Here is a 288,358-nt window from a genome sequence, read left to right as displayed (position 1 = left end):
AAATGTGCCTATTGAAATATCATGAACGACGCAACAATGTCTTATTCTGACCTAAACTGTATACATTCACTTTCCAAAACACTGCACTGGTCACCTCCACTCGAATGATTATTTTTCTAACAGCATATGCATCACACCTTATCTTGTCACTGCAGCCTTGAAAAAGACCCATGTTGGGTCAAAACACGTGTTGGTTGAGTGTGTTAATAAATCACCAACAAATATAAAGGGACAAGACTGCTCCAATTCTTTGTAAAATCTGTATACAATCATACAAAGGGCCTCATTACGAGTCCGGCGGTAACCGAGGCGGTAAAACCGCCTGGTCACCGCCGGACTCGTATTACCATTCCGCCTCTGTGATTCCCGGGGCATTACAACCCGGGAATCACAGAGGCGGAATGGTGTTAATCCCCATTCCCATTGAGTCCTATGGGACTCAATAGGAATGGGGATCATGGAAACACCAGCAGCATCTCGTAATGCTGCCGGTGTTTCCTCGTCCACCTGCAGGCGGGTGGTGTTAAACCCGCCAGGTCAAACCTGGCGGGAACATCACCTCCCGCCTGCAGGAGTCGGGATCAGGCGGTCCGGAAACAACGGTGGCGGCGGGTTTACCGCCACCGTTATTTCCGGACCGCCTGATTTGTAATGAGGCCCAAAGAGTCATTACTTCAATGAACCAGCGACCGGGTGATACCGGTCCTTCAACCCAAATTCACTATGTGCCTGAAATGGTCTGGTATTTAATGGAAAGCATCCTGGAACACACGTTGGGGCCTTTTTCCCACTCTTACAGAGGTAATTTGAAAGAGTACGATCGGAGTGTACCAGACTGTCCTTCTTGAAATAATAGCCTTTCAGAAATAATTCATATTAGTCTAATATTGCCCCTTGCGAAATACAAGTGAGGTGGTACGAACAAAACGCCTGCAACACAGGGCCAGTGGACAGTGGGCCCTCAGACCCCGGCTGGCTGTTCACAGCGCAGTGTGCCAATACAGACAGTTTGAAACTGCATTCGGGCAATGCCTTCCCTAATAGCAGGTGACAGATTAACCATTTACTTGGGCAGAAACAGCTGTGTTTTCACATTAGAATTCTTCTGTAAAGTACTTGAATTGCAATGTAATGAAACCAGCTCGATTTGTATAGCAATGATTTATTCATATCGAGGGTGGGGGGTTGTCACAAGAAACAGAGGTGTAGTTTGAGAGTGACATGTGTCTGTCAGGGGATGGAGGGGTGCATATTAGTGTTTCGCCCTGGACACCAAGTTGGCTAGAAACTACCCTGTTGGGGAATACTAACTGCTTGTGGAGGAGAACCGCCATTTGGGATGGTCCCTCTTGAGGAGGTGGAAACTTGGGCAGCCCTGAAAAGTCATTATTAGATAGCTGCGGCCTTCGGCCTGCTTCAGATGCCCTTCCCAAGATGGCTAAAGAACCTGCCGTACAACGGCATGGCATCACATTCAAGATGGTGCAGCCGCTGCGCTTGTGTTGTGGTATGCACTGAAAAATGAAGCACACACTTTAAAAGGACAGAACTGAATCCAAAGTGCATGACAACTCACAGGTTAGTCTCAGCTTTTGTGGATGATTCCTTCGCTGTTCCTCTTGTTTACTGGCTTCTTGTTACTTTGTTTCCTCTCGTCTTGTTTTCCTCTTCCTTCCCCTGCTTTTCAAGTTCCTGAAATCCATCCCCTGCTACTTACCTCGCCTGCTGCTATCAATCCAGGGCGTGCCCAGCCCTTCTATTGTCTTTGCTGACTGAAGTTGTCATCGCCTGCTACTGTCTGACAACCTGAGGGTAGTTTTAAAAACCCTTTTGGGATGGTTCCCTTGGCAGCCGCGGCTCGGGCTCACCGCCATTTCCGCGAATCATCAGTGGACACCACACCACACCACACTGCACTGCATAGCATTCCATTACCTGGAGCCCCAAGTCACAGGTATGTGACGGGAACATATTGTGTTGCCTCGATAGCTAGCCCTGCTATAATTACACAATTTATAAAGGTGAGGAATCTGGCATTGCGCAACACGTAAAAACCTGATCATGTGAGGTCTGGTTTTATCTCAACACAAAATTGAATACAACTCCCCTCTTTGTTTGATCCTAAGCCCAATTGCGTTCCAAGGAATCTAGGTGGCTTGCTTGTTAGGAGTGTCAGCTAGTGGTGACAGCATTCCATGATGTTCGGCTAGGTTCTGTCCTCCTGTCCCTCTGCGGAGTGATGCCTTGACTTACCACCCCGTTTGGCAGGGAAGCATTGCTTCTCTAAATCTGGCCCGATCACACTTTAATTCCAAACAACCTAAACCAACCCTCCTTGGAAGAAAAAAAAAAAGCCCCCTCACCAAAAAATATCTGCTGGAACTCACACTCTGAAGTATCTATCACACTGTGACTAATACATTTTAACTTAATTCACTAAATTAATCTGGACACTGCGCTTAAAAAGGCTCTGCACACCATTGTTCCCTTCACCCCGACAACTCATCTCCTTTTCAAACTCTGATGCCCCTATTCCCAACCAGATTTGTGTTTCCTTAGTTTGTTTTACTGGCTCTTGCCTCTGATCATTTTGTATCCTAAACCTCCATATGATCTCCTTTGCCCTCACTGTGCCTCCCACAACTAGTTGACACGGCATGGCCTTTTGCTTGCAATGCCAGAGCCCTATTGCTCTCGTAACTAATGCACCTATGGTGCATGCTGAAGAGACGGCAGGCCTTGGTGGGGGCCTTTACCTGGTGTCGGTTGCCTCCAGTCTCTCCAGCCAGACATGGTCTTCCTGAGGTAAGTGATAAAACAAGGCCTGGTCTTTTCTCGAAATGTTATGTTTTATCAGAAAGGTAAGCATGTGTTTAAGGTGGAGTTAATGGAACCTGCCAATAACTTCCTCAAAGAACATGTTCTTTTTTTTTGTCATCTACTGATATATGTAAATTGTAATTTTCATTGCAAGTGACCCAGGTAAGTATTTGCTACACGTTCTTTAATGCAAACTCTAGCATGAATAAACAAAAGAACACATTGTCATAGTTGATGTGGAATATTGGCTCATGCATAAAAGATCAGCTCCTGGCAATTGCCTCTTGTTTTCCATTCAAAAGGACAAACAGGAAAGCAGCAAACTGTTACATGGACTGCCTGTCACGTTGATGTCTCCTAGGGAACGGGGGCGGGAGGAGGGAAGTGATGTAAGCATGGGAAGTGACGTGGGGGAGAGCCGGGAGTTGGAGCAGTTCCAGTTTGTAAATGAATAAAGGAAGACATGTTCTTGCAGCTCCCCGTGTCAGTGTCTTTTAGTGTGGGCGAGTGAAGCAAACCCATCACAATGGCGACGAGGAGGTGAAACAGTGAGCGAGGCTGCCCACAGGAGAGAGCCACCCTCCCCCTCGCTCACAGGACACGACACGCGCAGAGAGGAGCGGAGAGCCCGAGGCGCGGGCCCGCTCCATCGGCGGCACACACCACACGGCTCAAGCTGCCTGGAGCTGCGGCAGTGACTGGGCGAGTCACGTGGGGCCATGGCGTATCTGGCGGAGGAAAGGATACTCTGCAGCGGCGCTCAACCGCGACACGCTTACAGAAGCTTTACGCACGTGACACACGCGGGGGAGGGCGAGGCCCCCTGGGCCCCGAAGCCAAGTGGATTGAGCGCCACATGCGCCGCACATAGAAGGGTGAAGACCCACTGGGAAAACACGTGTGAGGTTTATGAGCCCCACCACAGCTGGTGCGGTGGACCAGCTCTGAGGGATTTTGAACACTCTGATGGTGCTCGTGCCACTTGGCGGCCATCAAGGAGAGGAAGAATGCGGTGAACTACCAGACAGCCCAAGACAGTAAGTGAAACCCCCACTGTGCAGAAATGTCGGGCCAGGGTGATGGGCAAGGAGCACAAGCTCATGGTAACCCAGCCCCGGTGGCACCTACACCAGATCACGTGCCCTACCACTTACCAGACACCCTGGAAGCCCAGATGCCAGGTGCATTCGATGTAACAGACACCAAGAATATGGGTCCCAGATGAACCAAGTGGATTCGAGATTTTGACCTGTATATGGGAGCCACGGGACCGATCGCAGACGCCAGGAAAATATGCCTACTAAAATTGGCGGTTGGGTCCGCCATGCAAGACATTATCGATGAAATGCCCCCAGACTCCATAGACTCAATTCAAGACCTCAGAGATGCGTTAGCAGCATACTTCGCTCCACACACCAACGTGGACTACGAAAGACACTTGTTTCACAGCACCAAACAAGCAAAAGGTGAAACGATGGACGCCTATGTCATGCGCCTACGCACCAAGCTAAAACACTGCGACTTCGCAAACTACTCTAACACTCAGGCATTGAGATCACAGATCATCTCGGGATGCTAGTCTCAAATGTTCCGCAGAAAATTGCTTCAAAAATCCCGCACCCTGGAGGAAATACTGCCACTAACAAGAGTCGAAAGAGCCATTGACTCCCAAGTAGAGAGCTTCGGCAACACCAACCCAGGGGAAAGTGTAAACAGACTGCAATTGTAAAGGACAAATTAAGAACTTTTCTGCTACAAATGCGGGTTCGAATACCCACACGAAGGGACATGCCCCGCGATTGGACAACGCTGCACCTCCTGTGGCGAAGAAGGGCCCTTCAAGGCCGTATGTAGACTGTTTCGAGACAGAGGAAGAGACCGTCCCAGAGACAATCCATCCAGGTCAAAAGGCCGAAACATGGGGCCGTCAAGTGCTTTCCCAACCTCTAGAACCCAAAGCACCCCGAGTCAACCCACCCCAGACCAAAGGGACAGACTCAGGAGAGGACCGGCAGAAGAGAGAGAGGAAAGGAAGTAGGAGATTTGGGATGCACGCAAGGCCCGAACGCAGATTGAGACGCCACGTACGATATCTGGAGGAACAAACCCCACAGACTCTGACCCCAGCTCGTCAGGGAGCGACCAGAAAAAAAAGGCCTACGTCTACGCCCTAGGTAACCCCATGGCAACGGCTCACAGCCCAACACTTATCATAAAGCTCAATGAGACGCCAACTGAGTTTCTTATAGACACCGGGGCCACGGTAAACGTAGTAAGTGAGAACGTCTACGCCGACCTACCTCAAAAACCCAAGCTACATCCAGCGACCGTCGACATATACGCCTACGGAGCCAAGACACCCCTAAAATGTCTGGGACAATTCAGTGGGCTATGTCGTTACAAAGGACACCAAATAACCATACCAATACATGTCTTGCCAAATGAGACGGACAGTGGCTGCGTCGTAAGCTTCAAGGTGGCCGCCGACATTGGTCTGATCCACATTATATACAATATAATGGTCCATAAATATATAGTATTTTTTTTTTTTAATGTTGCTTTGGTCGAGAAATTAATCTGACCTTTCAACATGTATATACAGTATATACAAAAGATAAATAATCACATGCTAAAAATAGTGTTACAACATATGCAATGATTACAAGATATTACATTTTAGTTACATTCAATACATTTGAACCAATGATACGAAATATATCAACTCATGCTTAACCAAGATTAACAGCCTTGTTATCCAGCACAAGACCCTCAGGGTTGACAATAAGTTTGATCTTCAGTTGATTTAAATATTTCACAACTGCATATCTTAAACATTTAGAGTTTCCAGTATACATTCTTGACCATAATTCATCAACATACAACGCATGGCTAGTGTCAAACAAATGCTTGAAATAGAAAATCTGTGATGATAACAAGGCTTTACACTCAACCAATAGATGTTTCAAGGTTTCACCCCTTTGTTTACAGAATTGGCATTCAAGGTTATCCTCCGAGATTTTTCCCCATTTGACCATGATTTCTTTCGTAGGCCAAATGTTCAGTCTGAATCTCAAGAAGTCGGAACGATGGGTCGGGTTAGGAGATTGGGTTAGATATTTTTCAACCTGACCATAGACTTTGAGAGCAAATGGATTCCGATAGAATTTTTGTATTGTCAGACATTCGGTTCTTGTCTTAATCCAGTCAGCTCTCCAAAGCTTAATTTTAGCTTTATCTGCGTTAACTATTAGTAGTTCTTGTGTTATGTTTGGACTTGTCAAGATTTTACAAGCAAAAGTGTGCCAACTCTTGGCAAATGAATCATCAAATGTTAAAAGGTAATTGGACAACATCAAAAACAAGCCATTGTTATTTTCCTTCATTATACATTTCCTATACAATTGACAGATTTTCCACTTGTAGATTGCATATACTGAAATAAGTCCCAATTTGTGTCTGATAACACATATAGATTCCGACATTGGGTAACAACAGTGATTTCTTCCAGTATAGGCTCTCGAATTTCAACCAGTATGAATAAGTTTAACACTTTTTTGTTTCAGATCCATAAAGTATGATAGGTATATATTTTTGCTTGAAATATACAATCAAGGGGCTGATTGAACATTTACAGTATTTCCTAGGAATAAGACTCATTTGAGACAGAGCCGTTTTCTGTTTTAACTGTAAGTAATCATCATATGGCCTGTCAGAGATGTGATCATTCACACAGATACCCAGATAGATATATGTGTGCACTACCTGTAAAGCGATGTTCTGTAAGCTCCATTGATAGCTTTTTTGTCTTTTTTTTGTCCCGAATTGCATAACGTGTGTCTTTCTCAGATTAATACTGATGCAATTTTTGCTGGTATATACATCCAGAACATTCAACATATTACGCAGACCAACAGGTGTTTGAGATATGAGGACCATATTGTCAGCTTAAAGAAGCCAATTAATAATTGAGCCATTTAGCTTCACAGGATCTGTAATCACACTGCGGAAGTCAAACCCAATATCCCAGATGAAAAAATTGAAGAGGGCAGATGCGAAAAGGCAACCCTGTTTCAAGCCTCGAGTAGTTCTAATGGGTTCCAACAATAGTCCTACATTATTCAGCCTGATTCGAATGGATGTATTTGAGTGGAATTCTACAGTCCATTTAAGAATGAACCATGGACACTCCAGGTCCAATAGCTTTTTAAACAGTAATTCTCTTGGGACTAGGTCAAAAGCTGACCTGAAATCAACAAAAGCAGCCTATATTGGTTGTTTATTTCATTTCCCTTGTATAATAATGGCATTCAGGATCGTTAAGTTAATTGCCGTACCTAGCCCCGGAATAAAACCCGTTTGAAAGGGGTCCCTATGATTCAATTTATCTAGCCATTTGTTGAATTCTCTCAGGATCATTCGGGCGAAAAGTTTGCCCGGGCAATCTAAGAGAGCAATCGATCTGTAAAATGTTGTTTTTGAGCGATCACCTTTTTTAAATATGGGGAGAATCACAGATGTTTGCCACGATGGGGGTATATTCCCAGTTCTCGTGATCTCCTTGAAAATAAGGTATAGAATATCAGCCCATATTATCTTATTCTGTTTGATTAGTAAGTTATCAAGGCCATCCGACCCTGATGCTCGAGAGGTACTCAACTTAGATATATAATGTAAGATATCCTCTCGGTCAAATTGTACTGTATGATCAAAATCGATTTTATCCCATTCTAGGCAGATGTCTGGCAAGGGAGTACGATAGATGTTACTAAAGTGGGATTCCCACTCGTTTGCCAGAATGGAATTGATTTGAACTGTTGTCTGATGTCGGTGACATGCAGTATTCAAGAGTGCCCAAATGCCCCCCGATGATTTCATGATGATCTGTTTTAGCATAGCTTTGCCATCAAGCTGATATTGAAGAGCACAGCGACCCAGAAGCCATCTTTTAGACTGGCTATCACCCCAAATTCATCTAATACCTTAATAACCTCCGGGAGAGTGCGGGCTGGGTCCCCCATAGTCAGTACGAGATCGTCAGCATAAGCGGCCACTTTGTGCTGCCTCCCAGCCACCTCTACCCCTTTTATTGCACTCTATTCCCGTATCTTTATTAATAGAGGCTCTAGGGAGATAGCAAACAACAGCGGCGACAGGGGGCATCCCTGTTTCGTGCCCCGGGAAAGTTCTATCTTGTCCGTGAGTTCCCCATTGACCGTTATTCTAACCAAGGGGGTATTGTAGCACACTCTAATCCGCTTGAGGAAGTTAACTCTAAACCCCATACGATCCATAATTTTGAATAGCATTGACCATTCTACTCAGTCAAATGCCTTTTCGGCATCGACCGCCAGAAGAGTCATTGGAATGTCATGTATACCCACCTTCTCCACCAGGTGGGCCATGCGTCTCAAGTTATCATGAGTCTGCCTACCTGGTATGAACCCCGACTGATCTTCATGGATCAATTCAGGAAGCAGTGGAGCCAGCCTCAGGGCGAGGATTTTAGTGTAAATCTTAGCATCCTGGTTAATCAGGGCTATTGGATGATACGAACCCGCCGAGGTCGGGTCTTTCCCTGCTTTATGAAAGACCACAACCTTCGCCTCATTCATGGTCAGGGAGAGATTACCCTCCTCTCTAAAGGAATTGTACAGTTTGGTAAGAAAGGGAATCAGATCCACCACAAATTTCTTATAGAAAGACGCAGTGAAACCATCTGGTCCCGGAGCCTTGCCAGTCCGGAGGCTCTTGATTGCTCGGCTCACCTCCTCCTCCTTTATGTCCCCCTCTAACAGGACCCTATTGCTTTCAGACAGTCGGGGAAGCGGGAGGGAATCCAGATATCCATCTTGAGCCTCCCCATTCGGTCTGTCCGAGGAGTAAAGATCTTCGTAGAAGGACCTGAACTCCTCCCCCATTTCAGAAGTAGAAGAGAGCCGCTCCCCTCGTTTGTTAGTTAATGTCTTAATCAGCCCCTTCCTTTGCTGTATCCGTATTTGTCTCGCGAGCAGTTTATCCGCCTTATTAGCTTTAGTATAATACCAGTGTCTGAGGCGTAGAAGACTCATTTCTGCCTTTTTTGTGCGGCGAACGTCTATCTGGCCCTGCACATGTCTCATAGCCCCCCTTAGCGAGAGTGTCGGTGCTTTCACACATTCCTTCTGAATATCCACCAATTTCACCTCCAGCTCCCTTCCCCAGGCCTGCCTCTGCTTGTTTCTCGCTGCCTTCTTTGCAATAAATTGCCCCCTTAAGACAGCCTTCAGGGAATCCCATACAACTCCCAATTTTACCTCACCTGTATCGTTAATGGCTAGAAATTCCTTTATTTCCCCCCTGATTTGATCTCCCAGAACCAGGTCCTGCATAACCTCATGGGGAAGCCTCCATCTCCAAAGACCCGATCTCCTAAACGACCAGTTCACCTCCAGCATCAAGGGGGCATGGTCCGAGATCGATATCAGCCCTATTTCTATATTTGAGATCCTCCCCAGAAGGCCTGCTGTTACCCAAAAATAATCTATCCGTGCTATCGAGTTGTAGACGTGTGAATAGTGGGTGAAGCCACTCTGTTCAGGCATGCGCTCCCTCCACACGTCTAGCAGCGACAGGTAACTCATCAGCTGTCGGAGATGTTTCAAGGGTGCCCTCTGTCCCCGGCCAGCCCCCGAACTCCTATCTATAGACGGGTGCCACGCCAGGTTTAGATCGCCCCCCAGGATGATTTCTCCCTCTGCGAACCATTCCAGTCTCCCAATCGCCTCCCTCAGAAATCCGTCTTGCCCCGTATTTGGGACATATATATTTGCCAGCGTGCAGAGTGTCCCGTCTATCTCGACCTTCACAAACAAATACCTCCCCTCCTTATCCATTAGCAACCCATGAAGAGGGATGTTCCGGCCTTTATGTACCGCTATTAGGACTCCTGCCCTTTTGTCCAATGCATTGGACTGCCCCAACAGGTCATATTCTTTTAAGCTCAGTTTGCTCTTGTCCCGCTGTTTAATATGGGTCTCTTGCAGCATGATAATGTCTCCCCCTCTCTTTTCAGAAGGCCCTCTACCTTTTTCCGCTTAACCGGGTGGTTGAGCCCTCTCACATTAAATGTAATTACTCGCAGAGAACCCATGGGTCTGAAATCATGGGAAGGGTCAGGCTCTTATACCTGACCAGCTCCGAGAATCCCTCCAGCCATCCCCTCTCCCTTCCCTTTCCCTCCCCGCCCACAAACCTCACCCAACAAGAAGAAACATTGACCCCCCTCCTTTGTTCCCCCCTCCCAACTTCCCCCCAACAATCATAACTTTCCCAAGGAGAGACCAGGTGTCTAATTTAACTGGGGCGTGTCGCCCCTCGCCCCCGTCCCTCTGCATACTTGGGTATAACCTAGCAGGGGCTCCTAAACCCCGCATGAACCACTCTTTCCGTATACCAGCTCGACTGCCCTCCTCCGCCGAGCCTCTTTCTCATGTTCTGCAGCAGCCATCACCTACTCTGGTGTTCCAACGGGCCTCTACCCCCAACGGCCGAGGCCGTCCAACTCCTCACGAAGTGATTTCCGGCCCTGTCTTCCATCCTCCCCTTCTGCGTGACGCGTTCCTGCTTTGAACTGATCGCCATCCTGGTCTGTTCCTCCGCTCGGTCTCTCTCCCCCATCGAGGTTCCTCCACATTGCATGTCTCCTGCAGTCCCATGAGCTGCAGACCTTCCTCGCATGTTTGCACTGTCCTTTGCTTGCCGTTCCACGTGAAGAGGAGGCCGAACGGGAATGTCCACCTGTATCTGATATCTCGGGCAATCAGCTCCTTAATCACCAGAGCCATCCTTCTTCTTTTCTGTAGCGTGACTAAAGCCAGGTCCTGGAACAATTGAATGTCCACTCCATTCATCCGGATATGTTCAATATCCTGCGCCTTCCGCAGAATCTGTTCCTTTTGCTGGTAGGAGGTGAGGGCGACCAAGACATCACTGGGGCGCTCCCCGGGCTCACCTGTGCTTTTCGGGCCCACCTTGTGGACCCTATCAATTCCCACCTCGTCTTCTCTGTCCGCCCCCAGGATGTCCCGGAAGACCGACTGAACCGCAGATCTGAGGTCCTTATCCTGAACTGAGACCGCCACATTTTTAATTCTAATGTTTGATTCCCGGGACCTGTTCTCTAGGTCCTTGCATTGCAACTCCAGATTGTGTGTGAGGGTCGCAAGGTGGTCTAGCACATGCCCGCTCTGTAGAGAATCCTCCTCCATGCTTTGTACCGATCTCTCCAGTGCGTCTGTCCGCTCTTCCAGTTTGGAGACGTCCGCTCTAATCTCCTGTAGCGCCTGCTTCATGTCATCTCGTAGGGAGCTAAACTGCTCCTGCACAGTGGACATGAATGTCTCTTGTAGTTCCTTGAAGCAGGCGTGGAGTTCTTCTTTCGAGGTAGAGGCACGTGGAGGCTCCGATACCTCCGCCAGGAGGCCCTCCACTCCGGCCCTTTTCGGGTGCGTCGCTGTGTCTGAGGACCACAACTGGACCAGGATCATATCTTGTTTAGCAGCGGCGGAATGTCCCGCGGGCGCCCCGCTCTTCCCCTTTGATTTTGACATGCTGTACAGGGGGGGGGGCAGAGGGAACCCGGCCTCCAAGGTTCCTGGTGCAATGATCCTTCTTTCTCTTCTGCCACCACTGACCCCATTCCCCCCGTGGCCCCAATTTCATTCACCCGGGACCCAGCACAGAGCTCACCCCCCAAAGGACCGCCACCAAGTTCGGCTTTTGTTTGCTCCAGTCACAAGGAGGGAGTTCTCCAACCCCCTCCGCCGGCACTCAGGTCAGGGTCGCGGTCGGGAGAAAACTCATTCATATAGGGGGGGGGCAGGCTCCATCCACTCTGCAAAGGCCCCCTGTGTATATTCCAGGGAGCCGCTTCGGTCTCACACCATCGGCCCCCCAAACACTGACATGTGCGGGCGGGCGCTACCTCCCACGTCCAGTCCGGGCCTGGGAAAGCGTCTCGGGGCCCCACCTACGTGTCAGCGCTCACCTTCTTGATCCCGGCGAGCGTCGCGCTCTTCCTGGGGCACCCAGCGGGGAGCACGCTCCTGCCCACTCTGAGCGCTCCTCACGCCGGGTCCCCGCCGCCGCTCCACCGTCTGTCCATGAATGGGGGGAACTCTCCCAGCCTCCCCGCTGGTCGGGAGGCGGCCCCTGCTTCGCCTGCTGGGGAACGTTCCAGGCCGAACCGGCCCCGTCCACGGGCGATCCCGCTCCTGGTCTCTCCCCCTTCCACACCGGGATGGTTGCTTCCAGCCGGAGGGGTCCCTGTCAGTCCTCCGGGCCGCAGCGCTGAGTTTCCTCCACCGCGCTGAAGATTGGGGGGGATGGGAACCACGCGTCCTCGTTCCGCTCTCCCCGTGGGCTCCCACACTGGTCTCGAGGGCCCCACACCTCCACTCCCCCAGTCTACGAAGTAGGAGGAAAGCGATCGGCAGGTTGGGCTGGTCGCAGGCTGTATATTACACCTTCAATTAGGCAGCCCGGCGGGAGAGACAGCCACACACGTTTTTACGCTGCGGCCGCCATCTTGGAAACCCAGAAGCCATCTTTTATACATCTTTTTTTAGCAGTTTTATCTGCTCGAGATTTGTTGCTAAAAATTCTTTGGGAGCCCTTAGCAGCATTTTTACGTGTTTTCTTAAATCCCTCTTTTTATGTTTTACCTCGATGTCAAAGGTAGGAGTGTGATTGGGATGAATCCCTAGAGCATTTAAGCTTTTAGATGAAAATAGTTGCATGGCATGGATGTAACAAGGGCTGTCAGATACAGTGGAATCACCATAAGCATCACTCAAGTTTTGCTTATAACAAAGTAATTTGGCTTTTGACCATTTTATACGGTTCCCCGTATTATTAACTAGAAGATTCGTTAAATTTGGATTGTAGGTCCTGGATTGCATTGTAGGCCAATTACAAGTCAAAGTTAGTTGACTATGATTGCTCATTATTGTGGATTTTATGTTGAGAGAGATGATGTTAGAAAAGAACTGGTTATTAACATAAATGTAATCCAGTGTAGAATGACAGCCATCATTATGCCATGTAGCCCTATGGGGAACATCACCCGGCACTGAACCATTCAGCATCACAAAATTTCTATTATTCATTAACATTAGCCAGCGATGTTCATCAGTTGTTCGAGATGTTGTAGATGTAAATTCGGATAATAAATGCATATTCAAATCACCCATGACAAAGATTTCCAGAATGGAATTATCAAGTGAAAGTTGGTCTAGGATGTTGTTAAAATGATCAAAGAATTCATCCGAGGTCAGATGTTTCCTGCCCCAATAGATATTTACTATGGCACAGTGAGTTAAGCTTTCGTTGAATTTTCGTGATTTGCAAGCAAGGCGACGGAGATCTGTGCCAAATAACTGCAAAATTCTTATCCTTACGGAAAGCCGGCATGAGGCCTACCATCGGTCTACCCGTAAGGGTAGCAATGGCAGGGACCAGATAGATTTCGTATAGGTCCCAGATGGGAGACGTTCGCATCCAAGTCTCCTGGAGCACAATGGTGTCATTTTGTAAAAAATCTATACTGTTATTAATAAGATGTTTGAAACCCCTAGTGTTCCAGGAGACAAGGGTAACAGAGTCATTCATCTGGGATTGTTACGATGTTCCACCATGGCTTCGATTCACCCACGCCTCATAGGAATTTAGTTCAGAATTCATTTGAACAACGGTTTTATCCCCATAGATTCTAGATTGGGGCAAGATTGGTTTATCCGTCATCTGATGTTTCATATGCACACGCCTAGATTATAGAAAGCGGTCCGGGCTAACCATAGAGTGTTAAGTATCACACCCGACCGAATATATAGTCGGGCCTCAGAAAGGTCGGGGAAATTCGTAAATTCAACAAGATCAATGTCAGCTGAGGTCAGATCCTCGAGGGCCGTTATTTCTGCACAAATGTTTAGCACACTGGCTCGGTTCAGATCGTACTTGACGAAAGGATGTCCTCGACATTTAATCAGTAGGCGATGATGCTTTTTAAATTGCGCTTGGTTCTTACTGATGGGAGGAGAAGATCTGGGCTCATCATTAGGCACTATAGTTGGGCTACCATCAACCAATTTATGAGTACTCATATTCACCTGAGATTCATGGACTCGACTTAGCAACCCCGGTCCTTTCAAAAGAGGTTTGACATTTGGGTAAGAATTTTGCAGCATGTGACTAGCATCATTAGTCAAACCTTGCTGCGATTGCAACATGAGCTGTTTGATGTTTTCATTTTCCCGGTTGTAATTTGCAAAAGAAGCTCGTATTTCATTGCAAAGCTCTTGCAATGTACACTCTGAGTTTAAAACTATTGCTTCTTGAGGCTGATGACTATCAGAGGGCAAGTTAGCACCTTGCCTTGGAGTGAAATCTGTGGTAACTGATGACGGTTGACTATCTGTAAACACTTTCACTTGTGAGTTTTCCATCGTTTGTGTTGATAATGCAGAAGCTGTCGGAATTGGATTAGGGGTAAAGTTTGGAACTTTCAGGAAGGTGGTCGAGGCAGAAACCGCCAGTAGGTCATCCAGCGGTTTACACACCAGGGACTCCTTCGTTTGCAGCTGAATATCTTGTTTGAAGTGCATGCGTCTTTTTTTTTCGCTGCCGTAAGTATTCTTGAGGCTTTCTTTAGTTTAATACTAGCAGGCAACTCGCTGATAATTTGCACTAATTTAGATGTTTGATTACAATTTGTAATATTAGAGGACACACTTTTGGAACTGAGAAACATCGGGGCCAAAGTGGTTACCAATTTTTGCTCGGGAAGCATAGTTGTTGTTGATGGACCGTCTTCCAGAATTAACTGTGGAGCTTTTTGGGGACCATCAATGACAACAATATCAGGGAAAGAGACAGATGGTGCGGGCTCATTTGGAACAGGATGAATTGAAATGGCTTTATCCACTAAATTTGTTTGAGTGCTCTGACTAATGTAGTTAGAAGAGCAGTTAGCAGATTGCACCTTCATACCTATCTCACGAATAATATGTTCATAGGATTGCTGAATGCGATCAGCTTGGTTTTTTATTTTCTCATCTAACGTTTCATACAGTTTTGCCAGCGAGAGTAGAGCCGTATTCATGGCAGTTAGGGTGTTATTGAGGGCTGGTGCTTCAGGAAAAGAAAATCTAGTATCACTGTACGTGGTCTGTGGATCTCGAATGAAATATGGTTACCAATGGGTTCATGAAATTGAGAACCTTTGGGTGTGGGTGCTACGAAAGAAAGAGACCGGTTTGATGCACTAGAGGGTGATTTATCAAACATAACTGGTGATTTATACAATTCTTGCTTGTCCTTATCCTCCTGTTTGTCCTGTAGGACTGAGTTAGATGCATCAATAGGTAGACTCGATCTATGAGATCTATCATTAAGTTGTATCAAGTCACCAGTATTAGAGCAAATTTATTGCACATCAGGAGTGGGAGGTTCATGAGGACTTGAGGAGTTCATGAATTTGATCGCTTCTGCGTCAAGCTCACCAACTAACGTAAGTTTCTCATATTCTTTTCTCAACAAATGCTGTGCCTGAACCGAGCATAAGGGTGGGTTTTGTGGTGTTAATCCAACTGAGAGCTGTGGTAGATCAGCACTCACTTCAGGAATTTGGGTAACACATATCTCGCCTGATTTACACGCTAGGGCGATAGAGGCATCAGCTATTTCCTTACTGGGCACATTCACAGAATTCTCAATCAGCTCATGGGCCTCACCCTGAACTGAGGTTTCATTAGGAGGTGCATCAACAGACAAAGAGCACAATGATTTTAACTTTGGAATAGTGGTTGGGTCAATGGAGGGCATTTTGACAGAAAGAGAGAATGTCAACATTCAAGGAAATTGATTGTTTTTTTTCCTTTTGATTCTCTTTAGGTCTCTTTGCAAAGAAGACCTTTTGAGATTCCAAGGGCGAGATGTCATATAGACCAGCACCAGATTTTAGCATTCCTGATTTTAGAGACATGATGAATTTAGACATGGTGCAAGGTGAAACCATAAAAAAATGGAGTATTCAACACGTACCTGTAAAACCAATGAGACAACACCAGCTATGTGTTAAAAGCTGAAATAATAAACTAAGCAGAAGAAAATAAAATAAAATAATGGAAAGTGTCATGGCCGCTACCCCGCTGCCAGGCGGCTAAGCGGCAAAGCGGGACTTGCACGGGGCTTCCACGGGTGCACGCGCACGGTGCGCGTGACCACAATTTTATACACACGCCCACTGAGAGGTAACTGCAAAGCCTAGTTACAAAAAGAAGAATATCGTATAAATCCGTGTATAGTTGTGTAGAAAATATAAATACTCTTCCTTGAAACAATGTTCACCTTCTGGGGCTTGCAGTTAGTTTTTCAATGTGTATGCCGTGCAACAAATCCAAAAGCAGGAGCAACAGCAAAAGTTCAGCGGCAAAGCAGGACCTGCACGGGGCTTCCACGGGTGCGCGCGCGCGAACCCCGCCTGCGTGACCACAATTTTATACACACGCCCACTGGAAGGTAACAGCAAAGCCTTCTGGGGCTTGCAGTTCATTTTCAATGTGTATGCCGTGCAAGAAATCCAAAAGCAGGAACAACAGCAAAAGTTCAGCAGCAAAGCGGGACTTGCACGGGGTTTCCACAGGGCTTCCACGGGTAAATATATAGACTCGGTCGAAATGATTAACAATCTATACCCCAAAATATTCAAGGGAATCAGTAAGCTTAAAAACAGGCCAATCAAACTCCACGTAGACAGCACCATACGCCCAGTGGCCCAACCGTACAGTGGAATTCCAGTCAACATCCAAAAGAAAGTCGAGGACGAACTCCACAAACTCTTAGAACAGGACATGATTGAGCATGTCACGGGCCCTACCACGTGGGTCTCCCCGATCGTCCCGGTTCCCAAAAAGGGATCGGAAGCCATACGACTGTGTGTGGACATGCGCCGCCCAAATGAAGCCATCCGACGGGAGAGACACACAGCGCCCCGCATCATGGACATGATTCACCTATTAAACGGGGCGAAGGTCTTTTCCAAACTCGACCTGCAAAAGGGCTACCACCAACTAGTACTATGCCCCGAGAGTAGGAACATAACAACATTTGTCACCCACGTTGGCCTGTTTAGGTGCAAAAGACTAAGCTTCGGGGTGTCTTGCGCGGCGGAAATTTTCCAGGCTGAGGTACATAACGTCATCAAACACCTCCCAAATTGTCTCAATTACAGCGAGGACATCTTGGTGTTCGGAACTGATGTGAACAAACATGACGAAACCCTGATGAAAGTATGCAAAGCCCTGCAGAACGCCAACCTCACCTTGAACAGGGACAAGTGTGAATTTCACAAGAGCACACTCAAGTTCTTCAGACATGTCTTCTCGGAATCAGGCATGACCCCAGACCCTGATAAGGTAGCGGCACTAAATGATACATACGCCCCGGCCAACGTGGCAGAACTGCAGTCTTTCTTGGGCCTGGCCAGTTATTGCAACCATTATATCCGAGACTTTGCGTCCGTCAGTGAGCCGCTGAGACATCTAACACATCAGGATGTAACGTTCAACTGGACCGATGACTGCCAAAAGGCGTTCGAAATTATAAGGGAAAGGGTTGCAAAAGCAGAGAACATTGCATACTAAGATCCCAACAGAACGACGGAGCTAACAGTTGATGCCAGCCCTGTGGGTCTGGGCGCCATCCAGGCACAAATTGACCCTAAGGTCGCCTCTCAGAAGCACATTGTGGCCTACGCAAGCAGGAGCCTGTCCGCACTGGACAGGCATACTCTCAAGCAGAGAAAGAAGGACTCGCCGTTGTATGGGCGTGTGAGCATTTTCACCTGTTCCTATATGGGAAGCCGTTCATGGTCGTCACCGACCATCAAGCCCTTCTATTCCTGTACGGGAATCCACATGCCAAGATGCCTCCCCGAATCGCCCGGTGGGGCCTGAGACTACAGGACTACGCATTTGAAATAATACACAGACCAGGGAAAGGGGAAAACCCTGCAGACTTCCTGTCTAGGAGACCACGGGAGGGGTGCGCACCCAACCCTCCGTAGCTGAAAGATACCTCAGGTATCTCGTCCACCAGACCACGCCAGTGGCAATCAACACGGAGACACTCGCCAGATAGACCAAAAACGACCTAGCCTGCCGCATCATCTGTGAAGGTCTAGAGTCTGGGCTGTGGCGAAGGGCCAAGGAAAGGGGGAGAGCCGCTGGGGACAAGGTGAGGGAGGACATAGAACGCCAGGTACAAGTAAAAGATGAGCTTGCACTGTCTGAAGACCACCTGCTGCTGAAAGACTGCAAATTGGTAATACCCGAGGCCATGAGAGCGAAAGTCATCGAGCTCGCTCACGAGAACCATCGGGGCATGGTATCAACCAAACGCATGCTCCGCCAAAAGGTATGGTTTCCCCACATGGACACCGTGGTAGAAGCAGCGCTGAAGGCGTGTCCCACATGCTGTCTCATCACACCAAACCGTCACCCTGAGCCACTGGACATGTCCGCACTCCCACAAGGAATATGGGAGGCAGTCGCAGCTGACTTCTTTGGACTTATTGAGGGAGGAAAATATGTCTTGGCCGTAATGGACGAGTACTCAAGGTACCCTGACGTCCAACTAATATCCTCAACGGCCGCTCATCATGTAATCCCCGCCTTGGACCACATCTTCTCAGCCTATGGAGTACCGAAGGTGCTCAAGACTGACAATGGACCTCCGTTCTGTGGCCATCAGTTTGCCTAATTCGCCTAATTCCTAGGATTCCACCACAGGAAGATCACCCCACTATGGCCTCAAGCCAATGGCATCATTGAACGTTTCATGGCGAACCTCAAGAGAGCCTTGCAGGTCGCCCGGCTAACAGGGCAGCCCTACGAACAGGTCCTAAACCAGCTTAAGAGAGACTACCGAGGGACACCCCATCGCACTACAGGGAAGACCCCGACCAAACTAATGTTTGGGCGGAATACACAAACGCGAATCCCTCAGGCCGATGCAATCAGCCCACCCCCTGCTCAAGACTAAGAGGTGTGAGAGCGAGATGAGGTGCCGAAAGCTCAAATGAAGGAACATGCAGGCGCTCGTCAGCGGGCCCAAGCAGCCCGCATAGAGGTGGGAGATGTGGTGGCAGTCAGGCAGCCCATGACACACAAACACACCTCTCCATTTCGCGAAGAACCCCTACTTGTCACACAGAAGAAGGGCTCCATGATCACCGCGCAGGGACCAGAAGGGTCCGTCACGAGGAACTCTTCCCACTTTAAGGAACTTCCGCAAATGGGAAACAGGCGCCTCAGTGGGAGGGTACAAGCTCACTTGGACTATGAATCTGATGATCCCTATCAGGGTGACCAATGGGACTCTGAAGAGTCGGAATCGGATGTGGCGACGGAGAATGCTGGGACTGGACAATCTCCGGCAAGGAACACCGTCCGCCCGCAGAGAGCCAGAAACAAACCTCGCCGGTGGATCGAGCAAATGGACTAGTGGTCCACCCGATCGTCGCCTGTTGCGAAGAGTCTGGTAACTGTTCAAAATGGGGGGAGATGTCACGTTGATGTCTCCTAGGGAACGGGGGCGGGAGGAGGGAACGAAGTTATGTAAGCATGGGAAGTGACGTGGTGGAGGGTGGGGAGTTGGGGCAGTTCCAGTTTGTAAATGAATAAAGGAAGACATGTTCTTGCAGCTCCCCGTGTCAGTGTCTTTTACTGCGCCACGGCGTGCGCGAGTGAAGCGAACCCATCACAAGCACCACATGATCAACTCCAAATGAGAAAGCCCAAAGCCCACCATCCTTCACTGAGCATAAAATAAAATGAAGTGTTACTAAAGCACAGCCAGAAAGGAGAGAGCACAAAATCTCAACTGCGAAAAACAGGATCTCATGACATCGCCAATACAGTCTACCAAAGTGAAGCCCACAGATAACACACAGAAGCAAGCTATTTTTTAAATTGTTTATTTTTTGTTCTTTGTAACATATTGGTGGCACTCCACACACAACAGCATTTTATACCTGAAAACTGGAGGAAGGGAATATTACTAGTTGCCATATCCCAACGATATCACAATTTTTAGGTCACAACGTGTTCTAGATCTGTTATTCTGCAAAAAAAGTAATTTACATTCACAACAGCACATACTAGAACAAGGATGTAAATCTCAGATAAATACACACACTTCATTAACCACACATTGATATATACAATCCTCCCTCAAAATTAATTTCCTAAATCACATTTCATAATGAAACATTCATCTTTACAAAATTCAGTCCATATACAATGATACACTCTTAAAGGGCAGAGAGTAGAAAATGTAAAAGCAAAATTCACATAAGTGGTTTAAAAGTCTTTTTCTAATCGACCAAGCAGTAACAAGAAATGTACCTATTTCTAGAGTGTTTTCTTTTTTTTGCTTTATCAATTCCCTTCAATTCCACTTGAGTTGGATGATTTTCCTCCTCCGTCCAACCTCCCGCCATCTGGAACTCATTGCCACTCAGCATCTGACACAGTGATGACTACCTTTCCTTCAAGAAGGCCCTCAAAACCTGGTTATTCCCTCCAGCAACCTGACGATCTTTCCCCATTTCACGCTTACCTTCATGACACTTAAGCCTCGAGACTGTGAGTGCTCCCCAATATAGTCTACAGAGCAAGGTAAAGTATAATTTGGGAGTAGGCTGGGCAATCTGAATACACAGCTACATCAAAAGCAAATCTCCAACGGAGGCTCAAGTCACGTATCTATGCACCGACTCGGTGGACACCAGCTGCAGGCACAGCCAGCCACCCGCACGCATCCGGCTGCATAGACCAAACTAAACCACAACATCTCTGCCATTAGAATGCAACTATGTCCTATGACAAATTTGGTCTAGCTGGAAACATAACAAGTCTCTCGTACTCGCACAAACTCCTGACCACCTCTCAGCACCTATCGACATGCCTGACCGTCATGGGTAGCTTACTGGGACTTGGTCATCCCACCCAAATCCCTAATTTGGCCAAATATAAACAGGCATTCTAATCCTTTCTGAAAAATGTTCCAATACCTTGGACTTCGGTTCCCTGATGGCGTGCCCCCTCCTCACCAGCGTGCTGGTGCCATATTAATGGGACAAAGACGCTATATAAATGACAAACTACTATGTTACATAATTTAAATATCTCATACCCTCGCATAGCTGTCATATCTCTTGTCTCTGCAAGTATGGTTTAAGCCATTTTTTCATAACGTAGAATATAAAGGTCAAAAGAATAATACATGCATGATTATTTCAGTGATGTAATAACATGTCAGTCTGTCAGGAGTCTGGTCGGAGAGAACAGGGCAAAAGCAATACGTCAGGGTATGCACTGTAGATTAGGGGAGATTCCAGGGGCAACGCTAGCATATAACAGAAACAGGGTAAATACTAAGCTGATCTGAGTTGAAACAGGTGTTCAAAGGAGCTGCAGGAGCTGGCAAAGAGATACAAAGAAAGCAAAGGCAAGAAAATATACTGGATAACGCGGATTGATCAGAATAAAGGGTGTACTCTGATATGATGGGGCTCTCCAGGGATTAGGGAAAGCCCTTGGGATCAGTACTAGCAGATTACTCTTAACAACTGTCATATAGCAGCATCATAAGTTAGGTGTGCTGAAAAGACTGTTGCACTCAGTGTAAGGGTAAAAGCAGAGACCATATAATAAGGCAGGTAAGACTTCAATGCACTACACAAAGGCAACAGAAGTCTTTCCCTTATCTGATCTCTGCAAATTCTTGCCATTGAATAACAGGACCAAATGACAGTAAAGCAAGAGATTGAGATTGCAGAGAAAAAACAGTTTAGACAGGAACAGGACGAGGCTGTGAAGTAGAAATGCTCACATAAAACAGAGTGTCTGCAGAAAGTCAAAAAGGCAGCAAAGGGGGCGCTGTTGAGTGCCGAACAAGATGGCCGCCTGAAGTTAACGCTCCGTGGCAGGCAGATCGTAAAAATCCTGTTTTCGGCACTTTCACGTCCAATGAATCGGCCCTGGTGGGCAAGACCTCATAGCTGCTGTCCCTGGGACCCTGTGCTCCAAATCCTGGCAATAAACGGTGCCGGGATCCCAAGATCTGGACTCCACTGTGACCCTCCCCCATCGGCGGCGCTTCTACACGCCAAGATCCAGCTCCGGCGACGGGATGAACTGTTCCGCCCAGCGTTCCCGCGACTTCTTCCTACTTCTGCGGGGACCCATCGAGCGCTGGCGCTCCTTATTGTGAACGACCTGTGCCTGCCCTGAGGCTACACACCGCTGGCTCGAGTGTGCATGGCCACGGGTGCTGTGCGGCCTGAGCGGGTTGATCTGGCGCCGTCTTGGGGAGGCGGTCACCATCTGCACCGGCGCCGCTGTGACCCTTCCCCCGTGACGGACACACTTCGCCGGAGGGGCTGCCCGGCGTGGGCCCCCCCGCCTTTGGTGACACTCCGGGACCCGGGTTGGAGCTGCGATGCACCATCGGACAGCGGGTGCTGCGCTCCCCCGACGGCGCTCACTTGCTGCAGGATCCTGGTGGCCATAAGGTACGTGGGAGGAGGGCCCCCCGCGGTGCCTTACGTGTTGCTCATCGGCGGTGCCTGTCTTCGTAGCACTATACTAATATCAGACTTCTCTCCACTGAACGGCACTACATAAATACTCTGGGGCTCCGTGCTTGCTCTTGGGGACGCACTGTGGCATGGTCCCTGCTCTGCTCCGCTTTATCCCTCCCAGTGGGTCTCCTGAGGCGCGGGCCCGCTTGTACCCTCTGGCTCTGCCTGGGAGTGCTCTGGGCCGCATTGGTTGCCTACAACTGAGCCCGAGGGGCCCTCTAACCCCTGGTCAACGCTACTGTGGATCCACAATTACATTGTTTGCACGTCCCGCTTATGAGCTGGAGCCCTCTGAGAATTGCATAGCTCACTTTGGAAACCACATCCTATCTGTCTCATAGGCAAATACTATTGGGCTGGGAGATATACACCCCTGCTCCTCCTGCAAGTATGTTGGGACAACTGAGCCTGAGCTCCTAACTTCTGTGGATGCTGCATGGTATCATCACGCCCAACCCCTCGGCAACCTATGACGAGTGCCCTTGGATTGTACGCGGGCGGGGGGGTCCTTGCCCTCAACTCACCCGGTATAGGCTGAACCCCTACAGCCTGTATTGGTAGTTGCAAACAACGCATGAACGAGACCACGGTAACTGGAACCCTTGAGTATCTACCTGATCCTCCTCATTGCATACCAACCTACTGAGTTGCATAGCCTGAAGGTCCCCACTTCCCCTACCTAGCTCGAGTACAGTGGTCTATTGCCATTCTGAGTGTCCACCTGGGGCGGGGGCGAGTGTCTTGGATCCCGTCTCGTGCTGCTTGGGGGCCGGGAAAAAGCAGAGCTCCTTCAATATGTTTGCGAAGACTCCAGTGTGATCACCGGTGGAGGTCCCGGAGCAGGCCCCTACTAACTCATCATCCCTTGTCGCCCCGGACTCCCAAAACATGATGGAATTCATTCACGAGGGCTTCACCACACTCCACTCAAAATTAGACGACATGAACGGCACTATATCCTCCATCAAGGTTCACATCGAGAGAACGGACGGTCGGGTGCTGGAGGTTGAGGCAAGAGTGAGCTCCGCCGAGGATGGCCTGGGTGCCCTACGCTCGGAGGTCACCGCTCTCTCCAACCGAGTTCTTGAGGTGGAAAAGAAGAATGAGGATTTGGAATCTCGATCGAGGCGCAACAACCTCCGCATTATCGGTGTTCCCGAGGATAATATCAATGAACCAATGGAGGACTTTGTTGAACATATACTGCTGTCACTTCTCGACTCACCGAAGCTCTCCTCGCAATTTGCTATAGAACGTGCGCATCGAGCCCTGACAGCCAAGCCTAAGCCCGGTGCTCCTCCCCGACCCATCATAGCCCGAGTGCTGAATTTTCGAGACCGTGATGCCCTCCTCAGGGCCGCGAGACTTATAGGAGAGCTCTCGCTGGGTGGCGCAAGGATACATCTCTACCCTGATTTCTCGGTGGCCGTCCAGCGAGAACGTAAGACTTTCCTAACGGTGAAGAGGAGGCTTCGGGACCATGCAATCAAATACTCTATGCTATATCCCGCCAAATTGCGCGTAGAACACGCCAACCAGGTCTTTTGTTTCACGATCCCGGAGGAGGCCTCCAGATTCATTGACGAACATTTTCCAGGCTGATCCTCCTCTCCAACCATGTTCTCGGCAACTATCCAACTGTCCCGATGAGGGGGGTCCCGGCTCTGGCCGCCCTCCTGCACCGGAGGTACATTGGTTTATTACTCCTTAATGAATCTAGCTTGTTTCATCTCTACAAATATGTGCCACATTACTATGTGCAAAGACTCTTTTCAAGTTACGTGTGAAACCTCATTGTTGGCACTATGCTTTATTCGGATCTGCCATTGGCCTGGAGCAGCGCCACTAGTTCGGCCTACAGGCCCCCAGGCGTTGATGCCACTAGATTGGTTTTGGTTGAAGGGTTTTGGGATCGTCATCCCTCTGGTTGGGGGAGGGATGCGGGTGGGGGTGGGACACGTTGGGTGTTATGTTACAAAAAGCTTGGCCTTGGCAGCGGAGGCGGATCACAGGGCGGGTGTAATGACTGGGGCTATAGTGCTGCTGAATCAGTCCATTGGCTGCTGACACTCTCTCAATACGAACACTACTGCATTGATGACTAAGAGTGACCTGACTCTCATGAGCTGGAATGTGCGGGGATTGGGCAATTTTAAAAAGATGAAGCAACTCCAACTGCAGGCCGAACGTCATGGGTCCAAGATCCTTTTCTTGCAAGAGACACATGCCTGCACTGAACAATGTATGAGATTTGCTAAAACGTGGGGTCCCCAAAGATTCTTCACCAATTTCTCTACCCAAAGTCGTGGGGTCATGACGCTTATTCACAAGAGTCTCAAATTCACTGTTATCTCTTCACAAATAGACCCTCAGGGTAGATATGTACTATTTCATGCCATGCTTCAATACAGGGAGGTTGTCTTGTTGAACATCAATGGCCCTAACATGGATGACCCGGATTTTTTGTGCACCTCACGTCCCTTCTCGATGGCTTCCCTCTAGTTCCCATTCTTTGGGGGGGTGACTTCAATACAATCTTTTTTTTTTTCAAATTGAATTTTATTGGGTTTTTACATCAAAAGTGAACAGTCAGGTGAATGCATAACTGTGCAAACTTGGTTACATCACAAGATCATCGCGATCTACTTCAATAGCAAACCGATAATAACATACATGTCCACTCTCAATGGATGTATAGTGCGAACCTCCGCCCTCCCCTCCCCCCATGTCCAATCTCTGACGACTTCCGGATATCGGCGTTAACTGTAATTGTCTTAAGTGGCAGTGTGACGTTGATCTCTGTCGGTGTCATAGGTTCCATGCAAAGGTTGTGACAGGGATGGCTATTAAGCAGTTCCAATACAATCTTTGACGTGGACCTTGATAGATCTGGGTCCAGACCTCGTCAACTAACCATGGCGGCCTACACTGCGCTGTCATCCCTCCCTCGCCTCGCCATGGTTGATGCATGGAGACTCCTCCACCCTGATTCTCGTGCTTTCTCCTTCTACTCCTCGGTGCACGATTGCTATTCCCGAATTGATAGATGGGTGATCTCTAACGTATTGATAAAAAATGTTCTACAACTGACGATCCTCTCCAGTACCCTATCGGACCACTGTCCTGTAACCATCACCATGGGCTGGGGTCCAGATTGCGACCGTGCTCGACACTGGAAGATGAAACCCCACTCTCTCCTCAACCCCTCTGAGTTCGAAGTGGCTATTGAGGAGTTCTTCGAGATAAACACGGGCCCAGTATCATCGCAGGCCACGTTATGGGAGTCCTTCAAAGTTTACATTAGGGTTATAGCGTTGTCCAAAGAAAATGGCATTCTCAGAACAATCCGGAGGGACATCGCGGAAAGCGAATCCAAACTATCGATCCTTGAGGCCCAATGCTCACTACTCTCTTCCCCAGAGACTCTAGCAGCTATAGGGGCGGAACTAGATACATTCCGGTCCCTCATGGATCGCGAACAAACATTTTTGGATAGCCCTGGCATGGCGAGGAGATACGGGGAGGGTGAGCGCCCAGGCCGCTTTCTGGCTAGACTCATCCGTCGTGAGCTAGGGTCTCCACATATCCCACGGATAGAAAGGCCCGACGACTCTATGGCTGTCACATCACAAGACATCAATTCGGAATTTTTCACATTTTACGAAGATCTGTATTCCAACTTGGATGAGGCCTCAATGGCTGAGGTCGAGTCCTACCTCGATACCCTCTCCCTATCGGCCCTTTCCCCGGAGACCACGGGATCCCTCGACTCCCCGCTTACCCCGGAGGAGTTATCCGACGCCATGGACTCCCTCTCCTCGGGGAAGGCCCCTGGATCTGATGGCATCCCAATTGAATTTTACAAACGCCATAAAACAGTACTGCTTCCTCACCTAATAGCTCTCTGGGAGGAATCTGTGGCGGCGGGCATATTCCCCCCATCACTCCGGGAGGCCACAATACCGGTACTACTTAAACCTGGTAAATCTCCCACACAGTGCGCTTCTTACCGCCCACTTTCACTCATAAATGATGATGTCAAAATATATGCCAAACTACTAGCGCTCCGGCTTGCCCCCTTCTTGCCATCTATCATCCACCCAAACCAGGCTGGCTTCATCCCGGGTCGTTCTACCTATCTGAACCCGAGGCGTCTCTTTAACATAATCCATAGAATAAATCCCAATGCGCACGCGGTGACCGCCACCCTCGACATGCAAAAAGCTTTTGATTCAGTCTCTTGGAGGTACCTCTGGCGTGTTCTGGAACAATGCAAATTTGGCCCTACCTTTCTCACCTGGGTCAGAGTGCTCTACTCAGATCCTGTGGCTAGGGTCCGCACTGAAGACCGTTGTTCCCCTCTCTTCAAGATCGCTAGGGAGACGAGACAGGGATGCCCCTTCTCTCCCCTGATCTTCGCTATAGCAATAGAACCCTTTGCTGACATGCTTCACCAATCCCACGCACATAGAGAGCTCCGCACTGCGGGTCAGGCTGGCATAGTGTCCTTATATGCTGATGATGCTCTTCTTTTCATACGTTCTCCGTCCATCAATTTACCCCTGATATTGGAGGACGTCATCCACTTTGGCCGTATATCGGGCCTCAAAGTGAACTGCTTGAAGTCCACACTCTTCCCACTTACGGATTGCATCCCTCCCACTCCTGACACCCTGGGGTTCACATGGGCTCAATCTTAAATCACCTATCTGGGAATAGAGGTAACGCGTCACTATGAGTCGACCTTCGAGGAGAACTTTCAAGGGTACCTTACGCACCTGTCGACGAAGGCACTAGCCTGAGATAAGCTTCCTATCTCTCTTGCAGGCAGAATAGGGTTACTGAAAATGGTAGGGCTACCCCAGTTACTCTACAGGTTCACCAACATCCCCTTATGGCCAGGCGAGAGCTTCTTCCGAGGGTTAACTCACACTATCAACTCCTTTCTATGGCACGCGGGTGCGTTTCGACTTAGACTTGGTACCTTGTCTACCCCTATGTTCCATGGTGGCTTTGGAGCCCCTGATTTTCTTAAATATTGGCTGGTATCCCAAATTCATTGGTTTTACACAACGGACCCCCCCCCACACGTCAGACTTGAAAAACTAGCGGTTAGTGACCAAGACATCCGCTCCCTGGTGATTCAACCCCTCCCACTGGCACTGGGCTCACTGAATCCGGTCGCCTGTACATCCTTGGCATTAACAAAAGTATGGAAGTTGATTGGGACCGCTCACCCATTCCATGGCAACCTCCCTCTTTGGAACTTTCTCCCGGGGGTCCCGCGAGTACCACCATCTATGGTGCGTCGCTGGGCCGAAGCTGGGTACGAGCTGCTTCAAGATGTCTTCGACCAGGGTACATTTGTTGAGTGGCCTGACCTCCCATTGCTCCTGAGGAGTGGCCCTTGTGCATGGCTTCAGTATTCATCCCTTCGTAAGACCCTTAAACGAAACTACCAGATGTTCCCAGCGCTACTGCCAGATGACCCAGCCGTTGAGGAACTAACCTCCCCCTCACCCACTAGAGGTAAAATATCTATGCTTTACACTATGGTTCAATCCACTCCGGAATTCACTGAGCTGAGGCGGGCCTGGGAGGATGACCTCGGGATGGAGGTCTCAGATGAACGCTGGGCCCATGTGTGTGCTCGTATACACCAGGTTTCCTTTTATTCCTGCTTCAAATTGATCCAGTTTAAGGTGTTGCATAGGTTCCACTACACCCCAAACAGATTACATCACATATTTAGCGACCACTCCCCAAGCTGTCCTAGATGTGGCCAGGATACTGCTGATAATATTCACATGGTCTGGTCCTCCCCCCGCCTCTCTCAGTTCTGGGATGCTGTGTGCTCAACCGTATCCGCTATGCTCGATCACCCTATTGACCCCTCCCCAATGGGGTGCCTCTTTCATGACTTCTCTGGACTCTCCCGGGACTCCAAAAAACTGGCTGGCCTTTGCATGCTCCTTGCAGTTCGTTCCATCCTACCCTGTTGGCTATGTCCCAAGCCTTCCAATCACGCCCAATGGCTGGGGGCAGTCACTTGGGCCTCGGACACTGAGGAAACCTGGTCTTATCTACAGCCCACTCACTCAAGACCCAGAAATATCAGGCTCAGATTCCGGTCCCATATGTCCGATTTGAGTGCGACACCGGATGTACCTTCTCCAGCTGCTGCCCATCCTAAATCATAGCCTGCATATGCCCTGCTTATATTACGTATGCGTTGTATGTTCATTCCCCTATGAGATGCAGTCACTGTATGCCTGTACTGTTTACAACTGTAATCATATTGTATCTGCCTTGTGATTTGTTTGCTTGTGTTATGCTGCCAAGCTGAATAAATAAAGGTTTTTTTTAAAAAAAAATACAAAAAGGCAGCAAAGATACCGATATAGAACTGGATGTTGTTAACAGCAAAACGGGACAAGAGTTGTAACGCAGCAACTACAGCAGGCAGGATTCAGAAGTCAAAAGCAGGATTTCAATTAAAGGTTCAAAAACAGGTAAGCTGTAAAAGCAGACTGGAAAAGGCACTGCAAAGTGACTACAACAAGCAGGATTCAGAAGCCAAAAGCAGGATATTCAGAAAAAGTTCAAAAACTGGTGACAGAAGCACAATTACAAGTTCCCAGTGGAAGCAGTTGAAAGAACTGCTGCTCTTCAAAGTGAGGTTAAGAAAGCCCTCCAAGCCTGAAGGCCAACAGGGAGGAGCTGATTGCAGTCTCAGGCAGCTGTGTTCAATCAAGCCCAGTCTCGGTTTCAGTAGCCTGCAGCAGTGGATTGTAATTAAGGTCTCTCTAGCTCTCTGCATCCTAGCATGCAGAAGCTTGCAACAGGTGAATGCAATCAGGGCCTCACCAGCTCTTAGTAGCTTGCAGTAAGCAAATGTATTTCGTATGCCTCCTCCAGCTAGCTGCCTTTTGGACAGCATACATATACCAGACTGCATCTGGTGGTTTAACCCAAAACGGACCATGAAATTAGATTGGTCCAGAACTGCAGCCATAAAACAAGTAAATTAATGCAGAGGCAGTTTGCAGGTTTTTATTACGCAATACCTAATCCCCCACACTAGCGTGAGATGGGGGTTTAGATTCTATTAAAGGCAAGGAGGCAAATATTATGCATCCACAATCTTTACTCTGACACACAGCAGCAAAGAAGTAAAACTTTTGTATAAAACTTTTCTGAAGAAATGTTTTAAACACAACTTCAGCAAACAATACATAAATGTCCCAATCTAAAATGGAGGACAGGTCATGCCCCCAGGGTAACCAATGGGCATAGAGCCAGTTCCATAAATGTCCCTTCCTCTAACACAAACTGCTCTTTCTGATGCTGTCCTTTCATGAATATTCACTGCCGCAATCCTCTGCGAAGCACCAGGAGCGAGAAATCCATGTAGACAGGTGAACTTGAACTCACACAACTGAAACTGAACCGATCTTCTTAAAGCAGGACCTCTCACCCGAAATCTGAAATAACCAGAACACAAGTAAGGGTGGGTGGGTGCAATAATATTCGTCTCCTTGTCTTTAATAGCATCTAAACCCCCATCTCACGCTAGTGTGGGGGATTAGGTATTCTATGACAAGACAGGAGGCCCTAACTATGCAAGTTCAAAGCCCTTGCAGAACATTAACAGCTACGTGATCAATGCGTTTATGATAAAACGTTTTGAAAGTTGACTCTCTTGACCAATCAGATGCTTTAAGGATCTGTTCTAGGCTGCCGCCCAAAAAGGCGGCTTTTGAGGCCATAGCACCCCTGACAGAATGGGGACCAAAAGAGGAAGTGTCAACTCCCGCCTCCCACATGACCCACTTAATCCATCTGGCCAAAGTGGAATGGGATACTGGTTTATGGGGTTTCCTATAGGAAATCAGCAGCTGAGAGGTATTAGGAGGCCTCAAACTTTCAGTTTTTAACTCAAAACATTTCAAACATGCTACCACACACAAATTGTTGTTTTCCGGGAAGGCTAGATAAGATATTGCGGAAGTCATACACTTTGTTCTTCGTGAAACAAAAAAGGTAACTCCTTGAGGAGTAAACATTTTATTATCTAATCCAAAGCTCTGATATCTGACACTCTTTTAATAGATACCAGGCACAGCAACATTGCTCATTTGGAAAAAAGCTGTTGTAAAGACAGATCCTCATTGGGGGGCCAGGCCCTAAAAGGATCTAACACCAGATTAACATCCCAAAGGACTGAATACTTAGGCTTTGGAGGGATTTTGATACAAATAGACTTGAGGGCTCTTCGCACTAAAAAATGTCTACCTATTGGTTCCCTTTTACCAAATGGTGACCTGCTGCGATAGCAGACCTGAAGCCATTAATGGTTCTATAAGTTTTGCCTTCTTTAAATAAATCCACAAAAAAATTAACCACCTCTACACGAGGGGCAGAAATGGGATTGAGGTGCCTAACCACACACCAGCTAACCCAGCGGTTCCACGCTGAAGAGTATCCCACCTTAGTAGAGGGGGCCCAAGAGTCTCTGATGACTGACAGAGTCCTGCGAAAGTCCTCGTCAGCACCAGGAAGTGCTGAAATCTTCCATGCCATAAGGGAGAGGTGCCCCTGAAGGACCAACTCGTGAGGGAAACCTCCCAGGTTCGTTAGTAACTGTGGATGAAAGGGAAGAAGACGAGGAATGTCTATTGAGAGCTCTAGGAGAGCCAGAAACCAAATTTGGGAAGGCCAAAAGGGGGTTAGTATCACTAGCATGATCTTTTGCCTGCGAACTTGACCCAACACTCTGGCTATCATTGCAAAGGGAGGGAAGGCGTACAGCCTCTGACCTGACCAATTCCTGTAGGAACGCATCGGTAGCTAGAGCGCCAGGATCTGGTCTCCAACTGAAGAACCTGGGCACCTGACAATTTAGCCTCGAGGCAAACAGATCCACTGTAAATGGACCCCAAAGGGATTCTATCCTGGCAAAAAGGTCCCTGTCTAACATCAGTCGCTTTTGTCCTGAAGGTGTCTGGAGTTCCAATCCGCTACCTCGTTGCTGATCCCCGGAAGGTATTCTGCCCTCAATACAATATTGCGGTCCAGACAAAAATGCCAAAATTCCTTCGCCAGATCCGCTAGGACCTTGGACCTGGTCCCTCCCAAATGATTGACATATCTCACTGCTGAGACATTGTCATGCGAAGGAGAACACAACAATTCCCCTGATCTTTGAGGAAACTTCGTACTGCAAAGGACCCCGCTAACAATTCCAGACAATTGATATGGAGCTCCATCTCCCCTTTGGACCACTTTCCACCTGTGGAGACCTGATGGCATTGGATTCCAGAACTACATCTGGGGAGGGACCAAAAATTGCTTTGCCATTCCAGGCCTCCATATGCTTGAGCCACCACAGGAGTTCCAACCTAGGCTCTGAAGAATAGTTACCGTAAACTCCAGATGAGAGAGCAGATTCCGATAGTTCTGGGCTAACAGGAGCATGTTGTCTACATATATAATTATTCGGATCCACTTGGACCTGAGAAGAGCCATCACAGGCCTCATCAACTTGGTGAAGCACCATGGGGCTGAAGACAGGTCGAACGGGAGGGAGGCAAACTGCCAAACCCAACCCCCCCACTGAAACTGGAGGAACTTGTGGTGCAGAGGGAACACAGGAACCACCAGGTAAGCATCCTTGAGGTCCAGCTTGACCATCCAGTCTGCTGGAAGGAGGGTGTCCCTTAGAAGGTGAATTCCTTCCATCTTGAAGTGGTGGTATACTACAAAGGAATTGAGGGCTAAAAACTTTAAGTTTATCACTGGGCGAAACCCCTGATCCGGTTTTGGAACTAGAAAAATGGTACTCAGAAACTGAGATGCCCTGTAAGAGGCCGGAACTACCGCTCCCTTGGAGATGAGATCTTTGACCTCTACATCTATGAGAGACTGTTTTACCTTGTCCAGAACCAATGGATGGGGAACTGACAACTGGCACGGAGGGGAATAAAATTCTATACAATAACCTTGGACTGTCTGTAACACCCAGAGGTCCGATGTGAGGGATTTCCACTGTGGGAGAAACCTGGCCAGTCTGCCCCCTAGACCTTTGTGGGAAAAAACTTTTAACACTCGAGAAAGTACCTGATGCTCCTCTGGACCTCCTGGAACCTCTTCCACCACGTCCTCTCCAACCCGCATTCTGTTGAGGGTAGAATTGGGTGTGCGCTCCTCGAGCAGAGGAGGAATTCTGTGCGCCTCGTGAGGCAAACTGACGGGGGCGGGAATGGCAAACTGATGGGGGTGGGAATGGCCCTGGGAGAACCGGCCGGAAGAGCGGGCTCTACCTCCTCCGGCCCTGGGGAAAACCTTTTGCGTAAAAACCTTTTTATATTGGTGTGAGCCTTATCCAAGGCCATAAACGTATGTACATACGCTGAAAGATCTTTGAGAAAACTATCTCCAAACAGGTTTCCCTGAGCGGAAGGCCCCGCTTCCCTTTCAGACATATCAGCCAGCTTAGAGTCTAGTCTCATCAGCAGAGACTTGCGCCTCTCCTTGGATGTAGCAGCATTAGCATTGCCGAGCAGGCATACAGTTCTCTGTATCCAACCCCTTAAAATATTCACATCCACAGGGGAATTGGAGGCCGCAGCCTCCTCCGCCATCTCAAATATCTGCGTCACAGGACTCAAAACATCTAGCAGTTTGTCCTGACAGCTGCGCAAGGCCTTGTCCACACCCTTTCTAGGATCTTTACCCTTCTGTGTCAGAAAAACCACCATAGGTTGATCTATTTCTGGGGTAAACGCCACCTTGTCTTGCAGGACTGGCCTAGGGAATTTGGATCTTAACTTGCTCCTTTCCCCGTTAGGCAGTGGACGCCTGATTCAACATTCAAGGAAAGAGGCAATCTCTAGCGAGGGCTGCCACTCCGCCAATCTGGGGTGCAAAATGAGGGCTGGATCAAAAAAGGGGACCCCATTAATATCTAACACAGGACCTTTCTGTGCGGGAACAGGAGCCACCTTCTTCTTACGCCTATTAGGGGGGGAATCTGAATCCTCAGAAGAATCTGATGTAGAAATAGGTATAGGGGATATTGTTGCAGGGAGCTGCGCATATGAGGGCCAAGGGGTTGAGGAAAGGGGTTGAGACTCCTCTCGCCTGCGCTTTTGGGCTCTGCTAGGGGAAGAATCAGGGGACGTGACAGGGCAAGGACTGAGTTGTCCTCAAATGTGTTTTGTTTTCATTGTACATTTCTTTGGGGCCTGGGGCTCGACAGAGGGTCCAGCACCTTGAGGGGAATGAAAATCAGCTATACGGTTAAAGGGATGGTCTAGTAAAAAATTTTATTTAAAAAATAGATAGGCCACATAAAAAAAAAATACTAGCATCCTCCGTTTTAAAACTTCCTATGTAAAATTTTGAGCTATTCAAGCTCAAAATTCGAAAAAGCAAGCACAGGGGCGCAGCCATTTTATGAAATGGAGGCCCTCCTGTGCTGGCTTTTGCTTTTGCGGCACTAATGAAGGAAAAGCCAGCCAGCTGTAGTAAACAAAGTCTACCGCTGGGTGGCTTTCCCTTCATTAGTGCCGGGACTCGGAGGACGCGGACCGGATACCAGAGCAGGAAAGCTGCAGCTGAATCTCGGTAAGTGCTATTTATTTTTTTTACAAAAAATAAGCACTAGCTGCGTTTTTTTTTCTAAGTTTTCCGGGCTGAAGGAGCCCGGAAAACTTAGAAATAAAACCGCAGCTTTAAAAACGTTGTATTTATGTTTGCGGTCGCTTCAAAAGCGACCGCAAACATAAATACAACGTTATTGTGTTGGAAAACGCTGCGGTTTTTCTTTCCAAGTTTCTCAGGCTCCTCCTTGGAAAGAAAAACCGCAGCGTTTTCCAACACAACCGCGTTGTGTCTGCCTGAATCTGCTTTACCATTTGGGGCTCTCTGGCTCCCCAGGGGGAGCCAGAGAGCCCCAAATGGTAAAGCAGATTCAGGCAGACACAACGCGGCATTGCGGAAAACAACCGCGTTGTTTCTGCCTGAATCTGCTTTTCCATTTGGGGCTCTCGGGCTCCCCACGGGGAGCCCGAGAGCCCCAAATGGGAAAGCAGATTTAGGCAGACAACGCAGCATTTAGCATTTCCCATTTGGGGCTCTCGGGCTCCCCACGGGGAGCCCGAGAGCCCCAAATGGGAAATCAGCTGCAGGTAGAAACACTACGCAGCATGTAAACATAACCGCGTGTGTTTCTGCCGTGGCTTTCACTTTGGGTTTCCGGTGCTCCCCTGGGAGCACCGGAGACCCAAAGTGATAGCCACAGCAGGCAGAAACACATGCGGTTGTGTTGGAAAACGCTGCGGTTTTCTTTCCAAGTTTCTCAGGCTCCTCCGAGCCGGAGGAGCCTGAGAAACTTGGAAAGAAAAACTGCAGCGTTTTCCAACACAATAACGTTGTATTTATGTTTGCGGTCGCTTCAAAAGCGACCGCAAACATAAATACATTTTTAAAGCTGTGGTTTTATTTCTAAGTTTTCCGGGCTCCTCCAGTCTGGAAAACTTAGAAAAAAAACCGCAGCTAGTGCTTATTTTTTGTAAAAAAAATAAATAGCACTTACCGAGATTCAGCTGCAGCTTTCCTGCTCTGGTCTCCGGTCCGCGTCCTCCGAGTCCCGGCACTAATGAAGGGAAAGCCACCCAGCGGTAGACTTTGTTTACTACAGCTGGCTGACTTTTCCTTCATTAGTGCCGCAAAAGCAAAAGCCAGCACAGGAGGGCCTCCATTTCACAAAATGGCTGCGCCCCTGTGCTTGCTTTTTCGAATTTTGAGCTTGAATAGCTCAAAATTTTACATAGGAAGTTTTAAAACGGAGGATGCTAGTATTTTTTTTTTATGTGGCCTATCTATTTTGTAAATAAAAATGTTTACTAGACCATCCCTTTAATCAGTTTGTCAAATGCTGAAGCCAGCGTATCATTAAGGCCAGACAAGGCTGTATCCAGGGAGGACTGGATACCCTGAGCCATAGATGGCTGTTGACCTGACTGGCCTACCCCATTATCTAATTTCTTTGAAGTCCGGACTTGCGTACTGGCGTCTGCTGAAGCTGGGACCATGTTTTGACCCGTGCCAGTCTTTTCCATAATTTTTTGTCACCACAGAAGTGTAAACACTTCCAATCACAAAGCCGAGCAGACTGTGTGCACTTGCACCAAATTAGCCGAGCAGGCTAAATAATAACTATCAACACCCTATCTGGGTGTAAAACACAGGTGACAGCCGAGCAGGCTATTAAACAAATACACCCGAGCAGGGTGACAGGAGTGGAGACAGCCGAGCAGGCTGACAAAAGAGAACCCTAAAATAAATGAAATAAACCACTCCGTTATGTGATATATAAGTGAGAGATGCTCCGTTCCCAACCAAGGGAAGGCCAAGCACAGACAGGCCAAGCTTGCGTGCCCTTTTAACAATACGCGAGCAGCGTATATAAATAAACACACGCAACGCGTGTGAACAATCAAGACAGTAAATCCTAAATGCTGTGACGCGTGTCGGCAAGAAGCTAAGCTTCTTTAAACAAACCGCACGCGTCATGGGCCCGGCTATAAAGACGAGCGCGAACACTCTAGAAGGCCCGGCAAATGAAAACAAAACCCTCTCATGAGGGAGAAAACCCTTCACGCGTCGCTGCCAGGGTTCTGAAAGGCAGGCGACGAACAAATTAATTCACACTGACACGGCGCGAACGCCTTTGAAATGAAGAGAAAGACACCATTAACGAGCGCATGCTCCACACAGAGCGGCGTTACAATGTAACACTGTTGACTTGAGGTCAGCGTTCGAGCGCGAACTCAGTTTTCAGTACACTAATAAAACCAAATGAAATGACAATTTCTACTGGTGCAATGATATAAAACACCTAAATTGTAACAACACGAAATAAAGTAACACTAAATTAACACTCCATACTCCATACAATGCACAGTAAGGCAATAACTAGGAGGAGTGAACTTAGCTGTGTTAGTCAGCAGCAAAGAAAGAGGAGTTCGTGTTAGAGGAAGGGACATTTATGGAACTGACTCTATGCCCATTGGTTACCCTGGGGGCATGACCTGTCCTCCATTTTAGATTGGGACATGTATATATTGTTTGCTGAAGTTGTGTTAAAAAATTTCTTCAGAAAAGTTTTATTCCAAAGTTTTACTTCTTTGCTGCTGTGTGTCAGAGTAAAGATTGTTGATGCACAATAGGAGCCTCCTGTCTTGCCACAGAATTGTGCCATAAACAGATTCTCTGAATGTGTACATGTAGCAGTGCTAGGTGGCAGATGGGTAGGTTCCTGACATCATCCCCAGCCCCCAAAAAGGCACCTCCGGGTGTCCCAAAAGAAAGCAGTCCATTATATTTTTCAAGCTGCATTAGCCAGTTTAAGGGTTGAAGAACTAAAGTCAAAAGCAATGTCCAGGGACAGGTTTCTCTGCCTCTCCATATAGTACTTTGATTAGAAAAAATGCAAAGAGATGATTGTTCTTTAAAGCCCACTGAACCGACAACTCAACAACTGTACACTGGGCTTCTTAGTGGATATTGCAATGCAGGCTGGCACAGACAAAGATTCTGGTTTCAGGTTATTCCTGGGATGTGATGTGACGGTTGTGAATGTGACAAATCTGAGCTATACTGATGGTTTCAGGAAGGGCACGTATTATCTTTGTCACTGAAAGCTGGTTTTTTGATGGCATTACTTCAGTTGGTATGGGGATTCCTATAGGCAGAATGTGACATTGCATTGTGGATACCACGCTCATGCTGTTGGCGGCCGGCTCAGAGTCTTCATGTACTGGGGCAGGAGATACTGCCGAGTGCAAGGCTAGTAGAGACTCCACCAAAGTTCTTTCACAGACAGGAAGTGCAGGTACTCGTTCCACTGGTTGAAATGTTGAAGCAGCATAACAAGCATAATGATACTGATCATAAGAAAGGCTTCCAGTTTTCTGTTTTACAGATTTTTACTCATAAATAAAGATAGGAATCAATCTGTTTTCTGTCTGTATTTATTTATAAAAATTGAAAAAAAAACAGAAAAACAAGGCTTTCGGTATGTTTCTCTATGATGCCACTCATACACAGCAGACCAATTGCATTTCAGATTGGCAGCATGGAGAGTGTAAAAGTTGTATTAAAATAGCATTAAAGTACTTTAAATTGCTGACAGCATATATCTTAAGGTCACAGGAGCAATCGATCTATTGTTATGGAAAAAATTGAGCTAGCATGTCTTTCCTATATGGTTACATGTGTGCTTTAATGAATGTATTTTTTTATTTAAATAAATGAAGAAAAATACTGGTTGCAAATTATCTTTTTATATGACCAAATGTAAATATGGATAAATACAGAAAAAAAGCCAAAAAATAAATATGGATAAAAACAGACGGAAATGGCAGAAAAATAAATACCATAACAATAGAAGGTCTCTACACACTGAATCCACTTATGGGTCTTTCTTTACACTGAAGGGCATGATTTTGCTTTCAATGTGATCCTCATTAATTTCTTGTGGTTTCATTTCAGGCATGTGTATCTGGATTACTTTGGGTGTTGAAGTGGACCCTGAGGTAAGCATGGATGCATAGTCCAGATTCAGGTCACAGGTCGGAGCAAGCATTGAAACAGTCTCTGGCCAGGAGGGTTGTTGGACTGGCTATTGATTCGGATAATGTGGCAACGGTGGTGTTGTAATCACTAGAAAGTCAATTGCATTGCTGACTGTGTGCAAAGCAAGGCTGGATACTGGCGTTGGAACCAAGAAGGATTTAGGGCAGAGAGCAGGAATGGAGCTAGAGTATGGTTGGGCTCCTGGAAATGATCTAGTACAGAGTCTGTAGAAGTGTCAGAACGAAAACCAAAGGTAGACTCAGCAGGATACAGAAGAGGCCTTTAAATGAGCTACCAGGTGAGATACAGGAAAGGTCTTCACCAAATAGATCAGATCTAGAGGAAGCCTTGCTGACATTGTGAGCAGAAAGAAAAGTATTCCAAGTTAACCTGCAACTGCCAAGCATATTCTTGCTTCAATGCGTCCATTTGCTCCAACGTCACCCAGGATCTGTGAGAAAAAGGGGAAAGTGCGGAAGCAGGCAGGTAACATCTACCACCAGCTCTAACAGATCCAGGAACCACACCTGGGCTGGCAAGAATGGAGTGAGCAGTACCAGAGACACCTTCTTGGATGTAGCAGCATTAGCATTGCCGAGCAGGCATACAGTTCTCTGTATCCAATCCCTTAAAATATTCACATCCACAGGGGAATTGGAGGCCGCAGCCTCCTCCGCCATCTCAAATATCTGCGTCACAGGACTCAAAACATCTAGCAGTTTGGCCTGACAGCTGCGCCAGGCCTTGTCCACACCCTTTCTAGGATCTTTACCCTTCTGTGTCAGAAAAACCACCATAGGTTGATCTATTTCTGGGGTAAATGCCACCTTGTCTTGCAGGACTGGCCTAGGGAATTTGGATCTTAACTTGCTCCTTTCCCCGTTAGGCAGTGGACGCCTGAGTCAACATTCAAGGAAAGAGGCAATCTCTAGCGAGGGCTGCCACTCCGCCAATCTGGGGTGCAAAATGAGGGCTGGATCAAAAAAGGGGACCCCATTAATATCTAACACAGGACCTTTCTGTGCGGGAACAGGAGCCACCTTCTTCTTACGCCTATTAGGGGGGGAATCTGAATCCTCAGAAGAATCTGATGTAGAAATAGGTATAGGGGATATTGTTGCAGGGAGCTGCGCATATGAGGGCCAAGGAGTTGAGGAAAGGGGTTGAGACTCCTCTCGCCCCACGGGGAGCCCGAGAGCCCCAAATGGGAAATCAGCTGCAGGTAGAAACACTACGCAGCATGTAAACATAACCGCGTGTGTTTCTGCCTGCTGTGGCTTTCACTTTGGGTCTCCGGTGCTCCCCTTGGAGCACCGGAGACCCAAAGTGATAGCCACAGCAGGCAGAAACACATGCGGTTGTGTTGGAAAACGCTGCGGTTTTCTTTCCAAGTTTCCCAGGCTCCTCCGAGCCGGAGGAGCCTGAGAAACTTGGAAAGAAAAACCGCAGCGTTTTCCAACACAATAACGTTGTATTTATGTTTGCGGTTGCTTCAGAAGCGACCGCAAACATAAATACGTTTTTAAAGCTGCGGTTTTATTTCTAAGTTTTCCGGGCTCCTCCAGTCCGGAAAACTTAGAAAAAAAAACGCAGCTAGTGCTTATTTTTTCTAAAAAAAATAAATAGCACTTACCGAGATTCAGCTGCAGCTTTCCTGCTCTGGTCTCCGGTCCGCGTCCTCCGAGTCCCGGCACTAATGAAGGGAAAGCCACCCAGCGGTAGACTTTGTTTACTACAGCTGGCTGGCTTTTCCTTCATTAGTGCCGCAAAAGCAAAAGCCAGCACAGGAGGGCCTCCATTTCACAAAATGGCTGCGCCCCTGTGCTTGCTTTTTCGAATTTTGAGCTTGAATAGCTCAAAATTTTACATAGGAAGTTTTAAAACGGAGGATGCTAGTATTTTTTTTTTATGTGGCCTATCTATTTTTTAAATAAAAATTTTTACTAGACCATCCCTTTAATCAGTTTGTCAAATGCTGAAGCCAGCGTATCATTAAGGCCAGACAAGGCTGTATCCAGGGAGGACTGGATACCCTGAGCCACAGATGGCTGTTGACCTGACTGACCTACCCCATTATCTGTTTTCTTTGAAGTCCGGACTTGCGTACTGGCATCTGCTGAAGCTGGGACCATGTTTTGACCCATGCCAGTCTTATCCATAATTTTTTGTCACCACAGAAGTGTAAACACTTCCAATCACAAAGCCGAGCAGACTGTGTGCACTTGCAGCAAATTAGCCGAGCAGGCTAAATAAAAACTATCAACACCCTATCTGGGTGTAAAACACAGGTGACAGCCGAGCAGGCTATTAAACAAATACGCCCGAGCAGGGTGACAGGAGTGGAGACAGCCGAGCAGGCTGACAAAAGAGAACCCTAAAATAAATGAAATAAACCACTCCGTTATGTGATATATAAGTGAGAGATCCTCCGTTCCCAACCAAGGGAAGGCCAAGCACAGACAGGCCAAGCTTGCGTGCCCTTTTAACAATACGCGAGCAGCGTATATAAATAAACACACGCAACGCGTGTGAACAATCAAGACAGTAAATCTTAAATGCTGTGACGTGTGTCGGCAAGAAGCTAAGCTTCTTTAAACAAACCGCACGCGTCATGGGCCCGGCTATAAAGACGAGCGCGAACACTCTAGAAGGCCCGGCAAATGAAAACAAAACCCTCTCATGAGGGAGAAAACCCTTCACGCGTCGCTGCCAGGGTTCTGAAAGGCAGGCGACGAACAAATTAATTCACACTGACACGGCGCGAACGCCTTTGAAATGAAGAGAAAGACACCATTAACGAGCGCATGCTCCACACAGAGCGGCGTTACAATGTAACACTGTTGACCTGAGGTCAGCGTTCGAGCGCAAACGCAGTTTTCAGTACACTAATAAAACCAAATGAAATGACAATTTCTACTGGTGCAATGATATAAAACACCTAAATTGTAACAACACGAAATAAAGTAACACTAAATTAACACTCTATACTCCACACAATGCACAGTAAGGCAAGAACTAGGAGGAGTGAACTTAGCTGTGTTAGTCAGCAGCAAAGAAAGAGGAGTTCGTGTTAGAGGAAGGGACATTTATGGAACTGACTCTATGCCCATTGGTTACCCTGGGGGCATGACCTGTCCTCCATTTTAGATTGGGACATGTATATATTGTTTGCTGAAGTTGTGTTAAAAAATTTCTTCAGAAAAGTTTTATTCAAAAGTTTTACTTCTTTGCTGCTGTGTGTCAGAGTAAAGATTGTTGATGCATAATAGGAGCCTCCTGTCTTGCCACAGAATTGTGCCATAAACAGATTCTCTGAATGTGTACATGTAGCAGTGCTAGGTGGCAGATGGGTAGGTTCCTGACATCATCCCCAGCCCCCAAAAAGGCACCTCCGGGTGTCCCAAAAGAAAGCAGTCCATTATATTTTTCAAGCTGCATTAGCCAGTTTAAGGGTTGAAGAACTAAAGTCAAAAGCAATGTCCAGGGACAGGTTTCTCTGCCTCTCCATATAGTACTTTGATTAGAAAAAATGCAAAGAGATGATTGTTCTTTAAAGCCCACTGAACCGACAACTCAACAACTGTACACTGGGCTTCTTAGTGTATATTGCAATGCAGGCTGGCACAGACAAAGATGCTGGTTTCAGGTTATTCCTGGGATGTGATGTGACGGTTGTGAATGTGACAAATCTGAGCTATCCTGATGGTTTCAGGAAGGGCACGTATTCTCTTTGTCACTGAAAGCTGGTTTTTTGATGGCATTACTTCAGTTGGTATGGGGATTCCTATAGGCAGAATGTGACATTGCATTGTTGATACCACGCTCATGCTGTTGGCGACCGGCTCAGAGTCTTCATGTACTGGGGCAGGAGATACTGCCGAGTGCAAGGCTAGTAAAGACTCCACCAAAGTTCTTTCACAGACAGGAAGTGCAGGTACTCGTTCCACTGGTTGAAATGTTGAAGCAGCATAACAAGCATAATGATACTGATCATAAGAAAGGCTTCCAGTTTTCTGTTTTACAGATTTTTACTCATAAATAAAGATAGGAATCAATCTGTTTTCTGTCTGTATTTATTTATAAAAATTGAAAAAAAAACAGAAAAACAAGGCTTTCGGTATGTTTCTCTATGATGCCACTCATACACAGCAGACCAATTGCATTTCAGATTGGCAGCATGGAGAGTGTAAAAGTTGTATTAAAATAGCATTAAAGTACTTTAAATTGCTGACAGCATATATCTTAAGGTCACAGGAGCAATCGATCTATTGTTATGGAAAAAATTGAGCTAGCATGTCTTTCCTATATGGTTACATGTGTGCTTTAATGAATGTATTTTTTTATTTAAATACATGAAGAAAAATACTGGTTGCAAATTATCTTTTTATATGACCAAATGTAAATATGGATAAATACAGAAAAAAAGCCAAAAAATAAATATGGATAAAAACAGACGGAAATGGCAGAAAAATAAATACCATAACAATAGAAGGTCTCTACACACTGAATCCACTTATGGGTCTTTCTTTACACTGAAGGGCATGATTTTGCTTTCAATGTGATCCTCATTAATTTCTTGTGGTTTCATTTCAGGCATGTGTATCTGGATTACTTTGGGTGTTGAAGTGGACCCTGAGGTAAGCATGGATGCATAGTCCAGATTCAGGTCACAGGTCGGAGCAAGCATTGAAACAGTCTCTGGCCAGGAGGGTTGTTGGACTGGCTATTGATTCGGATAATGTGGCAACGGTGGTGTTGTAATCACTAGAAAGTCAATTGCATTGCTGACTGTGTGCAAAGCAAGGCTGGATACTGGCGTTGGAACCAAGAGAGGATTTAGGGCAGAGAGCAGGAATGGAGCTAGAGTATGGTTGGGCTCCTGGAAATGATCTAGTACAGAGTCTGTAGAAGTGTCAGAACGAATAACAGAGATAGACTCAGCAGGATACAGAAGAGGCCTTTAAATGAGCTACCAGGTGAGATACAGGAAAGGTCTTCACCAAATAGATCAGATCTAGAGGAAGCCTTGCTGACATTGTGAGCAGAAAGAAAAGTATTCCAAGTTAACCTGCAACTGCCAAGCATATTCTTGCTTCAATGCGTCCATTTGCTCCAACGTCACCCAGGATCTGTGAGAAAAAGGGGAAAGTGCGGAAGCAGGCAGGTAACATCTACCACCAGCTCTAACAGATCCAGGAACCACACCTGGGCTGGCAAGAATGGAGTGAGCAGTACCAGAGACACCTTCTGTCTGCGAACCTGCAGGAGAACCCAAGGAATGAGCGAGAACGGGAGGAATGAATAACCCCTGCAGCTCCTCCAATCCTGTAGAAACTGATCTATGGTATTCCCCTCTGGATCCGACAACAACTGAAAAACTGTGACATCAGACAAATGAGTCAAGAGGTCAAAAAGATTGGTGCAAAATGGACATCAGACCTCTACCAGAAACTGAAAAAAGTCCACGTCCAGTTTCCAGACGCTTCAACATGGAGAACCTGGAATTCCAATACACTGTTGTGTTCACTAGACCCGGGAGACACTCTATCTGCAGAGTTATTCCACTGTTGAAACAGAAGTGCCAAAAATCCCAAGCCAGATCCGCTAGCCCCTTGGATAGCGTCCCTCCCAGATTGTTGATGTAACGTACGGCTGGGATATTGTCCATTCTCAGAAGAATGCAACAGTTCACCATGTCCCGGGCTAGACTCTTCACTGCAAAGGACTCAGCCAGAAGCTTGAGACAATTGATATGAAGAGAGCTCTCTTGAATATACCACTTTTCGCCCGTGTAGACTTCCTGACACCTTGCCCCCCAGCCTGACAGACTGGTGCCTGACGAGAAATCTTCAATCTCTGAAGAGCGTGATAATGCAATGGACTCAGAAAAATGGCCTGAATAGAGCCCGACAACCTACCTGTTACCCTCGCTAGGACCTGGAGGGAAAGAAATACCTTCTTCAGCACAGACTTGATCTGACTGCGAATAACTTGAACACTTTTTTGAAGGGAAGAAGCAGTTGGCACAGCTGAGAATTGATAACGAAGCCCAGAAACTGGATGCATGGTGAAGGCATGTGGACTGACTTGTGTAGGATGATGACAAACCCCAGGTCCTGCAGAAGACAGGTTCTTAGCCGGAGATTAACCTGAAGGAGCTCTTGCTGCTGGGCCAGCAGAAGCATGTCGTCCTGATAAATTATAATCCTGACTCCCTTGCCCGCAAGAACGTCATCACTGGGCGCAAAAGCTTTGTGAAGTACCAAAGGGCCGAGGCCACCCCGAATGAGAGGGAGGCAAGCAGCGACCCTGCCAATGAAACAGCAGGTTCTCTTGATAGGGAGGATAAATTGGGACGACCAGATAAGCATCCTTGAAATCTATCTTGCACATCCAAGTGCCAGTAAACCACAAACGCATGGAGGGCTTTGAGGTTTATCACTGGTCGGAAAACCCCATCTGGCTTTGGAACGAGAAAAATGTAACTGAGGAAGGGGAAACGATCAAATAAGGCTGGCATTACAGCTCCCTTGAAAATGAGATCCCCAACCTCTTTGTCCACTAGGTTCTGTTTGTCCTGACTGAAAACTAGTGGACAAAGAAGAACTTCCAGGCTGGGAGGGGAGTAAAATGCTATCCTAAACCCAGACACTGTCTGCAGAACCCATGCATCTGAAGGTAGAGAAGCCCTGTTGGGGAGAAAATGAGCTAACCATCCCCCCAGCTCTCCCTGGGAAGAAAGACTTAAACACAAACTGCTCACCTGCGGCAGATGTGCCACCACCTGCCCTTCTGACTACACAACCCCTCCACGGGTTTCCTCTCTGGGGAAAGAAGACTTCCGCACTGCCCCTAGCAGCAAACGATCCTGCCTGCATCCCTCTGGCTGCAAACTGCACTGGACGCGCAGAGCCCTGAAAGGGACGGCCAGATGAGCAGGCTCTAGATCTTCCATCCTTGGGAAAAACACCAGTGGACAAGGCTTTCTTGATGCTGTCTACGCCTTGTCCAAGTGCGTGCATGTGTGTACAAACAAGGACAACTCTAACAAATTTGTTCAAAAACAACAGTCCTTGTGCTCTGGGACCTGTTTCAGATGGAGCCATTTCCGCCAACTTGGGATACAAACGCCTAAGCAAACCCTTACTGCACTCCATAGAGAGGGGAATGTTCGCATTACCCAGGAGGCACACGCATCTTTGTACCCAGCCCCTGAGAACTGGCACCTCTACAGGGGTCTCCAATGTTACACTTTCTTCCAACATGTGGAAAATCTGTGGGCACGGCCCTAGGACATCTAGCAGCTTATCTTGACACCCCTGAAGAGCCTTATCTACACCCTTCCTAGGGTCCTTCCCCTTTGTTTAAATAAAAACCACCATGGACTGGTCCATCTCTGGGGTAGTAGCCACCTTATCAGGCAGGCAGGGCCTCGGACACTCTGCTCTCAACTGGTTACCGGCCTCCTTCTCTAAAGGTTTCCCGACCCAGTGTCTCATGAATGATTCTACTGACTCGGATGGCCTCCATTCTGCAGAGCACGGATGCTGAATATTTCCTCTGTCAAAAAAGGGCTCCCCATAATGTCCTTGAGTATCCCTTGCTCCTTCTTAACCTCTGTTTTCTTAGCTGTTTCTCTTAGGGCTATACTCTTCCAAGGATGTGGAGGAAGAGGTGGACGAAGGGGAATCTCTGTGCCTATCTCTGCGCCTCTTCCGGAACCGGAAATCCCAAGTATCCTTGGGCCCATCTGTTATGGCCCCTTTATCTAGGTTTTTGGTTTTGGCCACACTTCCCCTTAGGAGGAACTCTAGCCCCCAAACGATCCTCTGGAGCAGGAGGATTCCCAGCACGGTAATCCGTAATGCTCGCAGTAAGGCAGTCAAAGGTAGAAGCTAATATGGAGTTTCGGTCCCATAAGGCCCCATCTATGGACTCCTGGACCACCCTGCACACATCTGCTTACTTCCTGTGGTCTTGGATCCACCTGAATCTGTCTTCTGGGGACCTCCTCAGAGGAGCTACCATCCTCAAACACTACATTATTCACTGCCCTCAACCCCCCAGAACTCCCACTGCCCAGGGAAACACCCAAAATAATAACAAAACACTACCCTGGTTCCTAAAGAACCCCTCGAGCTTCCCCTGCCTCGGCAAGTGAAAGACCCAGCTTCAGAGGTACAGGGGGAAAAGGCTGAGCAGGCTTGAGGCAAAGGGTCAGGGGTGGGCTTACAACCCCAGAGAACACAGCAGCACCTTTGCAGCCTTGCCTCTAGCCTGTGCCAAGCAGGCACTTCCTTGCACAACTGTGACAAGCGTTGCCTCCAAAGTAATAAACATGGGCCGTGCCCGGAGTACACAAACGCACGCTGAACACATGACTTGCTTAATTATTCCCCCATAAGACTGAGCTTAAAACACACACACACATGCCCGTAGCCGTGAAATGTCTTGAATTATCATCTCTGGGCCGTGCCAGTGATATACATGCTGCAAGCGTGTGAAAGAAACACCTCAGCATGGACTGGGCTGGTCAGGTGTGAGAGACCCTGCTATACTATGCAGCAGGTGCCCGTTTTCGGGTGAGCAAGAGAAAGAGGCAGTGCAAGCTCCCACCACACGGGCTCTCACACTGCCTAAATATAAACAAAGGCTCCAGAAGGAGTGCTTGGAGCACAATGCAAGCAAACAGTCTCATTATGGACAAATGAAATGTAATTACACAAACACCACTTAATTACATTATAGCAAAAATGGAAATACTTGAAACACAATATCCATAGTTCTTAGGTCGGAACAGAGAAAAGGTACTTATCTGCTGTGACGAGCAGCAAAGAAGAGGACAAGGGACTTAATTCACAAGACTTTATGGGGCAGCTAGGTCCCCCATTGGTGGAGAGCAGCATGGCTGCCATTTTGGGATGGGGTCCTTACTCTCAAGATGTTAAAATTGGCTGTACATGTATTTAAAAAAGCTTGAATGTTTAAAAGCATGTTTCATTTTCTTTGCTGCTGTTTTTGAGAGTAAAGAAGTTAATACATAATATGAAGCCTCCAGTCTCGACATATAATTGGATGTCCTTAAAGGCATGGTCTAGTAAAAAATTTTATTGTCCCTACGGGTCGGCCATGTTTTTTTAAGCCTAAGTGGCTCGATTTTAGAAAACTTTGCTATGGACCTTACCCGAGTTTTCGTCCATTAAACGCACGTGAAAACAAGCACCAGGGAGCCACCATTTTCTGATAATCCTATCTTTTCCCCCATCGCCCTGGCTGATCTGCTTTTGCGGCACTAAATCAATTCCCCCGCCCCTGAGCCTGTCATCAGCAGACTTGTACGGCCCATTTCCCAACGCCAAAGCACGTCTCGTGTCAACATTCGCTGCGCTTCAGCTAATGATGTGTCGTCATGGAAATGGCAGGACGCCTCTTTCCTCAATAAGTATAAACAGACCGTTTCACAACACACAGCAGCAGATTTTCGATTCCATTCCTCTCTCTGTGTTACTTTGAATATTCTGTGACTCGTTTCAGTGCTCTGGTCAGCTACCTTTGCCGCTTGTAGCCCGTGTGCATCACCGAGCTGCCAGACTTCAGGGCAGCCTGCCTCACACGGGCCGTGTTGAGAATAATGATGGTGCTTATGCATGAACTTCGCGCAACTGTTCGTCCTCGTAATCCGAGTAACGAGTAAGTATACTCTGCTTGTCACGCCACTCCTATTTCATGTTCTTCTACTATATCCAAAATTACATCTACATATCATTGTAACGCATGTAAGTCGTTCAATAGTGTTCATTGTCTAGGTAGCATTTGTCTGTGCAGAATGCCATTAGTTACAAGAATTGTCATTGACAACAAACGTTTATTAAACCTATCTTGGTCATTTAAAAACAGTTTGTTTCATTCCTTTTCACAGGTGGTACAGGCTGGTGGCCTATCGTTCCTTTACATGGTGGCTCCACGGGAGGCTTGGACACCGCGTTCGAAGAGTGATACCCGCCTTTGCCGTTCGTGCCATTAGAGAAACGTTCCCGAGTGACAGCGGTCAGTACAGGGGATTTTCTCTCGCTGTGCTGCAACCAGACCTGTATAATCTTCAAAGTCTTGTATTTTTGTGTCATGAAAATAAGATACAAAATAAAACACCACATATATTTTAACAACATTTGTTTCGATTTTTTAAATGAATCAAGTGTGTCTCCATTCAAGGATGGACGTCAGACATTTGTGCTCCGAATGGGTGAAGGTCTGGTCGCTGTGAAGCAGGGTGGTCACTATCTATCTAAGCTAACATAACATATTCTCGATAATGCATGCACTAAATAACACTTGTTCAAAGTCTTTCAGTAGGTTATGTCTCTATAAAAGTCACACATATATCTATACTAACAATTATCATTGGATTATACAGGCCTTAGGGTCTTGACCACTATAATACACCGGTTGAAGTGTGGGTCTGTGCTCACAAGAATCTCCGGTATGTGGCCTTTGTTATTGATAAGCAACGATATACTATCATTGATAGAAAGGCGATATACTATATATTGATATAAAGGCGGTTTGCGCCAGTGGATGAGCGCTGGCATGGGGGGCTGTCAGGGGCGCGAAAGGCCAAGGTGCCAAACTACATGTACACTTCAAAAGGTGTCCCACGACAAGGGGCCATCGGTCACATGGCCTCCTCAGACCCCGTGTCTCCAGCCAGGCCTCCCCTTGAAGCAGGCCGCCCCCCTGCAATCCACCTAAGTGTGTCTCCATTCAGCAGTCTTCCTGTGCCTTATCTGCACGCCCCAGGGCCATCCATCCCACCCCCCTGTATCAAAGGCGGTTCGCGCCGGTGGATGCGGGCTGGCATGGGGGGCTGTGACGGGCGCAAACGGCCAAGGTGCCAAACTACATGTACACTTCAAAAGGTGTCCCACGCCAAGGGGCCATTGTTCACATGGTCTCCTCAGACCCCGTGTCTCCAGGCAGGCCTCCCCTGAGGCAGGCCGCCCCCCTGCAATCCACATAAGTGTGTCTCCATTCAGCAGTCTTCCTGTGCCTTATCTGCACGCCGCAGGCCCATCCATCCCACCCCCCTGTATCAAAGCTGGTTCGCACCGGTGGATGCGCGCTGGCATGGGGGGCTGTGACGGGCGCAAACGGCTAAGGTGCCAAACTACATGTACACTTCAAAAGGTGTCCCACGCCAAGGGGCCATTGTTCACATGGTCTCCTCAGACCCTGTGTCTCCAGGCAGGCCTCCCCTGAGGCAGGCCGCCCCCCTGCAATCCAGATAAGTGTGTCTCCATTCAGCAGTCTTCCTTTGCCTTATCTGCACGCCCCAGGCCCATCCATCCCACCCCCTGTATCAAAGGCGGTTCGTGCTGGTGGATGCGCGCTGGCATGGTGGGCTGTCAGGGGCGCGAAAGGCCAAGGTGCCAAACTACATGTACACTTCAAAAGGTGTCCCACGCCAAGGGGCCATCGGTCACATGGCCTCCTCAGACCCGTGTCTCCAGCCAGGCCTCCCCTTGAAGCAGGCCGCCCCCCTGCAATCCACATAAGTGTGTCTCCATTCAGCAGACTTCCTGTGCCTTATCTGCATGCCCCAGGGCCATCCATCCCACCCCCCTGTATCAAAGGCAGTTCGCGCCGGTGGAAGCGCGCTGGCATGGGAGGCTGTCAGGGGCGCGAAAGGCCAAGGTGCCAAACTACATGTACACTTCAAAAGGTGTCCCACGCCAAGGGGCCATCGGTCACTTGGCCTCCTCAGACCCCGTGTCTCCATGCAGGCCTCCCCTTCAAGCAGGCCGCCCCCCTAATACCACGACATACATACGTCATTCATTCACAAACACACCCCAGTTTCTAATACTTTAAAAACCACTCGATATGTCTCATGAGAACATCTTTGTGCTTTGCAAGTCAACTCCTGAACGTGCTACCTGGGAACCACTGAGATCTATGCTAATCTGCTCGTCGTCGTGCTATCCGTGAACTTCTGTGACCGCTTCAAGCATACCCATCAGTGCGCTACCTGTGGCCATCCACCTATTCTCCCGCAACATACTGCTCTGCTTGCTGAATCCAACTGTTTGTTGGTCAAGGTAAGGCCCTGTATCCTGGTCATATTTCGCAGATTTTTAAATGTCTATCTATTTGCGAGTAGAGTACCCAATAGTGCTATGTTCATTGGTCTCATTGCTATCGACTTGAATTTCCATTGCTATGCTATCAATAGATCTATTTATTTTCATCTATGTCAATTGTCATCGAATTGCATCCTTCGGGGGTCCAGTCTATGATGTAAGCATGTTTCCTTCTCGTGCAATACAGAAATCCAAGGGATGAGTCACATGTTCAGTTTTTAGTCACATCATTTATACATTTCTGCAACTTATGCAAATACTAAGCCGCACATAATGAACTGGTATAGTTCCTGCGACCAAAACAAACCTTGCATTGATCATTGTATGATTCATTTACTTTTGTATCAAATCTTTATTCTTGAAGATTGTATAATAATGTCGATATTTACTTTTCAGATTTATCAACAATGCCTGCCTGTTCGATTAGCGGTTGCCCTTCGAAGACCCATGCGAAATCTGAAGGCACTACAATGCATGTATTCCCGAAAACTGTTGATCGAATAAGAGAATGGGTCAGACATTGCGGATATCCACTGGATGAGCTGGAAAGTAGAGTCCAACAAGTCTGACAGGACAAGAGGGGTGATCGATACCGCATCTGCAGCAGGCACTTTTCCTTGGACATGTACACAACATCTTGGGTAACAAAGAAGAATAAACGGCGAACGACACGGAAATTGCTCGAAAACGCTATTCCCACTCTATTCGTCCACATTCCGCCACCGGTGAGTCAAGTGTCCGGATTTAGCTTTAGGCCTTGCGGTAGTGTGTAGGTATCCAAACGGATGAATTGATATTGTAGGTGTTCTATCCCTTGTAATAATTTCGATATTGATGTGATTGTATAGTTTTTTGAATAATGACATTTACCAATATATTCTTTTTCGATTTCATAACCCACAAACGCAATGTATATATATGGGAACAGGGAACTGTGCTGTATTGAGCATTTTACAAGTATTCTGTCACCTTACTTGGCTATTTTTAATATTGGCATTTCATTATCAATCATTAATTTACCTTTACAACTTCTTGACTATCCCTTGAATCTGAAGCAAGAACATTCTACATCCTTGACGTGGTCGCAGTTATCAACCACTTCTAGCGCGTATCAGGTAATCTTACTAGGCTAATCCGCTACAGACCTGTTTTATGCATGTCAAGTAATATTTTTATTTTATTGTGTAATCATTTTACCGAATGTTTGGTTAGTGCTTTCCAATTGATATACACCTTAGTTATCGTCCACTGGTGTTTGTTTTCGGTTATAATTAGTGTTATCCATACTAATGCAAGTACTGTCTTTCAGGGAGATGCTGAAGAGCCCGCCACATCTACAACATTTCTAGATGTTCTTCAACAGCAGGAGGTATGGATACTGACAGCTCCATCGAGTGTCATCATCAGAGCTGGAATTCTTGTCGTTTGATTGTTCTACACAATGTTTCATTCGTGGTTAGCCGTTGATATGTACCCGTGCTGTCGACCCCAGGTGTGTGTTATGTTTTCACTATTGTAATCCTCACTAATGCAAGTACTATGTTTCAGGCAGTTGATGGAGCGTCAACCCCTGCACATGATGCAGAGCCTGACATTCAAGTAATTCCAGGGGAAGTGGAAGCGGGACCATGCGTATACGAATCGGCGCAACAGCTTTCGGAAGTGCGCACTACATTTGCAACATCCATAGATATTCTTCAGCAGCACGAGGTATGGATAATGACAGCTCCATCATGCGTGATCATATAACGTGATTCCATTTGCTATACTTTCTTCCCTATTAACGCAAGTGCTGTGTTTCAGGGAGACGACAAAGCTTCCACTACAATCACAACATCCAATTTAGATGATGCAGATGTAAATAAATCAGAGAAATAAGTCGATGAAATGTGATCATATTTAGATTTTCCTTGATTCTTTTGGACAATGCATCATTTGCGGTTATCTCTTTATATGTACCTGTGCGTTCGACCCCAAGTGTGTGTTATGTTCCCAATATTGAAAACCATACTAATCCAAGTACTGTGTTTCAGGGAGACGACGGAGCTTCCACCACAATCACAACATCTCATTTAGATGATGCAGATGTAAAGGTATCGTTGAAATAAGTCGATGAAATGCGATCATATTTGGATTTTCCTTGATTCTTTTGGACAATGCATCATTTGTGGTTATCTCTTTATATGTACCTGTGCCCTCGACCCCAAGTGTGTGTTGTGTTTCCAATATTGAAAAGCATACTAATGCAAGTACTGTGTTTCAGGGAGATGCGGATGCCTCCTCTCCAATACAACCATTAATGGCAGACCATGCAGAGCCAGAGGTATGGATACTGACAGTTCCATCGAAATAGATCATCACTGGTCGAATACTTGTCCTTTGATTGTTGCACACAATGTTTAAATCGTGTTTGGCTATTGAGATGTACCCGTGTGTTCGTCCTCACGTGTGGTTTATGCTAACAATATTTTGATACATAGTAATGAAAGTACTATGTTTCAGGGAGACGATGGAGCCTCATTCCGTGCTGTCTATGCGGATACAGAAAATATAGTCGTTGCAGCGCAAGAGGAAGGGAGGACATGCGGAAACGAATCGGAGCTACAGAGTGCAGATGTTGAAGGTCGAGTCAAAAAAGTTGCAAAGAAAAAAAAACAAAAAAAGGTTAGTTACAAACAGTTCATAACTTTAAAAAAATGTTTGTGCTGGGGACTATTTTATGTTTTTTTCCAGTCAATTCTACTACACTCCATCTTGTGTTTAAACTGAACATCCCTTTTCCAATCTCTCCTCCAGTTACCCGTGGGTGTCAGAACTATACACACACAGACAGTGAAGCGAATGAGAGAAGTGGCTTGCCAGACCGTGTACACTATGGAGGAACTATTAATTGAGGCGAGGCGTGTTCAGGCTCGAGATGCTCATGTCCAATGGCCAGAACATGAATTAACTGTGTTTGGAGACTACAGCAAAGTTGCATTGGACCATAGCTACAGTGCGACCGCACCACCACAAGAAGATGTTATTGAATGTGTTGAAGATAGCTCTGAAGTAGTTGCAGATCAATTTACACAATCTACACCCACCAAAAATTTGCCACCAAAAAACCTGTCGACATTGTTGTGTTCTCCCATCAATGTTGAAGTAATAGATGTCGAAATGACAGAGAATGAACCAGCCTTTCCATCCATAGACGCATCAGAACTTGATATCAGCGATATTACTTTCCAATGTGTTGAAATCTCCACAACGTCACAGGCCGAAACAATGTTGACGCAGGATGACAGTCTAATGAAAGAGAGCAAATACATTGTATTCGACAGTTGTTTGATGGAAATTATAAGTATGCTGAAATGTGTGCATTCCATTAGAGGGAAAGTATGTGGGAAGCCATTGATTAATGTGACTCGTCAAATAAAAGACAGTAACGTCAAAATTAATGCCGCCTGTAGATTAAATCATAGGTTCTCATGGTCTGCACAACCGATGCTGGGGAAACTGCCAGCAGGCAATCTACTGTGTGCAGCTGCATCACTTTTTAGTGGCTCCAGTTTTAGAAAGTTAGAGGCTTTCTTTCAGTTTGTGGGACTCCATTTCATTTCTAAAGCGCAGTACTACATATACCAACGTGATTATCTGTTTCCGGCCATTAGTGATGCTTGGAAAATTGAACAATTGTCTCTAGCAAGTACATTCGAAGGCAAACGATTCAGGCTAGCCGGCGATGGACAGTGCGACAGCCCTGGATTTTCTGCCAAGTACTGCACCTACCACTTTCAGGACATGGATAGTAAGAAAATTGTGAGTTCGGTGGTCGTGCAGGTAACACAATGTACATCGTCAGTGGCCATGGAGAAACTAGGATTTATAAAATCAGTGGAATATCTACAATCAAGGGGAATGCACATCGACCTCATAGCCACAGATAGACACGTTTCAATTGCCAAGACAATGAGAGAGCAGTTCCCACATATTAAACATCAATTTGACGTATGGCATCTTGCTAAATCAATCAATAAGAAAATCTCGGCTGCAGGGAAAAAAAAAGGTTTTGAAAGTATTTGGCAGTGGTCACATTCTATCACCAACCATCTTTGGTGGAGCTCAAAAACTTGTGAGGGGTCAGTGGAAACACTACTTGAAAAATGGCGGTCACTGATGCACCACTGTACCAACGTTCACCGCTGGACAGCAAATTAACATTTCCACCAATGTGAACATGGCCCTTTGTCCCCAGAGGAGGCACGGAAGAAGAAGTGGTTGATTCCATCCTCACCGACACACAAAGCCATTGAGAAGATTGTTTTCGACAAAACTCTATCAAGAGATTTGAGAGGACTGACAGAATTCTGTCACACAGGAGATTTGGAGGTGTTCCACAATATGTGCCTAAAGTACAGGCCAAAGCGCTTGCATTTTAGCTTTCGGGGCATGAAACATCGCACTCTACTAGCGGTCTTGGCCCATAACAGCAATGTCGGACGTGAACAATCTAGGACTAGGGGTAAAGTAAGGATGCCTCGCTACACTAAGGTGTTTTCAAAACGAAGTAAGCAATGGGCGATCAAACCAGTTTATGATGAAAGGCAGTTTGACTTTGTGAAAGGCCTTATTGTTGCTGTGTTAGAGAAGCACAGATATGGAATTTTGGACGTTTCTGTGCAGAGCAGTGATCCATTGCCACCGAACATTGCGACTGTGCCATGCCCACCCGAAGCACAGCTGATTGTGAAGTACAAATCCCGGTTTAAATAATTGCAATACGATTGTCTTTTTGTAAATAAATGTTATTGTACAGTGTACCTGTAAACCTAACCCCTACCTTCACCATCATGGGTGGCGAACAAGCTGGGTGACATCTTTGAATTCTCTCTATTCACCTCACATATGTGTATGTATATATTTTTCTCATGTCTCATCTCATGTTAACGGAGGGGAGGCTTGCGTATTGCAAATAATAAAACAAACAAACAATCAATAAATCTCACTTTTAACTCAACTCCTGTGGTACTTTATACTTTCCCTGACCTTCCACAAAAAATTAAATCTCTCAATTTGGGCTGCAAAACTCGCAGACAACAGGGACAAAATTGGGGCACTTAGAACGCGCCAGCCAAGCGGGCCGTGGCATTTGGGAGAGAAGTCAGTTCGCATTTGCACATTGAGGCGCACTACATAGACGGATTCTAAGTTCTCACAGATGCCTGTACTACGTGATGTTGCAAATAAAGAATGCGAAGGACAGCGCCCAGATGAGGCCCACAAGTCGCACTGGAAGTATAAGGGTCTATTGTTTTTTGACCTTGAGACAGGGACCATGCCGAAAGAACTACATTTGAAGGGAGTGCACAATAATGTAAGAGACGATAAGGCAGAAAATTCAGAAACTAGACCGAGTTTCATTTTAGTTCAGTATATGAAAAATCGTTGTCAAGAGCACGGTCCGTTTTACAGACTGCATTATGAAGAGACACAATGGAAATTTCAAATATAATGTAAGTAAATCTTTACACGCTTTTATACCGGAATGAAGATTTAATGAATGGATGCATGAACAAATGAATGAATGAAGAGCTAGGAAAAGCAAGTAAAACGTGTTCGTACTGGGCACATGGGCATGCAGGTCCACTGGTCTCACCGATCTCGGTCCTTGGCCCAGCCACTTTTCCCTGCACTGCCTACCTGCACTACGGGACTGTCTCTGTATCCTTCAGCCCCTTCTCCCGGCATTTACCTTGCACTTGCCACCAGCTGGCCCTATTATTTAATTTGTATTCAACTAACCATGTACAGCCTTTCCCCATGCGCGATCAGAAAGACACCTGGCCTAGTAGGATCGTTGTCTGTCTGCCCTTGTTCCCCACCTGCCTCGTCGCGCCTAGAAACACTTGAGTATAGGCGCGTTACAAATTCCATATCATATATCATATCATTCCTCAGGCATGTAGACTAACTGCCGTTTATCATTGTGTGTTTGCCTCGATTTATCTCGTTACTTTTCGCATTGATTTTAGAGACGAACATACTCCATTGAACTATCCTTGCAAGCAAATAGTTTCTGATCGGCCATAATAAATAAAATGAGTAATATTAATGAAGTTCGGCTAGCGAGACTAATTATAATTTTTTTGTTTTCATAACAGGTATTTGATCCCATTATGCCACTGCCATCTGTTTGAGACACCGGCAGATGGATTCTTCAGCAGACACCTGCAGCATTGTGTCAACAATTGGAGCACGATCACCATATTATGGGACGATCGCCAAGGGCCCACATGCCCTTACGCTGTACTAGTGGCTAGAAGCAACATATCAACCTTTAGGCTGGACTAGTGCCTAGTTGATGGAACAGCCTTGCGGTTCACCGTGCTTCCAAAGTGATTCTTTTTACGAAAATGAACACCCTGTGTACCATAAAGGAACAGCGCGTGACTCAAGATGAAACGGAACAGTTATTGCGGATACAGATAAAAGAAAATAAATGGCTTTCGGAGTTCATATGGCAATTGCTGAATATTCTCTAAACATTGAATGTCAAATAAATGTACTTTACCAAATGTACCGTGTTGCTGTTTCATTTTAAAGTACAGTTTCATATTCCGAATTGTGGCGCGCTGTGTTGTGAGTTGATCTGTGTTGGTTTCCGGGTTCTGTGTGGAGTCACGCAGAAGACGACTGGGCGCGTTTGCCTACGCAGCACAGTAACGTCACGGAGAGAGGCGGGGAATATGAATGTTTTGATAATGTCAGGCTCAGGGGCGGGGGAATTGATTTAGTGCAGCAAAAGTAGGTCAGCCAGGGCGATGGGGGAAAAGATAGGATTATCAGAAAATGGCAGCTCCCTGGTGCTTGTTTTCGCGTGCGTTTAATGGACGAAAACTCGGGTAAGGTCCATAGGAAAGTTTTCTAAAATCGAGCCACTTAGGCTTAAAAAAACATGGCCGACCCGTAGGGACAATAAACATTTTTACTAGACCATGCCTTTAACAGTAAAATAACACACGAGTGGTAACACAGCAGCTATGGCAGAAGGGTATTCAGAAGTCAAACACTGGATTTCAAGCAAAGGTTAAACAGGGAGGCTGTAAAAAAAGACTGGAAAAGGTGCTGCAAAGCGGCTACAACAAACAGGAGTCAGAAGCCAAAATCAGGATATTCAGAAAAGGTTCAACAACTGGTCACAGAAGCACAAGTTCGAACTCCCAGGGTGTTGGGGGTAAAGGGGAAGCAGACAGGCAGGAATTGTAATGTAATGCACTGTATGTATTAATGCAAGTCTGTAAATTACTAGGGTTATAAAAAATAAAAATTGTTTAAAAAAAAAAGTTAGAACTCCCAGTGGAAGCAGTTGAAAGAACTGCTGCTGTTCAAAGTGAGCTTAAGAAAGCCCTGCAAGCCCAAAGCCCAACAGGGTGGAGCTGATTGCAGTCTCAGGCAGCTATGTTCAATCAAGCCAAGTCTCTGCTTCAGTAGCCTGCAGCCGTGGATTGTAATTAAGGTCTCTCCTGGCTAGCCTTCAGTAGCTTGGAACAGGCGAATGCAATCAGGGCCTCTCCAGCTCTTAGACGCCTGCTGCACACAAATGTACGTACTATGCCTCCTCCAAACTTTTGCCTTCTGCACAACATACATATACCAGAATGTATCTGCTGGTTTAATCCAAAACCCGGAATGAACCATAACATTAGATTGGTCCAGAATTGCAGTGGTAAAACAGGTATTTAATGCAGAGGCAGTGTTGTAGGTTTTAACTTTGTAATTATGCCATGAACATGGTTCCAAACACAGACTCAACATCAATCATGATCTTCATTCCTGCTGCTTTCTTTGCTGTCTTCTTGCACTGTGTGATTATTATTCTGATCACACAGAATCCAAACATGATCATCACCAATAGTGCTCCGAGGAACTTGAAAATATTTGCCATCCATTGTGGAACCCATGGGAAGATCGATGCAAACCAGCTGTCATATGCAATATCTTCTGTTTCATCTTCCATCTTGATGTGCAGATTCTTCAGCATCATTATGGCCTCTGTCAAGGTACCATTCTCGTCATCATGAGAAGGTGTGAATGTGTCACATGATTCTCCGATTTTGGCACAAACGCCTCCATCTATATCCGTAATCATATCCAGGACATATCTATTCTGAAGAGTCATCACTCTTATGGCTCTCAGTTCTTCCTTGATTGCGTTGAATCCCTTTATGGTAGTGTTGATAGTCAGCAGAAATTCCTATCTGGTAATCTGTAACCATTTGGCATTTGTCATCTTTTGTATCCCTGGCATGAAGATTGTCGCGAATACTGCAGAAGACTGACTGAACAACCCGTGTTCACACGAAATAGCATCAAAAGCTTCTATGGATTTAGTTGAAAAGTAGTTCTTCCTCTTTGTTCGATTGAGAAACTCAACTGATCTCCTCTTTCTCAGGTGAGCATCTGCTTTTGGGAACTCCCCAAATCCCCAGTTCAGGTCACTCTTTGGAATCACCAATTCTGGAACATGGACAATCACTATAGAACACATCCTTCCCCAGTCCTTGGGCAAATTCATATAAGCTCTGGATCCGCTGGCCCAATAGTGGTCCATTATTACTACTGTTCCATCTTTCATTCCTGGTAGATCAAAAATTCGGTTGCACTGCTGATTCACTCCAACTTTTTTTGTGCCATTGTTTCTGAAGCTTAGCTCTGCACTAGCCAGGGGCACTATTTGCAACAGGACTCCTTTGTCAGCAACCCATGTCAGCAACTTTGCAATCTTTCTCCACAGTATCTATAACTGGTTCATAACATCCTGTTATTGCTACTGCTCTGCACCCATCAGGCCTTCCTCCCAACCGTCCAGAGAAAGTACTGTTTCCTTGATTTGCAGCTGGCCTTCACCTTGCATCTTTGTATTTCTTCATAATTCTTTCCTTGACAATCAAGCTTTTTGTTTACTTCCCATCAGATTCCTGCTCCATTCATTCCAGGCTGTTCATATCTTATCAGTGATCGCTGGTGTGTGAGCTCTCTTTTGTCTTAAAATCTTGCACATAATCATCTTCTTTTGGAGCGGTCTTCTTGTTCACCCATGCCAAGGATGCTGTTTGACCCTGGTACTGACCTCTCGTATGGCAGAGTCCAAGGTGTGTCAGGCATTGAGCTTTCTGGACTGCTCCTTCTATAGCTATGAATATCTTAGCATGCCCCATGGCATAAGGTATGGGGGAACAGACATAGCAACTCTCCTTAGAGGTTCCATCTCCTATCTTTTTCATGTGCTGATACCATATGTTATTCCCCAGGTGTGCTGTACTATCTAGATAGTTATTTAATGTGTAATCATCTTCCCTTCTGCTTCTCCTGTGCCTCCCTCTTGCAAAGTGAGTTTGTGCATAAGGCTCATGAAGTATATATAAAATGGAGCTTCCTACAGGGGGAATCATCGGTACACTTGTCATAGACATGGGTGGCCTCACACGAGCCACTGGCGTGGGAATAATCACAAACGGTCTTGGCCTTTCAGTAAAAAATAAATCTGTGAGGGTCACTCGAGTTGGAAGAATCACAGGGACTTCTATTTTGCTGGAACCAGTTAAATAAACAGTATGGATTAGCTGAATCGGGAAAACACTAATAAATGCTGAGCACATGGAGAGGAGTTCCCAAGTACGATCCACATTTCAACCGTCCATTTTGAAGTACCAGGAGCATTCACGCCAAAGTATGTGAGGTATGATAAGCAAATAAACCAGCAGGGAGCCACAGTGGGGCTTTGTCCAGTACATATCAGAAGAACAGCACCTCTTGAAGTACCGACACCAAAGAAAACATGGACAGTAAGGTACCCATTGAGAAAACCATATCAACAAATGAAACAAAATGAAGATCATCTAAGTACAGTCCCTGAAGAAGCCAAAAAGGTCTTAATGGAAGAGGAATGGTGATGTCACAAGAACCCAGACTGACTCACATATAGAAGATATGACGACCTGAGAATTACGTAAAGAGACGAAACACCATGGACAAGGGACATTGTGAACCTAAAGTGAAAGGATGATGTCAAATGTAAGAAGCTTATACCATAAACATGACAAAGATATTCAACAAGTTTACGCATGTAAATATGCTTGGAACTGCAAGAAAGCTAAGAAAATTGCATGGCTTGCTATGCTTATTAGTAAGATAGATTGCGGCAAGTGCCACCTAAACATTTCTACCTCAAAAGAAGCACGTTATATAAGTATACTTCCACTATGCACAAGAAACAGAATCAACCAAAGGTTACTAGAGGCCACACGAGGAGAGCTCATATTTAACAAATGAAGAATAAAAGGCAGAAACGAAACTCAGCAGACACAAATCGTGCCAAAAAAGCCAAGGTCGTATCAGCCAAAATAGTAAAATAGACGAACAGTAGCTACAATTAATGAAGCAAGGAAGAGAATATCCTGCTCAGAAAGGTCAAGATAAGAAACCGAAGGCAGGTGATGGGCAAAACGTAAATGAAATACACAAATTACATGGAGAAGAAGGACATTTTACGGTGTCTGAATCACGTGACCAGCCGAGCAAGAAGAAGTAAGATGATCACACCTACGCCTGGCGGAGTGCCATGCAAAGATATCAGAACTTTTCCAGACAGAGATGCAGTCTCGAAGCCAACCACAGTGAAATAATTGACACATGGCCACTAAAGTGATGATTGATTGTAACAATAATTGGAGGAAGGCTGGGGGAGTTGGGGGACACCCTGCACCTGGTCGACAATTCTGCATGCTGCTAGGCAAAGTGGAAAAGTATGAATGAGGTTGGTGCCAACCCAATCATAGTGGACCAAATAATCTAGGGTCCTATAGTTAGTAGAACCAATGGGACGTTGTACTTTTAGTGATGTCTACAGTAGCCATTTTTGAAGGAAGGGCTTAGATGCCCCACCTGACGGTGTTTACCCAATCCTCTTACTCTGTTACCATATACAGATATAGTGCCTATATTCAAGTTACCTTCCTAGAACCAATAGAATTGCATGCCAACTTTTAAGCGTTAAACGTCAGTGATGAGTTTTTAGTATAAATGATGTGTTTCTTATGAAGTTCGTTGGAGTTGTGAAGCGAGAAGGAAAATCACGCATCCGCTGATAGTCATGAAACTCCCCTTTTTTTGTACTTGTCATTAAACGGACTCCCTTTGCCAAACCGTTTAGTTGTCATCATTGATTTGATGCTCGAGTATTAATCTGCATCCCCATCCATCTCATGGGTGCTGCTATTCCATCTCAAAGTGCTATTGGGCAAACCCCAGCTCTATGGGCCTGTTGGGGGTCCTGGTGCACACACACATAAATGATGCACCAGTACATTAATCCCCATCATTTACGATTCTCTACATGCCATCGAGTTTGCTCACTTTCCAAAACTGTACCATTCTCGACAGTCCTCATTGTGCCTGCATACTGCTTTAAGGAATTAAAAAACTTTTAAAATCAGGACCCCTGTTAAATGATCACGTAACTGTAGGATCTGTTCCACTATCGCCACAAGCAGCCTCCTGATTGCAGGGCCAATTTTAGGATCCTGTAGAAAAATGTGTATATTAGTACTATGCTCAACAAAAGCAGGATAAGCTCGAAGAATGAAAACAAAAACAGCAAGAAGGTGCCTATGGGCATCGGCATTTGACAGGAACATCGGATTAACCAGAAAGAAACTCAGAGAGCAATGAATCTTGAAACCGCTCACGTTTCCAGTCATCAAATTCAAACTCCAGATTCAGCATATTTAGAACGTCAACACTTTCTGAAGTTAAATTCAAAGATTCCTGTGACTCAAGAACTTGGTTGGCACCCTTGATATAATATCTATAAAGAGTGTCCGTGGTGAGCCACTGTCCAAATGCACGCTTGCATTTTTTTAATCAGCAACCTTGGCGTCCTTCTTCCTCATCATCGATCGAGTCTGCACATGCTGAACAACTTCTTCTTGTCTTACTTCTGAATCAACAGTTGGGGATGCATCAGTCTCACCAGTGTAAGGCTTTACGTCACTTAAGTGGATCCAAGTGTGTCTTTCGTGGACCTTTACTGCTGAGGGAGTAACGTTCTCAACAATGTAGGGACCACTAAAGCGTGGCTCGTGCCACTTCCGGGTGAAGTTATGCACTAGAACTGGGTCTCCAACAAATAGTCTAGGTACAGGTAAAAGTTACTGAGCTCTGGTTGCTGAATGGTCTTCATCTGTATCCTGAGACCGACCCCCCCTTATGCTTGAGTTGATCTGAAATGACAGAGATACTAGCGGTCATACATGTCAAATAAGCACTTAACTCGTTTCCTAACATTTCTGCAGTCTTCTGGGTATCACTTCTGCTTCTCAATGGAGGAGACAAAGGCATTCTCATGCTCCTCCCTGTCACTAGTTAGTGGGGTGTGAGGTGGTGGTCTGACCCAGGCTGGTTCCTAATGCATATAATGCAAGAGGCAGGCAATACAGCCATCCCTTCTTCAGTGTTAATTTTAATTTTGTTATTCTCTCTTTGAGACAGTTGAGTCACTCACATATTCCGTACGCTTACAGGTGATAAGCAGAAGAAAACTTGTGTTTTATACTAAGCAATAGACTAATCTGTTCAAATACTTAATTAACTAAATGGGGCCCCTTTGTCGGATCTCAGCACCTTACAAATTCCCCATCTGGGAAAGACTTCTCAAACTAAAAACTTCACTGCGCAAGTGGCATCAGGGTGTGTACAAGAACTTGCTTCAACCCACCTGAAAAAGGGACATACCGCCACTATCATATACCTATATCCACTACATACTTGTAGCATATCAACATTATTGATATCTAAATGCTGAAAAGGACCATTTCGTCGAGGAATCACACCTCTGATCGTTCACAGTGTATGCCCAGTGGTAACGTTTTGACATACAATGCAATTTACTACATAAAATGCAACATGTTCTAACAGGTTCGGTACAAGCCAGTCCTCCGCGATAGCTGCTGCAAGGCTTTCCCTAGTTACATGGGCAGGGTAGTGCAGCTGTTCAAGCGCTATCCTTAACAAGGCAACAGGCATCATCAGCTTTCGAGTGCTGTCCTGTCACCATAATGCTTCGGGGGGACAAAGAACACCCCGTTCGTTTCCACAATTCCTGCTCTTCCTGTGGTGCACTGCCTTGACCTTCCATCAACTGTATTCTTCACAAATGATTAAACCCTTCATTTATTGTCATGATCGTAACTACTTTTTCTTTTGCATCTGGAGTATCAAAACTTGAAATATCTGCTGAATAGGCAACCCTTTTGGCCTCTTCATCTGCGGCTTATTTCCTGCGAGAGATAAAGTCAGTTTGCTTAATATGTGCTGCATATTTAAGTATTGCAATGGCTACTGGGAGTTGTAATGCCTTAATAAGCCTGTCCAATAATGCTGCATGTGGCACTGGAGTGCCATCGCACGGAGGCAGCCCCTCCATTTCCACCGTCCTATCCTTACCTGCATGGTTGATGTCACATAGGTGGAGTCAGTCACTCTACACCATTACTTCCTGGCCTGCATGTTTTTTGAGCGCGACAATAAGCGCCACCAATTCTGCTGCTTGCGCTAAAAAGTGAGATGGTAGTCTTGCACTTGCTATCACTTCAAATTCACCATTGGCTCTGTGTTTTACCACAGCTGAACCGGAATGCTTTCCCCACTAGTTTCATCAATTTTCAAAGACCCATCAATGAAGAGAATCTCCCCCCTGCTAACACATTTTCCTTTACATGCAGGATGTCGTCATAGAACTCCTTATAGTTAGCGCAATCATGCACATGCTCACCCTCTGCCACAGGCTCAACTACAAATGTGGCACGGTTCACTATTTTGCACCTAACTATTTTGATTGCTGGATTCGATATAACTACCTCATATGCAGAAGCTCTCTGAGATGTCAATGTACCCTTAGGTTTTCCAAAATGGCAATCAAAGCATGCTCAACAAACAATGTCATCGAACACCCCATCACAATGCTAGTGGACTTCTCTATTGCAAACGCGGCTGCTGCCAGCGACTGTTTGCAAGGAAATTGCCCTTTCATAACTCGATCCAGAATCCCACTATAATATGCCAAAGGTTTATACCCTAATGTAGTTCTCTGTGTAAGTACTGCTGTCATGACTGTCCCATTTGTGTGCGAAAATAAGAAGAACTCTTCATAGTTGGGAATTTCTAAAACTGGAGCTGTATGAATTGCTTTCTTTAATTCTTCAAACCCTTCCTCCATTTCCTCAGTCCATTCTATTTTTTCCTTATTCACTTGTGCTTTCTTCAGAGCCTGCAAAAGGGGTTGTGTATATGAACTATAATCAAACACCCACACTCTACCAAAGTTTCATAATCCAAAAAAATGTTATGTTGCATGTGTTTTCCTGTGTGCGGTTTTAGTGTTTTCATGATCACCTCATCTCTTTATGGTGTGATCCTTTTCCCGTCATGTGAGATCAACTGACCTATATACAACACTTCTTCTTGACAATATTTCAGTTTCTCTTTGTCTACCTTATATCCTTTGTCTGCCAGAATAGTCATTAACTGAATCAAGTCTTGTCTGGACTCATCTTCTGTTGTCCTACAAACCAAAATATCCTCTATGTACTATATCACAACGCTTTACAAATCAATATTGCTTAGGTCCACCTGAAGGACCCGGAGCAAACAAGTGCTTTTCAGTTTAGTTTGGTGAAACATAAATGACTTGAGATCTTGGGAGTCCTTATGCAACGGGATTTAAAAAAACAAAATGTTCAAGTCAATCACCATGAAATATCGTGCTACTGCTGGGATACTACACAATATCATCGCAGGATTTGGAACTAAAGGAAACTCTGCCTCTACAATCTGGTTAATCGGTCTCATATTTTGTATAAATCTCCACAACCCTCCCTTTGATTTTTTAATAGGATACACTGCAGTATTACACAGTGGCTCTGACGTCACTAAAATACATTGTTCCATCAGGGCAGATATAGTCTTACAAATACCCTCATCTGCCTCTCAGGACATTGGTTACTGTCTTGCTTGAGGTAAAATTGCTCCCGGCTTCCACTTAATCTTAACCCCCACATCCCCCTCCCCATACCCTTCAATAAGCCAATGTCATAGGGGCCTGTAGTCCATAAAGAGTTTGGCACTTTTCCCAAATCTTCATCAGAAAATTCTGGGTGCTGTCGTACTATCATCATTCGCTGTGGGATCTCTTTTTTCTTTATTCTGATCCAATATGTAATACTCATCCCGAATATCACTTCATCATCTGATGGATCATCTCTGAACATGTCTTCATCTGTGACGTCAGTCAGTCTACCCTTCCCCAATGACAATCACTGTTCTCGATGGCCTGCTCTTATCATTGATTCCTTCGAGCATGGCCATCTCCCCTCATACTATGGCTACATTTAACTCTTCATCCATGGGTATCTGTGGCCTGAACAAAAACTAATCGGGTATTCTCATAATCCTTCCCACTAAGCCGGGTAGGAATGTCAACAAAATGCGTACCCTATAAAGAAAGACTTCTGGCTCTAATGGCATTCCTTGCAGAACCATTTGACCTGTAAATTCCAATATTTATTATTTATTTATTTATTTACTTGTGTATAATCAAAATATATAATTTTTACAAGGCTGAACATCAAACAGCAATATCAAGCGAACTAGTCAAGTTAGCAGAATGCATAATTCAAGTCTGATAACAGGTAGACTACGCTTGACCTGTGTGTAACAAAGAAAATTTCCTTGAGGCACCTTACATCGTGCGGAATCAGGTAGCGTGCAGCAACTTGTTAAATTTCGCTACATCCCACGGCGTTGATTTTAATAAACGCTGCTTCCAACAGTTTGGCTGAGGCTATCACCCAGCGGGTTTTCTCCCCTGAAATGAGACGACACCACCAAGTATTTTCTTCTATCAGATGGGGGTCGAGCCAGCAAGGTGATAGGAAAGCGGTGCGTTCATTCGTTAAGGAGGGACAATGCAAAAGAAGGTGACGAACTGTCTTAATAGAGTCTGAGACTTTGCATAGCCTACAGCTTTTTGTGGCAGTTTGTTGTCTTATTGTCAAGATTTCTCTTGTGTGGTGTAAATTCAAACGTGCTCTTAAAAAGGTAGATCTTAGTTTTCTGTCTGGAAATTTCGAACAATAGGCTAGCGGAGTGTGCAGTCTATTGAACGTAGGAGGAAGATGGGTCAGCAGCTTACATGCTTGTACTTGGTCGTTGGTTGTTATCCAATCCAAATCCTTCAGTTTTTTGGCGACTCTAACTGGGTTGGTGATCAGATCGTCCACGGAGCACATAATCTCCGGCAGTTTATTTTTTTGGCGTTCAGCCCAGTTCACATAAGTCTTGTACTCTGAGGTAGCCATCTCTTGGGCGATGATGTTGAAGATGGGGAGACCGTCTGTTATAAGAGTCTTTCTAAATAGAGCTAAAGACAAAGCATTCACCGTGGCACTTAGTGATAGAAGGCCCAGCTCTCTTCTTACTCCCGCAATAGGAACAGAGTTAGGAAGGCCGAGAACAGATTTCCAGATGAAACCTTCCAGTTTCTGCCAAAAAGAAGTAGGTATTGAAAGTGTGGCATCCATACCGTAAGTCAATGCCGGAACCATTTTTCCTTTGTAGAAATTAATGGCCGGAATCAAAGAGAATTTGCCATACTTGCGGTCCACCATTCTTAATTGCGAAGTTAAAGATTTTGCTTTTGCCCACAGATGGTCCTGCATTTTGGCGTCATGAGTGCTGCCATCAAGAATTACTCCCAGATATTTGAATTGGGAAACCACTTAAATTTTTGTTTGGTGGACCGATCAGGGCCTGATGATTTTCGTCGACGGGCGGTTTTTTTAGAAGATCATGATTTTAGTTTTTAGCTTGTTTATGGGCAAGTTGTTGGATTCCATATATTGGGCTAAGTTTTCCAGCTGGCGTTGGAGGCCAATGGGCATCTGATCAAGCAGAATCATGTCATCCGCATATAAAATGCGGGATAGCTTGGAGCCACCAAAATTCGGAGGAAAGGAACGCACCATAGGTTCTGAGTCTTTGAAATTGCCTAAAAAGGCTAAAAACAGGGCCGGGGCCAAGGGACAGCCCTGCTTGACTCCTCTTTTGGCTGCAATTTCCTTTGAAAGCGACCCTTGTTTGTTCAGACGAACCATAAGCGTGGTGTTCGAATGCAGCGCCATTATTGAACTCCAATGTTTCAGCTTATTCCACAGAAGCTTTCTATCTACTTTATCGAAAGCCTGCGATAGGTCGATGAAAGCTGCGTATGCCGTCGGAGCCCCTTGTTTAATTTTTGCCTTCAGGATGTTTAGTATAAAGATGTTAACCGTCGTGCTTCCGTTCTTCTTGAAACCGACTTGAAAGGGATCTCTGCAGGGAGCCGAAAGCACCCAGCTGCAGAAACGGTCCAGCAGTAGGGAGGCAAAGAGTTTTCCCAGAATATCCAGCAACGCAATGGGCCGATAGTTGCCTGGTTCTTCTCGGCTTCCTTTTTTGTAGATAGGTATTACTATGGCTTTGGTCCAGGATAGCGGGATTTTCTTGCTGTCAGCACAGTGTTTGAACAGAAGGCTAACAAAGGGAACCCATTCCTTGATATGAGTTTTAAGATCCAAGTTTGAAAGGCCATCGGGGCCCGGTGCTCTAGAGGATTTCAACTTCTGAATGGCCCTGGATGTATCTGCTTTGTCGGATAGATCGGCCCAAGGTGACTGCGTCGGCTCTACTCGCAGGTTTCTTGTAGAGTGAGGGGACGCAAACAGTGCTGTAAAGAATTGAACCCAGGCTGTTTCCGCCACTGCATTAATCATGTTGTTATCTGTGTTGCTCTGCGAGTGATTTATCAAATTCCAAAAGCTGGCAGTTTTTTTTTAAATGATAACTCTTAGCATTTTTTCTGCGTCGTTTTGATAAATGGCTGCTCTCCTTGATCTTATCCAAGCTTTATAGACTTTCTTGTGGTGATCCCAGACGTCCCACGCTGCCCGTGTATTTTCAGAAGTTGCTCTGCGTTTTTGTTTTCTTAACTCCTTCTTTTTCGCTGCTATGAATTTATCATAGTTATGAGTGAAGGCTGGAGCGATGGTCTTCCCTGGCCCCGACTTTGTTCTATGTTCAATCAGAAGAGGAAGGTAGTTCAGCCTCTGTACCTTTGCGGAAGTGTTAGAAATATTTACTGTCTCCGCATAGTGCTGCGTAAAAGACCGCACATTAGCCGCGGTGAGGCGAAGCCTGGTCTGTTGAAAATTCGTCTCGATAGATGGGGAATACTGGTTACACATCTTGACATCTGCTGACCATTCCAGAGTGAGCATATTATGATCACTTGCCTTGGTTTTCACCACCTGGTATTGGCGAGTTTCAGCGATTAAGGCCTGCGAGACAAAGATGTAGTCTAGAGTGGCCATCGACTGGCCTCTTTCCCAAGTTGGTATATGAATGTCTTTGCCGAGAATCCAAGCCGCATTGTGGCAGCCATAAGGTTCATCCATGTTTTGCCTCTATGTTTTGCCTCTGTGTTCTGCTTGGGTCGTGGGAGCATCCGCAAGAGCTTGTTGGTTAGGGTGGATGCAGTTCGCATTAAGGTCTCCACAAATTATTGCAAAGGGGGAGTTCCATTCCAGCATGATTTCATCCATGGTTTCTGCCATGATTTGGCAGAAGTCTGTTACTGTTGTTCTTTGCGGATTCCAGTAGGTAGTTATTAAGGCTAAAGGGTGGTTGGTACGGCTTTTACTGTTGTGTAGTATCACCTTCATAGTTCCAATCTATAAGGACTGCCAGAACCCCATACGACTTTTTCATGGTCTTGATGATTCTCAGGTTCTGCCCTGAATGGACCGCAATTAAAAGACCAGCGGACGGGCGGCCTAGCATGCCCTTAATAGCTGGCGAGATCTCGATTTCGTAGCCATCCATCGATGGTTTTTCTTGGAGCCAGGTCTCTTGAAGACAGAAAATGTCAAATGATGCTAGAACTACAGAACTGGGTTCCACTAAATGGGAGTGTCCTCTCCTATTCCAAGATGCCAGCGTCAAAGTCTTTTGGACACACAAATCGCCGGTCTCGGAAGATGGTTGCTATCTTGGACATTTAACACTCAGGGCGCCCTTGATCCAATTCCAAGGACGCCCTGATAGCGATGGTTTTTCCAGGATTTCAGATGTATCTTTGCTGTGCCTGGTTGGTGGGACTTGCCAATGTTTTCTTTGGGTGTCGTTTCTTGTAGCCGGTGAATAGGCTCTGGTGGAGTGTCTCGAGCCGTATGGTCGCAATTTGTTCATACGTCGTTCGGGCAGGGTATTCCTGTTCCAATTCCAATATAAATTTGCCCACATTCCTATAATGTATCCCCGGAGTAGAACACACTATGCCTTCATCAGTGAAAGAAATTGTCATATTTAATTTCATCATTTTAAATCTCTTCTTAGAATCTTGACTGGTGCCTGCCTTGAGTACAATAATGGAACAGACATGTTACACTCTCCTATGGATACTGGTAATTCATCAGTAAAAGGAACTTGACTTGTAGCTCCAGAGAATCTTTGGGCATTCGTGGCAGTTCCCGACATTGGGTATTTTCCCTTTCGTCTACATGAGCGAGTAGCCCCAGTATCTACTAAAAAAGAAAAATATTTGCGGTTATCGTCACATCAACCCATGGTTCCTCTTGGTGGTCTGGTGTCACTGATAGTACTAAACACATCAAGCTGTCCTATTGTGGATGCATACGTATCCCTGTACTTGTAAAATGACTTCCTCCTACCACAGTAAAACCCCCTACTCTAGGTGTTAGTAGCTGTCCCATGTTTGCCTTCTGCTGTATCTGCGTGGGTGCGTGCTGTGACTGCCCTTGTGGGGGATTCAATGATTCTTGCTGTGGCTGCAATGCCTGTTGCATTTGAAGCGCTTGTGCATGATACACCGTCTGATCTTGGGCAAACCCATCCCTAAATTGTGAGCTATATGCGTGGAGGATAAGCTGTCCCCCTCTTGAGATTTGCCCATTCTGTATATAACCTTGGCTTCCACATGTGCATGCAATGTGCCCTGTCATCCCACATGTCCAATATACAGGAGGAACTATTCTGATTTGTCCCCCTTGGTTAAATCCTCCTTGTATATTCTGATTATCATTCTGCATATTCTGAAACCCACCTTGGTTATTCTGAAAACCACCCCTTCCTCCTCTGTAGCCCATTCCTCTGCCTGGTGGCATAAACCCATTCCCTCCTTGATCAATTTGTCGCTGATTGTTTGCATGTAATGTACCCACTGCTTGCTGCATTCCCAATCATTCTCCGCTCGTCAGTACCGCCCCCTCTATGGCGTAGTTTGACATTTTTTTCTGAACTAACTTGGCTTCCTCAAGTTTTCTAGCATCTTCCTTCTTCTTATTTTTCTCTTGCAACTATCGACAGTGATGCACTATATTCAACTATATCTCTGCCCATGGCTTCGCTTCCATTCCCACTCATTTCTTGAGCTGTCTCTGTTCCAGCAATCCCTGACATAGAATGTGGTAAAATACTGCCACTGATTTTCCCCATGGCTGCCTCATTTCAAGAGTCCACCGTTCCTGAATACTTTGAATGTAAGCAAGCAGATCTTTGTCATCTTTCATCTTATGTGCCATAATTGCACCCATGTCTGACGTATCGGGATATTCTACTCTGAGCGCTCTCCAGACATCTGCTCTACAATTGTTAAATGACGCTTCATCGTGCGATGTGTTCTGTGCTGTCACACTTGAGTATCCTGCTCTCGTCCAAATGTCATCAGCCGTTTCCCCAAGAATGGCTGATAGGAGACCCTTAGGGCCTGATTCACAGAAGCCTTTTATAATTGTGCAATCCCATTGAAGAATGCTCTGTGAATGAGGCCTATAATGTCCCCTATCGCTAGCGTATTTCTCCCTGTCCTTTTCTGGAGCTCATAAATCCGTTTACCCACACCCGCAGGTAAACTGGGAAGTTTACACCTGAAATTGTCCTCATCCATTTGTGGCTAAGGAATATACTGCTGTCTGGCCCTTCCGTTCTCCAATAAAGGGAACTGTGTAACCCCAAATCCACAATCGGCTCCCATCGTCTGCCCATAGTGGGCACAATGATTCCTGATTGCCTTCTTCCTGGCAATGACCTCAGCCTGCTCACATATGGTGGTGACTCCCCCTTCTCGCTATGCAATGGTCCTTTAGGTCGCTCTGGATACGCTATAGGATCTGGCATTCTATCCTTAGGCTGCTCTAGATCCAACCATCTCACTTCCTTGCCTGTCTAAAGACATCCCTAGAGACTGCATGCACCGCCTCCCTCTTCCCCACGGAAGGTTTCTCTCTCTTCATCTGACATATCTAGTCCCCAACTAGTATGGCTCTCTTCTCTTTCACCCTTATCTAAAGCCAGCCTGTCTAAGGGCAAGGCTCTATGCTCGAAACTGATCAGGACTCTTTCTTCGCTTCATAGTTGGAAGGCCAGGGACTGTTTTCACTTCCCTTGGCTCCCTGATATGCTTCCTTCTTGCAAGTCCTGATAGGCTTTATCGATCCTATCTCTGATGCTCCCTATGTCAAAATTCTCCTCCAGGGTTACCCTAAACGGCCCTGTGACGGGAGGAACTCCTCTATATTGCCCCATGATATTACCGGACTCGGTTCCATTAACTCTTCTGAATGCGATCAATGTCACGCTCCCATTGTCTCCTTTTTCGCTCCTTTTCTTCATCTAATTCTCTTCACTTTCTCGCTTCCCATCTAACTCTTTCTTCTTCTTGTATTTTTTCTTCCCTTCTTTCATTCACCCTACACTCTTCTTCTTCCCTTCGTCTTTGTATCCTTAATTTCTGCGCTTTCTCCTCTTCGTTATTCCTGTCTTGCATGTCTCAGTCTTCGATTGCTCTCTGTCTGTTGTCATATTTCCTTTGCTCGTCCGCCCTTTCTTCCTTCTTTTGCTGTGCTTCCTGATACATTTGTTCTCGTCTCTGCCTGCTCTTTCTATTAAGTTCATCCTCTTTCAATCGCTTTTCTCGTTCCTCGTCTTTTCTGTCCTGTTCGTCTTGATCTTCCCTTTGCCTAACTTCCTCAATACTTTTCCCATCAAGTTTCAGCAATATCTGTCCTCCCATCCATTCGTTCTGTACAAGCATTACCTTATCAGCTTTATCCTTTTCTCCTTTCCATCTTTTAATCTCTCGTTCTATCTCTGTTGATATATTCAGTCGTTCACTTTTCTCTTCTCTGTTTTGTATGACCTTAAAGGTCTCTTTTCTCCTCCTAGTCTCCTCTGGACTATCATCACTGTTATAAGCAGGCGATTCGTATATCGGATTAGTATACCCCATCGCCGCTTTCAGTTCATTCAATGGATACAATCCTTCGCTTTCTGGACTGATGCCTTTTACTTCAGGTGAGGCAAGGGGTGCAGAAGGCTCGGCAGCTTCCTCCTTACACTGATTAAACATCCAATCCTCAGGTGGCGGATCCTCTCTCTCTTCCTGATACATCTCCCAAATCTCTAAAATAGCTAGCCTCTTCTCCAATGTCTTCCCTGTCTACGCAGCGTGCACGCTTGTGGTCATGTGTTGCAATACCGCTTTTGACAGCGATTCCCCTTGTGGCCATGGCATGAAAATTTTGTCTGCTGTACCTTTTACCCATTCAGCACTATACTGTTTGAATTTAGGCATATGTATTGACAGCATTTTGCACAGGTGCATCAGTGGAGTAATAGTTCCCATTGTGATGACTCAATTGTTTGTCAATACTTACCGTCGTTTACACAGATATGTTTCAGAAAAACCACAAATATGACTGTGCTCCAACCTTCGCCGCTCAAAGCCTCTATTTCTCAATTATCTCAACCTACTTTTCAGTCGGTGCCGACAATTACCTAAAAATAGGTAAACACTTTTTATCTCTATTTTAACTTTACACAACTTATCCTTGTCACTCTTCAACACCTTTTTTTCATTTACAATATAAACAAACAGACAGACTAGTCAACTTTTCACATATTTACCAGTGTACTCCTTTTCTCCTAACCCTTAAAATACTCTGTTTGGCGTTTGAGTCATTTCTTATCATAAACCTGTTTATGTGCCGCCTATTTATACCCTGATTGGGGTTTAAAATGACTCCTTCTAAACCTGACTTGAGGTAGGAGACTGGGCTCTCAAAACACTCCTCGTTTTCTATAAACACTCCTCGTTATTTTAAACAACACCGTTACTTTTGTATGTTACCACAATCCCATCTCCTTATTTTGCACTTTCCCTCAATCTACTCACCATTCGCTCTTCAGCTCAAGACGTTCAGTATCGTCCCCCTCCTCCAATCCACCACTGTTGCCTTCCATCCACTCAGCACCTGTGGAAACCGGAGGGATTTCGGGAAAGAGGGGCCCATCCCACCTGTATCGATCTACTTACAAGTTTTCTATATTGGTCGCTCTCCACAGGAAACTTCGGGATCTTCCGGCTAGATGGTGGAGGGTGTCCGATTGTCCGAAACACTAGAAACCTACTGGTTGATGGGTACTCTAACCATCCTATCTCTGCTACCATATGATCCCTTAGGCCCTTTAAGCGAGGTAACAATTTATTAGATGTTTGGGGATGCAGAATTTACTCTGACACCAATAATAAGAACGACTCAGGAAGTTGGCAAAAAATTGTTTTATTTGCAATTATCTAACACAGGGAGTACAACGGACATCAATGGACGTTCACTCAAATCTCTCTTGAGAGTTCTCAAAGCATTTCATAAAAATTATATTTATATAGTGAAAATTTGTCATCATTGACGTCATACTACATGGCAAAATAAGAAAACCTACTTGGGGTTGTAGTTGGTCTATGGGGAACATCTAGGTAGACTTTCTATGGGGGATAGGATTAAGATTGGGTCTCTAGAGTCAGGTGCACAACTTATGCTGATCCCTAGTGCAAGTCATCTTTGCTGTCATGAAATACACAATGTTTCATTGGCTTTCAAACTATAGGGCTCTTTGCTACGTGGCCCTCCACAATTGGTTGGCACGCTTGTACCCTTCTGGAATATTCCACTCGCTAGCAGCAAGCAAGCTGGTACCCCATGTGCTTGTGGGTGGACTTGACCATGCCTTCCCATCCAATTAGCCCATCAATCAGACTGCTCTGCCATTTGAATTGTCTTTGAACTCAGCCTTGCAAAGTATCACTGCACCTGAGAATAAAAGGGAGTGTGAGCATAGTCTTATTTTCAGTCTCGATGTAGCTTGCCCAAAGTCTATTTCCATTTAGACAGGAGACTGTGTATTTAGCTCCTTCTTCGTATTTAATACTTTTAAACCTGGCACTGATAGTGTTTTTCCATTACACCTCAACAGAAGCTTGCCTCGCTTCTCACGTTCATTGTATCTTCTCGAATAGATAACAAGTTTCTTGGCTGCCTCAACACTTGACACTGGGCTAGAAAAGCCTTCTCGATTCTTCCTTCATAGTCAGCTTTTTTCTTCTATGGTGCCACACGTTCAGCCCTTTAGCTCATGGGGTCCTAGTTTGCTTAAACACGACGTGGAACATCCTGAGTCTATACACATATATATATTAGTGGCACCGCCTGCAGTCTATTCACTACGTATAGCTAGCCTTATGATTACTTAGTCTACTTGCGTTACAGCATCTCTACAGTTGTATAGCAATTTGCATTTTCTTCAGTGCTCTTGTACGTGCAATCTTCATTCCCGCACATGAAATGTTACTCGACTCTTCACTTCGTCATCAGAATCTATAAGGTCTATATACTTTCTTCTTCGGTATCTCTTCTTGGTCCGTCATCTCTGCTTCATGTGACATCACCAGTCGCTTGCCTTTGTCACTTCACACTTCAAGAACCTCCTTTAAGAGGCTATCATTTCTTTGTGGGCACGTTATTTAGGGCTTTCTTAATGGATACCTTGTTTCGAGGATCCTTCGTGGGATGGATACGAATACTGGCATTGTGCATGTCACAATGTCCAGGCTTCTAACATATAGGAAGAATGGGGGCGGGACTTCCGGTAGAGGCATTTGGCTCCTCCTCTACAACTTGACCTTGAAGGCACTGGGCAGCAGACTGTGCCTCTCCATCTTGAACTGTCAGCAAACCCATCCACTTGTTTAGTCTTGCAAATTGTGATGCGTCACTGGCTGCTCTTGATGACCAGCTTCTTCTTTTCCACTAAAGAAAGGTTGTTAAGCAACCCCACTGAGGACATGGATCCTCCACAATCGCAACTCTTTACCAGCATCTCCCGCACTTCTCTCTCCATCAGGGCTACCTACTCCTACACAAAAGAATCAGATTTATGGTAAGAGCGCTGAAAGGTGATCTGGGAAAGCTATGCAGTTGCCTGCCACTCTATCCAAAATATACAGGTTGTTTTTGAGCTCACATTGGTCAAGTAAGAAGAAACATAGCATGCCAGCTTCTGGCAGGTTGGGAAAAAGGCACACTTACAACTGACAGACTGCTGGCCTGGGCGTTTGCCTGGGCAGGTTTTGCGTGCCGTCCTCGCTTGAGTGCGAAAAACGTGGTTGGGCAATTGATTTTTTGCAGACTTACTTTTAACTACGTACACTTTTGCTAATTCTTTTTATTGCATTTACTGCTTTTTGTACCAGAAAATGCAGGGGGAGACTCCACTGACCCCCTAGACCACCACCTTACCCCACGAAGCCTCCCTTGTAAATACCCTACCCCAATTTATCATCTGCATTTTGGGCTAAAAAAGAGTGGTAAAGAATTTGGCAAAAAGCTATTCTTCAAAGTGTAGATCAGCAAAAGTAGGTAATACAATTGAATGGTAAAGCATTCTCATTCTGGCTTCTGCATAACACAGCCAGGAGGCGTTCCTTCTCCCAATCCTGTAGAGAAAACTCTAACCACGGCCGAACATGCACCTCATGGAAGAAGCCACCATCTCTAGGGTAATGTAGGTACCCACAAAATTATTCCCCAGTTTCTTGTTAAGCCACATCTGCCAATGTGGGGTCTAGTTGTAACAGAACTTACCACACTCTGTCAAAATCCCAGTGATCCAATTGAGCCCACTCCCTCAGAAGATTGACAGCATATATACTGTTGGAGGAGGACTTGTCTATTTTATAAGAAATATAGGTTAAAGGGCCCACCATGTCCAGGGGTTTTGTCCTCACATGTCCTCACATGTTTCCTGGCTCATCAGGCCCCTTGCTGGGGTTCACCTCAGACCTTGGTGGGGGGTTTCAGCTGGGGATTCAATAAGTTCATTAAATTATGAAAATTGGGGGGAGAACCTTAGTACCCAAGGTGTTCCCTATCCAGTCTTGCAAGAAATGTTCAGCTTCATTCCCCTAGGCTACTTCTGCAAACTCAGTGAAGCATGAATGACCCCTTTCTGATCCATGATCATTGTCTTCTGGATCAGTCAAGTGTTTTGTGTCTTAAGGGGAAATTGAGGGTTTCTTCTACCTCCAATAACCTACCTTTATCCTTTTTCACCCAGGAGGCTATCTAATACAAATGTTGTCAAACAAGGGAGACCTCTTCAGCTACAGATCCCAATATTGGTCTCCAACAATTCTGAGTTACTAATTGCCCTCCAAATGGCTTTACTGGCCTGCCTGACCACAGGGTTGTACCTACTTGCTCTCTGGCCTCTGTGTGGACCCAACTACCGCAAGCTGGCTGCATATGATTGTTGTTGCTGGTGCATATATGTATTCAGTTTCAGTTGCCTAGAGGGATGAGGTTCATCCTCCACCTTGACTACTGAAGGTGTAAAGAGTTGCCTCTTCCTAGAGATTCAATAAACTGGGTCCATTTACCCCAAGTTAAAGGTTCTAGAGATCTTAGTATGCTTTAATGCAAACTGGGTCTACATCTGATTATTTATTTTTTTGCTTCCCCCTTCTTGATTTTGGCTGCGGCTTTTATCATTTACCTGCAATACTTCAGGACCTCTGAAACTATGCCATCAATACAGACTCAGAGCACAGAACCCTTTTTCAAGGTTCAGTTTCTGGGGAATGTAAAGGGGAGGCCCTCTCCCTTTACATAGTGATCCTTTCACACAGTCCTCACGCAATTCCTCACCTTTCCAGACCTAACTCGCCTTCTCCCAAGTAGGTCTCCACACATCTTCCACTGCTGGAAGACTAAGGAGTCAAGTCCAGTGCCTGCAGAAGAACTGTTCAAGATTTCAATACAAAGTGGGAGCCTCTGCTAGGGTCCTCATGGTGCCCCCTGCGTCAGGAATGGCAGTGTAGTGGTGGTCAGCACATTTGTGGGGGACATAAGCATCTGGGACACAATTCAGTCCATGCTTCTGGGTTGCAAGTTTGGGATGCATGGATCTGGGGGACTACAGTGGCTGGTGTGTGCATTTGGAGCTGTGATCTAGTTCCCAAAATCATAGATCAGTTTCCCTTTCCACGAACTGCTGCTTTATATGAAGTTTTCTTGTTTGTGGTTAGATATCTGGGAGGTTTCCCAAGCCATTATAGCTTTTGTGGCACTTTTTTCATGTCACTGAGTTATCTGCCTGTCTTCAGGTAGACTGTAGGTTTGATCCATTGAGCACATGTCATAGAACTTTGAGACTGGAGTTTTGTAGTGCCTGCTATGATTTTCACCATCAAGGGGAAGAGTAAGAGGGACTCTTGCATACTGTTGTGCTTTTCCCAATGGTGACATAGCATAGTAGCATCAGGGAAGGGTCAGACATTTCTACAATCAAGGAGGGGTTGTCCAGCAGGACAGCTCCCATATCCCGACACAGATCTGTGAAAATAACTTCAATAAACCAAGTGAGATAAACAATTCCATTGATAAAGAAATGTTCTACACCAGGAGCAGTGGGCACATTTTCTAATGTGTCAATTTTAGCTTGATATTGAAGCAATATTAAGATATTTCTGGACCCTTTTGTATTTGGTAGCTCTTATTCTATAGACTTAATTTCCTATTGCTTTCAGGGAGTTTGTCCAGATTTGAATATACCATATGTTTTATGTTAGACCTTTTCTTCTCTGTTAGATTCAAATCTTTATGTTAAGGCTGAACGGTGCCTTTTTGCCACAGATGGGGAGATTTCCAAACATAATGGGCCTCATTCTAAGTGTGCCGGTCTGGAAACAACAGTGCCGGTAAGCTTACCAGCACCGTGATTTCCGGACCGGTTTATAGTGATAATGTCGAAAAAAAATGTCGACGTACAAAAATGTCGAAAAAAAATGTCGAAAATAAGAATGTCGAAAACATATACATATCATTAAAAGAGTCAATATTTCGAAAAAAAATGCCAGAAAAAAAAGGATTAATTAGTGTAATTAATAATACGAAATAAATAAACATAAGGAGTATTGTTTAGTGGGGGGGGTCCCCTCAACCCCCCTCACCAACCCCCCTCACCCAACATCCCAAACCACACCAACCCTAAACCTCCCCAACAACAGACGATCACCCACTCATCTGACATACTCGAAAAAATTAGGTTACGAAATGGTTAATACAATAGGTGACAACCACGAGTAAAGAACCTTGTTTTTTTACCAGGAAACTAGTAACGGCTGTGGAAAACCGTCATTACCTGACAGAACATCTCCTGAGAAAGTGCTGCAGGCAATCGATTGGGGTTCATTCAGATACAAACCAGGTAAGACAAACGAACATGAAAGTAAACATCATTAAATCATATAACACAAGACCACCAGGGGGCGCAGAGGTAATGGCTGCCTAGTGCCAAGCTCCCACCAGGACTGGGCCTTTTAGTGGGATTGAGCCCCCCCATTTCCCCCCAGGCGGAATAGCTGAGTGGTCATCGATCAGTGACCCCCCCGAGAGACGCCGGCACGAAGGAGCGGATCTCGCCGCCCCCGGGAACCGGAGTTCGGGCCGCATCGGAGCCGCGGCCGAGCGACCGAGGACAGGGAGAGGCCGGCGGACAGGCGGGCCCGGCTGGTGAGGACGGAGGAGGTAGGGGGGCCGCGGCAGCGAGACGGCTCACTGATCTGGCCCTCCCCCGGACAGACCCCGGTGGACGCCACAAAAGAAGCGGCCCGCGCCCTCCCTTGCCAGACCCCGGCGGTCGCGATAGGGAAGCGGCCCGAAAAGGCGAAGCACCTGACGGGCGGGAACAGCCCCTCCCGCCGCCACCAGTTCTCCCCGCCGGGCCCGCCCCGAACAATACCCCCCGAGAGGGGAGCCGGGCCCCCAGGAACTCATCAGCGGCCCCGAGCCCAGCACCCGGGGCCTGGAAATGGCGACGTCGCTCCCTTACACCCCCAGGAAACAGCCGCAGGAAAGGGGAGCACACCCGGGAGCGGCAGCCGCCGTGGCCGCCCCCACCCAACGAGGAACCCAGGGAGCCCGGAGGCACAGATTACAAGACAGCTTTAGCCCGCCTCTGCTTAATCAGGTGGTGGCCCCCGGTAACATCCCCGGGGCGTGTGCCCGCCTGACTCCCCCCCCGGGTGGAGAACAGAGGTTGGAGCACGACGTCGGCAGCCCCCCCTCCCCACGGGACTGCACCAAGACGAGGAAGCTCTTGGCCTGCGGCGGACCCCGAGGGGGGGCACAGAGGGGGATCGCATGAACTGGCTAGAGTCTCTACAAGTGTTTAGGTTCAGGGAGGCGGGGGATCGCAACAACAGCTACACGGGCTCCAGTGACCCGACCCACCCGGGAAACATGACGGAATCCTCGACGGCGATGGAGAGGGGCTTTGCCTCCATCCTTCAGGAAATTAGGGAAATGTGATCAGACATCGCCCAGAAGTTCGAAAAAATGGACCAGAGGGTGGACAAAGTGGAGGAGAGGCTCCTACGGGTAGAAACGAACCAGTCCTCGTCAACGGCGCAGGAAGTCCAATTTGACATGAGGCTCTCGGCCTTGGAGAAAAGGGATGAGGAGAAGGCCAGACAGTTTGACGACTTTGAAAACAGGGAAAGGAGGAATAACTTAAGATTTTTTGGGATTCCGGAAACGGAGGGGGAGACAGAGAGAGACCTAACTCGAGTTGTGAAAGACATTATTACCCTTCTTTTTGCGGAGGAGATGACCACGGAACCCACGTTCGACAGGGTGCACAGAGCAGGGGGCAGGGCGGGGAACCCCCGATCTGTCCTAACCCGATTCCACTACTATACGGAAAAGACCAAGGTCTTGGAAGAAGCGAGGAAGGCTGGGGTGATCACTTACAACAATGCTCAGATCACTATTTTTCAGGTCCTCTCCGCCTACACCTTGGCGAAGCGCAGAATGCGCCGTCCCCTGACGCAGCTACTCAAGGAGAAGGGGGTGCGCTACAGGTGGGGGTATCCTTTCTCCCTGTCCTTCGAATACATGGGCCAACGCACTACGTTGGTCACAGAAGAGGACATTAGAGGAGCCATACGCGACTACGTGGTGGACCCAACTCCCCGAAGAAGCCCGATCGGCCCGGAGGCACTGGCCAGGGGTGGTCCAGGTCAGTCGCGACCTAGGAGAAGGAAGACAGCCTCTCGAAAATACAAAAAATTGAACACTCCGCCTCCCGCCCAGGAAGGAGAGCAAATGGACTTGGAGGGCTGACAGAGGGAGAGCCCCGACAAGTTGCGGGACAGGTATGGAAGTTCGTGAGGTCCTAGTGACGACTCTGTCCCCTGGAACAGCAAGTATACAGTGGGCAACTGACGGGAAGAGGCCGGGGGGGAAAAGGGGGCTCAAGGAGATGAGCATTGTACTGTGGGCCTGGCCAGGGGAGGTCAGACTGGTGGTCCAGCCACATGCCAGCGATGGCGGAACTTACTGGCTGGACGTCAGGTAGGGGTGTGGGGGGTTCTTGCAAGTTGGCAGGGGTAGTTCTTTCAGGGAGGGGGGTGGAGGGGATGTTTGGGGTCAGTTTTAGGGCCCCTGGGGAGGGAGGATTGGAGAATCCGAGCAATCTAGAAGCGAGATAAATGAAGCGAGACAGGATTTTTGACATGATGTGGGTGACCAGCCGGGAGAGTTGCATAGATAATGGCTGATGGCTTGCCGGCCCTGGGGGTGGGCACCTTGAATATGCGAGGTCTGAATACCCCCACAAAGAGATCCCTGGTTTGCAGGGAGTTTAGAAGAGCTAAGCTAGACCTGCTTTTCTTGCAGGAGACTCATTGGGCCCGGGGGAAGGAACCCAAGATGAGGGGAGGAGGAATCGGCGAGATCTTTTGCGCATCACACAGGTCTAAGAAGAGGGGAGTGGCTATTTTGCTAGCAAGGAGCGTAGGCTTTGAGCAGGAAGCAACCCTGAAGGACCCCGAGGGCCGCTACCTAATGGTAAGGGGCTCACTACAGGGGGCCCCCTTAACCCTCGCAGTCTTATATGGTCCAAATGAAGGCCAAGCCCAGTTCTGGGAGGAAGTACGGGACAAGCTTAAACTCTTTGTTCATGGTAAAATAGTGGTAGGGGGAGATTTCAACATGGTACTAGATCCGTCCTTAGATAGGAAGCGACTTGGCCCTCCAAACGTTAGACCTGCGGACGAGGCCGCGGCACGCAGCTTCCGGAGGGTCAACACCGAGCTGGACCTGGTCGATACGATTCCGACCCCCAGGTCTGACGTCCCCTCGTTCACGTACTATTCGGCCATTCACACCTCATTCCCCAGAATCGATTATATCCTGGTGGACGAGACGCTTCGCCCACACGTCTCGGGCTACAGTGTTGACTCGATCCCTTGGACGGACCATGACATGGCCCGCATCACTGTAACTGCGGGCTGGCACGCAGAACGCAGAGGCCGCTGGAAATGCAATGACTCCCTTCTCAAAGACAAGGTCATTGCACAGGAAGTGCTAGATGCCATAACGGAGTTCTTTGATTTGACTGATAATGGGGAGGTCGGCATACACACACTGTGGGACGCCTTCAAGGCGACCCTACGAGGTGTGCTCATCAAAATAGGAGCCCAGAAGAAAAGGAAAAGGGAGGCCCGGGAAAAGACCCTAAGGGATAAGATAGCTCAGCTCCAGCCTGGTGGCCCTCCGGAACGGCCGCTCGAGCGTGACCAGGTCACTGCCCTGGAGGACTATAGACTCCAACTAAAAGACCTCCTCCTGCACAAAACAGAGAGAAGCCTCCAGATGGTGAAACAAAAATATTACGACAAAGGGGATAAGGCAGATAGTATCCTAGCCTGGAAACTGAGGGAAGTCCAACGTAGCAGAATGGTCAAGGCGGTGAAGGATGCCCAGGGGACGATAGGCTTTGATTCTCCCCACATAGGGGAGGCTTTCCGCCACTACTATGAGAAACTATATACCTCAGAATATGACGAGGGCGATGCCCAGATAGAGGGCATCCTGGAATCTATTCAAGTCCCGGCCTTAACAAAAGAGATGTCGGAGGGGTTAGAGGGTCCGGTCACCGAGGAGGAGATAGACAAAGCGATTAGCGGATGGAGGGGATAATGCCGAGGTTGGTTCATGGGGATCAGGTGGGCTTCATAAGAGGGAGACAGGGGTCGGACAATATCCGTAAAACAATAGATCTGTTCCACTTTGCGCAGGAATCTGACCTGGACGCATGTGTCCTCTCCCTAGACTCCGAAAAAGCCTTCGACAGGGTGGAGTGGAGATACATGGAACTCCTTCTCCAGAAAATGGGCTTCGGGTCGCACATTAGGAGCTGGGTATCGGCACTCTATAGAGCCCCTACGGCGAGGGTCCAGGTGAACGGGAGGTTTTCCGAGTCCTTTGCACTTTCACGAGGGACCAGGCAGGGTTGTCCCCTCTCCCCTTTGATATACGTCCTCACGATAGAACCGTTAGCTATAGCGATCAGAGAGCATGCGGGCATCAGGGGGATTAGCAGAGGCGATGTGGAATTTAAGCTATCCCTGTTTGCGGACGACATCCTTGCCTATGTGGTGGACCCGGCCGCCTCGCTCCCCACCTTTTTGTCCCTGGTGTCCACATTTGGCCGCTTCTCCGGACTGAGAATCAACACAACCAAATCAGTCCTGCTCCCAATGAAAGTACGAGACCCCGAGCTGGACCCTCTGGTCAGGTTCGAGGGAATCGCGGTGGGGAAGCCCTTCATCCGATACCTGGGAGTCCTGCTAACTAGGGATCTATCTTAACTAGATTCCACCAACTATGACCCTATAATTTCAGGGATCAGGTCAGATTTGAGGAGATGGGACAAAATGATCCTGTCCTGGTATGGCCGGATGGCAGCGGTCAAGATGAATGTCTTACCGAGGCTTCTGTACCTGTTCACAGCGCTCCCCACCATCATCCCAGAGCAGACCTTCAGGGTCCTACAAAACGCAGTCCAAGAATTCATATGGCAGGGGAAAACCCTGAGGATCGGGAGAGCGACCCTGACATTGCCGAGGGAGGAGGGGGGGTTTGGGCTCCCTGATTTCCGCCTGTACTTTCGGGCTGCACAGTTGAGGGTCCTCTTGGAACACATGAAAGAAGGGATGGGGACATATTGGTCTTACTTAGAGGACATGGATACCCACCCCCTGAAGGTCAGGGACCTCCTGTGGGCCCCACGCAAATCCATCCCGGGGAAGTTAAGAGGTCACCCGACCCTGGGAGTTCTTTGGGAAATTTGGAAGGAGGGTCCACAGACAGCCTACCTTACTTCATGGCTGTCCCCGATGTCCTCCCTTTGGGGACTCCCCCTTGACCTGGGCAGGAGGGGGTTTCGAAATTCCCAGACCTGGTCTGACTTGGGGATGGAATGGGCTGGGCAGATGTTCAGTGAGGGAGAGTTCCTCTCATACGAGGACCTGAGGGAGGCACTCGGCCATGGGTCCCTAACCATTTTTGAATACCTCCGCCTCAAGTGCATACTGTGTGACCAATCATGGGGCCAAAATTTGAGGAGGCAGCTGACTCCCTTTGAAAAGTTCTTAGATACAGCGACCTCGAGAAAGGGCGCGGTGTCGAACATGTATAAAATCTTGAACACTTTCAACCTCCCCGGGAGAAGGGGCTTCCGTTCATTCTGGGACGATTTGGTGGGGGAGGTAATTTCAGAAGACACCTGGTCAAGAATTTTCAAAATCGCGTTCCATGGGAACTTGTTCACCGCGGATATGGAGCATAACTTCAAGATATTGCAGGGGTGGCATAGGGACCCAATGAAAAGTTCCCAGGTGTTACCCCGATGTGCCGAGGGGATGTGGCCAGAGGGGATCCAGGAAGCACATGTGGTGGCTTTGTCTGAAAATCCAGGTCTTCTGGGGAAAAGTGCGGGCCTGGATTGCAGAGGTGTCGGATGAGCCTCTCCCCCAGGACCCTTTGTCGATGTTGTTGGGCGTACCCCCGGAAGACATGGAAATATACAGATATCCAAGGATGATGGAAACAATGCTGCGGGCGGGGAGGGTAGCCCTGGCACAGAAGTGGAAGAGCCCGGAGCCCCCCTCCAAGGAGGAATGGCTGAAGAAAGTAAAGAATATGTTCTTGATGGACAAACTCACAGCTATGGTGAACAATACTCAGGGCCTTTCATGGCTAATTGGTATGGGGTGCAACAATCTTGGGGATGGGACGTCCACTGACTTGAGACACTGTCCCGCACCGAGGGGGTTGGGGGAGATCCCGGAGTCCAGCTGGGTTCGCCTTGAATGCACACGACCGGGGGAACGGCAACGTTGACCTCAGCTGGCAAAAATGGTCACCTACCACATCGTCTCCTGAGTACAGGAGAGGCAAGGCCGCTCATTGTCTCTCACGTTTGAAGTTGAATCAGGATTGCGGGGGGGGTATTGTTGGGGAGAGGGGCGGAGGGAAGGGGGGGTTAAGGTTTGAACGGGACAGTCAATCACTTTGTGTGCCTTATGGGTTACTCAGCCCGGTTTGTAAAATTAAGAAAATGCCAATAAAACCAAAGTTTAAAAAAAAAAATCATATAACACACAATAGAGGAAAAAGACATATAGATAAAACATAATTTTCTCGGTTACTTTAGGTTGGCAAATGGAGAACAAAGTAGAGTTCATAACCACGCAAAAGGGAGGAAGGCAGTTAATTTTGAATGGATACGTATTCTACAAAGAAAGCCAAAGAAAAGAACAAATTTACTGGTGCTGCACAGAATATACAAAAACTAAATGCAACGCAAGAGCGATAACAGTGGGCTCAGAAGTACAAGGCAAACATGAACACAACCATATGCCTGATCAAACTAATATAATCATCAGAAAAACCTTGACAGAACTAAAAAGAAAAGCCATTGAACCTCAAGGGGAAAGTAGTGGATCTGTGCTTAGAGATGTTTGTGGCAATTTACCAACCCATATAACAGCACAATTGCCAGCAGAGAAACTAATGCAGCGCACAATAAACCGCACAAAACATGTGAAAGAAAATCTGCCACCAGCACCAATGTTATTTAAGGATGTAATAATCCCGGATGTTTTCAAGGTAACTGCCAAAGGCGAAAATTTTGACCATGCCACAATTGAGATGAACAGTGAGAAAATATTAATATTCTCTACTGCAGCGAACTTTGAACATCTAGCTCGTAGTAAAAAATGGCAAAGTGACGCGACATTTAAGATATGCCCACACCTTTTTACCAATTTTACACAGTGCATGGAACCATAAATGATAAAATAATACCATTAGTATATGTTTTAATGCCGAAAAAAACTGAAGAAGCATACAAAATCGTGTACAGTAAAATTAAGCAAACGGCACCAGAATCAAACCCAGAAACAATAATCATGGACTATGAATCAGCTCAGATTAAAGGATTTTCGACAGTGTACAGAGAGACTAGGGTTCAGGGATGTTTTTTTCATTTTACGCAGAGTGTTTGGCGAAAAATACAGAAATTGGGATTAGGTACAAAATATACAGAGGACAGTTGCTATCAGTTTAACATTAAAAAACTTTTTGCTTTAGCGTTTGTACAAGAAAATTATGTTATTGATTTTTACGAACATTTGATAGACAGTGATTACTATAAAACTCATGAAGAGGACAATACAAACTTACTGGACTACTTTGCAAACACGTGGATTGGGCAGTTAACTCGAAGTGGAAATAGACGCAGACCAAAATACCAAATACAATTATGGAATTGTTACCAGGCAACGTTGGACAATACACCAAGAACAAATAACACACTAGAAGGCTGGCATAGCCGCTTAAATAAGAATTTCAGCATCCACAATCCAAATCTATGGCATTTTCTAAAAGATTTGAAAATAGAAGAACAACACCAGGAATTTCGGTTGTCACAAACACTATCATTGGCAAACCAGGGACCAAAACGTAGGAAATATGGAGATTACGAAAGTAAACTAATACAAATAGTACAAGATTTCAACGTGGAAAACAAAGAAAACTACTTAAATTCTGTGGCATTTAACTTAAAATGTAAATAAAACTTACGATTCGAAGTACTCTGGATTCCATTGTGGAATAGGTACAGTAAATCCAGACAATCCAACCAGGAAATCCATTAATCCAAAAAAAAAAACAAAACCAGTAAGAAACAAATCCATTACTCCAGGACGAAGGACTCCAAAAATCCAAATGTGAAGCTGCAATCCATGAGAATGTTCAACGAAAAAAGGCATGAAAAAACCATAATCCAGGAAAGAAAAAAGTATTAATCCAGACGAAAACACGGAAGAAACAAAAAAATCCACGATCCACGATGCATAAAAAGAAAAAAAAATCCAAATCCAAACGACCCAGTAAATCCAGTGAACGAAACAGGATGCATCCAAGAGAAAAGCAGAAAAAATCCCAAAAATCCAAGAGCGGAGTAACAGCCAGTCGACCGTGGGAGAACCGTTCGCAGAATGAACTTTAAAAATGGCGCTTACGTTTACGTAGCAGGACGTAACAAACGTAAGAACCAAAAACAAACTATTAGTACTTAACTAAATATATGTTTAAAGCAATATCACCATCTAGTGGACGTTTAATATATTAAAGATTTTAAAGTTGAATTAAAACATATATATATATATTTAACATAACACTTTTTAAATTACATATTGTTACACTTTTAAAATTATATATTGTTACATTTCAAAAAAATAAATAAACTATTCGACATTATTGGTTTTCTACATTTTTTTTTCTAAATTATTTTTTCGACATTTTGACTGTCTAAATTATTGCATTCTAAATTATGACTTACCACCTTCCGGACCAGCGCACTACAACTCTGCAGGTGGGTGCCCTCCCGCCCAGCAGGTCAGACCTGACGGGTGTGACGGCACCCTCCCGCAGAGTTTGCAAGGGAGCACCGGCAGGAAGGGTGCCGGTGCTCCCGTGTTCCCATTCCCATAGAGTCCATGGGAATGGGGACTAACAAAATTACCAGCGCCTAACTTCCCGGCCGCTGGATTTGGAATAGCCCGGTGGCACCGGGAAGTCAGGTGCCTGTAATATTTTGCAGGTCCGGCGGCAACCCGCTGGTAGCACTGGCAGGGTTACCGCTGGACACGTAATGAGGCCCAATGCCTGCTTTGGCCATAGTACAGGCTCATATTGTGTCTACATCTTTCCTTCATTGCTTGCAAAAATAGTAAAAGATTGGTTTGCATGTCTTTCGTGAATAGATTTCATACCAACAGTGTATACAGATACATCATCTTTCCCAATTTTGATGACCTGAGACCTACCCTGACGAAAGCCAGAGTGGGAGAGTTAGGGATCTGCAGCCCTTGAAACCCACATATGGTTTGAAAGTTAATCTGGGTACCACCGTTTGTCACATGATACCGCCCAGCGCTGCTTCTGACCCAAGTTCTATTTTTCAGGACAACAACTCCCATAATTATTCTCGGTGCAGCCAAGAAAACGTGCAACGGAACAAGGGGAATGGAATCGACAATGCAAATTTAATGAACTGGAATATTTCTTGTCAAACAGAAATTAGACACCAAACAGCTGGCCTACCAACCCCAGACGAACCCCAGACACGAATGGTGGGGCAACAGATAATGAACTGTGAGAAGGGCAGCAGAAGAGACACAGACATCCTCCCCAAACCTAATAGGAAGCAAAACTCACCAGCACAAGAAGAAACCCACAAGGAAAACAAGCAGCCTGAGCACCTGGCTGCTACCCTGCAAATGGAGATTAAAAAGGGGGCAGAGTGAAGAGGGTTTTTAAAAAGGTTTTGTACATGTGTAACCTAACACTGAGAAAAGAATAGTCACAGATTGGCACAAAGAGCCAGTTGAGCACTAGAACCAATGTAAGGGGGGCATAAACCAGCAAGCAAAGACAAATCCCAACGATATAAACATCACATAGAAGAATAAATACCTATCCTAGGTGGGACCCTAATGTGAATGAACTTGAAGGTCCTGCGCACCAAGGAGTGCGTATCCACTGCCTCACCGTTAACGACAACATGTCCTGCTGAGACAGTGGCAGTTAAATGCATTTATCGACATGTAAATGTTATCCTTTTTAAAAAACTCCACCAGAAGTTAACAATCTCTACTGAAAGGGAGAAACGGAACTCAAAATTGAGCCACATACTGACTAACCCAGCGGTTCCAAGCTGAAGGGCACCCTGACTTACTAGAGGCTGCCCCAAAGTCCTTAATGGCACAGATAGAGTCCTGTGAAAGCCCTTGGAAGCACCAGGAAGACATGACATGTTCTAATCAATAGGGGAGAGGAGTCCCTGAAGGACCAGCTCGTAAGGAAAACTTGTCGGGACGGAGAGAGGCCACGGGTGGAGAGGGACGAGACGAGGAAGGCCAACCCTAGCGTTGCAGCTTGCCTGTGCATCTGAACCAGGATTCTTGCTACCGTGGCAAAGGAGAAAAACATAACAAAGAAAATGGACCCGACCAATCCTGGAGGAAAGTGTCGGAAGGCAGCACACTGGGATCCGGACCCTAACTGCAGAGCCGGGGAAATTAGCACATAAGTCACGAGGCAAAGAGAACCACTTAATGGGACCCCAAAATACAAGATCTTGGCAAAGAGAGAACCCTGTCTAACATCCAGTTGCTCCTGTCCTGAAGAAAAAGCAGGCCGTAACAGAATTGCCAACTCCTGGAAAATCCTCTGCCTTCAACACAATGGGCCTCATTACAGGTTGGGCGGTCCGGAATTAACAGTGGCTGTAAACCCGCCGCCACTGTTAATTCCGGACAGCCCGATCCCGAGTCCTGCAGGCGGGAGGTGATCTTCCCTCCAGGTCTGACCTGGCGGGTTGAACACCTCCTGCCTGCAGGCGGACATGGAAACACCAGCACCATCACAAGATGGAGCCGGTGTTTCCACTTCCCCATTCCCATTGAGTCCTATGGGACTCAATGGGAATGGGGATTTACACCATTCCGCCTCCGGGATTCCCAGGACACCAGGGTCGTAAGAGTCACAGAGGCGGAATGGTAATACGAGTCCAGCGGTAACCAGGCGGTTTTACCGCCGCGGTTACCGCCGGACTCGTAATGAGGCCCAACGTCCCAAACCAGACAGAAAACCAATTTCCCTTGTTAGATCTGCTAGGGCCTTGGACCTGGTCCCCCCCCAGATGACTGATGTATCACACAGCCGCATTATTGCCCATCCGGAAAAAGACGCAAAATTGCCTTGATCCTAGAGAAGGCTCTTGACTGTAAGAGAGCTTGCTAACAGCTCCAGACAGCTGACATGCAGTTGCTTCACTAAAGTGGACTACTTTGCTTGTGGAAACCTGTCCTATCTTGGCACCCCCAGCCGAGTCTGCTGGCATCTGACTCCGGAAGAACATCCGGAGTGGAAACAGAAAATGTGCCCTGCCATTCCAGGCATCTATGAGCATGGCTCACTAAAGGAGCTCCAGCCTGACCTCAGGGAACAGAACCCTAACTGCGAGAAAGACAGATTCTTGCGAAGATGTTTGGTCTTGAGGTGTTACAATGCCCTGTAATGGAGAGGGGAAGATAACTTGGATGGAACTGACCACATCCCCACAACCCAGGCTAGCTGTCTGAGGGGAACCCTCCCTTTCGAGGGGAGAAGATGGATTACTCCCTTACCTAGGAGAGCCTGCCATCTGGGAGGATAAAGATGAAGAGCTTAAACCCCTTGTATTTATAACAAAAACAAACCAATGATTGTAGAAGGGACACCGCTACCTGCCGTCAAAGAAATATAATCCGAAACCCGTTGGCCCTGAGGTGAGTTATCACCAGCTTCATTAACTTGGTGAAGCACAAGGGGGCTGATGGGAAAGGCCAAACTGAAAGGAGGGACATTGGTAAGTGCGAGCCCATCAGTGGAACTGAAGAAAAAAACTCCTGATAAGGAGGAAAAACAGGAACCATTCGGCACTCATCCTTGAGGTCTAACTTGATCATACAATCTGCCGGGAGAAGGGAGCCAATGAGAAGAAGAATTCCTTCCATTTTGAAGTTATTACAAATAGATGTTAGAACTTGTAAATTAATGACTGTGTGAAAAAAAAACTCATGTAGCGGGACCAGAGCTATCGTGTTCAGAATTGAGAAATCGTGAAGGACGCTGGTACCACCGTCCCTTCAAAAATGAGGTCACTGACCTCCACAACTATCAAATTCTGCTTGTCCTTACTGGACATTAGGGGAGGAGGCAAGGGAAAAACGAACAAAAGAGGGGAAATTCTCAAAATGAACTCCCTTTAACTGACTGCAACCCCCGGGGATCTGAGGTGAACGCCTTCCAAGAAAAAACCTGGTCAGCACATGAGGCATTACTGGAGGTACCCTAGGTCTAGCAGGGCTCTTGCCGGCACAACCTCTCCAATGGAGTAAAAAAAACTGGGTTTGTGCCCCTCGAGCAGAGGAGTAATTGTGCGCACCTCTTGATGCACCTTGTCGGGAATGGGCAGAGCCCTGGGAAAAAACAGCCAGAGGAGTGGGCTCTATTCCTCTGAGGGGCAAAGATCTTAATAATAGCAACCTTGCCTAGTGACAATTTGGGATGAAGTCACATGAGAAGGGACTTGCGCCATTCTGTAGAAATGTAGGCGTTAGTGATGCCGAGCAGGCAAACCATTATCAAAGTCCAGCCCCGCAGGACTTGCACATCAACAGGCAATCAGCCAGTTCCAAAGTCTGGCTGGCCTGACCCAACACATTCAATAAGTTGCCTTAACAACTCCTCAAGGCCTTATCTACCGCCTTTTTTGGGGCCTGTCCCTTTATTTGGGACCAAAAGGATACCATGAAGTGGTCGATTCCTGAAAAGAGGGCCACCTTTATAAAGAAAGAAGGATGAGGAATGTTACTGCCCTAGCAACGAGACTGACCCTTTTTTTGTGGAGGAAAAATAGGAGATCTAAAGTTTTTCCTGCGCCTTTCTGGAGGCGAATCCCAGTCCACTGGGCTATCAATAGAAGAAATAGGGACTGCAGAAAGCAGCTATCAGATCCAGGGAGGAACAGACTGGGACTGTCGGTATTTCTCCAACTCTCTTCTCTGACCCGTTACCATGGGAGGGGGTGGGGGGAAGGGTGGAATAGGGAGGGGGAAGATATTACTAGGGGAAGTGGATGGACGGAGTTGTCCTGAATCATGATTGAATATACTAATGCACCTACAGGGAGCCTTATCTGGAAAGAAGACATCACTTAAATGGTAGGTCTCTTTCATACGCCTACTAATGCTGAGACTAGTGAAGAAATAAGGTTTGACCAAGCAGTGTCCAATGAGGACTGTCTGCGGTACTAATGGCTGGATAGGCAGGGAAGGCTCCCTTATGGATCCATACCAAACTTCCCCCCAACCTCTCACTTTTATAAGAAGGAAAATTAAATTATTTTATTTGTACTTAATATAACCGCAAACCCAGCAGGTAAGTGTTAATGATCCTTATACACGGCTCATATTCTTGCTGTAACAGAGGAAACAGGAAAACATACTGCACAAGCGCACATCCAAGCTGCTCACCCTAGCAGGGTGTGGCACTCAGCAGCACACAAGGGGGTAACCTTGCACTATAATTCAGGCAAAGCCTGAAGCCAAGCAGGCCGCGGTATGCCTATAGCAGGGCGAACAAGCTGTGCCAATATTTTCCAGAAAAAATTCCTGATGTTCTAAATACATTTATTGTCTTCTTATATTGCGCTTAATACACATACAATTTCGGTTTCTAAGCGCGGATACGGGATTCGAACCCCTGTTGTTCTGCGCAGTCTTGCTTCCAAGACCAGAACGTTGCCCTTAAACCCCCCCCGTGCGCAACACCTGAAGCAAAAGCTTCTGAAAGGCTTGCACGTGGGGCAGGGGTGGGCGGTATACCTTAATCATAAAACAAATAAAAATATTTATATAAACTTAAAATATTTAAACATAATACCATATATTAAAAAAAAAAACAATGCACGTTGGACCTGAAGCAAAAGCCTCCGACAGGTCCGTGCACGTTGAGCATGGAGCGGGCATACCGGCCGGCGGCGATACCTGCAACGGTAATGGCGCATTCAATATATCAAAAGGCCCACGCTGCACCGACAACTCCAAAGGCAACACATTAACATAGCAAAAAAAAAGGCCCACACGTGTCTGGTCTGAAGAGGAGCTTCTAACAGACCCGCGCATGTAGGGCTTGAAGTGGGGACCAACCAGCGCTGGTAAGCACGCATTGGGTGAGTAGGACAGAGGAAATAACTCTGTCGGAAGCAGAGCTGCTCAGACAAAAACAAAAACTTCTAACAATGAAGCGGCGGTCGCACGCAACCCTCAACAATAATAATAAGAAGAAAAACCTAATGAAAAACTTTTTAAAAGTGAAACCATAAAAGTGTTGCTATAAAGTAAAACACTACTCTTCACAATATAATATGATATACAATGTATTATGCCAACTACTGACTAGCATGCAAGGCACAACTAGAAGTATTGACTTAGCTGTGGTGTCAGAAGCAAAGAAAGAGGAGTTGAGATTAGAGTAAAGGACATATATAGAGGAGGGTGCCTGCTCATTGTTCATCTGCAGGGCATGACCTGTCCTCCATGTTGGATTGGGGAGCCCCCCCTTGCATTGACTTTGAACTCTATTAAGTTCTGTTATACAAACTTTTGTTTGTAAACATTTTTTCTTTGCTGCTGTGGTTTCAGAAGTAAAGATTGTAATGCATAATATGAAACCTCCTGTCTTGACACAGAATCAAGATGGCTGTATAGCTCTTGAGCTCCCACGACCCGGAGCTAGCAACAGCTATCACTGTACTCCTGTTCGGCACTCTGAATATGTTTTTCAAGATTCTGTGATCTATGCAGGTGGGGAGTAGTTCTCCCTCATTGCAGCTTCTGATTTGGTCTCCCCGGTGGGCCCTTTGGGAGAGGGTGCGGGATTGGTGAGGAAATCGCGGCCGAGGTATGCTATGAAATGTGAGGCAGTCTCCCCACCCTTGGTGGAGCTTGGCTGAGCGAGAGACATACTCATAACCCCCTGCACCCTGCTTTTAATCATGGAGAACGGCGGGGGACCTGTAGTTCTTTCCCCATCTGCAGTACTTACCAGTCATTGTCTCACTATGCTGCATTGTGCAAGTCGACACAGCAGAGCGTCGTAGTGCCAGCAGGTAGGGAACCTGATGAGTCAGCAAGCGGTTAGAGCAGTGCATTCAGTCAGAGCGCGCCCGCTTTGCCACCATATGTTTCAACTACACCGGAGTGGTCTGTGTGATTGACACTGGCTATATGGGTCGTTTGGAGCGAGGCAGTGAATATATTCATTGTTGTCTGGCACCTTTGTTGGACACGTAAGGGGCAAGTTGTATAGTGGACACTGGAAGCTAGCTACACCCTTCGGAGTGAAACCTCTCTTCTTTTCTCCTTTGTCCAGCTGCTGTATAATCCACTACTGACTTGCAGGGATATCGGAGGCAACTTCTACCCTTCTATGCCACATACTGAGACATCTGGCATCTCCTGGCTTGCTGGCTCCCTTGCGTACATCTTAACACTCTGCACTTCAGGGGTACAACTACATGCGGATGTGGGGTGCCCTTACCCGCATTCAACTTGCCTTCGCTGGCCTTATATGTGTTGGACTGCCCGATGGTGACCCTGTGATTGATGCGGCATCTGGACGGTGTTTGCCCCCTAACACACCTGGTTGTCCGCAGCAAGCACCTTGTAGACAGGCGCGTTGCACCCTGCTGCAATACCACTGGGACCCTGCGTCTCCCTGCCACTCTTTAGTGATTGTGCGGTCAGCTCTGCCCTCACGGATTGTCATTCCTTGGCATTGCTAGAGGCGTACAGCTGTGTCCCTTCCGGCGAGGGCCACTGAAGCACTTTCAGGGCTGCAATGACTAAAGGAGCTGGAAGGAAGCAAAGCCCCATAAATATATTTATCAAAACTGCCCCACTGGTGGCGCCTGCCTCGAGTGACACTGTGCCTGTGAGTGACATTTCTGAGCCGAGTGAGCCGACAGAGCTGCAATGAATGATGGCATGTATGCAAGAGAGCTTTTCAGCTGTCCATAGTAAACTGGACGACATCACTGGCACGAGTGGATACATCAAGGTGAAGCTGGAAAAGACTGATTTGCGGCTTACATAGGCCGAGAACAGGTTAGGGGTGGTGAAAGATAATGTGTGCCGGCTGAAGACGGATGTAGCTACTCTCACTAAACCAGTCCAAGCCGTCACCGGAAAAAACAACAAACTGGAATCCAGGTCAAGGCGGAATAATATTGGGATCATAGGAGTCCCTGAGAATAACCGTGAAGGCACTATGGAGGACTTTGTGGGGTACACTCTCCTTTCCCTTCTGGACAAGCCTAAACTGTCGCTGCAGTTCATGATTGAGCACGCCCATTAATAGCTTGCGCCTAAGCCCGGAGCACCGCCTTGCTTGATTATTGCCCACCTGCTAAATGATCGTGATACAGAAGCGATCCTTCAAGCCGCCCGTGAGAAGGGAGAGTTACTCTTGGGCCCCAGTAGATTGCGCAACTACCAAGACTTTTCTGTGGCTGTACACATCTTTGGCAGTGAAGAAAAAGCTTCGGGAATTAAACATTAAATATGCAATGTTATATCCTGCTGAACTCTGCATAGAAAGCAGCGGCAAAACATACTTTTTTACGATCCCAGAGGAAGCCATGAAGTTCCCTTATGAATGCTCAACTGCGACATGAAACTGGTTTAACCATTCTTTATTGTCTTGCTATGTCTTTTTCAGTCTACCAATGCTCCTATATTTTGTGTCTTGAGGACCACCTGGTCTGGGAAGCGACTATTCGATAAAATTCAATGTACTAAATGCAACCTGGGATTAAAGTACCCCTTTCATTCTTTGTTATTGCCGATTACAGGAGAAACATTTTTTAATAGTACATGTTCTTTCATAGCTGTTGCAGGGCCCGGGTCGATGCCCATGCGCCAACCCTGCCATGCTATGTTGCAGAGTTTGGTTGGGTGGTTATTTTGGGGGTACGATCTTCCCGTTCAGTGGGAAGATGAGGGTGGTGGGTGGGGGAGTTATATTGGGGATACAAATGGGACTTGGTGATGACATGGGTGGGAATGGGTAGGCAACGTGTTATTGGGAGCAATTTGTGGTTTGGTGAAAATATCTCACAATGGATGGTGGTTGAAGTTACATTTATGAGTTGGAATGTGAGGGAGCTCAGTAACACAGTGAAACGGTGGAAACCTTTGCATTATGTGCAGCACCATCACGTTAATATGCTATTCTTACAGGAAACTCACGCTTTGAATGCAGGCTGTGAGTGGTTCGATAAACGCTGGAGCAAGAACAGGTTTTATACCATGTGTTCTTCACAATCTAGGGGCGTAATGATCTTAGTACACAATTTGCTATCTTTCACACACAAGATAGTCCGCTCGGATGCATTGGGGTGATATGCATTGGTTTATTGTGTGTTGGCAGGGCGGGAGGTGGTATTACTGAATATCTATGGTCCCGATGTTGATTTTCCGATGTTGACGACCCAGTGTTTTATGCTGAAACTTGCTGATATGCTAGTTCTGTATGCATTGGTGCCCATACTATGAGGAGGGATTTTAACACAATCTTAGACATGGATTGGGATAGATCTGGCCGGTCCCGCTGGGTGTTGTCTAAATCTCTGTTGGCAATATAGACGAGAATGATTGATTTAAGTTTGCTGGATATTTGGAGGGTTCTCAATCCAGGGGATAGCATTCTACACATACTATTCTACTGTGCACAACTCTTTTTCCCCCTCATAGAACTCTGGCTTGTCTCTGATGCACTTCTGGGTTGAGTTGTCACGACAAGTATACTTCCTTGGACATACTCTGTTCACTCTCCTGTCTCGGTCTCCTTGGCAGGTATACTGTGGGAGGCCTTTAAAGCTTACATTTGAGGTATAGCAATGGCTATGGAATGCGGGGTCCTTGGGTCCATTAGGCATGACATTTGACACAGTGAGGAAAACCTCAGCTGTTTAGAGCAACAGCATTCGTCCTGTCCCCCCTCTGCTACACTTTCGCAAGTTAAAGCAGCGATAGACGACTTTAGAGATAATGCGGCGAGAGAACTGAAGTTTCTCGGTGCAGCAATGGCAGCGAGATGGTATGGAGAGGGCGAGGGTTCAGGTAGGTTGCTTGCTCGTTTGGTCAAGCAGGCAGGGGGATGCTGTATCCCGTTGATCAGGAATTAATCTGGTGACTTGGTTCATACATTGTCAGAGGTTAATAAAGTTTTTGAAACATTCCATTCAAAGCTGTACACGAACATAGACATGTGCTCGGAGACTGACATGGATCCATTTTTGGAAGGGCTCCCATCTACAAGCATGTTGACTAAGGTTAGTACTCCATTAGATATCCTCATCTCCCCAGAGGAAATTGCTCAGGCTATTGATGCTCTACCTACTGGGAAGGCCTCTGGCCCGACAGTCTCACAGCTGAGTTTTACAAGCACTTTAAGTCTGCCCTAGTGCCGTATCTTCATAGTGTGTGGGTAGAAGCCCTCAAGTCCTGCAGGCTCCCCAGTACCATGCGGGAGGCTGTGATTATGGTGGTGTTGAAGCCTGAAAAACCGTCTGACCTCTGCGGTTCTAATCGACCCTTTTCTTTGATAAATTCAGATGTTAAAATCTTTGCAAACATTTTAGCCTCCTGATTGTCTCCTTATATGCCCCATGTTATACATCGTGACCAATCAGGCTTTATACCTGGGCGCTCCACTACACTTAACCTGCACACATCCTTAACATTCTGGCTCTTATGGATTTGAGTGCTCATGCTGTGGTGCCATGCTTGATATACAGATGGCATTCGACTCGGTTTCGTGGCACTTCATGTACGCTGTGTTGGAGAAATCTGTTTTCAGGCACCGGTTTTATATCGTTTGTGCGGCTTCTTTACACCTCTCATGTTGCAAGGGTGAGTACCAACGGGATGCTATTGGCCCCAATCCACATTGCCAGGGGAACCATTCAGGGGTGTCCCCTGTCACCACTACTTTTTTCCATAGCTATTGAACCGCTGGCTGACCTGATCAGGCACAGACACGTACACAGGGGCATTCGGATAGTTAGTGAGCCGGAAACTATCTTTCTATATGCAGATTATGCAATACCATATATAAGGGATCCGTAAACCCACGTACACCCTATTATGAGAACTGCAGTAAATCAGAGCTTTTCACTCTCACTGGTGCCACGGCTGAACCCGGGGATCTACTTGGTTTTGCGTGGGCTCAATCATAACTATGCTAAATACCTGGCGCATCTTAACGTTTAAGCTTACGTCCTGAGCGCGGTTGCCACTGACAATCGCGGGTAAAATGTACTTGCTTAAAATGACCGTCCTCCCCAAGATTCTGTATTTTTTTCAAATATGCCTCTTGCCTGATATGATATTCTTCAGAGAACTGGCAGCTGCTGTTAATGCCTTTGTGTGGCATTTGGGTGAGGTGCGCCTCATATGGGATACCTTGACTATGCCGTACGCGAAGGCAGGGTTCGGCGTGCCAGATTTTCAGCTATATTGGCTGGCAGCACAATCACATTACGCGGTTCATTGGTTTGCGGGGGAGCCATCATTCTGCATGTCAAGCTTGAAAAAGACTCCGTGGACAAGCAAGATATTAGGTCTTTGGTGGTACCCCCAGAGCTGGCAGATCCTTGCCCATTTGATCCTGTGATTGTCACTTCTTTCGCTTGGTGCAAAATGTGGAGGCTGTTGGGAATCACAGAACCTTACCACAGCATCTTTCCGCTGTGTAACTGTGATCCGGCGTTTCCTGGGGTGGATGTGGTCACTGAGCGGCACTGGGCTCGTAACGAATTTAGCATGCTGGGGAATATGTTTCTGAATGGGAACTTTATCTCTGCTGTATACATCCCTACACTCATGCAGTATAAATCCTCACACTGGCTTCATTATATTGGGGTCCGCAGGGTCTTTAGGAGCCGAAGGGAGAGCTTCCCAGTAGAGCCTGAGAATGACCACTTACTGGGGTATATTATGGAAGTTTATAGCTCCCGGGGTATGGTTTCTTCTTTATATCGACTAATACAAGACCGAATACTGAAGCCTCTAACAAAATTTCGATCTAAGTGGGCGATTAACATGAATCGCGAGATTACGGATGACATTTAGCGGGACATGTGTGCGCAGACTCAGGATGTCTCTTTTAACTCCTGATTTCACTTGATACAGCTCAAAGTTCTCCTCAGATACCATTATTTGCCGGCCAAACTGAAACTGTTCTCACAAGCAACTGCAGGATGTTGTCCTAGGTGTGTAGGGGAGGAAGCTGGGTACTTCCACATGGTATGGAGCTACCCCATGCTAAATTATTACTGGAAAGATGTCTGTACTATCCTCACTGACATGACTGGTGTCGGATTAGACACCAAACCTATGCAATTCCTTTTTCATGTTTATAAAGACCATAGGTGGAAGGGGCGGTAACTGGTGAATTTATGTTTGTTGCTTGCTATGCGTTGTTTGCTACTGCACTGGTCAAAGCCCACTGTACCATCAACTGACCAATGGCTGAGGGCTGTTGCCTGGGCTATCGACACCGAGGAACAATGGGTCGCTACGCAGCCAGCCGTGGGCCTATCTGGCACGCACTGGTAGAGACCCCTTATTGGATTAAATGTGTCCCTCTAAGCCCCTCCGCCATACTACCATTGCAGTCTTCATTTTGGTTCCCTCCCTTACTCATGTATGTGGCTGTGATCATTCATTGAGGTAGTTTCGAAAGTTATGTATATATGTATTTGTACGCTTTATACTGAATTGCATGTTCTGCTCTTGCAAATGTATCTGAAACAAGTGCTTTCATAAAAAAAATAAAAAAAAAAATAAAGGAAAATGGTCAGTGTTAGTTCAGGACACCCCTAGAAAGAAGGCCTAGGGAGCCAGATAGATGAGGCTTTTTCCGTTCAGGCCATCACTCACATCCAGATCTAGACAGTAGGTAGTTACAATCACACGTTAGAAGACATGAGCTTTAGGGATTCTTGGGTTAGAGTGGAGGGAGCCCACTGGAGGTTGACGTAAGGAAGTCCCCTGCCTGCACGCAGACCAGAATGAAAACAGAGATTCTGACCTTTTTTTAACATCTTTAGAATGAAACCCCTTGAACCATTGTTTGAAGTTTGTGAGTTATTGAAGCCATCCATGACAACAGTTGGATAACATTTCACAGTGTGCATGACAATATGTAAATCCACGTCGGGGTACTGACCGACGCAGATTGGGCTTAGTCACGGTGAATGCTGTTTCCAAATGGGGTTCTTTTCAGGTGTCTGGCCGTGGGAAAATACAACATTCCATGCCTGCCAGGGAATAGGGTCCTCTAACGGCTGGAGCCTCGTGACCAGACCAGAGGAGGGGACTCCTTTCCCCAGATATCTCTGAACCAGCCTCACCAACCAAAAGCCCCCATTCTTCCTGCGGCCATATGTTAAAACCATCTCCTTAGTCCAGCCTCTCTCTTTCATTACTGGTACATTTTAACCGCCCATATCTGATTCTGTCTCAATTTAAGACTTCCCAACTGAAACTTGTTTTGTGACTTTTAAGAATGTTTCACTTTGCCTCTAAAAAATTCACACTTGATCTGCGAAATGAATGAAACAAAAATGAAACCTTGCCATCATTCGTTTGTCCTTCGGGACCGGAGAAATTGATGTTTTCGCTGATTGATTTCCTGAGTCACTAAAGCACAGAGCTCCATTGCATTTGCTTCAGTCGTGTGTCACAATTAGATATGGCTTTGCCACGTTAGAATTTCATAGGTTTTCCTCTCCCTAAGAACGAAACCACCATGTGCACAGCCTATGGTGGAGTAGCAACTGAGAAGTATGTCTGGGTGCCCCATGAAATCTCCCTAGGACAACAGCCTCCATGAACGTGCATATTACTCTTTAGGCAAGCAACTACCCACTGCCCCATAGCACTCGCCGTGCTCCACGGAAGCGGCAGGCTCATATTGCAGTGCCGATTCACCCCTATTAGCCATCATAGGTAGGAGAGAATGTAACCCCCAAATGTGCAGGGTGCATACACTCCAGTGAGGTACACTGGTCTCCAGAACAGGCAACCGCTGTGAAAGGTCTGCTTTGGTCGCACCCCGGGGTCGCACCCTCATTTCATACACAACCTGTGCACACACAGACGCACTCTCCCAATGTTACCAGCTTTATTAGTTTTTTTTTTTAAAGAACTCTGCTGAATCCTGCATTTCCATCACATGGGGCTCATTACGAGTTGGGCGGTAATCTGGCAGGAAATCTGCTGGAATACCGCCCAAAGGAGTTACCGCAACTTGATCCGGCGGAATTACTGCCAGATTACATGTGTGGCTGTGGCAGAGTTCATTCCCATTTTTTGAGAGCCCATTGAACTCTATGGGGCATTTAGGCAGTTAGACCGTGGCGCAATTACCGCTGCGGTAATTCCAGCAATGTTGCCGATTTTCTGTGAAAAGTAGGAGGATATACCTCCAGCATCATGCTGGTGGTAAATCCCCCACTCCAGGGACATACCTGTGGAGAGAAAAGTGGCTGTAATTTCGTTACCTGGCATTTTTCCCTGCTCCGCCATACTCTTAATGAGCCCCATAATCAACTTATAATGCTGGCCCTCTAGCCCTCATGTGCAGTTCTACTCAGCTTAGTGCATTCTGCTAAGGCTTACGGAACTGGTTAGTACCTTATAGTCATTTTGTGTTACGCATTGTACTCGACTACCCCAACATATCCCCCATTTTCTGTAGAGGTAGATGCAGCGAGCGGTACCTCTGCAGGAAACACGTGTGAGACAGCGTTTTCGTAGTCAAAAATCATTTCTCATTTCCAGACAGACACAATTTGAGTCAGCTTACCGCCTGAATGCTTCCACCAAATTGCCAGCTCCCCTTACCAAACCTATACTTCAAGTTCCAACATACATATTCCCACGATTATCAACGCTTTTTGTCCACTGCAGATCCACCAGCATAACCATGTCTTGGTTTGACAAAACCAAATCATTCACTGTTATATTTTCCGTCTGGATATTTAATTTGATTGTGCGCGTGCTCTTGTGCGTTAAACGATACCCAATATTGGGTTATTGGGGAATTCTTGCTTCTGGAAAATATGAACTACTTCCGCTCCTGCTTTAATCATATCATCATCTATGTCGAATAGAGAGACTCCCCCGATAGTGGCTATGGTGCCCTTGGGAACCTTCACAAAGAATACAGTATAATGCACTGGCATTAGAACACACCTACCGTCCGTGATTCAGCTATGCGATGATATAATTGTCCATGCATTCAATAGCCAACCACCTCTCTTTGACCGACCTGGCATAGACAAACACATCTGGTGTCGAGTTACTTACTGAGACTTTGCATTTCTCCCCACACCGCTGCTTGAGCTGTACCCCAGATAAATCATGGCTTGCATCAGGGATGATGGGTTTTCCCGGACAGTCCTCATTTTGGTGCTTGAATTTCGTACATCTGTCTAATGTTGGGAATAGGGATAAACCAGTTACCCACTACTGAAATACTACCACTTCTCGGGTTTCCCCCTTGGCATACTTTCTTTTTTGCTACGACCCACAATGTGGTCTAACCTTCGTCTGGTATACTAGCTTTGGTGTAATGCATGGGATGCTTAACAGAAAGCTAATTTTCATGCTCCCCACAGCGGCACCGAACTTCCCATCTCAAAAACGACCTTCTCCTGTATCATTTCCACCCTGTAACCATCGCAAACACCTTCTTTTCTATATCTGAAGATGTGCAGTACAACCGTGTACACCCCTGAATTGGTTAGTGCACCCCTTGCACTTCACGATGCAAAAAGGATTCAACTAAAACTCGATTGGGGCTCATGAAGTTTACGTACTCATGCAGGAATGTGTCCTGTGTGTAGATGATACTGATCACTCGCGCCATCAATTCTGACTGTGCATTTAGGGTTTGACATGGTTTGTGCTACTCCAATTCCATCTAGTCTGGGTGCAACAGTTTCAAGCCCTCACCCAATGTCCAAAGTTCCCACAGATAGTGCATATGCTGCTGACACGGTAGTCTCCACTTCTGCACCGATCACAGTAAATACTTCGGCAGTTGCCAGAAAACCTCCCATCCCATGTTCCCTTCTCTTATCATATGTTCCTACATGTGGGTTCTCTTCTTGGGGCTGTAGCTGCTCAGGAAGGGGCTTGAGGCGGTGAAGAATAAAGTCCTATTCCTAGAGGAGGGTCTACCCTTGCGGAAAGAGCGACTTTGAGAATTCGGGAATAGCTGAGGAGCGCATTCTAGCCTAGCCAAGGTGAGTACCTTTTAAGAGATTCTCGTGTGTAAAAACAGATGGATGTGCCAGGGGGCCACTGGTAAGTGATGAAAATACTCACGACCTTCGACACAGTCCGGACCAAACTTTGTCAGTCTAGCCCACCTCGCTCGTAGGTTTTAACCCTGCAGTTTCAGGACTCTCCGGCTCTCAGCGGCTGCGGGACAGGATGATCGTCGGTTGGCCGGACAGTAGCTTTTTCTCAGCTCTCGAATAAAGGAGAAGGATAGTTCCAGTGCTGCACGTCTCAGGACACAGTGAGGCACTTACAGTTGCAGTCACCACAGCGGGACGACACAGGGACCACAAATGCTTGTAGCGTCGCACACTCTCATTAATCATGACCCAGTGGAGCTAGGACAACAAGGTTTGGCAGGAGAGGGCCCAGGACCACAAGTAAGCAATTCCCAAAGTCTCGAGTCTCAACTCGGGACAGCAGCGATCCTGTGCGATACCCTGGGTTCAAGCTGGAGGGTACACTGGGTAGCCTAGGAACACTTCCAAAGGGGCTCTTTGCGTGGGTAAGTAGAGGGTGCTGAAAGTAGTTGTTCCCACTACTCCAAAGGGGCAAAGCAAACTTGCAGGCTTTCTTGGTACAATGCAAAAGCAGGGGTCCGAAGGGGCAACAGCGGGGTCAGGGTGTCAAACTTCCCAGCATGTCATGGGTGGTTCCTCGAGTCTGCTCTTTCATTAAGGATACTTGGCTCCTTCTGTAGTTCGGTGTGAACTGAAAAAACACAGAGGAAACAGACTACTCTGCTCTTAATCATGTAGGTAGGTGGACTGTGTCAATAATCAGTTCATGGGTTAGAGAAGTGTAAGAAAAATAATTATTTATATTCTGCTTTACACAATTCATAGCATAAATCACATTACATGGTTCATCAACATACTCTTACAAACATAATACATAGTTGTGCTATTGTCTGAGCAACATGTAATTCTGTTAAAAGACAGCTTAACCAATACGTCAAGCAAGTGGGGTTAGTAGGTGTGACAAAAATTAGCAAGGAGAGTGGCTAATTGCTGTCTATGTTCTACATATTGGTTTACATATGTTTGTTTCTGGCGTCTTGGGTGCATTGTTTCAATCAGAAACCATCAAATTCATTTGTCCCAAGATGCCTTCATCAGGACCACAACATTAAACACGATGTTGGTGTAATCCCTACTTCATAAGGATCTTCTCCTGGTTTGTGCACTATAACCGAAGAAACTGACTATGTTAAAAACTCTGACCTCTTTATATCCAATGTTATATGAATACCCGTATGCTTCCATGGTATCCCATTGACCTTCTATTGCTTTGGCGTGTATGGGGCAGGTTGCATCATGCAACAATTTGTCACAGGACCAGGTAGGATGACGTCACTCGCCACCTACGAATCAATCAAAGCACAGCACGTCTATTGCCTGCTTGTGAACGGTATGTTATGGTAAATTGAACATTCCAAATAATTTAAAGGCATGTGCGTTTTACCGTATAAATTGCGTATTTCTTCTAGGATTCAATCCCATGGGGGGAGTGGTCCCCATGCCACTTCTTAAACGTGTGGATCACTATGTTTTCGAGGGTAGAGGCCATATGGCTTTCTTCTCTTTGATAAAAAAAAAAGGAGAGCCTCTCTTTCCATATTGCAGGGAAAACAATGTTTGCAGTGAAGAAATCATCATAGCTCGGTTGAGCACATGGCTCATCTCATGCTGTGAAGGGTGGAAAGGACTGAGACAAACATCTGGTGTTTATGTCTAACCTCAAAACTCTGATGTTTTCGTAAGTGATAATTGTTGTCATGTTTATCTGGACAAAATACTTTCCATTGCACGATCCATAAAGCCTGTGCACGAAAGGCATGTTATCTCTACTCCGAGATGCCGGGCACCTGCGCTCCTCTTTTAGCCACCTCATTTTGCAAAAGAGCTGACCCCTCTGGTTTTAGTGTATTCCAACACCACGATTGTGAAAGAACCTGAAACACTTGTTGTTAAAGACTCTCCCGATCACACATGTCGATTGCACTGCGGATCAAGACGTTCGTCAGGTAGTCACATTAGAAGTACACAGTCATGCTTCAAAAGGAGTTTGTTACCTGTATCCCTCATCCTTTGAGACACACATGTATTTTATGTATACACACTCAACATTAGTAACATTTAGTGATGATGAAAAAGAAATGTTATTATTGAAAAACTTTGTTTTTGGCTGTTGTTCAAAATGTATTTGTTAAATGTTGCAATAATAGTGTTGGTTCTGTGCTGCTTCACTGGAACTCAATGCTGTGGGGGAAGCATGCAAAAATGCAAAAAGGTCTAAAAAGGTGTAGGGGCACCATCATTGTGAAAGACAAGCCTGTTGTTTGCAGCCACACGTATTCGCAGTTATGGCTAAGCATGCCAAGGAAGGTATAGAATGAGAGGTGCGGGCTGAAGAAAAAGCATAGCACGTTCACCAACTGTGTAACAAAATGGGCCATCTATGGAATAAAATGCCAGTGTGGCTTAATTTATGTGGGTAAGACTAAAAGAGAGATCCGCCAGCAGGTATGCGGACATCAGTCGTGTTTAAAAAACCAAGTGCCTGAAAAACCGATGGTGGCACACTTTAAAAGAAAAATCAACCAACTACACAGATTTTCTGTGGTTTGTCATCCAAACCGTAAGATGTCCATCAAGGGGTGATGATCGAGACCTTCTGCTGAGAAAAACTGAGCAGAAGTGGATATACAAGCACGGCTCTGTCAAGAAAGAACTGAACACTTCAATTGAGTGGAATTTGTTCTTACATTGATTCCAATGTTGAGCCGGTCGGTAGTAGTTAAAAAAAACAGGGGCCACACAACTAGCGTGGCTCTAGCAACACTGATCTATGTATATGGTGCATTTATCAAAAGGCTAGAGTCGCAAATACCATTGGTACATTACCTTGTGTTTTTCTCCTGCTCTACCAGAAATGTTGTCAGGCCTAGTCCGGTAGTCGCCTGTCCGTTTCCATTTCCTTCCCACTCTCCCCCTCCCTTCCTTATCTATGTCTTAGCTCTTGCACTATCTGAAATGTCGTCAGGCTGAGTACGATAGTTAATTTCAGATCCTTACTGTTCATGGCCTGTAAGAATTTAATTGTTTTTTCCCTTGTTGCCTCCCTTGCCTTGAAGCGCTTTGCAGCACATTGTGTATAGGCGCTATATAAATAGACTATCATATCATGTTCAAGCTATGCTTTCTCTTTAGCCCGCACCTCTCATTCTATAACTTCTTTGGCATACTTAGCCATAACTGTGAATACATGTGGTTGCAAACAGGCTTGTCTTTCGCAATAAAGGTGCCCCTACACCTTCTCCTGTTTCCCAACCTCCTTACTGTCATCAGCCGCCTTCTCCTCCCTCAGTAACTTGCACCTCCTTGTACTCACCACTCTCTGCCTGATCTTTCCCATTCCATCTTATCACCAACCTCCTCCTGATGTTTCCCATTCTCTTTCTTACTATCACCAGCGTCCTCCTGTTGTATTCCAACCTCCTCCTTACTCTCATCAAACTCCTCTTGATGTTTCCCAACGTCTCACGTGATCTCATCAACTTCTAGACCTGGTCAACCACTTTCTGGGCATCTTTCCAGGATGAGGCCCTCCTGGCGTGGCCTCATCCATCATCTGTGCCTCTGTCCAACCCCAGTTCTGCCTTATCTTGGCTTTCCCAGCCTCCTGGGGCTCTATCGTTGACGGCTCGCTCCTGGGATTGCCTCACTGAGGTCCCTAGGCCCTCGATCAACCCACAGTTCTCCCTTGTCTGGTTTTTCTTATCCTCCGTGTCTCTATCCAGGATACCCTCCTGGTGTAGCATGAGGAAGGACGTAGGAGTCAGCCTGCGGTGAGGGCCACACACCCTGAAAACAACTAATCAATTAGAATCAAACAAAATACAAAGTCAATATATTATAAGTTGAAATACATAATACTACTCAAATGAAGAGTACATATAAAAAGGTGACCAATTTAATAGCGAATAGTGGCAGATCCCAAAGTGTTTCGGACAGGGTTGGTCCTTTATCAGGGCATAATCTTAAGGCATAAATCATGAATGAAAAACATAATTCACCCCACAGCGTATGTGTATGTTCCATCAACAGTGCAACAACGTGAAGAATAAATCATATTCAGGAAACTGCGCAAACAGAGATGTCAACATGATTAGAAATACATCAAAGGGCAAAACGCAATGGGGACGGAAATGAAAACAGTATGTTAACAATATGATTCTAAGAACATTGTAACGTATCCAAAAAATAGCACAGACTGAGAAAAATGAAAAACATTGACTATAGTGCTGCACACATCTGAAGTTAAACTGACGTAAAATCAGCTGTAAATGCAAAATGGGAATTGGAAAACATTGCAGAAATAGTGTAAACAGGAATGGAAAGCACAAAAAGTGTAATGAAAGGAAACTGACTTGCCAATGTGTAAACAGTGGCAGTGGAGAACGCTGCAGGAAGGACATACGAGTAAATGAAAAGAAGTGCACAAATAGTCAAAATGTAAGTAGAAAGCAGGCTCACGCCTAGGTCCTTCCTCATTGTTCACAATTGGTGTCTAATGGGGAGACCTCACAGGAGGGTTTGCACCCCATTAAGTGCTTTTTACACAGAATATGATTTGAATGTATCCTTAGTTACACTATATAACAGTGCCCACTCACACATCTCTCAGCATCCCTCATGGTGTACCCACATGGTGTCACCTCGCTTCTAACTTACCTGACCTTAACCTGTCACCTGGAATCCTCCTCCGCCCTTCACTGTACAGTCTGTGGGCTTCCCACCTTCCTCCAAACTCCTCTACAAGATGTTGCCAAGACTCTGCCCTCCTTGCTCCTCCAAACAACTGCGCTGTCTGATTATGGTCTCTGTTTTTTTTTTCAAAGCGTTGCCTCCTCCCCGTGGGCTGTGCTTTCTGTGATGGTCTGTTTTACAATTAGTGCAAGGCTGAGATTGATTGCCTCTTCCAAGGGAATAAACATTTCACTCTTGGGACATGATCAACCCTTTGCTGTCCTGCCTACAATCAGGGATTTAACTCTCCCCCTTCCTGCTGTTCATTAGGGCTACCCGGGTAGTGCACGGATCCCCTGCTTCCCTAGCCTGTAGTGCTGCAGCTGGAAATTCCCTTGCTGGACTCTCTAAACCCCATGAATATAAAAAGCATGTTGGTTCTGTGAGGAGTCAGAAATGAAAGCCGGGCACAAGGTTGTCATGCTTTTGGTTATACACTTAATAAATAAAAATGGGTTGGGAAAATGTCTCTCGGTTACTATTCTTAAGAGGAACTTCCTACCGAGAAACTGAAAACTAAGGATCTGTCTGTGTCAGGATGTCAGTAACTGAATAGCCATCCTTGTGTCCAAAACGTCCTATCCTGACCCTCACACTACAAAAAAACAAAAAAAAACAAAGAGGTGCAAGGAAATGTCTTTAACTTGATGTTGGCAAAAAGTGTTCAAAACCAATGATTCCAACAAAAATGTTCTCCAAGTTAAAGACCCTTGGATCCAGAGGATGGTCCCCTTGCCCTGGATTCTTAAATAGGATGGCAAAAATGTCTCTTTAGCTAAACGTTCCTTTTTGTCTTCACCGGACTCACAAAGTTCTTGTTAAAGCAATACGTTCTGTAACAGTATTTCTGTAGTATTTCTTGTAACTTTGCAGATCACCTGGTATACTCCGCTGCAAGGAATCTTTACACAATGTCAGCTGCCTGCTGTACTTGCCTGCCAGGACTGCACTTATGGTTTTTCAAATCACTTGGTATACTACCCTGCCAAACATCTTTATATAATTTTCAGCTGCCTGTGTAGTCGCCTGTCAGAACTTCTCATTTGTTTTTACAGTATTTTGGCTATACCACAAAGGCATATACCATGAGGTGCTTGGTATATCTGTCTTTGGTAACCTTTGCTCAAACCTTTCCCCCATGCTGGCATCTCACATTTGTACTTGATTGGGGTTTGCCTTTGCACTTTGCTTTGTCTGCATTCAAGCATTGTTATTGGCTTTGCCTTGACTTCATTGAAATAAACTTTGGGTATTTCCTGCATCAGCAATTTCATACCATTGAAACATTTGTTGGCGTGTTTGTCGGAACGCCTCAGGGTCACCAGCTGCTTTGGGCAGACACACCGGTTCCTTCCAGCATCCCCGATTCTGCTCATGCTTCTGCGGAGTGGTTCCTTCACCTGCTTTCCACTTCTGAGTGTGCAGATGTTCTTCCACCGCCCTGCGCAGCTTCGCAGTCACAAGTCAGCTTTCCTTTTTGACCTGGACTGGCGAGCGCTGTCTCTTGGAGCGGCCCAACATCCAGGAGCTCATGCATGGCTCCCACCATCTCCAAGGCCTTTCTTGCACACATGCAGCATTTCTCCTCCTGTCCCGGCCCTCGGCATGGGGTTCAACGTCTTCTCCTGCGCTGCTGGATCCAATGGTGGGTTTGCCATCTTTAAATATACCGTGCACTGAAGACTTAGAAAAACAACTAGCCTGCATGTTGTACTTTGAACGCCTGTCACTTTGCACACACTCCCTCATCCTACTCCTCGTCTCAGTACTTGGGTGGTATGGGAGTTGGAGTCCATGGATGTCATTGGACTTTGAACTCTTACATGGTTTCTCATAAAGGCACAGCAGAAACAAAAGGTGTTAGGTGTGAGTTGTGGATGTTTGGGTCAAAGGTGGGGGCCTGACCAGAATAGTGCATAGATAAGATTTCTTTGCTTCGTCTACGTGGGGAATCTGTTAGCTGACAATAGGCCATTAAGGTTTTGGGTGTCAGAGGGTCTTCCTCATGGGAAAGTGGGGATACTGTGTCTCATCCAATGAAGTCATGACATCTCCCCGATAGTTATGTTATGTTAATAATTTGTAAAGCGCACTATACCATCAAGGCATTTTGGCGCTGGGAAAACAACAATACAGACCCGCCCGCTGTAGCCTAAAAGGGAAGGGGTTTTAACGCCTGCATAAACTCAAGATGGTGAGACACATGCTTCAGCGCTAGTGGCAGTGCATTCCACAATCGTGCTGCTGCCACAGAAAATGCCGACACCCAACCCTGGACCACCTAAAGGTAGAAACCACGAGAAGGCTAGCAGATCGAGATCGAAGATCCCGATCAGGAAAATAGCGGACACATTTTCCCCACATGTAGTCTGCTCCAACACCCTGCACGGCTTGATGGACTAAGCAAAATGATTTAAAATCTATTCATTTGGACACTTGTAGCCAATGCAAAGATCGCAGAGTGGGGGTAATATGGGCTCCATAGGGAGCCCCCATAGCCACCCGAGCTGCCAAATTCTTGACAAGCTGCAAACGCTGGATCAGGCCCTTGGGTTGGGCTGAATACAGTGAATTGCAGTAGTCAATTTGACCCGAATAAGGGCGGCTACTACCAGAGGGTGAAAATGGGATGGGATAAATGGGAGCACCTTCCGCAAAATCCGGGGTTGGAAGCGGCCTGCTCTGCAGACTGCTGCCACCAGCTGGGTCACAGACAGAGTAGATGAAAACATAACCCCCAAATTCTTCACCACTGACACTGGGGCTGGAAGATTGCCCAAAGAAACAGGCCAGAAAGCAGACACCCAAGGTGACAGACAAGAAGAAGTGCCCACCACCATAACTTCTTTTCCCCGTTAAGCTTCAACCAGTCCTGGTTACATCCAGCCCCCCAAAGCCGCCGGGCACCAACACAAACACAACGACATCTCAGCCTGGTCCAGATCCAACCGAACCAGGATCTGTGTATCATCGGCATATGAATAGCACCTGAGGCCATAGGAGTGGATGAGAACCAGAATAGGCTGCATATAAACATTAAAAAGCATTGGGGACAAGGCAGACCCTTGAGGGACCCCACAAGACTGTGAAGAAGAAGAGAATGATGATAAAGAAATGAAGTTAAAGAAGGATGTGAACCAGGCCAGGACAGTACCCTCCAGTGCCGCCAAAGCAAGCTGAGACAGCAGAATAAGATGGTCGACGGTATTGAATGCCGCTGACAGATCTAGTAATATTAGAGCACCAACACTGCCCTTATCAACCAGCCTGGCCATACCATCCATCACTGAAACCAAGACACTTTCAGTGCCTCAGCCAGGCCGAAAGCCAGACTGAAAAGGGTCAAAGAATCCTGAAAACTCAAGAAAAGAAGAAAGAAGAGGAGAAACCAGTGCTTCCAGCAACTTCATAAAGAAGAGTAGTAAAGAGATAGGCTTGAAGCTAGAAAGAAGTAAAGGATCAAGAGAAGGCTTTTTAAGTAGCCGAATTACAATGGCTTGCTTTAGCTCAGCAGGAATATAACCAGTCTGGCAGGATACATTAATAGCTTGGCAGATCGTAGGCACCAAATCAGGTGAAATCTCTTTCAAAACAGATAATGGGACGGGCCGAGTGGGGTGCTGATTTAAGATGGCCAATGGCTTTACTGATGTCCTCCTCAGAGAATAGAGAAAACTGTGCCCACTTAGGGCACAGTCTAGCTGTCATGGCAGCAAGAGATGGAGCCCAAAAATCAGTTCCACTAGGGACTTACTGAATGTTAGACCGAATGGACTCGATCTTACAAGAAAAATAGCTAGCTAACTCATCACAAAATTCCTGTGTAGGAGTCACCGGATTAGCCAGCGAAGATGCCGAGGAGAACAACTTTACCACAGCAAAGAGTTCTCTAGGCTGACTCAGTGCTTTATAAATCTTAAGGGTGATTAGAGCATGGTCATCTCTTGTGCACTGTTTATAGGCTATTCTTTCTGCCTTACCATGACCATAGCGCCATTTTTTCGTCTTGTCTCAACCCTAGGCGTCTGTCTTTTGCTCAGCAGTTAACCATGATTCAGACGGGCGTCTCCAAATCTTAACACTTTTCAAAGGCACCACAATATCGGCTGCTCTTCGCCAAAAGCTATTCAGAGCTCAGAGATCAACTTCTGACATAAGGCTACAGCTGGTGTCAACTAAGGAAACCAAAGCCTCCAGATCACCCCCACGCCACTTACATTGTGGGGCTGCAGGTAAAGAAATCTTAGGGAGTACTTTGTGGAGTTTAAACTGAAATGAAACTAGATAATGATCAGACCAGAGAACTGGGTCAACAATAGGACTTGATAAATAGCAAATCCAGCATATTACCCAGTCTATGTGTAGATTTTCCTACAAATTGGCGAAAACCCCTATCAAGCAGGCCATCAAAAAAAATGGTTCACAGGGAGTGGTCGAGAAGAATTAAATTTCGCATTGACATCACCTAATATCACCAAGTGAGCATATTTTACCTGCAGCTCAGCAATAAGATTCATAAATGGATCAAAAACTCCAAAGAACGACCCTGGTGGTCTATAAATAGCCAGAAAGTGCCATACACAGGATGTCAGTCTAGAAAAATGGATACCTCTACAAACATATTTTGGTGGCCGTGGGCCAACCGTCTCATGCACAATATGACAGAATATAGGTTTTCGAGGTTTTCGAGTTTGCCAATGAATGGCCATTTTGATGTAACAAGAATCGCCATTTTGTTTTCTAACCATTGCTCATTGATTTCTGTTCCTGTTGCTTCGCAGTATATTTTCCGCTTACACTGCTCAACTGTAAAACATTATTGTCTGCACGTAAAAAGGACAAGGCCGCAGGGCCGTGAGGATAACAAGAGCTCGTTGAAACACAAACGTAGGCAGCGCCAGGAAGAATGCCCGGCTCCCTCCCGAATGTAGCCTTGAAGCAGAACTGCAGGGCATTTAATCATTTCTCAGCTGCCAGCCAGTCTCGTTATATGGTAGAATATGTTAGAATAATACAGCTAAAGGCTTGAATTATGGTTCTCTTACGGCCCCCCCTTTGCTGAGCCCGCTAGAGCGTGTCGGCTCCCAGGACACGAATAGCACCTAATAGATAGCAAGGTTTGGAATGCAACTCTTCCCCCCCGTATGTAGCTCGCTTCCAAGAACAGAAGCGCTGTGTTCTATTCAACAACTGAAAGATGCCTCCGCACTCACAAATTGCAAATTGTTACTAGAATAGATGTTTGAAGGTGTCATAGTTGTCGGAGATGTCCATCATCACACCAAGTTCAAAGAAACCCAATAAAAGGGGGGTGTTAAACATGTCATAGCTGATTGTTTGATATGCATTTTGTATATATGTAACTGATGTGCGTAAGTCGCTCTCTTGCGTCCCTCGAGGTCTAGAGATACACGTCGCGGGAAGTGAGACCGAGTTGGCCAACTGAGACTTTTGCTTTGCAATAAACCCTAGCTTTGGGAACACAACCTTGTGTCTGGCGTATCTATCGTGTGTGGTGACTTGCCTTGTATCCATAGACGTTAGGGACCCTAGGAGCTCCTTTCAAGGAGGCAGAGGCGACAAACAGTAATAATAATGCCTCCATTGTCATAAAATGGGGGAGATCGATCTTCAACACCTTATATAAGGTTTTAAGATCATAGCAACCCCCCACCACCACCCCTAAACTCCCCGGTTGCAGGGAGGAACGGTCCAGATGAATTCTTGTATAATCAGGAGGAACTAATACAGGGACGAATTACTCTGTCAGCCATGTCTCGGTTAAAATTAGGAAATCTGGCGCCTGGCTGACCAACATAGTATTAACAGAGTCAGCATGTGCCTGAAGTGATCTAGTCTTAGGCAACATGGCTTTCACACAGCACTCTCCCTCAACAGAAGACTGTAGCAGAATAGTAGAAGGCACCGTCCCAACATCCCAGAAATACCTTATTTAGTCGTCTCCTCCCATGTGATCCTCCCTCACATACGCGCCCCCAGTGTCAGGTACAGGTAACGGCTGCCATCCCCTAGCCACATGGAAGGAGGTCACGGTTGGGGAATCCATGATGACTCCATTGAAATTCATCACAGCTCTAAGTTTGCAACTTTGTATACTCTGTTCAAGAACACCCTTTGAATGAACACCTTATGGGTAGACACTGAGTTAGTAACTGTTGATCATTTGTGGTTAAACAGGGTTTTGGCAAATCACAACATTGTATCCTATGCCAGCACTGAGGTTTTGAGGATAAGCTCTCTGGGACTTTGAAATAATTCCATATCTACTGCAGGATGTTTTCCAATAGTAGTAGGACAAATGCTACAAGTATTGTGTGTATGAAACTGTCTCTGGATAAAGGGAAAAGTGTAATTTTCCTCACTCTCACTTTAACTTTGGGTCTGCCTAGATAGAGCCTCAGGCTCCCTCTAATGGGGTGGAGGGGCAATAGCATTTTTTCCTGGGACAAGCCTAGGGAGGTTAACCATGGTATACTCCTCATACCACCTCCACCCATCATCCTCGAGTTTACACATGTGCCTAGCCTCGCCCCCACCCTCTAGCCACCACACTCAGAACCCTTGGGAACAGGTAGGGGACTTCATCACAATACATATTAAACACACGCACAAAGACAGCCATATATATTACACATAACAAACAGTTAAACGTCACATTCAAACTTAAACTACATTTCTAGAATAAAAGTCACCTACATTTGTTTTCCTTTCTTGCTCAATGTGAAATAGATCTGATCTACCCTGCCTTGCAATCCTCCAAAAACAACATGGAAGACTGAACACTCCCCCTTGCTTTTTATAACAAAATACCAAGTGCACTACACACAGGGTCTGACGATGGGTTGGGAGCTTGTGAGCCACGTCACAGTGGGAATGCAACATATAACTCAATACACAGGGAAAACCTTAACACCTTTTATTTCCTTGCGGGTGGGTTAGAGGGATTCCTGCAAGAGTTTGGGGAACCAACTACAATGCAAAGAGGAGGCTCTATGGTAACAGTGACAGGATGGAGGAGTATATGAACTTAGTGCAAGGGTCTAATCTAATAGAACCTAACGCCCAATTTCCTTTTCTAGCTGCCAAGAACTCAAGATTGGCGCACCCTTTAAGTGCCCTTCAGCTCGCTCAGTCTCAGTATTGTTAAGGATTTCAATCAGGCACACACCCGGGTCTTGCCTAGCATGTAATGCACAGATGAAATACTTATATCTATAGGTTCAATATTCTGAGTGATATACCACTCATATCACACCCGTCTCAAAATACTCCCCAGGTCACAGTGGACCAGGAATCAGGCTGATTGGTAAGGGTAAATATTTATTTATTTATTTAAAATTCAAATCAACACCAATTTTAATATATATATATGGGGAAGCAATCACCAATGTGGTGACAAAACAATTCAGAAAGTAAGTAAAGCAATTGAATTCACTTATAGTAATACAGAAGAAAAAACACATGGAAAGAACAGTTTTGGTTGTGAAAAGATAGCGCTTATGTTAAGGTTTCCCCCTGAAAAGTTCTCAATTCACAAATGAGTAATTCTACACAGATGTAAGTAATCAGCAGGTATTCAGGAATAAGAACAGAGTACATTGTTTGAATATAGTCTTCCCTCCCCAAACAAGAGAGAACGCGTTTTTGGAAATTGACACTTTTTAAACTGTCAGTTGAAAATGGCTTTATGAAACAAGGAAAAGTGTGCAAAAATCCTTAAATTGATAGAAATTCTTATGAGAGCAACACTGAACAGGTCCTAACAAACATGGGCTACAAGATGAGCAACAGAACACACTTTAAATCAGAATGGAAGTTAAGAAACACTTTGAATGGTAATTTACACGTGTAAAACATTTGCAAAATGCGAATTTGAATCTAAATTTCACTATGCGATTTTTAATAAAAATTGGTCAAATATACTGTTTCGCAATGTGGTTTAACTGAGAGTTGAAATTAGGTCATTAGCTATAAAATTTAAGAAGTTATGTAAGTTTTAATGAGAGGAATTTTGGGAAAAAATAGAACAGAGAAAAGCAGAAATTTGGTTTTTAAATCACAGATTTGTTTTATTTAAACTATATTAATGACCAAGAAAAAGAAGAATGCCGCCCGGGAATCTCCACAGTTACGCACGGCCGCTTGTAACTCTTCACGTGGCAGATACTATGTTTTCTTTATGAGAATTACTTTATTTAATCCAAATCACTAATGGCTTATGGTCTAATGAAACAAAGGAGAAAATCAGTGCTACACTATGGATTACAACAGGGTTGCAAGAATGGATCTGACAACATTAGAGGTTCTGAAGCTAAAGATGGGATAGGTTGAGTTTGGGATAGGACAAGGCAAATATATCATGGGTTATTATGATTTCTGTTTATACATACAGTCCACTGTAATTTAAAGGATAGTTCCGGGACTTTTTTTTATTGTTCCTATGGTTCGGCCATGTGTTTTTAAGCATAAATCGGTAGATCGTAGAAAACTTTCCTATGGACCTTACCCGACTTTTCGTCCATTAACGCACTCAAAAACATCCGCCATTTTATGATAATCCTATCATTTCCCCCCATCGCCCTGGCTCACCTGCTTTTGCGGCACTAAATCAAATCCCCCGCCCCTGAGCCTGACATCAGCAGACGCGTACCGCCCATTTCCCAACGCCAAAGCACGTTTCGTGTCAACAATCGCTGCGCCTCAGCTAATGAAGTGTCGCCATGGAAATGGCAGGACGCCTCTTTCCTCTATAAGTATAAACACACCGTTTCACAACACACAGCAGCAGATTTTCGAATCCATTCCTCTCTCTGTGTTACTTTGAGTATTCTGTGACTCGTTTCTGTGCTCTGGTCAGCTACCTTCGCCGCTTCTAGGCCTTGTGAACACCTGTACCATCTCTGTAAATTATTTTACTTTCTTTACCACACAATGGCTACAATAATGCCGTATATGTACGAGCCCGAGTACACCGAGGAAGAACTACTGGAAAGGCAAGCACGCGAAAACGATGGGGATTCGGAGGGCAGTTGGGAGGACCAGTCAACGGATGAAGAGCCTGGACCATGTCGCATGGACGGCGTCTCCACCTGGTGCACGTGCAATCGGTGCGAGCTAATGCCAACTGAGGAGGAGAACTGCTGCTGCCGTGAAAATTCCGGGTGCTTGGCCTACATTTCGGAAGGCGAGCCAAGTCCGCAATGCATCACCGAGCTGCCAGAGTTCAGGGAAGCCTGCCTCTCACGGACCGTGTTGAGGATGATGATGGTGCTTATGCACGAACTTCGCGGCACTGTTCGTCCGCGTAATCCGAGTAACGAGTAAGTATACTCTGGTTGTGATGTCAGTGATGCCACTACTATGTCATGGTCGTCTCCCACATATAAAATTACATCTACATATCATTCGAATGCATGTAAATTGGTTCCATATTGTGCATTTTCTAGATAGAATTTTTTTCAAAGCAGAATGACATTTTTTACCTGAATCGACAGTGATAAGAACGTTTTGTCATTTTAATACAGTTTGCATCTTTCATTTTCACAGGTGGTACAGGCTGGTGGCCTATCGTTGCTTCACTTGGTGGCTTCACGGGAGGCTCGGACACCGCGTTCGGAGAGTAATACCTGCCTGTGCGGTACTTGCCATTAGACAACATTTCCCCAGCGACAGTGGACAATACCGCGGATTTTCCCTGGGTGTGCTGCAACCGGAACTTTACAATGTGTAATGTTTATTATTTATGTTCAATTGAAATTAAGATCTAAAATAAAACCCAACATATATTTTAACAATGGTTGTTTTGATTTTTTAAATGAATCTAGTGTGTCTCCATTGAATAGTCTTCCTGTGCCTTGTCTTGTCACACCACATGTCTCCGGCCAGCATCCTCCCTCACGCAGGCCGCCCAATAAATCATCCTTTTGGGCACTGGGTACAGAGATGACCCCCTCTGGCCCGTGCCGCCCCGTGTCTCCTGCCAAGCATCCCCCCTCACGCTGGACGCGCCCCTGCAATCCACATAAGTGTGTCTCCATTCACGAGTCTTCCTGTGTCTTATCTGCACGACCACCGCCCCAATCCACCCCCCGCCCTATCAAAGGCAGTTCGCACCGGGGTACTTGCGCTGGCAAGTGGAGCTGTCAGGGAGCGATAAAGGCCAAGAGGTGCCAAAGACCATGTACACTTCAAAGTGGTCTATAGAGCATGGGTTGTTGTTCCCATGTCTACCTCCAGACCTCGTGTCTCCTGCCAAGCATCCCCCCTCACGCTGGACGCCCCCCTGCAATCCACATAAGTGTGTCTCCATTCACGAGTCTTCCTGTGTCTTGTCTGCACGACCACCGCCCCAATCCACCCCCCGCCCTATCAAAGGCAGTTCGCACCGGGTTACTTGCGCTGGCAAGTGGAGCTGTCAGGGAGCGATAAAGGCCAAGAGGTGCCAAAGACCATGTACACTTCAAAGTGGTCTATAGAGCATGGGTTGTTGTTCCCATGTCTACCTCCAGACCCCGTGTCTCCTGCCAAGCATCCCCCCTCACGCTGGACGCCCCCCTGCAAACCGCATAATGCCACGACATATACACGTCATTCATTCACAAACACACCCCAGTTTCGAATCCTTTATAACCAACTTCATATTTCTAATGAGCACTTCTTTGCGCTTTGCTAGTCAACCCGTGAAGGTGCTGGTTATCTGCTCTTCGTCTCTGTGAACTTCCGTGACCACTTTGAGGAAACTCCTCAGTTTGCAACCTGTGAACTGCTCCCTGTTCTACGACAAGAAACTACTCTGATCCCTGCATCTAACTGTTTGTTCGTCAAGGTGAGGCCATGTACCATAATCATTTTGCGTCCAATTTCTTTTCGTTCAAGACAGTACATGCAAGGAACTAGTCACATGTTCTGAGTTTACATTGGTATTCATAGAGAATTGTTGATCTTTACTTTTCAGAACTTTCCACAATGCCTGCCTGTTCCATTGGCGGTTGCCCTTCGAAGACCCATAATAAATCTGAAGGTACTATAATGCATGTTTTCCCTAAGACAATAGATCAGATAAGAGAATGGGTCCGATATTGCGGATATCCACCGTCTGAGCTTGAAAGTAGAGTCCTAGAAGTCTTTGCGGACAAGAGGGGTGATCGATACCGCATCTGCAGCAGGCACTTTACCTCTGACATGTACTCCACATCATTGCTAATAAAGAAGAACACACCGCGAGCGAGGCGAAAATTGCTCTCAACCGCTATTCCCACTCTATTCGTCCACATCCCTCCACTGGTGAGTCAAGTTTACGTATTTATCTCTCGGCCTTGCGGTAGTGTGTAGCATTAGCTAACAATAATTTCCCCATTTATGTATCCACTCAATATGAAGGCGGAAGATTCTCCATCCGTGTCGTTATTGCAGTCATCAGCCACTTCAAGCGCCTATCGGGTAATCTTACTTAACTATTCTGCCACTGACTTGTTTTAGGCATGTAAATCAATAGTTTTAATTTATCGTGTAATTATTTTACCTAATGGTACACCCTTGTACTCATCCTCTAGTCTTTGTTTTCAGTTATAATTATTGTTATCCAAAATAATGCAAGTACTGTCTTTCAGGGAGATGCTGAGGAGTCCAACGTATTGACGACTACCGTTGATGTCACTCAGATGCTCGAGGTACGTTTCAGGACAGTTCCATCGATGGAGATCATCAGATCTTGCATTCTTGTAGCGTGATTGTTACACACAATGTTTCTTTCGTTTTTAGCCATTGATATGTCCTTCTGTCGTCGCCCTCCTATGTGTCTTCTTTTTTCAATATTGTGTTAATTACTAATGAAAGTCCTATGTTTCAGGGAGTCGATGGAGCATTAGTCCAAGAAGAAGGGGGAGCATGCAGTTACGGGTCGGCGCAACAGCTTGCAGAAGTGTGCACCGCAGTTACATCGTCCCTTGATGTTCTTATGCATTTCGAGGTATGGATACTGACAGTTCGATCAAGCGAAATCATATGACGTGATTACATCCGCTATACTTCCTTCTTTATTAACGCAAGTACTATGTTTCAGGGAGATGACAGAGCTTCTTCTACAAGAACATCACCCCTAGTAGTTGATGCAGATCTCTAGGTGGTGACACTTCCAACGATCGAGCAAATCGAATCATATTTACATATCCATTATTTATTTTAGACAACTGATCATTTGTGCAGGTCTATTTAGATGAGCCGTTGACGCCTGCACAAAGTTTCTGTTCTTTTTATCAAAATAGAAAACCATACTAATGCAATTACTGTGTTTCAGGGAGTCACTGAAGCATCATCTTCAATAATATCATCAATGGAAGTCTATGAGGAGCCCGAGGTATGGATCTTGACAGTTCCATCTAACTAGATCAACAATGCGTGAATAATTGTCGTTTGAATGTTCGACACAAAGCGTTCATTCGTGTTTTGCTATTGAGATGTACGTGGGTATTGGTCCCCAAGTACATTTTGTGTTTTCGATATTATTATACATACTAATGAAAGTTCTATGTTTCAGGGAGTCGATGGAGCGTCAGTGCGTGATGGATGTGCTTATCATGAAAATGTAGTCGTTGCAGCGCAAGAGGAAGTGGAGACATGCACACACGAGTCGGAGCAACAGCGTCCTGATGTTGAAGTTCGAGGCAAGAAAGTTTCAAAGAAAAGAAAGCAAAAGAAGGTTAGTGTCCTGGTCACTATATTATGTTGTTTTTCACTGTTAATAGTTCAATACTGTAAGTTGTGTTTAAACTGAACATCCCTTTTCCAATCTGTCCTCTAGTTGCGAGTGGGTGTACGAGCTAGATCTACACAGACAGTGAAGCGAACGAGAGATGTTGCTTGTCAAACCTTTTGGCAGGGACTTGAGACTGGAGATGCATCGTGCCAATGGGAAGAATATGAAGTGATTGACAACGGAGCTATACCACATCCAGCCATTGATAGTGAATGTCCTCCTGGTAGTTCGGATGCAGTCGGAGATCAATTCACAGAATCCACACCCGCAAAAACTATGACCGCGAGAAAGTTGAAGAAATTGTCCTATTCACCCATTGCCGGAGAAGGAACAGATGTTGCAATGGAAGAGAATGAAGTGGACTACAATGAAACCCCTTCAATATCACTGAACATAGCAGAAGACGATATCAGAGATTCTACCTTTCATGTGAGTGACATGTCCTCAACGTTACAGGCCGAACCAGCTGGGATGCAGAGTGACAGTATAAGGAAAGAGGCCAAATTCATTGTATTCGATAGTTGTTTGATTGATATTATTATTCGGTTGAAATGTGGGCATTCGGTAGGTGGGGAAGTATGTGGGGAGCCATTGATTAATGTGACTCGTGCAATTCGAGGCACTAACCTTAAAATACATGCCACCTGTACAAAATATCATCCTTTCTCATGGTCTGCACAACCCATGCTGGGACAACTGCCAGCAGGCAATCTACTTTGTGCAGCGGCTGCACTTTTTAGTGGTTCAAGTTTTAAAAAATTAGAGTCTTTCTTTCAGTTTGTGGGAATCCATTTCATTGCGAAAACTCAGTTCTACAAATACCAAACCGATGATCTATTTCCAGCCATTAGCGAAGCTTGGAGAATGGAAAAAATGTCTATTGATAGTACATTCGCGGGCAAACGGTTCAGGCTAGCCGGTGATGGACAGTGCGACAGCCCAGGATTTTCAGCCAAGTACTGCACCTACCACTTTCAGGACATGGAAAGTAAGAAAATTGTGAGTTCGGTGGTCGTGCAGGTGTCACAAAGTACATCCTCAGTGGCCATGGAGAAAGTTGGCTTTGTAGCATCATTGCAAGAACTACAATCGCGGGGAATGGTGATCGACCTGATAGCCACGGACAGACACGTTTCAATTGCCAAGACAATGAGAGAAGAGTACAAAAATATAAATCACCAATTTGACGTTTGGCATCTTGCAAAAACAATCAATAAAAAATTGTCGGCTGCAGGTAAAAAAAAAGATATGCAAGGTATTTCACAGTGGTCCAAGTCAATCAGCAACCATCTTTGGTGGAGCTCAAAAACATGTGGAGGGTCGTTGGAAATTCTACTGGAACAATGGCGTCAGTAATGCTACACTGTACAAACGTTCACCGCTGGAACACAAACCAACATTTCCACAATTGTGCACATGGCCATTTGTCCACAGAGGAGGCACGGAAGAAGAAGTGGTTGATTCCTTCATCACCCACTCACAAAGCCATTGAAAAGATTGTATTTGATAAAACTATAACAAAAGCTTTGAGGGGACTCACGGAATTCTGCCACACAGGAGATTTGGAGGTGTTCCACAATATGTGCCTAAAGTACAGGCCAAAACGATTGCATTTTGGCATGGAGGGCATGATAAATCGGACTCTTCTAGCGGTCTTGGCACATAACCATAATGTTGGCCGTCAACAAAGTAGGACGACCGGAACTTTAGGGACGCTTCGCTATAATAAGGCCTTCACTAAAAGAAGTAAACAATGGGTGATCAAACCAGTGTTTGAGGATATGCAATATGAGTTTATTGAGAGACTTATTGTTGACGTCCTAGATAGGCACATAAATGAAGTTGTGAACGAACCTGTGCAGGGGACAACTGCATTGCCACCCAACATTGCCTCTGTTCCATGTCCACCTAAAGAAGAGCTCATTGAGAAATACACATCACGGTTTAAATGATTGTAATTTGATTGTCTGTTCTCTCGAGTCTCCTCATGTCGCAGGCCCATTGAATATGTGTATCTATGTAATGTGTAAATAAAAGTGATTGCTCAGTGTACATGCAATGTGTCTATCCAACCTTGTTCATTTGCGCATTAAATTAAACCAAACAGTAATATAAATCATTTTTCAAAAAATATAGAATGTCTCCGTATTTATGGTTCTGTGGGGCTGCAAAGCACGCAGACAAAATGCAAAGATGGAGTGTAAATTTCAAGTCCTGTGAGATGGCCTTACACTGAATGTAGCTAACTAGGAATGTGTGCTCGTTCAAAGTGAAGGTCAGCTGCTTTGATTTTTTCTCGGGTGCCAGAATGGCCCACGACTCAGTATAAGGTTCTATTGTTATTTGACCTTGACAGGCCGGGACCACGTAAGAAACGATAATGAATATAATTTCAGAAACGAAAGCCATTTCATGTTCGTTCATTAGAAGAAATAACGTCGGCATAGAAGGAGTGGTATTTCGGGGCTGCCCTACGCACAGACACAATGGAAAATGCAAATATAATGTAAGTAACTCTTTAGATGAGTTTATACCGCAATTTAATTACTATACAGTAGCTTTAAAGGCGGGTTAAGTTGTACTTGTTCGTTCTATGTGGCATATTGTTTTGTACCGCGCACTATCTTGGGGAGAACCATCTCCTTTTACGGAAGCACCTCAAAACCTTCCTCTTTGCTTCTGCTTTCTCTCTCCCTCTCCCCTGCTACAACTGGTCCACTGTCTGCGACCTCGGTCCTGGGCCCTTCCACTCTCCACCTGCACTCCCTGTCAACCCCTGCACTGGGGGACTGTCTCAGTATCCTACAGCTCCCCCTTGACGTATAAAACCCAGTTGCACTGTCCTAGCTATGAAATAATTTCCCGACCTAATATATAAAATTAATAATTTTAATAAAGATCTGATGGTGAGACTAATTTCATTTTTTATGTTTTTCAAACAGGTACATCATCCATTATTGTCTGTGTCACGAGTACCAGACACCGGCGGATGGCTTCTATAATCGCCAATTGCTTCTCCGCGTGAACAACGTTAGCACTCTGACCATTTTGTGGGACGATCGCCAAGTACAAGTATGCCCTTACGCGGTACTAACGGCTAGATGCAACATACAGACCGTTGTGGTGGCCTAGTGCCTCGTTGTTGGAACAGCCATGCGATTATCAGTGCGACCGAAGAGCTTATTTTATCGTAAACCAACACCCTGTGTACTGCACACGAACATGGCTTGCCTCAAGACGAACTATTTTGGATCGAGAGCAAATAAAAATTCATTGATCTAAGACCCTGTGTACAGCAAAGGAACATCGTGTGCCTCGAAACAAACTTTTTGGAATGTGAGCAAATAAAAATGCAAATCGCTGAATATTCTCAAAACATTTGATGTCCAATAAATGTACTTTGCCAAATGTACAATCTTGCCGTTTGCTTTTAAACCACAGTTTCATATTCCGAATTGTGGCGCTGTATTGTGAGATGATCTAAGACCCTGTGTACAGCAAAGGAACATCGTGTGCCTCGAAACGAACTTTTTGGAACGTGAGCAAACAAAAATGCAAATCGCTGAATATTCTCAAAACATTTGATGTCAAATAAATGTACTTTACCAAATTTACAATCTTGCGGTTTAATTTAAAAGTACAGTTTCATACTCCCAATTGTGGCGCGCTGTGTTGTGTGAGCTCATCTGTGTTGATTTCCTGGTTCTGTGTGGAGTCGCGTAGAAGACGCCTGGGCGCGTTTGCCTACGCAGCACAGTCACGTCACGGATAGAGGCGGGGAATATGAATGTTTTGATCAAGTCTGTTTCAGGGGCGGGGGATTTGATTTAGTGCCGCAAAAGCAGGTGAGCCAGGGCGATGGGGGGAAATGATAGGATTATCATAAAATGGCGGATGTTTTCGAGTGCGTTAATGGACGAAAAGTCGGGTAAGGTCCATAGGAAAGTTTTCTACGATCTACCGATTTATGCTTAAAAACACATGGCCGAACCATAGGAACAATAAAAAAAAAGTCCCGGAACTATCCTTTAAGATTGGACCGTCAGGTTCGGGTCATCCCGGATCAGTCTACAGGCAGAAGGGCACCTCTGGTGGAATTGGATCAGCTGGGCGGTTCTGGTCAATCGGACTGCACCTCAGGCTGGATTAGATGGATTGGCCCTTCTGGTCACTGGACACTGTAGATTAGTGGGATAGCGAGTTTCAGCAGACACGTTTTAATGGCAGCAAGCCAGACTGGATCAGAATTCATTTCCCTTAAATTTGGGATGGTTCAAGATTTGGGCCTAGCTGAAAAGAGTTCAGCAAATGCTGAGGCCTGGCTTTTGCAAAGAAGTCAGGAATCAGATGCAAGAGGAAGCAGTCAAGAACAGAATGAAGAAGTCAGGACCAGAGCGTCACAAAGAAATCAGGATGGAGTCAGGAATCAGTGTGTGTGGGTGGTGAAGTTCCTATATTTATCATGCAAAGTGACATCACAAAGTTTATGGTAGGGACAGAATTTCAAACTACACCCCCACGGCTGTGATAGTTCAAAGGTACTTGCCTTTTTCTGGTTGGAAGTCAGAAAGAGCTGTCATATTTTATGATGCGACTTGGGAACTCCCACAATGATTTGAACCATAATTTAACTTTTCCATAAATGCACATTTCTATAATTGTGCCCTCTAATAAAATCAGACACATACATTGCATATTTTGTGGGTTATCCTGACATCTAACTCCCATCTCAGTGAGAGCTGTCTTTGTCATTCTGTGGAATTATGTCAATTTTAATCATAACGGTTTGGCCTAACAATTCCTAATTCAGTACATATCTGGGCAATTACCCCGAGAACACGGGTATACAATATTATATTTGCAGCATCAATAGTTTTGCCACAATTATTCTTTTTGTGTAACTTTGGTCCCTTATGGAGTACAGGGTTCACTCACGTCTTCACAGAAAGAGCATACAATTAGATCTACAACTACCAATTTTTAGATTTGTCCTCCTTCATGGGGCAAAGTTAAAGGTTTTCAAAATGTAACCACAAATAGGCATTTTAAACAACAAATGTCTTTTAGCAGTTTTTTTGTAACTTTCCTTTCAACAGGCAACAGCTGTCACATTCATTTAATCTCTGGGGGTCCAGAGGGAAGTTTCCTGCCCCTCCCCTAAAGGGATCAGTGCTCAGCCTGCCATTGCCACAATTATTCTTTTTGTGTAACTTTGGTCCCTTATGTAGTACAGAAAGAGCATAAAATTAGATCTACAACTACCAATTTTTAGAATTGTCCTCCTTCATGGGGCAAAATTAAAGGCTTTCAAAACTTAATCACAAATAGGCATTTTAAACAACAAATGTCATTTAGCAGTTTTCTTTTTCTTTTTAACTTTCCTTTCATCAGGCAACAGCTGTCACATTCCTTTGATCAGGGTGGGTGGCCAGAGGGATGTTTCCTGCCCCTCCCCTGAAGGGATCAGTGCTCAGCCTGCCATTGTCCTTGGCTGGGCCAGAGACGAAAGTCTGATGAGGTCTTTGTTCTAAATATGCGAGAACCTCCAGCATCAATTAAGCCTTTCTGCTAACAGGGGAGTGTCAACCTGAAGTGTCATCTTTCACAGGCTGGGAACTGTCAACTCTGAATTAAATAGTTAACTCCAAACTGGGCTTTGACTTTAAGATTCACTTTAAGGTGTTTCATTTAAAACATATAAAAATGAACAAGTTTATAAGGGATTTGGACATTTAAAGAATTAGGGCTTTCACAAAAATATGCTTTTAAACAGGCGATTTTGCACTTCTTCATGGAAAAAGCACATTTAAACTGAATCCCTTACATCAGAGTTTCCTCTGCAGCACACATTTTGTATTCAGCACCAGTTCTTCATAAAGTCCTGAGATTTGTTTGCAGTCTGGAAGTAGGTATCCAGCCTTTGCTTGGATTTTTCTCTTCACAGTTCAAATTGTTATATGTTTTGCCATTTTTAGCTGCATTTTTCCTTGGGACTGAAAGAAATGTTGCTGGTCAGACAATGAGGCCCGGCTTTTCTGGCCACACTGGATGATCTGTAATTCTTTTACTCTCAATGATTCACTGAAAAATGAATGTATTTAGCACCAAAACAGCACTTTGAAGGTTGCAAAAGCTGCATTTTAAAAGGAATTTTCGGTTTTTAGCCCTATTCTGTGGCCTTGCTTCATGTTAACTGTAACAGAACCCACTGGCATTCTCCTGCAGTGAGAATTCTGTTGTCACCCCCACTTTGACTGTGTGGCAGGGGTGTGCAACCTTTGGTGAGTGTGACCCATGTGCAGTTTTTCAGATCTTAGCGAGCACAGGGGTTAGCGCATCCATTTTTGGCTGTTTCTTTCCCCATTTGTACAGGGGTGCAGTGGGGCACATTGGCATGGGTAAAACATATCCCACAGTATCTAAAGTGCAGCAGAATGCTTCTATCTTGGCCTTGGCTGTTTCACCAGGAAATAGCTTTAACCTCAACAAAATCCTACTAAGACTATGTGACTCCCCCTTCACTTTGGGGACACCATTGGAAGGAACCTGCACCTGCATCCTTTTCAGGCATAAGCATTATTACTCCACATACTAGTATCAAGCTCCTGGGCTCGAGCCAGCTACAGACTGTTCTTAAGGTCTCAAGCACTTTCCAGGCTTCAGCATCAGCAGGGTAGCAAAGATTCCCACCCTCACCACTATGTTGGTCTCAAGGCTATTACTTAAGGCTATCACCCGAATTTAGGCCATAGTCCTCCGCAGGCCAACCACATGCTCCTCTTGAGTGGTCTCTGACTGTTATCAGATTCTGGGTTAGATCCTCAGAAGACTTCTAGCACCAATCTTGAAGTTTAATCTGCCTCAGATTCAAAGCTAATTGGCTTAGCCGCCTGCTATCCACACCTCCTGCTGCTCCTCATGCTAACACGGTGAATCAGTGAAATGCTGTCCAAACTCCCACACCACTGGTCTTCTTTTGCCTCATTTTATACTGTTTTACTAGGGTCAAGTACCTCAATAAGGGCATAGATTTGCGGGGTGCTTCCCTCTTTAGCTGTATGTCATGGTATTGGATGACACTTTGCGGGCTGACTTCTTTTCCATGTGTTTTTCTTCTTCGCTCTCTTACTGGAATCTGGTGCTGCGAGTTCTATAATGATCTGAGTTCTCTAGAACTTTGGGCAAATATGCCTGTACAGGCTAAGAACTCAAAGACGCTGGCTGCCATCTTTGAGCATCAGGAAAGACAAACATGGCAGTTGGGCTGTCTTGCGTTCAAGCTCCCTCCACCACTGGTGACTGCATTCTCGCATTAACATCTTTACCACACTGTGGATGTGTAGCCTGCTTGTTTCTGATGTTCACAAGCATGCGCTGTCCTATGGACATCTGCCATACTTCACTATAGGACTTATCTGCCTTTGGGAGCATGGCAAGGAATTTGCCAGTCCAGAAGTGAGGGTGCACAGACCGAGCACAAAGGGTGCAGCAAGCTTGTACCATGTACTGCAGCTCACACACATCTATCCTCATGCTGAAGTTATATGTTTGTTTGTTTATTTTATTTGTATAGCGCTCCAAACCCAGGGGTAGATGGGCGTTTAAGAAGGCGGTTACATAGTTGAGAAGTATCTTTGTGTTGCATACTTCGTACATACATACTTATAGTACATGCATATGTAATATAAGGAATAAAATTTGCAATTTAAGTGTTAGGATAATATACAGGTAGCAATATACATTTATAATATACAGTCATATACGGTACGTGAGCCAGTTAGTGGTCAGGTGTTAGCTACTCTTTGTTCAGGAGCCAGCTGATGACTTGCCTCCTGAAGATCTGGAAGGATTCAATAGATTTGATGTTGAGAGGTAGGGTGTTCCAGAGTTGGGAGGCAAGTACTGTGAAGCTAGTCCCGCCAACTCTTTTTAGGTGGAATCTGGGCACTGTCAGGCATAGAGTGTTAGAGGATCTGGTGGTTCTGGTAGTGGGTTTCAATGTGAATTTGTTAGTTAGATATGGTGGTGCTAGGTGATTGAGGGACTTGTACGTGAGGCAGATGGTTTTTAAATCAATTTTCTGGCGTATGGAGAGCCATTTGCAGGCTTTCCTAGCAGGGAGATATGCTCTAGCCTGGGAATGTTGAGGGCTGTGCGCAGAGTGTTATTTTGAAGTACCTGTAGTTTGTTAAGTACAGATTGGTTAGCACCTAGGTACAGGCTGTTGCAGTAGTCTAGTTTGGATTGTATGAGGGCTCTGACGAGGGTGAGGCAGCTACTGGGTGATAGGAAGGGTCTGCTGTGTGTTTGGATAGGTTGGTGTTGGCATCCAGATAGAAGCCGAGGGTTTTCACACTTTTGGCAATAGGGATGGTGTGACCATCGATCGTGATGTTGTTGTAGTTGGGATTGAGTTTAGTTAGGGTGTTAGGGGAGCCGACGATGAGGAGCTCTGTCTTCTCATCATTCAGGCAGAGGCCGTGAGAGGCCATCCATGCCTGAATGATGGAGAATATTTTGTTGATCCGAGCGAGGTCTGCTTGGTAATTGCCTGTGATGGTGAGGAGTATCTGGGTGTCATCTGCATAATTAGTGTAGGTGACACCCAGACAGTCCAGTTGGTCAAATAGAGGCTTTGTAAATATATTGTACAAAGTGGGGGATACACAGGATCCCTGTGGGACCCCGCATGAGATGGGGATGGGGTCTGCTGCAGCTGTTGTTGAGAAGACTCGCATGGTTCTATTTGCCAGGAAGGATTGTATCCATGTGATGGCAGAGGAGGAGAAGTGAGCTGCGGTGGCTAGGTGGTTGCAGAGGATTTCGTGGCTGACCAGGTCGAAGGCCGCTGAGAGGTCTAAGAGGAGTAGAATTGTGGCATTGCCTTTGTCTTTAATTTCATCAATCTGGCTTTTGAGATCAACAAGGGCAGTTTCTGTTCCGTGTTGAGGTCTGAAGCCAGATTGACGTATTCCTAGCAATTGGTTGGATTCCAGGTATTCCTGAATTTGGATGTAGGCAACTCTGTCCAGGAGTTTTAGTAGGAATGGGACTGTGGTGATGGGCCTGTAGTTGGTGGGTATGGCTGGGTCTAGGGATTGTTTTTTCAAGAGTGGGAGAACCCATGATTGTTTTAGGTTGCTGAGGATGGAAATATTGGTGGAGGATAGGTTGATAAGTTTGGTGATGAAGGGGGAGAGCTCTCTAGCTGCGTCTTTTATGATTTGGGCGGGACAACTGTCTCCTTTGCAGTTCAAGGGTTTTAGGGAGGTGATGATTTTTTGAACTTCCTTAGTGGTAACTTTCTTAAATGTGAAGCCGATCTGGTGTTGTTGGGCGTGGGTAGGCTAGAGTTGGTGACCTTGTTATTGGAGAGTTGTTGGGGTTTGTCCTCAATTTTGATTTGGAGTCCTGTAATTTTGTTGTTAAGGGCGTTTTGGATGCTTGTGCACCAGGATTTGTCTTTCAAACAGGTGTCTGGAGGTGAAGTAGGGTTTTCTAATTCCTTCAGAATTTTAAATAATTCTTTAGTGGAGGATCCTGCCTGAGTAATCTTGGTGTTGTATACATCTTTTTTGGTGCAAATTATCTCACTTTTGTATAATGAGGATAGGTTTGTGAGGTTGAATTTATTTTCCACAGAGGGGTTAGTCTTCTATGTGAGTTGTGCCTTGGCTTTCTTTTTTCTGAGTAATTTGAGCTCAGGGGTGTACCACGAATTCAGATGAGCTTTAGGTTTGTCTTTACGTAGTTTCAGGGGGGCAACGGTATCCATTGCCTTAGCCATGGAGTCATTGAAGGTGTCAATCAGCAGGTTTAAGTCAGCGTTGGCTGGGAGAGCATTGAGGGTGGGTAGGACCAGGGGTAGTAGGGCTTCAGCAGTAATGTTGCGTTTGTTCCTTGTGGGACAGGCTGGTGCCGGGGGTATTTATTAGGCAGTACCTGATTAATGTTGACCTCAAACGGAATCATGTGGTGATCAGTCCATGCCAGAGGTTGGGGGTCGTTGCAATTGTAAATTGCTACCCAGTCAAGGGTTCTGCCCTTTTGGTGGGTGAGCAGTGCTTTGAGTTGTGTGAAGTCATGTTCTGTTAGGACATTGGCTAGAGATGGAGCATGTGCATCGTTTGGGTCCTGATAACCAAGGTTGAAGTCCCAGAGGATTATAATTTGTGCTGACGGTTTGGAATATTCAGTGATGAGAGATGTGATGTCTTCTTCAAAGACCCCAGGGAGGCCTGGGGGTCTGTATATGAGGTGTAGGGTGATTGTGGTTGTGGGGGAAGTTTGCAATTTGGCTATGAGTATTTCGCAGGATGTGAGTGATACTGTAGAGGCTGATCTGAGGTCTAGGGAGGATTTGGAGATGGTCGCTACGCCTCCACCTCTAGCGTTAGATCTATCAGCTCTAAGGATAGATTATTTGTCAGGGAAGGCTAGCGATAAGTGTGGTCCGGACGCCTCATGAAGCCAAGTTTCTGTTAGGGCCAGGAAGTCGAGATCATTGGTAAGAATGATGTCTGCGATCTCTGTGGGGTGGGCAGCCAAGGATCTGACATTCAGTAGGGCGCCTTTTAGTGGGGGAGGTATGGGCTTATTCGGCGCATTGTGTTTTGTATTGGTTTTGGTGTTGGAATTGGCGTTGGCGTTGGGCCTAGTAGTTGTAGAAGGGAGGCTGGTGCCTAGTCTGGCGTTGTGAGGTTGGGAATGAAGGAAGGGGGGGTTGGGGCAGAAGGCTTGGAGCGGGCGGGGTGTTTGGTGTTTAGTTTAGTTTGGTTTGGTTAGGCTTGGTGATGGGAATGGGGTGGCTGTGTGTTGTGTTGGCTGGGGGGCCCAGATTGACGTGGGCAGTATGAGGGGGTGGTGAGTAGGTGGGAAGGGGGATACAGCGGGTAGGAACGGTGTGGGGCATGGGATGGGGTGGTGTCTTGGGCACCCTAGTTTAGCCAAGCCGTCCTGGTAGGGTATGTAGCGATTACCGCTGCAGGGTACGTTGTCCAGCGTTATGCAGAAAGGGTACATGATTAGGGCGAGCCAGAAGATCATGGTCTGGTAATAGCGGTGCGTAATGCTGGTGGCACTAGTTGGGGGAGGGGGGCCAAACTAGGCAAATGGTGGCTAGTTTGAGCTGGGGAGGTAGGCTAGAGGGCTGTAGCTGGTTAAGGAGTAGTGCACTCGAGCTAAGGTGCAGTAGTTTGAAGTCAGTGAATAATAATTTAAACTGGGAGCGGAGGGGCGGCCTTTAGCTTCAAGTAGAACATTTAGCTAGAAAACATCCAGATTCAATTGCACAGTTGGTCAGAAATGCATCTCGAGGCAAGATAGAGACTTTGGTTGAGAAAGCATCTAGATTTGAAAATAGAACATAGGTTTAGACTACACCTAGATTTAGGAAACACAATTGGCTAGAAATACAACCAGATTGAATGGCACAGTTGGTCAAAGTGCACCTCGAAGCACAAGAGCACTTTGGAGATGCATAGTAGCAGGAGAGTGAGAAGTGAGTTAGCGGAGCTCAGTGTGCACGCACATGGTAAATAAACAGTGCAATGGTCAACATAGCAATAATGGGCAATCAGTCAGAACTAGCAGGTGGCCCCATGGTACAGTTATGGTTCACAGGTAATGCACAACACATAGCTATAACCTGCAAAACAGACTAGAATTTACAGGGTGGTGACACAAGCCAGAGCAATGCGGGAATCACAGGGTGGTGCAGGCAGAGGGACCAACCAAGCAGTGCAAAATAAAGCTCACAGGGTTGTGTCGTAGTCCACGGCAATACAATGCAGTACAAGGTTCACAGGATGGTGCTGAAGTATAATGGGTAGCTCCAGAGTTTGAAATGGCACAACTGGGTGAGGTATAAGGGAAGCACCTAGGTTCAATATACACAAATTGGCTAGAAAGCAGTGGAATGATTTCTAAATTCGAGCTAACACAGCTAGGTAAGGTGTTATAGGTAGCACCTAGATTCGCAGTTACACATTTACTGAAAATCAGTGGGGCATCAACTTGATATAGTGGGCTAGATCAGAAGGAGTGCAAATTGTTGTAATAGTGCTGACGTTTAAAGGGCGCTAACTTGGCTCAATAATGCAAGCTGAACCGGATGCTTAATATAGTAATGGCCTGTAGCCAGTCGTTATTTCAGCGGAGTGCATGATAGCTAACGTGGCACAGTCAAAGCTAAATATGCAGGGGAGCTTAGTGGCGAGCAAGGTTAAAACAACATGTAGAGTAGTGCGGTGCCTTGTGGAATGAGTTCACAGTGTTCACATAGTCTCTATTGAATGGACCTTGTGTGGAAGAATCGTCAGGCAGAGTAACCGGCCGACGGCTGGGAAGGCGTGGACAGGCTGGGACAGGAAGACAGCCTTAGTGCTGCAGGCCGGCGACGCCTACCGGCTTTGTGATTGGCCCGTTAAGAAGGCAGGCGAGCCAATAGGGGCAGGTCAGCAGCCTGGAGAGGCTTATGCCTGGAGGCAGCCAAACAGGAAATTTCGGGCGGCCGTTTCTGCCTCCTGCTGCCACTCCAACCCTTATGCTCTATTATGGTGGACCTCTGGAGGGTCCATAAGCTACATCACACATCCTATACGCCTACACATATTTCTTAGCAATGTACTGTGTAAATCGTGTAAAATGTACAATGTAAAATATGTAAAAATGTGTAAAATATGTAAAAATGTGTAAAATATGTAAAAATGTTTAATTGCCTCCCACCCTGTAACTAAGCTCTGATCAATCTCTGTAACAAGTGCCACGATACCTAAGGGCTGTTGCACGCTTTACAGATATAAATAAATAAATAAATAAGCAAGCAAACCCGGCTTCGTCACACGCTCAAAGGGCCATTCCTGTCCAAACGGCTAGGTCTGCACCAGATCACACCACAAGCAACTGCAGACATGTTTCGGCCTCACTGGGCATCTTAAGTGAGGTGTAGCTTGGGCCTCTATGCATTATTATTTCTTTCCAGTATCTTGGTACGGTGCATAATGTGCGGAAGTATACATCCATAATTAAAGGCGTTAAACGCCTTTAAATAGATGCCTACTCTAAGCCTCCTACTTGGGTGTGAACTGGGAATATCACAGTTACTTGTGGTGTTTATTTGTGTTTGTTGTATCAGGAGGGGTCTTTCTGTCAAGGCTCTCAGTGCTAGAAGAGGGCTTCATGTGGGAAACGCCCCTTAATATCAATGGGCTTGTCCTGTGCCTCTGCAGCCAGAAAAGGGAAACACTTCCCCACAAGATATGTGTTTAATCCTACATCCAGGCCTATTTTGCATCCATGCTAGGTACTGAAATAGGTGACATTATTTTATTTGATCTAATGGAGTAAACTGAGCTGCAGACATAGCCCTTGTGCTGATGGGGCTTTGGATGTTTATCTCCCTCCTGTGTGGACGTCTATTTCATGTGAAATTGTGTTTGACCCTTTTAAGTGTATTTATTTATCAGCACAGTATGAGCAGGATTACGTACACTGGAACAGCAGCAGTTTCCTCATCCATACTCTTCCCCTCCCATGCATGTAATGTCACAGATTGGGCCCTGTGAAAAAGAAGCCAGGTTCTTGCCCCTCAGGCCACAGCCTGCTACACTACTGTGTTAAACTGTAATGTAATCACACAGCCCGAATGACACGTTATGTATGTTGGCCGTAAGCGAATTGCATCATGTAACGGTCACCGCGAACCATGAAGCCTGAATGTGGCCAGTGGGAATCCATTTTGTGATTGCCCGCCATTTTCTTTTTCTGTAACGCTTTGCAAAACATTTTCTGTGCTTCAGACCAACACACGGCGCGAGGCCAAAGCTTGAACTCTGAATACTGTTAGGAAAGATTTCGTAATTGTAGGGAATTTTCCTTCCATGTGGCAACCCCTAAACTTTTTGCTATTGTTTTTAACCTTGTTCTTGACTTTGCCAGAGAAGTGCAGCCTTCTGCCGCACTCCTCTGGGCTTTCGCTCCTTTCTTACGGGGAAACTGACATGCCCTTAAGACAGTCAGTACCGGGGAACGCCGTTTCCCGTAGTTTCTTTTATCGTGTTGCGGCTTTAGTGCAACATGACACAAGAGGGCACTGTAAGCTAAGTTACAGCTCTCTTGGGTCTCTAGCCTTCTACAGACCCTAGATACTCTTTTAGGATGGTATTTGATCGGTGCAAGTCATTCAGGGACTCGAATGGTGGCAGCGATCGTTTTGTTTATTTTGAGCTCCTTTTGGCGTTCTGAGCACGTTTTTGCACTGAACCCAAAATGGTGGCCTGGCTCCCAAAATGGCCAGGCCGCGAGGCTCCTTTGTCTTGTCCATTGACCGTCTTGCTCCCGTCACCTTCCCCAGGTCCGGCGACCCGGGGCCTTCCTTATTTGGGCATGTACTTTCCCGCGAAACGTGGTTGCTTTCGCGGGCTTCTACATGTCGTTTGTGTGCCTCCAGGGTGTGGGCTGGGATGTCTGGTCCCAATACACATCCTGGGTGCCAGAGAGTCTAGGGTGGTGTGAATGCCTGGGACCACTGTGGTCCGTGATTGGTCCACGTATGGTATGTGTTTTGATGAGCGGATCTCCCATTGGCTCCCCTCCGTTTTGGCGCGAAGGGAACCGTGGATAAGAGGGGGCTGGAAACACCACTACCATGTCGATCTCCTGAGTTCTCACGAACGAAGGAATACAGGAGCCAAGTATCCTGCAACTACGAGGCTGGACCGAGGAATCGCTGGTGACCCGCTGAAGGAATCCTCCTTTGCACTGCTGTCGTCCGGAGAGCCCCTGTCCTCCTTTGATCGAACCAGAAGGCCTGTACTGGTGCTTCGACCTTTGGAATAGCAGGAACAGCTATTCCCGGCATCTTCAACCATCTCCTGCCAAGTAAGCCTTCGGAAGCGTCTCTGGGCCATCCAGTTGACTGACCAGCTTACCAAGGAGTGTGGCTCTGCAACCGCCGCCAGGTTGTGTTGTATTGCGAGTCCTTGCCCCTCTCCCACGCTTCGTACGCTTGGCGTCCCCAGGTCTGAAGGGAGGAGGGTTCATTTGGCTCGAATACACACGGCCGCTCCGTTGTCCTGTGCGGCAACAAAACTGTGCTGGTTTCGTCGATTGAGACGTCTTTTTGCTCTACACGACTACAAAGCGTTCCCTGCTCTTCTGAACCTGCCAGCTGCTGAAACTATCGTGGAGAAGCCTGGGTCTGCTTGCTTCGGGGACCGGTGAGTAGTATATCTAGGATCTGGTCGCCCTCCTGCAGTATCCCATTGCTTTTCCCTGCTGTGTAAAAACAGCACCCTTTTGCCGCGCTCGCGCTCTGCTTCTGCCCGCTGTGGAGGCTGCGCTTGAGTTGCGGAACCTGTTCTTCTTCTGCTGTGCACTAACGTGAACCGCCTGACTTCCTCCGAAGAGCTTCCCCTTGTGCCCGTCGGCACCGGCGTGGCAGGTACTTTGAGCACAAGGCTCCACTCTTCGTAGGGCTCGGACTTCCATCTAGTTAGGTGCCTCTGAAGGCGAACTGAGTCTAAAGCGTTATCGCACTGCCTGTTTTCCTTTCCTTTCAGGTGGACTACATATTTCGTGCTTTAAACGCTTGCGACTGTGTATTTGTATATATATTGTGTTGATATGGTATGTGTTGGTTTAATATTGTGATATTGTGATTTTCTCGCTACGGTCATTGTTTTAAAGGCCTTAAAATAAATGTGTATCTATTTTTGATATAACAACTGTTTGGAGTAGTTTATAAGCGCTCTTGCTTTGTGTGCTCATTGCGGGCTTTCAGTCACCCTCACCCCTCTTGAGACCTAGTCTTGACCGCCGCGATCGCTACCTTGATTGGTCTGGCTTGTCCAGAGGTTACCCTGTTCCAAGTAATTAGGTTGGCCTTCTGAACTTCTGCGCCACCAGGACAGAGTTCAGAAATCCGTCTTAACAAATTGGTGTACAGCGGTGGGATACGACTGAAGGTATCCAGTGTTGCGCTCGAACTAAGGCATTTCAGGTTATTCCAAACAGTACACGTAGTGAATTGTTGTAATATAACTTTAAAAAGGCCATAGTCCTATCAAACAGTATGGAAACAAATACGTTGTTAACTTTAAATGCTTCCAAATCAGAAACGCTGAAAAAGATGTGTGCGGAGAGAGGTGTTTCCTCTCAAGGCAAAAAATTGGAAATGATCCAGAGAATCGTGTCGTGGCAAGAAGCGCAGCTTGACGCTATAACTTCCGAGGACAGTGCAGAAGGTGGTGGGGCTGCTCTCACTGGTAGAACCGACGGTTCTGCCGCTGCACTGATCCATCGCGACCACGAGGACAGGGAGGATGTAATGTCTAATGTTTCCTCTGCCAGTGCTGATGGGGAGGCTATGCTTGAATTCAAGAAGCAAGAGCTGCGGTTTAGGCAGCAGGAGCTTGAATTCAGCATAGCCAAACTAAAAATCGAACAGGCAGAAAAACAGAAAGGCAGGGATCACCAGTTGGAACTGGCCAAGCTTCAGGTTGCAAATGGATCCAAGGGTCCTAGACATGGGTCTGGGGCTTCCTCTCATCCACGGTTTCCGAAAGATCTGCTCAGTGTGTATGAAGAAAGGAATGACATTATGGACTGGCTGAATGCGTTTGAGTATGCATGCGAGGTTCAAGAAGTTGACAATGCTGATAAGATTGCGTGGTTGCTCAGTAGACTGCCCCATTCTGGCTGCAGTGCCATTATGGAAATGTCGAAGGCTGAGCGGGCTGATTTCGCAATGTTAAAGCAAACTCTCATTTTAAAGTTTGGGAAGACTCCGGCCCAATATTTAAAGCGTTTTCGAGAGTATAAGAAAAAGGAAGGTGGTACTTGGGTATCTTATGTCGCTGAATCTTTGAAAAACTTAACTGGCTGGGTCGAAGGTTATAAGGTTTCTACCTTCGAAGGCATGATCAATCTGGTCATGCTGGAACATATTTTTGCTTCTTCTTCCCCGGAGCTTAAGCAGCATTTGGCCGATTCGAAGGAGATAGATCCTAAGAAGCTGGCCATTGCAGCAGACTTATGGGTGTCACATCGAGTGTCCCATAAGGACAAAACTCATCCTGGTAAGCAGGAGGAAGGGAAAAAGTCCAAAGATATGGAGGGTGGGGAATCTGCTAAATCTTCTTCCCATAAGGGCCACAAAAAGAAAAACAAGGGTAAGACACAAGAGAACTCACAGGGTAGTGGAGGTCAGCCTCCGAAACAGAACTCTGGTTACAATAAGCCTCCCTACGTAAACAGACCCACTGGGGCTTGTTTTTCTTGTGGAGCAACTGACCATGTGAAGGGGGATCCCCGTTGTAAGGTTAGACCTTTGGGGGTCCACTCCGCTAATCTGGCCTTCTCCTCCTACGAGGAAGAAGAGATTACAGGAGCATCCTTCTCCTCAGACTCATTTCCCAGCGGAATAGAGGCTGAGGTAGTTTTAGTGTCCCTGGGTTCCTGGGAGCCTAAAGTCGCAGAGGCGTATGCTAGGATTCCGGATAATACCAAGCATTACTTTAAAGACAGTGTGCTGATCAATGGAGTGGATACTCCAGCTCTTAGGGATAGTGGGTGCAGTCGAACTGTAGTGGATTCTACCTTGGTAGACTCAGAGGAAGTTGCCAGAGCTACTCTGATGCCCACTAAGTTGGCTGACGGCCCCCTCCGTATGTTTCCCGTGATCCCTGTAAATCTTACTTTAAATGGTACAGCAGTCAGGATTCCAGTGAGCATTCAGAGAAACGTCCCGGGAAAGGTCTTGTTGGGCAATGATCTCAGAGCTTTAGGGCTCGTAGGAGACACTGCCGAAAGACCCTACACACGGTCTCAAGCACGGGCAGCATTGGCCAAGCCCAATACGCCGCCCCAGCCGAAGGGGAAACCCAAGGCGAAAGGAGTCTACAAGTCAAGACGAGGGAAAGAGAATATTCCCCCGAGCTCGCCTACCACTGCGGTGGAGGAAGTTGGTCAATCGCCCGGGCCTGACGAGGAGGTGGCGATGCCTGAAGTATTCGACCCCAACGATCATCCTGAACTAAAAGACTTGTTAGTTGAAGGAGGTCCTGATAGGGACGAATTCAGTAAAGGCCAACGTGAGTGCCCATCTCTGGAAGGCCTAAGGAGACAGGCCTGCTCCCAGCTTGAGGGTGAACCTCCTGGGATGCATAGGATTTACCAGGAAGGTGGACTCCTGTATAGTGAGCCCACAGAGTCTACAGAAGGAGACCATAGGAGGTTGGTGGTTCCCCTTGCTGTTAGGCCCTTCCTCCTGCAGTTGGCGCATGAAGTTCCCCTTGCTGGTCACCTCGGTATGAGGAAGACCAAGCAAAGGTTATCCATGCACTTCTACTGGCCCAAGATGGGGGAGCAAGTAGAAAGTCACTGCAGGAGTTGTGCCGCCTGCCAGTTGTCTGGTAAGGTTGGCGCGACAATCCAAGCTCCGTTGGTACCGCTCCCAGTTGTGGGGGTACCATTTAAAAGGGTAGGGATCGACATGGTTGGTCCCCTTGACCCGCAAACATCCTCAGGCAATAGGTTTATCCTGGTGCTGGTCGACCATGCAACCAGGTATCCTGAGGCCATCCCATTTACAACTGTAACTGCCAAGCCAGTTGCAGAAGCTTTACTCGGCATGTTTACTAGGGTTGGCTTCCCTAAAGAAGTTGTGCCGGATGATGGCAGCAACTTTATGTCGAAGTATAGGCAGGCTATGTGGATAGAATGTAGGGTCACCTACAGGTTCTCTTCTGCATACCACCCCCAGACCAATGGTCTGGGGGGGCGTTTTAACAGGACGTTAAAGAGCATGATTGGGGCTCTGGAGGAGCCTCAGAGAAGAAAATGGGATCTTCTTGTTTCATGCTTACTGTTTGCCTACCGAGAGGTACCACAGGAGGGTGTTGGCTTCAGCCCCTTCGAACTTCTGTTCGGTCATCCCGTACGGGGACCCTTAGCCATCGTCAAAGAGGGATGGGAGATGCCCACTCCCCCTGTTACTACCAATGTAGTTGATTATGTGCTAGGGCTCAGAAAACGGATGGTACTTCTGATGGGCTTGACTAGTGATAAATTGAAGGCAGGGCAAGCGCTGGAAAATCATTGGTACGACCAGAAAGCTTCCCTCATCAACTTTACACTTGGTCAGCAAGTCCTGATCATGAATCTCATAAGGCCTCGAGCTTTACAGGATAAATGGTCAGGTCCTTGCCCAGTGGTGGAGCCCCTGGGTGAGGTTAACTATTCAGTGGACCTTGGAAGGCCTGGACAGGCTCCAAAAGTGCTTCCCGTGAATAGGCTGAAGGCTTTCGGCCCAAGCGTCGAAATCGCAGCACTGCTACTGGCTTCAGATGTTGAGGAAGAGGAGTCTGAACCTCTCCCCGACCTGTTCCCAAGCAGTCCTTCAGTTAGCTCTTTTGAGGGTGTCCGAGTGGCCCCTCACCAAAATGGACAAGGCTCAGTGGTTTACCTTGGACATGAAGTAGTTGGAGGGAGGAGACAGCCTCTATCCAGTAAGGTACAAGCAGTACAAGACTGGCCTACCCCCACTACACAAACCCAAGTGAGAGCCTTTTTAGGACTCACGGGGTATTACCGCAATTTTGTGGCAGACTATGGCACCATAGCTGCTCCTCTGACTGCCCTCACAACTCCGAAGAAACCCAAGAAGGTAACTTGGACCGACGAGTGTGAGAAGGCCTTCAATGGCTTAAAAGACTCCTTGTGCCAGGCCCCTGTGCTCAGGGCCCCTGATTATCAAAGACCTTTTATCGTGCAGACGGATGCCTCTGACACTGGGATAGGAGCTGTACTATCACAAGTAGATGAGAAGGGTAAGGAACACCCTATCGGTTTTATTAGTCGCCAGCTTAAGGACAGAGAGCTCAGATGGTCCACGGTAGAGAAGGAATGTTTCTCTGTTGTGTGGGCCCTAAGGAAGCTGAGGCCCTACCTCTATGGGACCCACTTCACTGTGCAGACTGACCATAAGCCGTTAAAGTGGCTAATGAACATGAAGGGGGAGAATCCAAAGTTGCTTAGGTGGTCCATAAGTCTACAAGGCTTCGACTTCACTATTGAGCATAGGCCAGGTGTCCAACATAGCAATGCTGATGGGTTGTCCAGAATGTTTAACCGACCTGAACAAGAGACTCATCCAGGGGTGGATTAGTTCCCCCTGTCCATAGTCTGGGAGGGGCGAGTGTTAGGAAAGATTTCGTAATTGTAGGGAATTTTCCTTCCATGTGGCAACCCCTAAACTTTTTGCTATTGTTTTTAACCTTGTTCTTGACTTTGCCAGAGAAGTGCAGCCTTCTGCCGCACTCCTCTGGGCTTTCGCTCCTTTCTTACGGGGAAACTGACATGCCCTTAAGACAGTCAGTACCGGGGAACGCCGTTTCCCGTAGTTTCTTTTATCGTGTTGCGGCTTTAGTGCAACATGACACAAGAGGGCACTGTAAGCTAAGTTACAGCTCTCTTGGGTCTCTAGCCTTCTACAGACCCTAGATACTCTTTTAGGATGGTATTTGATCGGTGCAAGTCATTCAGGGACTTGAATGGTGGCAGCGATCGTTTTGTTTATTTTGAGCTCCTTTTGGCGTTCTGAGCACGTTTTTGCACTGAACCCAAAATGGTGGCCTGGCTCCCAAAATGGCCAGGCCGCGAGGCTCCTTTGTCTTGTCCATTGACCGTCTTGCTCCCGTCACCTTCCCCAGGTCCGGCGACCCGGGGCCTTCCTTATTTGGGCATGTACTTTCCCGCGAAACGTGGTTGCTTTCGCGGGCTTCTACATGTCGTTTGTGTGCCTCCAGGGTGTGGGCTGGGATGTCTGGTCCCAATACACATCCTGGGTGCCAGAGAGTCTAGGGTGGTGTGAATGCCTGGGACCACTGTGGTCCGTGATTGGTCCACGTATGGTATGTGTTTTGATGAGCGGATCTCCCATTGGCTCCCCTCCGTTTTGGCGCGAAGGGAACCGTGGATAAGAGGGGGCTGGAAACACCACTACCATGTCGATCTCCTGAGTTCTCACGAACGAAGGAATACAGGAGCCAAGTATCCTGCAACTACGAGGCTGGACCGAGGAATCGCTGGTGACCCGCTGAAGGAATCCTCCTTTGCACTGCTGTCGTCCGGAGAGCCCCTGTCCTCCTTTGATCGAACCAGAAGGCCTGTACTGGTGCTTCGACCTTTGGAATAGCAGGAACAGCTATTCCCGGCATCTTCAACCATCTCCTGCCAAGTAAGCCTTCGGAAGCGTCTCTGGGCCATCCAGTTGACTGACCAGCTTACCAAGGAGTGTGGCTCTGCAACCGCCGCCAGGTTGTGTTGTATTGCGAGTCCTTGCCCCTCTCCCACGCTTCGTACGCTTGGCGTCCCCAGGTCTGAAGGGAGGAGGGTTCATTTGGCTCGAATACACACGGCCGCTCCGTTGTCCTGTGCGGCAACAAAACTGTGCTGGTTTCGTCGATTGAGACGTCTTTTTGCTCTACACGACTACAAAGCGTTCCCTGCTCTTCTGAACCTGCCAGCTGCTGAAACTATCGTGGAGAAGCCTGGGTCTGCTTGCTTCGGGGACCGGTGAGTAGTATATCTAGGATCTGGTCGCCCTCCTGCAGTATCCCATTGCTTTTCCCTGCTGTCTAAAAACAGCACCCTTTTGCCGCGCTCGCGCTCTGCTTCTGCCCGCTGTGGAGGCTGCGCTTGAGTTGCAGAACCTGTTCTTCTTCTGCTGTGCACTAACGTGAACCGCCTGACTTCCTCCGAAGAGCTTCCCCTTGTGCCCGTCGGCACCGGCGTGGCAGGTACTTTGAGCACAAGGCTCCACTCTTCGTAGGGCTCGGACTTCCATCTAGTTAGGTGCCTCTGAAGGCGAACTGAGTCTAAAGCGTTATCGCACTGCCTGTTTTCCTTTCCTTTCAGGTGGACTACATATTTCGTGCTTTAAACGCTTGCGACTGTGTATTTGTATATATATTGTGTTGATATGGTATGTGTTGGTTTAATATTGTGATATTGTGATTTTCTCGCTACGGTCATTGTTTTAAAGGCCTTAAAATAAATGTGTATCTATTTTTGATATAACAACTGTTTGGAGTAGTTTGTAAGCGCTCTTGCTTTGTGTGCTCATTGCAGGCTTTCAGTCACCCTCACCCCTCTTGAGACCTAGTCTTGACCGCCGCGATCGCTACCTTGATTGGTCTGGCTTGTCCAGAGGTTACCCTGTTCCAAGTAATTAGGTTGGCCTTCTGAACTTCTGCGCCACCAGGACAGAGTTCAGAAATCCGTCTTAACAAATACTAACTTAGACACGAATGTGAAACCCTGTAGAAATACATTGTTTTATTATTCATTAAAGCCTTGAAGCTGTACAAGAGCCCCGGCTAATCGGAGGCCCAGATGCCAGACTGTCTTGCAAACGCTGTTGTAAAAGGCAGTTAGATGAGAATGATATGCAACGAACGGTACTCCTTCATGGAGGATGGTATTTCTCTGCTTCAGAACTGTCTGACCACTAGCCCATGAGCGCAGCAATCAGATAACATTGCTGTAATGTCTCCCTGCTAGAACACAATATCCTTCCCCGTGCCAGTGCCCTATGTTCCCCAAAACAGTAAGCTGTCTCTGCAAACCTGGGCTAGAAATACTGAATGTTTAGACTGAATGAAGTTACGTGACTAACTGTCAATTACTGAACCCTAGCCTGCACATCATGTATATGGGTGGGCCGAATAATGCTGTTCAATGATGATGTATTATGTATATATATTACTGCTTTATCGACGGCTCTCTCTCTCTCTCTTCTCACGGTGTTTGTGAGCACACGTCGTGAGGTGTTGAGACCCGATCGGCCGATTGAGATACTCTGAATAAAACCAGACTTTTTTGGGAAACGAACCTCACGATTGGCGTGTCATTAGTATATGGTTATTGTGCCTTTATTCCATATATGGTCTTACAACTGATTCCCATAAATTATGTATTTCCAATACATTATGGGTAATCACATCATCCTTGTGAAATATGGAAAGCAAATGTACCAATATAACTTCATTATTTTAAATTAAAGGTTTTGAAACCACTTTTTTGGAATTCATGACCGATGAGCCCTTAACATGAATCTAATGCATAAAAGCATTTACGCACTAGATATGATAGGTTATTTATGACGCGCTTGAAACCCAGCGTGCTGACCCGGGGATCGAACCTGTGTTGCTCCTTGTCGTCTTGCTTCCAGAGCGAGCACGTTGCCCCTGAGCTATCCTCCCAAGACTAGAGTCTCGTCATGGCTCATTTTCATTCATTCGTATGGCAGAGAGCAGGGGCAGATTGAAATTTAAGATTCCAGCACCCCTTCCTCTTCGCCTTACAAATACTACAGCATTTGCACCAGCTTGGAGCATGCAGACTCCATAGGAATCTATTGTAAACGCTACCTGTACATGGAAGGCAATGCTTACTTTATTTGCACCGCAGAGTGCAAAAAGAGCAACTTGCAAGACTGTTTGCTGCCTTCTTACCCTCCCCTTTTGTACTCTGCCATGCAAATTAGGAAAATTAGGTGGCAGAGACCTGTTTACATGAAAGTGTAAACATAAGGGATCCCAGCCACCTTGTTATGGGGAACTAAAAAATGAGCCCCTTTGTGTGTCAACAGCCAAACATATAATAATAAAACCTAATCTTTAAGCATCTACAGACAGTTCAGTTTGTGGTGTTAGCAGGGTTAGTGGTGCCATAAGACCATACAAGGCAACTGCCTAGAGTGCCAAGAACCGGAGGACACCAGGGGTTGCCATTTCAGCTCTAGAAACATTAAATATGGCTCCATTGTAGAGAGGTGTGAAATATGGAAGAGGCATTGGCCTACCAAACACATAGCTTACTATTGCCCACTAGAAATTACCGTATTAATGCTGCCCCACTAAGTTGCTGTCCTTTATGCCTGTCAGGAGAGCCACTAGGACCAACAGCCAAAATTGACTTGTAGTTATAATTCAAGATTATTACATTATCTCAATAGCACAATAGCACAAAGGAATGCTTTTGAGGCAAAATGGCAAATTACAGCTCTATGTAACAGTATAACTTAAATTTAACTTCTGCGGTATGGAGTGCAGGGCTCAAGTGTGTGCTCTCTCTAGTCCTTTTCCACAAAAGTCTCTAGATACAGGCTTGCTTGAGGAGGTAATGCATCCCCTACTCAGTCCTTCCCTATCATGAACACAAGGTCTCCAAGCTACATGGTTAAAGAGCAGGGCCTCTGCTGCTGATTAGTATCCTCCAGTGGTAGCACTATGACTTCTCCAAACTTGTTGTATTTCTTGGGTTTATTGACTCGCCAGGAACAAGGTATTTGAATAAGCAGTGTGTTTGGCTGCCTGTCAGGACCCACCCCACGGACCCTTCCCCCACCTGACAGGTTTCCCTAACACCTCGGCTGGTCCTCTACTCCTTGTTGCAATGCCACATGCTCATACGCTTCCCACTGTGAGCTCCTACCATTCATATCAGGGATTCAGCCCTCCTCCTTGCTCCAAGTGATGTTTGCACCTCCTCCAAAATTACTTTGCCTCACCCTGCTGTTCTTTCACAAGACTTCTCACCTCCTCCAACAAATCTCCCCCGCCCCTTAACCCCTTCCATCTCTCGGATTTCAAATCTATCTATGGCAGTTCTTATCTATGACTTCTTCCATCTTCAGATCTTTCACGTCTCCGTCTTCATCGCCTTCCACCTCCTGATGTTATATGCCTCCTTTCTTCTGTTTTCCAACCTCCTCCGTAAATCCTTTCACCTCCTTTTCAAATTCAAAAACCATCTCCTTTAACTTGTCAACCTCCTCCACAACCTCCTGATCTTCTCCTTGACTCTACCAACCCCCTCTGACAATACTCCTTAAAATCTCTGACCTCGTCCTTAAACTCCCACCCTTCTCCATCAACTGTCTCACAACCTCCTCAATAGATGTATCCACCCTTACATTGCTCTCTTAAACCCCCACCAACAATTCTCTTCTGCCTTCCTCCTCTCCAGATAGCAATCCCACCTCCAAATGTCCAAATCTACTTTTGTACATCCATCCCCCCCTCTAAAATGGTACCAGCTGTCCACCGCACTCTTCTCCTCTAACCCTCTTCTCTGCTCCTTCCTCTCGTTCACCAACTTTCTCCACATGTGTGGTCATGCCGGGAGGCCGCCCAGCAAATAACGCATACAGTCCATTTTGGTGATTAATAACAATGGCACCGCCTTGCAACAGCACCAGCCTTTTATTCGCTCTCAACATCACGTCCTCCTTATGTCAGGGCACATGACGGCTGTACGTTACAATATTCTCCATCCTCAATATACACTGGTGTTCCTCTGTGCCTTAAAGAGAACCTTTTAACCCAAATGCAGTTACCAGTCACTGTTTCATCTTGACATCGGCCAGTGACTATCAAGCACTTCAGTCCCGTGACAGTCCATGAGGTAGCCTCATATGGTAGATCAGTCTTCTGGTTATAGCTTCTGTTTGTAGTATGGTTTGTCCCCTCCATGCACCGGAAAAAGTACCAATTTTCTTCTCTGAAATTCCCTGTCATTGTTGTCCTTACGTCTCATATCATACGAACATCAATTTCTAGCATATTGCTTGAGACATTTTCCAGGTGTATCGCTGATCTGACCTTCCTCTGGAGTAGTGCTTCAGCTAGGGGACTCTCATGTTGTTGTATAGGCCATTATGAAGACAGTCAGAGCTTTTCCCATTGATGTTCTTCCTCCACTGCTATTCTGAAAACTTTGTTCAGCAGTCCATGAACTCCTTGAATGTGCCACTTTGGAAGTTTGGTCCATTGGCAAAGCACACCAACTGTGGGAGTCCATGAGTCATTAACGCACCCTCTTCTGCCGGCAGTACTGTTTCACTGACTCCACAAACCTCACCACAATGTATCTGGAGAATTCATCTAAAATGACTAGAAAGTACCGATTCTGCTGAATCATGCCAACATCCATAGTTGGCATGGGATCTCCGCCCAAACTGGAGATTCAATAGGGGTTGACTTGGGGATGTTTCAGTTCGACTGACACCATCGGCAACGGGCCTACAAGTCATCCACTTTCTTGTCCATTTCTGGAAACGAGACTTTTTGTTGCATTCTGGCTTTGGTTTTGTTTGCCCCTTGGTGACCAGTGTGAGCTAAAACTGAATTACCTTCTGGATCGCATCACAATTCGAGTTCCTTGTAGGAGAACTTCTTCTGGACCGACAGAAAGTTCAGAGCGAACTTTGCATATCTCCTGCATAAACACCTGCACATCCTATCTGTAGTGGCAGATGTCTGCTAACAGTTATTTCCACTGAACTCCTCAGAGTTAAGCAACCACTTTTTCCATGCCCTGATGTCAGACGGTGGCCTATCCAATGATCCTTAGAGTCATAGATTTCAGTACAGCCGCTGTTTTGATCATGTCTACCAGTGCCAGATCTTCATTCCTACCCCCCTCTTCAGTGACATACAATCTCTCCACAGGATGGTGCAATAGGTAATCCGCTGGGTTACGGGCACCTGCTTCAAATGAGACACTAATCTTACAATTGGAACATCCATCTTTCTAGCCTGACCGGCAGACAAAGCGATAACCCCTGGAGTACAGGCAAGAGAGGATTGTGATCTGTGACTACTGTGATTGGCCTGACAAACACATGCATGTAGCAGTGATGGCACCCTCAGAGAACTGCCAGTGCCTCACGCTCAATCTGAGAGTATCTCCTTTCCATCTGAGTCAGTCCCTTGATTGTGAAAGCAATGGGGTGGCGTATTCCTTCGGCATCTACCTTTGCCAGCACAGTCCCTAATCCGACCAGACTGGCATCCACCAGTATTTCAAATTTGTTTGATAGGGTCAAAGAACAGCATCGTCGTGTTCTGAACCAGTGCTGCTTTGGCGTGTTCTAAGGTCTTTTGAGTAGTAGAGTTTTATTCTCATTCAGTGTCCTTGTGAGTAAAATTCAGCAACGACTCGGTGACCGTCGCCAAATTAGGGCCGAATCTTCCACAGAGGTTTATCATTCCAAAAAAACTGCGTACCTCTGCCACGGATGTGGGGGTGCAAACCCCTTGATAGCCAACACCTTCTGTGGGTCAGATGAAATACTGGTGTCCTGAAACACAAAACCAGGGAAATGTACTTTCTTCTGTAGAAACCAGCATTTCTTTTCATGGACAGGGAGGCCTTTTTGGCGCAGCCTGTGAAAAATTTCTTCCATCCTTCGTAAATATTCCTCCTCCGTCTTCTAGTATATCAGCACATCATCACTTAATTTGACAACTGTTTCCTGTCCTGCCAGCACCCCTTCAACTGTGTGTTGAAACATTTTTCCCACCGATGACACCCCTGAAACACGTGTCTTGTATCGGAATAGGCCATGGTGTGACAAAAACATTATCCAATGTGAATCTTTGTAAAGGGGTATCTGATGATATCCTGACCAGACGTTGATCGTTGAGCACACTTTTGCTCTTAGAAGGTCTGGCAGAATAAGTCGTTCCCTTCATATCGCTCGATTGGGAATGTGCATGTCCACGCAAATGTAAACTTCCCCTGTTTGCTTAGGCTTTGTTGCAATCACGATGGTGATTTTTTCTCAAATGAAATGGGATGCTGCAATGTCACAGGGGTACTAGTTAGATTGTAGGATCAATGTGCATCTACACCTCTTGTCCTTGTAATGTCAGTGACCTTCTCCCGTTTGGACTGTCCGACCATCACAGACCTGCTCACCCTGATCCAGGCCGATCTCCAGAGTGCCATTGGAATCAGAACTGCCACCCCACCTGAAGTTGGCGTCGGTCCCCAATCTCCCTGCCCTATTTTATGTATCCCTATACACCACCCCACGCTACCCCTTATATGCTGCCCCACCCCCATATTTTTCGATATTTTTTCGGCAAAGAAATTTCAGCAAAAAGTGCCACAGAAAAGAAACCGCGGATGAATGAGCGTGCCATGGGTGAATCCCAACACACCGTGGGTACACTGCATGGGATGTCACAGCCCGCATTTGCTAATGTGCTGGTCAAAGTCATGAATGCACTAATGAGGCATGCACATCAACCAGGAGCAGGTGCATGCAGCAAAGTCACGTTTCAACAACATTGCCCATTTCACCAATACCATAGCATCGGATTGCACACGTGTGGCATTGGTACCCACCCCAAGGAAACTGAGCAGGCATACAGGAACAGGAAACAGTACCAATCAATTAATGTGCAAATGCCATGTGACACAGACCTCACAATCACCCACTGCTGCGCATGATAGCCCAGGGCCAGCGTTCATGCAGAGACGCAGAGGACATCTTACCTGGCTCGTGGTTAAGAAATAGGCATACCTGATGTCCATGAACACCGTCACACATCTGGGGTACATAATGTTGAGCAAAGTGTAACAACTCGAAGTCCCTTGATGCAACGACAGAAGTGCACAGAACAGACCTAGTACAGTGACTGACCCACCCCGGTAAACAGACAGTACTCATGTGACTCATGTGACGACACAGGGTATCCTGCCATGCAAGACAGCACAACACATTCAAGCCCCTCGCCGCAACCATAGTGAAAATGTACTGCAACACCATAACTGAAAAATACTTTGCGGATGACCTGACACTGACAAATCCTCGATTACTCCTGAATCGTGCAATGTGACTGACTGCAATTATACCACAATTGAAGAGTCACATCAACCTTACACAGTCCATTCATTTCTTTCATGTGAAGCTGGCCATCCGCAGGGACCATGGCTGAGGACGCCTGTGAGGAACCCTGGCAAACCACAGTAGGAAGCCTACGGAGATGTGCAGAGGAGGACAAGGCCATGCATTGAGTGCACATTTGGATTTCTGAAAGCCAGACTAAGTTGCCTACACCCAACAGGTGGTGCCCTCATGTACAAACCGGATGAAGTAGGCAAGATAGTATTCATCACTGCAATGATGCACTACTTGTGCACTTGAAGGCACATTTAAATGCCACCAGATGAGGCCCAATCACACTCTAGCTTGGATGAGGATGTCTCTGAAGGTGTAAACAGGTCAGCACAGGAAATACATTGAGATGAGATGGAAGGACCGATAGTCCACAAGGACCCCAGGGACAACTACCCTTGACTGTGCACGTATGCAACACTGAGGGCAACGATGAGTCACTGAATGCACAACTTATTCAACCATAGAATAAACACCTTACACAAACACTAACTTCAAACTGTGATTTATTCAGAACCTGACATACCCTGATCCCCACCTACACCACCCATCCCGCAACCTAGTCCCTGAACATGAACCCACTAGTGCAACCTCTTGTCCTCCTTGTCAGTAGCCATTGCGGCATGTGCTGCACGGCGCTGTAAGCGCCTGGGTGGGGTGTTCGCTAATGACCCCTCAGTAGGGGTAGTGGATTGTGAACCCCCTGTCTGGCTCCACCGACATGGTCCATGGTAAGGTGGATGGCCCTGGTCTCATTGGAGGATGACAACTTCTCAGTCAGTTCACGCACCCTCTGGCTCATCAGACACTGACTTGCTTTGCTGCGTTCTGTGCTCCTGCACAGCTTGTCGATGGATTTGGACAACCGCCTGGATGCCCCCTGGATACAATCCTGCAAGGCCTGAGAATGTTCGAATTGTTCCTGGGCCATGGCGTGCATCTCAGCCTACCTCTGCCCCATCCTGTGGAGACGGTCCCAGAGGGCCTGCATTGTGGGGCCAGGCAATGGCTCGGGTGAATACCCCACGGGGTGAACGGCGATCTGCCTCAGCCTGGCCATTGGAAGAGGACTCATGACGGCATTGGAGTGCACAACGTAATTCCTGATGTGAAGGCGGATTTTACAATGGGGAGAGGCTACGCAGGGGAGAGGATTCTGGGGAGAACTGGCAGGCATGGGAATGGGAATGTGGTGGACTTGAAGTGGGGGATGCAGAGTCTGACAGCACGTCTGCCGTGCCATCTGTGGCCTGCTGGGATTGTGTCCTGTCATCAACATTGTGTCTCACATAAGGGGCCACTGTCACCCCAGCTGTGGTTGTATGTTGCCCTGTAGTCAATGGTGCTGTTCTTGTGACGGTGTCCTGTCGATGCACCATGACTGTGTCCTTCCCAATGCTCATTGGATCTGTAGATTGCGCACTCACAAAGTGTCTTTTTTGGGTGGCACTTTCCCACTCACAGAACTGGCTGGCAGTGTGTGGTTTCTGGCACTGGTTGGTGCTGGTGTCCTGGAGGGTCTGGTAACATCAGTCTGTTGCTGGGAGCCTTGAGTGCCTGTTGGGGTATAATTCCATGTCCATTAGCACATTGTTGCTGAGATGCATGGCGATACAACATTGATTATCACTTGTACAATTTCATCACTGTGCATTGTTCCTCCGGGGTCTGGGGGGAATGCATCATTCTGTCTGCCACTGTGTTGGGACCATATTAGGGGCACCTAGGTGCCAGGTGTGAGGTGCAGTGCTTACTATGAATGTGCAACCCTGGTATGGGTTGACCAACAAGGTGTCCTGTCCAGATTTGCGTCGGGACTGTTGAAGTTTTGATTGTGGTACAGCAGTAAGGTGATTGCACTGCATTGAGTTGTGTGTAAGTCAGTTGGACGTGATGACGGGCATGCAGTGTGCAATGAGTGTCTTCATGGTGCATTACTGCAGATGGGTGTGTGTTTAACATCCATCCACATGTGATTGTCAAATGGTTGCATGTTGTTTGTGTTGCATGTGCATGGGTGGTCAACATGTGCCAAGGGGGGGGTTGTGCTGTGGGTGTGTATTGCGATGTTGATAGTTGGATGTCATACCCTTGTAAGGAAGGCATGGTATCAACAGTAAGACTGACACAAGTGACCACAGTTCAAGGGCATTTATTGAACTTCAAAAAGTATTTGAAAAACGCCTATCTAATCCTGAATCTAAAGATGGGAGCAAGCTACGACCATCAAATAATAATAACGCAGTCCTAGTGGTGTCTTGTCAAAATAAAAGTTCTTATACTAATAAACCTATTGACAATCCTTACTTATAAATACAAATAGTGTGGCAAACAATGTTATGTAAAAGAAAGAAGTGGTCAAGAAATTATATGTCAGGATGTTCAGGCCGTTGGCCTCCCTTCCCCACGTCTTCAGCACGGGATAAGACGGCACACTGGAGCTGGAGCTTAGCAGAGTCTCTGGCTTCTCTAGCACGAGAGTGCAGTTCAAACTTTAGCATCAGGGCCTTTTGTGCCCAAGTCTCTTTCCCTTCCAAAGTCTCTTCTTGTAGAGGGCCTGATGCGACGAACAAACAATGCATTCTTTTCCTCTCAGAATTTCACATGTACTCAGTTCCTCAGGTGATCTACTATTCATATAGATCCCCTTTAACACAATGCTCACAGGAATGTCATGTATCCAATTTCTCTGGGGATTTACGGTTCACCCCGGATCCCCCTCAGCCGAGCTCAGATCTTTTTTAACACAATGTTCAATTGGTCTCCCTCTGCCAGGCTTCGACCAATTTAATTCACTTTAACACAAACTTGCTTTATCCCAAAAGCTTTCAATTGATCTCCCTCATTCCGGCTCATACCAACTTTCTCTATTTTGTCATTAACTTGCTTGGCAGTATCCACAATGAAGACTTTTGATTGTGCACATGATTTAGCTTGACCCGTCGCAGGACTACTTCGATGTACAGTTTTTTGCCAAACTTTCACCTTTCTCAACTCTCAGTTGGATACCTTACAGAGACCTTTGAATGAGCATGCACGCAGTGCCGGACCACTCTGTCAAGGGTATCGTGTCTTGGTTTCAAAGTTCAGTAACTCATCTGTTGTTCGATTTTACTTGCATTGGTTATCACGTGTTTCATACACTGTTCACTTCAGTGTTCACCATACAATGTTGCTGCTTGCAACCTTGGCTTCAACACAGACCGGTCTGTTATCAGTCTTCCCAACTCACCAGCTGTGTTGATTTCACTGGCGCTGTTTTGTTGTAGGAGCCAAGGACAGTACCACGGTGGCAAGCGATTCTCCCCACCTTGATTATCTATGCGGCAGGGCGCCAGTACCTCTGATACACAATGCAGGATTCTTCAGCCTGGTTTCCTGGTCTTACGCTTTCTATTCTCGAGGGTTCATGAAAGTAACGCTTCCTCATCGAAAAGGTCAAGGGCACATCCCACCTTGCGATCGCGTTCTATTTTGTCGTCTTTCTCCTCGTGTTAATCTGCCATCTTGGAACTGCTGCTTCCTCGTGTGCTTTGCCTTGCTCAGAGTGTGGTCTTGTTCTCTGCCTCTTATCTTTGTGGGAAAGTGTAATGGAAGTCAGGTGTGTGCGATGGTCAGTAATTGCCTGACCCTGCCTGACCATTGTATTGGGATATGTCAGGTACACAGTTCGGGTGTTAGTCCATTTTCTCCCATAGCAAGCTGTCCTTGAGAAAGTGTTTGTGTTTTGAAGGGGGCGGGGTTGAGTTCCTAAATATCCTACCTGGTAGGACGGGTTAAAGGTGTTACAGGGAAGGAGATACTGCATCTCACCATTCGGTGTTCCAATCCCACTCCCCGAAGACTCCTCACCCAGGTGATCCTACCACACTGATTCACCCCCAGGAACTGTATCCAAAAGCGATGGCTGTGTCCTGGCCACCTGGATGACAGATCCTCGGTGACTAGCGGGTGAGACACCTTCAGGTTTCTCACACCCTCCACTTCCTGCCTGGCTTCCTTGTATAGGGGTCATTGCTTTGCTGACTGGATTCATTGTGAACTTGGACCTTGCCTAGATTGTGTATTCTGGCTGGGGCTCATGTCACTGGGATGGATTTAGCAGCATGCATGCAGGGTTGTCCATGTATGAACGCACATTTCACACAGGTGCTCACCAGATTCTACCTGGCCGCTGGCTCCAAACTTCGCAGTGCCCACGCCCTCGATACCAACCATGTGGATGATGCTGGTGAACATCTCCTCCCCTGGTGTGTGCTGGAGTGGTTCTACAGTAGCGTCTCCAGTGGCAGCTGTCTCCCTGCATTGTATTGCAAACAGGCTCCATACCCTGGCCTTGAGGTCGTTCCAATGCTTTTTCATGTCCATCTCATCGCGTTGCACATTTCCTACGGGCACAACCTTGTCCCGGATGTCTGCCCAAATTTGTTTTTGCCTTCTGGGAGGTCTGTCGGTGTTGCTCTCCATACAACTCCTCTGAGTGAGCCACCACCTGCTCAGCCATACAGTGATCTCTTGCTCAGTAAATTTAGGTTTCCACATTCCATGTCCGGCACCCTTGATTTCCCCTTTCCCCTGACATAATTCCACTTGTCAGTAGTCCTGGATGGCACTCGGTTTTGCCGATTTTTGATGGATTGTGATTTCCAAAATGGCTGCAGCAGTGCTTCCTTTATAGTCTGCAACAAACTTCCGTTGATGGAAATTCCATCGACAGACACAACGTTAGCGGTAATTCCGTTGAATATCAAACGAATTTTCGCATTTGGGTCAGGTTTCGGCAGTAACTCCGCTAGGTGGAATTAACGTTACAACAAGTGGGGTGTGCATGTGCCCGCCAGGTTGTAATTCAGTGGTAACTTCACTGATCAACACAGCAGTAATTCTAATTCCATCATGGCGGAGTTACCACCAGAATGCCACCAAACTCGTAATGAGGGACATGTGTACTCAATATTTATCCTTCCTGAATGCAAAAGACTACTTAATGTTATCCTCAATTAAAGCTCTTCACCCATAACATGCCATCCAGTTATCTTTTACCCCACTACATAATTGGCGACAAGGACCTGAGAAGAAACCTGACGCAGCCAACATGCACTGAGCTATGCCACCTCCAGTGTTCCTCCAGTCCCTAGGTAGGTCTGGGATACCATGGTAGCAATGGGAACTATTGTTTATAACTTACCTGGAGGCCAGGGGGGGGGGTGGACTATATGGCAGGGAGGAAGATAGCCATGTTACTTAATGCCATGGGCGTTGAAGGGCAGAGGATATTTGCAGACCTCAAACCGGAGCCAGTAGAGGAGGGCAATGACGATGTGTTCAAGGAGGTAGTTTGCCGCATCGTAAAGAGGTTTTCAAATAAGGAGAACGTTGTGCTGCACAGATTAACATTTTAGAGCAAGTGGATGACTACATCACCTGTATGAGGGAGTTAACAGCACAGCGCGGGTTCAGCGACAATGTAGGGAACGTCATCTGAGACATGCTGGTGGTGCTCACCAACTGCAAAAAGGTACAGGACACATTGATTCTGGAGAAGGAGTTGAACTTGGACAAAGCTATTCACATAGCTCGTGCAGAAGAGGAAACCTCATGCAGGCAGAGAGAAATGGTGAGATCTGCGCCAACCACCGATGTGTCGGCGGTACAGTGGAGAGGGCAGCGTGATAGGCCCAAGAGAGAGGCTGCTGACGACAAAGGGATGAGAAGAAGAGAGCCCCTGAAATGTCAGAGGTGTACCAGCACAAGACACAATGGCCAACAACAAGGACTGTCCTGCGAGGACCAAAGAGTGCTTGAACTGCAGGAGGTTCAGCCACATTGCAATAGCTTGCAGATAGAGAGCAAAGAAAGCCACTATAATTGAAGGGAACGGATGCGCAAGCAGAGATGAGGAAGACGATGACAGGCCGATGGTCATCATGGTGAACTCTTCCCGAGCAAAAATTGAGAAACCGTATTGCGTGATACAGGTGGATGGCAATGAGACCTGCGTAATGGCCGAATCAGGCTCTGACATGACAATCCTGCCCATTCAGACGCACAAGTATATGGTGGGACGTCAGGCTGTGAAAGTCAGTAGAACCAGACACAAACCAACCGTCTTTGGGGACGCGTCAGTGGATCTTCCGGGCTACATCATTGCCAATACAGAGTTTAACGGCAGACAGACCACGACCAAAGTCTACTTCTCGGAAGAAGGTCCAGTGGTGCTGGGGTGCAATGACCAGCACAAGCTAAACATAAGGCTGGACCCCAGCGCTGATGATCAAGTGCTGATGGTCAATACAGGAGGAGCGTCAGGGTTGATACAAAAATGTTCTGCCCCATTTTCTGAAGAACCTGGAAAGATCAAAAACTACGTCCACAAGATTTGTCTCAAGCCCAATACTGTACCAGTAAAGCACAGAGTGAGGCTGGTGCCTGCCACTGCAAGAAGTGCCTTACAGGCACAACTGGACAAAATGGTCAGGGAAGGCACCATCGAGAGCGTGGAGTCGCCCGCGTGGCTGAGCCTGGTAGTACTTATCAAAAAGCAGCAGTTGAATGACATAAGGGTGTGCATCGATCTGCGCAGTCTAAATATGGAAGTGATAACAGGCAGCTAGCCTCTACCTAGCATCAACAAGCTAATACTCATGATGAAGGAAGCAAAGTTCTTTTTGAAATTAGACATGCTTGATGCATATCATCTGCACAAAGATTCCCGACTGCTCAGAGCCTTCATCACACCCTTTGGCACGTACCAGTACACTCACATGTTGTTTGGTCTGTCATCAGCCGCATTGGTGTTCCAAAGGATGATGGGTTCCTTGTTGCAGAATGTGGGAAATGTGTTGTATTTTCAGGATGACATTCTCATCTATGCTGAGGACACTGAAACACATGATAAAGGGCTGTGGAAAATATTGGAGAAATTTCAAGGAGCAGGCGTAAAACTACGATATGAAAAATACATATTGGGGGCTCATGTAGTAGAATACCTGGGATACAGAATCTCTAAGGATGGTGTCAGTCCCAAGAAGGACCTCTTGCAGACCATAGTAAAGGCCCCAAGGCCTGGGTCAAAAGAAGATCTGCAATCCTTCCTAGGACTCGCAGAGTACTACTTAAAGTGTGTACCGAGGTTCTCAGAAAAAACGGCCCTGTTGAGGGAATTACTGAGGAAAGGAGCAGAGTATAAGTGGAGTCGAGAACAAATGACCGCCTCAAATAAATCAAGACAAGGATAGTCAACGCTCCATGTCTGAAGCCGTTCAATCCTGTGTTGGGGGCTGGGTGCCACGCTTACCCAGAAGAAAGGGAACGGCAAACAAATAATTGCGTTTGCCCCCAAAGCACTCACAGATGCCTGGGCTGTGGAGTAACTCCGGACATATGTTTGGGCACAAAGTTCCGGTTGGTCACCAACCACAAACCCATAGTTCAAATGCTAAGGATTAGACTTCTCCTTTTGAAAATGATTCTATGAAGACTGGTGCATTGTCCCAAATAATACGTTTGGAGTTCTCGAGTACCATTGCTCTGCAAGGTGTCCTGGCAGGATTAACCAATACGCGGTCATCATGCTTTCGCTGAGAGTGTCGCCCAGTGGGAGTCGACCTCACCGAGAGAAGCGAAGACCGCCCAAGTACAGAGACTTTGTGATGTAGTAGGACCAATCGGCTCGACAAAAGGAGGTATGCGGGAGCAGCCTTGCGAGAGCCCAGCACCGCCATTCCGCATGCATGCAAATCCGGAAGAGCGCACCAGAAAGAGAGCGGACCAGGAGACAAGCAGACGTTCCTGGCGCTCCCCCTATACATGGGCCTGCGGCCTGTGTTACTACTAGACATTAACACATTTCAGATCCCAGTGTTATACCCCTCCCAGCTCCAGCAGTGAGTTAACTACTGCCGAGGAATATGTACTCAACATGTATCCTTCCTAAATGCAACAGACTGCTTAATGTTATCCTCAATTAAAGCTCTTCACCCATAACCTGCAGTCCAGTTATCTTTTACCCCACCACACACTGGCAGCTGCTCCATCATCGTCACCAGTAGTTGGGGAGTGTGGTCAAGCAGGGATGCCACGCAGCAAATAACACACGTACTCCGCTTTGGTAACAACAGTGGCCCTGCCTTGCGTAACACACATACCATGCTTTGGTAACAGGGACCCTGCCTCGCAAGGCAGGGCCACTATTGTTACCAAAACAGAGTATGCGTGTCATTTGCTTTAATTCCTTCTCAAAGTCACGCCCACCTTACGGCAAGGGATGTAACAGCTGTACATTTCAACACATGCTCTCTGTCCTCCTCTGCAACAACTCACAAACTGACTGTGGCGGGAGTTCCTTTTATAGTGCTCTGGTTGTATCGAAGAATGATGGGTTTTAGCCGTGGCTTGTGGAGAGGCTCTGTTGTGACTGGCTGCAGCAGCTTCCATTCTGCAATTCTACTGAGGGTGGGCTTAATGAGACCGAGGCTATAGGTTTGGGCTGCCAACTTGCTTTTCACTAATCTGCCTGCCTCCCTCTGCTGCCTGTAGCTCTGCCTGTCTATTGTTGAAGGTTTTTTCCCTTGAAGTTGGTTTTGTTTTTTTTCACCGGTTTGAGCAGGTAATTTCTAATATTATCAGCTCATTTGGAGAGAGGAGGTTTTGGTATTGGTTTCTCCCAATCGCTATTAATGAGGAGCATTTTCTCCCCCATTGTGGACAAGGAGTGTAGGTTCCCCTCTGCTATTTTCCGTGGGGTTTCAAAAGCACTTCTGTGGGTTGGCCTGCTGATACCCTTCCTCCCCAGTGCTCCTGTCCCTGTAACCATGAGTATGGTTTACCAGTCTGGGATTCCCTTCAGCAAACCTGGGTGGTTATGGGAGATGTAGTCCCTCCTTCTTACTCAATGGAACCACCCTTGCTGACCTGGAATGGGGAAGTATTGCCTGGTGTTCTATTTGCTTTCTTGTGCTTGGTTGGGCATTTCCTATCGTGGTTCTCTCCATTATCCCTTTTTGCCTTACCTGAATCTAGTCCAGGTTTGGACTTTGACCTACTGGAAAATCCTCAGAGTGGTAGTGCAGTGTATTGTTCTAATCTTCACCTTAATGGCATGGCTAATTGTGGGTGGGATTCTCTTACGTGGAGCGATTGCTATGTTGTGAGCCATATGACTGACATCTGCCATGCCAAAGAATGGTGGGGATGGGGCTGGGGGGCAGAGGAAGAAGGAGAAGGAGAAGGAGAAGAAGAGCCACATCGCATCAGACAACAGCAACCCTGCCAGTACCACAGCCATGCATCCATGTGCGACCAGACCTAGTGAGGGCCGATGGCAAACACAGCATGCCACATGCACGGGATGAATACACTGCCACAAGACAGCCACCGTTTCAGCTGCTCATATCACCGATTGACACCTTACATAACATCTGCTGCAAGGGAACAGGGTGCATGTGAAATAAAAACAATGCATGATACGAGTGGCACAACATGCACAGACATTGTATAGGCACATGCCACCAAATGCAGCCCCATATGCATGCACCTGATGTCCATTGCCCTGATACTGTGTAAGGACACCCCCACACATTGCAATGTGACTGATATCTGTGCCTCCCCCCATGCAGGTGACTCCGGATAACCACAGCTGCCCTGGCCAATGACCCCTGTGAGTGATCCACGAACACTGCAGGACATTGCCTACAACCACGCTCATAGCAGGACCTGTGTCTTCATCGAGCGTAGCTTCGACCTCCTGAAGGCATGATTCAGCAGCCTCGACCATACTGGTGGAGCCCTAATGTACGTCCCAGAGAAAGCGTGCAGTATTGTGCTTGTGTGTGCCATGCTGCAATATCTGCCTGGAGAGAAATGTTCTACTACCCCCTGGCGTGGACATGCCACCCCGAGGATGAGAATGCAGTGCCTGTGGCAGAGGTAAATGCATGCATTGCCAGAGATGACGTGATGGATGGGGGACTGGCTCGCCAGGGACTGATAGACAATTTCTTCTGACATATTCACATGGCACAAGCCATGCATGACTGTGTGACACTCATCTCTATTAATAAACATCACAATGACACAATGAGGAATGTCCTCGCATTGATGAAATTCAACAGTTTTAATGAAATGATGTGCCCCAACTATCCTCCCTCCCACCATCAACTCCCCCTCCCAACACCAACTCCCCAGCACTATCCTCCCTCCACCTTCCACCACCAACTCCCCAGCACACTATCCCCCCTCCCACCACCAACTCTGCAGCACACTAATCCCCCACCCCTCTCCCACCACCAACTCCCCAACACGGCCACGGAGGGCAAAAAGTGTCTCAGTGTTATCTCTGTGGCCTCTTTTCCTCCATACCAGCCCCTGGTGATCTGGGACCCTATTGGTGCTGCGACTAGGTGTACTCTGCTGCAACTCTTCAGTGGGTGTTGCTGAATTGGAGGCTATCAAGCCTGGCCCCTGGATGTGATGGAGTGTGACCTCCGTGCTCTGGCGGATGGCCTCTGCAAGGGCCGACACCCCTTCCAATATCTCCCTGATCCGTTGCCCATAAACAGTCAGAGTGGTAATACTGGCAGCTGCCTCTGCCTGGTTCCTTGACATAGCCCGCACGATCCTGCTGGTGGCCCCTTGCAGGCAGTCACGGATTGCCTGGAGGTGTTCGAAATGGGTGTGCCCAATTGCTTCTATCTCCCTCTGTCACGTCTCCATCTCCTCCAGTCTCTGAAGCACAGTACTTCTTGGTGGTGTGTGCTGAATGGGAGGAGGGCTGTGCAGTAGCTTTGGGCTATTGGCCGGGGAGCCATAGGATGGCGTATCAATGTCCGGCTTAGGTGTCTGGGCACGCTGGCAGCAGTGAAGGCTCTCAGGGGTTTGTGGCGCTTCTGCAGGCGGTGACACTAGGCTGATGTCCCCCTGTGTCTCAACACTTGCCCTGCTAGAAGGTGCACCGTCTGTGTCAGTTACTGCAGCTGCGTGAGTGTGGGCAGGGGGCTTTGGGGGGGGTGCTCCTAGTGGGCTGTGGTGTTGCCGTAGGCTTGGCCCTGCTGGGTGATGGCATCTCATGGTGGTCCATTCACCTATGCGTAGGCTGTGTGCACCTTTGTGGGGTGGTGGTGGTGGTGTCAGCGACTGATCTGGAGGACCTGGAGGCGCCACTTCCAGATGGGCATGCCCTCTCGTACTTCTCCGATGCCGCTGGTGATGTCTGAGTGCCTGTAGTGGACATATGAATTTTTGTCAGGTATGGTACTTCCACGTGTGTTGGCATGCAAGACACATTTGCTATTTTACAGAGTGGGACCCCACACATGTGGGCAGATGGGCATGGTTGGTCAGGGGACATTGCATGTGAGCACAGCATTGTGGGAATGGTTGCTACTATGTGTCCGTGACACATGGCCAGTTGGCCTTTGGCCTGTGTGTGGACAGGGCAGGGCATCCATGCTGGGGAAGCTAATGTGTAGCTTACATGCTTGTGGTCCTGGCCCTCTCATCCCCTCCCTGGGCGACACACACCTTGTGGGAGTGGGTGTGGAGGCTTCCTCTATGGCACTGCCATGGGTCTATGGGGCATTGCTGTGCAGCTTGCAGTGTTGCACTGTGATGTACAGTGATTGACTAGCTGTGCCCATGTCGGCGCAGGGGAACATGTACTTCTGTGTGGCTCGTCTGCCATGCCAACATGGGGCAGGCCAACTGGGTCCGCAACATGATGGTGTGACTGCTGCACAGTGTCGTGGTTGCTCATGCACCACAATCCTACTGGCACAGGGTGTACCGGCAGGGGTGTGTTGTGCATAGCACTTGGATAAGTCACTTGCCACCCCTTCCCACTGCTGTAACAAGGATGCCCTTGGTGCCCTGCCCCTTGGCTGCTGTGGAGGGGGACTGATGTGGCACCCGGTCACTACACCCTGATTGGCCTACCCAACTTCTGGGTCTGCTGACATGTGTCCTTGTCCACTGGGGTGTCTTGTGCTAGACTGACATTTGTGCATGGACATGTGCTGGGGGTGTGGGGGGTGACTCACCTCCTGCCTCCTGGCACCCACCTCCGCACCTCTGACTCCCTCAATGCCCTCGATGGCCAGGACCATGCTGCATTTCTCCTCCCAGGCAGAGAAGACCAGTGATTCTACGGTGCCACCTCCAGTCGCCAGTGACTTCTGGCGGTGTTGGGACAGAATGCCACACACCCTGACCCTGAGGTCATTCCATTGCTTCTGACAGCCATCTCCATCACGGTGTATGCTGGCCACGGCAGTCACCTTCTGGCTTATGGCATACCAGATTGCTCTCCTGAGGTTTTTGTGAGCCTACTGCCATATAGCTCCTCAAAGTGGGCAACAACCTCATCAGTGAGGACTGGCAGTTCTCCCTCACTGAACTTTGATTTCCTTAAACAATTATCAGGCACCTTCCCTCGGGTCCTCTGCTGTGACATTTTGGCTTCATTCCAGGTCCGGATTGCTGCAGGAAGTGGAGATTCTGTATGGATTGAGTTTTTGAAGATGGCAGCCGCCATGCGACCCATTTCGGTGATGACGCAATTTCCGCTGGTGCTAATAGTGCTGGGATCACAGGTGGTAGTGCTATTAGTGCCGATATTTCAGCGATAAGCCTTATTTTGATGCTGTTTCAGCCGGGCGGTAACAGCGTTATTGCCGGAGTGGGGCACTCATTCATGCCAGGTTGTCATATGGCACTAATACTGCAGCACGACCAGGCAGTAAAGTTATTTTCACTCAGCGGAAATTGCGCCAAATTACCGCTGGACTCCTTATGAGGCCCTAAGTCTGGTATTTTTACTGAAATTATTAAGTTGGTGCCTAGATTGTTGCATTATTGGGTTTTCTTCTACGTTATTGCATCACTGAGTTTGTGCCTCATTTTTATCAACAAGTTTGTTCCTTTTACCTGGAATATTAAGTTTACCTTCTTGACGGCTGCATCACTAAGTTCACTTCTTCAGGGTGTCAGCACTACCCTTTGACCTTCCACTGTTACATCACTAGGTTTGAATGTATACCTGCATTATTAAGTTTGGCCACTGACTTGCATAACTAGGTTTTGCACCTGATTGGCTCCCAGATTGTTGCATTTCAAAGTTTTCCTTTTACCTGCATTTTTAGATTTGTTCCTATTTGCTTTAACACTAGGTCGCATATCGTTGCATTACCTAGTTTAGCTCTACATGCCATGTCAATAACGGATACAAGCATTATGTATAGCAGCCTTGCCAATCGGGATTGGGGCCCCTCCCGACACACTGGAGAGGGAAAAAGCTCATATCCAATCCTAACTCTAAGGAGGATGGCGGCCGGTGAGAGTGTCCCAATTCCTGTTTTCCCTTTCCGATGTGCCAGTCTATTTCTGAGCAGTACATGTTTGCCTCATGCCATACCTCCTCGACTAGATGCTTGCCAATGTTTTCTAGTTTCTCCTAGTAACATCCCATCCCAATGAAAAACTGCCAAGAAGCATCTGGAGAAGAGCATTGACTCAGTGACACATGCCAACAACAGTAGGCTGGGGCCTGACTAACAGTAACCATCTCCCCAATATTCTGCAGTCCTCCAGCACCACCAATATGCGACAGACAGGGAAGCCATGTATTGCTGCCATGCAGCAGTACGTTGCACAGAGAGACTCATACAATGACAACAATCTACCACCTCATCAACAACCGTTTTGTCCACGATCGCTTCTTCGACAACTTCGACACCGACTACAACAGCACCCAGGATCGCTCTGTCTCCAAGGCCAACCTCTGCACAATGGTCGTCTATACACCCCCACAATGAGACTTAGCTATGGGGCGCAAGGAACAAAGTCTGCAGATAAGAACTCGAACATTCAGCCTCCCGGGCTGCTGTTGCATGGCAGGCCCGCACTGAGGAATTGGTTGGCCCTTAACCCAGTATTTGTAATCTTTGCTACATATGATACATCCCAGGGTTGGGAAGACAGGGTCAGGTTGGCCAGGGAGAGATAGCCAAACCAGAGAGTGTGGAGGGTTATATAAAGAGGCAACAGTAGCATGAATTGTGGGTTATTCGGGTGAAGTCAGAGGAGGAGGAGGTGGAAGACCAAGAGACCAGCAGGAGGGAGGAAGGGGTGGCCGAACATGTAGTTAATTTCAGGAGAGGGTGTGGTATTGGCTAGTGAGTGAAAGTGGTACTGCAGTGTGAGTGTGGCTAGGAGAGTTAGTGTAAGGAGTGACTAAGAAGTGTATGCTTGTAAGGAACTCATGGTGCCAACAGTAAAGACAGACTCAAGAGATCACAGTTCAAGGGTGTTTATTAAACATCCCCGCTTTTTGAGCATGGGACAAGGTGGATCTCCTGAGTACAGCACACAGTCAGGCCTTCCCAGCACGAGTCAACAGCTCCGTACCAGCTATCAGGTTCTTCAATGGTTAAGTCTCTTTCAATAAAAGACTCTTGCCGTTGAGGGCCTGATGCATTCAATTTAACAAATAAAAAGTCCCTCTTCAAATGAACATTGGGGTGATGCCTCTCCATCCCCTGAATCGCCCCTCTGCCAGGCTCGGATCCTAATGCCAAAGGGGACAATCCACTTTACCTGGTCTTACAATCCTTCTTGCACTAATGAACCTTAATGTCTTTTCAAACAATTCACTGTGGACCTCCCTCCGTTGGGTTCATTCTGTCAACACACTGTTCATGGGACTTCAGACTACGTCCCTTCTTGTTAGCATCCTTCTTCCGGGTTCACTCTTGCCAACCTTTGTTCATGTACTAATTACACCATGCAGGATTCCTTTCCCTTAGCTTTCACAATTATCTGTCGGTCAAAGACTTTCTACGGTACGGAGGATTTTACAAGACCCCTGTATGACCACTTTGACCTCTCTTCGCCTCTTCCCAATGCCTTCTGGATATGTTAGTTTCTAAGATCAGTAAATCTCCCAGAGTTTCCTGCAGGAGCACCAACGTGGCCCCCGACGCCATTGTTGCTGTGGTTTTCCCCGTCTCATCAATTGTCTCTTTAAACCTTTCAAATTACAAATTAGCCGATGCCTAATTTCCGTTCAACACAGTTCAGTTTCTTATTGATTCTCCGATCGACTCACCGGCTGTGATGAACCGCCTAGCCTTCCTTCTCTTTGGAGTCAAGGTTGGTATCTCGAAGTCAAGCGTCTCTCCCGGCTTGGTAATCAGCGGAGGAGGGCCTTGTGTACCGCTGACACCTGCTGCAACAAACGCTGGCTATTGTTTGCGGTCTGCAGAGGTTTCACAGGCCTTGATCGGAAAGGCAAGGTCGCATCTCTCCTTGTTTCCCTCTCTGTATGTGCCGTCTTTCGCCTCCTCTTGAACTGATATGCTGGGTTAGCTCTCACGTCATGCGGTCTCCCTGGCTCGTCCTGTGCTCTTGTGCTCCACCTTTTATCCCTGTGGGGAAGGGAAAGGGATGTCCGGTGTGTATGATTTTGGTCAATTGCCTGACTTTGCCTGACCCTTGTATTGGGACATGTCAGGTAAACGGCTCTGGTGTTAGTCTGTCGTCTTTCATGTTGTGCGAAAGTGTTTGTCTCAGAAAAGGGGGGGCAGTGTTTTGGAATATCCAACGTTGTAGGATGGGGAAAAGGTGTTGAAAGAAAGGGGATACTTAATCTCACCCTTTGGTATCCCACTCCCCAAGGACCCCCCACCCCCTCCAGGTGATCCTCACTCACTGGTCCACCCCTAGGAAGTGGATCCAATAGTGATGGCCATGTCCTGGCCACCTGGATGACAGATCCCTGGGGACTAGCTAGGAAGACACCTTCAGGTTTCTCACATGCTACTGAATGAAAAGAGTGACTTTCTGAGTAGTAGTCATGTGGAGGAGGGAGTAGTAGTTTGGAGGTTATAGTAGAAGTTTGATGTAGGGTGTTAGTGTTGTGCAAGGAGCATTAGTCAGGAGGGGAGAATATTTGTGTGGTGGAGGGAGTAGTGGTGTTGAGGAGCGAATAGTGGTGAGGAGGAGGGAGTAGCAGGACAGAGGGACATCAGAGAAACAGGAAATGGAGGGAAGAGTAAGAAGAGAGAGAGGGAGTTGAAGGGAGGAGAGGAGAAGACAGGACAGGAGAGGGTGAGGAAATTCCAATTCTCCAGCATTGGATATTTCATGGATTCACATGCTCATGAATATTCCCTGTCGTCAGGCTAAGAATACTCAGTGATAATAAAGCAGTTTTGCTTTAAACTTAAAAAAACTGCTTGGTACTTGTATTGCCTATTGCTGTCACTTTGGGTCATACTGCCCCAGCCAAAGACAGTGGTCCTCCTTAGCTCCACCCATGGTGGCCAGCTTCAGAGTTTTACTGCATGTTTAAGTGCTGGGAGTCCTCCTTGCTTCGCTACTCGCAATTCGACTTTTTCATCTACTGTTGAGAAACCTTTCACACTTTTCTCTTCATCATCGGTCATGCCTGTGACTGCTGGTAGTGGGGATCCATTTCCCGTTGAGGGATCTGAAGATCTGACGATCTTCTGAACATTGACGATCCTCTGAGAGACCTTCTTCTCAATTTTCAGGCCCTCTCCACGCAGGCATGGCAGATACTAGTAAGAAAAGCCTTTTGAGGCCGTGCTAAGTGTTGCATCAAGAATATTCTTGTGGACGATCGACACGAGAAATTCATCTATTGCCTGCATCCGGACAACGTGGACGACTGATCCATTTGCCAAGTCTTCTCCACGAAGACTCTGAAGGACCATCATAGAAGGTTGGTGGCCTGGCTGGAAGAGTGTGCCAGGGCATCTGACTCTAACATGGTCCGCATTCATGCCTTCGTCAGGGTTGGCAGACCTGTAGCTCAGACTCCCTCTGCAAAAAGGTTGAGACCCATGAGGACACTTCCCAGGGGAAGAGACTGAAACAGGGACATAAGTCGCAGGTTCCGGCTGCCTCCCTTCGACGACAGTGACAGCGGCCTGATCTCCGGTCCCATCTATGACTGCATCGCCTACGATCACGGCTATGGCAACTGCTAAACACTCATCCTACTCTTTGGAGGGAAGGGCTCTGTCGACAACCACGACTACCCTGTCGGCGAGTTACCGGCGAACATCGTTGTTCATGTCAGTTACTTTGTCCACGACCTTGTCAAATGGCAGCCCTGTCAATAACTGCATCGTCGGCTCATCGACAACAATCTACCACCTCATCAACAACCGTTTTGTCCATGATCGCTTCTTCGACACTGATTACAACAGTACCCAGGATCGCTCTGTCTCCAAGGCCAACCTCTGCACAATGGTCGTCTACAGCATCACCGCCGATTTCACAAGCACCAGTACCTAGAAGCACGAGTGTGCAAAAGGAGATAACCCCACCAACTAAATCCAAACCGCTCTTCACCCTGTTACCAGTGAAGACTCCTGCCCATTTGATGCAAGAGAGTGTGAGCCTCTGGAGGCTTCATTCTCTGAACATGAGGAAATGGAGGAAGAACCAGACCCAATTCTGCCGGCACCCCAGCCACCAGTGGCTTTGCCACCACCAGTAGCTGTTCCCCCAGTGGCTGCACCTACAGTTTCTGTGGGAACACCAGTGACATGCAGAGACCTATCTGTGGACAGTCTGTCTACTCTTCAATCTCTGGTCACTGAATTGCAGCAGTGCTTACCTCCTCCATCCCCTCAAGGTGCATAAGGTGGGCCAAGTAGGCCAAGTAGCCCATGGGCCTTCATGTGAGACAGTGGTTCCACCACCACGATCTCCAAAACCAGCTCTTCAGTTGCTTGATGCCCCCGCAGCTACACTCAGACACAGATGCTGGCCCGGATACGGACACCTCTGTGGACATGCATACTACTACAGATGAGTATGATGACCTGGTACCGGCTGATGGGGAGCCGCCAGTCATGCCTTTCAGAGATTCGCCTCCAGATAAAATGTGTTCATTCCATGCCCTGCTTGCGCGAGCTGAGAAGCTTTTTGACCTTGTTCCAGAGGATCAATGGAAGGATGGGTTCCTTTTTCCGAGGTAGGAGGCCTCCAGAACATCTATAGTTGCCATCAAAAAACTTGATGACATCTGGGAGGTTGGACTGCTGATTATGAAGATCCCTTCCTCAGCACCCTCAAAGAAAGAATATAAAGTCACAGAGTCCACTCCAGAATGTCTTTGCACTCAGCCAGGCCATGACTCTGTGGCATCCGCAGCCACAAGGAAGCATTTGGCCAACCTGTCCTCCCCTTGCGTGGTGCCCCCATACAAGGAAGGCAAGCAGCTGGACGCTTTTGGGATTCGGGTAATGACCATGGCGGCAACCACCATTAAGGCAGCCAATTCCTTGCCCATTCTCTCCAGGTACAACAGACAGTCATGGTACAAGATGGGCCCCATCTTGGACTTCCTGCCTGATTACAAATGGGATGAGGCTCTTGCTTTGCTGCACAAGGGGGAAGCAGCCTCAGATCATACCATTGGGTTCCACCAGAGCAGTCCTAAGGTGCCAGAATTGGTTAAAGGCCACAAACATCTGTTCTGAGGTACAGACAAAGGTTAGGGGCATGCCTTTGGATGGGGTGGACATCTTTAGGGAAAAGGTTGATGAGACACTGCTAGCCATCAAGACAGGCACGGATAGCACGGATAGCACTCAGTGGGCCTCATTACGAGGTTGGAGGTAGCCATGGAGCTATTAGCTCCATGGCTGCCTCCAAAACCCTACCGACTCCTCCCAGGTGAATGGAGCAATTACCGGTCCATTCCAAGGTTGGCGGGACCGGTAATTCCCCATTCACCAGGGCCCTTCCCCAATCCCATTTGAGCCCCCGTAGGACTCAATGGGAATGGGGAAGGCGCTAATAACGGTACTGTAAATTATGGTACAGTTATTAGCACTGAAGTCCCTTTGCGGGTCCCGTCCTTAACACCTGCTAAAAGCAGGCGTTAAGGAAGGACCTGCAAAGGGAACTCGTAGTAGGGCGGTAAGGGTTTAACTTCACCGGTCTGATTACCGGTGACCGTTAACCCTTACCGTCCTACTCGGAATGAGGCCCAGTTCCTGGGTATCCTGCAGCAGAGAAAGCATTTCCTTCGGTCCGGTAAGGGCAGTTTCTCCAGGACCCCCAGCGACATGGTTCTTCCACCTGCATGCAAACCCTGAAACAAGCCTGGCCAGTGTCAGATTTCATGCCCCCACTTCAGCACCCCAGTGGGAGGTCCGCTATCGCAGTTTGTCCAGCAAAGGTGGAACATCACCACTGATAAATGGGTGCTCAACTTTGTCCAGCATGGTCACAGACTGGAATTCTTGGACAAATGTGTCTCCATTCCTCCACTATGAAGGCAAGAGCAACATATGCCACTCCTTCTACAAGAGGTCCAGTCCCTGCTACAAAAAGGGGGCATAGAAGCCATTCCATCGTACCTTCAGGGATCCGTAGTTTACTCCAGATACTTTCTGGTGAGAAAAAAGTCTGGTGGGCGGGGACCCATTCTAGACCTCAGGGACCTCAAGAACTTTCTAATATGGCAACACTTATGCATGGTCACGCTTCAGCATGTTTTGGGACAGGGGGCTTTCCTCTCGTCCCTGGTCTTTGAAGATGCATACTTCCACATACCCATCGATCGGAAGAACAGGCATTTCCTTCTCTTCCTGGTGCAGGGGAAGCACTACCAATTCAAGGCCCTGCCGTTCGGACTAAAGTCAGCTTTAAGAGTATTCACCAAGTGCCTGGCACAAGTGGCTGCCCAACTGCGCTACACAGCTCTCTACATTTACCCTTACCTGGACGACTGGCTAATCCATATGCAGTCTCTCCAACTGGGTCTCCAACACACAGAACGAACCATCCATTGCCTGACATTGCTAGAATTCTCCATAAGCTTTCTAAAGTCATGTGTGTTGCTCTCTTAGAACACACTGTTCTTCGGCTTAACACTCAACACACTAGAGTGCCAGGCCACCCCTTCAGAGAAGAGGGTCAAGGCGGTTCTTTACAATATTCAGCAGCTGTCCTCCCTCTAACGGACGCTGGTTCACTCAATCAAGTCTTTACTCAGGATGATGTCCTCATGCATCACTCTAGAGCCTCACTGCAGACTGTGTATGAGACCTCTCCATCAGTTCCTAGATGCCAAGAGGAAACAGGTGTCAGGCTTCTGGAGCAAGAAGATTTCACTCAACTTGGTGTTTCACCAGGCTGTGCATTGGTGGTCTCATCGACAGCACCTCACGCAAGGTGCCCCTTTTCGGCCAGAGGCACATCAGGTCCTGGTGACAATGGACACTTCTCTGGAGGTTTGTGGGGTGCACACCGGAAGGTTCCACACCAGAGGACTCTGGCAGCCAGAGAAGAAGTTACTACATATCAATGTGTTGTAGCTCTGAGCTGTGTTGTGGGCTCTCATGTCCTTTCAACCACAGCTTCAAGGCAAAGTGATTCGCCTTTTCACATACAACACCACAACAATGTTCTACATCAAAAAGCAGGGGGCCCACTCTCCCACTCTGTCCAAGGAGGCGCAGGCACTGTGTCACTGAGCTCTATCACAGGGCATGTTCTTCATTCCCTTTCACCTATCAGGGATCCACAACACTGTCACAGATTCCCTCAGCAGGGAACTACGATCCTGCCATGAATGGGAACTTCATCAGGATCAAGTTTGTCGTCTTTTCTCAAGATGGGGTCACCCACAGATCGACTTGCTCACCATAGCAGTCAGCTCCAAGTGCGACTAGTTTGCCAGCAGGTACTCATGTTCGTCATGCCCTGGGAGGACCGGTTCCTGTACGCATTTCCTCCAATAATTCTTCATCTATGAGTAATCAATACACTCAAACAGAGGCAATACAAGTTGATCCTCATAGCACCATGCATCAAACTGCATCTTCGTCCAGACCGGCTGTCCAGAGAAGGAGGGTCCGTTCTACACCACGACCAGCGTCCTGGAAGTTGACATTATGCAAACCTAGATTTTGACACTTCACCTTGCCCTTAGACTGCAGAAAAATGCTGGCAAAGGCTACAGCGCTGTCCACTCTCTCCTACGACAAACACAAGTGGAAGCATTTCTCTATATGATGTCATTCACAAGCGTTGGACCCTCTTTGATTCAAAGCTAATCAAATACTACCATATCTTCTATCATTGGCAAAGGGAGGGCTGGCGCACGCATCCATAAAAGTCCATCTTGCAGCTATTTCTCACTACACTCGCACGGCGATGAAGCCTTCCCTATGGTCTCATAGGCTCCTTAAAGGGGTTCCTCAAGGACCTGTTCCAGACTTTCCTTCCAGTAAAAGCACCAGCTCCAGCGTGGGGGGGAGGGGCGCAATGTGGTACTCCAAGCTCGTGGGCCCAACTTTTGAGCCTCTACATTGGGCCCCTCCAAAGTTCTTCTCATGGAAAACTGTTTTTCTGGTGGCAATTACATCAGCCAAACGTGTTGTCGAATTGCAAGCGCTCTCCTACGAGCCACCGTATTTGACTTTCCATTAATTCAGGGTGGTGCTGCGACCTCATCCCTCATTAATTCCAAAGGTTCCATCGACTTTCCACCTGAACGAACCACTGGTCCTACCTGTGTTCCTTGGCTCTCCTACCTCTACGGCGGAGAGGGCATTGCATTCACTGGACGCTGCCGTGCATTAAAGTTTTAAATCTCGAGCACAAAAGACAAACATTTTGTCACATTTGGCCCTAGTGAACAAGGGAGGAACCTGTCAAAGGCTTCAATTTCCAGGTGGCTACCTGGCTGCATCTCCAACTGTCACTGGCTGGCATACAGACCACTGCCAGGTAGACCAAGGATGCATTTCACCAGAGGCATGGCTTCTACTATGGCGTTCATGTCTGGTGTTCCCCTGCTCCATATCTATAGGGCTGCTGCGTTGAGGTCTACTCACACCGTTATGAGATTCTACTGCATTGATAGGGATTCCAGAGAGGAGTCCTGTGTTGGCCAGGCAGTGCTTCACAACCTTTTTGCTTGAGTTGAGTGCTCAAGGGGCGATTTTCCATTGCTACTGTAGAGGGCTGTGCCGCCTCCCATCTGTTGTTGTGTATGCACTGCTGTATAATCATATTCATGAGCATGTGAATCAATGAAAGATCCCATGTCGGAGAAGGAACAAGTTACTTACCTGTGACTCCTATTCTCCAGCATTGATATCTTTTATGGATTCAAATGCGACCCTCCCACCTACCCCTCTATGGCTCTTCATTGGTTCCTACGGCCACATTATGTGCGCTTTTGAATCTGAAGATCGCTACCAGGGGTAGATCGAAGGGGGACCACTCTCATTGGTTGGGGCAGCATGAACTAAAGTGACATCAATAGACTATACAAGTAATGATAATGATGTGTTATTTGTATAGCACCTTTATCCAAAGCTCTTTACAGAGCACATATTTACATACAATATCACCCAACCAAAACTGGTACTCATTTATCGACAGCGGAAGGATGAAAGGCTGAGTTGGCCTTGCCGGGATTCGAACCTGCGACCTGCAGATCACGCTCAGATCGCAGCAGCGAGCGCTCAACCTGCTGAGCTATCTTACCAGCAGTTTGCAGCAAAACTGCTTTATTATTACAGAGGATTCCCCCCCTGATGACAGGAATATCCATAAACATGTGAAACCTTGAACGATACCAATGCTGGAGAACAGGAGTTACAGGTAAGTTACTTGTTCCTTTGAAATCCCCTTTGACTACTGACAAATGGTTAGAGTAGAGAAAGTTAAGAAGTCCCTGATGGAGCTAGTGAGATAAGGCCATGGGCTTTTAGGTCAACATCTCAGTCCATTTAGCACTTACCATACTGAGGGAGAAACAATAACTATATATTAACCTGTGCCTAAGGACATGTGGGCTAGGGAAGAGGTGCTCTGAGACATAGAGAGGAACAGCAATAGATCACAATGATCTTTTTTTTTTTTTTAAACTTGAATCAAATCTGAGATTTTGAGTGATTTTCATGCCATCTGTCACAGCTTCTTCGGTGACAAAAGAAGTTAAACCAAGAAACAGTGCTAATGGCACTGCATATTCCAGATCTTCTCGGGAAAATAATAGTCCATAAAACTTTAATAATCTGATACATCTGATCAACGTATAATCCGCATTGTCTATAATGCTCCTCATTTTTCTCTTTCTTTGCTGCAAAGCAGCAGACAAGTACTGCTTTATATGTTCTATTTCATATGTGTATTGTAGCAGGTTGTAGCTAGATCTTTCCACCGCATTCAATAAATTAATCTCATCACCATGAATTTTGCACAAAGCCTTTATTCATGTGTCAAAGAATTATAATATATAAAGGGAGCGGAGTGCTACTTCTTGCTCCTTCAAGTTTGTTTTCCTGATGCATACGTAGCTTCCTCACCCTTCTTAGTTCTGCCTCCCCCATATCTTGTCCGTCACGTTACACATGTCTGTGTTTCCCATAGCATCACTAGTGATGTCCTTTAGTAACAAAATTAAAGAAGTTAGTCCAGAACATAGGCCCCCATAATAGGTTTGCCGGTATCCCAGCAGGAATTCTGGAGGGATGCCGGCAAACCTGCCTTACCGGGATATTACAGACGGCAGAGAGCCGGTAAATTCCCATGGAGTCCCATGGACCTCCATGGGATGGGATTGCCTGAATCAGTGGCCCCCTTATTAACGGTGCCAGTGATTCAGGCATGTATTTGCCGGTAGGAGCCTGAACTCCCAGCAGGTCAGGCCTGCAGGGAGATCCGTTGCTCCAACTGGCAAACTTGAGGTGTGCCTGGCTGTAAAAAATTCTGGAGATGGGATTACCGGCATTTTTTCCAGCATTCTTTCCAGACCAGCACACTTATAATGAGGCCCACAGTCTTTGTACCTCTCTGAAGCTCATTGTTCTCGAGCAGGTCTCCAGGGACTCTTTATGCTCAACATTGTTTCCTTTGTTTCAGTCTCTGGAACATTTCCATCCATTGTTCTTTTCCTTTCAGGTACTTTCACACGAACAGTGTCTCTTTTATCAAATGCTCCTCTCAAAGCCATTTAAAGGTTCCCCGCCATGATTGCTGAGTCTTCATTCTTCCTTCTTATGTCATGTCTTTTCTGCTCCCTGCCTCTCAGGACACTTTGTACCTCCAGATTCACTGGTACCTTCAGTTAATACAGCCTGATTCTCTTTATGTTCCAGTAGTCTGCACATAGTGCTCTCTTGGCTTGCTTTTTTGAATGGGGCTATACAACAGGACTGGGTCATGTTTGTCTTTGTGTGTGAGCCTCACATAAATCCAATCCCCACTTTGCAGATTATGGGCCTACTGGGCTACCCACCGTTCTCGGTCCTTGGCCCAGCCACTCTCCCCTGCACTGCCTCCCTGGCAACCCCTGCACTGCGGGATTGTCTCTGTATCTCTACAGCCCCCCTTCCCAGCACTTGTCTGCACTTACCTTGCACTTGCCACCAGTGGGCCCTTATTATTTATCCTGTATTCTACCAACCCTGTACTGCACATTCCCCTCTCCCTTCCCCCTTGCACTTTTCCCTTCCCCCCTCCTTTGCGCGATCTGAATGACACCTGGACTAGTAGGATCGTTGTCTGTCTCCCCCTTGTTCCCCCCTCCCTGCCTCGTCGCGCCTTGAAACACTTGTGTATAGGCGCGTTACAAATAACATATCATATCATATCGTATGACTCTTTGTTTGTCAGAATATTCTTTCTTCTTCACTGCAGTTCACTTTCGCATTCCCTGCCTTGTCTCTTATTGGTTTCATGCATCTTTTTTCTGTACTCATGCTGGTAACTTTTGCACTGCACAATCTGGGGGCTGGCCATATTGCTTGCCTTCCTGGTCGGTTCCAACCACAAACAGAGGATTTCATATCGACACACAGATAACAGGTACTTCCGACCTGCAGCTATCAACACCAAAGGTTTCTGCATCTGCCTGCCCGCTATCTGACTAACACCCTGCTCTCCTTTCTTACAGAGCCATGCACAGCGATGCCAACATTATTGGCAGAAAGGTGCTACATAAGACCACTTTACATTACAATCTACCAAAGTGGGTATTAGTCTGGTGTTGATTTGTCTTCTCCTCATGATGAAGAAAGGGAACACCCATGTCACACTGTTGGGAGATGTTTTGTGGTCAGCAACTCCTTTGAGAGTTTCTTCTTCAGAGTCCAATATATTGTTCGATGCTGCTTGTATTCCTTTTATATACATGTTGATTCGTTCTACTTGCCCATTCTCCTGGGAGTGATAACTAGACAATGAGCATTAATTTCTCTTCAAAACACTTCACCAAGGAACTTTATCATGGTCTTGGTCCTCCCCATGAGGTTCAACTATATTCGTTTAGATGTGTACTAAACTAGAACAATTGCATATTTCTGGTTTCTATTCCATTGGTCTATGAATTTGGCTTCTACTTCAGTATAAGGTTCATTTTGCCAATCTATGCACACAGTGCAATTTCTTACCACTGTCTTTCTCTAAATCAATTATGTGCCACCAATTTTGTTTTTACATTGCATTTTGTCAGGGTGTTTCCTGTATGTCCTTCGTGCCCTGAGTGTATGATTCTTGCTTTAAAGGTATTTGAGTGTATCATCATTTGCCATCTCATAATAAAGCCATTGTGAACATGTATTTCTGAGGTTACTTTCCAGTAGTTTTGCATTTCTCCACTTTTTTGCAGTGCTGTGTGTGCTTGCAGTACTTCACACGATTCTTCCAAACTAATGGCACTTGAAGAGTACTTCTAACTGTTATGAAGACTACTGCACATTCTTCCTTAAGGTATGTGTCACTGGCATCTTTCTTTACTGATCATTTCCACAAACAGTTGGCTTGAAGGTTTTACCACCCTGGTATGTGTTCAATATTCAAGCTGTATTCTTGCATCTTCGATGCCAGGCTTGCTAGTCTGGGCCTTTAGTGTACACTGCTTCTCGTTCCATATATGTTCACCAATGATTTTTTCTCTACGGCGTCTGAACTTATTTATCATAATCATACAAGCTTTATTCGGTCATAAAAAACCACCACAGGCCATATCATCCATTATACACTTACCAAATTTTGTTTTAAAAAAAAAATATACACGATAAATCTCATCCAAGGTTTTTACAAAAAAAGAATTGTACAAGATAAATATCAAAATGAATACATTAAGAAAAAATAGATAGGACCAATTAGATATCATAAGAAATAGCTTTGTCAATTTCATTAAAAACGTTCATTCTCCTTAACCACTGTGAGAAACCGGATTGTATTCTCACTCCTAAACGCCTTGGATCCTCTACGCCGGTGGCCAGGGAAAGGCCATCGCTCTTGGATCCTGACCCTGAGGGCTCAGAAGAGGGGGAGGATCCTTGGGGACTGGGAGTGGGGTGCCCTTGGGTGAGACATGGTATTCCCCTTTCCCTATTGACAAGCAAATCAATCCTGCCCCAACATTCATGGGCTGTTATAAGCCAGTTCCCCTCATTTCTCCATAATTGACACTTGACTGAGTACTTGGACAAAGAAGAGGCAACTAAGAGCAATGAAGACGATACTATTTTACCACTCTGGTACTGGGACGAGGAAGATGCCTGCTAAGAGCTGTGAGGGTCAGGCATGTCCCCTCAAACATGGTCAGGCAAATTCAATTGAAGCACACCTGCAACCTGTAAGAGGGTTGTCACGCCTGGGTTGGGGGCTCACCTGTTTAGGCTTGGTTGGCTTCTTTCTTGTTGGATCTGTCTGCCTGCGTTTCCTAGAGCTGCGGGTCTCGTGAAGATAAGGACGGGCTTCTACAGACGCCACACTGTCTGTGGCAGGTAACTTGGAGTTCAGCCTTTGAGTGTGGCAGTTCGTTGGCAACTGCGAGATCAGTCCTGGATGCAGAGCTGTGGACCGTAGTTGCGGGTGAGGTCTGGAAGCTCAGGAGATCCTGGGTAAGCAATAAGCGGTCGGAGGGCAACTGCGAGAGCAGTCCTGGAGGGAGAGGCGTAGGTGCGGTGACCGCAATTGTAGGTAAAGCCCGGAAGCTCTGGAAATCCTGGGCAAGCGGTGAGGCGGTCCGAGGACAACTGCAAGAGCAGTCCTGAATGGAGAGCCACGGGTGTGGTGACCGCAGTTGCAGGTAAGGCCCAAAGCTCCAGAAATCCAGGCTAATCGGTAAGGCGGTCCGAGGGCAACCGCGAGAACAGTTCTGGATGGAGAGCCGCGGCGCGGTGACCGCAGTTGCAGGTAAGACCCGGAAGCTCTGGAAATCCTGGGCAAGCGGTGAGGCGGTCCAAGGACAACCGCAAGAGCAGTCCTGAATGGAGAGCCACGGGTGTGGTGACCGCAGTTGCAGGTAAGGCCCAAAGCTCCGGAAATCCTGGGTAATCGGTAAGGCGGTCCGAGGGCAACCGCGAGAACAGTTCTGGATGGAGAGCCGCGGCGCGGTGACCGCAGTTGCAGGTAAGACCCGGAAGCTCTGGAAATCCTGGGTAAGCAGTGAGGCGGCCCGAGGCAACCGTGAGAGCAATCCTGGATGGAAGGCCATGGCCCAGTGACTGCAGTTGTAGGTGAGGTCCGGAAGCTCCCGAAATCCTGGGCAAGCGGTGAGCGGTCCGAGGGCCACCGCGAGAGCTGTCCTAGATGGAGGCAGCAGAAAACACAGTAGCTGAGAACCAGGAAGACACAAATTAGGTGAAGGAAATCCCCAGGAGCGAGCGCGAGGAACTACACTCGAACAAGGGATTGTGAGCGCATTGACACGCACAGAACCGCAGGGGTGTGGTGCTTATGTAGGTGCGCTGGAAACTATACCGTGTACCAAGGAGCTGCGTCTGCCATGTTGAGAGGGTGTTGGGAGCATTCGGGCACGTTGTCGAAGGGACCAGGAGGTCCAAAGGGGGTGGTAGTGCGATTTCATGACAGTATGCCCCTTCCGAAGCCTCGTACCCCCTGGTTTGCCAGGATGTAATCGATGGAATCGTTGCACTAGTCTGGAGGCATTGAGGTTGGAGACTGGTTCCCAGGTACGATCACTGGGTGGATAACCCTTCCATTCCACCAAGTATTGTAATCTTCCCCTTCTGTAACTGGAATCGCAAATTCGAGAGACTTCACACCCAATCTGACCCTGGACTAGTAGAGGAGGAGGTCGGGGGGCATTCCTGGTAGAGTGGAGATAAGGCTTTAACAGGGAAGTATGAAAAACAGGATGGATTCTGTTCCAAGTTGTAGGCAATCGTAATTGATAGGCCACTGGATTGATTTTCTTAGACACAGCGAAGGGGCCGTAGTAGCGGGGTGCCAGCTTGTTTGGTCTTAAGTGTCTGGGTAAATAATGGGAAGATAACCAGACCTTGTCCCCAACATTATAATCTGGAGCAGGGCGTCTCTTGGAGTCTGCAAATCTTCTTATGTTTTCCCTAGCCTGGGATAGATGGTTCAATGCTTCTTGATGAACTGAAACCAACTGAGCAGTCCAGGAATCAACAGAAGGAACAGGACTAGGAGCAGGCAGCACTGAAGGAAGCACAGAAAGATGAAAACCTAGGTTGCAAAAGAATGGGCTGGTCTTTATAGAAGAGTGTTCAGAGTTATTGTAAGCGAATTCCGCGATTGGTATGAGCACAGACCAATCGTCTTGAACCTTGGTGGAAAAACAGCATAGGTACTGTTCAAGGGTCTGGTTTACTCTTTCAGTAATGCCATTTGTCTGGGGATGGTATCCGGAGGAAAGCGCCTGTTGAATTCCGAACGCCTTGCAGAGGTTTTTCCAAAACTTGGAGATGTACTGTGGTCCACGATCAGGGATGATTTTGGATGGTAGGCCATGAAGAGGAAAAATGTGTTGTACAAAGAGTCCGGCCATTTCTGGAGCCGAAGGCAGTTTTGATAATGGCGTAAAGTGAGCCATGTGAGAAAAGAGATTGATGGTTACCATAATAACTGTATGCCTCCTGGAAGGGGGAAGGTCCATGATGAAATCCGTAGCTATGGCTTCCCAGGGCCGGGAAGGAGCTGGTTGGAGAAGTAGTCCTGCAGGTTTTTTGTTATCGGTCTTGTTCTGGTTGCAGACAGCACATGCCCAGACATACATCTGAATGTCTTTCAGCATCTTGGGCCACCAGAAGGTTTGTTGAATGGAAAGAAGGGTACCAGTGACCCCACAATGTCCAGAGTAATAGGTAGAAGAAAAAAAAGAGAAAAAATACAAGACAGACTGACTACCCCTCTCTAATGGTCCTGTGAAGACACAGGTTTAGATACAGAAAGACTGCTTACTTATTATGCAGACTAAGCACCTTGTGGGAAAATAATTATTTCAACTAAATGCAATGTAGCACTTTAATGTTAGTTCATAAAAACATAATTAAAACACATTATTGACTTCTACGTTAAACAGTCATACCTTTCATTCCACTCATACATTTTACAAACACGGGGTTCTACAATTTGAATGTTCTTCTAGCATATTAATTATTTACGATATGTATGACATAGGAAAAAACATTTGGTTTTCCTTTTAGGTCGACATATGTTTCGGCCCTTGCTGGAGTACCACCGTTGTCTGCGGTGGTCAATAAAACAGATGTTGGGCCATCTTCAGGACATTCATTTTTTCTTAGAAGGTTAATTTCGTTCCCCATCCACATAAAAATGCCAGATCTAAAACATAAATTATATACATATTAGAGTATGAACATGTTTTTCCCATTTTGGTTGTTTAAAGGTGATGACTAGTTTATATAATTCTAGACTGATGCACTGCACCCACCTGTGATCCGCACCAATAACTAAGGACCACTGAGCAGGGACTTCTGGAAGTATAGTTTATTCTCCAGTATCCGAAACCCTACATTGAAGGGAACACACAATGATAAGGGCCTCATCAATTGCCTGTTTATTCCTTTTATAAAGGAAGATTCGAAATTACTCGGAAAACTTACAGAGTGCACCTCTGTGTAGGTGTATCTTCAAAACCTCTTTTATATTAGTGGCGATGCATGGTGGACAGCTTCCATCATTTGTGGCTTGATCCACCACTGCTAACTGCAGTGAGCCTGTTGATAAAAGGCAGGAAAAACATCCTTTTAGCTATGATGTTTAAATTGACTTTTTTCGTTCTAACATTCCATATTTTACTCGTGCACACAAATATTTAATCGTTGAAAGGCTTCTTTTGTTTAACACATCTCCATCATGATTATTTTGTGTTTATATGGAGAGAATTCAAGTCAGCTTGCGAAAATCTCTACCCACATTTAGACCATGTAATGCTTAAGTTCCAACTGAATAAGACACATACTGAGAACACTCAGTGCTGTTGTGTACAAAATCGAGTTGCCCCTCGGCTTTGTTCTTGTTTACTGATAACAATCAGCTTCCTGCCAAAAACATTAGCTATTCAAGTCTTAGCCGCTACACGGCTTCTTGTATGTATGCAGCCTAATAGATTAGAATCAGCTGCTTTCATTTTCGTGTGTGAGAAGTGCTTACCTCTTTGTAAATCTGTGCTCGTTTGAGGTTGATTTACTGTGCTCGGCGGATGCTGTTCTCTTTAATGCCCGCTGCGGAATGTTGAAGGCACTTCTGCCCTTTTTAAAGGTCACCTGATTGCAGATGTACGAGCTTAAGGAATCACGTGACCGTATATCTAGCGTGTCAGAGTGCAGTACTTTTTATGCATTATTGACCGTGTGTTTGTTAAGAGCTATTCTAAACAGCTGATCGTGCTTTTTATTACCCGTTGTGTGACTTGAAAGTGACTACGGGTATTCATGAGCCATATTAGAATGGAGGCCATGTTTTTTTTATTTATTGTTTGTTCTTGATCTTTATCATAGTGAATGTCACATTGGAACAAAGTATTATTGCAAAACCACATTGAAAACAAGCACATTTACAGTCAGTGGGTGCGAGAGTGAAGAATACTGAATCAACACTCATCTTTGGTATGTTTACAGGGAGTGGGTGTAGAATTAGAACACCCTACATAAGCACAGAGCCGTAGATGTAAGGTTAGCCCATATTAATTGTAAGCCATGATCTTCACCATAGTGAGTGTAGCATTGGAACGAAGTATTATTGCAGTGAGTAGGTGAAAATGAGATACTTTGGAAACCACATTGAAAGCGAGCATATTTACAGTCAGTGGGTGTGAAAGTGCCAAACACTGAAACAGCAAGTTTACAGGGAGTTTGCAGGGAGTGGGTGTAGAATTAGAACACCCTACATAAGTACAAAGCCGTAGATGTGAGGGTGGCCCTGCCTCACTGAATAGTGAAACCTCAACCTTGGTACAGGTGAGTGTTAGAGGGTTGCCGAGTATATATCATGCACGGGGTAGGAAACCTGTTAATGACAGGGGGCCCGAATCTTATATTGGGTCGAGCTGAGAGGAGCAAGTCAAAAAATGGATCAGAGAAAAGCACTCCACTCCACAGCGATATTTAGCCCGTTCTTCACTGTGTTGAGATTATAAATCAATTTTTGCTCGCATCTGGTGAGGGTCAGGTCTCTGTCCCCTCATCTTGGTGAAGGTTTAATGACCTGAATGACGCACCATAGCAAGTCAGTGCATTTGTGTTGTTTCATAGTGAAATGGGCCACTAGTGGTTTGTTCTCAACTTGATTCCGAATACAGGACTTGTGCTCACTGATTCTTTGGCATATTTGGCTTTTAGTTTTTCCAATATACACCAAGTCGCAAGGGCATTTAATGGCATATACAACCCATTGGGTGAGGCAATTTGTGAAGTCTTTATGTTGGACTACCGTATTGCCAAGGGTGATGTTCTTCATCGTGGCAGTTTGTGCACAAACTGAACATTTCCCACACCGGTGATGACCTTCTACGGGGGGTAAGCCCCAAAGCGAAGTTTGTGATGTTTTCCTTTTCCTGATGTTGGGATATGTGTGTACTAGGGCGCCTTTAATGTTTTGTTGTCTTTTGAATGCAAACCGAGGGACGGGAGGATTAAAGTCCTCTGTTTGAATCATTTTCCAATGTTTGCGAATGATCTTTCTTAGATTATTACTGATGCGGCTGTATGTGCTAACTCATGTTATTTTGTCCTCACTGCACCGATGAGCCGGTTAAGGTGGTGGCTCTGTTTGTGTGTAATGCTCTTTTATACCCTCTATGTACAGTAGTTTTAGGGTACCCTCTATCTTTGAGTCTGGATTTCAGGTTTTTTCCATGTTGTTTGTACATTTCCACTTGTGTACAATTTCGGCGAATTCGAAGAAATTGGCCATACGGTAGGCCTTCTTTAAGACTTAACGGATGAAAACTTTGATAGTTAAGAAGAGTGTTTTTATCCGTAGGCTTTCTATATAACACAGTCTCTATGTTACCACTCGCTGTCTTTTGTATCTCGAGGTCTAGAAAAGGTATCTTGTTCAAATCTGTGTGTATTGTAAATTGTATATGTGGATTTTGAAGATTTAACCACTTGTGGAACAAAGAAAGTTGGTCAGAGGTGCCACTCCAGATCAGACAGATTTCGTCGATGTACCGTAGACAGTTTTTAATGTGGATGGAAAAAGGATTGGTCAAGCTGAAGATGAATTGTTGCTCGAGGTCGTCCATGTATAGGTTCGCCAAATCGGGAGCGAATGTCGCTCCCATACTGGTGCCTTGCAGCTGGTTGTAGAAGTGATCGTTGTACAATAAGACATTTTCTGCTAGTGCTAACCTGATGCATTCTAAGATGAATGCAGTTGGAACTAGGTTAAGTGTCGTGGTGCGTTTGTCCAAGTATTTAGCCATCACCTTTAAACAGTCATTTTGAGGAACACTGGTATAGAGACTAACCATATCCAGGATTACCAAGATGTCTGATGGATTCAGTTTAATGGTCTCCAATCTTTTTAACATGCTTGTAGTATCTTTCACGTATGATGCCATTTTGGGTACGAAAGGTCTAAGGAACCAGTCAGAGTAAATTGACAGTGGTTCAAGGATGGAATTGATGGCCGCCACAATTGGTCTGCCTGGAGGGGATTGGTCATTTTTGTGAATTTGTGGAAGAATATAAAAGGCTGGCGTGGTTGGATGTTGATTGACCATGCATCAGTCTAGAATTATATAAACTAGTCATCACCTTTAAACAACCAAAATGGGAAAAACCTGTTCATACTGTAAAATGTATATAATGTATGTTTTAGATCTGGCATTTTTATGTGAATGGGGAACGAAATTAACCTTCTAAAAAAAATGAATGTCCTGAAGATGGCCCAACATCTGTTTTATTGACCACCGCTGACAATGGTGGTACTCCAGCAAGGGCCGAAACATATGTCGACCTAAAAGGAAAACCAAATGTTTTTTCCTATGTCATGCATATCGTGAATAATTAATATGCTAGAAGAACATTCAAATTGTAGAACCCTGTGTTTGTAAAACGTATGAATGGAATAAAAGGTATGACTGTTTAACGTAGAAGTCAATAATGTGTTTTAATTATGTTTTTGTGAACTAACATTAAAGTGATTTATGATTTTGCTACATTGCATTTAGTTGAAATAATTCTGTTCCCACAAGGTGCTTAGTCTGCATAATAAGTAAGCAGTCTTTCTGCATATAAACCTGTGTCTTCACAGGACCATTAGAGAGGGGTAGTCAATCTGTCTTGTATTTTTTCTCTTTGTAGACTCTCCCTTCCATCATACTTGACCCCCCGATAACAAAAAATTAGGGAGTACCCACTCATATAGCTTTTCAGAGTAATAGGTGTCATGGCATAAGTGCAAAATTTGCTTCTGCAGTGATTGGGTAGGTATAACTAGTTGAGTTTTCTGAAAAAGGAATCCATTCATAACCTTAAGCCCCCAGGGATTGTGTCCTTGGAACTCCTTCCAAAGGTCCGAGGTTGTAGTCTCGTTCTGTCACAATCCGCTGTCACCTCCCCCTGTGTCTCCTTACCTGGAACTTCCGGAGTGTGGGCTCTAGTGGGTTCTTTCTCTCTTCTTCTTCCCTTCTTGTGAAGCTTCTGATCTTCTTCAGTCTCTACGACCTTCTTTCCCTTTCTTCGTTCGTAGAGATATGGACGCTCTTCACCTGAGGCCACCTTGACTAGGTTATAACTACCATCAGGCGGATCCAAGGGAGCATGTCGTGACTTGCCGCGTAGTGAAGAGTAAAGGGGCCTCTGTCCACAAATCACCCACAGGAAGAAGTAAAGAACTCCCTGTGCGAGCTTTGAGGCCACAGGTGGTTTTGGTGATTCACTGGATCTGATGACGCCGAGGATCCCAGAGGCTGTTAAAAAGGAAGTCAAGGTTAGCACAGGCAAACACAGTACTTTGATATGAAAGAGTGTTAAATAATTTTCTTACCCTAATCTAGCGAGAGGGAGCTAGGGTGCCTAGGGTCAGATGCGAGGGAGCGTCAAAGATCCGGACAGCCGTGTTCTAGATGGTAGGTACCGGCTGGTGCATGTAGCTCTTCCGTAGCCGAGGGGAACTTGAATTGATCACGAAGTCTATGGTTGGAAGATCAAAAGCCAGAAGGGGAAAATCCAAAAGCAATCCGTTGAGCGTAGCAAAATAGTCCAAAGTACCAAAAAATCTGTACAAAGTTCCGAGTGACAGTATCCGTGGAGCAAGAGAGAGCAAATCCGTGGTTCGTACGCCTGAGTCCAAAATCCGATGAATCAAACAACGAAAAATCCTGAAAGCGCCAAACAGAGTTGTGAAACAGCTGTGAAGCGGTGAGCCACTCGAACTCCCCGGCTTTTACGTGCGTCGGCTCCCGGTCACATGAGCGTAAACTTGACCATGTGATCGGAGAACCGTCGCGAACCCAGGAAGTAACCGTGATCGGGTGCTCAAGCCCGAACGCAGCCTCCACGGGAGTTGCCAATGAAAACGAGGCAACAAACCGGGCCGGCCTCTGCGCACGGCCCGGAACCGCCGATGATGACGACTCCCTCGCACCATAGGTGAAGTGATGGCTTGGGAGGCGGATTGTGGTCCGGGGAGTCTAGCAGTGTGTGTCGGGGTGTCAGGCAATATGGTGCGTGGTTATGCTGGTTGTGCATCTGATTTGTTGTGCATGACAGAGCAGGCCCCAAGAACAGGGAAAAAGCTGATGAAGGCACAAAAAACCCTGTAGTGTTCGATGCGGGATCAGCAGATGGAGGTATCGGGTGATAATGCTTGTTTCCAGAATAGGAGGCAGAACAATGAGTGGATTCTTGATGCGGCTGAAGCTAGCGTGGACAACCCCACATGACGCACGCTGGAGAGAAGGCGATCTGGACAGAAGTACACATCTGGAACTATGAAGGGAGTACCCCGGGTAAAGGAAAGGAACAGGAAACTGCCGTAGAAGAGTAAGAGGAGGAGACAAGAGGACGTAATGGTAACTAGAAAAGAAACTACAAAATAGAATAGACAGAGAAAGCGAGCAGGTACAAGTCTAACACAGAGGAGCAGAATGAAATGAGAGAGAGCTGCAGCAGCCAAATAGAAGGTAAGTGAAAATCAGAAGGTACATGGAAACAGACTAACCAAGGGGGAGAAAAATAGGACCGCAGCGTGCAGCCGGAGCTGAACCCGGGAAATGCAAAGGCGCAAGCCGCCAAAGGCGGGCGGCAGAGGAGAGAGAGAGATAGTGGGGAAAATAAGGAGGCGCAGAGAGTGCAGATAATGTCGGAAAGTGGGACAAAAGGAACAGACAGAGACACGGGGCACAGAGGAGAAACTGAGAACGGGGGAAAAACAAGCTACGAAGGCTGAAGGCAGAGTAGCTGGAGGAAGAAACAAAAGCACGGCAAAAACGCTAGGACAGTCCGAGTGAAACTGACAGGACAAGTTGCAGCGCATCGGGAAGGGGCGAGGCCGCCTTAAGTACCCAAGCCTCGGAAGGACTAGAGTGTTGCTGCTGATCCCGCAACGGCTCAGTGAAGCCACCATCTTTACCACAACATCCATAGCCGAACCGTGACAGCATGCCCCCTCTTCATCGGAACTCCTCCGGGTTTCCCCGGGTGGAGCCGATGAAAACGTCTGAGCAGTCTTGGAGCGTGAATGTGGTTCTTTGGCTCCAAGGTACGTTCCTCTTCAGGATACCCTTTCCAATGAACTAAGTATTGGAGGGTACCATGCTTGTATCGAGAATCCACCAGTCTCTCATCCTCATACTCTTCTGGATCTGGGTCCTTGTAGGTAACAGGACGGGGTTTCTTGCGGCCAAAGGAATCGGGTTTATAAGCCTTCAGAAGAGAGGTATGGAAGACAGGATGAATCTTCTTGAGGCAAGGTGATAATTTCAAGCGAAAGGCCACCGGATTGACTTGGGACTCAATTGGGTAAGGGCCGATATAGAGGGCCATGAACTTGCCCGCATGTGTCCACCGAGGGAGATATTTAGTGGACAACCATATCTTAGTGCCTGGAGTCCAACTGGGATTGGGTGATCTCTTGCTGTCAGCGTGTCTCTTATATTGGGTTCTACTGGCTTCCAATTTCAACATTGCATCCTTTTGAAGGCACCGCAAGTCCTCTAGATGTTTATCGACTGATGGTACAGTCCTGGTTGGCAACCCGAAGTAAGGAATGTGTCTAGGATGGTATCCATAGGTGAACAGAAAGGGACTAACAACAATAGCAGCATGCTTTGAGTTGTTATAGGTGAACTCGGCCATGGATAGATAAAATGCCCACCTCTCTTGTTGTTGGCTACAAAAACAACAGAGATATTGTTCTAAGGTGGTATTTAAACGTTCCGTCAGTCCATTGCTTTGTGGATGGAAGCCGGAAGAGAGGGATCGTTTAATCCCTAAAGATTTGCACATGGCAGACCAAAATCGTGAGGTAAACGGTGTACCCCTGTCTGATATAATGTTTCGGGGTAAACTGTGTAACCTGACAACGTCTCTCAGAAAAATGGCAGCGGCCTCTGGAGCTGATGGAAGGCTTGGAAACGGGAAAAATGTGCCAATTTACTCAAAGAATCTACTGTAACCATGATCGCCGTGTACCCCAAAGATGGCAGTAGATCCACAATAAAGTCGGTAGATATCAGCTCCCAGGGTTGAGACGGTAATGGTTCTAGTTGAAGGAGACCTAATGGTCTTGACACAGAATATTTACTAGAGGCACACTCCGAGCACCCTGCCACATACTCCTTAGTATCCTGGTACATGTTCGGCCACCAAAACTGCCTTGAAAGTAGATCTAGCGTGGCTACTTGACCCTTATGTCCAGCTGAGGGAAGGTCGTGACACCAGGACATAGCTTGTATTTGAAGGTCCTTCGTAGGTAGAAACAATCTACCTTGATGGAAGTAGAAAGGACCTCTCCTTTCCATGTCAGACAGTTGTTGTGGTGGAATTAGTGTCACCTTGGAGGCCTGTTCCACTTCTTGTAAAAAAGAATTGATTGCCCCAAGAAATCTTTTCCCTGACAGGACGGTTTCGTTATTCTGTGGATCCTTGAATTCTTCTTCTTCTAGACTCCAGGATAACGCATCGGCTAACACATTTTCCTTTCCAGGTAGGTAGGTGACATCGAAGTCATATTGAGAGAAGAAGTACGCCCAACGTGCGTGTCTGGAATTGCGGCACTCCATCTGTTGTAGTACCTTTAAATTACGGTGGCCAGTACGAATCAGGAATGGATGGGCTGATCCCTGTAATAAATGCCTCCATTCAATGCAGACTTGGCGAATGGCCAGAAGTTCCTTTTCCAAAACGGAGTAATTTCTTTCACTAGGCGTGAGCGTTCTGGAATAATACGCCACCGGATGTTCCTCTCCATCCTCCCCTTCTTGCAATAATGCCGTGCCTATGGCTCCTCCAGAGGCATCGGTTTCCACTATAAAGGGTAAAGGCTGATTTGGTTGGATCAGGATGGGAGCAGTGGTAAAGGACTTCTTGAGCAGATGGAATGCTTGATCCGCCCTCAGATTCAATTCAAATCGATTCCCTTTCTTCATTAACTGAGTGATGGGCAATACTATTTCTAAAAAGTTGGGGATGAATCTTCGATGGAAGTTCGCAAGACCCAGGAACCGTTTGATGTCATTTAACTTCTTCGGGGTTGGCCATTGTAAAACTTCCTTAACCTTCCCGGGTTCTATCTGGATCCCTTCCTTAGAGAGAATGAACCCCAAATATGAAATCGAAGGTATCGCAAAGGCACACTTCTCAGGTTTCACCAACAGTTGGTTGTCTCTAAGCCTTTGCAGCACCTCCGTGACATGTCTTCGGTGTTCAGTAGGCGATCGGGAGAAGATCAAGATATCATCTAGATGCGGGAGAAGATCAAGATATCATCTAGATACACCACCACAGATGAATACAACAAATCTGAAAATATCTTATCTACGAAATGTTGGAAGATGGCCAGGGCATTTACTAGGCCAAAAGGCATCACTCTGTACTCAAAATGTCCTAGCGGGGTGCGGAAAGCCGTCTTCCATTTGTCGCCCTCTTGGATTCTTAACAGATGGTAAGCCCATGCAAGTCCAATTTGGTGAAGACACTAGCTCCCTCGACCGCTTCAAGGACCTCCTTAATTAAGGGCATAGGATAACGGTCACATATCGTCTGGCTATTGAGACCGCAATAGTCTATGCAGGGCTTCAATTCAGTGGTTCCCTTCTTTGGGATGAAAAACATGGAAGCTCCAGCCGAGGAGTGGCATTCCCGTATGAGCCCATTCTGCAGGTTAGCCTCTAAATATTCCTTGAGCGCTCTTCTTTCAGGAAGAGACATGGGATACATGCAGCCAAAAGGCACTGAAGCACCCAGTTTCAGTTCAATATTACAGTCTTCGGCCCGGTGAGGAGGTAAAGATTGAGGTAGTTTATCTTCAAAAATGTCAGAGAACTGTTCACAATAGGAAGGGATCGACTGTACTACTGATGATGATGCTAGTAAAGTACAGTTGGATGCAGAGGTGGGGAGAGCTTGGGGTAGACAATGATGACTACAATAGGGAGAAGAAAAACAGATGGTATTAGCTGACCAATCAATCTGGGGGTTATGGCGGCGTAGCCAAGGTATTCCGAGAATCACGGGGAAATGCGCTGCCCTGATAACATCGAAAGAAAGTTGTTCCTGGTGTTGTAACAGGGACATACCGACAGGACCGGTTTCTTGTGTAATGGGTCCTGATGATAACAGGGATCCGTCTATACCTTCCACAGGAACGGGACTGTTCTTTTGATGAAGCGGGATGCGATGCTCTTGTGCCCACTGGGTATTGATGAAGTTTCCCGCGGCTCCACAATCTAACATGGCAAGTGTTTCTAAAGACAGTTCTGCCCTAAAGGTTAAATAGACTGCAAATACCATGAGTCGATGATCTTCTGGAGGTGCGTTGGGTTGACAAACATTGCAGGGACTCGCCATCTCTACCCGGATCCTTTCCCTGCTCAAGACCGGGGAGACACATTTCCCGAATGTCAGGGAGGCACTTCTGGACAATTTCATAGCAGATGCTTCGATGATCCGCAGTACATGCAAAGGCCCTGGTCTATACAACGCTTTCGTTCTTCTGGCATTAAGGGACCTCTGGCGGCCCCTATCTGCATAGGTTCCTCTGTGTGTGTGCGTCTAGGACTCCCCCCTGTAGATATTCCGGATGAAAAGCGTATTCTGGTTCTTCATCTTTCTTGTCTTCTTTCTTGCAGACGATATTCCAACTGGAGGGTGAGCGTAACCAACTCCCAGAAAGAGGCAGGTCGAGCTACTCTCACTAATTCATCTTTTAGGTCTTCATGTAGACCACGGCGAAAGAGGGTCTGTTGTGCAGAGTCTGGCCAATCAACTTCAGTAGCCAATTTACTGAAGGAGGAGGCGTACGTTTGATGTCCTGTGACCCTTGTCTGATGTCAAGAAGAGCCTCGTAGGCGGAGTACTGGACCTCTGGGCGTCCAAATCTCGACTTCAGAAGCTGAGTAAATTGAAGGAAGTCGTTAATGGCGGCATCATTCTGAGTGATTAAAGGGGTTGCCCAAGCCAAGGCATTCCCTGTCAAATTGGATACCAAAAACCCCACCTTGGCTCGATCCAGTTCATAAGCCTTAGGGCGGAAAGTGAAATAAACTGTGCAAACGTCCAAGAACTCCTTCAGTGATTTAGGGTTACCATCATACTTGCCAAAGGAGAATACCAGGGGGGTAGATCACCACGTGATTCATCCCTTGCTGTTACTTGTTGCTTTAAGGATAGGTTTTCTGTTCAGAGATTTTGGACTTCAGCTTGAAGGCCCTGGATGGCATTCACCATCTCTTGAAATTGTTCAAGGGAAGCCATGGGTGTTTGGTGGCGCAGCAAGCTGTCACAATCCGCTGTCACCTCCCCCTGTGTCTCCTTACCTGGAACCTCCAGGGTGTGGGCTCTAGTGGGTTCTTTCTCTCTTCTTCTTCCCTTCTTGTGAAGCTTCTGATCTTCTTCAGTCTCTACAACCTTCTTTCCCTTTCTCCGTTCATAGAGATATGGACGCTCTCCACCTGAGGCCACCTTGACTAGGTAATAACTACCGTCAGGTGGACCCAAGGGAGCAGGCCCCAAGAACAGGGAAAAAGCCGATGAAGGCACAGAAAACCCTGCAGTGTTCGATGCGGGATAAGCAGATGGAGGAATCGGGTGATAATGCTTGTTTCCAGAATAGGAGGCAGAACAATGAGTGGATTCTTGATGCGGCTGAAGCTAGCGTGGACATCCCCACACGATGCACGCTGAAGAGAAGGCGATCTGGACAGAAGTGCACATCTGGAACTATGAAGGGAGTACTCCGGGTAAAGGAAAGGAACAGGAAACTGCCGTAGAAGAGTAAGAGGAGGAGACAAGAGGATGTAATGGTAAGTAGAAAAGAAACTACAAAACGAGAAAGCGAGCAGGTACAAGTCTAACACAGAGGAGCAGAATGAAATGAGAGAGAGCGCAGCAGCCAAATAGAAGGTAAGTGAAAATCAGAAGGTACATGGAAATAGACTAACCAAGGGGGAGAAAAATAGGACCGCGGCGTGCAGCCGGAGCTGAACCCGTGAAAAGGCAAAGGCACGAGCCGCCAAAGGCGGACGGCAGAGGAGAGAGAGGGCTAGAGAGAGATAGCAGGAAAATAAGGAGGCGCGGAGAGTGCCGATTATGTCGGAAAGCGGGACAAAAGGAACAGACAGAGACACAGGGCACAGAGGAGAAACTGAGAACGGGGGAAAAACAAGCTACGAAGGCTGATGGCAGAGTAGCTGGAGGAAGAAACAAAGGCACGGCAAAAACGCTAGGACAGTCCAAGTGAAACTGACAGGACGAGTTGCAGCGCATCGGGAAGGGGCGTGGCCGCCTTAAGTACCCAAGCCTCGGAAAGACTAGAGTATTGCTGCTGATCCCTCAACGGCTCAGTGAAGCCGCCATCTTTGCCACAACCTCCACGGTCGAACCGTGACACGTTCTTAATGGACTCCAAGATGTCGGATGCTTGAGCGATGAACACAGTGCTGGCAAACATTTTAGGCAGGGTGGGCCTTTCTTGAGTTGGGTAGTCAGGACGTCTGGACAAAGAATCTGCAATGATATTTGAGCTCCCTGGAATGTGAGATATCTGGAATTAGTATTGAGCAAAAAAAAAGGCCCATCATGCTTGTCGGCTGTTCCAGCACTCCATGGATTGAAGGACTTGTAGGTTCCTGTGTTCTGTTCGCACTTGTACAGGATGGGTAGCACCCAGGAGGAGATGATGCCAGTCTTTAAAGGCTTGGCGAATGGCAAGCAATTCTTTTTCTACAACTGATTAGTGGGTTTCGCATGGGAGCAAGGTCCGAGATAAGTAAGCCACAGGATGTTCGAACCCGTCTTGGGCTTGTTGTTTCAACACTGCGCCAATCGCAAATTCAGAGGCGTCAGTCTCCACCAGAAAGGGTCTTGAAATGTCAGGCTGTATCAAAATGGGTTTGTGAGTGAACATTTCCTTCAATTTTACAAAGGAGGCTTCTTGAGAAGAGGTCCATAGAAAGGGGGTATTCTTCTTAAGTAGATTCACGATTGGTTGAAAAGGAAGGTATGAACTTCCTGTAAAAGTTTGCAAGGCCCAGGAAGGATTGGACTTGTTTTACGGAGCAGGGAGCTGGTCAGGATGTGATGGCTTCGATTTTGACAGGATCCATAGCCACCCCTTGGGCGTTCAACACAAACCCTAGGCAACGCACTGTAGAAACATGGAACGTGCATTTCTCTGGTTTGGCTAATAAATGATGTTCACTGAGTCGTTGTAGCATGGCAGAAACATGTTCTTGATGTTGTGTGGGGTTTTTGGAATAAACCAAAATATCATCCATGTACACAATAACAGAGAGGAAAAGCATATCTGAAAAAACCCGATCCATAAACTGCTGGAAGACAGCCGGGGCGTTGGCAAGTCCAAAAGGCATGACCAGATACTCAAAATGTCTGAATGCTGTTCGAAAGGCGCTCTTCCATTCATCGCCTTCCTTTAGTTGTGCCAGATGCCAGGCTCCTCTCAAGTCTAACTTGGTAAAAATTACAGCGCCCCTGAGTGCTTCCAAGATGTCAGATATCTGTGGTAAGGGGTATCTGTCCTTCCGAGTACATTAGTTTAGACCCCTATAATCTAGACAGGGTCGTAGCTCCTTGGTGTCACCAGTCCTTTTAACAGTTTTAACAGTTTAACATGCAGCCAAAAGGCACTGAAGCACCCAGTTTCAGTTCAATATTACAGTCTTCGGCCCGGTGAGGAGGTAAAGATTGAGGTAGTTTATCTTCAAAAATGTCAGAGAACTGTTCACAATAGGAAGGGATCGACTGTACTACTGATGATGATGCTAGTAAAGTACAGTTGGATGCAGAGGTGGGGAGAGCTTGGGGTAGACAATGATGACTACAATAGGGAGAAGAAAAACAGATGGTATTAGCTGACCAATCAATCTGGGGGTTATGGCGGCGTAGCCAAGGTATTCCGAGAATCACGGGGAAATGCGCTGCCCTGATAACATCGAAAGAAAGTTGTTCCTGGTGTTGTAACAGGGACATACCGACAGGACCGGTTTCTTGTGTAATGGGTCCTGATGATAACAGGGATCCGTCTATACCTTCCACAGGAACGGGACTGTTCTTTTGATGAAGCGGGATGCGATGCTCTTGTGCCCACTGGGTATTGATGAAGTTTCCCGCGGCTCCACAATCTAACATGGCAAGTGTTTCTAAAGACAGTTCTGCCCCAAAGGTTAAATAGACTGCAAATACCATGAGTCGATGATCTTCTGGAGGTGCGTTGGGTTGACAAACATTGCAGGGACTCGCCATCTCTACCCGGATCCTTTCCCTGCTCAAGACCGGGGAGACACATTTCCCGAATGTCAGGGAGGCACTTCTGGACAATTTCATAGCAGATGCTTCGATGATCCGCAGTACATGCAAAGGCCCTGGTCTATACAACGCTTTCGTTCTTCTGGCATTAAGGGACCTCTGGCGGCCCCTATCTGCATAGGTTCCTCTGTGTGTGTGCGTCTAGGACTCCCCCCTGTAGATATTCCGGATGAAAAGCGTATTCTGGTTCTTCATCTTTCTTGTCTTCTTTCTTGCAGACGATATTCCAACTGGAGGGTGAGCGTAACCAACTCCCAGAAAGAGGCAGGTCGAGCTACTCTCACTAATTCATCTTTTAGGTCTTCATGTAGACCACGGCGAAAGAGGGTCTGTTGTGCAGAGTCTGGCCAATCAACTTCAGTAGCCAATTTACTGAAGGAGGAGGCGTACGTTTGATGTCCTGTGACCCTTGTCTGATGTCAAGAAGAGCCTCGTAGGCGGAGTACTGGACCTCTGGGCGTCCAAATCTCGACTTCAGAAGCTGAGTAAATTGAAGGAAGTCGTTAATGGCGGCATCATTCTGAGTGATTAAAGGGGTTGCCCAAGCCAAGGCATTCCCTGTCAAATTGGATACCAAAAACCCCACCTTGGCTCGATCCAGTTCATAAGCCTTAGGGCGGAAAGTGAAATAAACTGTGCAAACGTCCAAGAACTCCTTCAGTGATTTAGGGTTACCATCATACTTGCCAAAGGAGAATACCAGGGGGGTAGATCACCACGTGATTCATCCCTTGCTGTTACTTGTTGCTTTAAGGATAGGTTTTCTGTTCAGAGATTTTGGACTTCAGCTTGAAGGCCCTGGATGGCATTCACCATCTCTTGAAATTGTTCAAGGGAAGCCATGGGTGTTTGGTGGCGCAGCAAGCTGTCACAATCCGCTGTCACCTCCCCCTGTGTCTCCTTACCTGGAACCTCCAGGGTGTGGGCTCTAGTGGGTTCTTTCTCTCTTCTTCTTCCCTTCTTGTGAAGCTTCTGATCTTCTTCAGTCTCTACAACCTTCTTTCCCTTTCTCCGTTCATAGAGATATGGACGCTCTCCACCTGAGGCCACCTTGACTAGGTAATAACTACCGTCAGGTGGACCCAAGGGAGCAGGCCCCAAGAACAGGGAAAAAGCCGATGAAGGCACAGAAAACCCTGCAGTGTTCGATGCAGGATCAGCAGATGGAGGAATCGGGTGATAATGCTTGTTTCCAGAATAGGAGGCAGAACAATGAGTGGATTCTTGATGCGGCTGAAGCTAGCGTGGACATCCCCACACGATGCACGCTGAAGAGAAGGCGATCTGGACAGAAGTGCACATCTGGAACTATGAAGGGAGTACTCCGGGTAAAGGAAAGGAACAGGAAACTGCCGTAGAAGAGTAAGAGGAGGAGACAAGAGGATGTAATGGTAAGTAGAAAAGAAACTACAAAACGAGAAAGCGAGCAGGTACAAGTCTAACACAGAGGAGCAGAATGAAATGAGAGAGAGCGCAGCAGCCAAATAGAAGGTAAGTGAAAATCAGAAGGTACATGGAAATAGACTAACCAAGGGGGAGAAAAATAGGACCGCGGCGTGCAGCCGGAGCTGAACCCGTGAAAAGGCAAAGGCACGAGCCGCCAAAGGCGGACGGCAGAGGAGAGAGAGGGCTAGAGAGAGATAGCAGGAAAATAAGGAGGCGCGGAGAGTGCCGATTATGTCGGAAAGCGGGACAAAAGGAACAGACAGAGACACAGGGCACAGAGGAGAAACTGAGAATGGGGGAAAAACAAGCTACGAAGGCTGATGGCAGAGTAGCTGGAGGAAGAAACAAAGGCACGGCAAAAACGCTAGGACAGTCCGAGTGAAACTGACAGGACGAGTTGCAGCGCATCGGGAAGGGGCGTGGCCGCCTTAAGTACCCAAGCCTCGGAAAGACTAGAGTGTTGCTGCTGATCCCTCAACGGCTCAGTGAAGCCGCCATCTTTGCCACAACCTCCACGGTCGAACCGTGACACGTTCTTAATGGACTCCAAGATGTCGGATGCTTGAGCGATGAACACAGTGCTGGCAAACATTTTAGGCAGGGTGGGCCTTTCTTGAGTTGGGTAGTCAGGACGTCTGGACAAAGAATCTGCAATGATATTTGAGCTCCCTGGAATGTGAGATATCTGGAATTAGTATTGAGCAAAAAAAAAGGCCCATCATGCTTGTCGGCTGTTCCAGCACTCCATGGATTGAAGGACTTGTAGGTTCCTGTGTTCTGTTCGCACTTGTACAGGATGGGTAGCACCCAGGAGGAGATGATGCCAGTCTTTAAAGGCTTGGCGAATGGCAAGCAATTCTTTTTCTACAACTGATTAGTGGGTTTCGCATGGGAGCAAGGTCCGAGATAAGTAAGCCACAGGATGTTCGAACCCGTCTTGGGCTTGTTGTTTCAACACTGCGCCAATCGCAAATTCAGAGGCGTCAGTCTCCACCAGAAAGGGTCTTGAAATGTCAGGCTGTATCAAAATGGGTTTGTGAGTGAACATTTCCTTCAATTTTACAAAGGAGGCTTCTTGAGAAGAGGTCCATAGAAAGGGGGTATTCTTCTTAAGTAGATTCACGATTGGTTGAAAAGGAAGGTATGAACTTCCTGTAAAGGTTTGCAAGGCCCAGGAAGGATTGGACTTGTTTTACGGAGCAGGGAGCTGGTCAGGATGTGATGGCTTCGATTTTGACAGGATCCATAGCCACCCCTTGGGCGTTCAACACAAACCCTAGGCAACGCACTGTAGAAACATGGAACGTGCATTTCTCTGGTTTGGCTAATAAATGATGTTCACTGAGTCGTTGTAGCATGGCAGAAACATGTTCTTGATGTTGTGTGGGGTTTTTGGAATAAACCAAAATATCATCCATGTACACAATAACAGAGAGGAAAAGCATATCTGAAAAAACCCGATCCATAAACCGCTGGAAGACAGCCGGGGCGTTGGCAAGTCCAAAAGGCATGACCAGATACTCAAAATGTCTGAATGCTGTTCGAAAGGCGCTCTTCCATTCATCGCCTTCCTTTAGTTGTGCCAGATGCCAGGCTCCTCTCAAGTCTAACTTGGTAAAAATTACAGCGCCCCTGAGTGCTTCCAAGATGTCAGATATCTGTGGTAAGGGGTATCTGTCCTTCCGAGTACATTAGTTTAGACCCCTATAATCTAGACAGGGTCGTAGCTCCTTGGTGTCTTTCTTAGGTACAGGACGCCCCTGCGGGTGACTTGGAAGGACGGATGGTGCCGTTAGCAAGATTGGTATCCAAATATTCTCTTAGGGCCTTCTTTTCAGGTTCTGATAGGATAAACATCCTGCCAAAGGGAATTACAGCATTTTCCTCAGTATCGATGGCGCAGTCTTCTGGCCGATTTGGAGGCAGGGTTTGAACAATGGCAGAGGAAAAGACGTCAGAGAATTGCTGGTGGATCTCAGGTACATGATTGACATTTGAGATGGAGAGAGAAGAATGGTTCCTTTGGTCGACCTTGGGAGCATTTGGATGGGTAACTGAAGACAAACAGTGTGATAGGCAGTATTCAGAGCCCAACAATAAGGAGCCAGCAGACCAATTGATGTATGGGCTATGCTTCTTTAACCAAGGCATGCCTAGGACCACTGGATAGTGTGCAGCTCTAATTATGTCGAGCTGTATGTTTTCTTGGTTGTTGTGGATTGAAAGCATGATCTTCCTGGTTTGTTGGGTGATGGGTCCTGAGGACAGGGGGGAACCGTTGATTCCCTCTACTGTCTGAATGATATCCTTTTGTTCTCTGGGAATATCATGCCTGGATGCCCATTGGTCATCCATAAATATACCCATAGCGCCACAGTCAACCAAGGCCAGAACAGTCTGTGGTGTTCCGATGGAAGGGAGTAGAGTGACTTCAAGGACTACCAGATTGCATGTTGATGAAGAATCCAGGATTGGAGGGATGGAGCGGTCCTTGGTCTCCCGAAGCTGGGCTCCATTGAGGATCGGGAGATGGCGTTTCCCGAACACCAGGGTGGTGCTATGGGACAATTCCTAACCAGATGTTTGTCTGAGGCACATTACATGCACAACCCACTGTCAAATCGGCGGCTTCTTTCCTGGCTTGAGATGGGGCCTCTCATCGCTCCCAATTGCATGGGTTCGGGATTAGCAGGAGTGTGTTCCTTTGTGGTAGGAGCGAAGGGAGAGATCTTGGGAGGGGAGTTTCGCATTCTCTTCTTTTCTGCCTTTCTTTCTTGGATTCTGAAGTCAATGTGTAGGGATAAATCCATAAGGGCCTGGAAGGAACTTTGACGGGCAATTGTGGCTAGCTTATCTTTTACTTCATCATTGAGGCTGCGACGAAACAGGGTAAATATGCCTTGTTAGACCACTCAGCTTCCTTGGCAAGTTGTTTAAACCTGGTAACATAGGATAACATATCCTGAGATCCTTGGCAGAACTCCAGTAGCCTTTCCTGTGCGTTCTACACCTGGTCAGGACGATCAAACATCTCCTTGAAGGCCTTGATAAAGCCGTTGTAATTATCCAACAAGGGATCTCCTGCTGAAACTAGTGGTGCGGCCCAAGCCAGGGCATTGCCAGTAAGATGGGCTATGACAAATCCGACCTTAGTTCTGTGGGTGGAAAAGTAGTATGGCTTAAATGTGAAGTGCACTAGACAGGAGTCCAGGAATGAATGGAGCAATTTAGGGGAATCATCATATTTGTCCACTCTTCCACTTGTGGAAGCGCTATCCTGATAGGCCGAATCATGGGAGAGAACCAGCTGCTTCAGGGCGGCGTTCTCTGCCTTAAGATTCTGTACTTCTTTGCAGAGTTCTTGCATGCCACGCAAGAGATCCTGCATAGAAAGATCCATCTCTGTTGCCTTGCCAGATGATGGGTGTGTCAAACTGTCATGCCTTGGTTGGGGGCTTACCTGTTTAGGCTTGGTTGGCTTCTTTCTTGTTGGATCTGTCTGCCCGCGTTTCCTAGAGCTGCGGGTCTCGTGAAGATAAGGACGGGCTTCTGCAGATGCCACACTGTCTGTCGCAGGTAACTTGGAGTTCAGCCTTCGAATGTGGCAGTTTGTTGGCAACTGCGAGATCAGTCCTGGATGGAGAGCTGTGGACTGCAGTTGCGGGTGAGGTCTGGAAGCTCAGGAGATCCTGGGTACGCGGTAAGCAGTCCGAGGGCAACTGCGAGAGCAGTCCTGGAGGGAGAGCCATAGGCGTAGTGACCGCAATTGCAGGTAAGGCCCGGAAGCTCTGGAAATCCTGGCCAAGTGGTGAGGCGGTCCGGGGACAACCGCAAGAGCAGTCCTGAATGGAGAGCTGCGGGCGCGGTGACCGCAGTTGCAGGTAAGGCCCGGAAGCTCCGGAAATCCTGGGAAATCGGTAAGGCGGTCCGAGGGCAACCGCGAGAACAGTTCTGGATGGAGAGCTGCGGCACGGTGACCGCAGTTGCAGGTAAGACCCGGAAGCTCCGGAAATCCTGGGTAAGCGGTGAGGCGGCCCGAGGTAATCGCGAGAGCAGTCCTGGATGGAAGACCGCGACACAGTGACCGCAGTTGTAGGTGAGGTCCGGAAGCTCTGGAAATCCTGGGCAAGCGGTGAGCGGTCCTGGATGGAGGCAGCGGAAAACACAGTAGCTGAGAACTAGGAAGACACAAATTAGGTGAAGGAAATCCCTAGGAGCGAGCGCGAGGAACTACACTCGTACAAGGGATTGTGAGCGCATTGACATGCACAGAACCTCAGGGGCGTGGCGCTTATCTATGTGCGCTGGAAACTATACCGTGTACCAAGGAGCTGCGTCCGCCATGTTGAGAGGGTGTTGGGAGCATTCGGGCATGTTGTCGAAGAGACCAGGAGGTCCAAAGGGGGCGGTAGTGCAATTTCATGACAAGGGTTGCAGGTGTATAAAGGGCAGAGAAGAAAGCAACACAGTGAGAAGGGGTGGCAGGAAAAGCAGCAAGGAGGCCGGTGCAAACAGCAGGGAACCTTATTGGAGCAGGATGCTGAGACGCTGGGGATTGCAGAGAGAGGTGGTCCATGAAAGTGTGGCCAAGGAGCTGGGACTCCCTGGAGCAGACTGGATGGGGTGAAGGGAGCCGTGTGGGAAGGCCGTCCCTTTCCCTTATGCTCTAGGTGCTCGTTCCTCTGTGTTGAAGGGTTAACAAAGGAGTCTCTGAGGGGCAGGACCTGGAACCCTGACATCAAACTCAGAAGACTGTGTGATCCGCACTGCAGCAAGAACTGTTAAAAGGACTGGTGAGTTTCTGATGAATGAGACACCCGGTGCGCGAGTGTGTGAACTCTATTATTCAGGAATACTTTGTATCAGAGTGTTCGCGTGTCTCAAGCCAGCACATTTTCGAAAGTCTCCGGTCCTTCCATTGTCAATTACTGAACGGCTGGGAATACTTTGTATCGGATTGGTTGCGTGTGTCCAAATAAAAAAGTTTTGAAGGTCTGGAACACTGGGCTATTCAATTAAAGCAAAGCAAATGAATATTAAACAGATAAAACGAAATGAACCATACGCAAAATCCATAAATATTGATTACCGAACTGAATCAAATTAAAAAAAAAAAACAGAATTAAGACAATTTTGAATTCAGAAAGGGAAAGGGACCTCAAATCCAAGCAAACCATTATATGCTGAGTTCTGAAATGAATATAACTGTAAAGAATAAGAAAACCACAGTATGCTGAGTTCTAAAGCGAATATGACTTTAAAGAATATGTAAAACAAATGATACTGAATCTTGATTTACAGTGGAACTTTAAAAGTTAAAGGAGTATCGATATCAACTTGTGTGAAAGCTACACACTACAGGAACAAATATTTGAAAACCAAAATAACTGAACTTTGGAAATTAAAATAAAGAAGACAAATAAAGCCCATAAAGACAGTCTTTTCATAGCATCCATCAACTATAAAGAGGCCATCTTCCAAGCAAAAAAAGATGCATTCAATAATCGCATTATGCAAGCGGATTCAACACTAAAGAACTGTTTAAGATTCTGAGGGAACTTGAATCACCAGCTACTCCTCCTGACTCCTGTACCAAAGATAGTAAATGGTGCATGAATATACTGAAAGCACTTTTGGACAAAATTGCTACTCTTCAAACAAAAATAAAATCTAAGCAAAACTGCCTTCAGTTTGATAAGCAATTGAACCCCACTAAGACTGTAATCACCCAAGCTAACCCCAACATTAAACTATTCAGCTTCTCCTCACTCACCATTGCTGAGGTTGAATGCATCATCAATAATATTAAACCTTCCATTTGCCAAGGCGACTCATGCCCAGCTCCCATTATCAAGGAGGCATTGCACGATCTAACCCCTTTCATCACGGCCTTTATAAATTCTTCTTTCAAAGCAGGTATAGTCCCGGACAACCTAAAGGATGCCTGGGTCATCCCTCTGCTTAAAAACCTTCTCTGGATCCCTGCCTACCTACCAACTATAGGCCCATTACAACAGTCCCTTTCATGCTCAAAATGTTGGATCGTGCCGCTTACCTCCAGATTCAGGACTATTTGAAAGTCAACAATCTTCTAAACTCAAGGCAATCTGGCTTCCGGCCCCGACACTGGACGTAGACCGCCCTTATTGACCTCAAAACACAGATCGAAGTCCTGAAAGACAATAGGAAATTAGCCTTATTACTACTACTCGATGATTTATCAGCGGCATTTGATTTGGTTAACCACCAAATCCTCTGCCAACACCTCACATCAGCTGCCCACTTTTCAGACTCTGCCACAGCCTGGATTAGATCCTTCTAAAGCAACAGATCTATGCCTGTCTTCTCTACACTAGCATCGGCGGAGCCTGCTCCCATGCATTGTGGTGTACCCCAAGGCTCTTGTGTGTCTCGAACACTTTATAATGTGTTCACCAAACCACTGTTTTATATCATTGACTCTCTGGGTGGCTCATACACCAACTATGCTGACGACACCCAGATACTCATCCCCATCACTGGTGACTATGCAGTGGACACTAAAGCCCTAAACGACGTCTACATGGTTATTCAGGCCTGGATGGCACAACACGAATTGTGCCTTAATGACGACAAGACGGAACTCCTCATTCTGGGCTCCCATCAACGCCTCAACAAACTTGATCTCTCCTTCAAATCGCTCATCATCGATGGTAATGTCATTAAGGTCTCCAAGGATACCAAAACTTTAGGAATATACCTTGACGCCACACTATCATTGCACAGACAAACTAATGCGGTCAGCTCAGCTTCTGCCCACACATGCAAACTTATTACTGCTTGTAGATCCTTCCTGTCAATTCTAATTGCACGATCCTGGCCAGAACTCTCATCTTGTCTAAATTAGATTACTGTAGCGCCCTCTACCTAGGGACCAGCCATTCTAACCTTAAACTCCAAGTCATTCAGAACAATGCCATTAGAGCAGCATTAAATATACAGAGCAACCATCACACCTCCTTCCACAGAGGCAATCTTCGCTGGCTTCCTGTTAAGCACAGAATCTCTTTAAAAACACTGGCCCTGACTCACAAGAGTCTGTCTAACCAGGCCCCTATGTACTTAGCCAACCGGTTCACACCACACACTTCTACACGGACTATGAGAGCTGCTCAAGCCAATAGTTTATCTCTTCCTAGATTTAAACTACACAAAGCTGGGGGCACTGGCTTCCCCGTCCTGGCTTCCAAGCTTTGGAATACCCTGCCCAATGCTATCAGAGCCGAGCCCTCCTTCCATGCCTTTAAGAGCAAAACCAAAGCATGGCTCGCTGCACTTGACATTTGAGACACCCAACACCTGGCAAACACATATTGTCACTCACTTTTGCACGCTGCTGCTTAATCTTACCTGCACAGATTGCCTGTATTCCTTGCTGTACATATCTTGCAAACCTCATACATCTGCCACCCGTCTACTTGTTAGAGGAATTGTTTTTTATACCTTCTTGCCTCTACTTGACTGTGAATTATATAGTGTATATACTTTTGCCATACTGTAGCTCTACCTACATAACTACTGTAAGTGGGTAGAGCCTCCTATTCTGATTCTTGTATCTAATTGTATGTAATTGTAACCTTCCCTCCAAAGATATGCGCCCAGTTGCCCTTGGGACCGGCGTGCTATACAAATAAACAAAATACAAATACAAAATGTACTTTCTTTTTTGAAGTGTGTTGCTCAACAAAACTAAATCTTCAGGAAGGGAAGCCTTGAGATTTGAGACATTTGCTGGAGTGAGAACGGAATCTCAGAGGTCCCCTGTGTTTGAACTGTGTTTCTTATAACTTGGAGAAGGGCACCCCAAGTCTTGATTAAGACTGTATCACCTTGAGTCCAAAAAAGATAATTTTGAAACTTTTTGTGGAACTTTTTTACGCTTGGGAAAGGGAGATGAAAGGAAGCTGTGAGCTGGAAGAAGCTCATAACCTTGTGTTGAACACTGTTGTCTTTTGGTTACTGACATCCCTACACAATGTAGAGATTTAGTTGGGAGGGCAAGTATAGGTTGTGAACACAGACAGATTTCTAAGTGGAACTCTGTGACTCAGCCTTTCCTTAGTTTCATTTAGTTAGGGAAATCCCACCTTAGCATAGGGAAGGTTTTTCCATCCTGACTTTTAAGTTAATCAAGTGTTTTATTTTAATTCTGAATCTGTTGTCTGTGTATTGCTTCATGATGCCTTCACACCACGCAATGTCCAAATATTTCGCCACAAAATAGACTACAGATGGCTCGCTGTTTGTTGTACAAAAATGAAGGGGGTCCACTACCCTTTCGGATACCATTGAATCTAAACATTGGTAGTAGATATCTAGACCTTAATGCATTAAACCCAGGGCACAACAGCATAAAATGCGAGATTGACTCATTTGAGGCAACACAGATCAAGCAGTCAAGGAGAGTGTTCTGGGACAAGTTCGAAGTGTAAGCGGCTATTTTCAGTTTGCCAGCTCTCAGGGGGTTGAATAAAGTCAAGACAAAGTTCAAAAGCAAAATCCTCCTTACGGCTGACATACTGTCCGCCAGAGGAGAGTTTGAGACGCCACCATAGGTTTCCTGCACACTTGTACACTCTCTTTCTTGACCAGCTCCGAACATCCCTTCGCCATATCATATGATCGTTCCCACAGATTCAGCAAGTTACATTTACGCAGCCAAAACCAAATGTATGTTAGCCACGGTGTGGAGCTGCTGCCTTCCAAGGATATAAAGTCTGTCAGCATTGCTCTATAGTCTAGTAAAGCTAGAGAAGTCCAAAGGCGTATCCAAAACAATAGTGGCTTAAGGGATATTATAACATCTTCGACGGGCCGGAGGTCACATTCTAAGTGCAGGATTATATTAGGTGCACCGGGTGGGTCAACATAGATTTTAGAAAGTTATTTTCCGAGACACCCAAAGAGGTTTCTGCCCCAAAAAGCACTGCTTGTTCTGCCTGCAGCCTGTAGAGGTGCAGAACCGGAGATAATGCACCCCCAACGTGTGACAACAAAAATTATCTTATGCCCCCTCCGTACTTTTGTAATTTCTGGTTTGCTTTCAGCACATGCTTTGTCCAAAGGCCATTCTCAGTAAACCGTAGACCCAAGTAATCATCAGCAGAAACCTGCTTTTCCCTGTTTACTTCTTTATCCATAAGCAGGTTCTGAGGTCACTGACTAGCCTGTGCATGCCAGCATTACGCTTTCAAGGACAGATTATTCTCAGTTTTTGATGCAAATGCCACTATGTACCTTCCTTTCTTCCCAGTTTGCATCAATGTTGCTCCCAGGAGTGTTGCTAGCTCTGAAAAAGATCACGGGCTAGGCTAATGTTGGGACTGTCGGGACTCGCAGTTAGCTAGCCTTTTGGTTGCAGCCCCTGATCTTCTATCCGGGGCTACAACTAAAAGACCTGGGGCTTTAGCCCCCTTAGCCCCCGACCCCCAGCAATGCCTCTGGTTGCTCCAAATCCTCTTTCAGACGACTTTCCCAAGAAGTATAGTCTTTCTTTGATGAATTTGCATTTTTTTTTTAAAGATTACATCTGGTCTCTTTTAGCCTCCTTTTAGCCTCTTTAGCACCTCGTTCAAAACTTCGTATGCTCCTCCATGGATGTTGCCTGGACGAGAATATGTTCTTGGAGGTATTTTACCTTTTTGATTTTGTGTAGCATTTGCATCATTATGCTTTGGAAATGGAGGCTTCCAGCACAGCCCAAAGAGCATTCTAGTATATTGATAGGTGCAGAAGTGCTTTATGAAGGCTGTTAAAGGTTTTTAATTGTGAAGGTACCTTCACCTGATGGTATGCGAGATGACAACTCATTTTGAGAATACCATGTCTTTTCTCAGCGACACAATCATCTCTGTAATATTGGGTAATGAAAAGTTGTCATGTATTACCTCCAGATTAAAAGCTCTGAGGTCAAAGTACATTGGTTCGATCCATTCCTTCAGGTTACCAAAATGGGGGTTATCAATTCAGAGACGACTTCTGCGTCTATAATTCCTTCCTTCAATAAGTTCTCTATCGGAGTTTGTAGCTCTTCACTTGCTGTCTAGGAACCAGTCTAAATGTATGTTGGATCCTAGGGCTCCTCCTCTCATTTTGATCTCATGTATGCACCCCTTTTGGGTTCTTATGGAGGGTGCAAATATCATGGAATGTTTTTCTACTAATCTTTCAACCTTGTGTACTGTCGGGGGCGTGGCCAGCGAGCGAGCGATGAGGACGTGACTTGTCGGCGCTCCCGCGGCCGCCTGAAAAATCCTGTAATATCCTGCGTTACGAAAAGGTGAAATTGCTAAAAAACAATAAATCCTGGCAGCGGAACACGATAGCAGCATCTAGCCGTGAAAAGGACCGGATCCACGCCGGAAAACGCATGATATCGGCATTGGAAACTGTAAGAACATATCATGTGGGCCCATCCAAGATGGCCGCCTCCAAGTCGCGATGAAGTAGTGCAAAGACAAACGTGGGCAGCGGTGAACCTCAATTGTCGGAGCAGATGCGGTACTAGATACCCTCGGGGCAACTGGGCGTTATTCAAACCACAGACTTGGCACAGCGGTGGACCATATCCTGTTGCTGTGACCGAGTGAGAGCGGATTGCGCGATCTTCCCCCGCCCCCGGCACGCGACGGTGGAATCGATCCGCATAACAACACCACTCCTGGGCAGCGGTGCCTCGGAGCGCCATTCGGCTCTTGGGCGGGCGAAACCCAAGAGAGCATCGTCAGTCAAGAGGACCAAACCAGAAAGGCGGGAACAGACGTGAAGGGCCTGTGACCCTCCTTTTTCCCCGCCCGACCACCGATATCCCACGGCACCTGGCAACCTGGCGAGGCAGCCTACCACACTACTGCAGCCGCCTGGGGAGGAGATAATCGAGAACCTTGTGGAATACTGAATGGAACCACCCCTGCGAGGCGAGGGGAGAACTGAGTAGGCGAGGTGGCCCTCCTTAATACGGAAATACATACAAACGACGTATCTCAAGGTACTAAGGAGGCAAGATAAACGAGGTGATACCCCGAACGACTCATCGGTGAACAGAACCTCAACGAGACCACTACTGCTCAAGGCTCCTGAGACTTTAACACTGTAAGCAAGCTACAAGAGGCCCGAGATAAGGCGGGGAAAAAACAGCCCCTCCAAACAGGCAACAAGCGACCCATGCAAAGCAATACCATGGGCAAGGAAAGGAATAAGAAAACCTTGACCCAATACACCATGGACCAGTACGCCACGAGCAGAACCACGGCACTATGCACCGAGGACTCGAGGGCGACCCCCTCTCCGCCAAAGGAACCAGAGGAACCACTGTCATTAAAGGACGTGATGGCCGCCATCGAAAACTCGCGAGCCTCGGTGGAGCAGAAGATGGACACCATCTCCACCGAAGTCTCCTTCCTCCGCCACGACCTCCAGAAACTCTCATCCCCGACCGGGGAAACGGAACAACGAATCCCCGGAGTGGAGGATGACCTGAGCGGGGTACACCAACAACTCGTGCAAACGTTGAACCGACTGAAAACCCTGGAGGCTCGAGTCGACGAGGGAGAGGGAAGGTCCTGCCGCAACAACATTCGTATCCTGGGACTGCCGGAGCGTGCGGAGGGACCCAGCATGGAACTCTTCCTGGAGGAATTGCTGGCAGATCTATTTGCACCAAAGACCTTCTCAAAATTTTTCTCGGTGGAGCGTGCACACCGCATGCCCACGGGAAGCCCGATCCACGGGGCTCCCCCGAGAACAATCATCGCGAAATTGCTTAATTACCGCGACAGAGACGCAATCCTACAAATGGCCCGTACCAAAGGATCAAGGACATATAACGGAGCGAAAATAGCCTTTTTTCCAGACTACACCCGTGAGGTCCAACGGGCCAGGCAATCCTTTGAACACCTAAAGAAGAAACTACGCTCAATGAACGTGAAATACGGACTGCTGTTCCCAGCCCAACTGAAAATCCTGCATGAGGGCAAAACTGTCCATTTCACTGACCCGCAGGAGGCCTGGAGATGGGCAGAAACTCACATTGGGGGGGACTGGACTGGACCGGATCCAAATCGCAGAAGTAGATCAAGACCCCGACCACGGGGAGAAAGACCTGCGCAGCAACCCAGACCAGAGGTCCCAATCGAACCAGACGGAGACCCCAATGAATAACGAATGCTTAAGGAAAAAGAGGTGCAGCGGCCGGACACGTGAACGGGCTGATTCATGGCATACTCAATGCCCGGTCACTTCCCCCGGCAACGACCTGCAAGGAACACTCCTCCGGGAATATCATTGACGGCGGTTCGCCCCCGTCCCCTTGCAACGGATCACATGAACAGCAAGCAGTCACCTGTAACACACCATGCTATCGGCGGCCGCTATGCCCCCGACTTGAGACCTGAGACACCAGACCCATACGGGCATAGTAAGTCAGAGGGGTAGTGTGAACAATTCATGTTAAGTTAACCTGGCTACATAGTTATAAGCGCCAGTAGAGTTCAGGCGACAGATACTTCATGTTGGGGAGGAGTATGGGGAGGGTGGAGGGGAAGTTGTATTATGTTTATCTTTTTCCGGGGAACCATACCAGGCACACGTCCATAACGAATTCACCAAACACACAGTGCTCGCCGCCCACGCTCCCACCAAATGCGAACACAATGTTTCTAAGTTCATATACACCACGCGCCCACAGAGCACAACACCATAAACCTCGAGACAGTAATGGCTACATAGCGACCCCGACTATCAAGATACCCAAACCTCATCGATGTCTAATGAACGCCATAGGTCTCTTAAACTCCTCACATGGAATGTGAATGGCATGGGCTCAAGTATAAAACGCCAACTGATCCTACAGTTTCTTAACAGACGCTCCCCTGATGTAGCTCTTCTAACTGAGACCCACTTAGCAGGCTCAAACTGCCAGTTTTTCCGCAGATCCAACTATCGGGCGACATACCACGCAGGGTATACTATGGGCTCCCGGCGGGTCCTGATCCTCCTGCATAAACGACTCCCCTTTGAATTATCCGCTGTGGTGCAGGACCCCAGTGGCCATTTTGTGATGATTCGAGGTACACTCTGGGGGGAGACAATGGCTATTCTAGCGATATATTCCCCACCGGGATTGGGGGAGGCTCTCCTGGGGGAGGTGACAGCCCTGATGGCGCAACAACAGACGGAGCTGTGGATCCTGGGAGGGGATTTTAATGACGTTATTTGTAACACACTCGACCGGACACATATCCGCAAACCGAAACCCGCGCCGGCCCACGGGTCTGGAGACCTTCACATCGGCGCTCGGTCTGAGCGACGTGTGGAGAGAACTACACCCAACAGACCGGGGATTCTCCTTCCACTCGGGAGCACATGCATCCCTATCCAGGTTAGATTATTTTTTCCTCCCAATCCCCGAAGCATATAGGGTAAAGGCGGCAGAGCTCCTCCCCCGCGGCATATCAGATCACTCTCCCATCGAGGTGATGCTCCACACCGAGCGTCCCCTAGCGCCCAAAACATGGAGATTAAATAACTACTACCTGGGCCTCCCTCGATTCATGGAGCACATTACTGTAAAGTCAGACGAATTCTTCGAAATTAACACGGGCTCGGTGGAGGACCAAGTGACACTTTGGGAAGCACACAAGGCGGTACTTAGAGGGGAGATGATGGCCTGGATATGCAACAAAAGGAGAGAACAGCATAGGAAAGTAACTGAGGCGGAGGCTGAGGTAGAACAGTGGGAAACCAACTACATCGCCGACGCTACCCCAGAAACACACCGCTCCCTGTTAAAGGCCAGAGCTACACTGCATAATACAGCGCGGGATAATGCCAGACAGGCACACAGGGAGTCAAAAACCAGAATTTATGAACAGGGAGATAAAGCGGGTAAACTATTGGCATGGCTGGAGCGACGGGAGGAAGGGCACAGACATGTTCGATCAATTAGAGATAACCCAGATAGACCTGCGCAAACAGACCCAGAAATAGCGGAGGCATTCGCCAACGTTTATGCCTCACTCTACGCCGCTCCAACGGCCCCCACGGACTCATCCCTTCTGGAAGAGATCACGCTCCCGCAGTTGTCGGAACCCCAAAGAGCACACCTAGATAGGGAAATAGACAAAGCCGAGATCGCGGAGGCCATGACCCAACTACAATGGGGGAAAACACCAGGCCCAAATGGCTTCCCGGCCGAGACCTGGAAGAAGTTAGGCACCAACAAGATGGCGGCCCCCCTTCATGATCGGTTCCTAGCCGCCAAGACGCAGGGCACCCTTCCCCCGGACCTACGAACCGCCAATATCGTGGTCATTCCCAAACAAGGGAAACCTCCCGACCAATGTAAGTCGTATAGACCGATATCGCTAATTAATAGCGAAACTAAAATCCTGGCCAAAGTATTGGCAAATAGGCCCCAAACGGTCATAACGGCACTGGTCCATCAGGATCAATGCGGCTTCATGCTGCAAAGATCGACCAGAATGAACCTGCGACGTTTACACCTGCTCCTGGAAAGGGCCCCAACCCTTAATACACCACTCGCATTGCTTGCAATTGATTTTGAGAAAGCGTTCGATTTGGTGGTATGGACAAGTCTCTGGTCAATAATGAGACGTATGGGCATAGGCGAAACCTTTCTCAGTTGGGTTCAACTTCTATACGAGGCCCCCTTGGCCGCAGTTAGAGTAAACGGTTGGACCTCTAGAACCTTCCCACTGGGCCGAGGCACTCGACAGGGCTGCCCACTGTCCCCCCTTCTCTTCGCCCTGGCAATCGAGCCACTAGCCCGATGGCTCTGACAAGTAACTACATGGTCCGGATTTCAATGGCCGAACGGACGGGAGGATAAACTCTCCCTTTATGCAGATGACCTACTGTTGTATTTGAGCAACCCGGACCACGCATGCCCCATCATAGCCCGAATGCTGATGACCTACGGGAATTTCAGTGGCCTCAGGGTAAACTGGGGGAAATCAGTCCTCTTTCCGATTAAAGATGATGATCTGGCAATTCACCGGGACACCCCATGTCGAGTGGAGAGGGAGGGTTTTCGTTACCTGGGCATATGGGTCACTGGGACACTATCAAACTATGTGGTGCATAATTTACACCCGCTGATCGACCGCTTCGATGGTGACGTACAGCACTGGAGGCTGCCACTAACACTCATGGGGAGAGCGGCCCTATTCAAGATGATGGCGCTTCCATGTTTCCTCTATGTCCTGCAGAACGCCCCGCTAGCCATACCATATTCGTAGTTCACCCGGGTAGAGGGCCTCTTAAGGAAACTAATATGGAAGGGGGGGCAGCCCCGAATAGCACTAGCAACGCTGCAGCGCTCTGTTTGGGAGGGGGGCATAGGAGTCCCACATCTCAGATCCTACTACTGGGCCAGTCAGTTAAATATAGTGAATGACCTCCTCCATGGGGACCCAGAGCTCCCACATATCAGAGCGGAATTACCTATAACCCAGGATACCCCGCCAATCCAAACACTATACCAAAGCCTACCCAGACCCCCCGCACAAACCACTTCATCCCATATCACGATTGTCTGGAGGCAGGCCCATAGACACATAGGCTGGGAGAACAGGATCACCACGGCACAACCACTATGGGGCAATCATATGCTGACGGAGGTTAAAAAACTGACCACATGGACCTGATGGGTGAGGGCCGGGATAACAACAGTGGGAGATGTTATCACGGATGGCACCATCCTTCCGTTTGAAACACTTCAACAGAAATTTGGAATCCCGGCGGCAGAACAATATCACTACACACAACTAACACACGCTCTCGGGGTTACAGGCAAGAACTTGCCGACGCAACCAGATTATACACCCCTGGAACATAACCTACTGCCACAGCATATCCCCACCAAGGTAACGACTATACTGTATATGGCCATCAATGCATTCGCTACTCCGGAACTGGCCAGTCTCAAAACCAGATGGGAGTGGGATATTGGGGATATTGACCCTGAGGACTGGATTCAGGTCCTCATGCACCCTCGCAAAATCGCAATAGACTCCAGAATAAGATTGGTACAGCTCAAAATACTTCACAGGGTATACTACCCCCGCGTGGCCCTTTTCGGTTGGGGGAGGGCAGCAGACCCCAATTGCCTGAGATGCCGGGGGGAGGAGGGTACTTTTTTTCATCTCCTCTGGGACTGCCCCAAGATCAGAAACTTCTGGACACAATGCTCACAAATACTCACAAGAAAGCTGGGCCGCACAATAACACTAGAACCCGCAATAATGCTACTGGGTGCTCCGGATGAAAGCGCCTCGAACAAATGGGAGGGTATTTTTCTCTCCACAGCAATGGGCTTGATAAAGCGGAACATAGCACAGAAATGGGGTGCACCGGAATGCCCAACAGTCGACCAATGGGTCAACGAAATGGACATCTGCGCGATAAAAGAACATAGAATATACACGGCACGGGGGTGCCCTGCAAAAGCTACGAAGATCTGGGGAAAGTGGGAAGAACGTGAAATCTGAGAACTATTGGTGGACGATGGCGGGAGCGCTGAGGCCCTATCTTGAACATTACAGGCGACATACCACTGGGGGTGATGCATGGCGTGACAAACATGAACAGATTAAGGAATCAACCCGGGATGGGGGGGTGGAAGGGGGCAGGGGGGGAAACTGTTGATATGTTGTATGAATGTGTTTAAATCACCAATAAAATATGTTTATAAAAAAAAAACCTTGTGTACTGTCATTGCCATTACTTACACCTCTGCATTTGGACATCATTTCATATCTATTTCTGCTTGATGTCTCCACCCCGGCAAAGAGTCACCTTCAGCTATAACGTGCACATGATCTCTAATTTTTCTGTCTTTGAACTGTATGTTCGTTTTTTTGTATACAATCAGCTTTATTTCCTTTCCTCCATTTGCTCCCTGGTTGATCTTTGTTCTTTTTAACTTGTTCTTACCACCTTTGCGCAATTCTTAATACCGTTCTTTGAACACGAGTGTAAGATTTAGTTCTGCGTTTGCCATCATCCGTGTGGGTTTCTGATCAGCATCTTCGCATTATGGTTTGTTCTTTTTGTTTTCTCCCCCTCTTTATTTTCACAATTGGTATTCTAACTGGTCTTCATACATCCTATTCTTCGGAACTGCTGCTGTTGTCTTCTATTTCCATCTGCTTCACTGTCATATTCCTGCTCATTTTTGCAACTGTTTTCTGTATGTTTTTGCATCTCACATCTGAAACATTCAGGAGCTCATGAGCTATTGCGGCGTAACGTGAATGGAAGGTGTTAAAGCCTCGAGTAAGGCTTTAAAAGCTTCCATTCCTGCCACGCCACGCCACTTTTTCAATCATTTGTATGGCGAAGAGGAGGGACCGAACACAACCTGCGTTTCCGCCGCCTCCCTTCCTCTCAGCCATACAAATGCTCCAGCATTTGCACCGCCATGGATTTTTATGACGGTGCAAATGCTGGAGATTCCTCTAGGGTCTGGCAGCTTTATGCATCATAGCAGGCGGACCCCGTAGGGATCCATTGTACACTCTGACTGCCATGCTCTAATGCAGGGAGCATGTACAATTAAACGTCGGACAGCATTTATTTATAATTGTAAACACTGCTTACCATGCACGCTTGTTAAGCAGTGTTCACAATGAAAAGTAAACACTGCCTGGCATGCAAGCATGCCAGGCAGCGTTTTCTCACTTTGCACCGTAGAGTGCAACATTTCAGGGCAAAAGGCGGTGTGCACATGTATGCCACATTTTGCCCTGTACATTTGCACTCTGCCGTGCAAATGACCAAAATCTGGCATTTGAGAGCCGCCTAAGTGTATGTCAACACATAACGGCTCCCCACTGCCATATTACTAATTTTAAGAACATGAGCTCCTCTCTCCTTTGTCCGAGTTCTCCTACATCATTTCTCTTTCACCATCTTTGGTCCTGATTCATGGAATGTTTTCCTATGGGATTGCGCCATTATAAAACACTTCCATGAATCAGGCCCTTTGTGTTCTGCGCCCCTTTGCATTCCTTTCCTCTTTACAGGTTCCATTTAATCTCATTCATTCTCGTTGTTTCGTTTTCAATTATCTGCCTCAGCTCCCCCCTGTTTCTGTATTGCACTTTTTTTCTGCACTTCTACACTGTATGCTGTTAGTATTTGTTCCAGCGTGGGATTCTCATTTGATTTATTTATTTAAAATGTGTATATAGCACGCCACATGCTCAGGGGCCTCAGAGCGCACCGATAAACAATACACGATGGACAAACAGATAAAGATAAGAGAATTATGTGTCAGAGAAGCAAAGGCCAGAGAGTACAGTATTAATTTAATAAGGTGGAAGGTTGAAGAGATAAATCCTCAGCCTTTTTTTAAACTCTGTAGTCGTGGAAATAGCCCTGAAGCTGTGCGGAAGTGCATTCCATTCAATAACGCTTTAAACGTCAAAGCTCCTACCACCTGCTTTGACCATTTTGAATCTTGGCTACACAAGTTTAAGTTGGTTAACAGACCTGAGACTGCGCGAGGGGACATAGTGCAGAAGATGATCCACAAGATATTTCGGTGCTAGATTGAGTACACATTTGTGGGTCAGCGTGAGGAGCCTGTGAGCAACTCTGTGTTTCACAGGGAGCCAATGGAGATCCCGCCAGTATGCTGTAATATGAGCCCGTTTGGAGATGTTCGCGAACGGCTCCATTCTGAGAAATTTGGAGTGAAGACAAATTGAGTTGGGAACAACCACTCAAACTATTGCAGTAATGCAGGCAGGAATTAACAAGAGTGGTGGCAAGAATGGCTGCATTTTCGTGTGATACAAAAGGTCAAATGTTACAGAGTCGCTTATTAATCAAACCACAGGAAGAACGAATCTGGGAAACATGCTGATTCATAGTTAACTCTGCATCCAGGATGATGCCAAGAGTCTTTACCTTTTTGGCAACTGGGATAATGGTGTCAGAAATGGAGAAGCTCTTATATTGCCGAGTTAGGGCTTTAAGTTTCAGACTGGAGGCCACACTCAGTTCAGTTTTCTTGGCATTTAGAGCCAAGGAATTTGTAGCCATCCAGGCATAAATGGCAGAGTAAATGGAGTTAAGGTTGGCTAGGTCCTGAGCATATGAGCCTGTGAGTTTCACGACGACCTGAGTATCATCGGCACAATTGGTATACCGGACACCCAGGTTGTCTAAGAGTCTCAGGAAGGGTACAATGTAGATGTTAAACAGGGAGGGGGAAATGCAGGACCCCTCTGGGACGCCACAGGTATTTGGCGTGGGCCTCAAGGAGGCCTCCCCAACAGTAACTGCGGAATTCCGCGTCCCGAGAAAAGAGGCAATCCATTGGGAAGCCTGGGGGGAGCAACCTACTATGGTAAGAAGTCTGTCCTTTAAGATGGCGTGGTCCACAAGATTGAACGCGGAGGACAAGTCCAGGAGCATCAACAGTGCTGGTTGCCCAAGGTCAACAATATTCAGTAGGTTAACCTTAAGGTCCAGCATGGCAGTCTCTGCGCCATGCCCCACTCTGAAGCCTGACTGATGGGTAGTAAGGATGTTGTTTTGTTTGATAAATCTCTGAAGTTGTATATATGCCATCTTATCAAGAATTTTTAGTAAAAAAGGGACATTCGTTATGGGGCGATAGTTGTTCACAGAGAGAGGGTCAAGATTCTGCTTTTTAAGAAGAGGGGTAATCTAGGCCTCTTTGAGAAACAACGGGATGGACCCCTCGGCAAATGAGAGATTAACAAGTTTAGTAACCCATGGGCAAAGCACATCAATGCAGATAATGGGACTAGAAAGACAAGCATCCCCCTTACATGAGGTGGGCTTAATGCTATTAATAATTTGTGAGATCACAGTTTCAGTGCATGGGGAGAAGACAAAAGAGGGGACTGGGGCTTTGGGAGAACTATGTTCCGCAAGGATAGGGTTACAGGCTTCCCTAGTGGACAGAATGGCGCTTTGATGACTAGTGACCTTATCGGAGAAGGCCTTAATGGTTGGTTTGGCACCAGTCATTATCCTTCACTGGGCATGGCCTAGAACATGGTTTGCCGTGAAATTAATTAAAGTTAGCAAATAGTTCTTTAGAGCTAGATTTAGTATGTGTAATCCTGGAGTTATACATAGAGGATTTGGCTCGAATAATGGCTTCTTAGAATTGTTTGAGCAGTGATTTATACACAGCCAGAGTAGTGGGTGAGGGTTTCTTAGGCCAACAGCGTTCGGCGGTCCATTTCTTAAGTCTAAGATGGACAATAGTGTCATCAAACCAACCCTTGTTAACAGTTTCACTCTTTGCAGACCAATTTTTTAAGGGTGATAGGAAATGAATAGCACCCTCAAGAGTATTGATAATGTGGGAGCTAACTTATCCGCCTATGCCAAAATCTCTGAGGAGCCAAGCTTATCATGAAGTAAGGAGAAGAGTTTAGCCGGAGTTATGCGCTTCCAGTTTCGGGTAAGAATAACCAATCTGAGGTTGGTGTCTAATCTTGCTGGAGGCCCCGGCAGGATGACCCCAAAAGAGAGCAGATGATAATCAGACCAAATACATGGTAAGATCACAAGATTGACTACCGTAACATGGTGTGCAAGGACCCGATCAAGAGTGTACCCTGCGATATGTGTGGGGCCAGACACCTTTTTAGAAAACCCTATAGCGTCCAAAGTGTTTAAGAGATTGTAACAGCGTCGGAAGGTGTGTCAAACCAGTAATTAAAATCACCCAACCCCAGGATTGGGGAGTGGGTCTTAGTGATGTTGTTTAAAAGATTTAAAAACTGTTTTTCAAAGGAGGGAAGAGCCCTAGGGGGTCTGTAAATAATAATAATAATAATTAATAATAATAATAATAATAGAGATGGATGTATTCTCTGAGACTTTCAGTTTTACTATGAGGGATTCGCAATCGGCTGGTGACTCGTGGGGAATCAAATGAAAATTAAACAAATTTTTTAGGAGCGCACTGTAACATTTGTTCTTACATTTTGGCTCTCCGACAGACCACCACTAATGAGTCGCATAGCACTTTGTCAAATCTTTCTCCAAATCGGCAATTCTTTGCTAACTCTCTCATAGATCTGATATAATTATCTATAGGTTAATTTGGCCCTTGTTTTCTTCCATGATAATGCAACCTGTGTCTTAGTTTATTTTATCCCAAAAATAATCTTTTCGTATGGGCTATCTATGGTCAAGCCATCATCTTCTTTTTCTACTGGCAAGGTTGGAAATATCCTTTGCCCTTCTATCCCCAGTGTGTATTTGTTCTGCCGCTTTCCTCTTTTCACTAAACTCTTTTATGCCTACTGCTTACATATACAATTTGAAACGCTGTAGCTGTTTCTGTCATGGTATATATGACGTACCTAGGTTTGAGAGGAGTGTCGATGTCAAAGGCGCTATTACTTGCTATGCAATTCTGTTTCTTTGTTTTTAATTCATTTCTACTCATTTTTATTCCTTTTAAAAAAATGTATTTTTAAATTTGTTTTTTTATTATTATTTTTATTATTATTAATTGAATTACATCAGCAATGTCATTACATCAGTATAAAAAGGATGTTTGATGATAGGATCCTCTTCCCAGTACTATGCAAGTGTAGCATTTTATCATCACATTGCATTAAATATAAACAACCTACTATCTAACAAACTAACACAACAAAAGAGTTCAGATAATCGCTTTCCAGCAGTGAGTCCGTAGATCTGAGAGAGCAGCAAATGCGGTGTATTCAGACACTCAGAGATCTCACCCAGCATTTCGGAAACAAAGCAGTGCAGAACAACTACAAAGCATTTCTATGTTGTGCAGTCTTTACAACCCTACGCCATCTCGTTCAGGGCGATTTGTCATCAGAGGAGTGGAACAATGCTACATTGACACTCTTCCAGGCATCAAACGTGTCAACAAGCCCTTCCCCTCTCTCCTGCACAGCCCCAGCCCACACCTTCGTCTCAACCAGACACCAACACTCGCATTCTTTATGCCACTGCTTGTATTGGGGGCCTTGCCTCTGTTTCCACGACATAGATAGGCGTCTTTTATCCATGACACATGCTAGGTCCATAAACTTAATTACATGTCTGTGTTTTTTTACATCGAATCAAATAGCTTTTATTCCACTTTACGTCATTCGCCATATACATACATGAATACAAAAATCACTATAAAAGCATGAACAATTCATAAAGGGACATCATATCTAACACAGTACAGATAGACATGTCGTGGTGGAGATAGTAATACATCATCGGGTTCAGAATGGATAAACGATCTCAATATAATAATGGTGGACAATTTAAAAGAGCCCCCCTTTATAATACAAAACTACAAAACATGAATCTGGTTGTATTACCCCTGTTAAAACATGCTTTAATAAAAATACATGGGCTTAATTCTAAACTGATTGATGGGTAAGTTATGACAGTTTTATTAGGCCGCTCACGCTCGGCTATCAATACAGTTGAGCCAGTGGACCTTAACATACTGCGCCCATTTTAATTACTTTGGCTCTTATGCGCCAGGCCAAATCTAAGTCATGCACTACACAATAGACCACTTTGGGGTCCGTTGGAGGGCTTGCCTCATGTGGCGTGTTCCATGGGTGTTACAAGTGTTTTCATTTGTTAAACTTGCCACCCGATAGCACTGGCAAAAAAACAGGAAGTGGTTCAGGGTTTCTCTATCAAGGGCACAGGCTGGGCATATTTAATTCCCCTTCAAGACCCATTTATTGGGTGGCGATGCCAAGTGAAATTGGTTAAACCTGAATTTAATGTACAGGGTGCGTGCCAACGGGGCCCAATATAATCCAAATAATGTTCAAAACCTTTAGTAATTTTACTTGACAAATAAAAGGATCACATCGCGAGCTTAGTGCAGTCGTCCTCTAGCTCGGTGTCCATTAGACTCTGGGCTCTCAATTTGGCCTTAACTGTGTCGTTGGGAGATGCCCCCTGTGGGGATTGAGCCATAAATCTCCCAGCTCCGGCCTCATCAGTAGTTTTTTTACATGCTGGAGCCAGGGTAGAGATCTAACTCCCTCTGTTTCAATGGTTGTAGGTGAAAGGATCGACAACCAAAGGATCGAATGGTCAAATGGTCGACACCAAAGGACTGAAAACAAAAGGATCGAAATATTTTTTTTTTTCGGGGGTCCCCACCCAAACCCCGTTTTTTGTGGTAAAAACCACTTTTATTCCATAAACGAAAACCCCCCAAAAAAATGTCATTTAAAAAAAACATTCGATCCTTTTGTTTTCGGTCCTTTGGTGTCGACCCTTTGACCATTCAACCCTTTGTAGTCGACCCTTTGACCGGACACCATCTCAATGAGATGTACAGTAGCTTTCTGATATACCTGCAATTCGGGGACAGACCACAATCTCAGCCAGTACTGCACCTGTTTAAAGATTATATCGCTTTCAGTCCTAATTATACGGGCACATTCGGACATGACTTTGACAGGCCTAACAGTCTTTTCAAAATTGACCTATCTACCCTACCCAGGTTCTTAATCTCTGAGTGACCCCAACATTTCAGCCCCATAGATTGCTGCTGCCATAGCTTGGGCTCAATACATAGTGACCCCTGGTTTAACTGGTCCTTGTCCATATGAGTAAAAGAACCTTATGAGTCCCCTCCATATTTTTCCAGTGACAAGCAGGATTTTGCCATCTGTAGGGGCCAGCTCCCTTTGTCATTAAACCTCACCCCCAGGTAGTCATATTGTTGTACCTGTTCCAGCGGGGTGTTGTTTATGGCCATCCTGTGTTTTTTAATGGGGTTGAATTTCATCCAAAATAACAACATTTTGGTATTTTCAATGTTGATCTCCATAAACAGCTCAGAGCATATCTCTGCAAAGGCCCCCAGAGCAGTTGTGAGGCCCTTCATTGAGGTGTATATCTGCAAAAAGTAAAATCGGACAGGCCTCCTGACCCAACTTGGGGGTGTCTAAACACTTTGTTCTAACATGTCGAACCACCTCATTCATGTATAGCAGGAATAGTAGGGGGGCCAAAATGCATCCCTGCCTTACATCCCTGTTTACATCAAAAGACTGTGTTATTTCCCCCACCCAGTCCCCACCGTACAGATGCAATGTTATCCGAGTACATATGTATTACATGCCTGCTCTATATTGGACCAAAATCTCTATACAAGGGTGCATTTCCAGAGAATATGTATCAAATCAGCCTCCTCACCACTGCACCAGGGACAGGTTGGAGTCACATTTGCATTCAATTTAGCTACCCTGCCAGGAGTCATATATGTACGATGCAATACATTAAGCTGAATAAGATGGAACTGCGCATTCCAAACACATTAACAAAAATGAAAGCCTGGTCCCACTGAGCTTCCGTAATCAGTAGTCCCATGTCTGCTTCCCATTTGATTCCCATTTGCTTTTCAGTTGCACATTTCTTGTACCGACCATTCCCAACAGACAGAGTTAGAAGTGCCATCTCCAATGGTTCCACATGCCATCCCTCTCACTTCTAAGTAGCCACTTTCTCCACCCTCATGTATCTTTGAATTGTCCTGGAGTTAGTCCTTCTTTATGCATCAAACTCTCTAGGTGCCGGAACTTTCCACAATCAAACATGTCCTCCCAGGTGAATATGCCAAATGTTTCCCAGTATCTAGACACCCTCAGTTTGTCCAAGGTAGTGCAAACATCTGCTACAATGGGAACATCAAAACTTCATGGATTTCTCAACTCTATCTACTGCCCTGACTGTGTTATGCATATGTGTATCATGAGGTGTATGGGCCATCTGGACCCCCAAATATTTGAATGCAGCCACTTCCCATTTCAGCCCCAGATCAGGCAAATCTGTCGGCTCCTCCTGTCTAAGCCCGGCCAGAGGGAAGAGACATGACTTCCGCCTACTAAACATAATCCCTGACAGTTTTAGCAAAGTGGTCTAGCATATCTAAAATAATGGGAAGGTTGTGGGTCGCTCACACACATATAGCAAAACATCATCAGCATACAGTGATATGAGATGTTTAACTCCCCCACGCCTATGTCGGCCTTCAGATATTCCTGCCTTAGGTTTGCTGCCACGGGTTCCAGAGCCTATATATATAACATCAGGGATAGTGGGCACCACTGGTGGGTTCCGCTTTGTATATCCCATAGTATGAGATGTGCTTCCCAGACCTCACTCTAGCAGGTGTACAGTAGTTTGACCCAGTGGATAAAGGTCTCCCCGAACCCCAAGCCTCTCAGCCCTGCGTACATCCACTCCCAGTAGACCGAGTCGAAGGCCTTAATAGCATCAAGTGATGCAACCACTGGATGTGTGGTCTGCGTATTGGTCTGGTCTATGATATGCTACAACCTGCGCAGGTTCATGACGGTACTACGACCAGGTATGAACCCTGTCTGTTCCGTGTGTATTACAGAGACTATAACCATGCGCAGGCGTCCAGCAATTATTGTGGTAAGTATTTTTACATCATAGTTGAGCATTGCCAGGGGGCAATGGGAATCGCATCTCTTCATGAGTTTTCCTAGTTTGGGGATAGGAATTACCAGTCTTTCCCTCATGCTGAGTGGCAACATGCCTCTCTCATATGATTCCTCATAGACCTTCAGAAGCGGCGGTACCAGCGTTGACCTATAGGTTTTATAAAATTTTGCCAGGAGCCCATCGCTCCCTGGGGTCTTACCCGTGGAGAGTGTAGTAATTGCTTCGCCTACCTCTTCCTTGGATATAGGTTGGTCTAGGGCCACCACCTAGCCATCAATGAGCCGTGGAAGTCGGATCTGGCCGAAAGCAGTTTCAATCTCAGTTTGAGGTACGTGTGTGTCGTGTTTGGACAATTGGGTGTAGAACGCAGTGAAAATGTAATTAATAGCTGCCTGGGACCTCCATGGGGCACTAGATTTGTCATGTAGCAGCGCGGTCATAACTTTGGGTTTCTCGCACCTACATAACCATGGCAGCAATTTTTCAGATTGGTCTCCTTCAGCGTGTGCTTGCACCACACGCGCCTCGTAGTCAAATTTAGACAACCTCCCCAGGCCTGCGCACACTGCAATCTCAGTTCAGCGAGATCCCCCTCCAGCAATCCTGCATCAGGACCCCCAGCCTCCATCCTAGTAATCCTATCCTTCATTACTTCCAGGTCCACCTTTAATTGTCTGCGGATAACCCCCGTGCTTGCTATGACCACACCCCAAACCCCAACCTTCATTGCCTCCGAGACTGTGCCCCAACTATCAACACTGCCAATGTTGGTCTCAAAGTAATGCTCTAGGGCTTCACCCAGCAAGTCTTTGAACTGGCCATCTCGGAGGGCATCCACAGGCATGCGCCACGTCGGTATAGGGGCCCTGGGTCCCCAGGTTTCACATCTGGTCACCAATGGGGAGTGGTCCGACATTTTACGTCCCGCATATTTTGCACTAGTAAATTCTGCCAGGTGTTCAATGCCTACAAACATGTAGTCAATCCTGGTGTGCAAGCAGTGGCGGGGTGAATAAAAGGAGTACCCCTGGGGTCTGGATGTAATTCTCTCCAGATGTACGTTAGAGTTAGCTCCGACAGGGCAATGTTAAGGGGAGGAGAGTATCTGACCAGATGTACATCTGGCGCACAATTAAAATTACCACCCCATCATAGCAGAACATCGCGCCTCAATGCGATCCTACTACTCAGCATTCGTACGTGGGCCGGAATCGCATTATTAGGAAGTTATGAATTTATGATATACACCTCCATGTGGCCTAGCTAACCCCACAGGATTGCATACCTTCCTTCGTCATCAGTCACCATCTCCTGTAATTGAAATGGGATCATTTCCTCCATCCATATGAGAAGACACTTTGCAAAATGTGAAAATGTAGAGCCATACCCAGTCCCGCCCCATCTCATTTACAGCTGCTCCTGATCATCTGGCAGTAGGTGGGTCTCCTGTAGCAAGGCTACCGATATTATTTTCCTGCGGAGGTAAGACCTCACCCTATTCCTTCGTATGTATGATCCCAGCCCACTCATTCCAGGATAAAAACTTAAGTGATGCCATGAGGAAACACAGCTACCCAACCCCACCATATTTCCTGTATCAGCCTCCTTACACTCTAATACATCTTCATCATATATCCCACTTCCCAGTCTTCTAAAGGTACGCCCCAATGCCGGCTGGCTATTCAGCCACTAACCATGCAGCAGCCTATTGTCTGCACTGCCAGTAACCTCTCTATCCTTCCCCGAGACCCGATCAACTACATTGAAAACCTGCTTTGGTCCAGTCTCCCCATTGCAGCAATCTCCCCAGCTCAGGGGTCAGTCAGTAGACAGTGTTCTTAGTGCAGGGGCTATAATGAGTACAGCCCACTCGCATCTCAGCTAACAGAGCAGATGCCTTGGGCAGTCTGAATCACCAGCGCCTCCTCCAGCCCTCGATGGATCATTCAGATCTGGGAAGCTGGCCCATCCAGCATTTTTGTTCACCGTGCTCAGGACAATGCGTTCTCCCAGGCTCCAAGAAGTCTGATTTTCGCCAGCCCTGGGTCGCAATCTAGCCACAGTTATTCACCAACAGGAGATAATCATAAAAATTGCCCAGAGTGCTATTTCATACAATTTCAAGGATTGTATGTCAGGATCTCAGTGGGAGCTCAGGCAGGTCACATCTTCACTGCAGGAGCTCAGGCCATGCCCCCCTGCTAATGTATGAATAATGGGATGTCGTAGTTGGAAATCCATTCCTCTATCACGAAATTATAGCAGGAATATCTCACTGCATTCAATAAATGAATCCCGCCTTCCTCAGATCGCATCTGTCACATTGTACATGTATGAGTTTCCTGTGACATTACTTCACAGATATTACTAGAGAGAATTGACTGTCCAGAGCAGTGGTCTTCAAACCTTTTAGGCCCTCCTAAGCAAAATGTGGGCAGGCCGGGCCGTCCAAAAATTCCAAATGGACAGTAAGTCCAAATGGCTATGAACTATCACGTGCTGTCACTGCACCCTACGACCCATTAAAGTCCCTGGGCTCCCCCACCTGCTTGAATCACAGTCTCTGGGCTCCTTCATCACACTCCTACCCAGTCCCTGGGCTCTCCCCAGCCCACAACAGACCCTGGGCTCTCCCCACCCTGCTCCCACCACTATCCTATGGCTCCCGCCCAGCCTGCTCCCACCACAGTCCCTGGGCTCCCCCACCCTGCTCCAGCACAGTCCCAGGGCTAGCTGGTGAAAGTGGAGGGGCATAAATATTTCTCCCAGATATGCCATAGCGACTGAGCAACGAGGGAGCCAAAACCAATCTAGGGGGGTTTGGAATGGATTAAAATGTTGCATTTTTTATGTTCCAAGATGGCAGCCGTGGTGAGGAGATGCGCGTAAAGGTCTCTCCCACCAGGCCGCGACAAAAAGCACTTCAGAATGTGTTGAGAGTGCAGGAGCGGAGTGTCCCATCCGCCCGCCGACCCCTGGAGGGGCATTTGCATCGCCGAGCCTGAAAGAAGCAGTGGCCGCGGAGTGGGAGCGGTTGATGGTGGCTGAATGCGACACCTGGTGAGGCGGCAGAGTGGGAATTGGAGGGCCCGGTGACATCCCAGCAGCGGCGCAGGCCCCGACGCAGCAACAACAGGGCTGGTGCAGGAGCGCCTGGTGAGCGCAGCGGAGGACAGCGGGGAGGTCCTGAGAGCCGGTCGCCCAGCGTGGAGTACCGCAGGAGGGCGCGGCACTGACTCCCAGCCCCAGCGGCTTCTGCCGGCGGGTCCTCCTGGGAGACACATGCACTGGCCCAGGAGAGGCGAACGGCGAGCGGGATGGCAGCCTGAAGGAAGTGGTGTGCGCCAGCACCAGCGGTGGCCGCAGCCTCCGCGGAACACCAGAGAGGTCTGGAAGTGGGAGTGCGGGACCCGGAGGTGGGCAGCCGAGCAGTGGATGGTCTGCGGTGGCCGCCTCGCGACTGTCATCACGCCAGGCGGAGACATCACTGAAGATCCGGTTGGAGAAGAGGGTCCGTGGGTGGAGAAGAGGCGGCAGCACCGCTCAGCAGGGAGGAGCGAACGGTGTATGAATCCCGCTGCACGGGACTGCTAATTGGAAGTAATTGGAAGGGGGTAGGCCCAGGGATGCCCGAACTGTAACAGGGGTACGGGCAGTAGATCCAACCGATACCAGCCTGATCGAGATTGAGGCCCCGGTGGAGGAAAGGGGGGTACGCCTGGAGGACGAGTCCAGTCCGGGGGCGGATATAAACCTACTGCAAGGGGTGCCTCTGTGGGATGCAATCCCCCCCCTGACAGGGGCTTTTCAGAAAAGGGCTGCATGCAAGAAGGATGTGTGGATAGTCTGGGCGGGCAGACCCCTTGATAAAGGAGAGAGCTGTTGGAGCATCTGTAGAGCCCACCAACAGGAGACTTGTGCCATAGAGGTGACCAGAGGGCCCTACAGCAGTCATCCCTATGTCCAAAAACAAAGGGAAGGGTGGCCCCTCAGGGCTACTGAGACTCTCCACCAAGCCGGATGTGAACTTGGTCCAGATGTGCGCAGCTGAGCCAAGGAGCAATTCAAAAGGGAGAGCATGTCACGAAGGAGGACTTGCAGAGTTGGTTTAAGGACCTGCAATATAAATTTATGTCCATGGTCCAGGATCAATTCGCTTGCATGAGAGAGGATGTGAAACAGGTTGTCCAGGAACTCAGACAGGATGTTGCAAAGCTGGAAGAGAGGACCGACACCTTGGAGAAGATAGTTCAGAATGTGGAAGATAAATCGCGGCAGTATAGCGAAACACAGGAACACCTGGTGCGTCTAACGCATAATCTAGAGCTCCAGTGCGAGGACCTTGAAAATCAGTCCCGAAGATCGAATATTCGAATCAAGAATATGGTGGAGACGATAGCAGAGAAAGACCTAAAAAAGGCGGTGCAAGAAGTTTTCAGGGACATCTTGGCGGAGGAGAATGCTGAAAATGTTAGAAGTGAAAGGGTTCATCGTGTGGGTCCCAAGAGGATGGGCGCGCCAGATGAGCGGCCCAGAGATGTTTTGGTAGCGATGTCCTCATACCCACAGAAGGAAGATGTTCTGAGGAAGGCCAGGGAAATGCACCATTTAAAAATGAATGGGGTGGAAATCTACTTGTTTCAGGACTTGGCTCAAGTGGCCCTTCAGAAGAGGAGAGCTATGGCTCTGGTGGTCAAGGAACTGGTGAACAGGAAGATGCGGTACACATGGACCTTCACATTTGGGATGCTGTTTACCTGGGAGGGAAAACCAAGGAGGGTGACTTCATGTGAGGAGGCAAAACAGAAAGGTGATGGCTGGAAGGTTTTGAATTAATCATCACCACGGACAAAGCTCTGGGCAACCCTCCAGACCATTGTTTTTCAGCCTGCCAAGCCATTACATAAGGGGAAAAACCATATGTAAATCAGGCTTGGTCCTACCCCAAAAGGGGCAGTCCTGCCCGAACTGCTAGGTCACATCCCTTCTGCACGAGACCACAAGCATCCCCAGACATGTTTCAGCCTTGTTGGGCGTCATCAGTGAGGAGTAGCTTGGGTCTCTAGGCCCGGCAGACTCGGGACCCACGTCTGGGCATACCCGTCCCACTCGGGGTGACTTTGGCAAAACAGAAACATGTCTGGGGTTGCTTGTGTTTCCGTGCAGAGGGGACCTGCCCTAGCAGTTCAGGCTGGGCTGCTACCATTGGTGGCAGTACCTGACTGATTTGCATATGGCTGGACCCCTTTTGCAATGGCGCAGACGGGCTAAAAACGGTGGTGTGGAAGGTTGCCCAGAGCAACGCCAGTGGTTCAGATTGATTCAAAACCTTCCACCCATCACTTTTTGTGCTTACTGTTTGTCTCACTATGTGAGAGAGGATATGCCCAAACGTGGGTCCCTTGCTCGCTGCGCCATAGGGAACCAAGCTGCACCTCACTGAGGAGGCCCAACTAGGCCGAAACATGTCTGGGGCTGCTTGTGTTTCCGTGCAGAGGGGACCTGGCCTAGCAGTTCGGGCTGGCTGCTACCATTGGTGGCAGTACCTGACTGATTTGCATATGGCTGGACCCCTTTTGCAATGGCGCAGACGACAGGCTAAAAAACAGTGGTGTGGAAGGTTGCCTAGAGCAACACCAGTGGTTCAGATTGATTCAAAACCTTCCACCCATCACTTTTTGTGCTTACTATCATGTGAGGAGGGGCTTCAGGTGATGGGCATTCAGGAGGCCGATGGAGATGGAGAATGCCGGCGGCTTAGAGTGGGGCCCCGCAGGGATCTATCGGATGGCAAAGAGGTCTACCACAGGAGGAAGCAGACGGGGGAAGGGAGGTCTTGAGGAAAGATACCACTGCGCACTTGAGGGGATGGTTGGTCATGGAGGGAAGGGAGTGCACACACTCCTGAGAATAGCGGAGGACTTGGCGCTCCAATGGAATTAAGGTACGTGGCCCAGTGTGGGTTTCAGCATCGGAATCTCCCGGGATGGAAGGTATGGCAGAGTTTAGGACTCCCTGGGGCGTTTTACCGGAGTTTTCTGAGGGACAGGTGCGACTGACCAGGCGTCCTAGCATCCATAGGTTCCTGGGCCCTCCTAAAGTTCAGGGGAGAGGAAGGGGGGGTAGTGGGTTCGGGGGGAGTGAATTGGGAGGTCAGTGGGTCTGTGGAAAGCAACGGGGGAGGCGCATGGCTGGGGGGTATCACCAATGGGGAAGTTAAGGATATTAACATATAATGTCCAGGGATTAAATGCCCCAGTTAAGAGGAGGAAAGTGGAAGACTTCCTTAGAAGGGAAAGAGGGGACATTCTGTTATTGCAGGAAATGCATATCAGGTTGCGGGACAAAGCAAAGATACGCCTGAGGGGCTACAAGAGGGTAGTGCAATCTAATTCGGCAGACAAGGCCGGAGCTCTGATCGCATTGCATGATGGGATAAATTTTCACCTACACAAAACCCAGGTGGCCAAAACGGGGTGATTTGTATTTGCTAATGTCACAGTAGGAGGGAGGCTCGTCACCTTGGCCTCGGTGTACGTTCCTAACTCGGGGCAAGACAGCTTTCTAAGGGAGGTAATGCAGAAGCTGGAGGCCTTTGCGAAAGGGGGGATAACCCTGGGGGGTGATCTGATTCTGGCGTGGGTTCCTGCAGAGGATCGGAGTTCAGGGAATCACCAAGGGCCAGGAGCTCCTTCAAAACGCCTATGCCAAAAAATGAACCAACTGGTGCTGTGTGATGTTTGGCGTGAACTTAAGGGTCAGCAAAGAGGGTACACATATTACTCGCACGTACACAGTTCAATGTCTAGAATAGACTATTTTTGGGCCTCAGTGGGGATACTGGGAGAGGTTCAGGGCATAGATATAGGGCCCATATCGCTGTCCGACCATGCACCGCTTTGGATGGAGATAAGCACTCCGGAGAGGAATGCTCCAAGATCCAGAGATAGCAAACTTAATTAGGGAAAAGATAGTAGAATACTGGGCCCTCAACGATACGGGGGAGGTAAGTGTAGGTACGACGTGGGAGGCCTTTAAGGCCGTGATGAGGGGGAATATGATCGCTCTTCAGGCCTCCAAAGATAAGCAGCGGTATGCGTGGGAGAAGGAACTGGAATTGAAGTTGGCGGACACTCGCGGTGAACTTTCCCGTAATCCCACTAAGGCACATAGAGGGCCAGTTAGATGTGCTCCGTACAAGAAAAGCGGAGAGAAGCCTGCTATATCTCCGGCACCATCATTGCTTGAAGGCGAACAAAGCTGATAAGTATTTAGCCAGGCAGTTGAGAGCGAGGAGACAGGAATATTCGATCAAGAGTCTAAGAGCTAACCAGGGGGAGACTGTAACCCGCACGGAGGACATGGGGAAAGTATTTAGCAAATTATTATCAGAAGCTGTATGCTTCGTGTAATCGGAACAATGCGGACCGGGCTTCCTATTTAAAAGCGATAAATCTTCCTTGACTATCAGAGGAGGAGAGTGACTCCCTGGAAGGAGAGATTAGAGAAGGCGAAGTTCGGAAGGCTATAAAGGACCTTCAGGTTAATAAAGCGCCGGGCCCTGATGGGTTTACGGCAGCCTTCTATAAGAAATTTATGGACGTTCTCTCCCCCTGGCTAGCAAAATTATTTAATACCTTTAAGGATGAGGGGAATGTGACACAATCGATGAATGAGGCCAAAGTCCTGGTCTTTCGTAAGGCAGGTAAGGACCCAATGCTCCCGAGCTTGTATCGCCCGATTGCCCTAACTAATCTGGACTCCAAATTATATACTAAAATATTAGCAGCTAGACTGACCCCAATTCTCCCAAGCTGATTCATAAAGATCAGTCAGGATTCATTTTGGCCCATCAAACCCATGATAACATTAGGCGTATCATTCATTTGATAGAAAAGATAGGGATTAAACAAACTCCGGCCGTGCTCCTGGCACTAGATGCCGAAAAAGCATTTGACCGGGCAGAATGGTCAATGCTGTTTCAGATTTTAAAGCGGATGGGATTTGGAGAGCAATTCCAAAAAATGATCAAAGCTAACTATAACACCCCCTCTATCAGAATAGCTTTGAATGGGGAAGTCACGAGAAGGGTAAAGTTGTTGAGGGGCACCAAGCAGGGATGTCCGCTTTTGCCTCTTTTATACGCAGTGCTCCTTGAGCCGTTGATGATTAGGATCAGAGAGCTGCCCTCGATCGTAGGGATAGACATGGCGGGTATCCAGCACAGGGTGATGGCGTATGCGGACAATATGTTGGTGCTTCTTTCGGACCCGTCTCGATCTCTCCCGGTTGTTTGTCAGGAACTTGAACAGTTTGGGGCGATATCTGGTTTGAAGATAAATAGAAATAAGTCGGAAATACTAATTTTGGCAGGGGATCGTGAGGAGATCAAAAGGGCGGATACATCCCTAAACCTGAGAGTTGCGGAAGCCGGGATAAAGTACTTGGGTGTAACTCTTACGGGTAGAACAGAGGACATGTATGGGGAGAATTACAAGGGTCTTCTGGCAACAGTTAAGGGAGAGCTGGAGCACTGGAACCCATTGGCGATATCTTGGTGGGGGCGCATGATTTCAGTGAAGATGTCAGTCCTTCCTAAGTTGTTATACTTCTTCCAGGCGCACACGATCACAGCCCCCAAGTCCTTCTTTAGTGCGCTAAATAAAATGGTCCATTCCTATGTATGGAGGAAGAAACCACCCAGGGTGGCCAGGGGAGTCCTATCGGCACAGCAGTTGGAGGGGTGGGGGGCTTGCTTTCCCGCACTTCCGCAGGTATTATCAGGCAGTGCAATTGTGGGTATTAAGGGAATGGATGGGGGGTGAAGGGCAAAAGATTTGGGCGGAGCAAGACAGAGCGGTTGCAAGAACCCCATTAGGAGATCTTCTATGGAAAGGGATTCACTGTAGACACCCTAACTTGCATTTAAGTAAAGTCATGGAGGCCACTCTCAACGCATGGGACGATCAGACGCACAAGGGCGTCATGACGGGCGTGCCGGGTCCATTCACTCCTATGTTTGGGAACCCGGACTTCCCCCCACGGAGGGTGAAAGGGGATTTTAGGAAATGGGAGCAAGCCGAGGTGACCAAAATAGGTGAAATGTATCAGGACAAGGAGGTCAAATCGCTCGAGGTCTGCACCACTCATTTAAAGCTTCATGAGTCAGACAGGTATGAATACGATCAGCTCCGACACTGGCTAGCGACACCAGTAATTAAACAGGCGACCTCGAGGGATCTCACTCCCTTTGAAAAATACACTGTAACCAACTCAGGGTCTACGAAATTTGTGTCAACTCTGTACAAATTTATAAGTGTGCAGATGGAAGACGTCAGATGGAATTACATGGTAAAATGGGAGCGTGCGCTCGGGGAGCCCATTGGCAAGCCTCAGTGGAGAGATCTATGGGGAAATATCCCCAAACTGACACGATCCATTGAAACAAAGGCAATGTGGGTTAAAATTGTACTGCAGTGGCACTACAACACACCGGAGCGGTTAAAGGCAATGTACCCAAACTCGTCTAATCTTTGTTGGAGGGTGTGTGGGAGGGAGGGTACCTGGAGGCATATTTGGTGGCACTATAAAGGGATTCAGACCTTTTGGGAGGGGGTGAAGTCCCAAATGAAGGAGATGTTCCTGCATGAGGACCAACTAGGATCTCAGGTATGGCTGTGTGGGATGAGGGACCAAATAGCCAAGAGGTACTCAAGGCGCAGTGGAGGAGCTTTATGGGCCTGGTCATTGCAGCCCAGAAATACAAGCAGAGGGATCCCCTGGGAGTCTTCACTTGGCTGCAGAAGGTTTGGTCGCTGGTCGCTATGGAAAAACTGTTTTACAATTTACAAGGCTCCAATAGGCCCTTTTCGAGAGACTGGGGGGTAGTACTGGACTATCTGCAATCGGACTATATGTTGCAATGGTGCCCCCACAGGATCAGGATTCTGGATTTATTTCATGCTTGAGACTTTCCGCAGACACTAGGGGTTGATCTCCGGGGGGTGGGACGGAGGAGGGGGATAGTGGGATTTAAGTTTGTCCTATTCTGTTTATGTGGGTTGTTTATTCTGTATAACCAATAAATACATTGTTAAAAAAAAAAGTTGCATTTTAGAGCATACTTTGAAAAAAATTGGGTACAATGCCAAACAGTTTGCAATTGGCGCTGGGGGGAAGGTATGATATTTTTTATTGGACATCTATGATCGATGTCCAGTAAAAAGATACCATCCCTGTCTCCTGTGCCCCACAGTGCCTAACACAATCAACATATGTGTATGCAAGGTGCTGGGGGGCCCAGAGGGAAAGCATGGTATTTCTGACTGGACATCTATGATAGATGTGCAGTAAAACAATACCATCCATGTCCCCTGGGCTCCACAGCACCTCAGAAGGAGAGCTGATTCTAGCAGGTGGGTAGGGGGATTGTGCAATAAAGGCATTTTTAAAATGTCTTTGTTGTACAACTCTCCCCCACCCCACGCCCCCACTCACCAGAATCAGCTCCATGGACCAACACAAACACACACATTCACACAGCAAGCACTTTATCATTCACAGTTTTAGTTCAATGGCGGTTCAGTGGGACATTTGTCCATGCTCTGGAGGCGTTTAAAGCCTGGATTAGAGCGACGCTCCTCTCGTCAGCCACTGGAGTTCTTAAAAGGGTTAGGAGGGAACTACGAGAGGTGGAGAAGCAGTTGAGGGAGTTAGAGAATGAGTATGGTCAGATACAGTGTGCACAATTACAGGGATATATACAGGATAAATTGCTAACATTTCATGACCTGGCAGACCAGGATATACTCCATATGTCCAAACCTGTAAAGGCTAGGCATTATGGTGAGGGGAAGAAGACTGGCAGATCACTGGCCAAAATAGCAAGGGCATAAAGCCCTAGGCAACCAATCACTGGGATCCGGGGGCGGGATGGTAGAATTCTGGTTAGAGATGAGGCAATTAACACTGTATTCCATATATATTACTCAGACATGTACGCTAATGCTGATACAACAGATGAACAACAAGCCCAGTATTTGAATGGTGTTGAGCTCTCTGTATTCTCTGATGCTGGGTGCTGGAGCAGCTGGGAATGCTTAAGGAGGTTGTTGCAGCAGTTAGCGCGCTGGCATCAGGTAAAGCCCCCAGGTCTGATGGGTTGGGGATAGAACTTTATAAAGAATTTCAACACGAATTGGCCGCCAGATTGTTGCGATTTTGGGAACAATCATTAGACACTGGCAGGCTTCCCACATCGCTACAGGAGGCAATTATTACAGTATTGCTGAAACCCAACAAGCCGGATCAGGATGTGGCCTCTTACTGTCTGCTGTCATAAATAAATGCTGATGCGAAGGTGTTTGCCAAGATATTGGCCACACGCCTTCTTCCACATATGACCCACTTGTTACATCCAGACCAGTCGGGATTTATCCCTACCAGGTCCCCAAAGTTAAACTTGCGCAGACTATTTTGTGTGATATCACAGATTGATCCTCAGGTGGTTGCAGTGTCGTGACGCTGACAATGACTTTGATTCAGTCTCCTGGCGGTATCTGTTGCAGGTATAACAGCGATTTAGGTTTAGCCCTTACTTCCTTTGAGGTGTCCAAATGCTGTATTTTAGGGCAAAGCTAGAGTCTGCACCAACAATACGCTAGATGCCCCGTTTCTATAAGGGAGGGACATCCTGCAGGGATGCCCGCTCCCCCCCCCTATTGTTTGCACTCACGATCGAGCCGCTAACAGCATTAATTATAGTTTACCATGGGCACAGAGGGATCAGAATGACGGGCCAACCCCAGGTGATATCATTGTACGCACATGATGCATTCCTGTACCTTCAAGATCCCGTACAAAATCTTGAGCCTGTTATGAATGCTATTACTGAATTTATGCAGTACTCTCGTTATCAGATTAATGCTACTAAATCTGAGTTATTTCCCCTCACACCCTCCACAGTGCGACCTGTCAAACTACATGGATTCCGATGTGTCCCTTAAAAGTTTAGATATTCAGGGGTTAGGGTATCTAGGACTCAGCAGTCCTTGTATGCTGACAACCATGAGGCGTATCTGCAACTACTGACCGCTAAGATTTAAATGTGGTCGGGTTTACCGATATCGCTATGTGGGAGATTCTCTCTGTTAAAAATGGTGGTGGTTGGGGGGCGCTGTTGTGCATGTAGAAGATGGCCTCCTAAACCCGTCGCTGCTCCGTCACCTCAAGATCCTGTGCTTGAAGATCCATTCATAGGCCATCTAGAGGGCTGAAACTTGCTGCAGCGGTTGCCGGTGAACGTATCCACGACTTGTGAAAATCCGGTCCCGCTGCGGTTCTGGACTTCTGAGTTCTGGCTGTCAACAAATCCGCCGATGCGAGCATCGTTGTCGGGCCGATGCGCGGCACCAGAGGAATTCAACCGGAGGCTTTGGTTGCTGAGCGCTGCGGGTCGCAAGTGGGCAGAGTCTATGCTGGAGGCCCACGTTGTACGGCCTGCTCTCTTCACGAGGTGGTGGTTGGAGGCGCCTGTCGACCCTGTGGAAGCCCCAGCCTGCTTGACACTCTCCTCCCCTTGATCCCAGAGTATCGTGGCCTCTGCCCAAGCAAAGACCCGCAGGCGGCGGAGCTGGACAAACAAGTAAGCGGCCAACGAGGATTGGAGGGTAGACGCGGTGTCCCTGTCCTGCCGTGTTTCATCACATTAAGCGCATTTTTTACGCTGGAAACATTTCATCAAGATCCGCTAAGCTGTGGCTGTGGTCCTCCTGGTCCCTTCCCACCTCTTTTGGGCCCGTAAACACTCTGTGAGGCCGATTGGAACATACCGGGCAGCTCTACGGCTCAATTTGGATTGAGGTGGAGCCTCGCCGCCGCCACATTGCGGCTACACGGCCCTTCTTGATACGCCCTGCAGGCCTGGCCGAACCTCGTGGTTCTCCTTTACAGATCCTGACACTTGGAGGGGCGCTGACCCCAGCCCACGGTCCGAGGTTGGACCCTCCTGAGCTCTTTGGACATACTCAATATTCACACGCAACTCGCTGTGGACATGGGGGAACCAAGTAAGTCGAACAGGGCCAAAACTCCCGCTGGCAGGAAGAAGGGCCCTATGGACACGTTTACCAACATTGCCAGTCACGCTGTGGCGGTGGACACGCATCCGGACGAGGGTGCTCAGGTCGAGCAAGACGTGGCAGACAGAGAAGATAAATTGACCACACTAGTACAAAACGGATTCCTTGCAGTGAACACTAAGCTGGACGAAATAGTTGCCACTATCGGCTCCTTGAGAGCCAGAATAGACAAGGAAAGTGCGCGTGTCACGGAGACGGAGAGTAGGATAAGTGTGAATGAAGATAACATTGCCCACCACAGTCGAGATATATCCTACATCAGAGACACGATGAACAAACTACTGAGCAAATGTGAAGACCTCGAATCCAGGTCGAGGAGGAACAATGTCCGCGTGGTCGGAATGGCGGAATCCTTCGGCAGGGGCCAGATGGAGAAACATGTGGAGGAACTTTTCAAAACCCTGTTCGGGCCCGAATCGCTCTCTGAACATTTCCTGGTGGAGAGGGCACATCGTTCTCTAGCACCGATACCCAAACCAGGAGCCCCGCCACGTACAATCATTGGCCGCCTGCTGAATTACAGAGACAGGGATACAATCCTTCGGTTGGCACGTGAGGCCGGTACATTGCAATATGAGGGGAACCGTATACATGTATACCCAGATTTCTCTGCCTCCGTCCAGGCAAATAGGCGCTCTTATGAATCGGTTAAGAAACTCCTTAGAGCACGACAGATCCCGTACGCCTTGATGTTCCCAGCCAAAATGAGAATACAACATGCAGGAAGAGCACACTTTTTTGAAAACCCGTCTGAAGCCCTGTCTTACATTCAGTCCTCTATTCCCCTCCCTCCAAGGGGGGGAACGACCTGTGCCGAACAACGGACCCCGGCCGGCAGACTAAGACTTGAACACTCTACCGAAATGGTTGCAACTGGTGGGGGCCCTACTTCAGGGCCCTGGGTAAATTGATACAAAAGATGGCCATCTTCTGTAATTGGTGATGGATGTGAGCCGGGGATGGCGGTCATGTGAGGCAACGTGACTACCCCGGGAATTATCCACAAGTTAAGGGATAGACATCGTCAAGTTGGGGGAGACGATGAGGGTGGTGGGCGGGATGGGGAGTTTGGATTGAGTTGTTGTAAATGCGATATCCTATGGTTTGAATTGGGTAAGTCCCCCCACAGTATGGCACCTCGCCCTGGGAGGACTATCGGGGGATCTGGTTATAGTTTATTGGTTAAACAAGTGGTCTGTGAGATTCTGACACAGCTCATATTTGAAGGATACATCCAAGAGGTTGGAGATGCTACTTGAACATTTCTACGTAAGATTTGGACCACGCATTAAGGGTTAAACTGCTATCATGGAATGTAAGGGGACTGAACAATCGGTCAAAGTCTAAAAAGGTTGGAAATTATATTGTCAGACATGGCGCTCAAATTGTTATGTTGCAAGAAACACATACGGTTGATACTAGCAATGAGTGCATACTTCCCGGCTGGGGCAAATCCAGGTTTTGTACAAATTACTCATCTCAGTCCAGGGGTGTCGCCACGCTCATACATCCAAATCTGGGATTTTGCCCCGATGGCCATAAGTTAGATCCCCTTGGTAGATATGCGCTGGTGTGGGGCTCAATTGCGGGTCAGCGGATGCTACTGGTAAATACATATGGCCCAAACATAGATGACCCTGCATTTTATACTAATATATACCAACTGCCATCTGCCATTGATATTCCCATTATAGTCTGGGCTGGTGACTTCAACATCGCTATGGACCCCAAACTGGACAGATCCAGCACGATTGTTAGAGCACCAAGTAGGGCTGTTCTAACCTTACGACATGTCCTTTCCCAGCTCTCCCTCGATGACGCCTGGCGAGTGATGCACCCGAAAGAGAAGGCCTACACATACTACTCTACGGTCCACGATTCCGAGTCAAGAATTGATTATTGGTTTGTTTCCCCGACTATGCTTGCTGTAACAAAGTTGTGTGAGATACTTCCTCGTACAGTGTCTGACCACTCCCCGATAACACTTGAGGTTGCAATTCAAAACTGCCCTAGATCTCCCAGAAGATGGAGGATGCCTGGGGGGTTGCTGAGTGACCCTGGGATGGTGGAGGGGTTACACAACGAAATTGCACAGTTCCTCAAAATCAATGTGGGCTCGGTTGATAGATGTTCCACGGTATGGGAATCCTTTAAGGTCTGGGCTAGGGGGACGTTTCTATCCAAATCTGTGGGTCTTCTGAAAGGGGTTAGGGCTGACCTTACCCAAACTGAGAACGAGTTGGGGAAACTTGAGGACGAGTGCGCTCGTACACATGATAAGGCCATACTAGCTGGAATACAACAACACCTCCAGGAATTTGGCAGACTAGCTGCTGGGGAAGTACAATATATGGCGGCCCCTATCCAAGCCCGTAAATATGGGGAAGGTAACAAAGCGGGTAGGACACTGTCTAAATTACTGAAACAGGGCAGGCACCCTAATCGAATTACAAATATACAAACGCCTGGCGGTGAGGTTGTGCTGAATGAGAGTGGGATAAATGCTGCGTTTGCTAAATTTTAGCAACAACTGTATAGTAACAGAGACACTAAGTCGATCATGGAAATCAGGGCATATTTGGAGACGCTGACAATACCGGAACTCCCTGAAGAAACCCGCCTGGCAATGGACCAACCTCTCACTACTGACGAGCTCACTGAGGCGATTAAGGACTTGGCATCCAATAAAGCCCCAGGGCTAGACGGCCTGGGAGCCGAGTTTTACAAGGAGTTTAGTGCGGAACTTGTTCCATTGTTATTGCGGGTTTGGTAGGAATCCCTCCAATGCAAAATACTGCCCCCATCCATGAGAGAGGCCCTTATAACTGTTCTCCCCAAACCGCGCCACCCGCCGCAGGACATGTCATATAGGCCACTATCTCTGATCAACACAGATGCTAAGATATTCGCCAAAGTACTGGCCAGCAGGCTTCTGCCGGCAGTTCCTACACTTGTACACCCCAACCAGAATGGGTTTATCCCCACTAGATCTACGGCTCTTAACCTCCGTAGGCTCTTTGGTATTATGGCCCAAATAGACCCGGGCAGAAACGCTGTGGCCGTATCATTAGACACGGAAAAGGCCTTCGATTTTGTGTCATGGGCCTACTTGCTGGCAGTGCTGGAGGCATTTGGTGTTGGCCCTAACTTCATTAGTTATGTGAAATTACTCTACACGGAACCTGGGGCGCGGGTATTGACCAACCAGTCAATTTCAGATTTGTTCTTATTGGGAAGGGGCACCAGGCAAGGCTGCCCATTCTCGCCCATACTATTTGCCTTGACAATAGAGCCAATGGCTATAGCGATCCGACTGCGACATTCTAACAGGGGCATCAACCTTAAGGGGGCTACCCAGCTTGTCTCGCTATATGCGGACGACACAGTTTTATATATTCGTGAACCGGAAAACAACTTGGCACCCATTATGGCTGAGATTCAAGAGTTCACCGCACACTCGGGATACTCTATAAACAGAGACAAGTCGGAGGTTTTCCCCCTCGCACTGTCAACCAGCCGTCCCGACTCCTTGTGTGGTTTGAAGTAGTCTGGGGTGTCCATACGATATCTGGGGATACTTGTCTCACGTGGGAAACACACGTTGTACATAGACAACTACGATGCCACACTGCAGGCCTTGAAGACCAAGCTGCTGTTATGGAACCGCTTGCCGATGTCTCTGCATGGTAGGGTAGCAGTCCTAAAAATGATAGTCCTGCCCAAATTGCTATACTTATTCGTGAACATCCCGATATGGCCGGGGCGACTCTTCTTTAATAACCTCAAATCCATGGCGACGACCTTTTTTTGGAATGGGAAGACTCCAAGAATAGGGTGGGAAAAACTGACTGAACCGTACTCCACAGGCGGCTTAGCAGCACCCAACTTTGAACTTTACTATTATGTGTCCCAGGCCCAGTTTTCGAAATATTGGTATTCCAAGGATGAGGGTCCCCCACATGTGGAGGTAGAGGAGCTCACCACTTCCCCCACAAACATACAGTCCGTAATCTTTGATGCAAACTACAGGGACTCATGCGACTTCAATCCGGTGAGCTGTACAATTGGCGCACGGAAGGCTATATTTAAAAGACTGGGAGTACTGGCCCCATACAACCCCGAGGTTTCCCTCTGGAACTACCCTGACATGACACCAACACACAACGCCAGCCTACGAGAAGCCTGGGATCCCATGGGAGAGATGAGACTGGGAGATAGTAACTGGATGTAACCAATCTCTTCATGCACAAAACGAAACTTTTAACTGATTGTAACCATATTCTTAAGCTCTAGGGCCCAGATGCCCAAAGGTTAGGTGCGCTATATAAATGTAATAGATAAATAAATAATACTTTTTCAGCTGATCTAGGAACTTTGAAGCTCAAAAAGTATCCTTGCCCACCTCCTAAATCTATTCGTACTCATTATCCATTAACAGTCTAGCATACAGCACATACTTGGAAGAATAGTAGCAAAACTAACTATTTATCTTACAAAATGGCATCAGCTATTGCCATCCCTCCTCCCCAAGAGCCACCAGCACCAGCTGGAGAACCTACACAATGAAAGAAGCACAACACTTCAAAACCCAATGAAGAGGACCAGGAAAATGAGGTAGAGGAAGTGCTTACCTCTAGCATCCAGCGAGAATCATGGGTGTGACCGCTCTTTACCACCATTGGGAATGTACCAAAGTCTAAAGCTACCAAAATGAAATGCACTGAGTGCAACATTGTTCTCAGTCGCGGACTACATGAGCAGTACTCCTACGGAACCACCTCTATGCGACGCCACACCATATCCAACCACTGCAATTCTCTCAGAAAGTCCGTTCCTTTCTTAGGAAGTAGTAGGCTGTCTTCCATTACCTTATCTTCCTCAACCAATACTGTCACCACACAGCCTACTTTGTGTGGGATCAAAATCCCACCAGCTACCTTGCAAGCGCTAAAAGAGGCTGTTGATCCATATCTTTCGAAGACAACAGTACTCTCTATATACTACAACACACCACTCTGCAGAGGGGAGCAATTTTGAAGTGCTTTCGAAGCTGTAATTAAGGAGCATGAGAAACGCTGCCCCCTACCTTAGATGTAACACACGCACAGTATCTTCCCCTGTCCACCTGCCCCTCCATATTTGTGATTGGTGCCCCATCCCTCATTTCCCTCTCAACCTTACTTTCAGGCCGCTCCTGCAAAAAATTGAAAAAATAAAAAATAACAAACATTAAGAAAAGGTTCATTTAGGAACCACCTTTCACAGTTAAAAAGTAGCACTAAAAAAATAAGCTTATAGACTCATCTACTTTACACTTTTCAGTGAAGTATTTAGATTCAAAAAGATTCTCCAACATTCCCATTAGCATTTTCTACTATGCTAATGGAAATAATGGACAATTGTATACTAGAGGAAAAAAAAAAGCACAGAAACAATTTTCTGTCCGAAATTCTTCTCTCTAGTATTCAATTAACGCCATAATCCACTGCCCTTTATGACTATCCACAGTCTCTGCATTTTTAGAAAACCCAGATTGCACATTCACACCATCACACAAGACAGCCCTTCTACTCTTTTTACTTTTATGTTTGTAACACTCCCTCATTGCCTGCTTTAAACCATTCACACATATATCCACCAATCACTTAAAAAACTCTACATATAGCCGATCAACATATTAAATGTCCACCCACCAACTGCACTTAATGTTCTACCTATCTTATGCATCTGTATTTCCCATATTTATACCAAAAAAGTATACATAGTGCTCCTATAAATGCATGTATGCATTGTGCAGTGAGATAACTCCATAATGAAAAGGGGCAGTACAGATAGACAACTGCTCATGGGAGCCCAGGAGGAAACTGCCAAGGGATGCCAAGGTGGGAGGCTTGAAACACCCTATATTGGCAGAAAATGCTGCATGCCCCAATAACTTACTCAGAGCAGGCATTTGTCTTTGCCAAGGGCTAGGCCCATTGTCTATGCACCAAACTTATATCATTATTTTTTGTACTTACATTTGGACACTTTGGAAAAATAAAACACAAACCAGATTTACAAAAGCATGCTTTCAGATCCTTACTGATAATGCTAGCGCAGGTTTGTTGTAATTCAGTACAGCACTTCAGGCTGTAACGGCAAGCATAATATTTTTTCCCATTCAAACCTAGGGCTTCAGCCATGGTGCATGCCCCAATAATCAAAGTATGCAATTATCAAGTAATTGCAGAGCGGTAGGATAAGTAGGTCACTTTAAACAGATTACCCTACTGCTAGTGATGAGGTTCTTTTGTGAAGGTGCCCTTCCTTCTTCAAGTATTAGGTTTCAAATAGAAGAGTGAGCCCTGTTCACCTTAGTGCTGGGTTATTCAGTAAGTATCTATTGTCGTAATAAAGCAGTCTTGAAAAACATTGTTGCTGGTATATATATTGTTAGATGTCAGCGAACACATGTTGCGACTATCTAGGGTCTTTCTCAATGCGTGTGGATTGTGGGCCAGTCATTGCTATGAGGTTGTCGAAATGAGTCCGGCATGCAATCCCAATATTTTTTCCCGGTATGGTCGAAAAAAAGGTGGTTAATGATTTGAAGGTGTGGCCTGGTGACCACGTGGGCACCTGATTGGGCATCCTTGGTAATGATCTGCTTATTAGCATTGTCTCAGAGTTTATGCAGCGGTAGTCGCCTGCGAACTGTAGATGCAATCCTGTGCAGCACTTCGAACTATAGCCACGGGCAGAATTTTAGCCACACGCAAAAAAAATGTCCCATTCAAACATATCCCAATTTTGAAAAACCTTACCACATAGCCATTCCTTGGTACCCATGCCCACTTTAACCCCCATTTCCAGTCCCTCGTGGTCATGGCCAGTAGCCAGATCGTCTGAGTCATGGCTTCAGAAAATCTGCCCACTGCCCATGGCCACAGTCCATGGCTTGTACAATCTAGCCACTGGCCATGGCCACAGGGTATACCTGTCACCAATCGTATATCACTATTTTTTGTACCTACATTATAACACTTTTCAAAAAATAAAACACCGACAGATTTGCAAAACCATGCCTTCGGGTGCTTGCCAATGCTCCTTGCACGACTTTGCTGCAAATCTGTCCATGTTTTTTTTTAAAGTGTCAAAATGTATGTACATAAAATAGTCATATAACTTAACTCCGACTTCACAAAATCCATTAAGGCTTTGCACAAACATTCAAGGTTGGGTCTATAATCTTTTGTAAACATTCGTCAAACGGCAACAGAGTCATAAGCCATCTAAACATGTTCAACCCCCCCCTTTAATTTTGCCCCTTCTTCACAATCTCCCACCAAACTTTGCAAACACATTCAAATCTAGGTCTTACCTCTCTTTGCAAACATTTGTGCAGATTCATGAAACAGCACCAAATTCATAAGCCTTTGAAACATTTTGGGACACCCCTACAATTTTGTTCCCTCTTGGCAACACAGCACCAAACTTTGTAGTAGAACCATCTAAGGCCAAATCTAGAATGACATCACAAAATGTCATGCAGTTTCATTCAGTAACGCCAAAGTTATAAGCCATCACCATCCCTGTAATGCAAAAATATGCATGGATGCCCCGAAACTCTAAGATGTTCGCTAAAATTACAGCGATGTCCCTGAACTGTTTGTGAACTTCGAAGGTGGCAACAACCCGTTTTTGGGATATTTATGGCCATATGCCATCCCATCCTCGTCACCCTCCACATCCCCAGAGATTGTTTCATTAGTTTGACAAGTGCAATGTTGTGTTTTTTAATATGGTTTTACATCAATGTCCACGGATACCGGCCGCTGTTCGTGAATCCAACATGGCGATCGTTTCAAAATATTTGACACAGCTCACGTTTTTCACCATCCAATCAGAGGGCGCGTCCAATGTCCGCGGACATCATGACAGCCCCTGGACCAATCAGAGACCTGTACGCGGACTGAACATGGAAGTGAGTCCGCTGACCAAACCCAGATATCACAAATGTATTTGTACCTACTTTTTGGCTGTTTTAAAATAAACTACTGGATAGATTTACACCAAATTTATAAAAGCACGCTTTTTGGGACCAAGCCACCACTCCTGCGGCAAATTTGGTGAAAATCCATCTAGCGGTTTGGGCTGTAGGCGTGAGCAAACATTCTTTCCATTGAGTCTATGAGGAAACCACACATTTTTGGACCCCCCTATACCTTTGCTCCCCCTGAACAAAACCTCACCAAACTTTGCAGACCCTATATAAGGGGTCATATAATTTTCTTTGCACAGTTTGGTGAGTATTCGTCAAGGGTGGACAAAGTTATAAGCCGTCCAAAAAGTGTTCTTCCTACGGGTTGAGCAATTTAACCGTAACTACACGCCCACTACCGCAGGCCGTGTAATATACATTATATATATGTGTGATATATTGATGCCAGTTGTGTATACAGGGTGCAGCCTGAGAGGAAAGGCCTGCCCTGTTTTTCCAAGGCCCAGCTTGCTGTTCTGGCCAGCAATAGCCCACAGCGATACCTTCACTACATCAGTCGTATCATTGTCATGATTTCTTGGCTACACTGCTATACGATTCCAGATAAAGAGTTCCATCCCACACTTTGTATGCAGTAAGTGGCTGTGTTCTAAAACCTGCAGCGCCCAGATAAGACTCTGAATAATCACGCCATTCCTGTTTCTTATCTCAACATCACATATACACCTTATGAAGGCTCACTATCAGTGACTCACCAACTCATCATACCCATCCTGTGGGCCTCTGTGTCAATGTGTGAGATCACAGGTTGTTCCAAAGGTCACTAATGATAAAAGACTGCATAATTGCATTCTTCTTTTCACATTGCATAAGCACATGGGGGCTCATTTTGCAAAAAAACTTCAAATGCACAGAGGGGGGCCTGCTACATTAGTACTTTGGTGCAAACATGTCCCCTCTGTGTAATTTTCACCATTTGCAAGTCGACGCGAAATCACAAGCAAGCCTTTTGCACTTCTCCATGTAAAATGAGTGAATATGCTTCACACGCAGTGTTTACAATGGATCCTTTGGAATCCTCCTACTTTTAGCGGGTGCATAACATAGGCAGATTCCATCATTTATGCCAGCATGTGAATGATATGTTTGCGTAAATGCTGGAGTATTTGTATTGCGGAGAGGACGGGGAGGCAGAGTCGTAAATTACGACCCGCTCCCCACGCCATACCAATGATGAAAATATGGCATGGAGTAGAATTCATGTGTAAAATGATGATGCATACAGTTTATGCACGAGTTTGACTCCACCCATCCCTAACTTGAGTAATGGCATAGAGTATTTGAGGCAATCAGAATGCTGGGAAAATTACAGGCTCCTGATACGCCCAGAATATCCACCCTTCCTGATGTGCAAAATTGCCCCAATCCAAAATCTGAATTCCACACCATTGGCAGAGAGGACTGATTTGGCACCTACTACACTGTTTGTGATATGAGATGCAGGATTTTCACCCACACTTAGTATTCAGTGGTTAGCGTGCTGTCCCTAGTTTTGTAAACTTTGGCCTATTCGCTTGAGCAAGAATAGAAGAAGTTGATAACCGCAAACATAAATACAACGTTTTTAAAGCTGCGGTTTTATTTCTAAGTTTTCCGGGCTCCTCCAGCCCGGAAAACTTAGAAAAAAAAACGCAGCTAGTGCTTATTTTTTGTAAAAAAAATAAATAGCACTTACCGAGATTCAGCTGCAGCTTTCCTGCTCTGGTCTCCGGTCCGCGTCCTCCGAGTCCCGGCACTAATAAGCCACCCAGCGGTAGACTTTGTTTACTACAGCTGGCTGGCTTTTCCTTCATTAGTGCCGCAAAAGCAAAAGCCAGCACAGGAGGGCCTCCATTTCACAAAATGGCTGCGCCCCTGTCCTGCTTTTTCGAATTTTGAGCTTGAATAGCTCAAAATTTTACATAGGAAGTTTTAAAACGGAGGATGCTAGTATTTTTTTTTTTATGTGGCCTATCTATTTTTTAAATAAACATTTTTACTAGACCATCCCTTTAATGTATAGTATGAGTGGCCATTGCAACACATAAACATATAAATGATTATTATTTTAAAAAAAAGGGAAAAACAATCCTTAAAAGCGTTTCAACAGTAATAAAACCTTCCTTTAATGAAATAAAGCCAAGCACATATTCCGGCTCGCTACTGAGGACTATCACCATTCAGACAGTTTGAGGTAGTAAAGGAAAGACATTATCCAGACTTGCAATCCACTAATATGCCACAATTGCTAGCTGATGGGTGCTTTGTACCCCTTACCCCTGCAGGTCCTCCAAACTAAGTTAGCTATGGCGTGTGTGACCAATTTGAAATCAGTTACAAAGGAGTGTGGGAGCCCCGCTACTGAGAACGAACATGGATCAAATACCCTGTTCTATGGAATTTCTTCCACTCAGGAGGGTCTACAACATGTTTTAGCTCATTGCACCCTTCACAGAGGAGAAATAACCATTTGCATATAAGTCTTTGTCCCACCCACAAGGGTAGTCCAGCACCAAAATGCTAGGCAAATCTCCTCTGAACAAGAGTGCCATCAGCAAACCCAGACACGTGTTTCAGCCTAGTCGGGCCTCATCAGTGGGGTGAAGCGGAGCCTCTCTAAGACACAGTGAGCAAGGGGTCCATGTCTGGATTACCCTGGGTTATTATGGGTGACACCCCAAGTTGGACAAAGTTACAAAGGAGCGTGGGAGCCCCTCTACTGAGATCGAACATGGGTCAAATACCGTGTTCTGTGGAATTCCTTCCACTCGGGAGGGTCTACAACCACGTTTTAACTCACTGCACCCTTCACAGAGGAGAAATATCCATTTTTTTTATCAGTCTTTGTCCCACCCACAAGGGCAGTCCAGCACCGAAATGCTAGCCAAATCTCCTCCTCAGCAACCCCATATACGTGTTTCAGCCTAGATGGACCTTGTCAGTGAGGTGAAGCTGAGCCTCTCTAAGACACAGTAAGCATGGGGTCCACGTCTAATAAACCCGAAGTAGTGCAACGTTATAAAGGAGTGTGGGTGCCTTGCTCACTGTGCTCCTAGAGGCACAGCTCCACCTCACTGATGAGGCCCGACTAGGCCAAAGCACGTGTCCGGGATTGCTGTTGGTACTCTTGTTCAAAGGAGGATTGCCTAGCATTTCGGTGCTGAACTGCTCAAGTGGGCAGGGGAAAGACTGATATGCAAATGTGTATTCCTCCTTTGTGAAAGGTACAGTGAGCTAAAATGTGGCTGCGGACTCTCGAGTGGGTATCTTCCCATAGACCAGGTCATTAGGCTGTGTACGTTCTTGCAGAGGTGCGCCTGTATCTCTTTTTCTATGTTTAAGAAATGTTGGGTTGGTCACCCTAAATTACCTAGGTTTAGCCAAACGTGGACCCCATGCTCACTGTGCTTAGAGAGGCACAGTTCCACCTCACTGATGAGGCCTGACTAGGCCGAAATATGTGTCTGTGGTTGCTATTGGTACTCTTGTTCAAAAGAGGATTGCCTAGATATCCGGTGCTGGACTGCTTGAGTGGACGGGACAAAGAATGATATGCAATGGACATTCCTCCTTTGTGAACAGTACAGTGAGCTAGAATGTGGCTGCGTACTCTCAACTGGGTACCTTCCCATAGAACAGGTCATTGGGCTGTGTTTGTTCTCGCAGAAGGGTGCCAGTACCTCTTTTTCTATGTTTAAGGAACTTTGGGTTGGTCACCCTAAATTACTTAGGGTTATTCAGGCGTGGACCCCTTGCTCACTGTGCTCAGAGAGGCAAAGCTCCATCTCACTGATGAGGCCCGACTAGGCCAAAACACGTGTCTGGGGTTGCTGCTGGTACTCTTGTTCAAAGGAGGATAGCCTAGAATTTTGGTGCTGGACTGCTCAAGTGGGAGGGACAAAGACTGATATGCAAATGAATAGTCCTCCTTTGTGAAAGGTATAGTGAGCTAAAATGTGGCTGCGGCTGCATGTGGGTACCTTTCCATAGAACAGGTCATTAGGTCATGTTTGTTCTCACAGAGGGGTGCCGGTACCTCTTTTTTAATTTGAAATCAGTGCTGAGTCCCTACAATAATGCCCACGTCATACAACCTGGCACCTGTGGAGGGACTAAACTACCTGTTCCTTACCAGTTTGTAGTGAGTGCCAAAAATTAAAATGACTTTGCCACCATGCCAACGGCCTGTAATTGAGTTCAGTGGCATGATCCCCCAGTCTCAAGTTCAGGTGTAAGATTATGATTTCCAACCTGGTCACTGTGGTCAGGTAAGGCTCAGGTCTCTTCCTAGTTTTGAATGACAAATGAAATAAGGGATAGGGAGGTTTCATCACAGGAGATTTGGTTTATGCCAAATCCATCTAATTGTTTATCAGCCAAATTTGGCAGCAAATATGTGTGGGGGTGGGCAAGGGTAATAATTAAGATGAGTGCAGGTAAGGGGAGTGCCGGTGGGTCTCCCGCTCTCACATATATTTGCAGGCAAATGGCTTAAAAGAAAAAATAATCACTGGATTTGGATTCACCCAAATCTCCTCGATTAAATCACATAGCTCTTTAAAATAACACTAGAGTATAAAGAGGTACAGATCTAATGAGTCCTACACATCATTCTAACTTACAAAAGGACCCCAAAATCTTATTGTGTTTCACATCTTGGGTTTGGTCATGGAATTCCATGAGGTCCCTCCTACCCGCCATGGTCAGTAAGGCGCTAATATATATAAGCAGAGAAGAGAGTCTGCCCCAGTCCATTCGCTCAAGATATTCTTTGTATTCTGATGGTCTATTTCCTAAGCCAGAGAGATAATGACTTCAACATGTCCTCGGGACCATTTCTTCTGGCACCCAACTACTCCTTCAGCAACAGGTTTGGAGTACTTACAGCAGTAGATAGGACAGACTTGAAGAATGTGTTCTCTGCCACGTGTATTTGCCCGAGTAGGTCCAACCCCAAAGCTCCCTACTCCATGGAGTGTCTCTGGCAGCAGAAGTCTGATAAGCGGGTAAGTGGGCGGGTTGGGATCTAGCTTCTACCTAATTGAATCTGTAGATGTCCTCAGCCTGATGGTTCAAAAGAGAGATGCATTTGGCAAACCTGGGCCACCAGGCCCTTGTAGGTGACAACTTCACTGCCAGTAGTCATATTCAGTGACCACTTAATCTCCTGCAGTTTCAGATCATCAAACTGGTTTACTAGTGTTGATAATCAGCCACTTTTCCCTACAGCCGGTGTTGAAGGCTCCATGGAGTTTTCCAATGCCTTTCTCCTTCAGAACGCCATCATCCACACAAGTAAGCAGTGGCACTTCCCATGACCCCATCTTAGAAGCCTCAGCCCTCACTCACCTCCACCAGCAACTCCCCAATGGCATTGGTGAAAATATTAAAGAGGCCTTGTTCTAGGATATCCCGGTGTCTGAGCCCTGCCAGGAACTCTGCAAGTTGCACTAATGCGGATCAAATACAGAGGATTCAATTTGTTGGGCTTGGTGGACAAGGCAGAATGTGCAATTATCCAGCAAGAGAGCCTGCCTTATTGTCACCATTGGAAGAGAGACCAAACGGCTCCCAGCACACTGGAGTGAATATTGTTGCATGTTGGAACTGTACTAATCAGTAATAAAAATAAAAAAAGTTTAAATAAATGCAACAAACTAAGGCATTTTGGCAGTGTTTAATATGTGAGTGTGCTTGCCAGGGCTCAGCCCCGGCACTTATTTCTGAGCCCCTGCACTTGTTTTTAAGGCCAGCTTAATGATGTTGTGGTGTTTTGGCCACTTTATTATTTTAACTGTCAGTCATAGTAACAAAACAATCAACAACAGTGTGTACCAGCCAGGGTCTCTGCATCCTGGGCTGGCACATTGTTATTTACAAGCCTGATGACCAAGGTTGGCAGGGGAGGACTATTTATCAATGTTCATGAAAAACAACGAGATGCAGCCATTGCTAGTAAAGCATGGTGCACTACCATACAGAATGCACTAGCCACCAAAATCACATCCCTGCAAGACAAAATTATTACAAAAAGAAAATTTCTGCTCCAGAGTGCTGATACTGCACCAGCTGTCGTGATTGAGAATTCCGATTCAACTCAGTTTAACTTCTCCCCAGTCACCCAAGACCAAGTAATTAAGACCATCGCCTCCCTCAAACCTTCACACTGTAAAGGTGATAGCTTTCCTGCTAAACTAGTCAAGGCCTGCACACCATCATCACCAATTTCATAAACGCCTCTTTCAGCACCAATTCAGTCCCATCAGACATTAAAAAAGCTTGGGTCATGCCCCTCCTGAGAAAACCCACCCTAGACCCCACCATACCCACTAACTATAGACACATTACCACAGCCCCATTCCTCCTTAAAATAATCGACAAAATTGCTTATACCCAAGTACAAAGACATTTAGAAAACAACCACTTACTAGGCAGCAGGCAATCTGGCTTTCGCCCAAAACACAGCACGGAGACAGTACTACTTGATTTAAAAAATCAGATGGACGCTGTCAGATTATGGAACTCACTCCCCGCAAAAATAAGTAATGAGCCGTCTCACTCCCACTTCAAAAAAACTCCTAAAAACATGGCGGTTCAATAAATACTAACCTACCCTATCACATGGCTGGTGTAACTGTTTTATAATGTAACTATAACTGCATAACTCTGTAACTGCCAATGCTTCAACCCCTACTTTTCTCTCCGATTTCTCTGTAACGTCACTGCTCTATTGTTTTAAGGATTCACTTCCTGCTTCTGTAACCAGTAAGTACTGCCATAATCATGTAACCTACGCCATGATACCTCAGGGTTTGGGCGTATTAACAAATGCAATAAATAAAAATAAAATAAATAAAATGCAAGATGACAATCCTGGGCACTGACGCTGGCCATGTCCACACACTGCTCCGCTCAGCCTGCATGACATTGCTGCAAATTCTCTAGTGTAATAACCAGCAGGTTCGGTTGACAACAACAGGACAGTTGCCAGCCAACAGTCAGTGGAAAGACCCACATCGAAGAGGAGAGCCAGTCATGAGTGCCAACCTAAGCAAGACGATCTTGCTGCAGTAACTGGCAACTCATGAGTTCAGTAATGATTTTGCCTGCATTCGTCCAACAATTGACCTTAGGACGAAAGCATGTTTCTTTATTTTCCTGTGGTAAGATGGTTAACATGCTCCACTTGACACCGATAGGATAAGAGCAAAATGTTAATGATGTGTTTTAAAGAAACACTTAAACATTGTTTTTCTTCAAGACACAACTAATATGTTATGTAGATTTCACACTCAATGAACCAGAGGGAGTTGGAGCGTTAACCCCAAATTTGTTGATACCATATGGAGCAGCCAGGAGACACTGTATGGAGCAACAGTGGGTGGTGTCAACAGTTCAACCGAACAAACACCTTACACCAAGGTTCTGCAAAAAGGAAACTAGTGTGCCGTCTTGTCATCATAACAATAGTTTGCCATATGAAGCAGTGGGGCAGGTTTCGCTTGAGGAGCTTGCCGAGCCCTGACAAAAGTATGAGGGCTTGGGCATAATACCACCTTCTTGTTTCACTCAGTTGCCAGGGTATTCCCGGATACACTATGCAATTCAATGGTTTTTGGGGAATTACGTTGGCAGGCACAGGCACACACAGTTCTCTTGTTAGATGCCAAGGCTCCTGCTGCCTCTCTCTCCACGTTGGCTGGGCGCTCGCCTGTGACTCCTTGCTCCAGCCTCTTTCTTCATGTTTGATTTTTGATCCAGTTGGCACAAATCGAAGGAGTTCTTTCGATGAGATGACTGGTGAACGCAGGGACGGGCCCTCGCCCCAGTAGAACGGCCAGCCCTTTGCAGCTTTCCAAGCCCATCCGCTCAGCTAGCAAGCCACAGGTAAGAGGGATGCTTCTGGTCACCCCTAAATTAAGGTGATTCTTAGCCTGCACAGCCCCTTTGCCTGCTAAGAATCACCTTACTGTATGGATGACTGGGACGTACGCACTTGAGAAGCCTACAGGGTGGGTTAACAACTCCTTGAGCACACTGCTTATCATTCTGGTGGGTGCTGGCATCTAAGTAGTGTTTATTGCTTTCGGTTTCTGCTGTGCGTTTATCAGGATGTTGCAATGTAAATACCAAGGCTCGTGTTTAATCATTACTAAAGAGTGTTCCATAGCGTCTTAATGTCGCTTTGAAGCCACTACCGATCACTTCCGGCATAATTGGGTCGTCCAGGGAGACCTGTAGAGCCACAGAATACCTGTGAAAACATGTTGCCATCCACCGAGGTTGGACTGAAAGGGGTGTTGGCACCTGGGAAACGCTGTGTAACTGTATGAATCGTTAGGCTGTGGAATAGGCTCCCCCTGGGTTGAGGCGGTATTTCGAGCATGCTTGTTTAAAGTGAGGTCAGAAGGCTTTTTAGGGAGGGGCGGCATTTGTGGGCACTATGTTTTTGCCAGTAGGAGGAGGTGACAAAGGGCCTAAACTGACAATCATATCTTGGGAAAAGAAGTAAAGTGTGTGTCTTGATATATGCTGATGTTTTGGAAATAGGAAGTATACTGAACTCAATGTGACTTTTGTCTTGGCTGTACTATCAGTGTACATGCACTATCAATGCAACTAATTTACTCTATGCAACTATGGATCTGTTTATGTAACTCTGTGTTTACCACTATAATAGTCTAGTACACTACTATTAAAACAACTTGACTATATATGCATTTGTGATCTCTAGGCCACTGTATTAGGTATGCAACTATAATTTTTTTATTATTTATTTTACATTTTTAAAGCACTCACACAGCCTGCGGGCGTCGAGGCGCTGTTACAGGAATTGTTTTTTTTTAGTTACGTAATCTTTTTTGTGTGTCTTAGTTGCATATTTATAACGGGCTTAAACCACCCAGAGGTTTCTAAGCGCGGACCCAGGGATCGAACCACACGTTGCCGCTGAGCTTTCCTCCCGGGAATGCTAGCGCGATTGCCCTGCCTCTGTGACTGCACTATCTGCGTACTGTGCTATCTATGTAACCACATGCTAAATAACATGCAAGTAGCAGTGTCAGGTTTATGTCTCCCTGGCAGTGCATTGCACTGGCACTACATCACTGACGGCCACTGCACAGTGTCCTATAGTCATGACTGCTCTGAACCCTGTTTGCCACCAGTGGGTGCCCCCAAGACTCTGTCCTCTGCTTTCAAAAGCATTGTTTCCCCTTTCATCTTCCCTAACCACACCTTCAGAGCACTGGCGTAACAGGAGCCCCCGCAGCCCCCGCGGTGTGGGGGTCCCCGCCAGCACATGTCCGTGGAGGGGGCTCACTTTAAAAAAAAATTATCAAAAAAAACAAAAATTATCAAAAAAATAAAAGTTCGAAATATTTTTTTATTAAAAACAAAAAAGTTTCCTTTGAAATTCACTCTGCATTCATAAAGAACATTTCTGTCACAGAAATCCTTTCTTTATGAAGGCAGAGTGACTACAAAAAGAAACTTTCTTTTTGAAGCCCGAGGGCCTCCCCCACCCCATTACATGAGAGACCCTAGGCTGGAGGCCTCCATGTTATGGCGTGGGGAGAGCCCTATGCCTTCAAAAAGAAATAGTTTGTTGTTGAAGTCACTCAGCCATCATAAAGAAATTATTTTGGTTATGGTTTGGTCCTTAACTGAAATAATTTATTAATGAAGTTTAGTGATTTAAAAAAGGAACAATGGGGCTCATTCTGACCATGCCAGTCCGGAAACAGTGCTGGTAAGCTTACAGGCACTGTTGTTTCCGAACCGGCATATTACAGGTCTGCCTGGTGGGGCTGCCGTGCCCGACAGGTCTGACCCTGCCAGGCACAGCAGCGACAGTAGGCAGACCTGTCACGGAAGCACCGCTACCGTTAACAACGTTGCCGGTGCTTCCGTGTCCCCATTCCCGTGGAGTCTGGGGATTAACGAAATTAACAGGACCTGTTTTCCCTGCCGCCGGACTTGAAATAGCACGGTGGCACCGGGAAGTAGGCGCTAGTAATTTATTACGGGTCCGGAGGCAACCCGCTGGTAGCACCGGCACATTTACCGCTGGACCCGTAATGAGCCCCAATTTCTTTTTGAAGTTATAGGGCTCCCCTCAACTCCATGACGTTTGCGTGTGTGAGTCTATGGTGAAAGCGTGCACAATCAAATGTATAGCTGGCTGCCTGTGTGTGTATGGTGAAAGGGTGCACACTTAAATGTATGGGTGGCTGTCTGCGTGTGCCTGCATGGTGCAAGGGTGCACACTTAAATGTATGGATGACTGGGTGTGTATATGGTGAATGGTGTGTGTGCTTGTGTACAGGGGCACAACAAAACTTTCATTTTGGGGGGGTAACCCTTTAAATGTTGGGAGAGGCGCTAACTTCACAGGCAGTGGGGAGGGGGAAACGTATTTGTGTTGGTGCATCCAACTTATTTACGCATTTTAATGAGACTATTCTAGTGCAGATTCAATGTTACAAGCAGTTAACTCTCTCCTATAAGTCTCCTGTTCCCTCTCTACCCTTCCAATCACTCCCCTGGCATGCAAGTCCTATACTCACATCACGATTTCAATTGCCTAAACAATGTGGCATTTGAATGCAGGTACTAACAGTGACATGCTTTACGTTGGTAATTGCTGGGTTCTTGTTAACAGCAAAAACCAGGTGTCGTTTAACATCTGTGTCCTGTTCGGTCCGGCAAGGTTAGCCAGGTTGAGTCAATATAGCCCAAAATGTCAGGGGGGGTTAGTGCTGAAGCCCAGTCAACTCAATGGTGTTGCTCTACTACTTGTGTTTAATGCCTTGCTTACTCCTAGCCCTATTCTTCCTCGTCCCAGTACTTATGTATGAGACAGTACTTGTGTGTGAAGCACTCTGCCTCATACACAAGTACTTGGAAGAGGTAGAGGTACATGGAGGTAATGCCCGATTTAGCTACCTGTAATCTTCATCACTCCTAGTCCCACTGTTCCTCATCCCAGTACTTACCTATGAGGCAAGGAGCCTCATACATAAGCTCTGGGACAAGGAAGAGGGACGTGGAGGTAATTCTGGGCCAAGGAGCTGATTGTGGAGGTTGGGGTAGTGGGTGGGAGGGAGAGGGGATGTGTGGGGGGGCGGGATTGTGTGATAAATCATAATGGTTGTCCATGTCCAGGCTAAGCAGGCATGATATGTGGTATTAGAGGTTAGAGAGGCATTTTGATGCAGCCAGTCTAGTCATTCCTCAGTTTGGTATGACGTTCTTTTAAATGGACATTTCTGATAAAGCAGCCCTGCTAACTTTAATTACCTGGCTATAATGGCATTTGGGTGCTGCCAGCCTAGCCATTTCTTACTGCGGCATTGTATATTTTTCTCAGCATCTGTGATAAAATGATATATGATATGATACAAGTCATTTATAACGCGCCTGTACACAAGTGTACACAAGGGAGGGATGATAGAGGGAGGACAAGACAAATGATCTCAGTAGGCCTTGTGTCATTGCGAGAACAAGAAGTGCAAGGGGAAAGGAGGGGGGGAAGTGCAAGTGAGGGGAGGGGAGGGGAAAACAGGGCAGCAATTCTCTGAGTAAGTGCAGCCAGGGCAGAGCGGATATTGGTTGTGCAAGGAGAACAAGGGACTGCAGGGTTACAGTTACAGCCCCTAAGTGCATGGTAGGCCCGGAGGCAGTGCAAGGGTGACTAATCAAGAAAGGGCCTGGACTCAGAGAGACTCTGACGGCAGCCAAGCAGCCAGTGGGAACAGCAGACAGGTAGGTCATCAGGGGGGGAGAGAGAGAGAAAGCAGCGGAGAAGAGGAAAGTTTTGAGCTGCTTCCGAAACTTCAGGTTGTCCGCCTCAAGTTTGAGAGGGGCAGGGAGGCCATTCCAGAGGGAGGCACTAGTAGAGGAGAGAGGTCTACCCCCACTCTCTGCCTGGAGAAATGTCTAAGCCTTAGCGAGTTGGAGTTAGCTGAGTGAAGGGCTAGAGAAAGAAGGTATTTTGGAAGAGAGCATTGGATTTAGTGTGGGCCCTGGCCCCAGAAAGCCTTGTGGACAATGCAAAGGTTCTTGAACTTGATCCTTGCAGCCAGTGGAGAGATTTCAGGGCTGGAGAAATACAACCCCAGGGCTTGAGGCCAAGGGTAAGTCTTGCAGTCCTGTTCTGGATTAGTTGCAGATGACGGAGACTAGAGGAAGACAGATTGAGAAAGTGGCTGTTGCAGTAGTCCAGCCTAGAGACAGTGAGCTTCTGGTGGAGAGTGAGAAAGGGAAGAGTCCCTTTGAGGAGGAGCAGCTGGTAGTGGGACTTCTTGGTGATGTCCGAGATGTGAGGAGAGAAAGAGAGTGTGGCGTTGAAGATGACACCAAGGTTTTTTGCCTCGCAGGAAGGCAAAGGAAGAGGGCCCAAGGCGGTCTGCTATAGTGAGAGAGGAAACACAGAGGCAAGGGTCCCAATGAGAAGGATCTCTGTCTTATTGGCATTAAGGCAGAGATCTTTGGAGGCGCACCAATCCTGAATCGTGGATAGACAGTCAGGAATGAGCAAGAGAGGAGAGGAGGCTGAGGGGAGCCTGAAGGAAAGCTGAGTCATTCGGATAACACTGAAAGTTAGAGGAGAAGGTAGAGATCAGGGAGGCCAAAGTGGCCAAGTAGAGGTTGAAAAACCAGCGTGAGAGGATAGAGCACTGGGGAATGCCACAGGTAGAGAGAGGTGGCAGAGAGAATGGGACCAAGATGGACCTGGGAGCGGAGGGGTGGTCCAAGTGGAAGGAGGTCAGTCAATCTAGGGTCTGATCCATGATGCCCAGGTTCTCACAGAGTTGATTGATTAGGATGGCGACGTTGACCCTGTCGAAAGCAGAGGAAAGATGAAGAATGTGTGCTCTCTTCTTGATGAGTTATATTGCTTTGACTGGCATTTTGCTGCAACCAGTCTAGGTATGTCTAAATGTGGTCTGGCATGTTTTACTATAATGTTATTACGTGTTTACAATCGTCTACATTGTGCAGCCAGTTGGACATGTTTTGATTGTGGCATGACATTCTTAATAGCAAAGCAGTAATGTTCCTGTGCACTGTTGGTGACTTGAATGTATTGGATTGTGTTACCCTACAAAACAATTGCAAACACTCAGCTTTATAGCCAATTTATCTCAGAAAGTGTGCTGTATATTGCATTAAAACACATATTTATATCTTTCTCCTAGTGCAGTGTGCGGCATACCCCTTCAGCAGCACGTTCATGCGTATTGCGCAAGTGTGACAATCTAGGCCGGCCCAGAGTGTGGTGCGACCCGTGATTTGTTGCAGAGTTGGGGGGCCCCCTCAGCATGGCTCGCAGGGGGGCCCCCACATTTTGTGTTACGCCACTGCTTCCGAGCCGGTGCTCCAATCTTGCTGTCTGTCCTCTTCCTAACAGATAGCTGCATGCGTGTCCAACACACTGCCCTTTTGCCACCTGGTATGATATGATATGATCGTTTATTTATATAGCGCCTATACACAATGTGTTTCAAAGCGCTTCAAGGCAAGGGAGGGAACAAGGGAAAATACAACCACGTTCTTACAGGCCATGAACAGTAAGGATGTGAAATTAACTATCATACTCGGCCTGACGACATTTCAGATAGTGCAAGAGCTAAGACATAGATAAGGAAGGGAGGGGGAGAGTGGGAAGGAAATGGAAACAGACAGGTGACTACCGTACTAGGCCTGACGACATTTCTGGTAGAGCCAGAGAAAAACAAAAGGTGAGGGAGAGGGATGCAGAAAGAGAGGGGAGGAACAAAACAAGCGACTATCGTACAAGGCCTGACGACATTTCAGATAGTGCTGGAGGGATGGTGGGGAGGAAAAAAACAGTAATGGGAGGTTGGAGGAAACAGACGAGGTTGCTATCATATTAGGTCCAGGGACAATTCTGATAGAGTAAGTTCATAAAAGAAAGTAAGGGGAGGATATAGGAAAAGGGAGAAGGGAAAGGAGGAGAGAAAAGAGAGTAAGCAGTCAAAAAGAGTGGAGAAGCAAGAGTGGAGAGTGAATACAATTGCAGAAGTCAGTAGTAACACATAATGTTGCAAGCCAGGATACAAGATGAAGATGGGAACAGCATGATTCAGGGCCACCATGAGTACAAGATGCAAAGGAATTCCAGCATGAGAGTTGAGAAAGAGTGACACACCGTGAATGAGGAGTCCATAAAAGTCAAATCCAGCATTGGCCACAAGACAGTGATGGTGAAGGAGGGCACCAGGTGGGCGGGGCTTGCTAAGTGGTGAAAAAGAGCAGCAGGCATGAAGGTTCCAGGTGGGCGGGGCTTAGGCCAGGTGACCTAGATCCACTTGCACCTGCTCCCCATCTGCAAAGGAAAAGAAGCTGGAGGGCTCCTTAAGTAGGGAAACCGAGCGGCAAGCAGGAAGGCACCAGGTGGGCATGGCTTGCTATGTGGTGAAAAAGAGCGGGAAGCAGGACGGCACAAGGTGGGCGGGGCTTTCTCAGTGGTGAAAAAGAGAGGCAAGCAGGAAGGCACCAATTGGGCGGGGCTTGCTAAGTGGTTAAAAAGAGTGGCAGGCAGGAAGGCACCAGGTGGGCGGGGCTTAGGCAGGGTGACCTAGATCCACTTGCACCTGCTCCCCATCTTCCTGAATATCTAGACACCGCCCTATGCTTCTCTCCACCGCAAAGGCTGAGCCCACCTACTTCCACTCTCCTGCTTCACGCTCAAACCATTTTGTCTCCCATCCCTTCCCTCCCAGTCATAACTTCCATCCAAACTGGCCGCAACCTGGGTATTAATGTTGCCAACAAAATCCATATCTTCATCTTCTTTCATGTAACCACCACGACTGCCCCTTACCATCTGCCCGGCCTCTGCTCTATCTGCCTACCTTACCTTGCACTCCACCAGGGCCTTAATTCATTGGTTCCATTACTATTCCAACACCCCATTCACATCTCTGTATTTTTAGGTTTTGATATTAGGTGGCGATTAATCGCCACCTATAAACCGAAACGATTGCATTGGAGTACAGCTAGGTGGATGATGACATGTGAGGGGGGGCACACAGCTTGTGCGTGTTGTTTGGTTATTTACCCATCCATTAGTCGTTCCCACCCACTATCTGCCCTCCCCACCCAAAACGCATCCTCCTGGGATCTCTTTGAGCTTGCTCCATTAAGCAATAGCATCAAACTTTGACCTGCCAGTGTTTATTCAAAGCAGTCTGCTGGGAGATGGTGGCTTAATTGCAGCAGTAAATGCACTTCTGATTTTGTTTGTTTGTTTGTTTATTTTATTTATATAGCGCTCCAGACCCAGAGGTAAAAGGGCACTTTTAGACAGGTTACAACAAAAAACAATATACATGTGATTAGCAGTTATACATTTTGTGCGGTATGTGCATTATATACAGTTTGCCTTGTTATAATTAGAGTAACAGCAGTGTCGTCAGGCATAGGAGAAAGAGAATGGTAGAGTTTGTTTTTCCCCGTAGCCAACCAATAACTTGTTTCCTGAATGGTTGAAATGATTCAATTGATTTAATGTTCAATGGTAAGGTATTCCAGAGTTGAGAGGCCAAGACCGTGAAACTGGAACCTCCGGCTTTTTTTGAGGTGAACCTGGGCACTGTAAGGCATAGAGTATTGGATGATCTAGTAACTCTGGTGGCTGATTTCAAGGTGAATTTGTTGGTGAGATAGGGTTGGGCTAGATGGTTTAAGGCTTTGTAGGTGAGGCATATGGTTTTTAGGTCACATTTTTGTTTTATAGAGAGCCATTTACAGGATATTCTGGTGGAGGAGATGTGCTCTTGCCTAGGGATGTTTAGTGCAGCTCGTTATTTTGGAGTACCTGTAGTTTGTTGATTACAGATTGGTTGGTGCCTAGGTAAAGGCTATTGCAGTAATCCAGTTTGGACTGTATGAGAGCCCTAGCCAGCGTGACACAGCTATTGGTGGATAAGGGTCTACAGGCTCTGATCAATTTCCCAGTGTAGGCAGTGGCTGGGGCAGTCATATTAACTTGTTTGGAGAGGTTAGTATTGGCATCGAGGTAAAAGCCAAGGGTTTTCACATTTTTAACAATGGGAATTGTGTTACCGTCGATGATGACGTTGTTGTAGTTGGGGCTAAGTTTTTGCAGGTTGTTAGGTGAACCGACAAGGAGAAGCTCAGTCTTCTCATCATTCAGGCAGAGGCCGTGTGTGGCCATCCATGCCTGAATGATGGAGAAGATTTTGTTAATCCTGATGATGTCAGCACTGTAGCTACCTGAGATGGTGAGGAGTATCTAGGTGTCATCTGCGTAGTTGGTGTAGGTGACACCCAGATGGTCCAATTTGTTGGTTGCAGAGTATTTTGTGGTCGACCAGGTCGAAGGCAGCAGAGAGGTCTAGATGGAGTGGGATGGCGACATTACCTTTATCTTTAATATCATCAATCTGACTTTTGAGGTCAACAAGAGCAGTTTCTGTTCTGTGTTGCGGTCGAAAGCCAGCTTGACGTATTCCTAACAGTTGGTTGGTCTCTAGGTAATCCTGAATTTGCAGGTAGGCAACTCTATCAAGGATTTTTAACAGAAAAGGAACCATAGTGATGGGTCTGTAATTGGTGGGAATGGCCGGGTCTAGAGATAGTTCTTTTAGCAGTGGGAGAACCCATGATTGTTTCAGGTTACTGGGTACTGAGTTGATGGAGAAGGATAGATTTATTAGTTTAGAAATGAAGGGGGATAGATCTCTAGCTGCATCTTTAATGACCTGGGTGGGGCAGCTGTCCCCTTTGCAATTGGAAGGTTTTAGGGAGGTTATGATTTTTTGGACTTCTGGTATTGTTACCTTTTTGAACGTGAAGCCAGTGTTAGAGTTTGTAGGAGGTAGAGTGCTTGGGCTGGTGGGATTACTACTGGAGAGTTGTTGTCGTTTGTCCTCAATTTTGGTTTGGAGCCCTGTGATTTTGTTGACGAGGGCGTTTTGGATGCTAGTGCACCAGGGTTGATCTTTCACGCAAATGTCAGTCGGTGGGTTGGGATTTTCTAGTTCCTTTAGAATAGTGAAAAGTTGTTTAGTGCAGGAGCCTGCCTGGGTTATTCTAACATTATAGGCTTCCTTCTTCATACGGATTATCTCCTTTTTGTAAAGGGAGGAGGCAATCGTGAGATTGTTTTTTTTTTCAGCCGATGGAGATAGTTTTCCAGAGAGTTTCCATCTTGGCTTTCTTTTTCTCAATATTTTGAGTTCATGTGTGAACCAAGAGTTCAGGTGAGCTCTAGGTTTGCCTTTCCGCAGCTTTAGTGGGGCGATAGTGTCAATGGCATTGGTCATGGCATCATTGTAAGTGTTGACTAGTAGGTTGAGGTCAGCAGTGGCTGGGAGCGTATTTAGAGTAGGGAGGACCAGGGGTATAAGGGTTTCCGCAGTAATGTTACAATTATTTCTGGTCGGGCAAGCTGGTGCGAGGGTGCACTGTTTGAGATTAGAGTTGTTAGTGTTAATATCAAGTGATATGAGGTAGTGGTCAGTCCAGGCGAGAGGTTGGTGGGCTTTGCAGGTGATGTTGCAGTTAAGGGTGGCAACCCAGTCAATGATTCTACCTTTCTGATGAGTATGTAGAGAGCTAAGTTGGGTGAAGTCGTGCTCAGCTAGAGCATTAGCCAGGGTTGATGCTGGGGTGTTGTTAGGGTCATTGTATCCTAAGTTAAAATCACCAAGAATAATAGTTTGTGCTGACAGTTTAGAGTTCTCGGCTATTAGAGTGATGATGTCTTCCTCGAAGGTTCCAGGAGGTCCTGGGGGTCTGTATATTAAGTGAATGGTAATCATACTCTTGGGGGTGGTTTGAAGGTTGATAGCGAGGTACTCGCATGATTTAAGTGGAGAGGAGGTGACAGATCTGAGGTTTAGTGAGGATCTAAATATGATAGCTACACCTCCTCCGCGAGCGTTAGGTCTGTCCGCTCTGAGCATGGAATATTTGTCGGGAACAGCTAGGGTTAGGTACGGTCCTGCTGCCTCATGTAGCCAAGTTTCTGTTATGGCAAGGAAGTCGAGATCTTCTGAGAGGATGATGTCAGCAACTTCTGTGGGATGAGCAACAAGGGATCTGACATTAAGTAGAGCTCCTTTTAAGGGAGGGGACTTAAATTTGTTAGCGGCAGTGTCCTTGTTGTTAGCCTTAGTTTTGGGAGTTGCAGATGGCTTACTGGCCGTGACGTGGATTCTAGTGCGGTTAGTGACATTAGGGTTGACTGAGGGAGGGTGGCCTGGTAGTATGTTGTGTTGGAGGAGATTAGGATTAATGTGGGTGTAGACATCCTCTGTTGAGTGTGGAGCGCTGGGTCTGTGTTGGCTCAGCGGTCTATCAGGGATGGTGTTGGGTAAGGTGTCAACTGAGTGGTCACTATCTTTAGAAGTGTGGTGTGGGTGGCAACTGTGAGGGAAGGTGGGCAGGGTGGGCAGGAAAGGTGTGGGGCAGGGGATGGGGTAGTGTCTTGGGCATCCGGGTTTGGCTAATCCATTACTGAATGGGATGTAATTATTGCATTATTGCTACTACATGGTATGTTATTGTGCATGACACAGTAAGGGAACATGATGAGCTTGAGCCAGGTGAGCATAGTTATAGCTGCGAAGATTAGCTAAATTGTAGAGCTGTGATAGGCAAGGCAATTTAGGCTGGGCATATATAGGTGGGCACAGGTAGCAGATTTAACAGGACTGTGTTTAACAAAAAGTCAGTTTCAATTTTGCTAATGGCATACAAAATGGGCAGAATCAATTTTGCTAATGGCAAACAAGAATAGGAAAATTCGAATTTTGCTAATAGCACACAAAGGTGTCCAGTTAATATGTCGAATCCATAATGTTGAATGACAAAAATGTTGAAAAGATTTGGCCGAAAAAAAAGTCGAATGTGTTATTTTTTTTAATTTACATGTTTTTTTTTTGCTTTCATGCGTTAAAAAAAGAGGTTAAAAAAAAAGGGGGCGGTTGGGGGGAATCCCCCCCATTTCGAACAGAACATTTTAAAAAAATGACATTCGACTTTTTTTTTTTTCGGCTAAAATTTTTCGACATTTTTGCATTCGAGATTATGTAATTCGACAATGTCACTATAAACCGCACACAAAGTAGGCAGATTCGAATTTTGCTAATGGCATGTAATATAGGATGAGTCTACTTTGGCTAAGGTTAACAAGATAGACAGATTTTTAGGCAGTTTAAGGCATAAAGCAGCAAAAAACCTGAAGCAGTAGATCGGCAATGCAGGATGAGAAGGTATGGAGTTGGGGAGTTACATACCGCAGTTAGGCAAAGAGTAGAGTGTTAAGTGTTTGACTTAATGCAGTAAGGTGCAGTGCAATGAGTTATTTCCTCTAGAGCAAATGCCCCGCTTGTGATACATAACTTGCGTACATAGGTGGCTGTAGGGATCAGGTAGCTGTGGCAGTTGATGAGAAGCGAGTTCAGGCAGTAGGTGGGAAGCAAGTTCGAATGTAACAAAGCTTAGTATTAGTGGTGCGAGGTGCAGTAAGAGCCAGAGGAGAGTTCGTATTTGCAACTGCAGGGAAGGGCTGTGTGATCAAGTAGCAGCACGCTTACCCCATTAGGTAGATAGGCAACAGGAAGAGGCAGGGGTCCTGGCCCTAGGCTCGACGGCTTAGACAGGCAAGGTGCCTTTGTTGTGTGCCTTGGTTAGTAGGCCCGCTCCAAGCCTGCCGGCTTGCGGTTGGTTTGGAAGTAAAGGCGAGTAGCCAATCAGATGGCTCGTGGTGCTGTGGGGCCGGATAGGATGTTGTAGAGGTAGTGGTCGGCCATCTTGGAAGGTAAAAAACCTTGTGGGTGCCAATGGATGAAAGGTGCACTCCGAGTGAGAAGAGGGCAAATCCTGGTCAGAGTGAGGCCAATAAGCTATTCCAGGTGAAGCGTGGATATTATTAATTAATTCCGCCGCGGGCTGCCGAAAAAGCGCATTTGCGCAGCCGATTTTAAAAATGCAGCTAATGGGGGGGGGGGGCTTATGGCCTACCTTAAATCATGCAGGGCTAGAGGGCATCTTTGGCTGGGTACTGCTCCAGCAGTAGATGGAGGGAGCTCCTGCTCCTCCAGGCTCAAGGGTCCAGATGGGATACAGGCTTCAGACAGGATTGATAGAAATGTCTTAACAAAGCGTCCCTTTAGCCCATTAGATTGATGCTGTTCCTTGCACTGAAGTCCTGTTAAAACCAGCAATATTAAAAGGAAGACTTTTGACTTGTGTTCAGGTAATAGCAATGTATTTGCCAGCTAGTGCTTTCATAAGCTCAGGTAATCACATCATTTTCCAACTGTTGCATTTTATGCCAATGTCTCGAGAAAGTGCCTTGCAAATGCCTCTCCAATGCCTACCTAAAAGTAAAACTTTTGGCTTTGCCTGTGCTTATCCCTTGGAAGTACCCTGTAACTTGAATGTTTTTCTCCTACAGTATTGTATGTGGGAAGCCTGTTCCCCGTACATGCCTGCACTGTCCTAGTGCGGACAACACCTTTCCTGTTATTGCAGGGGAGGTCCAGCATACCCAATGTGTTTTCACCTCTCATTATTAGTTTAGGCTTTTAGATGGCACTTAAGCTCCACCTACAAGTGGAAAATATTGCATTGGAGTAAAGGCAGGATGGAGGTGACATGTGAGGACAGACACACCGTTTGTGGGTGCTGCTTGCTTATTTACCCACCCATTGACTGCCCCGGCAATCCTAATCCGTAAGGCAGTTCCCACCCACTACATGACCATCCCTGCCAAAAACACATGCTCCTGGGATCTCTTTGACCTTGATCTATCAAGAAATAACATCAAACTTTAGCCTGTCACTGGTATTTCTATGCATTCTGCTTGGGGTTAAAGGTTTAGTTACAGTTGCAAATGGCTACTCGAGTAATGCAAATGGCTACTCGAGTAATACAAATGTCTTAACCAAGCAGGTCTTCAGCCACTTGATTTATATCTCGTCCTTGCATTGAAGTTCTGTTAAAATAAGCAGTGAAAAAGGCAACCGTTTTGGCTTGAGGTATTCGATAAGCATTTGCCAGGTACTGCCGTCATAAACCTAGGTAATCAATCTATTTTCCAGCTGTTGCGATCTTATCCTCATTATGCCAGTGTCTAGTAAATGACTACCCTATACCTACACAAAAGCCCAAACTGTTGGCCTTGTCAATGTTTGTTCGTGCTAGACCTTAGGTCAATCCATCACTCTTTACACTGAACTGTTAGAAAATAAATGTGCATTACTATTGTACCTTTCACGCTCTGCGCATCAATAATACCCCTTTCACAGTGTGGTCCACTTTAGCAATACACATACTGCACACAGTATATCTTTAACCAAGGTGCTCTAGGTCTACCCCAGCTAACCCAATTCCTTTCCCTCTTTTTCCCTCCACCCTGGACCCTGCTCCCATTAGATGGGTACTATGTCCCCTCTCAGGAACATTTCCCTGCAGCCTTTGTACAATCTACACTCCCTTGCCTCTTGAGACACTTGTGATCTTAGCACTTGCATGCCAGTCGTCACATTGTTTACATTTTGCTGGTGTGGCTTAATCCCAGAGTGCAATGCAGTGCTGCATCTCAATGAGAAAGACTGATGATATTATTTATTTCAGTACCTAACATCGAGATTCAGGTAATCTTCCTGTTTGCGGCAGTCGTTTATTTTCTAATGCATTTTAAGTGCACAATTAGTTATACTTACTTTCCCTTTTCACATATGCAAGGGTCTGCCAGTTGAAGCGGGCGTTACAATATGTTGCTATATGGCCTTCCAAAGCGTTTCGCTATTTTTGCTGCAACAACTGCATTGGTGGGTCTGGCACTTCGGGCTTCTAAACTCAGCAGCAAGCCCCTTAACCATGGAGCTATCTAATCATTAGCTAGACAGTACACACAGGTGGTAGACATGTACCAAAAAAAAGTAGTGGAACTGTCACCCAAGCAGGAGATAGAGTAGCAGGAACGGAGGTACGTGCAACAGATTTTTCAAGGTTTGCAGCCATCCTGGTTGACAGCCAATTGAGTTGAAACAGATTTCAGTTTAGCTGTAACTGCTACCAGGTGGAGAAGTGTGCTTTCATTTCACAAAGTTCCAGAATGGTGAAAATGGTTGCTAAAAGTAGCTCAGTTGTTCACAGTAAAACAATAAACGTAGTGGAACACTGCTCCCGACCGTTCCCGCTCACTTCGACCACTGGTGCACACACATTGTCTGTGTGCCTCTCGGGTTGTTGGTGCACCGCTCTTTTTAAAACTATTCGACTCTGTCCTCCTGGATGATCCACCAGAGTTACAAAATCCAGCTCCTTGAAATGGGAAGGGGGAGTGGGCTGCCCATAAACATCCCTTTAACCTCGTATGAGCATTCGCTTGAACTGCATCATAAATATTTAATTCACAAGACCTGTGTCTTGCCAGACACAACATTTGAAAAATCCTGAAATTCTAGTCCATCAGCTTTTTGTTAATGTTCTATATTTATCCACACCCATCAAGTTCGACTTCTTTTTACCTTTTTAGCCACATTTTCGCAACTGGGGAGAGGGAGTCATTTCATTCTTAACCGGCCTATCTTGGTAATAGATGCTGGCAGGTCTTAAATTGTGTCCCTTCCCCAGAGATGCATGTCCATTAATCATCCCTATGCCCACTCCCTTTTTTAGTTTTGGCTGTTCGGTATAAAGTTAGGAGGGAGATGGAATGTGAGGAGAGACACAGTTTGTGGGTGCTTTGTAATTTTCCCACCTATTGGCTGCCCACTGTGATGCTAGTTCCTATGACCATTCCCATCCACTACCTGCCCCTCCCACCCAAAACACATCCTCCTAAAATCCCTTTCATCTAGCTTGAGCAAGCAATGACATCAAACTGTGCTATCTTGCGCCTACCATTGTTATTTCTACGCATTATTCTGAGAGATAATGGCTTACACGCAGCTGTAATTGAACTACTGCTATAATAAAAACGTCTTAACAGAGTGTTACTTTAGCCACTATGTTTATGTACAATAGGTCTTTCCTGGCATCTGTTCCTGGCACTAAAGTCCTGCTAAAATCAAGCACCACTAGCAAAGCCAACAGTTTAGCCTTATGTATGACAATGTTAAAAGTATTTATATCGCGCAACGTCACCAATGGAATTGGTCCCCAGACGCTCAGGCGGATCAGCAAATAAGAAGGCGGGGTCGGTTAGTTGAAAGTGAGAGAAGTGGTGTGCTGTTGGTGGCTTCAGTTTGGTTTTCACCATGCGCTGAGCTTAGGTGTGAACATCGGACCGATGCGAGACCTCATGCGCTGTTGGTGCGGTTTATGTGTTGTTATTTTGTTGTTGCAGTGTGGGGAAGTCTGTGTGGTTTGCTGAGGGAGAAGAATGGTTGTGTGAATTTTCTAGGCATAGATATTAACTAGGTGTTTGCCGTGCCAGGGCATGGACATCACATGCATCAGAGCTCACAACATTTTCCAGCTGTTACCATTTTATGGCCAGGTAGTGCCATGTCATGCCTGTCCAAAAGCCAAAACTGTTGGCTTTGCCAATCCTTCCAATCCTTGTTTTTTAAAGAATACCTGTAAATATTGAAAACTTTCTAGAAAAGAAAATGTTATACAAAACCGGTTCTCTGGTACTGGGTGTGAATATAAATGAAACCTAAACCCCCAAGCAGCACTTTGAACAGGACACTATTGATGGACCACATGTAGGTTAACACGTTCAGAATGATCTTATAATCGGCTATTTATGACACCATAATCCGATTCATAAATAAAGGGCTAGTTTCGGCATTAGCCCATTTTACCTGCGAGACACTGTTTCACTGTTCTCCCCAACAAAAGTCAACCTTACCAAATACCAATATTCTTCTTACGTCTGTCCCCCCAGGAACCATCCCCGCTAGGCACATACGACAAATGCCCTCCAAGGGCCCACCTCCTCTAAAGAGGTGCATCCTTTCCTGAGGCCTATCCCTCCCTAGTGTGCATCTCTGCTCCTGGGTACCTCCCTGCTCCTCTGAAGCCAATCCCTCTTCCTAGGTCCATCCCAACCAGTAGACCCATCCTGCTCTGAGGACCATCCTGGCTACAAGTTCCATCCCCACTTCCAGCCTCACCCATGCGCAGAAGCATGTTTACACTCTGTGGCCCATTACCACCCTGATGCCATCCCTGCTTTGATGGTCCTGCTTACCCTAAGGCCCATAACGGTACCTTACTAGTGTACAACTAGGCACTGGAAATGCTGGTTCATCTTAACTTAGATAATCCCAACAGAAAATGTGTACGTTGCTGATGTCACAGAAGGGGTTCCGCCCTGGGGGTGATAGGAAGTAGATATACATTTCATATCAAATCGATAAGACTCACAAGGTTTTTGATAGCAATTTCATTGAACCCCAGTAATTCTTATATAAACTTTATAGAAAGCAAAAATTTATATCAAACTATTTTTTATATGTTTTTGATATAAACATGTCTATACACATATATACAATATTTTTTGATATATACATTTATATAAAAACAATAATATAAAAATCATATTTTGGGATATACATATGTATATGAAAAATATCAAACCTCATTTTGTAATATAGAAATGTATATACAAATTAATATTAGAAATCATATTTCTCATATAAACATGTATATACAAATTAATATTTGTTTAATATAAAATATTAATTTTTTATATAAACTTCCCTGAAAATGTCAATATAAAAAAATTTGATATCAATTTGGATATAAAAATGTATACCAATCTTATATGAACTGGCTTTGATACAGAGTGTAAATAATGAAAATCAGTTTACTTTATAAGTAAAGTATGCTTCCCAGAACCCGTACAAAAGTCAAAGTATTGTTTACAATGTGCTGACACACAGAGTGGCATTCTGTACACATCAGTAGAAAGCACAGATGGGTTTTATATGTAGCTTGCCAGAATACAGGGTGTTTGTGCCAGCTGTATAAACAAAACCACCCATGTAAATACATGTTTACTAACTAAAACCAATGCTAGTTAGCAAGGCTATTTTTAACTTATGACTGAAGGCCGGCACAGGAATCAGCTGGACGCTGAACTTAATTTTAGATGTTGCTAAAAGAATACAGGAAGCTAACTATTTACAAGCTACGGTGACACATGCTAATTCTTGTCCGGTATGCAGGAAATAGAATGCTGTACTTCTGTTGATAAGAAAAATGGCATTGGCACCAGGAAGCATCTGCAGGCGTGATGTTATTTTTAGAAGTTGCTATAACACATAGGAAGCATTATTCATGAAATAGAATGATGTGTTTTGTTGATAAAAAGCCCATTTCTGCAAACTAAACAGAAATTCTTAAATCTGTGCATTGTTGATAATGAAACAACATTAAGCTCTCACCCCTTAAAAGGGGTCACTGACTCCAGCATGGGGTACTGTCGTCCACAGTGTCAGAGCCCTGGATTGATGCACCCCACCCCTGCAGACACCAGCTAATTGACATGGGACCCTTGACTGCAACTCTGCGGGGTGCCTTGCTTCTCGGCTGGATCGTGGGTCTGTGGACACTGGTCGAACCCCTGAAGAGATTTTAAATTGGTAGCTGGGCCTGCTGTTTATTCAGAGTTTTATTTCATCAACAGCAAAAATGTGAGTTTGGGCGGTATGCCAATACTTTAATGTATTGTTTATGTATTTATCTAACCTTTCTGACTCATACCATGAGACAGGCCCTTTCTGAGACAGGCTGTGCAGTGCATTTCTAACTAAACAGCTGGGTGCTTTTAATGACGTGTTCGAAAATGTATAGTTTACTTAGAATGCTCTGTGGTTATGCATGTCGACTAGGATAGCATATAGATGTCAGTATCGCTGGATCCTATTTCCGTGTGTTTGTGTTGTTTTTGAGATTTTTACTAGAATGCTTTGGAAGAAATTGAAAATGTGTAAAGGGTTTTGAAGGTGTTTAGTGTTTATAGCACGACTACACAATCAATCAGACACTCACACAATCAATCAGACACTCATACAATCAGACAGTCACACAATCCGACACTTACACAATCAATCAGACACTTCAATAATTAACTGGACCTCGCCTCTAAAGCCGTTCCAAACATTAAATTAAACATTAAATAAACCCTGACTGCACTTTTGGGGCACTTGTCCTTTTGTGATGTGGTGTACTTGCACATGTACAATGCAGTGTTTTAGCTTCACAGCACCAATAAAGTTGATGAAATATTTTTAACGTGCAATGTGACGCTAGTATTTGATTTTTCGCCAAAGATCACACATGTTGCGCAAATGGTATACCCACGATTTATTGTGACAAAGTACTAGAGTTGAGAACATTTTTAAGAGTGGCGAGTTCCAGGGTGTTACACCAGGCTCGTATAGGTTTGGGGATGTGTAAAAGGTAGCTTCTGTGCCAGTGCCTGTTTTAGATTGTACCTTATTTGTTTTGTAATTCCAAGTAGGTGCTACATTCTATTTTATTCTGCATGCAGAGAGGCAGAAAACAAAATGTGTCTGTGCTCTGTCTGCAAGGGAAGCGTAGAGTGTTGCCCTGCATCTTTACATGTGAAAACTGCATTGTCTGCTTTAAAACAAAAGTAGAAATAAGACATGACTTTTAAAATATGGTTCTAACTTTTGCAATGTTCTGTACAATCTTGACAATGCGTGCAACGTGAAGGCCCAATTTGGAATATTAGGCACTTTAGGACTCACGCTTTTGCCAAATATCACACCTTTGATGAACTGGTGTAGCCGAGATTCTTCTTCTCCTATATAAACGGATTGAAATTTCAATTTCTTAGGGGCACTGCACCTGTTTGTTACATTGAATTTAATATGTTGACCTTGAAATTGCAAGACACTGTGCAATGCTACAGTTGTAATATTGTTGGTGAATATTGTAAGGCGCTGATACATACGTAAAAGATGCTTTCTACTGAATCTATATTTTCTATTGTATTTTTAGTGACATGCGTACACGGACAGATGGATGGCACAACCCGACAGAGTCTCTGGATGTGGATTGTGGCAACCAACAACCCGCCAGCCCTTGGATTTATGGTAATTGATTCCTCTCACGCAACACATCCAATCTGGTTTAGGGACCCACAAGACCCAAAGATGAGGGGGTCACCCACAGTTTGAGAATGACCTATGGTGGCACTTTAACACGGGTGAACGGATGGGGCAGTTCAAAGATGGAGATTGTTTTTTTTAATTTCTCATTGGAGCTCGCTAATCAGAGTCACTTGGATTTCTCGGCTTAAGGATGCAGGACCAAGGAACGGCCACTGATTTTGTTGCTCTGTTGTCACAAGGGGTTATGCATTTGGGACAGCACCGCAACCAGGGCTCAATCATGGAAAGCTATAGATGGTGGTATGGAACCCCAACCAGGGTTGCTGGGGTGTGTCAGATGCCACAACAGTTTTTAAGTCTGAAGAATTGTCCTGTAGGTTTAAACCGCCTCACTATTTCACAGCGCCCCTGTCGTCACTACCTTTAAATCATCCATTTCACACAGGTGATGTACCCGTCCTAGCCGAGTGTCTGAGAGCTGGTTGTTTGACTCGGCATGTTTATTCTCCGTTGCATTAAAACCTTTACTCTCTGCATTGACCTGATTATGCACAATTTTTTTTCCTTTCTGTATTAAATATGTCCTTCAATACAAATAACATTTTTTGTTCAAAATCATTATATGCTCTGGCTCTTTATTGCATGTTCCTTTTTATTATGTATAAGAACACCCGTTGCTGGTTGATTTTTAAAAAGTTATTCCATTCGGAGGTGTAATGCTAGGATGTGCTGCGGGGCCAACAATCCCATATGGGGTAGAGAAACGGTTTCTATGTTTTTAATCACACGTTGTAAGTTGAGACAGAGTAGAAATCTGTTGTTTTTCCAGATGCTGGCTTTTTTATTTTCACAGCTGATTCTACAAGCTCCTAACATACTTCCATACCTGTCAGTTAACGTTGTGTCTTAATATATTTCCAACAACTTCATGCCTGGGAATCTTCACCCCATAATAGCTGAACATAAAGACGCAACTAGGTATTGTGAACAACACATTTTCTATTAACATTTAAAACAACAATGTGTATGCAGATTCTATACACAATAGTCTGGGTTATCAAATATTGGGTACAAAATATGCAGTAGCATCAGCCACAACAAGGCATGTTCCTTCTGCACTTTTTAGAAAGCCAGCCTTTCTGGGAGTTTTAAGGCCTAATTAATCTCACTAGGCTGCAAACCAAGTGTAGAACTCAGAACATTTACAAGTATGTACACCTAAACATGGGTGCATTTTATGCAGACTGCTGCTGAGCGATAATTGTGCTTGTGTACACATCCTCCTATACATGTAAATGTTTCTCAAGGCATTGTGACACAGTAACACGTTTGGGGCAGGCAACCTGGGATTAAATGAAATAACGCATAGTAAATATACATTTACAGCGCATATGTATAACTCTTAGGATGTCTATGGCTGTTGGGCATGTCCACAATGAGAGCCACGAATTTTCTTTCTAAACCACTCCAGCCATAGAAAGCAAACACAATAAAATATAACATAACCTTTTAATCTCAGATGCAAAGCCTTGAGCTGGTTGAAGGAGTAAAGGTGGTCATCGTGCAAAACGTTTATAAAGCTAGGGAGAGTGTTGTGCAAAAAATGAAATTAACACCAGCCTATAGTGTTAATGTATACAACTCTTAGCACTGACTATAGGACGACAGGTCGAATGATGCCATGTGCTACGGTAAAGCATATGTTTTATTTATTAAACATAGTGATTTGTACAGCACCCTTTACAAAAAAGAGTTACATTGTGTGCGTACTTGTGGGTGTAATTTTGTTGCTGAAATGGACGGCACAACCCTGACCAGCTATTTTAGAGGTTTCCATAGAGATTATCTATGCTTTGTTTTCAATATTGTGATTATAAAAATCACTCCGAATTCATGACGGGCACTGTCTGTGAATATACATGTGCAGGGGTGTGCATTTGCCTGTGTGAAGTAGATGATTTACAGGTAGAGACGGCATGGGAGGTGAAAGCTATAGGACAATGCTTCACACTTAAAAACTGTCGTGGCATCCAACACACCCCAGCAACGCCGATTGGGGTTCAATACCACTATTTATAGCTTTCTGTGATTGAGTCCTGGTTGCGGTGCTGTCCCAAATGTATAACCCCTTGCAACAACAGATCAGCGACATCCATGGTGGTTCCTTGTGCCGGCATCCATAAAACGAGACATCCCTGCAACACGGATTACAGAGCTCCATTGAGAAATAAAGAAAAACAATCTCCATCTTTGAACTGCCCGATCTGTTCAACTGTGTTAAAATGCCACCATAGGTCACTCAAACTGTGGCTGGCCCCCTCATCCTTGGGTCTTGCGGGCCCCTAAAACAGATGGGAGGTGTTGCATCAGAGAACTCATTCGCCATAAATCCAATGGCTGCTGGTTGTTGGTTGACACAATCTACATCCAGAAACTCTGTCGGCTGTGCAATCAACATATAATATATACAGATTCAGTATAAAGCATCTTTACACAGTGAGCATCAGTGCCTTACAATGCTCACCAACAGTATTACAACTGTAGCACCGCACAGCATGTTGCAATGTCAGCGTCAACATATTAAATCCAATGTAACAAACAGGTACAGGGCCGCTAAGAAATTTAATTTTAATCCATCTTTATAGAAGAATATCGGCTACACCAGTTCATCAAAGGTGTGATTGTTGCCAAAAATGTGAGTCCCACAGTGCCTTATCTGCCAAAATTGGGCTTTCGCGTTGCACGCATTGTCAAGATCGTACAGAACATTGCAAAAGTTAGAACCGTATTTTAAAAAAATCATGCCTCATTTCTAATTCACACTTTTGTTTTAAAGAAGACAATGAGGTTTTCACATGTAAACGCAGGGCAACACTCTGGATAACACCCTGGTACTTGCCACCCTAAAAAATTACCTCAACTCTAGTACGTTGTCCCAATAAAGCGTGGGTATACCATTTGCGCAACACAATTGATCTTTGGCGAACACTCAAATACTCAAATAGTAGCGCCACATTGCTCACTAAAAATATTTCATCAACTTTATCGGCGCTGTGAAGCTAAAACACTGCATTGTGCGCGTGCAAACATGCTGCATCACAAAAAGACAAGTGCCCCAAAAGTGCAGTCAGGGTTTATTTAATGTTTAATTTAATGTTTAGAATGGCTGTAGGGGTGCGGTCCAATCTTTAATATTGAAGTGTTTGATTGTTTGATTGACTGCCTGATTGACTGTATGAGTGTCTGATTGATTGTGCGAATGTCTGATTGATTGTGTAGCGCCGCTATGAACACGAAACACTTACAAAACCCTTTACACATTTTCAACTTCTTCCAAAGCATTGTAGTCAAAATCTCAAAAACACCACAGACAAACAGAGAAATAGAATCTAGCGCTACTGGCATCTATTCGCTATCCTAGTCGACATGCATAACCACAGAGCATTCTAAGTAAACTATACATTTAGGAATACGTCATTAAAAGCACAGAACTGTTAAGCAAAAAATGCACTGCCTGCCTCACAAAGGGCCTGTCTCATGGTATGAGACGGAAAGGTTAGGAAAATACAAAAACAATACATTACAGTATTGAAATAGCCCCCAAACTCACCTTTTTGCTGTTGTTGAAATAAAACTCTGAATAAACAGCAGGCCCAGCTGGGTGACATGACCCATTGCTGGAGTCAGAGACTCCTTTTAAGGGGGGAAAGCTCAATGTTGTTTCATTATCAACAATGCACAGATTTATGTATTTCTGTTTAGTTTGCAAAAATTGGTTTCTTATCAACAAAACGCAGCATTCCATTTCATGCATACTACTTCATGTGTGTTTTAGCAACATCTAAAAATAACCTCACCCCTGCAGATGCTTCCTGGGACCAACGCCATTTTTCTTATTAGCAGAAGCACAGCATTCTATTTCCGGAATACTCGGCAAGAATTAGTGAGTGTCACCGTAGCTTGTAAATAATTAGCTTCCTGTATCCTTTTAGCAACATCTAAAATTAAGTTCAGCCTCCAGCTGATTCCTGTGCCGTCCTTCAGTCATATGTTAAAAATAGCCTTGCTAACTATTGGTTTTTAGTTGTTAAACATGTATTTACTTACATGGGTGGCTTTGTTTATATAACTGGCACAAACACCCTGTAGTTGCTGAATATAAAGCTAAATATAAAGCCCATCTGTGCTTTCTGCTGATGTGTATAGAATGCTGCTCTGTGTGTCAGCCATCCTAGGATTCCCAAGGTCTTGTCGTAGATCTAAAAACCCCTTGCAGTGCTGATTCACAGCTCTTTGGTGCGTCACAGAGGGACACATATGCCGCGCATGAGATGTTGTAGACCCCTTAGAAACAATAGTTTGGCTTTTTTACTAGCTCTCTGAAGCACACTTTACATATAAAGTAAACTGCTTTTCATCATTTATACTCTGTATCAAAGCCAGTTCATATAAGATTGGTATACATTTTTATATCCAAATTGATATCAAATTTTTTATATCAATATTTTCAGGAAGTTTATATAAAAGTGAATCTTTTATATAAAAACATTAATTTGTATATACATGTCTATACAAAATATGGTTTTAAATATTAATTTGTATATACATGCCTGCATAAAAAATATGTTTAATATTTTGTACATTTTCATATCCAAAAATGCTTTAATATTGATTTTATATACATGTATATATCAAATTTTTTAAAATATTTTTATATAAATGTTGATATCAAAAATATAAAATGTTTTGATATCTTCTTCTTCCTATAAAGTTTATATAAAAATTATTGGGGTTCAATAAAATTGCTATCAAACACTTTGGGGGCTTATCAATCTGATATAAAATGTATATCTGCTTCCTATCACCCCGGGGCAGAAACCCTTTTGTGATGTCAGCAACGCGTCACTCTGCAAAACCCTAGATTCACAGTCCCCATCTTCAGAGCTCACTTCGCTCTCAGCGCTCGACCAAGCAACATCGTCAAGCGCTGCTCCCATCTTTATACAGATTTTATATAACATGCATATTCACTTATAGCAAAACTAATCTAAATTAGAAAAAACTTCCTATAAAAACATACATTTGAAATAAAATCGATAAGCATTTTTTATATAATTTTTATATCAAATTTATATTAAGTTTCTATCAAAGTACATCAAAAGAGGAGGGTCTAAGACTGGAAATAGGGGGCGTGTCCACCTGTCAAAATTTAACATGAGACAAAAGGGGGATCCTTCTACTACTTATATGAAGCAATAAAATCACCAAATAAACCACGAGTGTGGATTTGTTGGGGAGTGCATACTAAGAACTAAATTACTTTTAGGGGCTGACTATTTTAAAATATTAGGGAACGCACTTTTGACCGGTTACACACTTTACAAATAAATGAGTTCCCCAGGATCCCACACTTTTTGCCCAATCTACAACTTTGGTACATGAGCCCATTATTTCACAATTTCTGTCATACAGCAAGGTCGAATTATTTGTAAATGTTTGACTTTCATGAACTAAAAATAATACTCTGTAGAACCATCTTGGAAAGTACACAAATCAGATAATACACCAAAATGGCAAAATATATTTTTTTAATTCCATGTAGAAATAGGCTATGGAAAAGGAGAATGATTGCAGCTTTATTTTCTCTGTCAGAAAAGGAAGTCTACAAGTATCAATACACTAACTGAAGTAAACTTAAACAATCTCTTCTGGGTTGTCTGCCATATTTAATAAAATAACATATACCTAGCTAAAGAAAGTTTGTCATAGGTCCACCAGCTTATAATTAAGGTTCCCAATTTTCAGTTTTTACTGATTTTTATACATAAATACAGATGAAAATTATGTTTCCTTTCCGCATTTATTGGTAAAAATAGAAAAAAATGGAAATACAAGTCTCTTGCTCAGCTCTCCAATTTGTCAATCATGTATTGCAGGCTAATATCTGTGTAATAAAACACATTGTAGAGGATTAAAAATAACTAAATATATTTCTCTTTGAAGATGTTTCAACAGCAACAGCATTGTTACTCAGAGCAGAAATAGCAGGAACAGCCATTTATTTTGAATGTAAAACTTTACATAAACAGGAACGCTGTGAGCATCCACATAAAGGCATCAAAGCACTACATATTTATTTCAATAAATATGGCAAACTACTAGTTGCAGCCTATTCTTTTACAAGGCAAAAATAAATGTGGATAATTGCAGATAAAATGACCAAAACATTAATATGGATAAATATGCATATTGGAGCAAGTTCGGTGGTCAAGTGTGGTGATACTGTCTAGCTGTCGTGTCTTTCGTTCGTTTACTGCTACGGAGAGCAGTCTGGCAGAGTTTACCGTGCCTCCCGTGTGACGAGCTGCCTACGTTGCTCCTGACGCTGGAACTACGATCCCGCCCTCTATATATTTCGTGCACCCGCGCATTGCCGCGCGCGCATTGGAGCAAGTGTGCTGGTCAAGTGTGGTGGTACTGTCTAGCTGTCATGTCCTTCGTTCGTTTACTGCTACGGAGAGATGTCTGGCAGAGTTTTCCCTGCCTCCCGTGTGACAAGCTGCCTACGTTGCTACTGATTGGCTCCTGATGCTGGGTATGATTGAACTAAGCAACCAACAGCATTTTTTTTCAAAAGGGGACTTTAGCGCATTGCAAATAGACTGGTAACAGACTCCCTTTTTTCTATTTTCTGCAGAACTACGATCCCGCCCTCTATATATTTCGCGCACCCACGCATTGGCGTGCGCGCACATTTGAGCAAGTGCAGTGGTCAAGTGTGGTGGTACTGTCTAGCTGTCTAGCGTGCTAGCTCGCAGCGTAGACAGTACCTTGAGTAATAACGGTTAGTTTTCTATTGTATTTTACCTCTTTTTTTTGTATTGTTATAATATTAGATTTCATCTGTACATTTATACCAAAAAGGTGGTTTAACAGTTTTCATCAACGCACGAGCAATTATGGCAGCCAAGAAATTTACATTAAAATCTGGCATGCCACAGATAGCGGGATTGTCAACTATACCAGCGAATGCACTATCGAATGCCCCAAAGCGTTTAATAAATAAATCAGCATTTCAACTATTGAATACAGTGAGTACCAAAGTGCAGCGCACCCTGTCGTTGTCGGCTGATATTCGTTCCTATTATGATATTGACACCCAAGTGGGAGCGAGTACTATCGCCGAAGCGAGCCATGCGCTAGAATCACGACTTTGCCCGCCGACGGAGAAGTCAACTTTAACTTCCTTAAACACGGTCTCCAAAATGACTGCCCAAAAAAATTCCCAATTGAATCCTGCGATAAATGCAGCAGCGGGTACTAACAAAGAGAGTGGTGAAGCACAAACTGCGGCTTTGTGTACCTTGCCAGGAACCGACGGCCCCACATTTGTAAAGCAAGTAGTTATGCTGAATACTGCTACAAAAATAGCCATCTTGGAAAGTAGTGGATCCAAGAAGTCGACAGAAGTAACCAATACCACCCTTGAGTGCGCCGTTGTTGCAGGAGAATTGCTTCCTGTAGAAATGCAGCAAGTCGTGACACACAAGAGCTGTGCAGAAAAAGAGTGTATAAAAAAAAAGATGAGTCCAGCGCGTGTGAGATAGCAGAACCTGCTGAAGAGTCCTCCCGAATCATGGAACCCATCAAATGCACAGTAGAAGCGCAAATAAAGCTGCGGAAAGCCTATGAAGCTGCGGAAAGCCTATGAATGTCTAACTTTGACGGGTGATGTTGATAAAGAAGCACTTGATTTCATGAATACAACAACCAGCTCAGAAATCCCGGAAGCAGATATATTATATATCTGCTCGAATTCAGGGGATTTTATACAACTCCACGAAGATCATACACAGAGTCATTTAGAAAGTTCAGGTCAAATCACGGTCAACCGTCAAGACCCTGTTTGTAAGCGAATTCATGAAAGCGAGCACCAACAGTTAAATGCCTCAAATCAATCAGATACACAAGTAGTTGAAGAATCGCCATCATTCATAGCACCAACCCCACGGCGGACAAGATTTCAATAAACAACTCGTGACTCTGATTGTTTTATTCAAAAAGCACAATTAAAGCGCTTCTCGTTTCCTGAGGCCCCGGCACTCAACTATACACTGAGTGCAATGAACACGGCTTTATTGTCAATAGCCAAGCTATATGAAGTACTAGACAATAAGGTGAATTACCAAACGAAGCTGCTAGAAAACCTCTTGGAGGAGAGACCAACCTGTCTACATGCCAGAAGCAAGATTTTCGCGATAAGAAAAGAGAATCAGAATACATCTGTTACCCGAATGGAGATTAGCGAAAAAACAAATCAATTGCCAACTGAAGATAATTTGAAATCTATAGAGGAGCCTGAAATGTACACTGAAGGGTTAAAAGAACATTTCCCACCGCGCATAGCACCAAACATTATCAATACAGATGAGTAGCTGCCGGAAAAACAGCAAACTATCAATAAAACACAATCCATTCCAACATCATTGGATTTACCAGTTGCAAATGTACTGCCAGAGTCGAAAAATATATTTGAATTATTTGGGTCAAATACTGACGTGCAAATAGTAGGATCCATCAAATCCAAACCTCATAAAGATGGCAGAAAGAAGCCAGTTAAGCCAGCCATCAAAAATGACTCCAAAAAAATGAAACTAAAAGGACGTAAATACATAAACATTCAATCAAAATTTGCAAAAAAAATATCAATGCCCAACCCACCCAAGGTGGTATCCTGAATAGTCGCATCATATAAACCTTTAGATGATCTAGTGGCATTGTCCAAACAAACCATCGACCAGTATGAGATGTCGTCCTTCCGTGATACGAATAAAACCACAGTTCCAGTGATAAAAATTACTATGTTCAATGACAACAATATGAGGAATTCTATCGATCTAACCGGTCCATCTCATCCCGGACCATCATCAGCTCCGGTCACTATTGAAAGCCTATTAGGAATTAGAAGAAATTAGGGAGTCCATCAAGGCATTCCAGACACAACAAACCAGAAGCGTTCCATTAAGTGATTCTTCATTGAATTTCGTTTCCAAAGGTGATAATCTGGTTGTAACTTCAAAACCAGATGTACCTACGAAAATGACTGATTTAGCCCCCTTGAGGCCAGCTGATCCAATAGAGGTTAAAGAGTGAGAAGCTTGTGACATCGATGGAATCGAACTGCGCAAAAATTCTCCAAGACCAAGAACAATCTTTTTATAATAAGGCCCAAACGAGTTAAATGTAATTATTTGCAACAACCATCAAATGCAATCAAGACTTACAAGAATTAATCAAGTCATCGATTGAATCTTATATAATCGACACGCGCAATCAAAGCTCAAATTCAAAATTACAATCAAATATTACATTTCCAGAGATTGGCCCACTAATTCAAGGATCTGGTGCGATAGCTGGACGGCAGAGCCAACAGTTGAATACTCACTCCAATGTTGTGACCCAGGTCCAGCAGTCACTACAGGCCATAGCAAATATAAATAGATTGACCGTAATTAAACAACCAACTTCCCCTTGCTTTAATCTGAAGTGTAGAGCTCTGCCCTTCCAAACTTATGTACTTAATCGAACAAGCATATTGAACATATGTACAGAAATCCCGACTTTGAAGGAATTGACTTCATCTGACCTAGAGCTGGTGGAATTTGCAAGCCAAGTTAATTCCTCTGAAGCTAACATTTATATAAAATCTGGCTTAATTTACAATCTAATAAATCAGGCTAGAATGAATCTGTTCGACTTGGGTTTTTATATTATCACAGGTTAACCCTCCTATTAGTTGCCAGATTGAAAAATCACAAGTAAATGTATATCAGCCCAAAAGTATAAAATCGAGTCAGAATTCAATTCCCATTGTGCAGAACTACGTGGGGAAATCATAACAGATTCTCACTCAGGCTTCTACCAGCCTAGTTTCTTGGAACACGAGAGGTCATAGTCATTTTATAAACTCCAAGAAAAGTGATCTTGAAGAATATGACCTCGTAGCACTTCAAGAGACGTGGCTAATGGAATCGCCAATATGGGATACTCATATTATCTTCAACACCGTAGCGGTAAAAAAATTGAAAGGCCGCCCATCGGGTGGACTTCTGCTAGCAGTCAAGAAAACATGTGGATATGTAGGAGAAGAATATGACTCCCCCTCTCCGTATTTCCAAGTAGTGAGACTTATTAGAGCCAAAGTTGATATTATTATTCTGAATATATATTGGAGTAAGCTAAACTTAACATGAGACCTATTCTTTTCCACTTTACTATGGCATCTGGATAACATAGCCAGGATTAATGATCCTGTTAGTATATTAATAGTAGGCGATTTAAACCTACATTTGCTCTCTGATAAAAACACAATACAGGCAAGTGATGAAAGCATATAGAATGAAATTATGAAGGTTTGGGGCTTCATTATGCTTAATAATGTGCTCAACGGGAATGCCCTGTGTAGTTTCACCTGGCAAAGGGGCGCTTTGTGTGTGGTATTAGACTATATTTATGCTAGTAATGATTTCCTTCCACAAGTAGAATCCATGGACATTATTTCATCCGGTGCAAGCGACCATAACAAGTTGGTTCTGCGTTTTAAATCCCCTACTGAAGGGTTAACCCAGCAGAGGAGCGCAAATTTGTCACATATTACCATTAACAACTATGGTAATCGCTTAAAATGGAATTCCCAAAAATGTATTCAACTTAAAGATAGCCTTACTGAGATGTACAACCACAGCACTCCCAACCCTTTACATTGCTATATTGGAAAAATGCAGATATTTAAGCATACCATTCTGTCCGATTTCACTATAAAAATTAAACACCAACACCCATTTGATCATTTGATGCTAATATTCAGCAAGCAAGAGCGAAGCTGAGATGGGCAATACGCAATCTAATACATTGTCCTATTAATATACGAAATGATATGAAAAAACAATAAAGAAAAGGGCTATGCACAATGGTTAAGAGGGCAGAAAATACAGTTGCAACGAGAACATAGTGAACAAATGTTAATGCATTTGGTGAAGAAATTGAGCAGTGGCATCTGGGCTTGTATAATGGAGTGACCACAAGGCCTCAGGCGGCAGTGTTGACAAATCCAATTCCAAATAAAAATTGGGAAATATACTTAAAAAATCTTTACCAATCCCCTTTTCCTGATATGGTTGGATTGTTTTAATCTATTACTATGCCTTGCTCGTTCGCTATACATTTTGATGACATTTTAACTTGCATCCAAGTCCTGAGCCAATCTCGAGCCAGTGGACCTGACGGATTGCACAATGGTATGCTTAAAAATCATCCATATGAATGGGCCTCTATTCTGATGCAGATTTTTCAGAATGCCTTTGCTACTAAACAAATTCCACGGACATGGCAGCAATCTATTATAGTGCCCATTTTTAAAAAGGGCAACAGAGCTGATCCGAAGGCCTATCGGCCCATAGCTCTTCTAGACTGTCCGGTTAAGATCTTCGGACGCCTAGTTCTGAAGAAATTCAATAAATGGCTAGACACCAACTGCCTGCGTGACATATTCCAGACTGACTTCATCCCTGAGGTGGGCACGGGAATAAACATTACATTGAACAGTATCATTTATCGAGCACAGAACGGAAGAGACCATATATATAGCGTTCGTTGATTTCCGTATGGCTTTCGATGCAGTTCCTCGTGAATTGCTATACATAAAATTAATGAACAGCGGTTGTCCATGGTCGATCTTAAAATGGATCATTGAATTTCACACGAATACCACTATTCAAATCGGGTTGGACAACAACAGCCTTCTTTCTGATTCGATTGATACTGCACATGAGTTGAAACAAGGATGCCTATTGGCATCCGCTTTGTTTAACTTTTTTATAGCGGATGTGAAATCACGATTCAAACTCATTGTGACTGATTCACCTAGAATTCATGGCGTCCCAATTCAACATCTACTATACACAGATGACATGGTTTTGTTTTCTAAAACTCCTAATGGTCTCCATTTATTATTGAAATCTTTAGAGACATACTGCTCAAAAAATTATATTGCAGTCAATGTTACTAAAACTAAGGTCATTCAATTTGGCACTCTCAAGCAGAGATCCAAAATCCATCACTTGCCTTTGCAGCTAGCAAGTTTGGACTCAGTTCCATCATATATTTATTTGGAAACATTGATAACCCAACAAGTGAGTTCAGTGGGACAAGAAAATCATCTGAAACAAAAAGTGATCACGATAGTGTCTCAGGCCTGCTTAAGGCTAAATATTGCAAATTTTCACTTAAGCCCATTATTATATATTACAAGCAGAAGTTTGTCCCTGTGGTCACATATAGCATAGAAGCCTTTAAAATAAAAACCTACGATTACTGGACTGTAACTGAGGGGTTTTACTGGAAAGGCATTTTGAATCTACCAATGTCTGAACTTATATGTATAGTAAGGCACGAGTTAGGCCTATTATCGCTATACGCAATCTACAAATGGAAGCTCTGTTCTCTATACAGAAAATGTTTATTGGCAATTGACAATAATGGTAATGATGTGATGTGTATTATAGTGAATTATTTATTAAAATCAGACGATGGTTTTCCTACAGCATGGAGAACGAAGGCACAGGGAATTCTCAAACAATTGAATTTATCTATCACTACTTTGGTTAAAAATCCGAATGCTGCTAATAAACAGTCATGGAAAACTGATTGGATTAAAACAAGGCAGGCCTGTATTACGTATCAGGCATTTAAAGATAATCCATTCAATTTAAAACGGTATGGTATGGTGGAACCATATTTAATGCTATTTCAAAATTCTCGCCAAAGAGATGATTTCCTGCGCTTTCGTTTAAATATATGGCCAACCCATGAAATATTGTGTAGAAGGAAAATCTCATCATTAGAAGCATTATCCTGTCAATATTGTAAATCTGCTCCTCAAAAACGCTAAGACATTTCTGTGCAGAATGTGTAACATTACTTCCACAGAGGATATTGATTTTTAAGCCTTTATTTCAAGAATCATGTATTGAATCTAGCACTGAATTATGGAATTTATTATTTCACACAATGAGGGAATCTGTCAGATATGCTATTTTGAATTTTCTGTACGGTTTAAAACTGCTGAAGAAAGAGAAATAAGAATTTGTACAAAGCAAATTGTAAATTCGAGAACTGAATATATAAAATAGCATTGCATTGATTCCATCTGAATGGTATAGTAGATTTAATCTGACTTAATCCAAATGAAATTTCATATTGTGGTAGTAAATGATGTGTGTAGACAGTTGACACAATAAATGAACTATTTTATTATGTTTCCATGTTAAATGAATGTCTAGTTTTTAATTTGTATACTAAATATTATTTTGAAGTGATATTTTAAATTTTGTACATTGTAATGTTGAAATAATCAAGTTTTTTTATCTTGATTAAAACAATAAAAAAATAAAATATGGATAAATACATATGGAAATGTTGCAAAAAATGTGTACCATAAATCCGAGGCCCTTATTTATAATCATGGTTTGTCACAGACTTGCAGATTGTTATTCATAATGTGAAGAACAACATTTGAAATTGTAGAAAAAAGCAAAGCGTGTTTGAGTCAAAAAAGGAAACCTTAAAATAAGCATGCGAGAGGCCTGTAACATTTGGACGCTCTCCCCAGTCATTCCACTTTAATGGCCTACGGGAAAAGAAAGAGCAGTCAGTGTGCAAAACAATGCAATCAGAATGTGAGAAGGCAAAGCCTTTCACCAAAGATAGCACAGTACTATAAAATGAGTTAAGATGATCTGTCCAGGATCAAAGTATCATCGGGTGGCAAAGGTGGTATATGGGTTTTGACACTATCTGCATTGCCTCTAATTTGGTGAACTAATCACCTCTCACAAGTTAGGTAATATGCTCCTCATTGGGGGCGGCAACTCTGTTTCTAAAAACCTTTTTTGGAGGACCAAGCTCTAGACCTGCACCAAACTGATTATATGTTCGTTTTTATAACTAGCATTTTCTGGTGCATGTATTTGGTTTTGTAGTGCAGTAATATCTGTTGCTATCAGAGTCGGGGTGAGAATACAGATGAATGTGTTGCACCGAACCTACCTAACCCCGAAACGAATAGCTAAGTTTAACAAACAAGCGCAGTCACACTGCACCTGGTGCATGAGGGAGGAAGCGGATCTAATCCACATGATGTGGGAATGCCCCAAGTCTAGGACGCTGTGGGATAGGGTAAAACAGACATGCGAGAAAACAGGCATGACCAACTACAAATGGACACCTGAGGAATGCCTACTCGGAACCTATCCTAGGCTAGCCAAACTGAAACACATAGTCAGGCTTATGGACATAACGTGCATACTGGCCAAAAGAACCATAGCCATGTCCTGGAAAAGGCCCGCAGGACCACAATACAAAGCATGGCACAGTGAAACAGAGCGATGGGTGTCGGCTGAGACCAAGGCCTGGGAAGAAAGTGTCACTAGATCTACGGATGAGTCCAGCAGAGCTCTTGAGGCATGGAAAGAACTTACTAGACACATCCTCGCTCATTCGCGCTACAGGATCCACGCTCCCCACCGTTGGACACAGCATCAGATCAGGCTAATCAGCCCAACTGGCACCCGGACTCGGGAGGACCAGCCACCAGCCCTATTCAGAGCTCATCTTACTACTCTACTTGCCCTGAAAAAGACTTTGGTCGAAACGCGCGTCGGCTGTTTGCACTCACCAATGGGTTAATGACTGTCGTTATCTGCCACTATGATGCTTCATTTTTACCGTGTGGAATTGCAAAAGCAATAATAAAGCAATAAGTTTTAAGCACAAAGAAGATTGTTCTGATCTGACCATGAACCTATATCTAAACATAATTGCTACATGCCTGGGCCATTGAAGCCCCCCAGCGCCCAACATTATCCGCAGTTTGTCATCCCACTAACCATTCAGCCATTTGGGGTTCTGGAGTTGGTCCCCAGACGAACTAGGAGTGAGGCTGCAGGTTGACTTACCTAGTGTTTCTAAAGAAAGGTGCGCGGTAGGTAGGGATTCCCGACCCAGATAACTCCAACCAATTGCAACCTCTTACTAGACACATATTTCTCCCCTCGGACGACAAGCCCCCATGAGCCCATGACCCGAAACGAACTTACCTGCAAGACAGGAAAGGGCAACCCCAGATAAATGACTGGAGACAACGCTGGCCCTGGGAAGGTATCCCCCCTGCACCCTCCCTGAGTATTCTACCCAACTTCCCTACACCCCCCACCCCCGAAACAAGAGACGCTGAAACATATGGACATGGCAAGGAGACAGTTATTGTTATTCGTTATTTGTTGCTTGTTATATTGTTTAGGCTAAACCGAAAAGCATTGTAAAAGAGTATGCACAAGACGCATTTGCAAAACTTGTAAGTGATATTACTGAAAATGCCAATAAACAAATTTAAAAATAAAATCAGAGTCGGGTGAGGGAGTTGGGAGGGCCCCAGTCTCTGTCCATCCCCCGTTTATGTGCCTGGGCGCTAGCACAAGTACCACTTTTGATCATGCCCTACCTGCCTGATATTAGCATAATTGACCTAAAAACATTTGACAGATTTTTTTTAACCTTTTTGTTCGGTCAAATTTCATTAAATATATATATATGGGGGTGGGTAAGCGTATAGGTTAGGTTGAGGGTAAGTGGGGGGTTGGTAAGGTCTACCCCCGCATTTTATACCAAAGAAAAGGTAAAAATAAATTCGAACAAATGTGATTAGGTCAAATATTTTCGGTCAAATAGATGCAAACCACCTGCCTTGCCAAACACTGGCCAGTGTTTTCTCTCTTCGCTCTTTGGACCTCAGCAACCAGATATGCGTGCAGCCAAGCAAGCAACATGCTACTGCCCGGTGAGAGACAAAGCGGGCACAGAGAGCCGGCAGAGCGTTACCTGCTGCAGACTGGCAGTCAGTCGGTCTGCCAGCAATCCTAGAAGTAGTGACGGAACAACAGTTACTACTACTACTACTATTAGGTCTACTTCCAGTGCCTCCATGCCAGTATGAGTAGCAGTACTGCTATCAACAGTAGTGATATGTGAAGTATTACCACCCGCATTGCTAGCGCCACTAGGAGTACTAATAGTATTAGCAGTCATTTCAGTCATGGTATTACAACTGCTAGTAATAGTAATGGTAGGAATAGTTGCAGTACTGTACAACTAGTATTAAATTTACTACTAGAAGTAGCAACACCAGTAGCAGTAATAGTAATAGTTGCTGTAGTGAAGCTAGTGGTAACAATCATATTGGTACGATTAGTGATAGTGGTTCCCTTGGTAGCAGTAGATGTGCCAGTAAGGTGGCAATAAAGGGAGCACCAATGCAGCTCCTAAGAGTTGCAGAGGTACTGTTACTGCTAGTAATTGTAATGGCAGTAATATCAACAGTAGTACTGGTTCAATGAAGAAGAGTCTTTGTGGAGGCCAAACAGGGGTGGTAGCTGCTTCCACTGGTCATCTCCTTGGTACGCCGAGGCACTCTATCTGCAACCCACGGTCGACTGGGCCTCATACCTAGGCGTTAAAAGCCGATTTTGTGCTCAGTGAAAAACTCTGTTGCTTTGAAATAAATTACGTTGCTTTTGACACTATGTATGTGCCACCACCACCGGCAACTTCTAGCATATTCTGAGTTGCATCGGTTAGCACTGCCCCTGCGAACCATGGCTCACTGGACCTCCAACCTAGATATTAAAAAGTGATTCAGAGCTTAGCGAAAAACTCTGTTAACCAGAAATAAATCACTTCCGTTTGGACACTCAGTGTCCCACCACCCAGTAATACCTGCTCTAGTCTAAGCGTTATTCACTAGTATAAGGAAACTACACATCATCCACAGTAGCAAGTTTTATGACATTTTCAGACATATTGTATAGGGAGTTATATTAGCCTGTTTACTTTGACTGAATGTGTTTGTGCAGGACATTGAGTGTGAGGGACTGCTTTTTATTTCTAATTAGGTTGGGTTAGGCCCTTGTGTCCAGGCGTGCATATGTGTGCACAATATCCACGCATGTTTAAATGCACGACTTGGTTGTGTGTGTGCCCGTGCAGGGGTGTTTCATACTTCTATGCCTGCTGGATAAACACTCCTTGTCAATGACGGCGAGGGCAGATGGCCTCTTGATTTCCCACGTCATTCCAACCGACCTTGGGTTTCAAATCCTCTTTTCAGTCAAATCCTGCGAGTGTGTATTTTTAAACACTGGCCGCCCGCCACCACATCAGGCATCAGAAGCCGACTCTGAGCTTCTGAAATGCTGTGCAAAGTGCACTTCCTCCACACGGCTCTGCAGTTAAGGTTGAACCGTTGCATAACCTGAAAACCGTGCCTGGGAATCTGCAGGGACCGCACTAGAGAGCCTTCCCGCCCGTTCAGAGCAGACCTAGGTCACTAGGGTGTTGTGCAAATTTAGGGCTTAGCATGAAGCATTTTTCCTTGAAAAGTAGACTATTTTTGTTTTGGTCGCATTCATTTCAAGGCATTTTAAGAAGAAGAGTCTGAAGTTGCCCTCAAACTGCGTTGGAGACCCAGTTCGTGGCATTGCACAAAGCCAGGTCTTCAGCATATGTCAATCACAATACATGTTTGGTGCCCAACTTGGGTGGAAAATTACAAGCTGCTGACAAGGTCTTTCCGGTTCATGTCTTAAAACCGCGGCAAAAATGGGCGTGAATGCAAAATATTGCGTCAAAAATGCTGTTTTTTTGCGCCACAATCATGTAAAGGATGCAGGGGACACACCCGCAACCCCTGGACCCATTATACCATTTAAGGGGTGCGGGGACCCCCCCGCAACACCTGCTCCCCTTAAATGGTATAATGGGGTACAGCTTTACCGGGTCAAACCATGGCACTTTTGCCGACATTTCTTTTACCAGCAACATTTTTGCCGCAATTTTATTACCCGATACCGTCTTTCCTATGGCGGCCATAAGTATATTGAATAAAAAGGGGAGTAGAACACATCCATGTTCATCCCTCTCATGTCCATCCTTATGCTCACTGTTGTTTCCTCGGGTAATAAGATTATCAGATTGCATAGTCCCTCATCTTTGTCCCCGTTACCTTACTTGTTCCACAGTCTCCACCGATCAACATGGTCAAAAGCTGCTGTGAAGTCAAAGGCTATAAATCAGCCTTTCAAGGTCTCCTTTAGCAGAGAATTCCGTAAGAAACTGTTAATCATTGTGGACATTCCTGGCCAAAAGCCTTTTTGGAAATCTTGAAAATGTAATTTATCATAATTTTTATCATATTTATTATTATTGGGGTATTTATTGAGCACAGACCTAGCTTCATGAAGCATCACAGCGCTTTACAATCATAGGGTGTAGTGGGGACAAGGTTAGGGGGCAAAAAAACAAGGCAGTTGGGATCTAACAACAGGGGAGGGAGGGCAATTGTCGGCAATGGGTCTACAAGGAGCCAGGGGAGGAAACATTGGGGATCAGATCCCCCAGTCTCAGGCATTGTGGGGGGTGGATGGTGTATGGACAAAGGTGTTAGGGAAGAGCCATTCCTTGAAGAGGAGGTTATTGAGCTCCTTACTATAGACGCGAGGGGGAGGGACGGATGTTGTTGGTGAGGAGGCTCCAGAGTCTTTGGGCATAGACAGTGAGCAGTAACAGAGTTGAAGTCTGCACAAGTTCTTATTTCAGATGGATTGTAGGCCTCCAAAGATACTGAGTTTCTCAGTGAGGTAGCTTGGGGACTTCAGGGTGACAGCCTTGTAGATGATGCAGCAGGATTTGAAGATGATATGGGCTTTCAGCGGAAGCCAGTGCAGTTCGATGAGGGTGGGGACGATGTGGTCGAGTTCTTTGATGAGTCATGCTCCAGCATGCAGGACACATCTCAGTGGAGCCAGGGTAGTCACCGGAATGCCTTCCAAGAGACCATTGCCACCATCCATGTGGGAGAGGACCAAGGGTTGGACAGCAGATCTGAAGTTGTTTTCTGGGATGAAGAGCTTGATTTTCCACAGGAGAGAAAGTTGGTACCAAGCCGTTTGTGTCTTCCTTGCTATGTGCTGTTTGAAGGAGAGGTGTCTGTTGATTTCAATGCCAAGGGACTTGACACAGGTGGCCAGTGGGGTGTGATGCCCTCAAGGTGCATAGCAGAGGGCCAGGTCTGGATGTCTGGTATTTGGTTTTGTTGGTCAGCAGTAGGAATTCAGTCTTGGAGGAGTTCAGATTCAGTTAAGCACTGGACATCCAAAGATCAGATCTATTAGAGGCAGGCATTGAGCCTGTGGATGTCTTCGATCGAGGATATCTTAAGGTAGAGCTGTGTGTCATCTGTGTATTGGTGGATGTGTATGTGGATGTTGTGTGGAGCAGGGAGGGTTACAAGTGGGTCCATGTAAATATTGAAGATCACATGGTGGAGGATGGATCTTTGTGGCACTCCACAGGAGATGGGTAGAGTTGGTGATCTGAAGGAATCCATTTGTACAAACTGGGGTCGATTAGCAAGGTATAATCTGAACCAGCGGAGGACAATCTCGCTGATTGCCATGCAGCATTGTAGATTGTCATTGAGTGTCTGGTGGTATATTCTGTGATGTTCTTGTGCTCAATTCCACAATCTTCGTGATAAAGGAGATGCAAACATTTTCTTGATGTTTCTAGAAGGATATGAAAGTGCAGAGACAGAGGGTGGTGTTCAGCCCAACCAAGGAAAGACTGCGGAATGCTGGCTTTAAATACATGTTGATTTACCCTGCAAAGCTTAAGGTAATCCACAAAGGTGCTGCTCACTTGTTCGACAACAAGGAAGGAGCGTACGCATGGATTGATAATCTGGGAGTAGCACCTCTCCCATGGAATCGTAGCACAGAGGCTTGAGGGTAGATTTAGATGAAGAGTCTGGTCTCAAAAAGACATGTTGTAGGGAAGTAGGAGTTCTACAAATGGTGTGATGGAGAGTGACAATGTTAAGTTGGGAGACTGTGATGGTGACAGTCTGACACTGCAGAGAGGGGGTGAGTGGCTACGCAGTAATCACTGTATATTCACCCTTTAACCTCTTTGAATGCTTTGGGGTGCCAGTCTGAGACACCCAGCTGCTGCATGCGAGACCAGCGGGAGGGGGGATGACCGGTGGAGTGTGAGAAGCGGCCGAGCCTGAAGGAGCCGGGTGCCGGTGGGAAAAGGATGTTGGAGGTTTGGGGGGACTTCGAAGTTCAGTTACTTGTTGAATTACAACACATGCTAGCCTGCCACATGGCCGAACCGCTACATAGGACCCAAAAAGGTGGGGGGAGGAACACGGGGGGGGACAGATGTTCTGAAAGAGGAGAATGGGGCCGTGGAATTGGACTGTGGTGGCCTAGGATGGGCCTGC

Source organism: Ambystoma mexicanum, chromosome 10 (genome assembly GCF_040938575.1).
Source record: "Ambystoma mexicanum isolate Mex_15411 chromosome 10, UKY_AmexF1_1, whole genome shotgun sequence".
Classification (NCBI taxonomy): Eukaryota; Metazoa; Chordata; class Amphibia; order Caudata; family Ambystomatidae; genus Ambystoma; species Ambystoma mexicanum.
This window is presented reverse-complemented; position numbering follows the sequence as displayed.